The sequence below is a fragment of the Thamnophis sirtalis genome, unplaced genomic scaffold (genome assembly GCF_051295495.1).
Source record: "Thamnophis sirtalis isolate CommonGarterSnake01/CBP01778 unplaced genomic scaffold, rThaSir2_p1.2 scaffold_1, whole genome shotgun sequence".
Taxonomy (NCBI): domain Eukaryota; kingdom Metazoa; phylum Chordata; class Lepidosauria; order Squamata; family Natricidae; genus Thamnophis; species Thamnophis sirtalis.
Window position 1 is genome coordinate 82,361,369 of NW_028261381.1, and position 252,972 is coordinate 82,614,340.

The window sequence follows — 252,972 nt, forward strand, 5'->3', positions numbered from 1 at the left end:
ACTAGTGTGGAAATCAAACGAAAAAAATATTTCCATGTAGATTAAGCTGCTAATGCTCTGCAAATATGCAGAAATGTCATACAATGATGCTTGGTTTATCCATCATCTAGTTTTATCCTGAATATCAACTATAAGCCCCTCGTTTCACAATGCTGCTAAGACAAGTTCTGTATCAGGGGTTCTTTTTTTTTCAAAACTTGTTCTGACTTCCTTTCCTCTAGATTATAGCCAAACACTCAGGCTGAAGTGTAATTTGACAAGATGCGATAGAAACCATCAGTGTAAAAGCAAGATAGCAAACAATGAGCTACAGGTGAGATGAGCAAGATTGCTTGTTTCCTTTAAAAAATACATTAGCAATCTTTGCCAAAATGACACCACCTGCTCTTTTTTAATTAGATAGAGAAAAAGATACATCGCTCGCCCCAATGTTTGTCACCGCATGGGGAAAAATTCCTGTCACTTCACATCCAATGGCAATTCATCAAACTGCCAGGAAGCAATAGAAATTGCAACCCAATACACCTTGAAGGTCCCATCTGGGGATGACTGAAGCAGCCAATCAATTATGGAGAATTCTGGCTACCAGGCAAGATGATCAACTTATATTTTTCTGGATGGGGCGACACTGAAGTGCTAGGAATGTAGAAATCAACCTTGAACCAATTCAAATTTTGGCACCTTTGAAAAAAATGCACCTCTTCTACTTAGATTTCCAAACCAATTGGGAAAATCAATTAATAGACTTCCTCTTCTATTAGGAAATAAAATGCACAAAAACTTCTCAAATTTCCAAATTATTTATTCTTTTCAGACTGATTCACAAGCATCCAATATCGATGTGCAATGCTTCAAATTTGACCCACAAGTATTGGGTGTGTCTCGGTGTCTGTAAACTTGCTTAGGAAGCAATCACATTTATTCCCAGGATTGCATGATTGCAGCTGCATGGGCCTATAAAATGAGACCATTTTAATGAGTCACAGGATGGTGTTATACTATTATGTGTGATCCAACAAATCTGTTCTTATTTAAACCCAGATCACTGGACAGTCTTAACATCCAATTAAATTTGATATTTCACATCCCTTCAGAGATTGGAAATTTGAATCAAACCACTATATCAACCAAATGGCCTATGAAATATCTTTTGCATGCTGTAATTTCTTCATTTTAAGATATGAAATGTTTTCTCTCTTAGCAAAATGAGCCAAGAAATCTATCTAAACTGTACTACTTAAATAATGATTAAATGTATTGATCGTTTGCTGCCCTTATATGTTACTAAAAATGAACCACATCAATTTATGTAGGACATGTTTTGCTCTTATTACATAAATACTGAGGGGAAAAAAAGAGAACATCCCCTTTCCTTGGATTGCTTTTTGCACTTTTTACGGGGCTAGGCAACACAGTGAATCTACGCTGCAGTCTTGAAGACAAAAGCTGAAGAAAAAGGCATAGAAAAACTATGTAAAATTATCTTGTTTTCAAAATCTTTGGAAGCCATAGCAAGGGAGACAATTAATACTGTTGCAAGATTTCAACTGGGCACACAACACAGAAGTTAAGCTTGGTCCTAAAAGCAAAGATCACAGTCTGTGCAGGTGACACGTTTGTACACAATCCTCAGTGTCCTAGCAACTCGGTGCCTTTTGTGTTTCGCTTTCTTAGGATACCAATTTCATCAGGATCTTCATCATTTTGCTCTGCGGATACCATATTTCCATAATCGCAGTCCAACAGCAGCTCCTCTTTAACTACTTCTTCTGTTTCACTGCAGCTATCGGAGAAGAATCCTGCATTTTCTGCTAGAACAGCAGGATCATCATCATCATAGTGGCAACAGTAGCACTCCTCAAAGTTATGGCCAGTCCCACTCTGAGCACTGAATGTGGTCTGCTGGTTCTTCTCAGATCCTGCTGCAGAGCTATTGTTCACTATGGCAAGAGCAGACAAAAGAGTTTCACTATATAAACAGTCCTCATTCTCCAGAAACTCCATTCGCTCAGCTATCTCTTCAGCAGAAGGCTGGCTTGGATCTGGGCAATCTATCAGAATCGTGTCCTGTCTGTGCCTGAAGCAATCAGAGTTATCATAAACAGGAAAGGTCTCTTCTGGATAACCTTAAGACATAAAATAAACTGGTCTTAGATTATACAGTGAATCCCAACACCTTGTTCCCAATATTATCAGAATTTCTGATAAAAGCCAGACTTTGGGAATCTGGGGAAGCCGTGTGGTAAATGCATATTTACCTGACATAAATTGCGGTCACACTTTCTTTCAAGCCAGTGTTGCTGGAATTCTAGATTAGCACAGTTTACTTGGACTCAGGAGGGGCAGCTTGGTGTAGTGGTTAAGGCACCAGGCTCGAAACTGGGAGACCCTGAATTCCAATCCCACTTTGAACATATGGGTGACCTGATGCCAGTCACTCTCTTTCAGCCCTAAGAAGCAGGCAATGGCAGACCACTTCTGAAAACCCTTGCCAAGGAAAACCGCAGAGACAAGCCCAGGTAGTTGCTATGAGTCAAAAACTGACTCAAAGGCGTACAAAACCCTTGGAGATATGCAATGTGGTACCGCTTTGTCCCTGCGAGGTGCCCTTTTCACTATGAGAGGAGTAAAAGGTAAGATATAAAGCTGAGCAGGCTTCACTCTAACCTTCCCAGTCTTGCATATAAGGAGCCTCTTCTGCTTCTTTCTCCGGGGAGATGCTGTCAATGAGTTTGCCTTCTTTCATGACTTTAGTAATTTCCCGGAGTTGTTGAAGAAGCCTTTTCTCCTGATCAGTTGTGACATTTGGGGACCTGCTGTGGAAGAGTAATTAAAACACACCCAGTAGCAGTATCTGGCAATATTTACACACATTTTTAATGGGATGGTCCTAGTGAGGCTTCTAGGAGATTAAAAAACAAACCAAACTCAATAAGGCTTTTGGGGCAATTCCAATACCAAAGGGGAAAAAAAAGAGAGCGTTCATTACAAATTCCTTCTTGGGAGAAGGAGTGATTTATAGAAAAAAAATTAAATGGTGACATAGTTTGTTTTCAATGCTCTCATAGGCACTGCAAATACTGATATCTTGTTGTAACATCTGCCATGTCATGTGACAGCTTGAATCAAAGTAGAAGGTAAGTCACAGTTTCCCAGATTCACATGCCAGAGAAAACAGATTAGTTTAGTTTTTGTCTTGTAGTAGGTGAAACTGAGGTGGAGAGAGGATGGCCTAACCTTCACCATAGCTTATTTTGAAACAGGAAATCTTGGTTGGTTAGTTTATACTGACCTCCATAAATATATTTTAGCCACAGTGTGGTCTCATTTTAAGGAGAAAAATAAATGTTACTCAAACTTTGATATGATACAGATAACATTTCAGTTGTTCTATGTTCAGTCCACATATAATTATTGCAATGACCAACATGTAAAGTAACTATATTGATGATCATTTAAGTATTTCCTATCCTCTGAAATCATACAACTCCTAAATATTCTAAATCAGAATTAGGATGAAATATGAGCACCCCTCAATAGGAAGAAGTGGTGGGACCCGCAGTAAAGGAATATCTGGAAGGTCACACTTTGATTCTCACATGTATTCCTAGTGCAAGGAAAGGTCTCTGCTACCTTTGTATCAGCACAATTCCAGTGAAAGAGGTGAAAGTTGAGGGAAGCAGTGGAACTGAAAAGGAACAGGCTTCTAAGAAGCATTGACTTAAAATAATCTCCCAAATATTTTACTGTCTATTTTTCCTTTACTGTATTTAGTGACTCACATTATTGCTAAAGAAAATAATGGCACTTCAATAATTATATAATAGATGTAAAGGCATTAGCCATTGGGAAATAAACGTGACCCGTCAAATGCGCGCCCGACAACAGAGCGCCGACAAAACCACAGCAAGAAAACCGCAAGGTTGAAAGCGCTCTCACAAAAGAGCGCCGACAAAACCGCGCCCACAAAAGGGCGATTAGGGTTAAGGTAAGGGTTAGGGTTCGGGTTCGGGTTATTATGTTATTACGTTGTTATTACATTGTTTTCGCGTTGTTTCTTGATGGCGCGCTTTCGTCGGCGCACATTTGTTGGCGCACATTTGTCGGCGCACTTCTGTGGGTGCGATTTCGACCTCACGGTTTTGTCGGCGCGGTTTTGTTGGGCGCGCATTTGTCAGGCGCGCATTTGTCAGTGATCCATAAATAAATGGAATGAGGGACCTTTTGGTTCATCTCGTGAGTGATCTATGTTTTTTTAATCATCATTTTCTCCTATGCTAATTAAATTTCACAAAAAGAAGAAAGTATTCAGAATGCTTATCCGATTTTCTTTCTTTCAAGGGGGGAAAAAAGTATCACCATGCCACATAGGAAAATGCTGCTTGGGTGAAGAACTCAAACTCAAATTGTGGTAGTCAGGAGTGACCATCAGAGGCAAAGAGCCTTGCGGCCCGCTGGGGTAACTGCTATCCTCCCAACTGATTATCCCCCATCCCAAATGATAGGGCTGTTCTTAAAAATGGCTCCGTGGGACTAATTTCTGAAAGAAATGGCATAATAAGGTGTAAGGTTTGCTTCTGTTGTGGCCTGCCAGCGGCCAGCGGAGCTGGTGGCAAACTCAGACAGTGAGGAGTTTGGGGAGGAACATGGGCCAGTCCTGGAGTCTGGGGAAGGCTCTGATGAGTGCTCTGCATCAGAGGTAGAGATGGGACCATGGCCGTCCGACAGTTATCAGCTGCCTTTGGAGTCAGACATCAGTGAGGCAGATGAACAGCTGGAGCCTGTTCCCAGTGTAGGCATGCACAGAGTTGCCAGACGAAAGGAACAGCTAAGGAACGACTTGGGAGTAAGGCCACAGGTGAACAGTGAATGGCCCCTCCCTTAGGGAATAAAAGAGGAGATAAAGGGGAGGGGTGTTTGCAGGACACAATTAGTTCATTCCTGCATTCTTGCCAAGTATTGCGGTGTCTGAAAGATATCGGCCTGGCCAGTCTCCAAGCGTAATTGTGAACTATCTTGAAAGATTGTGGGCCGGGATTTTGCTGTAAATTAAATAAAAGGAGTTAGTTCATTGGGATGAGGACTCGGCTTCGTGCTGCTGGAGAAGCCGAGGTCAGAACAGCTTCATTTTGAATATTAGTTTCACTATTTCATCTAGAAAGGGAATGGCATAAATAAATCTGTTTTAAGACACTGTAACCTGGGGTGTGGCATTTGACCAGGCTGATGGAAAAGATTTAGAAAACAGTAATTTTTACTGTTCAAGATAACCTCCCCTTCAATTCTACTCTGACCAAACCAAAGAATTGAGTAATTCTCTCTCTCTCTCTCTCTCTTTTTTTTTTTGCTATTTTTGCATTCCCTCTTAGCAATTCTATAAATCTGGTCCACCTGTCTTGTTCTAGTCTTCCTTGCTAGACTCTCCCTTTTTTTCAATATGTCTGTAAACTTCATCAACTATTTGTCCAGTCTTATTGTTTTTTTTAATTATCTCTCTTTAAAAAGAAACATTTTGGGATTGTTTGCCCTTGCATTTTTACTTTAAAAGAATTCCCTCTACTGTAATCTTGCTTCTTTTTCATTAGCTTCTCATGCCATAGAATCCTACTCTGTTTATTAAAATTGAAAACTAATTGCATTATAGCACATAAAGCATTAGCCTGTCTTAATACCACATTTCCATCAATTATCTATCTGCTTTCTTCCAAAAATCTCCACTGTATCTTTCACATCAGTTCAGATTACCATATTTTTCGGAGTATAAGATGCACCGGAGTGTAAGACGCACCAAGGTTTTGAAGAGGCAAATTAAAAAAAAAGTAGGTAGGTAGATAGAGGGATAGAGAGGGGGGGGGGGGAGAGAGAAATACAGTAGGTAGGTAGGGAGAGAGAGTGAGAGTAGGTAGGTAGGGAGATAGAGGGAGAGAGAGAGAGAAAAATACAGTAGGTAGGTAGGGAGAGAGAGTAGGTAGGTACTGTAGGTAGGTAGATGTTTCCAGGTGTATTTATCCATGTGCTGGAGAAGGAAATCACTGACAACCTGCAGCACCTAAGACTTGTTTCTGCTGGCACAGCACTTGATCAATGTAATTCTCATCAACCACTCTAACTAAAGAGCTTTCCAAAGGGGGAAAAAAGTTTTTGCACTCTGCAAACCTCCCAAAACCGGCCCGTTTTTCACGAAAATGGGCCTGTTTTTTTTTTTCAAATAAAAGGCATGAATATCGTGAGAGTGGAGCTTGCAGAGTGCTTCTGGGAGGTGGCCCCCCAAAAAACGAGCAAAAAAAGCCCATTTTTCACAAAAATGGGCCCATTCTTTGTCAAAAAAATTGTATTATGGAGGCTTATAAAGTGCTGCTGGGGGCTGGCAGGGGGGCAAAAAACATCCCATTTTTTGCTCATTTCTGCCCTCCCCAGCCCCCAGGAACTCTCTAAAAGCCTCCATAAGGGTATGCATGGCCATTTTTGTGAAGGGGGCGGGGCTTCGGGAGACAAAAAAATGCTATATTCGATGTATAAGACCCACTCATATTTTCAGCCTCTTTTTTGAGGAAAAAAGGTACGTCTTATACTCTGAAAAATACGGTAAGTCAAAGACAGCTGATCCTCCATCCTCTGGAAGGAGAGAGCAAGACCTCAAATTTAACATTTGAAAATGTGAATTGGCCTGTTCTGGATGTAAGTATTAAAACTGAGCCTTCAACAAAGAACAATACCTTTCACAGTTGGGTCCCACTCTGTTGATTATTTTTTCCATGGCTTGTTCAGTCTCTCTCAGTTTATCTTGAAGCTGAGCAAGCTCATAGTCAGCTGTAATATAAACACAGTTCCAGCAGGTGTCAGTAGCTGCAGCTGAAACAGTTCAGTCCATTACACAAGCATGGATTGTCATAAATGTACATCAAGAAAAAACGGAATTTGTTCTAAACCCGTGATGTCGAATCTATGGCACGTGTACTCAAAATGGCACATGGATCCATGTTGCCCGGCACACACAGCATCTCACGTTCCTCTTCTGGGTTTCTGGCCTAGACGTGTGCACAACGATCAGCTGGCATTAGTGCATGCGGCAGTGCCAGAAACAGGAAGAGCTGGTCTTCCATTTTCTGGCATGAGTATGCGCGCTGGCCAGCTGATTGTTGCACACGCATGTGCACCAGTAACTAGAAGACTAGTTGGCTGATGTGAATGTGTGTGCCAAAAACCAGAAGTTCATTTTCTGGTGCGCGCATGCCTCCTGGGCAGCTCCTCTTCTGGGTCACACCCCAGACGAGAGTGCGAAGTGCATGCGCTCATTCCCTTTTCAGCTCTCAGTGCCGAAAAGGTTCACCATCACTGTTCTAAACTGTGAATGCTAGTAAGCAGACCTATCTTTTATTCTTTCCAAACAGAAAAAGAGAGAGGGGGGATTATCCCTAAAGCTAGAAGCAGCGTATCCGATATTCAATTTCTCTCCCCTGCCTGATGTTTATTGCCCAAAGAAAGGCAAAGCTGTATCATGGTTAAAAACATAATCTAATGACACACAGATAGTATTCAAGCAAAAGAAGAACATTAATGATTATTTTGGATGAGAAGAAGGAGAAATAAGGTTTCAGCCTGTTTCAAGAACAAATCTCTCTGGCTGGGGTAAAAATTTATTTTAAAAGACATTTGTCTAGGCTTGTGTGAAAAATAAATTCAGTGCAATCAGTTAAAAGGATGGGGATTCATTCTTTGTAGCACATTTCAAGAATAGAAGTACACGAAAAATGGTTTGTACCATGCTTCATGAAGCAGTGTTTCTACTGGTATGTAGAAAATTCAGACATATTCAGCACAAATATATGTACCCCGTATTTAGCTACTGCTTTGGACAGTGACCATTTGCAATGACAATGGTGATAAAAAAATAACATTGTGGTTGACTTCCCATTTGAGACTGTTATGAAATGCAGAGATTGTCTTGCATTCACAGCTTGTAGGTAGAAGCGGTGAACAACAAGGTCTCTGCACAGATTCATGATGTGTACCAGTAATAGCTATTTGTTTGGGACTGGGAGGCCCTTCTGACACTTATTCATGTTTTAGTCACCTCCTGAGTGGATTATTGAAATAATCTGTATATGGGGTTGTTTTAAAGACCACTCAGAAGCTGTAGCTAGTTCATATGTAATGGTATGGGGAGTAATGGGCATGCCTTGGTCAGCCCATGTGACACCACTCCTCTGCAAGTGGTACTGATTGTCAGTCAGCCTCTGGATGCAATTGAAGGTACTGGTTAAGGTACCGAGGCCTCCTTGGCATGGGACTGTGTCATCTGAGGGGCCACTTCTCCCCAATTACAATAGCCCACCTCATTAGATCTGGAAGAATGCATCTTGTGCATAACATGTGCCAGGGACACACAAACACACACACACACACACACACACACACACACCAGGCAGCATGCCTTCTCTGCTGTCACACACAGTCTATGAAACTTTCCCTCCTCCATCTTAGGCTCCATCTTTCTGATATTCTGGAAGTTCCAGGCATGGGGATCCTGAAAACCAGAGACATATTTACATGGCTGCACCAGTGAGATGGATATAGTCATTCATTCATTCATTCATTCATTCATTCATTCATTCATTCATTCATTCATTCATTCTCTCTCTCTCTCCCTCCCTGTAAATATTGCAATTGTAATCTACTTTTTAAAATGTTATTTATATTTTAATACTTTGTTTTATATCTGCACTGTTCTTTATTTATTGTACACCAGCCAGAATCATTTCTTGTTAGATAGGTGACTGTATAAATTTCATTAATAAATAAATAACATTGGAGTGTGTATACTCTGGATCCCTTTGATCAATCAGTATCATCTAGCGGGACCCTGCCAGTATGCCTTCTCTGCCACAACACCTACCCTCTAGTACAGCATCGCCCAGACATTCTATAGCTCCAACCCTGATAATGTTGAAGAAGAAAACCTGTTTATTTCCCCAAGCCAAGGTGTTAAGTCTCTATAGAATTTTGTTGGAGGGTGTACTTTTTTTTACTTCCTTCCTGTTGCATTGACTTTTAGCATAGTAAGCCTCCCAGGGTCCTATGAAGTTAGGTGGTTCTTTAAGCTACGTAGATAAACAAATTCTATCTCAAACTTGAAATAGTACTTACTGATCTTCCGGTTTTTATTTCCAGGTGTCGAAGGAGGACATTTATGCTCAGCAGTTGAGACCATCCCCTTAGAAGAAAGCTATTAATTGGAAGAAAAGTTACTAATGTAGAAATAGTGCAAATAATATCTTTAAAAAGCCTCAAGAATGAGAAAAAGGCCAGCTCAACCATAATTGGAAACCATAATTTTAATTATAACAGTTAACTACTGCTATGGTAAGTCTTGTGTTTAGTAACTCCATTTCCATTCCCTTTCATACACCAAGAAATGTAATAAAAAAAAATTATTCCTGCTTAAAAATGACCAGACTGAAGAATCTCTGGCTTAAACTTACAAATTAACAAATAAATTAACCTTGAAAATCATGATCCTAGTTTAAAATCACCACAAAAGGATTGTCCTTTTTTAATTAGGCAACATTCATGCCATCCTTAAAATAAACAGTTTCAAACTCTGTAAAATAAAATGGACAAACATTGGCAAAATTTGACAGAAGCCACCGAACTTCTATTTACCAAGATGCTTTATTATGCAAAGAATATAGAGAGAAGAGGGGGAAAACACACCTGGATTTTTATGTGCTATTTGTCTCTAATCTTTGCAACATTTCTAAGGATAGCATCAGTTTCAACTTTAAATCCTTACTTATTTATTTTGCTTTACATGGCAGTTCAAAGTCTGATCTCTGAAGATCAGAATCTGTCATGTGCTAGCTCTTTAACTCCTCTTAAATAGCACCAATTACGTCCCGCAATGACTGAAGCAAAAGCAATTGATGGAATGTATCATTTGATTGCTCAGCCATTTCTTCTATAATTTTCTACTGGGTAGAAATCAATATTGCCTTTATCATACAGATCCCTATAAAGTAACCCACAATTTGCAACGTATTTTCTTGACACAAGAATAATTTTAAGGGTGAGGATAAATAACTTACCTTAAACAGAATGTATAGGATGTATAACAGGATCCCAAATCCATATATTGGGATGACCTGTCCTACAAGACCTCTCCCAGTACCACTGCCTCCACCTCCTCCGCCACCTCCACCCTTGGCTTTGGCAACAGCCTCAGCAAGGTGGGATCTTGGAAACTGGGAAGCAGGTGGCCTGACTTCTGGAGACATCTGTGCTGTTGGGGGAAAGTAGCTACTGCTTTTCCCTGAAAAAAAAAATCAAATCATAAAGAAAATAAACTTAGCAGTTTATTAGCTAAGCAGTGGTTAGAATGCAGTATTTCAGGCTGACTCTGCTCACTGTCAGGAGTTTGATCCTCACCAGGCTCGAGGTTGACTCAGCCTTCCATCTTTCCGAGGTCAGTAAAATGAGGACCCAAATTGTTGAGGGCAATATGATGACTCTGTAAAACGCTGAAGGCTATAAGCACCATGAAGCGGTATATAAGACTAAATGCTTTGGTTAAGTGCTATTAATTAAAGCAAATAGTCCTGTTAAGCCATCTATAATAGGGCAGTTTTTTAAAATTTAGAACCTAATCAATAGATGAGATGCAAATGTTAATATGTCTGGTTATATTCTGTAAGCTAAATGGAGCCATTGAATGAAGCTCTCAAAATAGTCTTTCCAAATGATAATGTCTCCATGAATCGGCAGCATATATTTTGAACTGACAGTGGATAGTTTAATATATCTGGGAATGTTTAAAAATGCAGTAATCAGCTATGATACCGACAACTTGTTTAAAACAAAATGCTTGCAATTTACATAAAATACTAATGTTTTGATTAGCTAGCAAAAGTTAAAAGTTGAAAAGTTGGAAGAAAAAATTGTATTGAGCTACCTTTTATAACCAAAGAAAAGCTACATGAGCACCCACAGGTGTAGAAGTATTTTTGCTTCTTCCCCTTATTCGTGAAGATGAAAGCTCTCAAATCAACAATTACCAAACCAATCAAATCAGTTAGTTTTGCAATTTACAGATAGCCCTTGATTGTAATTGAGCTCAGAATCAGGGGTGGATTGCAGGCGGTATGCCCTGGTACAAGCGCACGGGTGCCTGCCCAGAGCACCAGGTACCATTCCGGTATGGTGCTCCGGTGGGCCAACTCGTCCGCCAGAGCTCCTTACCTGCATTTGAACTCTTCGGTGCTTCTGTGTATGTGCATGAAGCACATGGTGCCTGCACAATGCTCCACTGAGCAGCTGGAGCATCACGGAGGCGTCGCAAGGATGCATGCACACATGTGCTGTGCACATTCATGTGGTGGACGCTGGGCCCTGTTGCAACCGTACCGGTTGCAATGGGATCTGGAACCCACCACTGCTCAGAATGTATGGTCCTAAGTCATGGTGGTTGTTAAGCAAGTCACTCCATGACCATGATAAATTTTATGACCTTTTTTGTGGTGTCCATAAAGTGAACGTAGTGTTCATTAAACAAACATGTTTTCTTCAATAGTTGTTTTTGTCAGAAACCAGAAGTAAACATCAGAAACAAGCCAAAAAATAAAAAAGAAAAGCTAACAGTCATGTTATCATGGCATGCTGCTAATCACCATAAATGCATGCTGGTTTCCAAACACTCAAATGCGATCATGTGGCCTGTGGCAATTAGATCTCTGGAACTGGTTGTAAATATCTTTGGGGAGGTCCATTGTAAATTCAATCTGTCACTAAGCGACCAGTTGCTAAGTCAGGAATATACAGTTTGCTATTACCTGCTTCCTAGGGCTGAGCGAGTATGGCCAGCTGAATTTGTGGCGAAGGGAAAAACAGAACTCATGGTCTTGTTTCTAGCCTAGTCTGAACTACTACACCAAATTCTTTCCAGTTGAAATTAGTATGCATTCCAGAACATGCTCTGAAACGTTTGATATTGACTACTACAGACACACAGGAGTCCTTAGTTTAATTTGGCATTTACCCTTCAAATTTATAGCTATTTAGAACAAATCAGGCATTAAATGATAAAAGTCGGGTCATCACATAGTTGAAGTGATTTTTGTCCATAAAGTCCCCCTCCCCTCAATCAATCATATTTTCAGTATGATTTCCATTAGAGAAATAAAAGCTATTGAGACAAGACAGGTTTGTCAGTTTTCCATATTATCAAAGTTGGAAGAGACCTTAGAGGTCTTCTAACCCAACTCCCTGCTCAAGCAGGAGGCCTTATACCATTCCAGACAAATGTCTGTCAAATCTCTTCTTAAGAACTTCTAGCAATGGAGCATCTACAGTACAACCTCTGGAGGCAAGCCGTTCCACTGATTGATTGTTCTATCAGGAAATTTCTCCTTAGTTCTAGGTTGTATCACCCCTTGGCAAGTTTCCATGTTTTTTCTTGTTTTGCTGTCTGGTGCTTTGGAGAATAGATTGACACCCCTCCCCTTCTCTGTGACAGCCCTATAAATATTGGAATACTCACATCACTGCTAGCTCTTATTTGCAGGAATGGTTCCTGCAACCATTCATCATGTTTTAGCCTCTCGACTCCTAATCGTCTTTGTTGCCTCTTCTCTGCACCCTTTCTAGAGCCTGAACTTTTTGTTTGTTCACGGTGACCAAAACTGGATGCAGTATTCCAAGTGTGGTCTTACTAAGGCATTATAGAGTGGTATTAACACTTCACATAATCTTGATACTATCCCTCTGTTGATGCAGTCTAGGAATTGATTGGTTTTTTTGATAGCTGCGGCACATCGCCGAGTCATATTTAAGTGACTGTTCACTAGGTCTATCTCAGTTACTACTGTTGGTATGCTGTTTAAAGATATTTCCAAATGTGTAAAAGAATGTCCTTTTAAAAACCATCTTATAAATACTGCATAAAATCAATGGAATATTGGTAAGCACTGTTAGTTAAAAATTCTGGAGAAAGTTAGTAATTAATCTCAAATGATCTTGTTGCACATTATCATTAATGCAGTGCATTTGATGGGAAATTCCAGCCAAACAAATGAGTATCCTCATTTACGAAACTATAATTCTACTGAACACTGACATATTCGAAGTATATATATCTTCAGCAAATTGTTGATTGAATTGAGTTTTGTTCAAATGTTCTGATTGTGGCTCTCTTTTTTAACCTTTATATTTTATAACCATGCTTTATTATCAGTAGTTAAAATGATTGATACTGTAATAACTAAAATCAATTCAAGAATGAATACACATTTTATAACCATCTGCCTATTCAAATATTCAGACCTTGAAGTTCTTTAGTTTTAGAAAAGCATTACAAGTAATCTCACATCAAAACAGGCGCCATTCAAACATAGAACAAGGAACATATTTTATAATATTCATTATTAAGGCTTCCAAATTAAATTTAAAAAATAAAACATAAGGGTGAACTTGTTTAAATAATGGCTTATGCAAATGCAATTGAAGCAGAAATATCATTGAATTTCTGTTGTGATGAAAAATATTTACTGCTTCCATTTTGGTAGTAAAAGTGTGACTCTAAAAGATGACATGAGGAAGTAATGGTTATGGTGGTGACATCTAACATTCAAAGGGTGAGATAAGCTGTATTAAAATACAAATGATTTTCCCTGCACACGTACTTTTTAAATGATTTGGGCAGCAACAGTAAACACACTTTAAAATAATGGCAGTGATGCATGTTGAGTAGAAAGACTGATAGTTCAATAGAGGATTGTGGAAAACAATAAGTAGGAAAACACATTGTGGGTCATTTGAACAATATTTATATTTATTTATATTTAATATAAAACATCCAAAATATGTATAATCAGCAAATAATAATGGACATGAGAACATAAAATGTATGAAAATAACTGATCATTACAAAAAGCTAGGAAACAAATACAATGAAAGATAAAACAAGTGCTTATGAATGAATGAAATAATTCAAAGAAACAAAATAAAACAAAATTCAATTTTTCTTTGAAATATATATTGAATGCATTGCTATTTTAATGCCATTTTAGGATCACAAACACAGAGATAAAATACTGTAAATGCAATTAGTATATTGCATGTATGGAATTAGTATATTAGCATTAACTGCTTTGTTCACACTAATGTTGTTTATATAAGATTTTGAATGTAGAATACAAAGGATGCAAGAAAAAGTTCTAGGGTAATAACATTTTACTTCTATGGCCCAAAGATCTGCAGCAATTCACAGATCAAACTGGTAATTTTATTTAGATTTGACTAAAACTCAATTGTACCAATTAGAGTGACACCGCTTCAAACAATGATGAGACTGCCAGTGAAATAGCTGTCAATGATGCCAGTGATGCAAATGATGCGACAGCCACTCCTCCTTTATTGTCTTTATACTTGTCTAGAAACTCATAGGCACTTTGGGTAAAAATAACTGGCAGACTTTAATAGCTTTGAGAAAATGAGTAAAACTAAACTATTACCTGTGAGAATCATGGTTTGTTCATTCTTTAGTCTGTTTTGACAAGAATCCACAAATTAACAGCAGAAACTTTCAAATGTACTACCCACTATAGCATTTCAGCTTGCTGTCCCCAAAGACAACACGTCTTCCAAAAAACCGCTGCAAAGTTAGGAAAGGCAACAGCAGCTTCTACCCTCAACCCAAACAGGATATGTTGAGGCTGCAACTTCCAGGTTTCCAGGCAATCTGATTTGCAGTTCCAAGAATTAAAAGCTAATCTGAAGATTTGGAAAAGGGCTGTGATAAGAGTAGCTAAAGTATATATAAACAAGAATATTTGTAGCTAAGGGTTGACATGAGGGGTCCTTGGTGCTCTCTAAGCTCACTTGTTTTCTTGCAGACGTTTCATTTATCCAAACTAGGTAATGCCATTGAGTGCTTATGATGCTTTAGACCTAGTAATGAAATATCTGCAAGAAAACAAGCAAGCTCAAATATCACCAAGGAGATGGCTTTGCAAAAAGGCTTATTGTAATATGTACAGTTGTGCCTAGAGATACAACCACACCTGCTATTCTTTCTTATCTCACCCTTTCTCAGGATTTATCAAAGATACGGTTCGATATTAAAATATTTTCATTAGTTATTACTGTTAATTATCAATAATAATAATATTTAATCTCACAGTCAGCCAGATGTTCAGACTGGGTTTGGCATTTTTGTCTACCTATTGAGTCCTTAGCAAGGACCTGGAATAGATAAATCTGCATTATTATTATATACTCTATTCATTAAACATGAAACTCAATCAACTGAACATTCAAAAGTGCATCACAAATATCATTGACTGGTGCTAATGGCTGATACGGGTTGCTGCCAGCGTCCTAGGTATCAACCAAGTACCTTAATATGTTATTGGTGATTATTATTATTATTATTATTATTATTATTATTATTATTATTATTATTAAATATTGAGCGGGATCCACTGTCGTCTTTATCCTTCCTGGACGCCTAACCCCCCGCAGCATAAGGCGGAATGGAGCGCGACCGTCTTCTGTGCAGCTTCCGCAACTCCTTAGGAAAACATGGAGAGGAGCCACTCGGGGGTCCCTGGAAGCTGCCTCTTACCCTCGAGCGTGGCAGTAGACGGGGCGACCGTGGAGGGATCCGGCTGCCTCCAACCCCGTGAACGGAGAAGCTTCGGCAGGAGCAGCGATACGCATAACACTAAGCAAGAAGCCAGAGCCACTTTCCGGAAGGTGGAATACGCCATGGCAACAATCTCGCACCCGCCACAACCGGAAACAGGATCGACACAGCCTATTTTACCCCTTAGCGTCACATCCGCCCTCCTCCTCCCTACGAAGCACGGTGTTACCATAGAGTTTCAGGGTCGTGAGAGAAGAGCGGCCAAGCGTGTCTTTACTGCGCTTGCGTAGGAGCCCTGGCCATGCGCGCGGGCAGCTCGGGAAGACACGGCGAGGCTTTCAGTAGTCCACACGGGGCCTGCCAATAGAAAAACTGCGACTGATTCGAAGAGGCGGGGATATTAAGCAATTGCTCGGCTGTGATTGGGCCGTCATTGTAGCGGCAGCACTTGAAGGCGACTCCGGGTCTCTAGAGTCTACAGTCAAAGCGGTTGTGGCTCTGCAAAGATTGCTCTGTTCGATTGATGGGTCTTGTGGCCAATTGGTGGCAGCATCTACCACTTCCCCTGCCTGGAGCTGAACCCATGCACATATTAAATCGCTCTGACGTCTAAACCCGAATTTATCCTACTTTTAGTGATGGTGGTTTATTGGTGCCAACTTGGTTTCTTGTTTTCGTTCTGTGCTATGTCTGATCGGGGTTAAAGCGGAGCCCAGCGTGAGAAGTCTACGGATCAAGCAATTTGTTAAAAGCGAGCTGCCTCTTTCCTCTTGCGGCTTTGTGTATGAGTGTTTGCAGGGGTGTATTAGCTGCCTGGGATAATTGACTAATGTATCCTTTATTTACTTTTTGTGACTCATTCTCATTCTTGTGGGAGACACAAACTGCTTGCATAGGTTGGTTTGCACTTACACGAGACCTGCTGTTGGCTGGCTGACTGGCTTATGACTTAGTGTGTCTTGTGACACAGCCTCTTTATCTATGGCTGGCCTATCCGTTTCCATGCTGCTATTCAAAGACCAAATAGCCAGAAAAGGGTTCAAAAGGGAAGGAAAATAGGTGGTATAGATATTGGCCGATATCATCCAATGATACCCAAATAAAAAACCTGGTTATTGAATGAACCAATCTTCTGCTTTTGCTTAGTTGATCCACAAACTAGCCAAATAACCTGGGTTTACATAATCTGGGTTTACATATGAAGCCACACATAGACAAGCCAAGTTTACACAAGTTTATAAACATTGTGTAAACACAATATCTTCCTGGGGACTGCAGGAGAAAGATATGGAAGTCTTGTGATGCTGTGCCATCTAGAATAGAATAACAGAGTTGGAAGGGACAATGGAGGTCTTCTAGTCCAACCCCCTGCTTAGGCAGGAAACACTATACCATTTCAGACAAATGGTTATCCAATCTCTTCTTTAAAATTTCCAGTGTTAGAGAATTCAGAACTTCTGGAGGAAAATTGTTCCACTGATGAACAGAAAGCTTCTGTCCCTCCCAGTGACTTAACAATATTTTTGGCCTCTGTCTTCATCTTCTCACCTCTGTTTTCTGGCTGTTTCTGATGTCTGAATATAATTCAGTAAAATGGGATGCACAAGCCAATGTCCTTTCTTGCACTCTGAATGAATTTTCTAGTTCTCATTTGCTGAACTACACTTGTAGTAGTTGTTTTTATCCTGATTTAAAAGCAAGGGTGAATGATAATTCCATATAAGACTATAGTCTTGAGACCAAACTAGACTTGGGGTAATTCTACAAGGGAAAGCTGTAAGTGCTTCGGAATGAAAAAATTGCTTCTATTTGATCCTCTTAATACATTTTTCACGAGAAGAAATAAAGATGAAAGAAGTTGATTCTTCTGAAAATTTCATGATTGTAAGGTTTTTACTTAATACGACTTTGCATTTAAGTTGTTGCTGTCTTGTTAAGAATAAAAAAAAATCTAATGCTTTCTGATGTAACTTTTCTTGTTCTCTTATTCTCACCTCTTAGTATGTTAGGAAGATGGTTTACCTTTATGTTGATAGAACTTTCCATCATAATGTCAGTAGCAGTAGGATTGAACGATTGATTTAAAAGGAAAGGTTTGCTTTTCTTTAGTGTCATCCTATACAGAAATACGACAGCATGTGGGAAGTGACAGAACATGAGCACGAGTATAAAACACTGAAATAAGAAGGTGGGGAAAATGTGGCTCTTCCTATCCTTGGTTTTTACATCTTGATGATCAGATCAGATATCAGTGCTGTGTTTCTTCTATAGTAAAATTGGATCTGCTCTTTAGAGTTCTTTTTTTTAACTTGAATAGTTGCTTAATTACTTTTTACATTTTGATTTGGTGTAGGTAAGTTTGTTGGGCACAAATAATAAATTTTGAGCATAGTTTGGCAAAGGACTTTTAGCTCTGATTCTGAGCATCAAAGTAGGAAGAGACTCCGCTAAGTGTAGTTGCTAAGAAAACTACATGATTGTGTCTACACAATCATCAGGGGTACCCAAGGGAAAAGGGATAAGTTACGTATAAATCAGGATATTCTTGTTAAGCAGATGCAACCTTTATATGCTTTCTTTTTTATATGCAGATTCAAAATGATTGGCTCCAGTTCTGGAAAGAGATGCAGCATCATGTAACAAGATTGTAAATGTCATGTTCCATTGATCTGCATTTCTATGGCAAATCCCTACAAATTTTGTATACATATATTTCCCTGATAACTCTTGCCCCAGAAATCAATCTGCTGCGCTGTTTAAATCCAATATTACTTTTTCTTGCGCTACATCTTGTCCCTAAAACTTTAGTATTAGTCTCCATTTATTGTATTGTTGTCTCTGCTGTTTATACACTGGATATGAGGAACATTTGAAACAGCTATATCTTCATGTAAATGCCGAGTGTCTGTGATGGAGTCAGCAGTACTATTTCTGCATGTGATTTGACTTTAGCAATAGCAATAGCAGTTAGACTTATATACCGCTTCATAGGGCTTTCAGCCCTCTCTAAGCGGTTTACAGAGTCAGCATATCGCCCCCAACAACAATCTGGGTCCTCATTTCACCCACCTCGGAAGGATGGAAGGCTGAGTCAACCTTGAGCCGGTGAGATTTGAACAGCCGAACTGCTGAACTGCAGTCAGCTGAAGTAGCCTGCAGTGCTGCATTTAGCCACTGCACCACCTCGGCTCTAAGAAGTCATTAAGTCATTTAAGAAGTCATCTTCCTATTCCTCCTAAAAATGTCTCTGCTGCTTTTTCCTTTTCTCAGATCCAAGCTGCATTGCCCTTTGAATAAAGATAACTGTTCTATTATGGGAAACCCTGGGTGGCCCTCAGAATGTTGATGGAACAAATTCCACTAGGCTTGGACAGTATGACAAATGTTGGAATATGCTGGGAGTTGTAATTTCAGGTTCCAAACACATTTCTAACAGAAGTCAAATATTCCAGTGCTGTGGTGGCGAACCTAGGGCACACGTGCCACAGGTGGCACTTGGAGCCATATTTGCTGGCATGCCAGTCGTCAGCTCTGGCACACGTGTGTGCCGGCCAGCTGATTTTCGGCCTTCTGGAGGCCCGTTAGGGCCGTTTTCTGCCCTCTCCAGGCTTCAGGAAAGCCTCCAATTGGAGGCTTAGAACAACTAGTTGAACTTCAGGTTGGCTTGTTGGGGCCGTTTTTCGCCCTCCCCAGGCTCCGGAGGCTTTCCTGATGCCTGGGGAGGCTGAAAACGGCCTCACCTGGCCCTCTGGGGCTGTTTTTTGCCCTCCCCAGGCTTCAGAAAAGCCTCTGGAGTCGGGGTGGGTGGGTCCTGCACTCGTGTGCAGTGGGGGTTGCACACACATGCGCACGTGGGCGGATAGGATTGAATTGGTGTGGGCACACATGCGCATGCAATAGCGTGCACACACACACACACAATTGTGGCATGCCATAAGAAAAAGGTTCACCATCACTGTTCTAGTAGTCAATATATGTATGTATTCCCTTCATTGTATATACAGCAAGATTGTATATTCAATCACCTTAGGCTTGAGCCATCATACTCAAGGTGAATTGTATATCCTTGATGAAGATGCATGAATGTCAAGGCTCCTTTCAGCATATTGCATAAGATTAATATTTTTTTCAGTTAGGGGGACTTCTAAATTATGTCCTTTGGAGACAGTATCAGTGCCAGTGGTACTAGTACTGGCTAATGCTTAACAGGCAGTAACCATTTGGAATGGCCACGACACCCCCTCAGTTCCTAGCAAGAGCAGATTCCTGTTCTTTGTCATCCCTAAAGATCAGGTTGCTTTGAAGTAATGCCCAAGTTCCATGCTGCATCTTGTGTCCTCTATTGCAAAATTTGTTTACATGGTCACTGAATAAAAAAGGTACCTGTGCTTGGATTCTTGGGTCATTTTGGATGCAAAAATTAAAAATAGGCAGCACCAATTAATTAAACCAATATAAAATGCCAAGGCTTACATTTTACTTTGCATATCCATAATCTCTGTGCTACATTTTATGTATACTTTACCCTTGGGTAAAAAGTGTAAGCATATAAATGCTTTCTCACATAATCTTACTAAAGCACATTCCTGCCTATAAATATTCATACTACTGCCAAAACATTTACAAGCTTTCCCCAAAGGTGAAATATGTGTAATGTACTTTGCCTTCTGGGTATAAATATTATCCAATACATTTTGGTTAATATGAATACACTAATTATTCTTGCAACCCTTTTGAAAAGGGTCATCCTCATGATGTGATTTTTAAAAAAAATGTAATTACAGTAATTGGATACTTAATCTAATTAAAACTGGCTTTATCTTTAATGGGTAATTTTCTAAAGACACAGAATGACAATTGACTTTTTGATAATCACTGTTTTTCTTTCTGCTGTAGGATGCATTTAAAATATACTAGAAATCACAGAATGCCGCCTTCATACCATCTGCCAATATAGCCATGCAAAATTACATTTTTTATCCACTTTAGGCAAAACATTTATGTTAATTATGAAATAGGAATATTCTTATATTTAGTGATACTGTTGATTATCAGTGAGACACTGTTACAGTTGATTAAAGGGACCTAATAATGCTAACTTTAATGACTGGTGCTCTCTACATACAGGACCGTTTGGGGAAGTATGAGGATACATCTAAATCTAAGTTCTCAACAATTTGAGAAAAGTAATTTGATTTTAACAGTAAGGCAAGATGATTTTTCCAGCAAAAAAAACCTAGATTAAAATTTAATCTACATCATGGAAGTCAAACTCGCAGCCCGCAGGCCGAATGCATCACACACTGGATACGCTCACCCCTGGTTTAGCGAAAGGGGAAAAAGTCACAATATGTCACGTGACTACAATGTGACGCCGCGGGCTTGACAGCCCTGATGTACATAGTACACAAAATTTTCCACAAAACATAATGCATTTTAGTTGGGAAAGTAATGAAGTACTAAGTGTTGTTGAACTTCAACTCTCATTGGCCAGTTGTAAGTGATTATGGGATTTAAAAAGAGAAGACACTAAGAACATGTGACCATGAAAAAAAATAGAGAATTCTTTGGAAACGATAGCTATAACATTTATTTGAAGCTACTTCTTACAAGGATTCCTTGTAAGGCATCTGATGCTATATATCCACTGATATATATCAAGGCATCTGATGCTATATATCCACTGAGGAGAAAGAAGATGGGCTGAATAGACTACAGTTTAGTTTAATAAAATACTTCCTAAATGAATTCTGGTTCCAAACAATGATGTATTCTGTTATATTTGCTGACCGCTCAATGGAAGAATCTCTTAATGAAATGCCAAATCCTGAACATGGGATTGTGCACAGAAGCAGCACAAGATGGCAGCATCCATCTGGAAAAGCATCCAGGAACACCTCCCATAATGATTTCTGTTCTGTAACCATTTGCTACTGAAGCACTGGTATATTAGAGGAAGATAGAGCAATTTTATATATGTATGTATGCATGTATGCATGCATATATATATGTATATATGATGTATATATGTATATATGCATATATGTATATATATCAGATAGAGGAATTTCAGTGAGATGATCAGATGTTCTCTCTGCAGCTCTGAAGTGTGCCTATTTCTCACAAATTCATTGAATATGATAATTCTTCCAAATGGAAATGGTGAGAATGCTTATTCTACAAGCCATTTCTATCAACAAATGGCTATCCAACATCTTAAAGACTTCCAGTGTTGGGGCATTGACAACTTCTGGAGGCAAGCTGTTCCACTGATTAATTGTTCTAATTCCTCCTCAGTTCTAGAACGGAGGAGGAATTTCCTGACAGTTAGAACAATTAATCAGTGGAACAGCTTGCCTCCAGAAGTTGTGAATGCCCCAACACTGGAAGTCTTTAAGAAGATGTTGGATAGCCATTTGTCTGAAACGCTGTAGTGTTTCCTGCCTAGGCAGGGGGTTGGACTAGAAGACCTCCAAGGTCCTTTCCAACTCTGCTATTGTATTGTATTGTATTGTATTATATAACAATTATACGTCTTCCAGGAGCCTATTTCTGTCATACCTAATGCTCAACAATGCAGTCTATTTACAATACTCTTGCAGTTTCGTGGGGGATCATCACTATTCATTTCCATTGGGAAGAATTGACTCAAGCCCTTCCAATATTGTATGCAAAACTTTTTGAAAGTCAGCTAAATGTGCCAGAAATTAATGAAGAATGTGGAACTTCATCAGAAGCATCAAATATGCTAAACATGCTGCTAAGTAAATTGCAACAAGTTGATGAGGGTGTTTCTATTATTCCATTTGCTTTCAACAACTATGATTTCCATGATTTTCCATACATATTCATGATAATGAGAACAGTGACTGATCTTTGTGAAATACAGTATTATTTTTTAAAAAGGAGAGAGATCCTTTTCTTAGAGTTTACTATTGTCTTTTCTGTGATGACATCCCCCCCCCCAGCCTAGTGCATCTGTTCTTCAGATAAAAGGGAAATGGAAGCATGATTTTGCAACTCTGACTTCCTCTGTGTTCACATGTATGCCATTTCATTCCATTTTATTTATTTACTTCTTTGTATGCTACTCAGCTCTGAAGTCTCTGGGGATTAAAGTCTTATGAAGAATTATAACTTAATCAAAGATCCCCCCCCCCGGACAATGTTATTCAGTTGGATTTTAGTGAATCACAAATTGCTTTCTTCTAAATGGAATATTATGGGGAGCTAGGGGAAAAATAAAAATCAGAAATTATGCTGCTGTCACTCTGCATGTTTGCTTCTTCAAAGTTCAGTTGGATGAAGCCATGAACTAGTTCATGTTGTGTTGATTACTTGCACCTCAAAATGTTTTATGGTACCTTAAAGCTTAACAGATTTACACAACTGAAAGACCACAGCCTACTTCATCAGCCTACTTCATCAAATGCAAACCACAATAGATGGGCCCGTGCATTTTGCTAGACGAGAACTGAACCACATTGCAGTCTTACACAGCAATTATTTTGTAAAATGTATACTGTATTCTCTTTCAGGATATATAACATTATACAAAATACAGGGGGGAGGGATATTTATTTTAGTCAGTGATCAGATAAAAAAAGAAGTAAGAAATTGTAAACCAAAGAAATGTGTAAGTTAAAAAAGAAAAGGAAGTATAACTAAACTGTAGCATTTTACACTCAAACTAAACTGTAGCATTTTACACCATGAGTTGTAAGCCGCCCTGAGTCCCCTCAGGGAAAAGGGCGGCCTATAAGTGACAATAAAATACAAATACAAATACAAATACAAACTGTTTGCGGTCTCTCTTCATACCAAACCATTTTTGCTTGGACTATGCCTGCATACTGCTTTTGATTTTTCTAGGAATTAATCAACTTGATACAGCCCTAGGTGTCTTCCCCTTCATCTCCATTCTTTATATAAGTCTTTTGCAGTTTAATCCTCATTTATTCTCTATATATAATCAAGCCATCTCAAGGTACTTCTTTCATACAGGATGTGTGTATTCAATCCACATTCATCCAAATACTTGTTCTTTGTGTCCTTAGTAGACACTACATGTATTCCTAATATAACCCATTTCCATATAATGGAAATAGTGGATATCTACCCTTAAGACAAAGTCACTTTCATTTCTTTGAATAAACATTCCTTGCAAGAGATCATGATTTACTTCTGCCTTTGTTTTCATATCTTAAAAATTCTCAATCTTCCAACTTCACTAAATATCCTACCAAGATACTCAAATTATTTTTCTCTGCTCTAGTTATTTCCCGTGTATGTATAAATTACAGCCATTTACACTATTTCCCCATCATGGTGGCATGATGGCTCAGTAGTTAAGACACTGGGCTTGTCAGCTTGAAAACAGGCAGCCCAGGTTCGAGACCTGAGTGCCACGTGACAGGGTAAGCTCCCCTCCTCATTCAAACTCTTGCCACTATAGCAGATCATAAGCATGCAAATTATGAGTAGATAAATAGGTACAATTTTGGTGGAAAGGTTAACAGTGCCTGATGACATCATGTTGACCACAAGTGTGTGAAAATGTTTTTGGACAGTGCTGGCTCAATGGCCTTGAAATGGAGATGAGCATCGTCCCTATAGTCAACAACAACTAGAGAATTAAAATCTGCAGGGATTCCTTTACCTTTTTTTTCACTCCATCACATGCAATTTCCTTGCTCTACTAGCTCAGTTTTCAGATCCATATTCCTTTTTGCATAATGCACTCTGACATTCCCTGCAAATCAATCAGGTCCTCAGCCATCAATGCATAATAATCTGCATATAAGAGTATGCGTACATTCATGTCCCCAACCAACACACCTCTAATATCACCACAAGCATTTTATATACATTAATCCATCAATAAAATGAACAGCTAAGAGGACATCATTTATTCTTATCTTGCTCTCTGCTCAATGTTGACCTATTTACTAAGCATTCTATTTATTTTGAAGCATGATTTACTTTGACTGTATACCACCATTATTGCATTGCAAGTTTGAAAAACACAAAAGATTACATAGAACACCATGCACCTATTTCTAAAGCAACATATAAAGAAAAAAGTTCACATTTATGTTTTCTTAATTGCTAGCCTGAAAAGCAAAAATCTGATTTAAAAAACCCTCTGCCTGGCATAAAGTTGGTCTACACTTTCCAAATTGCAGTCACTTGTCACTTTTTTGGTATGGCAGTCAATAATCATTGGGACTAACACAATTTCTATGTCATAATCTTTCAGTTTCAATTTTCAGATCTTGATTCTTTGTGATCTTCTCCAATTCTTTGTCCTCTATTATTCTACTATCCGCTGGAATTGCCACATCAATTATCCACACTTTCTTCTTTTCAACCATAGTCACATCTAGTGTGTGATGAGCCATGATTTCCCACAGTATTTTTTTAACTTGTTTATTTCCAATTACTTTTCAACTCTATGTTCCCACTTTTTCATTACTGGCATGTGATAATTTTTACAGATGTTTCAGTGAATCATTTTGGCGACTGTGTTATGTCATTGTTTATAATCATTGTATTATATCAATAAAATCATTGTTTGTGCAATCTTCCTGTACAAGGTAAATGTATGATCTATTTCTTTAGCTTCTTTGCACAATCTTCACTTTGAGATATTTTGATGATTTTTCATTTCTGGCCTTCACTGCATAAAATAAATAGCTTATTCTTGAACAGCTAAAATCAAACCTTAATTTTCTTTTTTTAACTGTTGTAGTTGTAAGCCATTGCCAGCTTTTATCTCTCTTTATATTTGTAGATTTATATGTATCCCTTTTCCATATGAATGTATGAACTAATGTGTTAGCTATGTATTCAGGAAAAAACAGTAATTAAACACATACAGATAGTCCCTGTTAGGAATATAATCTAACGGTTGGATTGGCAATATATAAATCATGTAATAATGCTATACCTGTTTCTTTAAATCATACTGTAAAATGTGATTGGTTGCTGTTTTCCTCAATCGGCCATAAGAGGGAGCCAGAATGACTGTTAGCTCTCTGTTTGTTAGATGCTGGGCTGATCTGATCTGAGTGTTTTGGAAGCTGGCTGTTAGAAAATGCCGTGAGCTATTGTAAGTTTTGCAACTGCTAGCAAACTTTGAGTACTGAACTGATTATATGACACTGGACTATGTTATTTGGATTATCCCTTAACTGAAAGACGTTGATGACTAACTGTCTTAACTGTGTATGACTTGGACTGTTTGATGGACTCTGATACCTCTATTTCCACGAAAGTAAAAGCCTACTTAAACTGCAGTGTCTCTGTATGCTGGTTTGTGTGTTTTCCAACAACACTCTCACAACTCTTCGCTGAATGTACTCACTCTCCCAACGGGGAGCTTACCTAACACTGGTTATGAGCCCAGAGTGTACCAGAAATAGCTAAAGGAGAGTTGGTGTTGATATGCAATACCGCATATAGACAGCTGTTTTCATTAGAGATTGTTACTATCCTGGAGAAGATGGCAGGTGACCCATCAACAAACCTATCGATGATAACCCGGATGGAACAAACTATGTTTCCTGATCTATGAAATGCAGTCTACTCCTGCGTAGGGAAGGTTTATGGGATGCTGTACAGAATCCATCAGCTGTAACCCCAACTTACAACTATTTGTTTAGTGATTGTTCAAAGTCACCGATTGGAAAAAGTGATTTATGGCCAGTTTTCACACCTCCCTTGGTCAGGTGATCAAAATTAGGACACTTGGCAACTGGCATATATTTATGAGAGTTGCGCTGTCCCAGGGTCATTTCCCCCTTCTGTAAACATCCAAAACCAGTTTCAGTTGATACAATTAGTTTCATTTTTGTCACCAAGGGCATAGTTGGGACTGTTGTGCTAGGATCAGGGGCAATAGAGGCAAGATAGGATTGACAATGGGGACAATTCATTTAGTGTTAAGTTTGTGTTGTGCTGTCTGAAGGACGGGTGGAGAACATTTAAACTCAGCAGTGGAGAAAGGTCCTATGAATGTTACAATGCCACGAATCTATAGGAAGCTTTTAGTTTTTTGAAGAACAACTAACAGACGGAGATAATTGAGAGCACTTTTTGCCATTGGACTTGCAGATTTTAGTTTGTGCGCTAATAGGGTCCTGGAAAAAACAGAAGTAGTCAGTTAATTAATCAGTTCATCAATCTTCTGCACTTAAAGATTGGATGGTGCTGTGCTAGCAATTAAAGAAAAAACAAGCAAGCAAACAAAAGCAATTAAAACTCAAGGTCAAAAGGCAGCCCAAGACTCTAATCACACACGTATGCCAGAAAAGAGACAATCATCATGCTTTATTCCTCTTTCTGGATTAGTAGCCGCAGCTTGTTTTCTGTTCAGAGTTTAGGCTTGCTCCTTGTATTACATAATGGCTGTGTTCACACCCAACATCAAAGCAATGCTCTTTTACAAGGTCATGGTTTGCTTGAACAAGCCACAAGGATCTGGGCTCACATATCACACCAAATTATCAAGGCCTGCCTAAGAAAGGATCACAACATCGAATCTTTCCCTCCATCCAGAAAGGTCTCTAGTGCAGGGATGTCAAGCTTGATTTCATTGAAGGCCTCATCAGGGTTGTGTTTGACCTTGGGAAGGCCAGGGGGCGTGGCCAGCTTGACATCACTCATGCCGACACGTGTGGTGGCCCAAGCGCTCTGCCAGCGAAAATGGGTTCCTGATCTCTGTTTTTGGCTGTGATGGCCTCCTGCAACCCTCTGCCAGTGAAAATAGAGCTCAGGAGGGCTGCACGTGGCCTTTGCAAGCAATGTTTTCAGCTGTGACAGCTGTGAGCCGAGGTGGCGCAGTGGTTAGAGTGCAGTACTGCAACCACTTCAGCTGACTGCTATCTGCAGTTCGGCGGTTCAAATCTCACCGGCTCAAGGTTGACTCAGCCTTCCATCCTTCCGAGGTGGGTGAAATGAGGACCCAGACTGTGGGGGCAATATGCTGACTCTGTAAACCGCTTAGAGCGGGCTGAAAGCCCTATGAAGCGGTATGTAAGTCTAACTGCTATTGCTATTGCTATTCCTGCAGCCCTCTGCCAGCAAAAATGGAGCTTGGGAGCTCCCGAGCTCCGTTTTTGCTGGCAGAGGCACTTCGGGCCAGTCCTTTGCTGTTTCCAAGGCAGCCCCGTGGGCCAGATTTAAGCACCCTGAGGGCCAGATGTGGCCTTCGGGCCTTGAATTTGACACCTCTGCTCTACTGAGCCAAAAGGAATATTAGGACATGCCACCCATACTTATCAAATTAAAAATAAATCATCTATGCAACAGAGCCACAAGTGATACCCTACTTTCCCCCACCTCCCCAGTACCTCTATAACCCAAGAAGAGCTCCAGCTATTAAATATACAGGTAATCCTTGACTTATGAACACAATTGAACCCAACATTTCTGTTGCTGATTCGTTAAGTAAATTATGCCCCATTTTATGACCTTTCTTGCCACAGTTGTTAAGTGAATCACTGTAGTTGTTTACTTAGTAACACGGTTGTTAAGTGAATCTGACTTTGCTTGTCAGAAGGTCACAAAAGGTAATCACATGATCCCAGGACATTGCAACCGTCATAAATATGAGTCAGTTGCCAACGGTCTGAATTTTGATCACATGACTAGGAGAATGCTGCAATGGTCATAAGTCTGATTATATGGTCATAAGTCACTTTTTTCTGTTCTGTTGTAATTTTGAATGGTCATTAAATGAACTGTGGTAAATTGAGGACTACTTATATTTGATTTTCATAGGTATACAAGAAGCTCATCCTTGCTGCATCTCCATCCCCATTGATAAACCTTGGCCCTGACCATAATAGCATCCTGATTCAGGGCCCACCCCTCTCCAAGAACTAATTTTGTGTGTGTGTGTGTGTTTTACTGTTTGAAAGCCACCTAGAGCTGGTGTGAGCAAGTAAGTGGTCATATAAATGTTCTACACTGGGAGCATATGCACCAAAAACAAATTCCTTGTTTATCCAATCACACTTGCCAATAAAGAATTCTATCCTACCCCGTTTCCCTGAAAATAAGACCTCCCCAGATAATAAGCCCAATCAGGCTTTTGAGCCCCTGTGCTAAAATAAACCCTCCCCAAAAATAAGGCCTCCCCAAAAACATTGCAACACAGCAGCAGCCATGAGGTGACCAGCCATCTCCTGCACCTCAAAAATAATAAGACCTCCCCGAAATTAAGGGCTAGTGTTTATTTTGGGAGTCAAAAGAAAATTATTTTTGAGGAAACACGGTATTCTATTCCATTCCATTCCATTCTATTCCATTCCATTCTATTCTACTGTTTTATTTTAAAATAAATGATTAAATAAAAGCACAATTGAACAACTAATGGAGAACATTCCAAATATTGCTTGAACCTCTATAAGTTCCCCTATTATTTATGCCACATACTTCCCAATGGCCAATAAGATCCCACAGGGTGGGCCTCCTTAGGACGCCATCAGCCGGACAGTAGCAATAGCAATAGCAATAGCAGTAGACTTATATACCGCTTCATAGGGCTTTCAGCCCTCTCTAAGCGGTTTACAGAGAGTCAGCATATTGCCCCCAACAATCTGGGTCCTCATTTTACCCACCTCGGAAGGATGGAAGGCTGAGTCAACCCTGAGCCGGTGAGATTTGAACTGCTGACCTGCTGATCTAGCAGTAGCCTGCAGTGCTGCATTTAACCACTGCGCCACCTTGGCTCTTGGACAGTGTTGGCTGGTGGGGCCTCGGAGGAGGGCCTTCTCTGTGGCTGCTCCGACCCTGTGGAATCAGCTACCCCCAGAGGTCCAGACCTCACCCACCCTCATGGCCTTCAGAAAAGCTGTTAAAACCTGGCTGTTTCGGCAGGCCTGGGGCTGTTGACCTTATTATGTAGGGTCCAGCCCCAATCTGAAGGTATGTGTGTTGGAGAATTTTTAAATTTTTTTATTTTTATTTTTATTTTGTTTGGTTTTCTTTTCTTGTTCTGTGTAAGCCGCCCGGAGTCCTCCGGGATTGGGTAGCCTATAAATCTAATAAATGAAATGAAATGAATGAAATATTTGTGGTTTGAGCACCCCAATAGCGGAAGGTCACAGCTGGTCCAAGCACTTACATGCACTTTATTGAAAGAACATTTCAAGGAGCAACTTCTAGATTCCAGGCAACTGCAGCTTTTATAGGCATTGATTACAAGCATCTTACTGAAAGCACAACCATTTGACTCTTTGAAGTTACAACGCCATTGAAACAAGTGACTTATGAGCATTTATAAGTCACTTATACTTGCCAGATGGCATGTAGTTATGATGGTTGAAGTATTCTGGGGTCATGCGATCACCTTTTGTGACCTTCTGCCAAGCAAAGTCAGTGGGGAAGCCAGATTCACTTAACAACCATGTTACTAACTTAGCAACTTCAGTGATTCACTGGCAAGAAAGGTCATAAAATGGGACAGAACTCACTTTAACAACTGTCTTGCTTAGCAATGGAAATTTTGGACTCAGGTGTAGTTGTAAGTTGAGGACTTTGTAGAAGCTTTCTGTCTATGGAGATTCTCAGTCATCCAGGTCATGGTTGTCCCAAAGGTGCTTTTTCAAGAGGCACTTCCTGTTTTTTCTTTGAAGATGTTTCACTTCTCATCCAAGAAGCTTCTTCAGCTCTGACTGGATGGAGCTGAAGCTTCTTGGATGAGATGCGAAACATCTTGAAAGAAAAAACAGAAAGTCCAGTTGCCTCCTGAAAAAAGCACCTTTAGAAGCTTTTTGGTTCTTATGCAATAGTTCCATCACCTCAAAATTCTTCTTTGGGCAGGAGGAGGCATTTTCTCCCTTTTTCTGCCCGCCCAAAGGCTAAAACTTTCTTCAACTTTCTTCGACTTTAAAGTTTGTTACAGTTTTAATTACATTGCGTTTGCCTTGCTCTCATGAAGGCATTGTTGTAAAAGTCTCTGCTACTGTTCCATATTCCTCATTTTTTGTTTTCACGACATGATTTATTCTTCAGTAACATATTTTGTGCCATACAAAAAGGGAGAGGGTGGGGAGGAAAGCACCCAAACTGCAGCCACTGTACACAAAAAAATGTACTTGTCTTATCACAAATGATTTTAAACACGCAAGCACCCCAATTTGCAGCTAGGAGGCCCACTTGAGGGATCAGTTAAAATTTACTCCTTTATGCACATGCCAACTCTGACTTCAAAAAGACTTTATTCCCAAGGATAAACAACCCAATATTTGTGTAATATAATTAAGTGAAGGCATCTTTTAAATGTCATACCAGTTTGTGCCATGCTTTAAATTGTTATGCATCAACAGAATTTAACGAGATGGCCAAGGATCCAGCATCCTGCGTGAATGTGATAAGCCCCAAATACTGTATAGCTCTTTAATAGATTGCCAAAATAAAGCATTTTGTATGCAAATTATTCATGGAATAGCAGAGCTAACACAGTGCCAAAATTACGCCCACTGGTCTCCTGCAATTAGCTGTTAAGTTGAAGCTTCTTCAAACTGCAGAATTTCTTTCAGGGCCTCCCAATACTTCAAAAACCTTTTTTTGTTGTTGTTGATGGAAAAGGCAAAATGGACTTTTCATTTTCTTTGCCTGCTTGAGTTTTATAGCAGAAAAGTAACAATTGGCATCTCATCTGAACTGTTACACAGAAGCTCTAGCTGAATTCAACACCAGAGTTTAGAATTAGAAGTATGGGTTGGGCTAAGCGGAATGAAAAAGGCCCGTTTGCAAACGGAAGAAGGAGAATTTTGCTCAGAATACATATAATCTCTACATTTTCCTGGCAAAAAAATAATCACATAAATTGAAATTACCGAATGTTAAAGGTTGTTTTTTTCTTAGTCTCTATTGGTTCTTTTGTTGTCTCTTTCCTATTTTTTTTTCTTGTCCAGGAAACATCCATCCATTGAACTAGTGTACAAACCAATAAGGAAGCAGTCCAGTGGTGGGTTCTGGATTCTGGCGTCACCCACATGCATGCACGCACGCGGTCCGCACATGCATTGTAGCTTCAAATGACGCTTCCACAAGCCTCCTCGATGCTCCAGCTGCTCAGCGGAGCGTCGCGCAGACAATGAACGTGCCATGCACATGCGCAGAAGTACCCACAGCTTTAAACCATGGTAAGGAGCATGGGTGGGCAGGTGGGCCCTCCAGAGCACCGTATCAGAACGGTACCCAGTTCTCCGGGCAGGCTCTGGCATGCTCTTACAGGGGCGTACCTCCTGCAACCCACCATTGAAGTGGTCCAACCAAATCACCAAACAATGACAGAACTGACCATCTCCTCACCAGTTGAATTTTGTGTCTCACAACAACCAGACCAGAATCAGTCTTGTGATTCAACCAGTCATGAGACCAATTGACCAGCCAAGACCTATATAAATAAACAAGACACTTCACTCAAAACCCCCACTGAAGATGTTACCTACTTTGGTAACGAAATGGCCAGGAGCCAAGTAGCAAGCTTGGAGGACAAATCTCTGCTAAACATCTGCTGATAATTTGTACAGATGCCTATTGTTTGCCAGGACATATAGTGGAAAGAACCATGTAGGAAATGCTGTTGAATCAGAAGTACAATTCTTCTGAGCCGAGGTAGCGCAGTGGTTAAATGCAGCACTGCAGGCTACTTCAGCTGACTGCAGTTCTGCAGTTCGGCTGTTCAAATCTCACCGGCTCAGGGTTGACTCAGCCTTCCATCCTTCCGAGGTGGGTAAAATGAGGACCCGGATTGTTGTTGGGGGCAATATGCTGACTCTGTAAACCGCTTAGAGAGGGCTGAAAGCCCTATGAAGCGGTATATAAGTCTAACTGCTATTGCTATTGCTATCTTATCCGTCCTATCACAAATGATATTTAAGTCTGGGGTCTGCAACCCTCAGTCTATGGACCCACATCGGGCCATAGCATGCCAGAAACTGATCCCCGCAAAAAAAATGAAGCCCCACCTACAGGATGCAGGCAGTATGTGAAACCACGCCTCTTCCAGTCCATGGAAAAACCTCTCTCCATGAAACTGGTCCCTGGTGCCCAAAATGTTGGGGCTGCTGATCTAAGTATATAGTTCCTAAGTTGCTCTCAAAGTTCTTTTAAAAGATGAATATCCGCTTCAGAATGTGGAGATTCCAGCTGCATGCTAGCTTTAATATCCGGGGCCTGCTACCCACAAACTTGTTGAATTTGGCTTTACCGACCCTGTGACTTCCTGATCTTTTGGATTACAACATCTATTCCTCCTGATTGGCAGTTGTAACGGGGCTAATAGAAGTTTTAGTCCAGGAGCGGAAAGACTTGTTTAATCCTCCTCATAGCCTGTTAAAGTAGATTACCTCTTATGGTGATGAATTCCATATATTAATACTATTCCCTTCATTTAATCTGTATGTGATACAGTAGATGTTGGGAACTGCTCAGTCAGCCTTTGGATCCAATGGCAGCACAACCCCTTCTGTCTTTCAAAGTTTAGCCTGGAATCCCAAATCTACTTTGGTATACGGCATACATTTTCATAATTTTGTTTTAAAATATCCATGCATATATCCTTGACTTTCACAGAGAAAAGAAACATTTGCAGCTCCTTGATGTTTTGTCTATTAAATGTCTAAAATTGTTAATAAAGCAAAGGTCCTCACTGATGGTTCAATAGTTTGAAAATCATTAAAACAGAGTACCTAGAATCATCATTATGAACTTAAAACATTTCTCTGTACAGTACGGTATATGTAATATATGATACCAAACTGAAATTAGGCTTCAAAAAGGACGGTCAAGGGCTGGATGGCAAGTACTGCAGATTGTGTTCATTTTGGGTTGTGTTAATGCTGACTATATTTTTCATTTACAATCTAATCATCAAAAGAGTATATTACATGTCAGAGGGCTGTGACAATGATTTAAGGAGACAATGTCAAATGGCTTGGACTTAAATGGCCTTCCTAAACTAACCTGCAGATTTTACTACCAACTAAATAAAAACATTAATTCTGATCACAACTATTTTATAAAATTTTGCGAAACATCGTAAACCATTGTGTACACTCCAATGAATTTTAAAAAAATGTAATAACAATCTTCAGATTAATGTTTTTTTTTACTTCTCACTTTAAGGTTTTTTTCAGGCAAGAAAACAAGTTAAGAACATTATTATTTTCTGATGTATTAAAGTCATTTCACACATGACATTTCCCTTTATATCTATCTATCTATCTATCTGTCTGTCTGTCTGTCTACCTGTCTGATCTCTCTCTCTTCCATCCATGTATAGGAAGAAATCATATCTATTAATTTATTATGAAAATGACACTTATCAAAAGTAGATTCCCAATATAATACAGCTTTAAAGTGTAGTATATTGAGGAGGCAATCTAGATTATTCTAGCTCATCGAAGCAGAATTCTTTGCTGTTTATAGTAATCAAAATAGCCATAATTTCATGTAATTTAGCCTAGCTAGCATTAAAAACTTCATAGAACTAGTGGATTGAAGGTTGTGATTGCAATATTATGTGTTCAATAACCTATATATTTATACTAAATACTAACTAATACTAATACTTGAAAATTAGACATGTCTTACCCAAGGTAATATGTCAAGTATTACAAAGTATCCTTCATACAATAAATCTCCAATCAAATAAAATATGAATTGCCTGAGAAATTAATTAAACAATGATGTAAAAGGTAATTGCTAGTAGTAGTCATAGATATGGTATATACATTTAGGGATATTGTTTGAGTTCTTTATATCTGACATGTATAAAGTGGCAGCTGAATTATTGGCTGTCTGACAAATGATTTCATCTGAACATTATGAGAAAGTCTTTTGTGTGATGTCCTGTCAATGATGGTCCAACTCATTTATAAAAAAAATTGGCATCTGAAATTCATATCTTAAACTTGTGGTCATTGAATAAATCCCTTCCTTCCCTCCTTCCTTCCTTCCTTCCTTCCTTCCTTCCTTCCTTCCTTCCTTCCTTCCTTCCTTCCATCCATCCATCCATCCATCCATCCATCCATCCATCCATCCACAGAAAAGTATGACCCTTGCTGGTGCTCTCATAAATGGGCTACAAAAATCTAGATCAGTGGTAGTCAACCTGGTCCCTACTGCCCATTAGTGGGCTTTCATGGTGGGTGGTACGGGTTTGGTCCGATATTGAAGCACTTTCCTTTTTAAAATTTAATTGACTTCCCTACTTTATAAATCACCATTACTGTGGAATTGGTGGGCGGTTAAATTTTTTTACTACTAACAGAGATACAAAAGTGGGTGGTAGGTATAAAAACGTTGACTATCCCTCATCTAGATGATAGCGACAGGACAGCATCAAGTTTCCAAAAACTGTGACTCTTGGTTGCTAGGTAATAGTTATCTGGGTTTCTTCAACCTGATATGATAGTCCCAGCACATGTATAGAGTCAGAACATCACCAACATATTGTTACTTTTTTAATTGTCCAGCATCATACATGTTTTACGAATTTTAATTTTAATATTTTGCCAACTGTTTAAAATTACATTTGTAGGTCTCTTTATAGAGCTATAACCATATCCAACTATATTTTGTACTAATTCTGCATGATTTTGATAAGCATAGAATGGAAGGAATCTATGATGCAAATGACTATGAACTTGAATGAAACTCAACATGCAAGCATAGGTATTTGCAGGATTCACTATTCTCATCCAGATGACAAAGGGAGCATCATGCTGCAGGACATGGACTCTACACCTTTCTATGCGATATCACTGAACCCATACAAAAGGGGCAAAGCTTGTGCTACATCAGTGCAATGTGGCTTTTATCATTTGTCCCCTGCTTAGGCAGTACTGGTTGCAAAACACACTTCTTGTTCCTGTTCCCAGATGTTCGTGAATAACGTTTCCATGTTGTGAGTGCTTCCAGAAAAAGGCTTCCTTAGTCCACACAGCTTTCTTTTATGGGGAACCAAGATAATGTCATTTTCATTTGGAATAAATCCATGTGATCCCAAAACTCGTACAAGTGGAGCAGCGCATGGACATGTGCTTCCCTGCCACTTGCATGGCCTGGTACCAAACGGGCCGTAGCCTGGTAGTGGGGCATGGCCTGGAGGTTGGAGATGCCTGTCTTAGATATTAACTCTGGAATTGTCATTCACTTTTGTGTGGTCAGGCGCATCTAAATCAAATCATTATTGAATTATTCTCTATTTTTCTTATGCACGCTTCATTTAGAACTCATAAAACCCTCTTTTTGAAAGGCCAACTCTTCAGACTACTATCTGCACGAAAAAAGAACAACTTGATCTTTCTTTTCTGTCTTTTTGTAAATCTTTTTGAGAAGAAATGTGATTCCAATGTTTTGAGTGCTGAAAACTATTGACCTGACTCTACTTTGGCTCCCTAGCATTGTGTATGTGTGTATTTTGTGTGTGTGTGTGTGTGTGTGTTTGGTGATGAATTTTAAAATATTTGTCATTTTAGCAGCCTGTTTATTTCGTTGTTCTTTTTTATTTAAACTAAAGCTGTTCCCCCTCCCACTGTTCCAATTAAATGAAAAAGTGTTTTAGAAGAAATAAATAACATATATATTTTAAAAAATCTCTCAACTGATCAAATGGTATGATTAGGTATAGTGTTTCGATTTGGCTGTCTGTGCATCCATGCAATTATCATAAACATGGCATGGGTACAACATAGAGATGCAGACATTTGAGAGGGGGTAAGTACTACAATAATTTAAGTGCAGAAACTCAATAGTAATTCTCTGTGTTGCTTACAATTAAATAACAATGCTTTGACATTGCTAAAAGTTGCAAGTTGGATAGCAATGTAAATACTGGGAACAACGGAGCAAAATAGTTGAAGCTGAAAGAGGTTAGAATACCCTCTGGTTGCAGTTTAGTGAAATATTCAGAAATGATGCTTCTTGTGTGCATCTATTCCCAAAAGATATTACTTTGTGTAGTTCCAGGAGAACTCTGAATGTGCTCTGTAAACATGAGCTCGGAAGCAAAACATCCTCCCCCATTACACATGTACACACCCACACCCACACACCCACACACACAGACAGACAGACACAAACACACATGCACACCCATCAAAAGCTATAGAAGTCCAAAAGAAAAACAAGATCATCTTTCCTGTAATTTTCCATTAAAGTCAGTAGCAAAATGGATGCCATTGTTTTCCAAATGGGTCTTTAAACAAAGTTAGATTGTGCTGCAGGCAGAAGAGTAGCCTCCCAATTCTGACCTACCGAAAGTCTCTTAGCTACACCTGAGCTGCCTATGGGCCTTAGATTGATTTGCTCCACCAACATCAGGCCCTGACAGCTTGTCCCTGACTTTGTGGAGGAGAAAAAAAAATGGTGGCCAATCTAAATCAATCTTTTGGCTGCTTTGCTGCTTTAAATACCAGTAGAGTAAACAAACACCCCTAAACAATATAGCAGGAGCCATATATCAATTACGCTAAATGCTCAAGCATTTTTACTTCCCAGCCTGCAACATCCACATGTAGTATCCTCTGCACTGTGCTGAGATGATAATGGTCCTGTATTGTTCTAAGACATCTGGCAGCTAGATAAGGCCTGCCTGCTCTCAGATGATAATGCAACTGGGCAGACTTAACATTGCGATTTGAAAATTTCTTGGGTCTCACAAAAATGTTCTATTAAGCCCACTGACCCCAATTGAATATTAATTAGCTAATTAACGGATTTATTGTTCCACGCAATTTCTAGAGAGGCATTTTTTTGGGTGTGCATTATTTTTCTCTAAATTATTTTTTACATTGTGTATAATTGAATCTTTGCAGCTGCCAACATCTTCTGCATCATTTGGCAAAAGAAAGAAAGAAGAGAAGAGGGGGAAAAAACCTCCCCCAAACAACAAAACCCTGGGAAAACCCCCACAAAACAAGAAACAGAAAAATAAAACAAGCAAACACAAAGCAGAAAGAAGGAGAATGTGCACAAATGGGGATACATCACAAAGGTTTCCAAATCTTTTTAGTTTGGGAGAAAGAGAGAAAATGCAAAGACAGTATAATTGTTTTTAATTTGGGAAAGGTAAACTTTGCACTAACTGCAATCTCAACTTTCCCCCATACCCCCATTCTGATTCACTGTATGACAAAAAGGGTTATTTTGCTCTAAGAAAACTATGAAAAACATATTAATACTAGGAAAAATAGAATTATCACTGATTTTTTTTTGTTTAAAATTTTCCCTTTGTCTTTTAACTTTACTTTTAAAAAAATATTTGCCAAATTCAGACCTGGGATATGTTTGTTTCTGATGATTGTAGTATTGATAATATTTGTATGATCTGCAAAGGTGCTATTTTGTGATGGTAATAGCTTTTTAACTAAAAGCAGTATAATAGGAGGAAATAATAAAAGTGCATTTTGCAGAATGGAGAAAGACATAACAGCCAATCCCCAATATGCCCAACTATTCCTGAAATTTGTATCAAAGGAGATAAAACCAGAAAGACTAAATGTTGATCATTTGAGGTGTATCCAGGCTACAGGACATACAAGTAGTTAAGATATAAAAAGCAATAACATGACGCCACCCTCTTCAACAGAAGAGTCCTTCAAGTCTTAGGGTGCTATAATCTCCCAGGATTTGAAATTTGATACCCAATGTTGGAACCATTATTAAAAAGGCACAACAAAGAATGTTCTTTCTGCATTATATCTAATAGTTATAGTCATATATAACTAGTCAATATATATATATATTGGATTGATAATATGAGAATTTGTGTAAATCTACAGGGGAATTATTGAGTCTGTCGTGTGTACTTCTATAACTGTCTGGTTTGGTACAGCAACCAAACAGGACAGGTACAAACCTCAAAAGATAGTTAGGACTGCAGAAAGAACAATTACAACCAGCCTGCTTTCCATTGAGGACCTGTATATTGCAAAATGAGGGATGACCCTCACATCACATCCTGGACATGAACTATTCAACTTCTCCCCTATGCATGTCAAAATAACTAAACACAGAGACAGTCCCGTCCCCGCTTATATAAGATAGTGATACCAATAAGAGATGGTAGAAGAAAAGATGACAAGGAGTAATAGTAATTCAGCCATACTACATGGGTAAATATAAGACATAAGACAGTGCTGTGGGAATTAGATGTTCAGCCACAGCACTGTCTTATGTCTTATATTTACCCATGTAGTATGGCTGAATTACGATTACTCCTTCTCATCTTTTCTTCTACCATCTCTTATTGGTATCATTTTTATGATTATTATTGCTCTGCTGTTTTGCATGTACACTGAGATCTTAGTCCCCAGAGAGTTGCCAGGTTTTCAAGACATTATAGGAAGCTCATTTTTCTTTGAACTTTGAATAAGCTCAGATGGCTGGTTTCAAACACTGGGCTAAGCCATCACGCAGTTTTGTTTAGATTTTGGCTTTGTCATTGTGTGAACACAGCCAGTGTAGGTTTGAATCAAAATCCATAGCTTCAACCAGAGTGCAGAAGGTGAAGTGGCTGTATTAAAGTTGATCAAAGGCTTTCTGCCAAAGAGGAACTAGAGGCAATTAACAAGATGTTAAAAATTGGCACTGGAAAGATTTAAAAATGCATAATTGTTTACAATTATATTGATTGATTGATTGATTTTTCCAGAGAGCTGTGTCATTGCATACTGTAGCCAAATTAAGATAAACTAAGGCTGGTCATTTGTGTCTCAAGTGAAAACTCGGGGTTGATTTTTTTTCAATGATCCATCAGTTTGTTTTCTTGGCTGTCCATGGTATTCTCAGGAGCTTTCTCTAGCACCAAAGGAATCAATACTCACCTCACCTGACTTCTTCAAAATCCAACGGTTGCTTCCATAGGTAATTCCATGGCTTGCACAATTCTAATCTTTGCATATATATCATGTCATTTGAATATCTTTTCCAAGATCTTCATGGCTACCAACCAGATGTTAGTTTGCAGTATATTTATTGGCTGCTTATACCTTTACTCTTGTTCTTAAAAGGCAGAAGCCAGCACCAGGTCAGAAATCAGAAGACTGTGAATTCTAGTTCCACCTTAGGTATGAAGCCAGGTGGCTATTCTTGGGCCACTACCACTTTTTCAACCCTAATAAGCAGGCAATGGCAAACCACTTGGCAACAAACTTTGCCAAGACTGGTCCAGGCAGTCAGCTGGAGTCAAAAACTGAAAGAAATAAAAAATAAACTAAATTACAATTATTGCTTGTCATTATTTGAATATTTAATGGTTCATTCCCTTCAAAACATACTGATCCCAATCCCCACAAATTGCAGTTACTTTCTAAATTTAAAACAAATTAAAAACCACTTCTGAAAAACCTTGCCAAGAGAACTTCAAGGAGTTATTCAGATTGTCTCCAAGATTCAGATACAATTGAATAGAAGGGGGGGGAAAGGATATAGCTGGCACAATTTAATCAACATTCACCACCATATTCTGAATTCACAGTATGAGATTAGGGGACCACCAATGAACATTGGAATGGTAAATTGGCACTTCAGCCAATAAAAATATTTGAGGAAGAACAAAAAGAGACCAACTTTCACACACGTTTTACTGTGGTGTTTTGAGCCAGCCTATTAAGAATGACTACCAGATACTTTCCATGAGAACTTTTATAGTTGCTTATGAAAGTTTATCAGAGCCACTTTGGTCTAGTGGTTAAGGCACCATGTTAGAAAGCAGAAGGCCACGAGTTCACGCCCTGCCTTAGCCATGAAAGCCGACTCTGGGCCAGTCATTTTTTGTCAGCCCAACCTACCTCATAGAGTTGTTGTTGTGGGGAAAATAGCAGGAAGAAGGTGTGTTGGAGATGGTCGTCGCTTTGAATAATGTGTAAATATAATAAGGGCAGGAAGTAAATAAACAACGTCCAAATTGAAACGTTTAATGTCATTTGTGAATAACAGGCCCTGGTTCAGTGGGGAAATTCAATTTTTACTACCAGTTCTGTGGGTATGGCTTGGTGGGTGTGGTGTGGCTTGGTGGACATGGCAGGGGAAAGATACTGCAAAACCTCCATTCCCACCCCACTCTGGTGCCAGTCAGAGCTGGCATGTGCCGGTTCTCCGAACTACTCAAAACAGCCTGCCCTGGTTGCACATTGCATTTGGTGCAGAAAGTATTTTGAAGCAGGGACCAAGTTTTGCTTGTTTTCCTAGGAGCATCTTTATCCAATCAGTGAAGGACAGAAGTGACCTTTTACTATAATATAATAGCTGGGATCATTTTATAAAGAAACAATTTGAATAGCTTTCTTTGGGAGGGGGGAAAGAAAAGCTTTCTCTTGCTGGAAACTGGAAAACAAAATGTTTGATTGAGGTCATCTTGACATCCATTAGTGTGATAAATGAAGTTGAATTCAAGGTTGTTCTATTATCAAGGTTCATTTTCGTGTGTTCAATTCTGGATTCCCCCCTCCCTCCATTTTTTAAACAACATTCCCTCCGACTCAAGGCTGATTATGGTAATTACACTTTCTACTCATAATAATACAAATGATTCAAAGACTTATTCACAATGTTTCAATGTCAGCACTTAGATAAATGCCCATTCTTTCCTGAGGATTTTCATTTTTTTTCTTTTTTTAATGCAGGTTAGTTAGTAGCTACAATAACAGTCTAGCTGTCAAAAAACCCAGGATTTACATGGCCAGTAACTCTCTTTGCAATTGTTTGGCCAATCCGCTTGGCAACTAGAACAACTGGGTTACTAGATAATTTATAACTACTCCCTAATATAAGAAGAACAATTATATTGTGTGTTGTATAAAAAGGCCATTATTTAGCTCAATTTTTAAAAAATGTATTCTGAACAAAATGCCCATCCTTTTCAGGCCTATTTTCTTTTTGGTTTCTAATTAGATGTCCTAGGAATATGGGAGGTATAAATTTTCAAGAGAAAATATACTTATGGAATTTTAATTTGCTTCCTGCATACCTTGCTCATAAAACTTCTTAATCTCTTTCCAAAGGTGTTTAATCAAAAAGAGAATACAGCATAGGAACACAATCGCTTGATACCGTTGGGGATGTATCCTGCAATGGTCTGACTGTAATCTCTAACCCTGACTTTCATAGTGGGAAGAGGATGAAAAGATTCCAGACAAGGATATTTTAGTGGTGTAAATTGAACTTTGCTCTCTGAATTTATTTCAGTTCTACCTCAGAACCGCATGTATAAAGAAAGAATTATAGCAACTAACTTCTTATGCTTTGCTCAAGAATTTTAAAGCAGTTTTAATAAAACCACACAAATGATCTCCCCTCCCCTCTTGTTTTCGTAATTCAGAAAATTGCCTTGTGTAAGGAAGGATTTTGAATGATATAGCTCAAAGTTTGATATGAAGTAGCATGGGCTACATTCATCCCAAAAGAGAAAGGGAAATAGGAATGGGCAGACTTGGTTAGCGTTGTATGAAGCGTCTAGGACAACTCACCATAGCCAATGTGCCACAGCTAACTCAAAGTGGCCAACTCACTGTGGCCAACCTGTCATGGCCTACCATGGCACAATTCACTGCAGACAAGAGTTACATTAATATCAAAGAAATGGTGGAATAGAGTCATTAAAGAAAGGATGAAAATTTCTCTATTCCACTATTGAAAAAGGAGGCACAAAATGAAATACGAATGCTAAAAGTTAAAATAATTTTTAAAAATATTTAAAATAGTTCATTGAATTGTTGAATAATCCCACAGCAAGTTGACCATGGTGAGTTATCCTGCAACAAGTTGGCTCAGCAACTTGGCCGAGGAGAGTTCTCCCATTCCATTGTGTGAATGCTAGACTAGATGTAGGGATCTCCTATGTTCCTCTATCTTCCCCAAATCATCTTCAGAGGCTGATTAGAACTCACTGGGGCTAAGATCCTGGCCCATGCCTTAGATGAGGAGAGTTCTCCTTCTGATTCTGAAACATTGTCGCCAAATCGCTGGGAGAGTATAGGTTAATCAGGGGCCAGGAAAGAAAGCATCTATTTGATATAAAAAGATGGGACTCTAGTACATTGCTGATGTCTAAAATCCTACTATTCAATTGGAAAACTGTATGTCCAGTATGTCTGGTGGAGCACTGAATGAGGATTCAAACTCTTCAGTCTTCGATTCTAGATTCCTAGGTGCTACAAATAGGAATTTGCAAACTGTGCTAAGGTAAGGTTTGATTCTCACTTTGTGTAAACCCAGCTATTGCAGTTTAATGAATAAACCACGATCAAATTATGGCTTGTATGTTGTGTAAATTAAGCTTCTTGGTCAGGTTGTTCAGCCACTACACTCAGCACTGTCTACTTGCATCAGGAAAAGGCCTCTCAAAGCTCATGTACGAAACAGATGTGTTTCATTTTTTCACCCAGTCTTTGCCTTGAGATTGATGCCAGGACTTGCAATACATAAAACATGTCCTCATCCACTGAGTTATGGCACCCGTGCCATGCCAGGAGACTTACACTGGCATCACTGAAATGATTGCATCTGCCTAACACAGATTGCCTTGTGGTCTTGTAGCCAACCTATTTTCAGTCTGTGGCAGCGTGGCATCAATTAACTGGGTCCAAGAAAGTGAGTAAAATGGGGAGAGGGAGAATCAAATTGAGCAAGAGCCTATCATTTTTATGTTCTCCTCTCTGAAAGTGCCAGTTCGTAGGTAGAACCGCCATAATTCACACACCCTTTCCTTTGTATGCTTTTACATAAGTTTATAGATGGATGGTATCTGGGTGGCTGAGGTATTGTAGCTCCTGACAAACAATGCAAACTTTGGCAGTTGCTATAAATATCCCACCAAAATATGTGTAACTGCAAAATCCAAAGCATCCAAAGTAGCCAACAGCTTATAAGAAGTTGACAGGTTACTGCATTTTGAGGCTGCATGGCTGAGAAATGCATAGCACAGCACGGGGACAGTCCTTCCCTTCCCTTCATCACTGTCTACCTCCACCTTTGCCCTCTCTTACCTTGAAGGAGTATTAATGAAAAAGACATTGTCAGAAACAAATACAACCCTCAAATTCTTGTTCTTGTACCTCACATCTATCTCTGATACAGAACCAGTCTGCCTCTCTGATTTTTTTAAAAACAAAATAATGAAATTAACAAGCTTGATTCATCGGAACTCCGCAGATGAATTATATTAAACTGCTTCAAAATTAACTGCAGCTTAGCAAAGGTTTGTTCAAAGGCTTGATAAAAGATAGGAAAGGTGACATTTCACAGCATTAGTGATGAAGCCATAAATCAGTCCTCCCCCCCGCTTTTTTTGTTTTTGGCAAAGTCAACTATTTTGCATAATCTATTTATCGCCAATCTATTCTACCTCATTAAGAATTTGTGTTGTCCTCATCACCATGGTAGCCAGACATCCACAATACTGAAATCTTGCCCAAGCGTTGCTCTTCAAAGAAGAAGTTTAATCCATAAAAGGAATGGCTACTGTTAATTCGGACGATTAATAATGGTGATAAATGGAATACTTTTAGCTGGAAACAACCGATTGGCAAAGTTTCTTCAAAGCAACAGTTTTGGAATTTTTAGTGACCCTCCCTTTTCTTTGTGTTTCTTTTATATCTTGGAAATGCCTTTTATAACCAAAACATCTGAGAAGTCTGTTCCCTTTTCTTTCTTTTTTTCTTTCATTTTCTTGGGTTGATATTTATCAAGGACCGTAATCCACACAAGTAACCATAATGGTGTCATTGCACTTTATGTCACTGAAATTTGAAGCTGAGGATGCCCCTCCCCACAGCCAGATCTTGAGCATTTCCCCTCAGCGCAGGTTCCTGGGACCTGGCTACCTGAGAGACCGCCTCCTGCCAGTTACTTCCCAGAGACCTATAAGATCGCACAGACTAGGCCTCCTCTGGATTCCATCTGCCGGTCAATGTCAGCTGGCGACTCCCCGGGGGAGGGCCTTCTCTGTAGCTGCTCCGGCCCTATGGAACGATCTCCCCATTGAGATCCGAACCCTTACTACCCTTCGACCAAGACCTGGCTGTTCCGGTAGGCATGGGGCTGTTGATTTATCCAGCCCCATCCTGAGTTATGAATGTTGTGGAATTTTTAATGTTGTTTTTATTTTTTGTATGTCCCCCCCTTCCTTTTTTACCTGTAAACCTGAGTCTCTTTGAGAGTAGGCAGCATACAAGCTAAATAAATAAATAAATAAATAAATAAATAAATAAATAAATAAATAAATAAATAAATAAATAAATAAATAAATAAATAAATAAATAAATAAATAAATAAATAAACAAACAAACAAACAAACCACATTTTATGTTAGAAAAAATGTGGTGTATTAAAGTAATGCTAAGAACATAAAATAACATTTTTTTAATTTAGTTTTATTGTTTGTCTCCTGAGGAAGTTAATAAGATTCTTGGATCCGTCCCTGCTATATTTCCAAGTTAGGTCATTCCAAATAAACAAAGAAGCTATCATTGGGCCCAACAGCTTTTTGCAAGTGTTGGCCAATGTCCAGAATCTCATTCTCAGCAAAACTTGTGGAAGCTTTTTATGAGCTTCATTTGTTAAGCCAGGTGCATCATTGCCTGGAGGAGAAAAATCTGCATTTCATTCATTTGCCAGAGTGTTGGGATGTGTTCTTTGAAGATAGCCTGGAAATTATAGATGGCCAAAGGATCCAGTGGGACAGATGGAACATGAGGCCTCCTTGAGGTTGCTCATTATCTCATCTTGAAACAACTTCCTTGGTGGTTGGTTGCTTTCTACACTCAACCGAATGTACTCACAATTGTGTGCAAAGGTTTATATGATATAGGACAAATCTACTTACTGCTTTCTCACATACAGTCTCCCCTGCAGCGTTAGCTCATTTAACGGACTCTTCAGAGATGATTGACACAGACTAGTCCAGCTTTTTTTTGTGAATGGGCCCATAATTTGGAATAAATTATCACTGATATCAAAGTAATTCTTCTCTTACTATAATTTAATCTTTATTTTCTCTGATCTGTTTTACTCTATTTAGGTTTTGTACTGGATACCTGTTTTATGATTTTTTAAAATCAACTTTGCTATACAATACTTATAAGCTACTAAGAGCTACGAAGCACGTGAGTAGGATATATACACTTTATAAATAAATAAAATATACAAGTAGGGAGGAGCCTATATAGTCAGCCACAAGGAAAACAAGGAAGTAATACATTGTTTTTCAATCCAAAGGCTCTTATATATAGTTTGCAGTTCCCTGGTCATGTGCAGCCATGGATGCTTACGATGAATACTTATCTTGGAAGAGGCAGAATATTTTCAGTTGTAATACTGGCCCCCTCAGATGTTCTGGCCCGAAACTGGTATGGGCTTTGTAGGAGAAAAGTAAAACTTTAACCCTGGTTTAGCAGCCAAGCAAAACCCAAAATGAAAGAAAATATGGATTGTTTACTGTCCACTTAGCATGTCATATGGATCGAACTCAGCAGGTTCTGAGTAGTTCTGAAGAACCGGTAGCTGAAATTTTGAGTAGTTCGGAGAACCGGTAAATGTCACCTCTGACTGGCCCCGCCCCATCTATTCTCTGCCTCACAAGTTGCAGCTGATTGGGAGGAAATGGGGATTTTGCAGTAACCTTCCCCTGGAGTTGGATGGGAATAGAGATTTTACAGTATCCTTCCCCTGCCACACCTACCAAGCCGCCCCACAGAACTCGTAGTAAAATTTTTTGAATCCCACCACTGATCCAACTGTTGTGTTTTGTAAAATATAGTTTAAGGCTTACCATGGGGGAATTCAGCCAACTGTAGTTTATTCAGTAAATCAGGATTAAATAAGCCATGGTTTAAACCATATATAAACCAAGCAAGAAAATGAGAGAAGAAGAATAGCTACATTAATTAATCTTCTGGGAATTATGAACTCATCATGTTAGGTAAGATCATCAGGAGAGGCGCCTTTGAAGATGTTTCCATTGGCATCAGCTTGTTTTTCTGGCTCACAGAAGAAGCCTAAATTAGTTTATATAATATTATATAGTTTATATAATAATATAAGAGTGGAGTTTCCATCAAAACATCACCCTGTGCATGTCATAATTTTGACATTATTTCAGTTTGCTGTGGACGGACTATAAGCAAAGAAAGAGACAATTCCATGAGAATCAACTTTTTTTTTCAAATAAAGAGCTTACTAAAACATTTTTTTTTAAAATCTGAGGAAAGGAATAATTTTTTAAACCAGCGTTTCTTTTCTTCTTTGGAAAGTGAATGATAAAAAAAAAACCTCTTTGCCAAATAGCACATCTCTGCCTAATATTTATATATAGAATTTTATTCATGTTTCCTGTAATTTCAATATTAACATCATGCTCCTTTCTCTTTTTCAGCAACATAGGAGTATCATTATTCAAACGAGGTCTCTCCTTTTTTACAATCTCTCTCCTCTTTTCACCGTTTCAAGCAATAGATTCATTATACTCTGCCTGTAATGTTAGAGTAATTTCCATGGCATCAGATTTTAATGATACAAACACTGAGTGGATGGGTAAAAGGGGAAATGAGGAACAAAGCCCCTGTTCAAATAGGAATTGTTTGCTAATTAGCATTAACCGAAAGAAGAAATGCAGCACATTATAGTTAGGCGGTAATCAGAAAGCTCGCTTCTTTCTTTCTTTCTTTCTTTCTTTCTTTCTTTCTTTCTTTCTTTCTTTCTTTCTTTCTTTCTTTCTTTCTTTCTTTCTTTCTCTTTTCCTTCCTTCCTTTCTTCCTTTCTTTTTCTTTTTTCTTTCTCTTTCTTCCTTTCCTCCCTCCCTCCTTTTTATTTCTTCCTTCCTTCCCTTTCTCTCTCTCTCTCCCTTTCCAGACCTCCCTCCCTCCCTCCCTCCCTCCACTTCCTTCCTCCTATCTATCTATCTATCTATCTATCTATCTATCTATCTATCTATCTATCTATCTATCTATCTATCTATCTATCTATCTATCCATCCATCCATCCATCCATCCATCTACCATCTACCATCTACCATCTACCATCTACCATCTACCATCTATCATCTATCTATCTATCTATCTATCTATCTATCTATCTATCTATCTATCTATCTATCTATCTATCTATCTATCTATCGTTCGTTCTTTCTTTCTTTCTTTCTTTCTTTCTTTCTTTCTTCCTTCCTTCTCTTCTTTCTTTCTTTCTCTCCTTCCTTCTTTCTTTCTTTCCTCCCTCCCTCCCTTCTTCTCTCCCTCCCTCTGTCCTTCCTTCCTTCCCTTCACCCTTCCCTCCCTCCCTCCCTTTTTCTTTTCTTTTCTCACAAGGAAAAGAAATATTTCAGAAAAAGAGAAAGAAATTACAAACAAAATAAGTAGATTGACAGATAGGTCCACAACAGTCTGTTGGCTAAACAAGAACCTATCATTAAGAAGCTTGAGCACAGGGATTACAGTTATGGTGCACATCATGTTGATCCATTTTCTCTCACAAATTGAAGCAGGTCTAATTAGGACAGGTATGTTGAATTGTAAGATAAAAGATGCTAGGTGATATATTTTGAAATAAAAACATGGCTTATTGTTGTGTTGAATTGTAATGGTTACTCAGAAAGAATCAATTACATGCAATTTCTGTGCCAGTTACTGGGCAATAAAGAGCATTAAATTAGCCTTAAAACAAAAAAATGGGTCTTATGAATGATGCTCCTGGAATGGACAATATTGCTACTTTTGCTCAGAGATAGCAACAACAGAAGGTCAGGATAAAGCTGCAGTTACATGATATAATCAGTAATTAGCATTCCACCTTTCCTAATTCTCTTGAACAACTGAAGGTGAATTGTCCACCAATTGAAAATCCCACTCCACGTGCAACAAAAGTAATCCGTGCACTGACATGAAAGAGAGGTACTTCTCAATGTGCATTTCCAACTGACATCACTGCATTGACATCACATTGAAATGTTTATCTTCTGAAGTTGGCTGGAATTCAACTTTCCATGCATATGGAGATTCCAAATGGATGCAACTTCAGCTGGATCAAGGCCATATGCAATTGATGGACACATCTCAAAGAAAGGAGAAACGTTCAACTTATGTTCCTTGCCACACAAGAGATATAGTCCATATAATACATAGCTATGGTTTCCCATCAGAGAAATAATAACATACACAAATGTGATTTTGTCTTGGGCTTATGGTTGGGGCCCCCACATTTTCAAGGCCAGTAAGAATATTTCAAGAAGACCATAGGGTGTTGTTTGTGCACAATATTTGCCACTGGGGAATTTTCCTGTTTGCAGAACAATGACAACAGGGAATATGCCAATTTACCATAATGGTCCTGTTTTCCTGATTACCTTACCTTGCTGCATAAATTCCAAACTATCCTTACTTTCTGGATGGAAGGTTCCACTTCCCAAAAGAATATATATTCTGCTGCAATCTCTGGTCATTTAGAGCCCAGATGAAAGATTGTGTTTGAGGTTAGTGTCTTGCTTTGCAGCATGTCAGCTTCACATGTGTTTAATGAAAAAGGTTTGATAAAAATATGTTAAAACCCAGCGAGTATTGTGGGTCACCAGGGAGGTTTCCATGGATGCAATGGTGCCTAAGGGAGCCATTTTATAGGCTCCATGGACATTAACCAGCCACTGTGGTTTAGTATTATGTGTGAACTAGGCATTAAGGTTAAGTAAACTATAATTAAAATACTCTGGTTTAACATTGGGTTCAAATAACTTTGTTGAATGGTAGGAGTTCAGCACAAACCATTCCTGGGTATTTATCCTTTGCCTTTTTGAAGAAAAATGCCTCTCCTCAGCCTACTCATCTTAACAAGACAAATTAGTTTATGGAAATGCCTTAGTAGAATGGTAGTGCTATATACACTCAGGAATCATGCTGTATGTTCTTAGATTGGTGTTATAGCAATAGCAATAGCAATAGCAGTTAGACTTACATACCACTTCATAGGGCTTTCAGCCCTCTCTAAGCGGTTTACAGAGTCAGCATATCGCCCGCACAGTCTGGGTCCTCATTTCACCCACCTCGGAAGGATGGAAGGCTGAGTCAACCTTGAGCCAGTGAGATTAGAACTGCTGAACTGCAGATAACAGTCAGCTGAAGTGGCCTGCAGTACTACACCCTAACCACTGAGCCACCTCGGCACTTAACTGAACTGGTCTTGCTGGTCTGTAATAATCCAGAATGGTCAGTTTCCTTATTAGAAACAGGGAAGCAGTTGCCTCCATTGGGAGATGCTGGAACTTAACAGCAAGGAGTTGAAGCAAACTTACATGGCCTATTCTTTCTCTCACACTCTCTAAACCAGAGGTGGTATTCAGACTGGTTCTGCGAACCAGTAGTGGATATTTTGAGTTGTTCAGAGAACTGGCAAATACCACCTCTGGCTAGTCCTGTCCCATCTATTCGCTGCCTCCCGAGTCCCAGCTGATCGGAGTCCCAACTGATTGGCTGGGTCTTCTTCTGTTGCCCTGCACAGGAGAATGAGTTGGAAAGCAGATTAGTAGGGTGGGAAGTGAATGGGGATTTTACAGTATCCTTACCCTGTAGTGGGGTAGAAATGGAGATTTTACACAATCCTTGCCCTGGAGTGGGGTGGAAATGGGATTTTGCAGTATTCTTGCCCTGCCATGCCCACCAAGTCACACCCACCAAGCCATGCCCATATAACCAGTAGTAAAAAAATTTGAATCCCACCACTACTCTAAACCAGTGTTTCTCAACCTTGGTGGCTGTAAGATGTGTGGACTTCAAGTCCCAGAATTCTCCTGCTAGTAGGTTGCCCCATCACAATTATAATGGAGGTTCAACTGGTGGTCCCAAAAAACTTTCCCACATGGAATGGGAGGGACATCATCTTGTTTTTCAAGATAGGACAATCTTCAGCTGGCTGTACATAATATTATCATTATTTTAAAACCAATGTTGTATTAGAAGCAAGTTTCCTTTGCCCAGCAGCCTAGAATTATTGTGGTTAAAGTAAAGCTTTGAAATCTTCGTAGATTTCCTCTTGCTCCTCTACCTCAATGTGAATGCCCAGGTAGAGTCCGTTCTGTCATAGACAGACATGATGCAATAGGCCTCTTGCTTAGCAACTGTATAGAAAAGCTAAAGTTGAGGTATAAAAAACTAAAGAGTTCAAGGGTTATCCCAGAAAGCAGTTTAGTGTCTTCTACAGAGGAACTGGAATACATGAGTCTGGTGTCTTTTGAAAACAAGACTGCAGGAGAGAAGGAAAAGGAGTCATAATAATATTTATATAGTCATAGTTTATCTCTGAAATCCTTCCTGAACCTTCAGGCTTTCCTGTGTGATTCTGCCAATAGATGTTTTGTATAAGCAAGGAAGTGTTTTTGCAGGAGTATGAAATTAGGAATACCTTGTCCCTTCCTCCCTCAAACCAAAGAAATATATCTCCTGTAATTGACTCCTGTTCAAGAACCTGATAATTGTACATTTGTTCATTTTATGTAGGGGCAAGATTTACAGGATAAAGATGGTGGAGAAATGAGCAGGCAGATTAAAGCAACTGGCTACTGCCAGATTTATATTCCATTTGGGATGATAATGAGCTGGTTAATATAGAGGTACAAGGCAGTAATAAACCATCGACTTTTGCAGATCTCTCTGTGAATCTGAATCATTATCTGGTGACCAGGCAATCAATGATATGCAAGAACCTGTCCAGTTTTTTTTCCTCTGCTCACCAGCTCCTAAGTAAAACAAGCTCAGCAATCTTGCCTTTTTTTGACTGTCACAAGAGATTGTATAGGCAATAAAAGCAATAAATCTACTTCTGACTCCCAGGGAATGCATATATTGAATTGAGCTTTATTAATGGTTCATGGATCAGGTAATCTCACTCTTCAGAAATATTCTTTTCAAATAGATAACAGTTTCTCTGGCATATAGATTGTGCTAATTTTTTTATAGAAAAACAGAAACCCTTTCAATCAACTTCAAAAATATACCTCTCCCTACGTATGTGCGGCTCATAGCATTCAGCATTTTTAAGGACTAAAGGATCATATAAAATTAGTTAACCCAGATTGCAGAGTTTGAAAGATACAATTAAAGTATGAACCCAGTGATTCCAATAATCTTAAAATTGCTCTGTCAGAAAGATTATTACAGAAATGCCCCACTAAACAAATCAGTTACATTTGGCAGGTGTGCATACGGGTGTGGCTTTCAGCCCTGAAAGAAAACAATGCTGCAGTCAAGTACTACAAATAGCACCATCAAAATAAGCTGCTCAGACTTGAATAAGCTGCTTAATTTCCTCAATTTAGTCAATTTTAAACTCTGGAATCTATTTCTTACAGATAGGAAAGAAAAGGAGAAACACTTTTGGTGGGCCCAGAATGTTTATTGTAACAATAATGAAGGGAATGTGAAACAGAGGGAAGATGTTTACAGAGAAGACACACACACACACACACACACACACACACACACACACGGAGGGAGGGAGGGAGGGAGGGAGGGAGGGAGGGAGGGAGAGAGAGAGAGAGAGAGAGAGGGAGGGAGGGAGGGAGAGAGAGAGAGACTAAGGAAAGCAATTGTTCTAGACCACTGTTTCTCATGGTTAGCAAGCTTTATGAACCAGCACAGAATTTTGGAAGTTTAAATCCAGACAGTTAAAATTATGGAGGCTGTGAAACATAGTTCTGGACCAATTAATATATTTAGAATCAAAGAATATGTTGTAGGCCCTCTTTCAAAATGACTTACCTGAATACACTACCTGACTTCATTAGATACATCCTCAAACCCCCATAACTTTAACCTTAGACTGCCTACTGTCAACCTCACCCCTTTCCTAAGAGGTCTGTAGGTCTGTAAGGGGGATGTATATAAGTGCACCAGCATGCTTACCATCCCTGTCCTACTGTCCCCATTTATTTGTACCCATTTCCTGTGTTCATGTCCATGTTTATACTTATACCTGTTATCTTATACATGTTTGACAAACTAACTAACTAACTAACTAACTAACTAACTAACCAACCAACCAACCAACCAACCAACCAACCAACCAACCAACCAACCAACCAAACAAACAAACAAACAAACAAACAAACAAACAAACAAACAAATCTTTACAAGACAATGTCTGGAAAAAAATCCTGTTGTTAAAAGGTGCTTTGCAGAATGTCAGTTTCTTGTATGTTTTTTTAATTAAAAGAAACTGTAAAATTATGTCAGGTGAATCAGGAAGCCTGGCAGGAATCAAAGAGTTTTTTTCTGGGCACATGAATTCCTCTTGTGTGTCAAAGAAGGAGATCTTAACTGCCCCCGCTTAACTCAGGGCTAGTTAGATCAGAATTATTTTTTGTTCCAAAGGGAAAAAGTAGAATGGTAAGATCAAGTGGTAGAGAAGCTGATTTTGTCCAAATATTGAAATATATTCTAATGTATTTATTCTTTTGATTTTATTTTATTATTTTATTTCATTTTTATCTGTTGGATTTACAACCCAACAAATCACATTTCTTCCGGGATCTAAAGAATCTGGACTATTATCATGGATGCATTAGTGTCGTTAATGCCTTGCCATTCCTATCCACACCAATAAGTTGGACACAAAATCTCCAAGATCCCTTCTGGAATGATAATTGTTTTAAAGCAGGAGTGTCAAACTTAATTTCATTGAGGGCTGTGTTTGACCTTGGGGATTGGGTGGACATGGACAGGGTAGGCATGGCCAGCTTGACATCACTCGTGTTGGAGGTGCCTGTAGGGGCTCAAGCACTCTGTCAGCAACAACTAAGCTCGGGAGGGTGCGACAGCGTCCTACAATCCACTGCCAGTGAAAATGGAGCTTGGGAGGGTGATCCTCTCAAGCTCTGTTTTCACTGGCAGAGGGTTACTGGAAGCAGTTGCAGCCTCCCAAGCTCTGTTTTCGCTGTCAGAGGCACCATGGGCCAGTCCTTTGCTATTTCAAGGGCAGCCCCACGGGCCAGATCTAAGCATCCTGTGGGCCAGATCCAGGCCACAGTCCTTGAATTTGACAACCCTGTTCTAAAGGTTACCCCAAATATTTTGAAGCTTTGCTGTATCACAGCTGATAACCTGGGGAAATACTGAAATTAATGCTGTTGAACATCAGTTTGCCTACTACTGCTGTGAATTCAAGCAAACCATTTCCATAACCCATTAATTTTGTATTTTATTTTCCAACTGACATTCCAAGTTGTGTATCTTCTTAGTAAACTCAGTTCTTAAAAGGTTTGTGTTTTTCTTTGGTTTAGTTCTTGATCCTTAGAAATAGTCATACAGTGGACATATAATAGTCCTCTTCAAGTCCATGAAAGGATATCAGACAGAAGAATCATCACAGTAGAGACCATGGAAATATAACTTTAACAGAGGTGGGTTGCTCCCGGTTTGGTCCGCACCCATGCCCAGCTTAGTGCAGGGGGGAAAAGTCCCGATACATCATGTGACACCACCATGATGATGCAAGTTTGACACCACAATGTAGGGTTTCTACTGTATATCTTCAAGGAGATTGAGCATCTTTCTCCCTGGAATATTTAAATCTGAAGTGGGCATATTTCTGGCAGAATATTTAAAGATCCTATTCCTGGATCTTGTAATTTCTCGTGGAAATGAAACTAACATAACAATGGAAAAGTGTTAAAATTTAATCCATGTATATTCATCCAATTATTCCTGGAATTTAAAGCAACTAGTGGGGAATAACTCTTAAATATTTGATGATGATGAAATGTTGATAAACCTGCCTGGAGATCTCTAGTTGTTATATGGTTACAAGTATCTTCAAATTATAGCATCCCTATTGACTTACTAAAGTTTGAGTTGCCTACTTTGGGACATCCCATGGTGGTAATTCTTTTTTTAAAAATTATTTAAGGGTTTCCAAAATATCAGCTGATTATTCCTGTAGTCAGCTTTCCAATACGTACAGGTTGTCCTTGATTTACAACAGTTCATTTAATGACTGTTTACAGTTACAATGGCACTGAAAACAATGACGTATGACTGTTTTTCACACTTATGACCATTGCAGCATTCCCCCGAATCACATGATCAAAATTCAGACATTTGACAATGACAGTTGCAGGGTCTCATGTGATCACCTTTTGTGACCTTCTGACAAGCAAAGTCAATGGGAGAATCAGATTCTCTTAACAACAGTGCGACTAACTCAGCAACTGCAGTGATTCACTTAACAACTGTGACCAGTTTACAAGGTCATAAATGAGGCAAGACTCAACAAATATCTCACTTAGCACCATAAATGTTGGGCTCAGTTGTGATTGTAAGTTGAAGAGTACCTCTAATCATTTCCCATTCTCACACCAGTATATTGCGGCTTAGACACCTAGTCTCTTTCTGACAGTAGAATGTCTTTATTCCTAGGAACTGAGCTATATGAGGATTTATATGATGATGGGGAAAAGATAAAATATTAGAAGAAACATTTCTAAATGCTGAACAGAAATGAATGTCTGAAGGAATCTATCAATACTTTATGCCGAGGCAAGAGATACAAAGAAGACTTGTTTTTATTGAGAGCTCTCTTTCTTTCCAAGAAAACTGTTTGTGCCAAATCTCCTGAGAAGCTTCATTTTTTATTCATATATCCATATATATGAGCGCTGGTAATTTGAACTCCTCCAAACAATCACCTGTAAATTATCATCTTCTCAGCGGCAATATAGACCCACAAATCATCCCGGGGCAGTGAAATTATATGTGAAATGGTGTATTTATATCACCCGAGACGTGGGAAGAAATTTGCACAGTTTTATAAGGAAGAAAAGGTCTTATTAACATGTAGAGCTAATTGGATAATAAAAAGAGAAAAGTCCTTTAAAAGACCTGAGATGACTGGAGAGTTAATCTATTGAACTTTTGAGCAGAGGAATTTACAGGACCAGTGACACTCCCTTCTCAGTTGTTCACAATGTGGATTTATGAACTGTACAATGTTGCAAAACCCCCAGCCCCCCCAAATCTCTCTTATTACCATTTATCTCACTTTCTCACCTTTTCTCTCTGAAATACGCATAACTTGAAACATTGCTGCATGCCTTATACCAGCTTACCTGCACTAAAAACCATTTGTTTGGGAGATTTATTCTGAACCCTTTAGAAGTAACAGGATGTCTTTTGCTTCACGTTGTTTTCATTCTTTGCCAAGTTGCCTTGAACTGAATCCCCAACCCACCCACCCCCACAAGAATTTTTGAACACCAGGGAAATAGTTTCTTTGTCAATGTCAGTTATACCATCAGATGACTGTACTTTGAGGAGCGTGACGTTTCCAACCCTTTTCAAAGGTAGACACAAGTACATGGCAGCCATCAAGGAGATGATATCAATCTTTTTCTGGGCCATCTTTTTCAAATAAAACAACCATCAGAGTTTCTGATTCGCTACTCAAAGTGATGGAAGACCCTTTGTGAAACCGATGCTGTTTGGAAACAGAGCAGGATTTACAATGGCTTCAAAGTTGCAAATCCAATCTTTCCCCAAACTTTAGAGGAGATGGTAACCTTGTTCATCGTCCAGAGGATGAAGAGCACTTTCATGTTTTCTGGCATTTATTAGTCTTTCTGTCTAGTTTATAAATGGTGTCCAAATAATATGCCGTAATGTTCACAGTTACATCTGTTTTACATTAAGAAATTAAAGAAAGTTGACCTTTCTTTCTAAATGACCTTTCAGGGAGATGATTGCTTTCAATAGATAACTCACAGTTTGGAAATCAAAAGAGAATCATGTACCGGCCCATAATTATAACAATTCAAAGTATTATAGAATTATTTTCCCCTTATCAATGGAATTTTATTATGTAATTTATTTCTACTATTTTAATAGCAGTGACTTAAATTTAGAACAACTAGTTTAGAGGGAAAAAAGAAGGTAAAATAATTTTCTTAGAGAGGCGGTAGTTAATATTTTTAATATACTAACTGTTCATGAGGCTGTATCCTCCAGTTATTACAAATAATTTAAGTGTAAGTGAGGTTGCACTGTGTAAAATGACTCCATTGCTACTTAGAACCTCTTGACTTTTCATTCAGGGACATTTTTTCAACACAAGCCTGGGAAAATTGGTATTTGTTCATTCAAATGTTTCCTTTTGGATTTTCTAACCAGCTGGAGACCTGCTATCAAATAGTTCTTTTCACGTACTGGGTATCTTTATGGATATTTCCCTTCAATATAATTTATAAAGACTATTTCAATCAATTGTAAAGATACACAAATAATAGCAATAATAGCTTTTGTTCCAGCCATCCTAAAATAATCTTGACTTGATTGTCTTTTCAAAGTTCCAAATGGAAAATTCCCACCAAGATTTTGTCTAATGCATTGTGACAGCACAAGACTTTGTCATCTACTTTGTAATGTTATAGTATGATTGTTTCACTAAAATACTTTCTCTGACCATCATTTTTCTGGTGGCTGTTCTAAATACTGCTACTAAGTAGCGAAAGCTCTTCAAATCTTGAGTAACCATAACTGAATCACTTCTTCTATTATTCATTCTTGACTCCTCATAATAAGAGAGATTGCTCTGAGTGCTGAGGAGTGGTCATTTCAGTAATAGGTCCTTTATCACAAAATGTTTTCCCCAGAAGAAGGAACACCTGCCACCAATTTCTCCCCCCAACCTTCAAAATCAGTCAAAGTCTAGTTTGATCTCCCAGTTTGGTTAACTGTATGTTTCTCTCAGATTGTTTAAAAATGTGCTGGGCTACCTCTATTATTTTTTAGTAGGTTGTTGTATTATATGTTTCTTTAGGGTCGATGTTTACAGACTTGGGAGTTTACTTGTGGTTTTAATTACATGTCTTGAGAATTAATAATTGCAAAACAACTAGTATAAAAAATAGGCAACTTTATCTTGGGTAGGATATTCATTCAAAACTGCCTGGAAACACAAAACATGATTAACTTGGGATCCTTTCATAAGACCTGGAATCCTTGATCCTTGTGGATCTTGCATTTTGACAAGAGGATTCCTTGTCTTGCAATAGCCTCAGGGGAAGGTCCTAGAAAGGAAGCACTTGACTCTTTCAAAAGGTTGATGGGTTAAAAGTTGATAGGTACCATTAAGAACCTGCTTATGGTTCTTCTTGAAAATGGATTTGTAGCCCTTGAAGTCACATCCAGAAGGATCACTGTCCATTGTAAAGTGGGAACTAGACCTCCTTTATACTCCCTCTGTGTGCTTTTGAATAACATTGCATTGCATCTGTATATGACATTCTCTCATTCCTCTCTCTGTCTCTCTCTGTCTCTGTCTTTCTGTCTCTGTCTGTCTGTCTGTCTGTCTGTCTGTCTGTCTGTCTCTTGCTTCAGAGTAAGGAGATGCACAGATGAACAGTCAGTGCAGGAAGTGACATTTCTTTAGTAAAAGTTATTTTATCTTCCTGTCTTTCCCTGAATGGTTGGAAAACTTTATTAACTTTGGTTCTCTGTAATCTTTTCTATTAAAGTAAGAGATGCCTTAACCAAGGTTTGAAAGTTGTTATAAGTCTATCGTGCCCTTTAGGGTTTCATTTTGTGTGTGTGTGTGTGTGTGTGTGTGTGTGTGTGTGTGTATGAAAATTCTTATTGGTGCTGTATTATTAGACAAAACATCAGCTGCTTCAGTTTAATTTCCCTTGACTGTCTGCCCCTTTCCACAAATAAATAAATAAAATCCAAGGATCAGCAGGTCAAGTTTACTGCTGATAACTTTCATTTTTATAAAACCTAGTCAACAAGAACCATAAGGGATCAACGGTTATGTGGCAAATCAAGTCAATGAAATTGGGTGCTTTCTCAAAATGAGAACTGAAGGAATGGCTGTCAGTTAACTGCTTGTAGTGAGAGACAAAATGAGAATCCCTATGGACTTGCTTCCATATATATATATTTTGCAGCAATCATTTTGTAATTTATTAACCTTCAAGCTCAAGAAAGGCCAAACACTTTTGTACAAAATTTCCTCACCTGTTTTTATTTATATGCTTTGCTGCCTGAAAAACACGAACCCCGGCATTATCCTTGATGTGCCCAAAAGCAAAAAGCAAAAAGAAAGGACGTGCAATTAAGTCTTTCCAAGTCAGGGGAATCCTGTTGAGTTAAAAGAATGTCGAATGTGAAATAGTAGACTGAATATCTATTATTTAATCTAGCTTCAGCTATTCATTCAGGCACGCTGAAATTTAATTAAGAGAAAGGCTGTGTGTCCTAGTTCCACAGTTGTCATCCTCAGGGGACTGAAAGGTAATAAAACCCCATTATGTTTCCATTTCAGCCTTTCCTTCAAAATGCTGGGTTTAGATATACTTGAGCAAAAGAAGATGGGAGACAGCAGCCTTTGTAGAGTTATTTCCCCCACACACCAAAGCTTATATGGAAAAGGCTTTAAAAAAAAATCAAAAACGGGCAAAACACATTCAACAGCACGTTGAAAGTTGCAAACATGATGGATGTCACTTTGATGAAGCTTATCTTATGTGGGTATCCCTATATATATGTCAAAAAGTCAAGATGGCAGCTGTGAGTTCATGATCGAAACCTAATACACATTTTTATATACAGTATTTTGCATTTACAGTGTGCTGTATGTAGGGAACGGACAAGTTTGGAGAAGAGGTAGCACAATTTCTGCATCTTTCAGTCTAACAAATCACTTTTCTGGTGAGTACCATCTGTTTTGGGCTTGGTGAGATGGGAGAAAGATGACAGCATCATATATAAAACAAGGAATATCAGGAAGTAAAAGAGAGGCCTCACTCCTCCTCTTTCTTTGCTTCATGACCTTCTGCTGATGGTGAATAACTTTATGTAATTCATCCCTAAGAAAAGATGAATTTCAGAGGTTAAAAAATCATTTAACAGTTATATAAGCATACATTAGAGATAGTGTGCCTTTTATCGAAAGCTGATTCTTCCCATTCTTGCTTTCTTCTTGTGCATGTGTCTTTTCCTTCCAGAAATTTCTGCTACTGTCACAGTCTGCTTTCCGCCATTCTTTTCCCAAACTAAAGCAGATATGCTGGATGTGCATTGTCTCTGAATGTGCTGGTTTTTAGGAAGTCCTTCATTCCAAATAAATGTTCCCTCAAATATTGTCATAGATCTTATCAAACCATTCCTTAATCTAATCACCAAACTCCAGAATTCCCATGTGATTCCAGATGTGGCAAAAACAAACAGGTGCCATAATTTACAGTATTAAAGAGGGGGCAAGGAAACACTCACAAATTTGCATTGTATTCGAGAAGGAAAATGTCCCATAGACACAGGAACAAATCTGCAGTGATTGATAGGGAATATTTATTATCCAGAAGATTCTCTGAGTGTATATGAATCAGTGAAAGGGGAAGTCAAAACTATATTCACAACTTCTACTATCTCCTTTACATGCTCAAAATCCCATTTTGTTCTGCCTTTGAACTGGCATAGATAGCTGTTCTTTGTGGTTTTGCCACATGCAGATTCCATTTAATAAACCCACAAAGATTTAGATGTACGTCCTCAAATCCTAACAACACCTACATCTTGAACAACCTATAAAGGATTGTATTTATAACCCCAACCTGCAACTTGATTTGATCATTTTTGTGACATTCAGTATAGACTTATCCATTTCAATCTGTAAACAGGCATTGAATAGCGTAGGAAAACTTACTCTTTTATCAGAAGGAAGAATGCAAAGGCTAGAAGCAAGATGTTGTTCAGCAAATGGAAGCCATTAAAGCTGATTTCTTCCTGCACTGTTTGAAAGCACCAAGCAGTAAAAAGCCCTTGGGAAGACCCCCGCCTTTGCATCATTGTTTAGAGGAATCTGGAACAATCTGAAACAACCTTATATAGAAGTCATTATGGCTTCTGAACTTAAGAAAGAGCCATTCTGTTGGTGCCCCTCTCATGAAAACATGGCTCCATCAACTTTAACTCTCTTTCTGTTTGCTTATATTCTGTGGGCACACAACCCAAGTCATGGAAACACGTTTTTTCATGCAAATTTCTGCTCCTTCAAAATGTGTAATTATGCTTCTGCATGAATATCTTTTGTCCCTTGTTCTTTGATGTCACACTCAGAACAGTCATAATGTAATATATAGAAAGTGCTTTGCATCCACTGACCTTTGTTAAATAATTCCTGTTAATATGCTAAATTAAAAATATCTGCATCTTTTGGAAGAGCAGCCTATACAGTCTCTGTTTGGAAATGTGTTTTATAATGCGGTCTGAATAACTAGCTGCTAAAACCAGCTTTCCCCCTCCTATTTTGTACAGCCAAGGGCTAACAGGCAGCCAACTTTATTGTCCTTGAAATGTCATGATTTTGAGCATGCACAGAATTCTTACTGCCCAAATTACTGCAAAGCAATTCCTTTTATTATACAGCAACAATGTGATGCCTGGCTCAAAGATTTACCAGTTAAGAAGATTAAGTATTTTTGTTTTCCTGTTTTATTAAAGTGCCAAGTCTTGTATTTTTGGCTGGTGAAGGTTGGTGGGGTATTTTTGGCATCTTCTAAAGAATAAAATGTCTTGTGAAATATTCTCTCAAAGCAACGAAGTTATCTTAGAGCAGCTCAGAGATGTGGGATTTTTTTTCAATCATCTCTCTCCTTTTGTCTAGAAGCTGAGACCCCGTTTTCTTTAATAGGTTTCCAAGTATTATTTCTTTTTACTGACAGCAGACCCATATGCACACAATCTTTCATAGGTAGAGGTTGCTCTGTTTTTGTGCCATTAATTAATTAATTAATCACACACACACACACACACATACACACACACATCCCTTGTCTTTTGTTAGCAATTACTGATGAGTCCAAGTTGGACCTTATACCGGCAGGTGGCAAAAAGCCTTCTCCACAGAATTCTGCCAAGAAAGTTAAATTCTGATGTTGGGCCTCCATTCTAATCATCAGGGGAGGCTGCTTCAGAAGCAAGCAAAATCCCAGTGCCCATTCATGGTGTATTGTTGTAAAGCAAAGGAGCAGAGAGGCTACTAAGTTGTCTAAATGCTCACAAAACGTCCCCAAACAACTACCATTTTGAATAAATGACAACCCAGGAAAAAGAAAAAGGGTGTTTTTAGGAGTTTGGGACAATTCTTTTCTCCCTTTTACAGAGCTTAGCAGGGACGAGGTGGCTTAGTGGCTAGGATGCTGAGCTTGTCGATCAGAAAGGTCGGCAGTTCGGCAGTTTGAATCCCTAGGGCCACATAATGGAGTGAGCTCCCATTAATTGTCCCAGCTTCTGCCAACCTAGCAGTTCGAAAGCATGTAAAAATGCAAGTAGAAAAAATAGGGACCATCTTGGTGGGAAGGTAACAATGTTCTGTGTGCCTTCGGCATTTTGTCATGCTGGCCACATGACCACGGAATTGTCTCTGGACAGCGCTGGCTCTTTGGCTTTGAAATGGAGTTGAGCACACACACACCCCTAGAGTCGAGAATGTGTATGTGCGAGGGGAACATTTAACTTTACACAGCTTAGTAATTTTTCAGGAAAGCACCATACAAATACATTCTCTGTGGGTACTCTAAATAAATATGCTCATTTTATTTCATGAAGATGTGGTTAATTGAAGGAGAAACCCAGATAAGATAGACTACATCCTTCCATGTTCTATTCTGAGGTAATGTCATTTTAGTCTATTCTGATTCTTTGAGTTTCCATCTTCTGTGAGTGAATGATGGAATTTGCAAGGTTAATGTGAGAAACTTTGCAGCCTGAGGGAGCGATCGTACAATCTAGGCCCAGTCTGTATTGCTTAGTTGCATTTATCAATCTATTCTATTGTTCCGTATTGGTGTCAAATTGTGACTTTAACAAAACTTAAGATTTTCACTGTTTCTGTACATTTCTTTTTCATAAAACCTGCTGATATGTAATTGAACTTCAAATACAAACATGCACATAGATGCATTGTTTTACCAGCAAACTACACTTCAGTTTTTGTGAGAGGGATGCAAAAACCAGGCTAATTCTATTTTCATCCACACGGTGAAGAACAAGTTGATTTGCTTAAAAATGCAGAACTCACAAGCCTGAAGTGAAAGGAGGAACTGGGAGCCCTCCCCCCAATCAAATATTTTAGAACAATTCTAGTTATTTCAATCCTTGAGTGGAAATTTACCCTGGTACAAAAATGATAAATTCAATATATTGTATCAGTTGTTGACCTTTTATGATGCTCTAAACCAGTCACTCTCCATAATCCTTTAAAACATTTGTGTTCCCACCCCCCAAATAAATAGGTTAGACCCTGGAATTCCCAGAATGATCTTGTTTATACTGGTGGATCATGTAGATTGTAGCTTAGGTAAGGTTGAGTAACCTATATGTAAATTAAGGATCTTGATGAAAAGATGCTAGGTTGCAGCCTGGAGACCTTCTCTATACTTTAATTCACTATAGGTGCAAAAAATGATGACGTAATCCAAATTCCTCATTTCTCCCACTTCTTTGTGCTCCATCTCCAGAGAGAAGTTAGATTAGAAGTAGGAAGTATCAGGCTACAATCCCCCCCTTAGCTACAGATGATTTTTCAGTAAGTCTCAGAGCCCATTCTTCTGTCTAAGCCCAATGTACCGTGACCCGTCAAAACCGCAGTCCACTAAAGCGCGCCCGATTAAAGCACGTACGTGACGTCATCAGCAGCGCGACAAATACGACCGCGGAGAAAAAAGGGCGCTTTAAAAAGTGCTTTTAAAGCAAGCCGATTCACATAAAGGTAAGGGTTAGGTTTAGCGTTAGGGTTAGGGTTAGGTTAAGGGTTAGGGTTAGGTTTAGGGTTACGTTAAGCGTTAGGGTTAGGTTTAGGGTTAGGTTAAGGGTTAGCGTTAGGTTTAGCGTTAGGTTAAGGGTTAGGTATAGGGTTAGGTTTAGGGTTAGGTTAAGGGTTAGGCTTAGGGTAGGTTTAGGGTTAGGTTTGGGGGGGTTAGGTTTAGATTTACGTGTTAATTTTAAGTTTACCGCTCACAGTGTGCTGTTTTCGTCGCGCTGTGATGCCGTCACGTACGCGCTTTCGTCGAGCGCGCTTTAGTCTACCGCGGTTTTGTGGTGGAACCCAATGTACTTACTAGATTGTTCTTGGGGAAGCTATGCATCTTAACATGTGAATGGGATAGCGGAAAATATGATAGGGCACCTAGGAATATGAACTAAAAGACAGTTCATATTCTTTTCAGTCATATAGGAAAACTCAGATTTAATTCCTGGAATCTCAAGATACTTTTAGTAACACATAATATGACATGAAAGTATATGTCCAAGTACAAATGGAAATATTTGCTTGATGAAAGCCAGGTTCCTGTATTCTGAAACTGAAGCAGAAGTAATGGCATGTTTAAGGCATTGAATAGAAGCAAGACTTACAGTGGAGTGGTAATTTGTAGTGTCATTCAGAAGGGGAAAATTACTAAATATACTGATTACATATAAGTAAAATGCAATTGGATATAGTGGTTTATGCTGAGTCTTATGCTGGCCAGGAATAAGTGGCTGAATTCAACATAAAAACTATACTTTGAGGACTGTGGTCTTTGCTTGGCCTGAAAAAAAAGTGTGCTCCATGGTTAGACCTGGCACTAACATCCTAGTACAGTAGGCAATCTGTTACTTTATGGAACTTTTGAACAAAATAATATTTAATTTACTATTTAAATGGTAATACAATTCACTAAACCTGTGATTCTACAGTAGCTGGTAAATGGTTCAAGTTCAATCCCCAAATAAAGTTGGGTCGCTGTCTCTTAACCATAAAATGTTGTTTTTTAATCTTTCTTAATTTTTTAATTGTTTCATATTGTTCTTAAACTTTTTTATTATGCGCTAAGTCTCTCCCCCTCCCCAGAGTTGCTGTAACAGAGAGATGGGTGGTGTATAATACATGCATACATCCATGCATGCATCGATGCATGCATACATTCCAAGTGTGTGGTCTTATCAAGTGGTTGTCAGTCAATCTTGTTCTGACCGAGTTCTGTTCCAATGTGGTGCAGTGATTTAGATGTTAAACTGTGACTTGGGAGATTCATCCTCTAGTTCTTCTTTAGCCCAAAAGAGCCTTGGATAAATCTCTTGGCCAGTTATTCTTTTTAGAGCCAATTTATCTTACAGGATTGTTCTTGATTTCATATTGAATTTACATAAAAGTGTATACCAAATAAAAAATACTGCTATAAATACTGCTATTAATGGTCCAGTGAAATGACTCAGTATAAAGCATTTTTTATGTTCCTATCATTACACAGACATCAGTTGTGCCTAATCTATCACTTATCTAATATAGAGATGCATTATTATTGTATAAGCATCCATCTGTCTCTATATTCTTAAGTGATATCTTAAGTGATGCAAAGTTAAAAATATTCAGAAATATTGATATCTTCCAAGACCTTGCAAATTAAGACAGCAGTATTAAATTGCAATATATAATATTTCCAATGTCTATGTTGAGTATTTATATCCTGTCAAACATGACTGCACACTCCTGCATTGGCCAGTTGTCGTTGCAGAAAAAAAATCAATCTTCCCTTCCTTCAAATTAAGTTAGATATGAAAAAGAATTCAAACATAATAATCTTAAAAAATATGTTCTTAAGGATCTTCACACAATACTCCAGAATTTAAATCTGAAATCTAGCATGCTGATTTTTAGGGAGCGGGAGGAGGAGAAGTCTGGTCTAAATATTCTTTTTAAAACCTATTCAATTGAAATATAGAAACATAAGCATTAAATGGAACATTACCTAGGAAAATCTCATTGTGAAAGTCAAAATGAGAGTATAGAAAGAAGTCACTTGCAGCATCATGCAATTACTGATTCCATCTACAATTTCATTGTGGGTCTCTGTTAAAATATATTATGAGGCAAATTACCAAAGACACTGTAGTGTGTCACAATTACTTTAGAATGTGTTACAGAGGGAAGCCATTTCAGTACCAGTAGTAGGGTAAAACCAAACCAATTTGATGACAAATGAAGTTGTAAGATTGTCACAAATGAGAGAAACAAAAGAAATTAAATACAAAACACCTTCCTCCAACATCAATTAAATTTCAGTGTCTTAAGGATTTACGTCAGACCCTGAATGCTAATTTGGAAGGATGTATGTTGTTAAATAATATACTTGTTGAAAAGGAAGTAAGAAATCTGGTTATAATAAGACATCTATTGTTCTGTCAATACTATATTTATTTATGCATTATAAAGCTAATCAAGCTTTAACTTACATCATAGGTTACTGGATATGATGTCCCAATTATATTGTCATTAATAGAATCAACCGTTTTGTCTTCTTATTACTACTGCTAGAAACTTTATTTACTACACATTTACACTTTTGACAACCTTAGAGAGTTGCTTGCTTGTCACAATTTTGGCTCAATACTTCTCAAAGCATGACATGGACTTCCTTGGAGAGCCAAAGGAATTTGCCAGTTAAATATGACACTACTGATGACTGGTTGATCCAAGAGATGAAATATCAACTCTCTGTCCTAGCAATTGTGCTGTCCTCTCCCCCCTCCACCACTGAGATTCTGTGGATAATCATTTATATTTCCATCACCTATTTGTTTTGATATCTTATATTTTATAAATTCCAACTTCCCCTTCTGAAAATGTTCTTCAGCTGAAGCCAAGAAAAAAAACCCACAACCAAATGGAAGTAATCTAATTTAGGATGTTATATGGTCCTATTCTTCTTCTCCTTTTAATTCATTTAAATATTTTCCTGAACTAGATGTGCAGGAAATAAACTAATCTTCCCATATTGCCTTTTTAAAGAAAATTCACATGCTGGGAGTGAATCTCTGGAATCATTCATGTAATCATTGTGGGAGTTAGTTGTATATAATGATGACTCTTTTGGAGTCTGAATGAGTTTCCGGAACAATTTTGTGAAGATACTGAACAGTATGGAAGATGAGAAGGAATCTTGTACCATGTAAGGCTCTTGCTTACAAAGAAATAAATGCTTACTTTTCAAAAGTAAATGGTGTTATATAGGAACTATTTAGCAAACATGCTAAAAATGTTTGACATTTAACTGTTAGATTATTATATTGTTCTGATACAATCAGTCCCTTTCAGAACTCTGATTATGATGCAATTTGAAAGCACCATACCTGCATACCTATTTATTCAAAGTCTACATACAGCCATGCTAAGAGGAGTTTCTTTTCTAGGGATGATAGAGCTACCTTTGTGTATAGGATTTGATTGGCATAAACATAGCCACAATCTCCTTTTACAAATAAAGAATCAAAATTTGAAAATGTGTTTTATTGTACATGCTTTCTCCCCCACCCCCATAACTGAGTGGGGCATGAAGAAATGATTTCTAGATCAGAAGAATTATGTTTGCAGTTATGAATCTCATTAGATCTAAAAGTAGCAAATTTCTATGAGTTTAAAGTATTTTCTGTTCTTTGCAAGTGAAATGGTACCTCTCAGGAGAAATTTAATAGAAAGGTGGTAATATTGACTTTAAGACAAATTGGCATAGAAGTACCAGATGCTTTTCCATCCTACAATGCTATAATCTATTGTACAACATCAGTGCTGTGATTTTACATTACAGCTATTTTTGCCTGGATTTTTCTTTTGCAATGTAATTTTTTTTAAAAAAATGTTGGAAAAATCCAATTCACTATAAAACACTTGGCATTCTGCATGTAGGATCTGTCATGTTCTTATTGCGTTGGCCAGGTAAGCTGCCAACAGACAGTTTGGAAGTGTTCTTTTTTATTATTTTGCTTGTGGGTGGGGAGAAGATTAATTGTTTCAGAAAATGTGATTGCCCTTAACTTGCATTATGAAGACAAGATACAATTGCCCTGGCTGGTTTAGTCCAGTTTGGTGCAGAAGGCACAGATGTATCATTCAGGATCCTGTCCAGATTATACTTCATAAACTGCTATCCTCAGGATTAAACGGGATGTTTTTTGTTTGCTGTGGAGCCATTAAATCCAGTCAATGTCATAAAGTGTATATGAGAAAATGGTGAGTGGTCAACTGTCCAGGTGTGGAGCAGCTGAGTTGAGTCTGGAAATTGATGGGTTTGCTGCCCACCTGCCTATCCCTTTGATAAAACTGCTGCATCACTGACTCACAGTATGATTGACTCATCCTCTATATCTTTGGAGAGCTGAAAAAAAGGCTCAGGTTGCATATATTTTTTTTGTCTGGCTCAAAGAAGACACTTTGACTTTTCTGAAATACTGAATTGCTTGTCATCAGGATAGACATGGTCTTTCTACAGATTCTTCCCATTCTGGACATAAACTGTTTTAACTTGTCCCTTCAAGCTACCGTTATAGGGCATTGCATGCAAAAGCATCTAGATTCAAAGATAGTGTCAGGTGCTCCATTTAATAATCAAGAAAGAAACCACTCAACTCCATGCTTAGAATTAAGTGTACTTTTACTAATTACAAACGATGAGTAGCAAAGCAAAGCTGAGTCTGAGTAAATTGGTGTGAAAGCAATAGATATCATGTATAATTCAATCCCCTCCCCTTGGTACCCCATTTCATAGTCCAATAATAATTCATCCAACCGTCAGGTGGGAGATGTCTTCAAAAAACATCATCAGAGTGGAATGCTGGACAGTTGGCCTTGGCAGTAAACTCCATTCTTCCACATGCACAGATAGATAGTCAGGACAGCTCCTGAATAACAACCCTCCAGTACGTAATTATTCCCCTCCCAAATACTATGCCCCCCCCTCCCCATTTCAATGGCAGCCAAAAGCAGCAGCGAAGCAGAGGCTGGCAGATAGCTTCCTCCACCCCCCATGCCATCGCTCTGCTAAATACTTAACTCCTATAGCGCTGTCTCCTATCCATGTAGTGTGCTGTATTGCTTTTATCTTTGTTACCTTCTCACCTTCTTATCTTTCTTATCTCTCATCTTTCCTATTGCCTTCTCCAATGGTACATTATGATTTCTCAATTGTTGTATCTTATTATTTGTGATAGTATATTGTGATTTATGATCTATGACTTATTACTTTGTTGTTTGTAGGCACACTGAAAGCTTATGCACTGGACACAAATTGCTTGTGTATCCAATCACACTTGGCCAATAAAGAATTCAATTTAATTCTCTTCTCTTCCACTCCACTCCATTCTGACCATATTATATAATTCTTTCCTTACTTTGTTTTTGGCTTGTTGGTTTGCTTGTTTTACAGGAGGAAGAAGCTTCCTTTAAAATAAATCTGTCTGCAGAGGTAGTAAGCATAGCTAGGCAAATCTCCAGAAGTTAAATGGGAATTGAAAAAAAATATGTCTCTTGTGTACATGGGTGTAAATGTTTGTAAAAAATTAACTTTATATTTAATTTGGTATAAGTAGGAGAGTCCTTTTACATTACTGATTATATATTACAGGACAATGAAGTTTTTGTCATGCTTCTTAAAATTCAAAATAAATTAGCAAACAGCTCACTAACAAAATTCCCTACCTGCTTTTTATATTTGCTGCAAGAAACTCACTCTGCTACCATTTCGATGCTACTAAAAACATTACCCCACTTTGAGTTATATAGTATTAACGATGAGGAAAGGACAGCCCCCTTTGCACTGGTGTTGGGATATGAACAGGTTGTGTTACTGTGGCAGTTTAATTTCAGGTCCCACATTTGTACTGTGCATGTAGAAAGATAATTTTTTATTACATATTTTATTTTTATTTTGTTACAGGAAATTATCTAAATAGAAACCCCTTTGATAAAATCCAAAGGACAATTACTTAGATGTTGCCCTCTTCATACAAATAACATCATGTGAGATCTGTCAAAGGAGTAGCCAGCATACAGTTAGCAGATTAGACCTGTTCCAGAGTGATTCTGTGACCAGTAAGGTATAGCGAAACAGCAGAGCAATGGTGGTTTGAACAGCAGGCTAGAAATATTTACTGAAGAGGCAAGGTCTGTCAAAATAATCAGGGACATCTATCCTCAGAGACAGGAGACCTCCAACTGCTAAATGAAGTAACAACAAAATGCCCTTCTTGAGGCATCACTCAAGAACAAGAAAGTTTGATTTATAAACTAATTAAACAAGGAAAAAATTATTCCAGTATAATCAGACAAAGTAACTGTCTCCAATTGTTTTGGTTTTCCAAGCATATTCATATCTGCTACTCAAAAAACCACTCTTGGTATCTGATCAAGCAGACCCAAGTCAATGCTTACGTGCAGGGTGGGATCCTACCCATTTAATAGCCAGTTCACTGCTTGTGTGTGTGCAGTTTACAGTGAAATCACCTTCCGCGTTACTGCTTGGGAGAAAAACAGCTGAGGCGCAGCAATCTACTCTGCCACATTGTCAGCTGGGCTTCAGAAAAGGGAATGCAGGTGAGTATAGCGCAGGGGTGGGAGGACAGCTCCAGCTGAAAGTCGGAGTGAACCAGTTCACTCCCAGCTGATAGTCAGAGCAAACCGGTTCATCCAAACTGGTCCAAACTGGTAGAATCCCACCCCTGCTTATATGAATATAAACTGAGAACAAATCCCACTCCATACTAGCACTAATGATGTCACCTAGTTTAGGTTATGAAACATCTTGCAAGAAAAACTATCAGGAGAGCAAGAAAAACAACTAGAAAGCACCAAGGATTCCTCATTTCGATCCTGAGGTACAAATGTTCTACTTTTTTGGTAAAACGCTTATGCCATAATAATAAAATTGTCAACCATTGCAGAAGAAAGAATGAGAGGAAAAAGGAGAAGATGCACTATTAAGACAATGCTTACATTAAGGAGAAGTGAGTTCAGGGCAGCAATATTGGACCACCAATAATGTTGCCGAGGTGGCGCAGTGGTTAGGGTGCAGTACTGCAGGCCACCTCAGCTGACTGTTATCTGCAGTTCAGCGGTTCTAATCTCACCGGCTCAAGGTTGACTCAGCCTTCCATCCTTCCGAGGTGGGTGAAATGAGGACCCAGACTGTGGGGGCGATATGCTGACTCTGTAAACCGCTTAGAGAGGGCTGAAAGCCCTATGAAGCGATATATAAGTCTAACTTCTATTGCTATTGCTATTGCTATTGCTATTGCTATTGCTATTGCTATTGCTAATATAAGTGAATCTCTCAGACAAGACCTTCCCTAATTCTCACAAATTCAAAGGGAAGGCGGGAAGGGACAGTGACAACACACATTCAGATTTGCAAGATGCTCTTACTAAAGCTTACAGTAAAAGTAGTACTGACCTACATGAACCTGGATTCTTGGTCTGATCTACCTTGAAAGATTGACCAATCTTTGAATGCTGAACTTTAGCGATGTTATATTGTACCCCTATTCATCAGACAGTTTTATCTGCTTTTTGTTCTAATTACTGTATTTTAGAACACTATGATTTGTAATTTTCCAACTGAATCTGGAATTTGTCTGAAAAAAGGGTTGTTTTAAAATATTTTAGAAAGTTAGAGAGATAAGGAAAAAGAGAGATGAACAATTGCTATTAATCCAAGCAAAGCCCTGCTTAGGTGTTAAACAAATATAACTCTAACGTTAATTGAGTTTTGAAGATCTGTCCTGCACATTTCAAACTGATTTGAACCAATTAGAGGCCTCTAAAAGTGGGAATTATTTAATATTTAAAAAGCTCTTTTGTTTCTCTTTTGGAAAGTTTGCTGCTGATGCATTGGGCTCTATTTGACTGTACTGTACCTCTCCAATTTTTTCATGTTCTTGAAACAGATGGTGGCTATCTATTTTCTGAGACTCACAAAGCATCCACAGAAAACAACAAAGATTGCCCAAGGATGATAATACTCCCACAGTCAGCTGCAGCTCTCAGTTCATGTGAATGGTTTGTTGGAAAGCATCTGGAATGGCAGAAGCAGCCATTCTTAATGTCCTTACTGTGAATGTGCAGATGGTTCATTCACTGTGTACAGGATTTCCACCGCCAAATTTCATGCTGTTTTGTTTGCCTTGGACCAGCCACACTCAGTCACTTTAGAATTACTTCTCTTCTGATATTCTTTTCTCTTTTTCTAGGGCAATCTTTAACAGCAGTATTATTTTAAAATAATCATAGCGTCCAGAAGCAAAATTTAAAGCAAAGATAGAAAGAAACTATCTAGGCTAAACCTCATGTGAGTTCACGAAGAATCGCAACATTTAAAGGGAATCATTTTTTATTGAGATTCTTCTTCCTTTTTTTCTTTTTCATTTTACCAACTGAAATTGGGGGAAGGGAAAGCACTTAGAGGAGATTGGATGAAAGGATTAAAGGAGGGAGACAAAGTGCTCAGCTGAGAATAGTGGGATCAGTGGTCAAAGTTTTAAGATGCTGTTGTGATGCCAACTGTTTTTGAAACAATGCTATTTATAAACAGTGAGGTTAATTCTTGTAGAACAGAGCAACTGTTCAAAACTCATTACTGTGCATTGCTAAATATTCTTTCTTTTGCTGAATAACTTGCTGCAAGGTTGAGTGGCACATTTCTGTCCTTACTCTCAAAGGGTACAAGTAGATCCATTATATCAGGTCTGACTCTTAATCTCTATCCTATCACTACTCCACCCCTGTTACCAGCTGTTGTATCCTTTATGTTCACAGGATGTGCTCTATCACTAAATGATGGCTCTTATTCAATAAGCAAGTTCTTTATACACACCTCAATGCCTCAATAATCTTGATCACAACTCAGATGTTTATTTAACATTCCTCACTGTGGTACTTCCAGAATTTTGTTGTACAAGTCTTATCATCCTCAGTTTCATAGTAATACAAACTGTAGTTTAATGTTCTATAACCATAAGGTTGGGGAAGGCAAATGCAGTACACAAAGCTTCTTTAACAGAAGGTATGTGGTTGAGGAATTTGTATCTCTTTAGCTGGTGTAGAGCTTCAATCTGCATACATACAACCTCACTAGCCTAAGAAGCCAATGGTGAGTGCCGATGTTAAGAATCTGACAACAGTTAGAGAACATTCTCTATTCCTGTTATAAAAAATACGCTGGTTATTCTATTAACAAGTGAATATACATTACAGTATACATTACTATATATGTTTCATTTTATATTTTGTTTTATTTATTATTTTTATCCCACCTGAATCCAAATGACTCTGAGCAGATCAAAATATACTAAAACATTATGAAAACTACATAATAGTAAACAGCAGACAACAAAACCAAACTAGAACAAAGAAAAAGAAGAAGACTTCAAATCTCGTAAACCATCCCACCAACAACACGGATCAGCAAATGGGGTCCCAACCACCCTCACTCAAGACCTGGGAGAACAGTCAGGTCTGTATGGCCCTCGGAGTACTAGCAGGGTGGGAGCCATTTGGATCTCATGGAGAACCTCCTTCCGAAGGGCAAGTTACTGTTATAGGTAATAGGATAGCTAGCATCAACAGCTCAGGGATGCTTTCACCACAAACCTCAGGCAGGTATGGCTGCATAGGATTTCAGATACTGTTTCTAAAGTAGTTTTTAATTGTTGAAGGAGAAAAAGCTAAGTGCATGATTGGAGGCTAATTATATCAATGATATTTACTTTTAATTCAATGTGATGAAGAGATATCATGTTCAGATTTTGTTCTCTTCCCACCGCCCAATGTTTGTTGTCTGGCTCCCTCCTGATCAATCCTAGACCAAATGTGGTTCTAGACTAGAATGGGTCCCTGAGGTAGATGATAAAAGGGAAATTTTTGCACCATTTATATCAAGGACAAGGCTACAGGCAGGAATATATGTAAAGAAGAAAAGAAGAGGTGAACTTATCAGGTATACATAGTTTCAAAGTCAAACATTCCCAAGTATGCAAAAATTTCTAAAAAACACACCCTACTTTTAGCAAGATTTTATAATTTGCTCCTCATGTAATCAAGATGTAGTGATAGATCAGTTTGTGCTGAATACTGAACTTTCTAAAGGGAAAAAAATACACACCTTCCGTTTGATTATAAATGTGATATGCGTCAATTTTATCACCTTTTAAATTCATTGCCACTATAACACCTGAAGCCCATCTGACTTCCTAGCACTTAGAATAAGCATTTTAGATGGGCTTTAGATAGCAAACTGCAAAGGAATTGTATTTACAGCCTTTGCCAAGATAGAAGTTGAAAAGTGGTATTCCTATTTACTAGTACAAAAGGGCCTAAGGCCTGATGCCATTTAATTGTGGGTGCATAAGATTTCTTCTCTAGGATGAATACAACAGTAATAGGTTTTAATAGTGATTGACAACTGAGCCTAGAACTTCTACATTAGAAATTTAGGAAAGTACCAGATCCCAAGCCCTTCTTTTTTCCTTCTCTATAGTCAGGCTTTCAACTGATTTCACTATTTACCTCTCATATGAATAGAACTGGTGCACAATTTGGAGGGGTTCTTCTGGACTCTCAGCTATGACCAAGAGGGCTTTGCACAGATCCAATTCATGTGCCAGTTGTGGCTATTCCTGAACCAGGAGACCTTGTTCACAATCATTCATGCCCTGGGTCAATTTGGATTACTGCAATGCTTTCTTCCATTACAACTGATGTGGAATGTAGTAACATGCATTGTTCTAGGTGCTCCATATTTTGCGAATATGAAAGAAGCTTTTTGTTTCTTTCCAGGTGTAATTCAAGGTGCTGATTAAAATCCTAAATGATATGAGACCAGGCTACTTGCAGGACAACTTCTCCTTCGGGTATCTGTCCATTCCATCAGGTCAGATAGGAAGGATCCACTCCTCCTTTAAATGTTGTCATCTAGCAGAACCTAGGCAGCATGCCTTCTCTGGAGCTACCCTAGCCAGTGGAATACCTTTCCCCCAGAAATCTGGTAGGCCCTCACCTATCTTGGTTCTAAAAGGCTTAAAGAGCTGTATGGAACACTACTGCCTTGGGCTGCTATGAGTTTTTATAGAGCTTTATATATTTTTATTTTATTTTTTGAGGGTTTCTGTTATGCCTACTTTGTATTGCCCCGGATTGCTCTTACAATAAAGGTGGCTACATATGAAAGAAGGAAGGAAGGAAAGAAGGAAGGAAGGAAGGAAGGAAGGAGGGAAAGAAGGAAGGAATTTCAAAATGATATTGATAGGAAAAAAAAACTGAATGAAAAATTACTAAAGTTAATAAAGAGAAAAGTGCTTCCATTAGGAAAAAGAAACCAACAGCACAAATATGGAATGGACGATGCTTGCTCAGTAGTAGCACACGTGTAAAAGATTTTGGAATTGTAGCTGATCAGCTGTGACATTGCTGTTACAAAGTCAAGTGCAATTTCAAGCTGCATCAATAGGAAATAATAGATCTAATATACTGAGCACATCCAGTTCTAAGCACCACAATTTAAGAGAGATTTAGAGAAACTGGAGGAAGTAGAACAAAACAAAGCAATGGGGATGATCAAGGAAATGGAAGGCAAACCACAGGAGGAGATTATGTCAGTGGTGTCCATAACAAGGCAGGAGAATATTGAAAAGACATGCGCCTCATGATATCATTATGCAAATGAGGCAATGTAGTGCTTGTTGATGCAGACTTTAATTCTATGACTTTTGCTTCATGGTACTTGTGTCATCATCTGCTCTTTGGTCTCCCCCAGACCTCCATCAACTTGCAGTGTTGACCTTTGTGATGAGATGACTGAGCTTAGCCGAAATGTGATGGCATATTTCAAGTACCTGAAGATGTGTCAACAAGAAACAGTCAAGATTTGTCCTCTGTTGTCCCAGTGTGGTCTTACATGGCTAGAAGATGGATTACAATTTAATATTATGAAATGCTTCCTAATGATAAGGTTGACAATGGAACCATTTAGTAAAGGACAGGAGAAACTCCTTCTGGCTGTATGTGTAAAAGCAGAAGTTACACATCCATTTGTCAATCTTTAATTTGGATTCTTGCACTGAGCTGAGATGAGACTACATTACCACGTTGAACCATGGTGGTACAGTGGTTAGAGTGCAGTACTGCAGGCTACTTCTGCTGCCTGCTGGCTGCCTGCAATTTGGCAGTTCAAATCTCACGAGGCTCAAGTTTACTCTGCCTTCCATCCTTCCGAGGTTGGTAAAATGAGCACCCAGATTGTTGGGGCCAATATGCTGACTCTGTAAACCGCTTAGAGAGGGCTGTAAAGCACTGTAAAGCATTATATAAGGCTAAGTGCTATTGCTATTTAAGATTTATGTCTCGTGTTTAGATCTGCTAGTAACATTGAGTATGGATATGTGACTGACTACTCTAAAGTCACGAGTCAATTTCCATAACCATATGTAGGCTTGAATATGGTTCTCCCCAGTGTTAGGTCCAGTACCTACCTGTCAAGCCACACTGGCTGGCTATAAAGCTAATATACAATTCCTTTATATTCCCCTCGATTTTCCTTGTGAGCTGTTCTCTCTCTTAAGTTCTGAATCCATAAGCAACTGGAATCTATGTAATGTAAATATCTTTGTAATCAGATTTGCTTTCCTCAATTATACATTAGTCCCTAAAATACCTCTAACTATGTATAACTCCATAGATTTGCTCTTCACCAGCCTGTCATATTGAAACATGCTCAATAATTGAGTGGAGGTGATAGTGGCACATCTCTGTCATTGTTACTCTCTAGCTGTAGAAAAAAGAAACTGTTTGTGCCAGAAGTGTTTGAAGGTTAATGGCATCATGCTAGGGATAGCTCTTTTAGAAATAAGCCAATACAAGTGGAATAGAGTTTCTTTCACTCTCCCAAATGACTATTGAATGCAGAATGTTTTCCCAGATGAAGGTTCTGTTAGGTTTCTGCCATCCTTTGCAATTTGCTTAGCTTTGCTGCTACTGCCTGATAAAGTGGGTCACCTACTCATTAACTTTCATCTTTAAATGAAGGTAAAAGAAATTAATTAATAACTTAAAATGTGTTGATTTTTAGAATATTTAGTCAATGTGACTTCAATTTACTTTTATGAATGGAGTCCCCCAATTTCCTTTAAATCGTGGAATGAGTTTGTTATTGAATAATCACAATTGATTTGAAACAGTGGTGGGATTCAAAATTTTTTACTACTGGTTCTGTGGGTGTGACAGTCGACGTGGCACAGCTTGGTGGGCATGGCTTGGTGGGTGTGGCAGGGGAAAGATACTGTAAAATCTCTATTCCCACCCCACTCCAGTGGATGGTTACTGCAAAAGCCTGCCCCCATCTATTCTCTGCCTCCCAAATCCTGATCAGCTGGGACTCGGGAGGCAGAGAATAGATGGGGGACAGGACCAGTCAGAGGTGGTATTTACTGGTTGTCCAAACTACTCAAAATTTCTGCTACTGGTTCTCCAGAACTGGTCAGAACCTGCTGAATATCACCTCTGGTTTAAAAGGTGATAGTTATTTCTTGAAAAAAAATGAAATATTAAACCCATCAAACATCACTGCCATGAATGATGATTTCATTTTCACCACAATGGTAGATTAATATATAGTTTGTACTGTGGAAACTGACTTGTATGATTCATGTTGTTCCATGAATGAAATTTGGCTGGATTTGAAATGTACATTAGCATCTAGTTTTCTGATATGCTGTTCCATGAATTCTAAAGTGATGTAGCCTGGGCATCTTTACCACATCATTGAGATCTATGTTTATAATGTGCATAGAAGCACAACTCTCAGCAGTGTTAGAAAGACTGATAAAGGTTCTGGCAACCTATGGAAGTAGGCTTTGAAATCAGTGTCTAGCTAGGAGTCAGTAGCTAGCTAACATTGAATCGGAAAAGCTAATGTAATTGGGTCTGATTAGTACTCAGATGGAGGAACCACCTGGAATAGCAGGCCTGGCAAGTCCAAGAAGACCATGACCAACCATTTCCATATTTTTGGAAAGGAAACTAGAAGTAGAAGTTAACTTTTGTTTTTGGATCTATAATTTTTAATGGAGTAATAAATTTTATTCTGGGTATGCAAATGAAGTAGATTCATAAACAACATGAATGAATGAATGAATGAATGAATGAATGAAGCAACAAGTTGTGGGCTTTTGTGGGACGGGGGGCAGGAGGGATAAGTGTGGGGTTCACTATGCAGGTGCTATGATTTACATTTTCACAGCAGATAGCAAGATGCAAGACTGTAAGGAGATGGGGTATGTATGATATGATAATACTATGGTAGCCATGTCATTCTTTTAGCATCTTGTGGCTTGCTTGGTGAAGCCCACTGAAACAAGAAAAGTATATCATGGGTTTCAAGCAATATCAGTCTTTAGCAGCTTCTGTAGATTATGCTAGCCTCTGAGCTGAAGTTGGGACTAATTGCTCCTACTCCAATTATCTCATTGGGAAGTCCAGTCCAAATTGTACAGGCTGCCTAATACATCTTGAAATCTGGAAAAGCAAAGTTTATTCAAAAGTATCACAAATCGATGAGAAATCATCGATTTCTCTGTCCTTTTGAGTAATTTTTTTTTTTGCCTTTATTTGTATGCCGCCCTTTTCCCTAAGGGGACTCAGGGTGGCTCACAATTCAAAAGGGAGGGGGAAACAACAAACAATAAACAATACAACATATTAAAAGAGAAAAAATGCAACAATCATACCATTCGAGTGGGGCTATAATCTTAGCCCCAGGCCAGCCGTGACAGCCAGATCTTTACAGCAGCGCGGAAGGATTGGAGGGTGGTGAGGGTCCGAATCTCCACGGGGAGTTCGTTCCAAAGGGACGGAGCAGCCACCGAGAAGGCCCTCCTCCGGGTAGTTGCCAGTTTGCACTGGCTAGACGATGGGATTCGGAGGAGGCCTAATCGATGCGATCGAATCGGTCTGGTAGAGGTAATTGGCAGTAGGCAGTCTCTCAAGTACCCAGGCCCACTACCATGAAGGGCTTTATAGGTGATAAGTAGCACCTTGAAGCGCACCCGGAGATCAACAGGTAGCCAGCGCAGCTCGTGGAGGAGGTGCACCCACTATCGCTCGCGCGGCCGCGTTCTGGACTAGCTGGAGTCGCCGAATGCTCTTCAAGGGCAGCCCCATGTAGAGCACATTGCAATATTCCAGCCTAGAGGTCACAAGGGCACGAGTGACTGTTGTGAGGGCCTCCCGGTTCAGGTAGGGACGCAACTGGTGTACCAGGTGAACCTGGGCAAATGCCCCCCTGGTCACAGCTGACAAATGATGTTCGAAGGTCAGCTGTGGGTCCAGGAGGACTCCCAAGTTGCGAACCCTGTCTGAGGGGCGTATAGTTTGACCCCACAGCCTGAGAGATGGAGTACTTGGCCAATTTTTGGGAGGGAAACACAACAGCCACTCGGTCTTTTCTGGATTGAGCACAAGCTTGTTGACCCCCATCCAGTCTTTAACAGCATCCAGCCCCTGGCTCATCACATCCATCGCTTCGTTGAGTTGGCACGGGGTGGACAGATACAATTGAGTATCGTCTGCATATTGATGGTACTTTATCCCGTGCCGTCGAATGATCTCACCCAGCGGTTTCATGTAGATGTTGAAAAGAAGGGGGGACAGGACCGAACCCTGAGGCACCCCACACGTTAGGGGCCTAGGGGTCGATCTCTGCTCCCCAACTAACACCAACTGCGACCTGTCCGAGAGGTAAGAGGAGAACTACTGTAAAACAGCGCCTCCCACCCCCACCTCCCGCAGTCGTCGCAGAAGGATACCATGGTCGATGGTATCGAAAGCCGCCGAGAGGTCAAGGAGCACTAGGATGGAGGCGTGGCCTCCATCCCTGGCTCTCCAGAGATCATCGGTCAACGCGACCAAAGCGGTTTCTGTGCTGCAGCCAGGTCTGAAGCCAGACTGGAACGGATCGAGATAGTAACATCAACAACAAGGTTGCTTTGGTTCAATGAAAGACTGTTGTTAAGAGGACTAGAGAGTATTTTTCATCTTTCACCAAATTGACTTCCAGGAAAGTGAATTTCCATTCCTTTCATCACAGAACTCTTGTGAATCCATGGGTTTTGGCTTTGCTTCTAAACTGCCCTGTTGTTTTACCAATATCTGTGGTCTTTTGTGGCTATATTCATGATGCAGTGTTCTCACACCTATATTTAATAGAAAAAGAAAAGTGACACTGATATATAGGTTTTGATGAGCAGAATTTTATTACATACAACTAACTCTGGTCAGCAGGAATAAGTCAAGCTGTATGGCTATCCAGTGTCTAGCCATTTAAATTTAGTTCAGGTATGGCTCATTGGCATCAGATGTCAGCAATCTTTCTACCATATAAATGCAAAGATCTGAAAATGGACTGAAATTTCATTTAAGTGGAATTCTCTCTTTCTCTCTCTCTCTCTCTCCCTCCCTTCCTCCCTCTCTGTCTCTCTGTCTCTGTCTCTCTCTGTCTCTCTCTGTCTCCCTCCCTCCCCCCCTCTCTCTCTCACACACTATCTATGCTTAGAAACTTCATTGAACCAGGATGGTGAGAATTTGGTATGCAAATATCAGCAAAGCACTCTTGTATTTCAATTTCAGATATACATTTGGAAAGTGTAAAGCTCATAACAAACAATTATCTCTGTGTATGAGTATACCTCTTGGAGGTAAGGTCTGTACAGCAATGCCCCCAAACTTGTTTAGCACTGCATGATAGCAAACAAAATATTTGCATATGTTTTTGAGTCAAAGAGATGTTGAGATTCTGAATACCGTAAACAGACAGCCTCATACACCAACTGTGCTGATCAATAAAATGGTCCACTCCATAGTCCATCAAAGCAATTTATCTTGAGATTCCTCTGAGGCTGATGATGATGAAAGTGAAAAAAATATTGAGAGCTATAGTATGAAATACAGAAAAAGAACAAATGGGAACTAGCTGCTTATAAAAAATAACTTTGGAGCAGAACAATTTTACTGCATTAAAACATTAGATATTATATTTAGATTATACGTTGGCTCCCAAGTTTGAGTAAGGTTTCATTATATAATTTTCAAAGTGCTTTATTGGTGCATTGGCCCTATGAATGGGGTATTTTAGTATTCCAGTGTTTTGTGATTATAAATATGACTGGTGATAATGGAAACTGAATGTATTTTTTATGTTTAGATCATAAACATAAGAAATATTGTCTGGCCTGCATTGAGTGAAGAATTGTCTTGGGCAATGTATAAAATGTATAAGTGTGTGTGTGTGTGTGTATGTTTGTGTGTATCAAATTTCTATTTTTGGATTGTGGGGCCCCATTATTATTTAGTTTAGAACTTCGTATGGCCTGTGGGCCACATTTTAACACACCTGGTTTAGATATTACATGCAAAAATTCCAAACATTACATAGCAAAACCTAGACCAAACATGGAGTTCCCCTGGATTTTCACTGCTCAGGTATGGTGTGCTTAAATTGTATCGATGTATATGTCTCAAAAACTATGAAGACCAAGATGACTTGTGAAAGGACATGTGATGAATTCCTTGTTTTTTCAAAAACATTCAACTGAAAGGCTGAAGGGATTTCTGTTTAAAGTGCTAATATATACCATCTTGCTTAGAAACCTGCCAGCAGTGTCTTGAAATTTCACAATACACACAGATAGAATGTAATTTTAGTGTAGTGCCATCTGTGGATTAACTTCATAGTAAGCTCCTGATATCATCCTAAATGTATTTAAAACTAATTCCATGCACAAACCAGCCTCCCAGAATTTTAAAATCTTTCAAGAAAACTCTCCCGCTTAATATAAGCATTTTAACTCATCTCTGAGACTGATCTACACTCCGATTGACCTCTAAAATTGTTCTTAGGTTCTTTCTTAATAATATATGTGCTCTATTCTGCTAGTTTTTTTTTTTTATGTGCCCGGAGTTCCTTGTTCTATTCCTTGAATAATCTTCACTTTGTTTCCTTAAAGAGATGTGTTTCTTTTGTTACACAGGGGAAAAAATGTCTCTGTTAGTTCCAATTGAATCTATAATCCAGTTCCATTACGACGTCACCAACCCATAAACCTTTTCCTGTAATTTTAGAATTCTGCAGGAAGTCAGCTCTTATGGACCAATTCCTAATTTTTGTCCTTATAGTTATAGTGATCAAACAAGGAATGAAGCACATTTAAGAAATGGTTGTCTAAGTACCAACCCTGCCATTTCTTGGATTTGTTCATAAAGTCACATTTACTTCTCAATAATAACTTAGCAGTATGTTAAGCATATTTTGAAAGTCCCATTTAAAGAGGATTATGCTAAAACTGGCATTAGATACAAAAGTTCTATTTCTAAGTCTTTGAAAGCTAAATGGCAGATAAAGGTCCCTCACTGCTTTATGATGCATTCATTCACAGATAAGCATTCTATGTAGAGTGTATTCAATTCTCAGAAGTCATCTCCATCACATCATGGATGAATAAATATGGATGTACTTATGTGTTCTCAATATTTAAATTGCAATGCTAACAAAATAAATTAAGTTCTGATGATGTCTATTTGACAAGCACTGATTAAGTCATTATTTATGTAATATAAAAGGAGCAATAGCAGTAGCAATAGCAGTAGACTTATATACCGCTTCATAGGCCTTTCAGGCCTCTCTAAGCGGTTTACAGAGAGTCAGCATATTGCCCCCAACAATCTGGGTCCTCATTTTACCCACCTCGGAAGGATGGAAGGCTGAGTCAACCCTGAGCCGGTGAGATTTGAACCGCTGACCTGCTGATCTAGCAGTAGCCTGCAGTGCTGCATTTAACCACTGCGCCACCTTGGCTCTTTGGCAGTGTCTTATTAAGGTCTTTCTTGGTGTAGTTTCTTACTGATTCTGCTAGTGAACATTGGACATAATTTGTAGGGCTGTGTAAAAATTAAATGTAGTAAATCTGAATTGAAGACAATTTAATCAAATTAACTTTCTGAATTTGATTGATGAACATAGAGCAAATAATCCCACTGAATCGTATTTCTTGAATCATCAAACAGATTTGGAAATCAGCTTTTAAATTAAATAAATTTCCGGGAATTGATTCAAGTAGTTGAATCAGGCCAATATGGCAATTCAAATGGAATCACTGACTTGAAACTGACTGGAGTGATCTGTACATTCCTGATGGTTAGGATGGGCTTGCTTTTCAAATCTTGAAAGGAATAAAGATATTTAGTAGTAAATGAGAATACTACACAATATCTGAAATATTGATTTTCTTTTTGATTTAAAAAAGAAAGAAAACAAATTCCACTATGAATCTGATATGGTCAGCAACATAATGGCAAATGGAAGATTAATTGTTGCCTTATCTAAACCACAGTCAACATTTGAGATTCCTTGTTGAGCTTTTCCACTTGTATGAAACTTCTCCATCCTCTTACCTCCTATAGTTTTAAGAACAGAGACCAGGATGAACTGTGATAAGATTTATGGACATGTGTCTATGTATGTGTCTTTCTTTCTCTATGAGCTTTTCACATGTTGTCACTGGTATCCCTCTTTGTTTTCCTCTCCCAATCTTACAAGAGTTTGCTAGCAAAAAAGGCAGATACTTCTTTTGGCAGTAGATAAATCTCAGCAAACCCTAATGCACATGTTGATGAGGAGCATGGAAGTAGTATATAAATGCATCAGGAATCTGTTTGGGTATTAGACATGCTTGATGTTGTGCCCATATGTCTGCTTATTTCCATACTAAAGACATTTACTGTATACATTGGCCACCAGGGAAAAGGGCTGTCTACTCTTCAGCAGTATTACTGGAAGAGCAGTATTGTATTTGTATTCGGTGGAGTCTTCCGTTTCCAGTAGATGCACAGATCTTCATTCTGTAGCCCCGCATCCCTGAAAGAGTTCCTCAGACTATCTTTCACCACCCGGCCAATTAGTGAATCCTTCTCTGCAAATGCATAACTTGCTACAGTCGAAGCAAAGAGACTGCGGATCGCTCTCAGCAAAGTGAGTGATCATTAACAGCACCGAGGCTGGATAAAGCTTACAAATGAACAGCTCTAAGTGGAGCTGCAAATGCAGCGGCTTTTTGTAATTCAAATGAAGCTAATAGCATGGGAACAAATTGCGGTTCATATTAGATTAACTTCTTCGGAAAGATATAAATTGAGGAGAGTTAAGATTGCCTGGAGCTGGGCTGACCAATGAAGGAAATGCTTTGAAATACAAGATATTCTAGGAGGTGGGACTAAGGGGATAGAAAATCAGGCAGAACAATTTCTTCATTATTCAGGACAAGTCACCCAGCTTTGGTTTCCCGCAATTTCTCTAAATTAAGAAAAGGCCAAACACTATCAATTATAACTATATCATCATTTCCCAAACCATCGCAGAGAGAGAAACTGGCTTTGGTTTGGCAGGGCTCCGCATTTGTTTTTCACAAAGAGGTGAGCAGATTGATGTATTCCCCTCTTTCATAGGCAACCAGTAATAGGATCCCTGTGGATTCTACCTTCCCAAACAAGAATGCCTAATTAGGGTCTCTTAATAGTGACAAAAGAAACAGATCCAGAACAGGTTTCCAACTTACCAAAGGGCTACAGGGTAGACAAAGAATCTGCAAAAATCCCAGTAAGCGGATAAGGGAAACAGCACATACTTTACATCCAGTAGGATTTGATAAAAATCCAGGGATTGGGAAGATAGTCCCGAGCAAGAATTATGGGTGAAACCTGATTAGAGAGATCCATAACTGATCAGTGAACATATGATTGAATGGAATAATGCAACTTTTTATATTCCAACAAAAGATACTGGGAATGTGGCTTTTATTTACCCTCCCAATCAAAACCAATTTCTATTTATTAGGGCAGCTGCAATTGTCAAGTCTCCAATTAAATCAGCTTGGTTCTCTCATTACAGCCCTTCTACTGGTAGGGAGGGGAAGAGATATTTCTTCAGATAGTTACTCGGTATTTAAACTGGGATGTCTACCAAGATGTTTCTGCATTTTATTAGGAAAGGATTGGGGTCTTCATAAAAATAAAATTCCCACTTTTTTTTTCTGGGGTTGAATGTAGCATTTGAAGGTCTCCTTACCTAATTTACCCCAGTAACAAGTTTGTAAAGAAGGTTTGGATAAGAAAAACCAATTGGCTCAAAGTCATCCAATGGATTTCTGTGGTTAGCATAGATCCTGTCCCTAATTCCCCTCACTAATTACTATACCACATTGTCTGTGATTTCAACTATATATTAGTTGTGTCTCAATGGATTTAATAGAAGTAATGAAAATTGCATTATTTTTTTAATAACATTTTGTTGCCTTTTGGGCATTTTTGGTGAAAAGGCAGAGCATACACAGTACATTCAATATATTAAAACACAAGCAGACCTTCAGTTTTGCATTATGATAATTTTAAGAGTGGTGTTTTGTTTAAACCAGTTGCCAAAGATGGATCTCTTTCAAAGCTTCACAAAATTTAGAACTCCCCTCTCTCTTTCTCTGGAGTACTTCATCCCTCCAGTCCAGTGACCACTTGAATCAACCCTGAGAAAGTTAGCAAGATAGGGCTTTCCTTTGTTGGTTTTGCCTGCTGTTAGCAGCATCTATAAATTGACTCTAAAGGAAGATTCATTAAAGCTCAAGCAGGAACCCCCCTGGCAGGTTTCACTTGTTCTGAATGCAGCATCTGATTCAAAAGCTGAAATACTACATTACATGCTAGTGGTCACTAAACTGATTAAGAGCTGGTTTATCCATAGCACTAAAAAGGGCTATCTGCTAATACTAAATGCCATTTACCCAGCTCTGATTTCCCCGAATGAATATTTATGCCGAGTGATGAGTACAGCACTATCAAATAGGTTTTTTGCTCTCTGTTCTTCAGAGCTGCCACGATTATTCAACCACATTATTCTGGGATTCAATTCTTGTTTCTATTAAGCAAATCTGCAGTGTTCATACAAAAATTCACGATTGCATTTTTATTCTGGATTCCTTTTTTTGTGGGGGGGAAAGAAGATGTCTTTATTTTGTACTTAAGAACAAGCAGGCAGTTTTAGTTGGTACTTTCTCATATGTTTATGACCGTGTTTATATAAAGTCTGTTCTGATTTTTTAATGTAAAATTCCTGGTGTTTTGTTGCCGCGTCTATAAAAACAGATCACAATTCTTTATGATCTCTCTCTCTCTCTCTCTTTCCTATGAAGTTAAAAAAATCTTGAGCATTAAAATGATGTAAAAACCATTAGCACCGGTACAATAGAACTGAATTCAGTTCCAAATTGAAAGAGGCAAAGCACAATAGAATGGAAACGGCATTTGCATAGGAGTTTGCATGGTACAGATGTTAACAAATGATTGCCTGGACTGTAAGAGAGCTAGAACGTAGCTCCAACATCCAAATGTTTAACAGTTCATGTGTGTACTCCAAATCTCCTCTTTATTGCTGATGCTTGGGGTGGGATTTGGGAGAGGAATCTAATAAAACAAACAAACAGAGACAATATAATAATTGCTTGGTGGCTTAAATCTATGGTGCTTAGATGTTGGCTGTCCTACCCCTGGCATGACTTGGGATTAGCACCACTGGATCAGCTGTTTCTGAGCCAAGAAGAAGATATAGAAGCCCAGCAAAGTACTAGGATTCACCATCAGATTTTAACCGGCTGATGAATTTGTATGCTGAAGCAGAAGACTCACACCTTTTTTCTGGGTAGTTTCATACAGGGCACAAATGTTGATTTCATGAATAACTCGTTCACACAATTCTTTTTAAAAAAAGCAATTGGGGATCAGGCAGAAAGACATCATAGGACATTGGATTGGCAGTGTTATGATTACGGCTTTAAACATGGTCCTCTGTTGCTATATCCCTTCTTGACTCCCCCGGGGTTAAAGCAGTGCCAACCCTTTTAGAATTTAGAAACCTACTTTGCTCTATTGTTCTGGATGTTTGGGAGGAGTAAAGTGGATATTCTGCTCCTTCTGTAGGTTTTCTTTTTCTTTTGTTGAGAGAGTGTTTCCTTACTGCAGTGGGATAAATTATTACTAATGCTAGCATTATGTGCCGTTTCAAAGCTTATGATGAAGTATATGCTGCTTAAAGAGTGAAGTGGTTTATTTGCTTGAGTAACAAAGAGAAGAAAATATAACTGTCTAGAAATAAAGAATCCCGAACCAACAAAGATATTTTGTGTTCCACATCTGAATGAAGAAGACCATTCTTCTACTCTGAACTTTGTTTCTAATTGTTCCAAATTGTTTTTTTTACATCAGCAGTATAATTTAAAAGGCAGTGTGTGTAATCATTGTTGCTCTTGTTAATCAGTTGCAAGTCACCAATTTTTGCAAGTTTACTGAAAATTGCCTGAAGTCTTCCAGTTGTTCTGCCTCTGCTGTCTGCCAGCTCTTATGCTAGGTGGATAATTTAGGGTGAGCTGTGAGTGTTTGTTGCCTTTCCATATAAACAAAAAAGAGTTTTAGCATCGCCAGGAAACATTCATAATTTTTAATTCACACCTGTAATAAAATTGCATTACATTTTTCATAAAATAAATGTTCCAGTTTATATACAGAAAAACAGACTGTACAGAGCTTTCCCCCCAACTCCCCCCCTCCCAACTCACAAACATACAGGCAAATGCAGTGCTCAGCTAAGCAGGCACAACTGTACATCTAAAATTGTAACTGTTGTGTGTTATTTATGTGTGTGTGTGTGTGTGTGTGTGTGTGTGTGTGTGTGTGTGTGAAGAAATACTACAATGTAGATCGTCCTTTGGGGACCAAGGATTAAAAAAATATTGCAGGCAAGCTGAGAGACGCCCTTCACTGCTAGCTGTGGCTGAACGTCCATTCCACAGTGTTTCAGCCAAACTGGATTTGCTATTGAACTTGGGGCTCAAAGCTTCCATTCAGTTGCCCCTCCTCATAGTCCATCTGACACAAGATCATATTGTTCTTCAGGAAAAACTTGTCCCCCACGCAAAATCTAAAACACAATAAATAAACAAACCATTAGAAGCTACTTTGATAAATCCCAGAGCAAGGGAATGAAAACATCCTGTGTATTTGCACAATGTTTGCTTCTCCTTCCTATTTGTGAAAAGAGAGAGAGAGAGAGAGAGAGAGAGAGAGAGAGAGAGAGAGAGAGAGAGAGAGAGAGAGAGAGAGAGAGAGAACATTTACGTACATCATGTTTATTTCTTCTCCTATTTTTTTTTGCTTAATGACAGATTCAGATGATTCTATTTCACCTTCAGTGGTTCAATTATTATTTTTTAATCATTTAAGAAGTCTGTAAAACATAACCCACATTTGATCTACCATTAAGTCTGCCTCAGTGGGAAAAAGTGTCAGTTATTTAATTAATTGATAAATATTTATCTCCACAGAAGTGCATGCTTGTTTGCACTGCACCATTTAGCGTTTCTACCTTAGGCATCAAAGGGCCCTGCTACTCGAGAAATAATAATCAGAGGGAGAACATTTACCCTGGAATTTTCACATCTCAAAGTCAGCTTTGTTTAATTTATTTTCCTCTAAAATGTCAGTATTTTGGATACTTTTGACAAAATATCTTGAACTTCCAATTTAAGACTATCTCACAAAATCTTCTTAGTTCCAGGCTGAAGTCTAATTAAGAGAAGGCAGCATGAGTTCTGCCAAGGAACAGGACCATGGACAGTTCATTATGGATCTGGAAAGAGTCTTACTACAAAAGATTCAGGCCAGAATAAGAGGTCATCTAGACATTTAAGGGGAAGTGTGGTATCTGCCAAACTCAATTCCACTCAATCTCTTATTTTCCCAATGATAACTTCAATTCTGTCCTGCACTCACCTTAATTTGGGAGTTCATGAGAAAAAAAAACATCATGTAAAAATTGTATATAAAACAGTGTGTGTATTTGCGTGTGCATTATCAAAAGGAAGTATTCCTGTGATTTCTTTTTATCAGTTGTACCGATCTGTCATTAGTTAACTTCCCTTTAACACTCTGCATACTATTTACAGATAAATCTGTGCAACCCTAGAAGTTGGCGTATTCCAATAAGTGAAAAGACCAGAAAGGTGCAGATTAGGTACATTCAGATAAGGTACCAACTAGTCCTGCTGGCAGAATTGATTTACCTGGCTTTGTCTCATCTGAAAAACCTGCTGGTGCTTAAAAATGGATGGACACCTGATAGAAGGGTAATTTTGCAATGCTGGGAGCTCAAAAGTTAGGAAATCAAAACAGGGAGGGCGATTTTCTCAAATTATGCAAAGCAAAGGCTATGCTGACATTTCTTTTCTCACAAGAGTCATTTACAGGGTGGTATCTTCTGAAATGATTTATAAACCTTGATTCCTGCCCCTTGCATTGTCTGAGCGGTCGCACACTTGGGAAAGGACACATGGGGCACTGAGTTCAAATCTATGCTCATTGAAGGAAGGAATCCAAATTAACATTTTACATTTCTTCATAACACCCCTTTTTTCAAGGCTAAGAGGAGTCAGTGATTTTTTTAAAAAAAAATATCCTTCTAAATTTCATTTATCTGTCCTATGATCACCATCATTGCCTTGTGTTGTTTATGTTTCAGGTTTTAGAAATTTTTCCTAAAACAAAATACCCCAAAACTGGGCCCAGCTTTTGAGATATGGTATGACAAATGCAGAATAAAATGCAAAATTTTGCTTCCTACTATTTGGATGTTACACCTCTACTTGTGCATATGCTCTTTTTAGCAGCTCCAATTCAGAGTTGCTCATATTCAGCTCTTTATTCTTATAAGAGCCAAGGTGGCGCAGTGGTTAAAAGCAGCACTGCAGGCTACTGCTAGATCAGCAGGTCAGCGGTTCAAATCTCACCGGCTCAGGGTTGACTCAGCCTTCCATCCTTCCGAGGTGGGTAAAATGAGGACCCAGATTGTTGGGGGCAATATGCTGACTCTCTGTAAACCGCTTAGAGAGGCCTGAAAGGCCTATGAAGCGGTATATAAGTCTACTGCTATTGCTATTGCTATTGCTATTTTCTGCATATACTACTGCAGTATCCTGCCTGATATTTCCTCATTCTATTTCTGTATATTTGATTTCTTTCTTTTTAAATGAAGAACTTCTCATTGGGGTTGTCTCTATTAAAATTCCGTTCTATTGGTTTTACCCCCAATTCACTAACCTATCAAGCATATATTGAATTTAATTTTGCTTTTCTATATAGTATCATCTTGCTTATGCTGTGGTCTGCCATGTGCAAATCTAATAATATCCTGATTAATAGACAATGACATGCTCTCTCAGTAAATAAACAACCCGTAAATCTATCTTATGTCATCAAGTTCTGCTAGTGGTGGAACTATTGTTTAAAACTAAAAATTCTTCACAATACCCCCATCCAATTTGACCTAAAAAGCATGATATAGTATTACTGAGGCACTGTGAGAGATTTTGTTCAAAGCTTCTGCTGTCTTGGCTCACTCCTTCTTTAAATTTTAATCTATGTCTACATAAATTCTTATGAATAGAGGCTGTTTCACATTATATATTCATTGAACGCTGCACAAACATAAGCACCCTGTCTTGGTTGCCTTCTCTAATTACTTCCTCTGACATCCAGATGTCCATTTAAATGAATGATGGGTTAGAATTAGAGTCCTCTACACTGGCTTCCTCCATTCTGGCACTTCTAGATGCATTGAAATGGCAGCTTCTAAATCTGGAAGGCACCAGATGAGGGAAGAATGCTGGATATATTGTCTCTCAATACTTTAAACAAAGACATGGGGGCGGCTGTGTGTGTGTGGATGGATTGGAAGAGCCAGTTTTTTTTCCATCCCATCCCCAAATTGCATCTCAAGTTAATGATTATATATTTGAGGTGATACCTAGAAAGGGGATGGCGAGATGTGCATTACATGGGACCAGAACCATAATTGTTTACTCTTTTAATTTTTTTTCCAGCATAAGAAGGGTGATGATGAATGAGTGAATGGATGGATGGATGATACAAAACTAGTTATTTAAGGAGCTGCTAATGAGTCATGCAATGGCATTGAAGTATTCCTTAAATATTAGGGCAAATTTTAGAAGCCCAAACAGTGTGTGTGTGTGTGTGTGTGTGTGTGTGTGTGTTTACATACATACATACACACACACATACATACATCAAAGTGCATAGACAAATTTAGCAACATAGTACTACTTCTACTTTATATCTCATTATGGATGATTTGAATGTCTACATTTGTTAGCAGACATGTACCCTCTGCCATCAAGCCACACACTTCATTCAGACTAGGTTACTTGTCCTAAACTCAAAAGACAATGGGCCAGGACTCTCATGAAATCGCTGACTTTTCTTTCAAATTGTATTTCAAATGTTATTGGACCTAAATGGAATTCAGATAAAATTAGATGAACAATATGCTCTTCCGTTCAGTTTATATTGTGCCACACAATTATTGCCTACCCAATAGCCTGATCCTTCCACAACTCTGTGACTCACTGGGTTTGTGTCCTTTTGTCAGTGATGAAGTCAATTTTTGCTACTTTATTTGTAATTCTGAAAGATACATGGACCTTTCTTTGGAACTCTGTCAGCCTTCGACAAAAATGTAAAAAGGTTTGACACACAATGTAAAACTGAATGGAAGATCATACGATTCAACTAATTTTATTTGAATTTCATTCAGATCTAATAACATTTGAAATGTAATTTGGAGGGAAAAAAGTCACTGATGTCAAGGTAGTCCTGGCCCATTGCATTTTGAATTTAGGACAAATAATATTTTGTGGGGGGAAAAATGTATGTGTCTATAGAGAGGGAGTTGGGGATCCTAATTTCCTTCAAAATAACTCAAACTGTGCAGGAATACATAATGCATGTCAACGATATGGATTGAATGCATACATTTTTGCGCTTTGATAGAGAAGTAATGCATTTCTTCTCAGTAAGAGATCAGGAGCAACCATATAACCATAAGAAAATATGTTTGCTGGCAGCAGGAAACAGTAACCAAAGAATCTGAGACCTAACAAAATGCTTTGGAAAATGCATTACATTTCCCTATCCAATCTAGTTTGCACACCGAAAGGGATTATATGTTCTTTCCATCTAAAAAATATTGATAAGGATTAAATGTTCCTATACTACCAAGCATGTGAACTATTTCTAAAATAACTACAGGAAACATATTTTCTTTTCTCTCTTAATCCCAGTTTATATATTCTGCTGCTAACTGGGAGCTACAGTCCCCACAATTTTGAGCTGACTAAAGAACCATTATAAAGAAAGTAGGAGATATGGTTTCTTTTCACTTGAATGCCTAGAAAGGCTAATGCTGTTATACAGTTTTCCAAATGGAGAAAGGGAAAAATACAGAGAGTAACAGTTTTGTTTAAAAAAATGCATTATTTAGAATGAAGGAGAGTAAAGATTCAAGGAAAGAGATATGAAGGATAGAAATGTTAATTCCAAGGCCATCAAGAGAATGGGAGAATATCTATTGGCTTGGAAAGGCAAGAAGAAAAAGCACAGCATTTAAACTCTGGAATGATGACCTAGTATGGAAACTTTGCTTGTATATTGCAATAAGAAAAACTTCCTTGTTATATGGCTTCCTTCTTATGCACAATTATGTATTATTAATATTTTGTGTCCTTAGGACAGTTTTTCCCCCCATTCTGGTGTTGGCATGAACTAGTCCAGTGATGGCAAACCTTTTGTGGCTCGTGTGCCAAAAGTGGGGGCGAGTGCAGGGGGGTTGTGCATGGGCGTGCCACACCCATAATGCTATACGTATGACCCCAGCGCGCATGCACACATGACCCTTTTTTGTGCTCCCCCCATTTTTGGTGTGCTTTTTTCACCCTCCCCAGGCTTCAGAGGCTTTATAGGAGCCTGGGGAGAGGGAAAACAGCCCCCTGCCCCCCAGAGGCCCTTAGGCAGCTTTCCTGAAGCCTCTGGAGTGCGAAAAACCAGCCCTATGGGCAAACCAGAAGTTCAGGAACGGACTTCTGGTTTGCTCGTAGGGCCTGTTTTAGCCCTCCAGAGCCTTCAGGGGCCCTCTGGGGGCTTGCCTGAAGGCTCTGGAGGGCAAAAAATGACTTTACAAGCAACCCAGAAGTGACTTCCAGTTTCCTCGTAGGGTCATTTATTTGTCCTCCGGAGCCTTCAGGGAACCCTCTGGAAGCTAAAACTGGCCTTACAAGTAACCTGCAAGTGACTACTGGTTTGCTCATAGGGTCCTTTTTTGCCCTCTGGAACCTTCAGGAGATTTCAGGAGGGCAAAAAACGACTCTACGAGCAAACCAGAAGTACGTTATTGAACTTCCAGTTTGCCCTCAGGGCCGGTTTTTCGCACTCGGGAAGCTCCTGAAGACTCTAGAGGGCAAAAAATGGCCTCAAAAGAAGGCCAAAGTCAGCTTTCCAGGGCGCGCATGCATGCTGGCAAGCTGACAGGGCAATGCCTCGTGTGCCTGGACAAATGGTTCCACGTGCCACCTGTGACACGCGTGCCATAGGTTCGCCATCACAGGACTAGTCTCTGTTGTTTTCTTGGAAAAGATTTTTGGGAAATATTTTGCCCTTGCCTGCTTCCCAAGGCTGAGAGAGAATAACTGTCCCAAGGTTACACAGCTGGCTCTGTGCCTAAGGTAGAACTAGAACTCGTGGTCTTCCAGTTTCTAGCCCGGTGCCCTAAGCACTACACCAAACTCTCCCTCTCTTTATGCACAATAAAAATATTAATTTAGACAAGTTGTGTCTCTCACTTTCTTCAGGGTAAATCAATATTTAGTTACATATCAAAAGCACCAAAATGTGATGGAATGTGTCACTGGGAGAGTTTTGCCAACACAGAGCTTTCCCACAGAGGCCCAGATTAAGAGACATCACAGTCTCAAGTTGTTGTGTGTGTGGTGGGCAGAAGGTTAAGGCTGGTCACATCCTAAAATCTCTCAGGGTATGTTTAGCAGATTAAAAGGCTATATAGCTTTAGTTGGGCAAGATTCCATCCATTAGGTGTAAGCAAATAAAGGATTGGATCTGGCTTGACTTTGCTATGTTGTCTCTAGGCTTAGGCCTGATACAAAATGTACAACTGCACTTGATGTGAAAACTGACAAAAGAATCCCTAAAGCTGAGGCAATCAATCAAGCTGCTCCTTCTCCATTGCTAAGAGCAGTGGGGTAATAACAGTGTGTTCTTTGTCTGTCAACTAATAGCTCCTAAGCAATAAAAGTGGATGGGTTCTCCAAAACTCCACAGGTTCCAGCTGATCAACATTGCTCTCAGAAACAATTGGAAAGATTAAGAGCATTTTATGCTACTGTTCTGATACACCTACTGTCCTTTACACCAAATTGGCCGAATATGCCTATTATGTAACCTGTGAAGAATACACAAGGCAATAAAAAATATTGCAGAGAAAAGCACGGACATCACAGAATAAGCAAGGAAACCTTGTAACATGAAGCATTATCAAGATATCGTGATTCTGTCTCTACTCTCTAGCTATGCTCTTGATGACTGAATCAGAGTTTTTTCAGGGTTGAATTTACATCAGAGAGACCTCCACAATAATGACATAACTCCAGTTTGAATCTGCACCTTGAAATTTGACTCGCAAGGTTTCTCCAAGCATTCTGCTAATAGAGAAATGTTTCCCTTGCTGATTGAAAAATAGACATATGCTGGCTCACTACTTATTTTTGCTTTGAACGAAGAAGGAAAGACCCTCTGAAGGAGTAGTAATGCGAAATGAAGACCAAAGTTTTGCTACTGACACAAAGGCAGTGTGCATGGCACCTGCCTCTAGCCAAATCAGCTGGCTAGAGGCTTTAGAGTAGCAGATTTGTCAAGCGTTGTAATGCATTATGAAGACATCTTTTATGTATTAGGAATGACATTTTGGATAGTTGCAATCAAGGCCATTTCGCACATTATTGAAAGCAAATCTAGATTTCCCGCCAAATGTAAATAATCTGTTCAAGCCCTGATAAGTTTCCTGAACAATATAACAATTGTGTACTAGCTTTCTAAGAACAAAGAGCTGTGGTGGAGCAGTGGTTAGAAGGCAGTATTGCAGGCTAATTTTGCTGACTTCCCGCTGTTCGATTCTTATTGGCTTGAGGTTGACTCAGCCTTCCATCTTTCTGAGTTGATGAAATCGGCACCAAGATCAGGAGTCTCAAACTCGCGGAGTCATGTTGTTGTCATGTGATGTATCGTGACTTTTCCTCCATTGGCTAAAGTGGGGATGGGCGTGGGCAGCGCATGATGCATCTGGCCCGCAGGCTGCAAGTTTGACACCCCCGACCCCTAGATTGTTGGGGGTAATATTCTGACTCTGTAAACAATCTTCATGAGTACGTGAGGTGAACAGCAACACGGATTAAGCCATATCCAGAAGACCAGATCCATTTCTCTGGTGCATCTCCTCCATCCACTCATTCCTCTAATGATATTACACTATGGCTATCATCATCCTTAGCAAGCATGGCCATGCTCATAGCAGGGAATCTGGGTAATCACAGTTCATCACATTAGGCTGAAAGAAGTTGCTGAATAGAAGGAAAGTTAGTCAGCTCCACAGCATGAATATGAGAAGAAAGACTGAATGGGAGCACAGGAGAGGACTAAAAAGGAGAGTTTCATTTCATAGAATAGACCATTACTCAGTCTGAGCTTGGTTTGTGGAGATAACTCAACTACTGGCATTTCAGCAAGTCTGACCTACATCAGCTGTGGAGGGAGGAATATAGCTGAGAGGTAGAGCACATACAGCATTTTATAAACAAAAGGTCCAGCTAAAGAACTGAATATCAGGGGGAAAGAAAGGTCTCCACTTGAGTTCCAGAAGAGCTGCCAACTCATAGTGCTGGGCTAGATGAACAATTAATCTGACCCGATAGCCACTGTGAAGATAAAACATTCATAAACATAATTGCCATCATCATTACCGCCATTATTATCCTCCACCATCCCTGGAATGGCTGTCTCCTGTATCTCATAGCAAGAGGTTTTCTTTGCTATCATTTGAGTTGCTTTACATGGTACTTAACAAGCAAATAATCCCAAACCAAGTACCTTTAACAACTCCTAAAACAGGATTAAATGACAACATGCAGAGCGCCTTAACTAAACATACATTTTACATGTTGCCCACTAGCAGAGAAGGAAGAAGGAAGCTACCCACTGGGTTTAACTCTCTGGGACAATGCTCAGGGGGCAGAAGGGGGACAGAACTGGCAAAAATCATGTATTTTTCCCTTTAACAAACAATAGCATAACTCTGGCTGGAGTTATGCTCACGGGCACTTCGATCTAAGCCCATATGTTTCAATGAGTAACATTTCATGTGTATTTAAAAAAAAACAGCAGGTAAATTGCCTTTAAGATTCTTTTAAATGCTGCCTATAAATCTTGAAATGAGGTTGAGCATTTAAAAGAAAGAAAGGGGAGGAGGGGAGAGAGCAGAGCCCAAATCCAGTTCTCCTTTAACAAATTGCAAAAGAATTATTGCCAGGAAATATTTTAGAAGTAACAGTTAACGCTGACAGTAACACTAACAGCGAACTGCAGCAGATAATTAATGGAAACAGAGTGCTGAAGTAGTTTTGAATTTGTGCGTGCACATGTGTTTTTTTAAAAAGCAGTGTGCTAACAGATCAGACAAGTATCTGAAATGGGTTTAATTTCTGACTGCACATCTGTGTGACATATTAGAGGAAACAAACCATTCCAAAAAAACACCTTTTTTTGGACAGAGGTGAGTGAATGGTGAAATGTCTAAAGACTATTGTCTTAAAAGTTTGTAAATTAACTTTACCTCAGGGTAAATAGTTTGGGTTTTTTCACCTTTCATCCTACCAGATACAAGAAACATATTTATAATGTGGTCGTAAACACAATTTTAGCTAATGCTATATAACTCGTTGAGGGACATGGTGGCTCATTGGTTAAGACACTGAGCTTGTCGATCAGAAAGGTCAGCAGTTCAGCGGTTCGAATCCCTAGCTCTGTGTTACAGAGTGAGCTTCTGTTACTTGTCCTAGCTTCTGCCAAACTAGTAGTTCGAAAGCATGTAAAAATGCAAGTAGAAAAATAGGAACCACCTTTGGTGAGGTTGTGACAGAGTTTTGTGCACCTTTGGTGTTTAGTCATGCCAGCCACATGACCACGGAGACGTCTTCAGACAGCGCTGGCTCTTCGGCTTTGAAACGGAGATGAGCACCACCCCTTAGACTCGGGAATGGCTAGCACATATGTGTGAGGGAAACTTTACCTTTATATAACATGTATATACTGAAAATGTCAGTTCATTGTTTTTCCATTTCGGGAAATCAAATTCTACAGATAAATCTAGCTATTGTTCATTTAGTATATGGAACAACTGGGAGATTCCTTGTGTACTTGAATTCAGGAGATTACTGTTTAAACCTACACAATGTGTAAGTGAAATGAAATGCCATTATAATTTGAAAAATGGTAAAAAGAAATCTGGTGTTATTTTGTTCCGCTTGGTATCTACTCTATTCAACATATCCAGAGACAATTTTGTCTTTATTGCCAGTTCTTAGAAACTTGAGATTTCATAAGCAAAGTGCAAGGATAAGGAGAGAAGAAAAATATTTTCTCCTTTACACCCAACAACTATCATTGAATCATTTTTTCCACATGTCAAAGGCACCACAAATATATTTAAAATCAAATTTACTAATAAGACCTTAAAATATTTCTAGTATTTTCCAAGAAAGGCACTTATTGTACCAACTCTCTCCCCCCCAAAAAAACCAGAAATGTCAACACAACACCCTCTGTTTGAACCCACTAGATGTCACTATAGCCCTAACAGAATAGCCTATCAAATTGAACAACTTGATTGATTGTACCTGCCTCTTTCAAACAGAAAGGCAGCCTACTGTAAACAAATAATGCCAGCTTTGTGCTTGTTACAAACCCTTCAATAAAGCCACCACAAATGACAGTATATTCTCACTCATGCTGTAACTTCTGAGGTAAGTTTGGTCAGAAGAAATGACTCTGATAACATTAAAAAGCTAAATCACTCCACAAGAGGGGGCAGAAGAGATAGAAACAGAATATCCATGGTTTCTTAATGGCAGATATGTAATTCTTATGTGCCTTGTGACCATATACTACTGTCTGTGGATTTAGCAGTAAACATATTTCCGGGAATGCTTGCATAATAGAGCTAACTAAACAAGAAGGAAAGAGTTCTTGTTGGCTCCAGACTTGATGTGTCCCACAGATATTAGGACTATCCATGTTTACAGATCAACAACTTAGTTTCCATGTAATACAAAACATCTCAGTTGTGTGCAGGGAGGAGCATAAGCAATGATATGGATATAGAAGTTGTCTTAGCCAATATGTGACAGGGAGGCATAGGCCCAGCAATAAGGACCTATTTCTAGTGATTACAGAGAATGTTCAGTTGTCTAATGTGCAAAGTAGTCAAGACGTTGAATTATTTAGTCCGTTCACAACTTGTTTTAATTTATTAAATTCTACGTGTCCTGCTGTAAGCAAGCAATAGCGTTCCAAAACACTGTCCATGTGTGAGATACTATAAGCATAAACTTGATTATCTGGGCTTAAATAATAATTTAAACAGATAACTCCTGAGGATTATGGTATTTCAACAGAAGACTTCGGGAATCCCAAAAGGATGACATACTCCTGTTGGACTTCCCTGAAGTGGTAATTGAGAAGCTGACTGCATGTTGGAGGTACAGTCTGTCCTCCATTAATGATGGTAACTGGGACTGGGAACTCTGTTGCTAAGCAACCCATTTGCAAAAGTCACATGACCATGCCAACTTAATGATGGCAGCACTGGAAGTTCCAGTTGTGGTCATTAGGCAAATCCCGCAGGTTCATTAGGCATGACATGTGATTGCCATTTGCGATCGGCTTCCCAATGGACTTTGACACTGGCAGGGAAGGTTCCAAATGGTGATAATGTGACCACCGGCTTCGGCATGCAACCATCAACTGTGAGAAAGTTGCAAAGCACCTGAATTATGACCATGTGACTACAGGGCCATTACAGTGGCTGCAGCTTCAAGGACTGGCCACAAGTCTCTTTCTTCAGTCCATAACTTTGAATTTGTAATGATTAAATGATCATTAACTAAGGGCTTTTTGTAATCCCTTATTCATCTTGATTCTAGGCTGAAAAGCACCCAACATTGTAACCTTTACTCTTAGGTGAGCTGTTTCAGATTAATTATAACTTTTGCCTTTTTGTTTTGTTTTGTTAATCCTTCCCAAGGCTATTTTTATTGACTAAATTTATCTGCCACCATTTCAGTGACTAGCGACTTTGGGGCTTTTTAAGGTAGAGTGATCAGGACCATATTTAATATTCATGTATGGTTACACCACAGATTTGTGTAATGATATGTCATTATTAGAAGTTTCCTCTTCCTTGTCCCCTTTCTTGTTCTGCCTATCCCACATGTATAATTTGCCTTTTCTAATTTTATATTATAATTCTTTAGTGTTCAGTTGTTTCTCCAGGAGATTGAGATGGGGAAGGATAAAAAAAGTCAAGATAGTGGATGTGTCTGCATAATCGAAGCCCTGCCCTTTTGAAAGGGCTTGCAATGCTCACACCTGTACAAAAGGACAGAACTTCAATTATTATTTTTTTGCAATCTCCATCTTCACAGTCTTTACTCTCCCCTGCAGATGTCCCTATAGATGTTCCTTATTTGGAAGGCTCACATATGTCAAATGCTACAGGAACTCATTAATATCTAGAGTATTTGGCTTCTATACAAGCTAGAATTTGGCTAGTCCTGGGTCTGACCTCCTACGGAAGGCATCCTTTGTATGAACAGTTTGTCGTGGCTGGCTCTGGCATTTAATGTACAGGAGGATCTAACAGCATTATCTTCTTAAATGTTATTGATGAGAGGGGGTGGGACAATCCAGAGGGCTCTGTTCTGACCTAGGCTTCCCAACAGCCTGAAGCAAACTTCTTGTCCCAACAAAAATGACTTTTATTAATTTACTGTGAATTCTGCTCATTCACATTCAACAAAGTCTTTCGAGGGAGGATTTACAGTCACAGACCTTATCTGACTTAAAGAGCTGACAGGCTGATATCTGCAAAACGTGGCAAGGAATCTGAGAGAGTCATGAACCAATTAAGCAAACTAATTGCCTCCTGCAAACTCCCTTCCCCTTTCACTCCTCTTTTATTTCATCTGGGAGGGGCCATTCATTGTCCACATGTGGCCTTACTCCCAAGTCGACCCTTGTTCTTCAGCTGTTCCCTTTGTCTGACAACTCTGTGCATGCGCACACTGGGAAAAAGGCTTCAGCCGTTCGTCTGCCTCCCTGATGTCTGACTCTGAAGGCAGCTGATAACTGGAATACGGCTCTGCCCCTCTCTCTGCCACTGACACAGAGCCCTCATCAGAGCCTTCCCCAGACTCCAGGATTGGCCCATGTTCCTCCCCAACCTCCTCACTATCCGAATCTGCTGCCAGCTCCACTGGCCACTGGCAGGTCACAAAAGGCTCACAAGTTGAGGGTTCCAGATGAAAAATGCATAAAGCGGGTTGTTGTCATCCTTTAGGATTAACTCTGAGGTCATCTCCCTTCTGCTTTGTTCCAGAAAGATGGCCTATCTCTACATTTTATCAATTTGCTGTAATCTGGATGGGAATTTAGCCAGTCTATGATTTTATTTTCCATTCCAATACTTCTTCAAACATTTTGGCTGAATGGCCAACAGTATGCCAAGTGCCCCAATTTCTCTTTGAAAGCAAATATTCACAAAAATGCCAGAATATTAATCAAGTCGTTCTTGCTGGCTTTTCCACAGAGCTCAGTTTAAAAACTGCTCTCCTATTCTCTTTTTTTTTTTTGCTCTTAAATTATCCTCGAGTTGCAGAAAAATTGGAAATGCATCAATGAAAAAGGGAAAATATGGCGTAAAGCAATGCAGAGTTCCAGGAAATCTGCATGTGCAATGTATATTCAAATTTAATTAACACAATTAATAGCTCCTCCCCATAGATGGAAAGTACATGCCCAGGTGACCACTTGATCTCCTATAATCTGTTGTCCAAGTGTTAAGTGTTGAGAGACAATTCCAAGGTTCCTGAGAGTTGGACTGTGTAGTCCTTTCAATAAAATACACATTCCAAGAGAGGATTGTCCTGTGTTCAGTCTGAAATGTACAACTCCTTCCTTTGAAATAGGCCTGCTTCACCCAACAACTTTCCTTACTGCATAAATAGTTCCCAACTTTCCATTTCTGTGTCCATATATTCAGATCCATCAATCACAACTGCCTCTACCCAGGAAAGAAATGTCTGATTTTTTTTTTAAAAAATCCTCCAAATTGGCTTGAAAATTATAATTAGGGATATATTATCTGAAGTGTCAAAATCCTAAACATCTCTGAATGAGGACAAAAATCTCCCTTTGCTGCCATCTAGTTGTTATCTGGAGTTTTGAACTCTACTATAAGGAAGGCCCTTAGGGAGTGGTTTTACAATAAGCATGAAGCAAGAAACTCAAGAGTTGGTACTTTTTGTATTTCTTTTTTCAATTGCTTGGAAACTCAACTATATTTTTCTTAATGAAATGTTTGGAAATTAAGAAAACCATGCCCCGAATTAGTATTGTTTTCAACTCTATTTGCCAATCAAAGACGCAAAAGTCATTTTTGATTTTATGTATACGTGAAGATGAAGAAACATAGAGAGGACTTCTTTTTCTTCCCACATTGTGTTAAACCTTCCAGAAGAGGGCTGCTATTCTGATGGTATAATTCTGCATTTCTCTATAGAGATACTGAATGGAATATCCTCCTAGATCCGTGATGGCGAACTTATGGCACATGTACCAGAGGCAGCATGTAGCGCCCTCACTGTGGGCACGCAAGCCGTCGCCCCAGTTCAGCTCTGCCGCGCATTCATGCGTGAGCACCTCCTGACAGCCAGCTGGCCTATGGGTCTCTGCCATGCATTTGTGAGGCATGTGTGGGGAGCTGTGTGCGCATGTGCATGGTCCATGGCACGTGGTGCATATGCATTGGGAGTGGTGCACATGCGCAGGGGCCACACTGCATTGCATTTTGGGGGTTTGGGCACACAAGTGTGTTTTGGGCATTCGGTCTGGAAAAGGTTAGCCATCACTGTCGTAGATGATTGAATATAAGATTGCAGTCTTAATCTGGCCCTCAATCCTCTATGCATTTATACAAATTAGGTTTGGTTTGGTCCTGTTTCCAAACATTCTTTTGGACTGTGGCCCCTGGCATGACCTTTAAAGGCCAACAGTCATGCTTGAAAACTCACATCTACAGAAATAATATTTTCCTCCTCTTTAGATTCTGAGTACCAGGAAATTCTAACCAAACTGGGAAAAAAAAGGTGAAACATAATTTCAATCTCAATGTGTAGTCAGGTTTAAGATCCTTTATTAGGGATTGCCTTGCATTGATAAACCTGCTGAAATATACTTATTTTTCTCTTCTTATTGCCTTCACAGATAGTTGGCTGGGGAACCACATTTTGGGTGACTTGATCTCTTCTGGGCAAGGGAGGCCAGCCTCTGCAGAATTGTTGTTGTAAGTAATATTTAAGGAATTTGTGGAACAAATTTGCTTGGGTTGTGGCTGGGGCGTGATCTTGTTAAATTTTCTGGGGAAATTTTGATTCTATCAGTTCTAAGGAAGTCCCTAGGGCTTTGATTATTGTTATTTATATTTCAAATGTCCCTCTTGGTTAGTTAGGAAGTTAGGAACTCCTGGGAAGTACCGGTAGCTGGATCCAGATGATGGTGAATACTTCTTTTGAGAGGAGATGACTTTGCTCATCTTTAACTCTACATTGAGATTCTATATGGATTTGAGGTTGGGTTTCAGCCAGGTGCAATTCAAGGTGCTTGTTGTCATCTTTAAAGGACTGCATAACACAGGGATCACCTCTCTTCAACAGTGTCTGCCCATTCCATCAAATCTGACACAGTGGGCATGTTGTGGGTCTCTCCATAACAATGCCACTTAGCAGGATCCAGAGATATGCCTCTTCTCTCATAGCACCTATCTACGGAACAGCCTCCTTGGTGATGACTGTTTGGCTCTGCTGACCTTCCAGAAGTCCTTAAGACCCTGGCTGAAGAGCAGGGTATTAGTGGAGCCTGGTGTGTGATTTCTGCTCTGTGAGATGGTTTTGTGAAAAACCTTGGTTATTGATTTATTTATAGATTTATATTGCCTTATGATTTTCATCCACATGCTTGGCCAGCCCAGAGTTACTTGTTTAAGTATGGGCATGTACATTTTCTATATGAATATTAACAGCAATACTTCTGAATTTTTGAGTCTGAAGGCTGAGCAAAGGATTTTGATATGGGTTGGGTTCTGGCAACTGGATGTGAACATACTGTTGTTTGACACGTAAGGTTCTATGATTCCTACCCTTTATATTTAGATGCAGTGTTTTTATAGATATAAGAGGTACAAAAGTCAAAATATCACTATTTTTCAATCTAAACATTAGATTTCTACTGCTAGTATCTGTGCAAAACAGAGAAACCAAACAGATACATGAAAATCTGTGAGACACCAGCACCAATATTATGGCGATAGAACCTTATCATTCTATCTACTTCATTTTGGCGATATTATCTGCCTTTTAAACCCATATTATATGTTCTGCTGAAAGTTATGCAGTGAGCAGACATTACTGGAGGCAGCCAGCAGGTTGATGATGAAAGTTCCTTTTTGAGGCTTTGTCAGACCTTATTTAGAAAAGGGCATTTCCTTTGCTTCATCTTGATCTCACGTCTGTGCCTGCCCAGTTGTGTGACTTAAGGAACTTTGATTTTAAAAGTATTTGTGCCAATGATCTTTCTATCCATGGATGTTCAGTGGATCAACAAGAAGCTTGGCTTTGAAGCTGCTCATTCAGTTGCCTTGGCTCTACTTAACACCACCTGCTGGCCTATTTCACGGCAGCCCCAATTTTGGGGATAGTGGTGGGAGGGGAGTCCCTTCAACAATCCGGCCTACCAGCAATTCCACACATGAGTCAGAGAAGCTGCAGGGAAAAGGCTCCAGCATTCAATTAGCAGGTAAAATCATTTTGCCCAGCAGTAGCAATCTGAGAGTCCGGGAGAAGGTGATGGAGATCAAACGGTGAAACAGACTTTACTGTTTCACAGAAGTGAAAATAACTTGCATTTTTTTTAAAAAAAAAAAACACCAATCCATGTAAGCCCCCCCATGTTCTCACCTCTGGTTGCAAAGCTGGCAGGCAAAGCAGTCCAAATGGTAAACGTTATCTCGGGCCCTCATCACCATCTCAAAGGCAGGGATCAGCTTACTGCAGGCAGCACAATTCCCAGTGGTCCCAAAGAGCCTGCCAAGGAAGCACAATCGTTAGAAGCCAGTTTAATTAAATGGTGGAAGGACTAATTAAGTATAATTAGTAGTATCAAATACTGTATTGCACCAATCAAGAGAAGTTGCCATCCCCATTTCTCTGACCAGCCAGCATGTGGGAATGGGGGGCTGATCCTGCACGGGGAGAGAACTTCTGAGTCCTTTGAAGTTTTGGAGCTGCCAGCTAATTGACTGTCTAATGAAGAAATCCATTCCACATGCAGACAAAGTGCTATTTTGAGGCTCACAATGCTTCCATCAAAAACAATACCATCTTTTCAACTCAAATTAACAGTGTCTTAGCAGTACATTTTTAAAGGATTCTAGCTGCCCCTCTGTTTTCTAATTTGCTACTCCTTCATTTTCTACTGATTAGTTAGCTCTCTGGAGAAAATATGCAAGGTTCATTTTGGGATATATGTATGACTCCTTCCAATCACTTTCCATACATGTTGATTAGATTAGATTAGCAGAGTTGGAAGGGACCTTGTAGGTCATCTAGTCCAACCCCGTGCCCAGGAGACCCTACACCATTTCCAACAAATGGCAGTCCAATTTCTTCCTGAAAGCCTCCAGTGATAAAGCTCCCACAACTTCCGAAGGCAAGCTGTTCCATTGGTTCATTGTTCTCATTGTCAGAAAATTTCTCCTTATTTCTACGTTGAATCTCTCCTTGATCAGTTTCCATCCATTATTCCTTGTCTGGCCTTCAGGTGCCTTGGAAAATAGTTTGACCCATTCCTCTCTGTAGCAGCCCATGAAATATTGGAACACTGCTATCATGTCTCCCCTGGTCCTTCTCTTCACTAGACTAGCCCAGTTCCTGTAATGTTCGTATATTTTAGTCTCCAATCCCCTAATCATCCTGGTTGCTCTTCTCTGCACTTTTTCTAGTGTCTCAACATCATTTTTATAAATATGCTGTGTACCTCAACAAATCAAAATGGATAGGTGTACTTCAATGAATTAAAATAGAAATTATATCTGATATTTACAAAGAGTTATTAAATAATTTCCAATGAAGTAGTAGATTTTAGGACAATCCTATGTGGAAGAACTGTTATGAACAATTATATTCAAATTGATTCCTGTTTCAGTAACACAATATTAACCTGGAAATGCATCCTTTTCTTTAAAAAATGCTAATAAACCACACATTCTCTCATCTAATTAAAGACTTACCAGAGCATGGCTGTATTACAATCAGGAAATATTTTGAAAAAGAAAACCCCAAAAGCTACTCAATGACTCAACATATGTTGGAGAAATCTGTTTGTGCTGACTCCATGTAACTATGTTCACAATAACAAGGCTCAATTATTTAATTGATAATTAATAATCCAGTCTGCAAATATTAAAATATTATGACTTCCAATTTGGAACTGCCATTTAGTAAAAATTAATGCAAAGGAAAAATCTACTTTCTATTCTTTGTTATCCTCCAGAGATTCACCTTTGCATCATTGTATTCCACATGACTTTGGTGATAACTGGTAAAGACAATGCCTCCCTCAAACTATTTTGATTATACTATCTCGTATTGCATGACATTCAAACTATGGTTTGTTCTTTCAGGACCTCCCAGAAATCCTTGAAGTTCACTGTAACATTTCTAATTCAACAGAAAGCGCCACAGGTATCACAAGCAATCTGGATAAAGAGGTAAGTATCTACTGATAAGCGGCACAATTGTTTAAACTGTGTTCCACAGACACTAGGGTTCCATAAGATCGTGGTGGGTTCCACAAGGAATGAAGAAAACTTCATTCAGATGCAGATGATTTTCACTCATGATAGCTTTTCCTCTTGATCATTCTAACAATGATCTTATACCAATGGTTTTTTGTTTAAATTTTCATTGCAGAGCCTTACAAAGTTTGAAAACCTCTGCTCTACTACATCCTAATGGGGTGCATGCAGACATTCCTTATCTCCAGTTAAAAGAAGCATAAATAATTAGATCCATTAAAATTTCTGCAGCCGTCAATCAAGAGAGCCAATATTGGCCACGTAGTAGGATTAATTTTAAGTTTTACATCAACAATATGGTACATTCATATGACACATTGCTTTACTGAAAAGATAATGGACAGATTGGGGCCAAGGTAATTATTTAAATTTAGTTTCTAGTGCAGTGAATCAGATTTTATGTTTTCCTTTCGTGGTATATCAATAGGATCTAAGTATAACTAACTTAGATCTAATCCAGTATAAAGCAATGTATTATTTTCACAAGTGTGTAAAAGCAATAGTTTGCTACTGTGGGTCCCACACATGTAATCTCTTACTTCTCCATCCATTACAACTTCAACCTTTTTGAGATCTTGCTGTTACTTTAAAAGCAAGGTATGGAGTCAGAGTTATTCTAAACACAATTTGATGATGCAGTAAAGACTGGAATAATTACCCTGTGACAGGATTATACTAAGCCGTTCATTCAAAGTACCCAGCAAACAAAGTTAGCTGGCAGCAAGTAGAATTTTCATGCCATGCACCTTTTATTTTTAAAAAAGAATCTACCACACTTTATCAGAAATGCTGCCCAGTTTAAATCATGTTTAGAAACAAAAAGCGCTCTAGAAAAGAGAAGTGAGATCTTGAAGCTGCCTTTGAATGGACATAGTCTTCTGCATTAGAGAGAGAGATATATTGGACTATCTAAATCCGTGATGGAGAATCTATGGCACAGATGCCACAGGAGGCATGCAGAGCCCTCTCTGCGGGCATGCCAGCCGTCACCCCAGCCCAGCTCCACCACATATGTGCATGCACCTCCCACTGGTCAGCTGGTCTTCAAGAGGGCACATGCGGGGAACATGCGTGCACATGGGCGGGGAGGCAGGGTGCATATGCAGGGGGGCTCACATTGCATTTTGGGGTTTTGTGCACAGGCACACACACATACACTGTTTTGGGCTTGGAAGACCTCCTGCACCAACCTGGAAGCCAAAAAGAGGTGCGGGGGCACCATGCAAGACCCCCACCCCATTTTGGACCTGGAAGCCAAAATGGGGCAAAGGGGGTTGCCCCACTTTGGCTTTGGCCAACCTAGAAGCCAAAATGGGGCAAAGGGGGTTGTGCATGTACCCTGTGTCCCATTTTGGACCTGGAAAGCTTCCTGTACCAACTTGGGAGCCAAAACGGGGCATGAGGGTGTGGGGCACATGCACATGGGGGGGGGGGAAGGAGAAACATGCATGTGTGGGTGCATGTGCAGGGGGTGCTCGCATTACATTTTGGAATGTTGTGTGCACGCTTTGGCACCAAAAAGCTTAGCCATCACTGATCTAAATTATAGTAATTTAAATAAGATCACAAATATGATATAATCTCAGACCTCAAGCCATGATATAGGATTTTTCCTTTCGTTTCTCAGGTCTGCCATTTCTGACCTCTGGAACAAATTTTAAGACTGGATAGGAAGTCACCAAGTAGAGGGAGAATCTATTCTTTGGTGAGAAGAATTAACCCACAAAAATGTGAAGAAGGTATACAGATCTCCCACCCAACCTTTTTATCATTGTGTTCTATTTCCTCTTTTGTAGTGCCTTTGCTTTTGACTTGATGCTTATCTGACCCCTTTTGTAAACCCGGATATTTTTAAGAACTTCTAAAAATGTCAAATTGTTTGCCAGGCACACTTAAGTTGCTACCTTCTGATTGGCAAGGTGTCTCTGAAATACTTGACATTTCTTTCTGCCCTTGTGAAAATGAATGCAACCGATTGTGAAAACAAACAGAGGGATCTTAAGGCTGTGATCTTAAACCCACTAAACTGGAAAAGAAGTCTCTTCACCTGCATCAATTAAATATCACTGACTCTAGACTGAATATCAAAGTATTCAGTAATAGAAGTAGTCTTGGACTGAAAGAGAATTAGATCTAAAGACCTAAAGGGTCCTTTGAATTAAATCCTGGTGACATCAAGGATATCCATCTTATTTTCTTTCCCATCAAATATAAATGGTTTCTATGTCCTTCTTCCAGGGCCTCCAAGTCTAGCCTAGAGCCCTGAGATTCTAATTGTTTTCATCCAAGTACTAACCAGGCCTGATCCTACTTATCTTCCAAGTCCAGACCAGATTGTCCTGCTGAAATCATCAATTGAGACCTAATTCTGACAGAAACCTTGGTTGGTGTATGTTAGTTGAAATTGTTTTACATGCCCTTAGAAGCATGGTGGGTGAGGTGTGTCCCAAACTATATTTTCCTGACACGGGAAACTATGTGCAAAGCATGCAAGTGCCATTTCATACCGTATTTTCTCATCTGTATGGCGTGGCCAACTTCACCATGGCCAACTCGGCGCAGTCAACTTGCCATGGCTTGCTCATTGTGGGATAACTTATCATGGCCAATTCATTGCAGGACAAGAGTTACACTAATATTGAAGTAATGGTGGAAGAAAATCATTAAAGAAAGAATGCAAAAGGAGGGACAAGATAAAATGTGAATCACAAAATTTAATTTTTTAAATTAATTTTAAATATTTTAAGTGAATTGTTGAATTGTCCGGCACTGAGTTGTCCTGCAGTGAGTTGGTCTTGGGGAATTGGCCATGCTGACTTGACTGGGATGAGTTTGGCCACACCAAGTTGTCCCATTCTGTCTCCGCAACCTGCACAAGCACTTCCCTAAAACATTAGTCTCCCCAACTTTGAAGTTAGTTTGTCTTGAAGTTCTTAGTTTTATCAACTCCCAGATTGATTTTTCTCTCCAATCATAATTAAATAAAGGCTTGAGCATTTTTGTCAAGTGTCAAAATGGAGCATATAAATATTATTTTAGGAATGTGGGTATAAAATTAAGTCTAGAGCTACTAGTATTCAGTTTAATCTTGCAAAACAAACCTGCTTTTTTTTAAACTGCCTTTGCTCTTCCAACTACTTTCAACTACAGAGAGTCCTCAATTTATGATCACAATTGAGCCCAAAATTTATGTTGCTAAGTGAGACAGTTGTCAAATGAGTTTTGCTCCATTTTACCATCTTTCCTGCCGGTTGTTAAGCGAATCGCTGCACTTGATAAATTACCGTAGTAACATGGTTCCTGGCTTCCCCATTGACTCTGCTTCTCAGAAGGCCTCAAAAAGTGATCATATGACCCCAAGATACATCTGTCATAAGTATGAACCAGTTCCCAAACATTCACATTTCGATCACATGACCATGGGGATGCTGCAGTGATTGTTAGTGTGAAAATTAGTCATGTTTTTCAGTGTGGTTGTAATTTTCAACCATCATTAGATGAACTGTTGTAAGTTGAGGACTACCTGTACTAGGTGAGATGCCTTAGTAGTCCTACTCCCCATTTATGATTGGGGAACTGATGAAAGCTCTGAAAGCATGATATTTGAATAGAAAAATCTGTGAGATGGATCCTTGGAAGCTTAGATTGTATTTCAGAGGACCTTAAAAGCAATGTACCATTAACTCCTCTATACAAGACTGAAAATCTACATCAGATTCTTTCCACTGATCCATTTTCATTAGGCTTTCTTGATAAAGTAATTATAAGATTTACCATGAAATTTGGAGAAAAACATTTTTGTTGACTGATATTTTTTAAACTTTCTATCTAGCTTAGGGGTGTCAAACTGGTAGCCCGTGAGCCAGATGCATCATGCACAGGCCACGCCCACCCCGGTTCTGCAAAGGCAAAAAATGTCATGATACGTTGTGATATGTTACATGACACGGTCGAGTTTTGACACCAGTGATCTAGCTTATAGCCCTGGGATTTGTTTGGTGACCTTCCCTCCAAATAATGAGATGCAATCCTGGTTTCAAGGTCAGCCAAGTGCTACCACCTGTCAGATTGTATGAGAAAAGTCAAACTTGGTTTTACTTATCTCCCTCTACCCAGGGACTATTTATATTTGGAGGAAAATATCACATCTCCAAATATCACTCTAAATCACGAAAAACAAAACCTAGAACATTTTGAGTGAGCTGATCTCACTTGTACAAACAGTTTGACCCAAAATTGTTTACCTTCCAATTATGAGTCAGTGAATATCTCCCTTGTATTTTTATTAACACAGATGGTGCAACATTATTATTAAGATGACCTTAATGTTTGGGTCTTGATTAAGCGCACGCTTATAAAAATCTCCTCTTTTCTTCTATCATTTAAGTGTAGTTCACGCCTTTATCTTAAAATGGAACATTTTTGTATGGTATAAATTACATTATTGATAGACTACTATGGGAACAAAAGAAAAAAGCACACATGGCATTTATCTTGTCAGCTGCAAGATTTGTACTTTTTTCATGTATGTAGCTTTCCTGCTCTATAAGAGATTGTTGAGGGACAAATCTTAAAAGGTTTTTAAAAAGTTTGCCAACGCGTCATCCCTCTATTTCCTGGCAAACTTGATGAAAAGTTTCATGTTCAAAATCAAAATGTTACCCTTTTGATCTTTAGCGCATCCATGTCAGTTAGATTACCATTAAAAACTGCTGCCCTATATCCAAATGGGAAAATTAGAAGCAAGCTAATCCCAGATTTGTTCAGACTGCAGTGCCACTCCGTGTGTGAACATTAAAAAAAAAATCCATTATTCATTAGCATCACAGTTGTGTGGAGCTCAATCTAGATTAAACAAAATAAAGAGACCCCAGACAGCACCATCTGCATTGTTAAGCAGGCATTTTTCGTCACCCTGTGAATTAGCGGCTTTTCTAAATGGAAATGAGAAATTTGGACAGATGTTCACTTAACTATTTAAACAGTTCATCTTATGAAACATGAAAATGTATTTGATCCTGGATTCACCTGCCTCCTTCCAGGGGCTTTGGAGGAGGGGAGAGAGAGACAGCATTAAACAGCTTTGAGTGTTTGTGTAAGATTTAAGCCCTGTCCAGCTGCAATCATGTTACTTTTTCCCCCTTGTTTGTAACAAACGGAGCTCCAAGCTAGTCAGAGTCAGCTAATCTTGGTTTGAACACAGCCTTCCAGCTTTTCACATATGAACATTTGACTGTTGTTCTTGCACTACCAAATTCAATGCCTCTTTTCAGAGAAAGCCATAAATGGTAGAGTTCCTGGTATTTAAGGAAGCAGCAACAAGATGCAAAGAGAACTGGAGCTGTCAGCTAGTGGACTTTTTACTTCTTTGTGCCCCTCTGCCCCAGGAACAATTCTGATCAGCTAAATGTTTATTAACTAAGCTAGATAGAATAATTCCTCTGGAACAAGTGGATTGCATTCTTTGTTAATTATTCTTGATCCCTCCATCTTTATGGATAATAAATTAAGGACCGTAAGTGCCTTTTCCTCGCAGAGTCTGAGTTCACATGGTGCATTCAACCACATTATATTTTAACCACAATGGGTGGCTAAGCCATGCATCATGGTTTTTAATCCAAACTGGCTGAGCTCAGACAAAGCAACCACATTATAGCTTAGCGTGACTTGGATCTTCAGTCGTGCTATCTAATGGGAGTTCATGGAAGAAATTTTTGCCTCCTTTTTTCATTCTCCTGTAAGCAGTGGTGGGATTCAGCCGGTTCGCACCTATTCGGGAGAACCGGTTGTTAACTTTTTAAGCATTTCAGAGAACCGTTTTTTTGGAAGAAATCTCATTTTGTTTTTTTCCACTTTACAGGGCTAATCCTGTAAGAAAGGCAGGAAGGAAACATTCTGGTGTTGTTTTTAGCTTAATCTTTATTGCCCTGCTTACAGAAACTGCCTATCTGGCTAACCCTTATTACATTGTAACAGCTAAGGTGAAGCGCCCATTGACGTGAGTGACATTGAGTTGGCCACACCCACCCAGTCACATGACCACCAAGCCCCACCTACCCAGCTGGTCATTAGGGCAGATAATGATCGGTTGTTAAATTATATAAAGGGCTGATAATGACCGATTATTAAATTATTTGAATCCCACCACTGCCTGTAAGCCATTGCAACTGAAGAAAAGCCATCCTGGAAATATGGGAGAATTTCTAGGATATAGTAGGGCTACTAAAAGGAGGAAAACTCGGGAAGGCACCTTTCAATAGAATTTGATGGTTAGCTTTCTCCTGGGATTATCCAAACCATGATTATTTATCTTAGAAGATGAGATAAAATTAAATTTTGTGCTCCAAATGTCCATGATGAAGCTCTTGGATTAAAATAAATAAATAAATCATACATCTGCACATTCTGGCCAAGATATTTTAGTAACATGAATACTAGAAATGAAGTGGGAGGAAAAAATGGGTTAAAATAGGCATTTAAAAGCATGCATAATGATTTTTCATGTTTTAAAAAACCCATTAATGAGTAAAGAGAGCAGAAAAGATTAATGAATTTGGTATGCACAATGGACTTAGACTGAAAACAAACTTAGCTCTACCAATGGCTATGATTATTTGACTGGAACTCCATTTAATAGAAGTGTTCTTTCCACAGAATTCTAATAGACTGTCAGAATCAGGCTGCCTGCAGGCAGAGAGTCAGAAAAGAAGGTGGCGGCCATGGCAGTGCAACCAAGGCTCTGCTTGTCTGTGGAGATTCTCAATCACCCAGGTTATGGTTCAGTGGTGGGATCCAGCCAGTTCGCACCTATTCGGGAGAACTGGTTGTTAACTTTCTAAGCAGTTCGGAGAACCAGTTGTTGGAACATATCTCATTTTGTTTTTTTCTACTTTACTGGGCTAATCCTGTAAGGAAGGCTGGGAGGAAACATTCTGGTATTGTTTCTAACCTAATCTTTGTCGCCATGCTTACAGAAACTGCCTCTTCGGTTAACCCTTATTACATTGTAACAGTTAGGCGAAGCACCCATTGACGTGAGTGACATTGAGTTGGCCACGCCCACCCAGTCACATGACCACCGAGCCCCACCTACCCAGCTGGTCATTAGGGCAGAGAACTGGTTGTTAAATTATTTGAATCCCACCACTGTTATGGTTGTCCCAAAGATGGTTTTCAAACGGGACTTTCTTGGGTTTTTTTCCTTGTAAACATTTTGCTTCTCATCCAAGAACCGAAGAAACATCTTGGATGATAAGTGAAATATTTTGAAGAAAAAAGAAGTCCAGTTGCCTTTGAAAATGCACCTCTGGGCCCAACCTCTGCTTGGTTTTTATGTGAACTGCATGTATACGGAGCTCCAATTGCACTTTTGTAGCTAGCATCCTGACTTTTTTGCCCATATCTTACGGACACCACTATTTCAGAGTAGATGCAAAAATGGAGTAACCATCAGTCATGTACTCTATGACTCTCTTTGGGGAATTAGTGGACCACAGCTGGAGACAGAGCTTTGTAGCAGTTTCATCTCAAGTGAAAAGAGGCAGATAGAGACCTGCTAACCTTGGATCCGTCCTCTCCTTCTGCTTTTTAGATTTCCCTGCTGTGCTTTAACACTTAGATCATGGGACTATCTAGAACAGAGACCTAACAGAGACCTCTTTATACTCTTAAAATTGATTGAGGAGCCCAAATAACTTTTGTTTATATGAGTTATATATCGACTGTATTTACCAAATTAAATTAAAACTAAAAAAAAACCTAAATGAAACTAAATGAAAACTAAAAAAAAAAATCAGTTTGTGAATGCCCCTGAAAAGGTCTTGGGGGAAACTATGGGTACCCAGATTACACTTTTTGGGAGAACCATTGAGCTAAAAGATGGGCATCTCCTTGTAACTTTACGGTGTTATGGTAAAGGTAAAGGTGCTAGTTATTCCTGACTCTAGGGGACTGTGCTCATCTCCGTTTCAAAGCCGAAGACGTCTCCATGGTCATGTGGACAGCTTGACTAAATGCCGAAGGCACACAGAACACTGTTATCTTCCCACCAAAGGTGGTTCCTATTTTTTCTTACTTGTATTTTTTAAAGTGCTTTCGAACTGCTAGGTTGGCAGAAGCTGGGACAAGTAACAGGAGCACACTCCGTTACGCAGTGCTAGGGATTCGAACTGCTGACCTTTCTGATCGACAGGCTCAGCATCTTAGCCACGGAGCCACCGTGTCACCCTTTTTTGGTGTTAAAAAAATCCATAAAGGTAACTCCTAAACCCAAATTAGAAGAACTCATTCTGTGGCCAGGTACAGCTTCTACCACCAAGTATTTCTACCTCTGATTCACCATCAGCCAGAGCCCTTCCTATAAAGATTTCTAACAGAACATTGGTGAAGAAAGGCTTGGATCAATATATATATTAAAATGCTATTAAATTTATGATCTTCCCAAATCAACCTAAAAGGAGGGAATAGAGAGAATAAATCCTTAATTTCCATGGGTCATATTTCATAGGATATTCATCTTGTCGTTTCTAGGGCCAAAGCATTTTCCTTCAATCAATCATCAAATCCTCAATTCTTAGTGTGGTCCCATTAGGAAGGAAATGAGTTGGAGATACGACTGGCTTTTATCAGCTTTTAAAAAAGTTTTTGTTTTGTAAAATAAAAGTTGGCAAGCAGCAATTTTTAAAGTACAGATTTATTTTCTCTTATGTAACACGAAGGCCTAGCCAGCTTGTAAATAAGCTTAGGCTATGCAGATTTAAAATTTAACACAATTAAACTTTTACCCTGTGGTAGTAATTACGCTTAATGGCTCTTACCCTGAACTTAACCATGTCTATTGTCAACAGCCAATCTGAAAGCAGGAGTTTAGCCAAGGACAATTTTCTGTAGTTTATAGGCACACTAAAATCCTGCAAGACCAGAATCTCATTGGCTGCTGATGTCATTGTGTATAGTAGAAATTAAAGCTAATTGGCATAAGGACTGGCAGTGAATACGAATGAATTGATGGGAGAAAATGGAATAAAAGCAAGCACACTTAGTGGCGTGTGACTGTCGAAGGCAGCTTCTCATTTAAAGACTTCTTTGTTGGTAATTATAGCCGCCATCTTCTGTTCAGCACTTCGTCTTTTTCAGGGCAGGGGTACTTTCCAATAGCGGGCGTGCATCTTTGTTCAACGTCTTATACTTTGTCTAAAATGATAGGCCTGTGAGACCATTTAAAGGAGCTGGTCCTTTATTCCAAAGAAGATGGGCTTCTTAGTGAGGACACGCAACTTTTCAAACTACAATCAACAGTAAAACTGCTTTGCCTTTCTTCTCAGTCTTACTTCTATGCAAATTCCCCTTGAGGTTATAATTAAGGGGTAAGGGGGAGAAGCAGGCGCAGGGCCAAACAATCAAGATGGCACCTCAGTCACAAAACTGAATCTTCAACCCTTCTGTCTGTATGTTGCATGCAGAATCTATGTGAAGAATAGGTGGGGTTTCCTATACTGTACATGCTTGCAGCTTGATTTTTTTAAATTCCCCTCTGAGGACTCCCTTTGTTTCCTATTTTTCTTTAATTGAACACTTTTTAAATTGAATACATGCATACTTCCCACCTTGCTCTATAAAAAAATTCTCTCTCTCTCTCTCTCTTTCTTTTCCCCACCTTCTGTCTCTCTCACACATCTACAAGAAAAAACATGAAATAACAAAAGAATACAATATTTTAAAAAAACTAGGATTTTGAATTCTCATGGATAGTACAGTTTCCTAGCACACTGTTATGTAGTTGTAAATAGTTAACTATACTGAACATATTATATCACATGAAAGATTAAGAACTACTATTAAACCTGAACTAAACATGAATCTCAAGAATCTTATTTAAGATAGCATAAATCATTGAATAAATGCAGTACATCCAATTCATATTATTAAGAATCTGTTGGAGTCGGTCAGCATCCAAACTGAATGAATAAATAAATGATTTTTAAGTAACTCACTAAATCAAAGTATACACAGGGATGAGATTCAGTTGATGACAGGGATGAGATTCTACCGGTTCAGGCCAACCGGTAGCGCCGACGATCAGCTGAGAGTGAACCGGCTCACTCCAATGATCAGGTTAGCCTCCTTCCCTTGCAATGTACTTATCTATATCCTCTCAGTTGATTAGCACAGCAGAGCGGATTGCCGCGCCTCACCTGTGTTACACCCCAAGAAACTGCACACGCAATACGTGATCACCATACAGGTTGTTAAAGTGGCAGAATCTCGCCACTGAGTATACATTCTATGCATTGAGAACACTAAATTTGGGGTTATCCATGTATTAGATTATGGTTAAAGAATGGTCTCCAGTTTGAGCTGCAATCTGTGTCAGATTTACTTTTTTAATTATGTAGTTATTCTAAATATTAAAGTTGGTTAGCAGCTTTCCATTAAAGGAACAAATGAGCTTTCAGGTCAAAACCCCTGACCTGGAAATTATTTTTCAATGGAAAATAATTTCTACTGTGGCTGTCATGTGTAGGCATATTATTGCAACTGGAATAGCTTTCATTACCTCATAAGTCTCTGAATATCTTCCAATAATGGCTGGGAGTTTGTATACATGGATCATGGGAACTGAAGTTGGAATCTATGTGAAGATGATCCTTGACAAACGAAGCATGGATAATGGCCACACAAACACGGGTACCCCCAAAAGGAATTTGAGGGGCAAAGGAGGACATGTACCTCAATGTGTAGACAATGCAACTTATAGATCTAACTCAAGCACTACTTTGCATAATGATTTCACCACACATGCTATTTGGACTTCCACAGGGCATTTGTAGGAAGCAAATTTTGGAATATCACCTATTCCAGTTTTCCCCTTTCCTTTTAATTTCTATCAAAAATCCAAAGCTGCATTTTAAGAAAAGACTTGCTTTATTCCTTAGCATCCTTCCACTTGGAAGTTCTCTGCCGAGCTAAGAACCATAGTAGAGAAATCCTGACCCTGGAAAATTGCTGCCAGTTGTACCACTGGATACCTGATTCAATTCAAATATTCATTATCATGGTCACTGAGCAGCCTTACAAAAATTAATAATTATAAACAAAGACATATTAACACAACAGGCAAGGTAACAGGAGATAAGCGACAAGTCGGTTTGCCTTCTCAAACTTCTAATAACCCGTTACAGCCAAATATAGAACTGCCAGCTAAACAGTATGTGGGAGAGAGTGAGAAAAGAAATGAAAGGGTGTGTGTGTGTGGGGGGGGGAATCATTTGGCAAATTCTGCTTGCTGTCATGGAGAATTTGGTTACACTGACAATCTTAGAGACTCCATTGGAGAAAAGATGCTGTACATAAAATTCATCCAAGCAATTTTTTTAAAATAAGAAGGATTATTAAACTGTCACATAAGCTTTTATATAAAGCATCATATAATAAAACTTTTGACAATCCCCAGAAGGATATAATAGTAGTATATATATTCTTAAACCTACTTTTGAGATTTGCCGAGAGTAAAATAGTAAAAGAGAAGGGCAATGCAAGTTCTGTGATGTATAGGTTACCAATCAGTTGGTTCCCTAACTCAGCATAAGAGAATGTCTATGGAGATTCTTAGTCATCCAGGTCATGGTTGTCCCAAAGGTGCTTTTTTCAAGAGGCAGGTGGATTTTCTGGTTTTTCTATGAAGGTGTTTCGCTTCTCATCCCTACTCCTCTGCAAGGAGTATAAACCCTTCCATTCTCCACTAGCCAGAGCTGAAGAAGCTTCTTGGATGAGAAATGAAATGTTTTCCAAACAAAAACAAACAAAAACTAGAAAGTCCAGTTGCCTCTTGAAAAAAACCACCTTTGCGTCAGCATAGGGGAGAAGTTTGCAATATTCAGAATGAGATTTCTAATCTTCCAATTTTAATCTGAGCTGTTTGAGAACTATTTTATCCATCTTATACTTGAAAATGAGCGGCATAACCATTTTTCGTCAACTCTCCATATGGGAGAAGTCTGACGGTTTTCCATCATAGTTAGCAAGATTAATCCTTATGGGTGAAAAATTAACTAAAATAGGCTGTATCTTTGTCTCACCCTTGATTTGCACATATGAATAGAAGAGAATCTCATTTGGTAAACAATAAGCCTCCCTCCAAAATTCTTCAGATATGTTTGCTAAATAGTCTCTTACATAGTAACATTCATGCAGAGGCTTAATTGTATTCCATTTAAAAGCTGGATTAGTACCTTGACCTCAAATAGTTTCATGATGGAAAAAATAATTTTTTGTTTACTCTTCTGAAATTAATCATCTTCTTTTAATGACTCCATAATCCTTTGCAGGGTGGAGTCTGGGCAATTGAATGAAGCTAGCAGAGTGTTTACTGACTGGATTCCCTTCCTGTTGCCAACACGGAGTTTTTTCAGCATATATATTCTCATTGTGCCCAGAGAGAGAAATATCTGTCTCTACCTAGGATCAAACTCACAGCCTCCTGATTGTGAGGCAAGAGCTCCACCTCTAGGCCCCCGCACTCTTCTGAAATTAATACCCTTACTTCAGAGGTGGGTTGCTGTTGTGACTCAGCAGAAGCTTGCTGTGAGTTGTTTCGGGATGCAGGACTCATTAGAGTCTTCTCCTACGGATAAAAGGACTGATGGTGCCACGCCCTGGTTGCAGAAGTCAACGTTCGTTCATTCATCGCTTGTTTGTTCATGAGTTCAGTTCCGTTCCTATTCGAGTTAGTGATTCAAAGAGGCATTTGGATAAGTGATTTGCTTTCTGTAAACCTGTTTTGCTGTAAGAGTTTTGTTTTTGCATTTGCTGTGTAACTTTTTGCCAGAGACTTTATCTATGTTTATTTTGGGCTCGCAACCAGCTTGAGCTGGGACTGATAAAGATATTTCCTTTGAAGTTCTGTCTGGCTGTCGTTTGTGAACGAGTGAAGAGGGGGGGTCAGAACAGGTTGCTATTTTTTTACTACCAGATTGGGTGTGCACGCAGCGCTTCTGCGCATGTGGTGGGTGGAGTGGGCAGGTGGGCGGAGCCTCCTGCCATGGCTATTACTAGTTCGCCCTATCTGGGCTGAACCAGCAGCCCCCCTCACTCTGCTTTACTTATTTGAGAATTCTGAAAAGTATAAGATATATGGCTGCTGCATTTCCCTGTGGGACAAAAGCAGTCCCAATCACTCAAAACATGTTACATGCTCAGTAGTATAATCATCAATTCTCTATTCTTGATCTTCTCTGAGAGGTCATGATCTACGACTTGTCACACTTAATCTGCACTGAGTACTCTTTGCAGAGGAAGACCAATGCTCTTAAGCACTCTTATCTCTGTTAGTAATGTGGATCCTTCCCCTCTTGGTAGACTCCTTTGTTGGAGAGCTATTTAAACAGAGTCTGGATGGCTATCTTATGAGAATGGTCTATTAGTGGATTTCTGCACTGGGCAAATATTGAACTTGATTATTTCCAAGTTGGCTTTCAATCTTCACATTCAATTACTGTAAGAATTAGAGAGAGGAACCCTATCCACCTTCAATAGGATGATTTCCCCCCCATAAAAAGCAGTGAAAAATGAGCCTCCCACATGCCTGGAAGATGGCATTCAGCTAGAAGAGGGCTCAGGATTTAACTGTACTATAACTAGTTTCCAAGAAATTGTAGTTGTTGCCTGCCATTATTAAGTTCTGTCAAGTAGGTTGAACTATTCCCTTATTACAATTTTTTTTTGTAGAATTTAAAAATCTCTTTTTATAGGTATACTTCCTTTTGTTCAAAGATCATTGAGTAAAGAAAATGCATTGGGTCAGCATGTGGCAGCCAATGCCCTTGTTATTTTAGCACACTGGTGATCAATCCATCATTTTGGTCCATGGAAACAGAATGACTTTGCTTATTTGTTCATGTTAACAATTGCTACATAATCTAGATCAGTCCTTCATATCGGAATACAGAATAACAGAGTTGGATAGGGCTTTGTAGGTCTTCTAGTCCAACCCTGCAGAATGATACGTGAATGGCAAAAATTAAAATAATGTTTTTTTATTTTTGATAATTAAATAGAATTGTTAAATTGTCATGCGGCAAGTTGTCCCATGGTGAGTTGGCTGTGGTGAGTTTTCCTGCAGAGTGTTGGCCATGGTGAATTGGCCATGACAAGTTGTCCATGGAAAAAGTTAGCCAACGAGTTGATTGTGGCAAATTGTCCCATTCCGTTTGTGGAAGGCCAAGAGATTTGGGGCTTTTCTCAAATCTGAGGGGAAAATAATCCACAAAGCAGGGAGGGCTGCTCTGTGGAACATCTATATGCTGTATGATTTTTGCAAAATGTTTATAACCATCCAAAGTATAATAAAGACATTACTGTCATCTTTCTGTTACAGATTTAATGCAGTCATGTCTGAAAATAAAAGACATGGTGCTCATTCTGCAATAACACAACCAGAAATTCTAAACAACTCAATATTTTCATATCCTTCTCCCTTTTCCTTATGTGCCTTGATATAGGACTAGCCCCACATGGAGATTCTTCCAGACTTTGGTCTGTGTGGAAGAACTGATAGGCAGCTCTTGCAATTGGCAGTTTCAGCCCTCCCAGAGGGCAGGAAAGGGAGAGTATGGTAGAGAACCACAGAAATGACCTTGGAAAAGGAATGTTAGCACAACATGATTTAAGCCCAGCACAAAAGGGAACATTAGAAAGAAGCTTTACTTGGCTTTGTCTTAACTCCCTTTGATATAAGAGGGAAGGGAGAAAAATCCTGGCAGGCTTTCAAGATTGTGTTGCAATTGCCAATGTTAAAAAATAGAGTTCCAGTCATTCTTGCAGAATCTGTTTCCTGGATGGCCTACCTTAAATGGCTGACAACTATCCCTATTTGTTTCCCAAATTGTCTCTTTCCAGACATGGTCGACTGGGTGGAATTATGCAGGTGTTGAGTAAGGTGACCAGATTTTCAGATTGGAAAAGAGGGACACCCTTGACCGGGGGGGGGGGGGGGGGGCTTGATTAAAAAAATTTTTTTTTGTCAAAAGGTCACCCCAGGACACTGAAACCAGCATAAATACGAATCTGTTGCCAAACAAAATTTGGATCACGTGACCATGAGGATGCTGCAACGGTCGCTAAGTGTGAAAAATGATTGCAACGGTCGCTAAGTGTGAAAAATGGTCTCAACGGTCGCTAAGTGTGAAAAATGGTCATCAGTCACTTTTTTCAATGCCATTGTAACTTTGGTCACTAAATGTTTTCCCCCTCCTCGAGACTCCTCACTTCTTCCTTCATTCCTCTTGCTTATCTACCTTCACCTTATCTGTCTTCTGCTCTTTCCCTCTCTTCCTTCCTTCCTCCCTCCTTCCATCCTCTTCTTTCCTCACTCACTCCCTTCCTCCTTTTTTCTCTTCCTTCCTCCTTCCATTCTTTATACGATATAAAATTCAATGAGGGTGAAACACACCAAATCTGGCAAAGCTGCCTTGCACCAACCTGGCCTGCCCATAGAATAGCAGCCACTTTGAGACACATAAACCTGGTCTGAACATATTGCATCACAAAGATTTGCAAAGATCACATTTGCAAAAAGGAACATTTCTTGTAGTAAATACATTTTATAAACAATTTAAAAGTAAAAATCCCCCCCCAAATAATAAAAAAGGTATTCTATAAATAAAAGAAATCCTTAAAAACCATTGTTAAGTATTACACCAGCAATAATTTATACTGTCACCATTTCAAACTATCATCAGAAATACGAATCTGTTGCCAAACATCAACATTTTGATCACGTAACCATGAGGATGCCACAACGGTCGCTAAGTGTGAAAATGGTCGCTAAGTGTCAAAAATGGTCATCAGTCACTTTTTTCAATGCCATTGTATCTTCCTGATTATTAAAAGTGCAAATTCACTCAGTGTCAATCATGACTCCTGAGTCCATTTCAAAGTATTGTGCATAGAAATTTTAAAAATGGCTTGTTTCAATTTATTTTGGATAGAATCTTTTTTTAAATAGTCTAAGACAATTTAAAAAAAGAATCAACACAGAATACCACTATTTTAAAAAATCATATGCACAATAAATAAAATATTATTTTAAAATACATTGAGCCTATACTCCTTACAGTAAATGACTCATCTGGAAACAAGCCAATAGCATTTTTTGTGCTTTCAAATTTACAGATGTTCCAAAATCAGCTTAAAGTCCAAATATTTAAAGACCACCCCCCTCAAAGCTATCTTACCAGAGCTTTAAATATCTTCTGGGGAGGCCCTGTAATCCCATTCATGACAAAGGTAGGGCTTTCTCAGGAGGAAGGTTTCAGTGCCCATCCTTTGGAAACCTCCTCCAGAGCAGGGAGCCCTAACCTGCTGTCCATTCAGGAAGGCTGTACAAATTATTCTGTCTTCTAGAGCCATTGGGATTTAATATGGTTTTATCACTGGATTTTCTTTTTATTGTTTTTGTGGAATTGTTACAATGATTTTATAATAATATAATTTTATTTGGCATTTTTGTTGCTGTAAACTGCTGAAAGCCCCTGATAGAATACAAATTATTTAATAATAAATTTAAAAAGCTGGGTGCAAGATATGAAAACACTGCAAACTATTGTTCAAGATAATTTGATACCTGTTGCTCTGGTCTTTAATGCAATTCTTGCTTAAGGCAAAGCCCTCCCCCGAAAAAATGCTTCTGCCGGGCTGCGAGAGCCACGTGGAAGTTGTCTGCACAGCTGAAAAAAGGACTGTTTGCTGGGCTGGGAGGAGGAGACAGCCTCCTGCCTTCTCCCCCTTTGGCTTTGCGGAGTTCACAGCCAGCACGGGCGGCAAGTCTGGATGGAAGTTCTCTGCACGACCGGCAGCCGCTTTTTACTCCCGAGTAAAATTTTTACTCGGGAGTAAATTTTACTCCCGAGTAAAATTTTTACTCAGGAGTAAGTAAAATTTACTCCCGAGTAAAATTTTTTACAAAACATGATTTATTTTACTCACCACCAGTAAGCGCAGCTGCAACCCCAACAAGAAAGACAAAATAAAATGGAGACTCCATGCGTGCTCAGCTAAGGAGTCCAGCCAATCAGTGAGCTGGTTGGCCAGCTCACTGATTGGCTGGAGTCCAGCCAATCAACTCAGTGAGCGGCAGGCTGGGCTGGCTTAAATTTGTAGGTAGCATAGAACAGAACGATGAGCCAGCCCAGCAGCTGATGGGCGGGAGCTGCCAGCGCCAAAAAAAGCGTGCCTTTTAAAAAAGCGGGCGGGATGCGGGAAAATGCATCAAAAAGAGGGGGTGTCCCGCCAAAAGCGTTATGTCTGGTCACCTTAGTGTTGAGTCTCTTTATGAGCTAAATCTAAATCCGTGGGCTAATTAATGGGTCAACTTTTTAATGTTCCGAACCATATAACAGCTCTCAACCAATTCCTGGCTAATCCCAAAAAAAGCTAACAGAGTTGGGATTCATAGATACTTAGAAAGAGCCCATCAGAAAATGCCAGAACTAAAGGCTGGATTGGGAAGTTTAAAAAAATAGCACCTCAGAACCATATAGTTACAAATACATACACATACACATACGTATACATATACATACACATATACACATCCATCTATATCTATCTATCTATCTATCTATCTATCTATCTATCTATCTATCTATCTATCTATCTATCTATCCATCCATCCATCCATCCATCCATCCATCCACATACACACACATATAGAAGTGTGTGTGTGTGTGTGTGTGTGTATTTATATATATTTCCATATACTAACCAGAGCCAAACCTAATTCAAGGGAGATTTTATTCTTTTTAAAAATAAATATAACATTATAATACCTGGTCTCCCACCTATGCCCCTCCCCAACTCCACTGAACCAGTTCACATTTGGTGGGAGTATTGCCTAAACACCTAATCAATTGAAACCTGGCACAACTATTATGAAATTAAAAAAGCACAGATATAAACATGCACTGTCTATATAATGTAAACTTATTTGCTTCAAAATGCAAATAGAAGCAGGATATTTTTTGAAATAGTTTTAAAAGTGTATGTAGAAATCGGCCCCACAAAACAAAATAAAATCAAAATTCTTGAAATGTGGGATTCATCTAGTTTAACTGCAGGGACATTTTAATATATTTAATATAGGAATAATGTTAAAATGTCTCCCTTCTTTGGCATGTTCCAGGCATGATATTTGGGACACAGTAAATGATCCTGAATACATCCATATCCTTTTTTAAAGGGTAGAATCAGAGGTGGGTTGCTCCTGGTTCAGCCCAGTTTGGCCAAACCGGTGGTGGAATTCAGACTGGGTCGCAGAACAAGCAGCAACCCGGGCCTGCCATGCCCCCGAACTGGTTCCCTTGCTACCACTGGGCTGCCACCATTTTGGTTTTTAGTGACGGCACGTGCGCAGTTCACTGTAAATTGTTCTGCGCCTGCATGAAGAACAAGTTACATTGAACAGCGCATACATGCGGGTTGCAAACCAATAGTAAAACCAGCAGCAACCCACCCTTGGGTAGAATGGGAGGTGACCAAAGTGCAAGATGAAAGAAATGTATTCATAATTTTAGATGAATGCCTTAATATTTGAGGACAATAGAGTTTTGGATAAATGGCGATCATATTTAGCATCTAATTACGGAGTATGGAAGAAAACTTTACTCTGGACATGATCTTCCCTCTGTCTGCACTACCGAGTTGCATATCTGTTTCTTTTGAATAACTGAAGAAACTACACATTTTCAAGAGGGATTAAATAAATTTGTATAAAATATGAATGTTTCATTTCAATCCCAAAATTTGCTTTTCTTGCCACAGTAGTTTTGGTGCCAGATTCCAGACATCTGCGGATGCGACTGCTCCAACTAACATTAAAACACGACTTGAATTTTGCAGATGCTATGCAAAAGCACATGAGCAGAGCAGAGGTCTCTTTGGAGGGTTTCAAAATTATCAGTAGCAAAACAGCCAATATGAAAATGCCATAGGCAGGTTGAAACATCAAACAGCTGAAAGATATAATCCACACAAGCTTTTCACTTAAATAGAAGGCTTTAGGAAATAATAAAAAAGTCAACTAACAAGCCAAGTGCAATCTATTTTTGCCTTCAGATCGTAGAAATTCTCTGAATAGTTAGCCTCAGTTAAGGTATCATATTTTAGGATATGAATGTTGTAGATAATGTGCTACAACTTTTATATCTGAAGTATTATGCAAAAACCAGGGAATTCTAATGGGATGACTATTATACATGGGCAAAACAGATTCACTCTTGATTTCTGTTCAGTCTGTTCAAAAAGAGTGAAGATGAAATAGGAAGGAAGGCATTTGTGTGGACATCAGACCATGCTAGCAGCATCCTGCTCAAGCTCCTATATAATTGCTGTTATGGCATTGCAATCCTGATATGGCAAAGCTACCCTTGATCTAAGACTTGTTTATATTACATGATTCTAGTACTATTGGTTATGTCAGAAACCCATAAAGTTGGTGGCTCGGTAGGAGAAAATATTTATTCTGTCCAGATTTTAGTAGTCTTAGTTGCATCTTTGTGGTTGTACAAAGTAAAAACTGAGATTAAATTATATGGTATCCTAGAAAGTATTCAACAAAACACATAGGACCTCAAGATCTTATCAAGTCCTTGAAAAGTAACAGAGGAAAGGCAATATTGATGTAGGAGATGACCAGGCTGAGTGTGAGAGAGGGGTCAAATGTGTCATCAATCTCGAATCCCACAAGAGATGTAAGTCCAGCCCATCTTGAATTCCATTGACTGTTAGTAGTTCAGATTCTTGTAGAGAGCACAAGCTTATAATAAACCTTTATATTTATTTGGACTGCCTGGATTTTCCAATTTTCCCTGCACTTGACAATCCAGTTTTATGGAAATATATCTGATCTTGAGGACTGTGATTCTAGAAATGGAGACACTGCTTCATTTTCATCTTCCAAAACGCTGGCATTTGGGCTTCCTTTCTAAATCTAAGGGCTTTAACTAGTCATACCTCCAGTTTATGAATAAAAGATTAAAAGGGTGTGATATAGGGAGAAGGAACTGGTTTCATGCTTCATTACTGATTTAGATCTTTTCTCTATTCAGTAACCAACCCAGAATAGTATTTTTACTGTGTGCAGTTAATTACTGATAGTTAAGTGTTTAATCCTTGATTCTTGCCACATTCATTCTGATCAACTTCTGTCCTTACTTTCTTCCAATTCCAAATGTGATCAAGCTGTGTCCTAAGTTTGCATTTTTCTTAAAAACATTCTCTTAATCTTCATTGCAAAAGCAGTGTCATGCATATAATAAAATTTTATTTCATTTTCTGGGTTATCATCAGTATAAAATTTAAAAAATGAGAATTTTGAACTAATGTCATATGGCACCTATCACTTTGTAGTTTTTTGTTTGATTCTATTGACTATAATTCTTTATTAAATTTTAATGTTTTAATATTAATATGTATGTGTGTGTAATGTATTAATATTTCATATATATATACATATACAGGACACACACACGTACACATACATATACATATATGCCATAAAGTGCAATAAAAAGCAAAAAAACCCAAAACAAAACCCCAAGATGGAGAGACCGGTTCGAGGGCGTGGCAGCTCTGGGTCGCTGCTGGTTCCAGTGACCCAGGCCGCCAAACTACTACTAGTTCAGCTGAACTGGTCCGAACTGGTAGGAACCCACCACTGATAGCTAGCTATCTAGCTAGATAGCTAGCTATATAGCTAGATAGATAGATAGCTAGCTAGATAGCTAGATAGCTATCTATCTAGCTAGATAGCTAGCTAGATAGCTAGCTAGATAGCTAGATAGCTAGCTAGATAGCTAGATAGCTAGCTAGATAGCTAGCTAGATAGCTAGATAGCTAGATAGCTAGCTAGATAGCTAGATAGCTAGCTAGATAGCTAGATAGCTAGCTAGATAGCTAGATAGATAGCTAGATAGCTAGATAGCTAGATAGCTAGATAGCCAAATAGATAGATAGATAGATAGATAGATAGATAGATAGATAGATAGATAGATAGATAGATAGATAGATAGATAGATAGATAGATATAGCCAGCCTTCTCCTGTTTGGTGCTTCTTTCCAGGTGTGTTATTTTGCAATCCTCATCTTTCTCTGCCATCATGGCCCTCATTATGGATTAAGGCAGCACTTTTCAAATCATAACGTGTATAGCCTGAGGACAGCTGTGAGCAAGGCAAAAGGAAAGAGATATTTTGCAATCATTTTTGGATGACTGGACCAATAAATATTAATTGAAATACAGAAGACTGAAAGTTCTACAAGAGTCTGGATGATGGAGAAGATTTGCCAAGGGGAGAACAATGAAAGGTACTATATAGCTAAAAAGATTCTTAGCCAAGAGACACACGGGCGTTGTAGATTTCAAATGTGAACATCAGTCCAAACTTGAAAAATGTTATGTACCTATTTACACATTTTCAGTCTCATTATTTGCAAACATGGTTTGAGGCAGGAACACAGCCATGATCCTAATTTTGACATGTTTCTGGACTAATCCTGCTCTCTGTCTACTTAATAGACAGTATGTAAGGTGTGCAAATGTTTTTTCAAATGCTCACAATATAAGCGTTTTGAGGTAAAGAAACAGGAATGCCCTTTATTGTTGTAGAGTAGAATAATCAAATATTGAAAGCATGTGTCATGCCCCTGTTGGAGCCTGAATCTGTAGAGGAACAGCCGGAGCTAAGCTGATGGAGATTGAGAGGGCAGCTTTGTTGGCTTCAAAGGGATGTGAAGAGGAGCAGGCCAAGGAAGGCCTCCTTCAGGGTCCCTTAGGATTGGGATGGCTTGTTAGCAGGAAGGAACAGGGACAGAATGACTGAGAGAGGACAAGCAGTGGATATGAAGAGTGACAGAGCTCAGGCAATGAGCAAGGACCACCCCTTCCTGATCCCTGAGCACGGAGAATGGGGAGAAGGCAGGAACAGTGCATGCTGACCTGACAACTCGGGAAAAGAACGCCCCACCCCTCTTCACAAGGCACACTTGGGGACTGAGATTTAAGGAGACCCTGTGGGGAGGGGCATTTGTAGGAACAAATGGTGAATTGGTAGTTTGGTGTGGCAACACAGGCATTTGGAGTTTGCGGCACCGCTTGCTTCTTCCTGACTTGTGGACTCATTGTTTGTTCTCTGTTTGTTCCCTGTTACTTTTTTTTGCTGGGCTGGGCGCAGCCTGAGGCTGCCGTGTGTGCGCGTGCACTTAGCTCTGGGACTTGCCAAGAATGTGGGAGTGTTTGAAGAGACATTTGGATTATTAAAGGGGAGTTTGAATTGTCAGCTGGCTGTGCGACCTTCATGCCTTGTCCCGGGTCATCACAGCCTGGCAGAGTTTCTCCCTGCTCCATCTTATACTCTACAAATCAAGACAGGATTTTTTTTAGCTACTTCCTTGTGCTCACCTCTTTCTCAGGACCATATAACCTTTTCCAAAAGTCCTGCCTTAATGGAATGGATTACTTATTCCTTCCCCATTCCCAGCCTATGAAATCCTGAACACATATCTCAGATGCTACGACCATTACCCAGGAGTATATGGTAGGCAATTCCTGGGTGTGTTGCATCACTTTGGCACTTGTGAGCCCCATGCTACTGACTGCTGCTGAAAGGAGCTATTATAAGGTTAGTACATTTGTCCAGAAATCTTTCCTCATCCTGTGAACGTAATTTAAAATAGCATAAGTCTAACTTCAAACACTGTGAAAAGTGGTTATATTGGCAGTTTGTTTGGGAAATGTTAATTTCACTGCCATTTCCATGAACATGAATGTGGGTTTTTTTACACCATGAAGCTGATATTTTTTCTCTTTCTCAAATTCCATGAACTTGCCTAGGCTTTTTTCTGCAGCAATTACATAAACATTAATTATTTGTTGAACTCCTCCCCTCTCTATCATCTGCCCTAAGGAAATCTCTCAGCTGGACCTGAACCCAGACACTACAGTCACTTGATGAATCATTCTGACAGATTAGCTCAAGTTTTACAAATGTAGGCACCTACTTTTGATGATGTAGAGTCGACATATAGAACTGTGGTTGATGACCGTTTAATTTCATTCACCAAGCTTCCTTAGAAATGGTAGTTGAAAGAAGAGCTATTACTGAATATACTTCCTTTGCAGATTGAAATGATACACTTCAAGAATCAAGGTCTTACTTTGAACAGAAAGTAATCAAAGTGGACATAGGGGCTACTGTAAATACTTTTCACCCACAGGAAATGTGAAACTCTCTACAAATTGAAATAGGATGTTGACAGAACTATTAAAGTCAGATGAAGAAAGAAGAAACCATGCAACCATTGAGGGTAGGATGGATAGAATAGGTGTTATTTAACTGAACCATGATACAACAATGGTAGTTGGGCAATGACATGTGTTCCTCAGGGTATCTGGTCAACAACTACAGTTCCCCTTCACATGAAACACAGAATCTATGGAAATGAATGATTATATGTAGCAACTGACTTATCTAGCATTGTACAAAAGTGACCTATCATAAGTTATTGGGTTGCCAATACAACACAACCACTGAAAGTATCATGGTTGTTTAGAAGATGTAAATTATGCTATTTGGCACCAAAGAGCACCAAAGAGGATTTAGAAAAAGCTACTGGGGAACTATCTCTGTGGTCACTAGAAGTCAATATAACTTGATCAGTCAATCAACTGGGGAGCTATACCTTGACAATATACCTTGACATGAGGTATGTTGGCCCTGTCAGGTGGAAAGGAAATGAAACCACCTGAAATCATATCTGAATTTAATATCTTCATTGAACACCTATGTGATGTCAGGATCCAGATATTGGTTTAAGATCAGGGACAGCAATGTTGTAGCACATCTACAGCTCTGGAAGTTCCCTAGGTGATTTGGGGCCAGTCACTCTCGTTCAACCCAATTCACAAGACTATGGACAAAACCCATGTCTATTGACTTGAGTGTCTCAATGAAAGAGGGGATATGGATTTAACAATAATAATCTAAATCCAATGAATAAACAAACTCATCAGTTTAGGAGAAAAGCAACTTCCCAGGGATGCCAGAAAAGAGCAGTCCCAAAGGTGCTTTTTCCAAAAGGCAACTGAATTTCCTTGGAAAGAGAGGCTGGAAGAATCCTACCTGAAAACCTCAAGTCATCTGTGATAAACTGGATATTTATAAAGGAATACTGCAGGTAACTATAGATAGAAAATTCCTGAAGGATTCCTAACTGCCACAAAAAATTAATAACAGGTGGCACAACAGTAAGGAGGGGCACTTCCTCTATTTTGTCTTGGCTACATTGATTATCCTGCACCTTTATTAAATCTTGATCCAACCTCATCATAAATATAGTATACAAGTATTCTCATCAGCACCAAGAACTTCATAGCAAATATTTTCTTCATGCACTAAAGGTTAGCATCCCTGAGTACCAATGACCATCGTCACCACCATCTGATTCACAACATTCTGTCTCTAGCTGCTTGATATTTTGTAAGTGTTACACCACATTTGCAGTCTTCATGTCAATAACAGTTTTATGCTAACACCTTGTCGCTTAAAACTAGTATATATGCCTGCTTGTGTGAATCTTTTACAGTTTGAGAAAACAGACTTGGATTTCATAGGGGACTCTTCCATTCTCATACTGAATGAGGCAAATAAAATGATGCTCCAGTAATGTGACAGTAAAACATTAAAGCAAGAGTGCATGTGACCGTTGAGTGGTACAGGAAAGAGCCCCTTCCAATATAGCTGAGGGCAGGGGCATCATGGAAGGGCAAAAAAGTCAAGATAGTGGCTACAACTGTTTGCTCAAACCACGTGTGATGCACATCAAAAACAAGTGGGTCATCAGTTGAGCAGTTGCTGTGATCTTGCCTTTTTTGATCTTTTTGAGAATGCCCCTGTGTGGGATAAGAAGAAAAATTAAGTTTAATTTACTTTAAATTATTTTAAAACAATGAATAGTTATCATATATTTAATAATATCATCTTTTGCATTATTAGATAAAATAAATATCTTTTGCCGGCAACTGTCAAAGTTTATGATGGCTACTTCCTATTGTAGGGGAGGATCCATGGAACTCTGAAACAATGAATGTAGAACTCATCCGCCCCCCTTCAAAATGCAGAGCTTTCCCCCTGGTTTTCTGGACTGCCCTGTCATTGCTATCAGCTCCCCTCACCTCAAGGAAAAACATGAAACATAAAATCAAGTTGAAGTGGCCAAAATCTATGCGGGTGGGTGGGAGAGAGGATGAATGGGGAATTGGGGAAGTATATTTTTCTTGCTGAAAAAGCATCTATGTACTCAAATAAAAAATGGTGACATTCATGATACCTGTTTACATGCTTGAGCTCAAGAATCATTTCAAAAGTATTTATTTGAAAAAAAAAATGCCTGTGCCAATTTGTGCTAATGTAGCAGATTTGAAAGGCTGATTTTTGATGGCCCCTGTAAGAAATAGCAAAAAAAATATTTATAACATTCATAAAGGCACTAGACAGAGTCCAGAAAATGTTTCTTGTGACTAGTGGAATGGGACTAGGTTGTGATTAACGTTTGATGTCAGAGAGTCTCAACTGTGACAAACATCGCTGGATTATGCAACCATAGCTAATAATCAACTAACCATAATTCCATTTAATAGCTAAAACGCTTTGCAAATGATGCACCAATGAAGGGAAAGGAATTGTGAATATTCTGGGTAACATAGGAGTCAGAGCTTACGTATCTCTCACCCAAGGGTGTCTTGGGACATCTTCCTCATAAAGAAAGTATCAAGGAAGGTTTGCTCTTCCTTTCTACTCCTTTGCAATAGTCAAATCTGAGAACCAGCATAATTTAAGATGGCTTTGTGACACTTTGAAGAAATACTTTGCTTTGCACAGAGATCTAATGAAACAGTGTAATCCGTGACATTTCTGTGGAAGAAGTTAGACCTGGGAGGCATAAAACGGACATCTAAAATATCAAGCAGTAGACCAGGAAGTGTGGATGTATGTCTCTTGAGAAAAAGTGGATTTTTTCTTCCAGTCCAAGAAGAAGAATCAGAAGTGGTGGCAATGTGTTTCTCTACCATACTGTGATGCAGAAGATAAGGCTCGGGGGATTTTTTTGATATTATGTTTAAAATGAAATGAAAAGTCAGAGCTGAAGAAGCTTCTTGAGGGGGTTCTTGGAGTCCTAGTGGACAATCATTTAAATATGTGCTGCAGCTGCCAAAAAAGCCAACACAGTTCTAGGCTGCATAAACAGAGAGAGATAGAATCAAGATCACATGAAGTGTTACTACCACTTTATAATGCCTTGGTAAGGCCACACTAGTAACACCGCATCCAGTTTTGCTCATCACGATGTAAAAAAGATGCTGAGATTAGAAAGAGTGCAGAGAAGAGCAACAAAGACGATTAGGGGACTGGAGGGTAAAACATATGAAGAAAGGTTGCTGGAATTGGGTATGTCTAGTTTGATGAAAAGAAGGACTAGGAGTGACATGATAGCAATGTTCCAATATCTCAGGGGCTGCCACAAAGAAGAGTCAAGCTATTCTCCAAAGCACTTGAGGGCAGAACAAGAAGCAATGGGTGGAAACTAATCAAGGGAGAAGTAACCTAGAACTAAGGAGAAATTTCCTGACAGAACAATTAATCAGTGCAATAACTTGACTCCTGAAGTTGTAAATGGTCCAACACTGGAAGAAGAGATTGGATAACCATTTGTCTGAAATTGTATAGGGTTTCCTGCCTAAGCAGGGGGTTAGACTAGAGGACTGCTTAGATCCCTTCCAACTCTGTTATTCTGGTTCTGGTTCTGGTTCTGGATCCGGTTCTGGATCCGGTTCTGGATCCGGTTCTGGATCCGGTTCCTGTTCCTGTCCCTAGAGGAGAATCCCAAAGGTGATTTTTCAAGAAGCAACTGGACTTTCTGGTTTTTCTTTGAAGATGTTTCAATTCTCATTCAACAAGCTTCTTCAGCTTTGACTGGATGATGGAGAATGGAAAGATGTATACTATTTGCAGGCTGCTAGTCATTTGCATTCTTTTAGCAGGTTGTTGAGGTCATGTGGCAGTTTATCTGAGTCATCAAGGTCACCTGAGTAGTGCAAATGGTGTGTGAAGCCTTACTGGATCTGTTGAATCCTTCCATTCCCCACTATACAGTCAGAGCTGAAGAAGCTTCCTGGAGGAGAAGTGAAGCATCTTCAAATAAAAACCAGAAAGTCCAGTAGCCTCTTGAAAAAAGCACCTTTGGGACAATCATGATCTGAATAACTGAGAATCTCCCTAGAAATGAAAAACAATTTTAATATGTGAAAGCTATGCTGCCTTGCCAAATGATAATGATTTTACCCAGGAAACAAACAAGATATTAACAGCCTCATCCTATATTGACAGCTAAATTGGTAAAACCAATATTCCAAGGAAAGAATATCTAGGCAATGAAACAATGGAACTCTTGTTTCAGTAATCCAGAACCCTTGCCTCCTTCCACACCCCCACATTGAAAAACAGCTAATAAGAGAGTGGCATGTTTGTGCACAATCCAAATAGACAGGTGATTTGACTTGTAGTGAGGACATGGTAAGTTAGAAATCTCTGAAGGAGTGGGGACAGCATTGTGACTAAAATTGGCAACCAAAACACAAATACTGGCCAGTGAAATATATCTGGAGCAAGAAGAAATCATGGGATTGCCTACATATACTCTGGACGACTGCTACTCATGAGTAGACTACAGAAATCAAGAGTTTTTGAAGTTGGCTGGTTAGTGGAGCAACTGAAAATCAAGGGATACCAACTACACCTACAATCATAATGTAGGCTTTATGGACATAAAGCGCAGCCAAGCATAATTTCTTAATCACCCCTCGAATTATCTTTTTGCTATTTTTTCGAATATTAAGAACCTTCAGAATGGCAAGTTTGAGGCTTTCATTGGGAAAGTTTTCTTCAATCCTCAACAAAATAAGTTTTCAAGTACAAGTTTAAGGATTTAGCAGTTCTAGGGAATAAACAGTAAAAGGGTGATTAGAATGTTGTTTTTGGAAACATAAATGGATTAAAGGTTTAGATGGGCTTGAAATAGGATTTTGAAATTAATTGAAAGAATCTTTCCTGTGGGAAATAGCTGATGTTTTGAAGGAGGGAAAAAGGAAGTGGGATGATAAAATGGGATTTTGAACATTGGACACTAGAGGGAGCCAGAAAAAAGTAAAGATTATAATTAAGGGAAAGAACACCTATTTGACCTGCTAACACAAAATGGAGCAAAGTATTTTTTGATATACTGAAGATATTTAAGAACAATGGATTCAGAAGTTAATTTTAAGAATGTATTTCATCATAAATAGACAGTGTATGGTTACGTTATGGAAGAGAAGCAAGTTAACCGCATAAGATGAAAATAGATTTTAAAAATGACTGAATGCAAGAAGGATTCAAAAATAAGATGAATTACTGGGTATACAAAGAAACACAGCTGATGTTTTAATAATTAAAAGGGACATACAATAACAAAATAGGACAGCGACTTGAATATTTTTCCTGTATGGACTTTACAAAGGAAATCTGTTAAACTGTTGAAAGATTTGGTGAGAAGAGACAAAGGGGGGGGGGGGGGGAAAGAAATAAAGGCTTAGGACATTATTTGAAAGGATTGAAGACTAGATTTGTTAAAAGTAAAGGGAAATAATATAAAGTTGGTATAACTGATCAAGTTTAAAATATACAGTATGTTCTTATTTCTAGTAGCTTTTAATGGACTTTTGCTGATCAGGACTGAATAACAATGTCCTAGAATGAGTCTATGAAATATAGGATGTAATATGGATGTAGTTTTCTTATTTGCACTTATTAACTTTTATTTTTATAGCCTTTACTAGTTTTTATCTTTGCAATTGCAATCCTTAATGTAATTATTTTTTTAAAAAAAAAAACAGACAGGGAGATTTCAAATCCCTACATTTGATATAAAACTATACTGGCATTGTGCAACTCTATGGGAAATCTAGACAAATGTGTGACTCTATGTTAATGAATTACAAAAGGGAAGACGACCTGAACTGAATTTCCAGTGTGTTTCTTTAGTTGCAGTACTTCTCAGCTGATCTGTTATGGAAATAGCCCTTTGCAGCCAGCAGGTAGTTTGAAACCCTTTAAAACAGGGGTGTCAAACTCAAGCCCCGGGGGCCAAATCTGATCTGCCAAGCCGTCCTGGAAGCCACAAATGACTGGCTTGCGATGCCTCTGCCAGTGAAAATGGAGGGTCGGCCGCCTGCTGAAATATAAAAAGACACAGGACCACTAACTATAATCTATGAACACCCCTAGACAATGGGTGAAATCCAGAAGACTGGTGGAGTAGGGCAATACCCTAAACTTCAAAACAACGAAACGAGGAGGATCTACAAAATAACAGAACTGTTCCTTTGATGCCTATGTGTTTGGCAGTAGCCTTCTGGAAATCAGTGAAAATAAAGCTTCTTCTAGAAGGTATTTGATGGGATGGCACCATCAGTTTTTTTTTTAACTTTTCTATGTTTTTCCTGTTATTGTTCTTTTCTCTTTTTATATATTAGCTTTAGTTTTGTACCCTGGTCATTTAAACTTTCTTGCTCTTATGTTTGTTATATGGGTGAGCAAAGTTCCAAGATACAAATTTAATAAATAGCTAAACATTAAACAGGCAATTCTTCAAGCAGCATATTTCTGAGCACCTAAATAGGAATGCAATAATTAACAAGAGCCAACATGCCTTTGTCACTCTCATGTCATGCCAGGGTAATCATTCTCTCTCTCTCTCTCTCTCTCTCTCTCTCTCTCTCTCTCTCTCTCTCTCTCTCTCTCTCTCTCTCTCTCTCTCTCTCTCTCTCTCTCTCTCTCTCTCTCTCTCTCTCTCTCTCTCTCTCCTTCCTCCTCTCCCTCCTCCCTACAGATTTGTTGTTTAAATCAGGATTTGGTTAGATGTTGGTTTAAGTAATTACTGTGTTATCTGTGAGTTGTGTAAGTGCAGGATTTTATTTTGGGATACAGCATTTTTAAGTGGCTAAGTGGAGAAGAATGTGTGGGTGAAAGTTAGAAGCCCGAGAAAAGTGAACGTGAGCATTTCATGTAACTGGAGAGAGAATGGCTTGAGAATGCTGAGTGGGGGAGTGACGTTAGAGAACCTTTGGACTGGCAGAACTAGAGAACATCAAATTGAAAGGAACCACAGATCAGCTGGAAAACTGAGGCACAAGAATTTATATCCTTAGGGAGTGATAAACTTGGCAGTAGGCACCATGGATGACAGTAAAATGATGAAGAGAAGTATCATAGCTGCAATTAAGACTTGACATAGAAGGCAGTAGTTGAGATAGTGTATTGAAGTACCAGACACTACTTCTGGACTACTTGTCCTTGATTTAAATGTTAAGAGGAATAATCCACATTCTGTAAATCACTAGAGTCGCTGTTAATTTACTGCCTGCCTAGCTGATCTTGAACCCCTGGGTCATTTCAGTGCTGATACTTGAGTTTCCATAGCTTCTGGTTTTATGTTACTTTCATCTCTATGTTCTGGAGGAGAGTAATAAATTCATGACTTCCATGGGTTTGTACAAATCAGATATTCCCAACACAGATGAGCAGGTACATACCTGATCTGGTTTTACTGCTGTATTGACATCCCTCCTTTGGCATGGACAGATTACTTTCTGATCAAACTGAGGATCACAGATCACTCCACAAGGGCAAGAGTCTAATTAAGCTGGTATCCTGCTTGAGGAGTCAAAGGGCATTAAGTGGAAGACTAAAAGTGGACATGACTGAGCATTAGTAACAGAACATTAAATGTCTATGGAGATTTTCAGTCATCCAGGCCATGGATGTCCCAAAGGTGCTTTTTAAAGAGGCAACTGGACTTTTTGGTTTTTCTCTGAAGGTGTTTCGCTTCTTATCCAAGAAGCTCTAGGTGCCTCTTGAAAAAGCACCTTTGGGATAACAGCAACATTAGTTCAAACATATATGGGCAGCGTAGTTTCAACTCCTCGCCACATTTATTGTGTCTCATTGTTTGTCCCTGTTCAGAAACATTCAGACTTGGGATAAAAGGTTTACTTTTAAACATTAAAAGAGGCAGTGGTGCACCCTCTTTCTGGCTGCAGTTGATGGCCCGTCTCCCCCACTTCTCATCTTAGAAAATAGTCATTCCGGTAGACAAATTTCACCAGGGCAAAGATGCAGCAAGCGTGCTCCTCTTGATCCTAATAAACCTCTTAACAGCATTTGATATATCATCATTAAGAGATACCGTTTTGGATTTGTCATTGGTGCAGGTCATGCAGATGGTACAAAATGTGACAGACAAACTACTTCTAAACTACTGATACATCAGATCTACTATTGGATAATAACAATCAAACTGCAATCACTGCATTAGTTATCAGTAAGCTTCAGGGCTCAATACAAAGTGCTAATTATCACCTGAATGTAGGAATGACAGTGGAAGGCAGTGGGAAGAGCCACAGCAAGGGCTACAGTCAGGTAACAGGCAGCCTAAGCTTGCAATAGTAATTTGACAAATGTCCCAGAAAGGATCTTCCCTCATTTATTGCATTGTAAAGTGATAGGGAACAAATGTACTTTTAGACTTGAAAAGTTTTTGTTAATGTACAATAAAGTCTATTTTCGTTCCTTTCTGTATGGACTACCTTGTAAGGCTGACACGTAGTAAAGGGATCAGAGGACAAGGGTGTAATTGACCAGAATGTCATCCTCTAGTTTCCATATGTGGTCAATCACTTGAGACAGTTCAACTAGCCATCAATTGGAGCAGGTGAGAGAAGCGTGAGCTCATCAGGGATCTGTCCATCGTGGAAGAAGATGGAGTCCAAGGACATTCTGAGATACATGGAGAGCCAAGCAGCCACCAACAATTCCCCACTTATTGGGAATAACTGCATCATCCTTAGATTCATATTCCTGTCCCTTTGATCTATGCTTATATCCTTAACCTTGGCTCTTCAACCCTAACTGGCTAACTAACGTCTTGGTGACTGGACTATTGTATGCTTCCATCTCTGAACCCAGGTTCTATTGTGGACTGATGCTTCTATTTATTTCACTTTCAGACAAGTGCTTGTTTCTGCCATGCATGCACATTCCCTCAAGCTAGCTCTCTTCGTGCCTTGTGTGTTACTGCTTGTTACTCAGTAGATGAACATGTGTACATTATGACATAGCTGTTAAAAAGGTAAATACTACTTTGAAATGTATTAGTAGGACACAGAGTTCAGGTTACAGAACAAAATATCCTATTCTGGTTTTACTTGTCAGGGTCTATCGCAGGGGTTGCCAACCTTAAACACTCAAAGAACCACAAAGGTCCTAAACAAAATCCCCCTCCTGTTCAACTCTGGAGTTGACCGGAAGTCCAGTTCTCCCACCATAGAGTCTCTTCCTAGTACAGTGTCCCTTTTTCCTCTAACTGTCCTAACCAAAAGTCCTATCAATTGTGGAGCCGACCGGTGACAGGGAGCCGCAGCAGAGGAATGAAAGAACCACATGCAGCTCCAGAGTTGTGGGTTGCTGACCCTTGGTCTATTGGAACACTGGCTACAGCATAATGGTACTATCTGCAAAGGATATTGATAAACTAAAATAAGTTCAGAGGACCGCCACCAAGATGATGAAGAAACTAGAAATCATGTCCTGTGAGGAATAATTAAAGAAATGGAATAGGGTTGGTTGGCAGAAAAGAAGACCAAGAAGAGATATGATGAAATCGTCAAATATCCGAAGGCTGTCAAAAAATAAGAGGGAGTAAACATAAATGTTGATGCCCCAGAAAGTGGACCAGAACCAATGGATTGGAAATATAGCAAAGTAAATTTGGGTTGAATATCAGGAAGAATTTCCTGAGGGCGAGAGCTGTCAAGGGGATGGTTGCCTCATAAAATGGTGTGTTCCCCTTCACTGGATGTCTTCAGAGTCTGAGTAGCCAGCTGTTGAAAATGCTTTGGCAGATTCTACACTGAGAAAAGATTGTTTTATGAACTCTGAGGTCACTTCCAACTATGTAGTGGTGAAATGGATTTTATGGTGCTATTTTAAAAGGTCATTTTATTATCTGGCAAATCTACTCTGTTCCCCCTAATGCTTTCACAATTTAATTTTACGTAATTCTAATCAACAGGGCTGAAAAGAATTCCATTATAAATTCCACCGGTAGCCAGAAGATCCATCTGTCCATCTGCATTACTGTCAGCAGATCCATGGCAGGAAAATCTGATAGGAAAAAGAGCTTCTACTTTTCAAAGTACAGGTAGCCATCAGACGTGCAGAGATCTTTTTGAAAAAAAATAAAGGAAAATACTTTTATCAACTTTCTAATTTTTGGAAAATATTACAAATCTCATCAGATCCTGGGTCAGTCTGATATATTCTTCAATGGATTAAAATAATAAACACATATAAAATTGTCACCCTAAGCAGATTGTTAAATGTGCCCTGATCATCTTACTGAGTTCAATGTGACTTATTCCTAAGTAAATATGTTTAGGAATACAATCTTTGTATATACCATCAAAATGTATGGATATTTTATGCATGTTTTTCCTTACTTATTATTTGCAATTATTGTTTGCCTTTGTATCCTGTTTGTCCTAACCTAAAAAGAAATTTAATATTATTTCATGACTGAATTATGAAATTTCCACTGAGGTGCACCTTGATGTACTTTTTTATTATAACATTTATATATTTGTTTACTGAATCAGTTGAATTATTTTTAGTGAAATGGAATAGAAATTCTACTAATGAATCAAAGGAGGGGCAATTGCTATGTTCTACTGGCATCCCCCATGTTCACATATAAATAATCCCAGTAAATGGAGAAATTTTCCGAAGCTCTATTAACAAAGCTATTTTCACCGATTCCACAATATTAATTTAAATAAGAGCTTCGGGAAGCCATTGAAGATAGCATTTCTAGGAAAATGCAAGCTACAGTTTAATTAAGAAAGGGATATATTGATTGCTATATAAAAGAGACATTTCTGCACAGAAATGTGCATAATTCAATCTTGTTTCAAGATGTTGAGTTTTGTATTATACTGAAAATAATTTTGTTAACAGACCAATTATTGCAGGAAGACTGCTTCAAGAGTTGGTGCAATTGCTCTTTTGCAGAAAAATCTTTTTGATTACCTCCTATAAAGAAATAACAAAACTTGACTCTTGCCCACATAGGGACAGATTAATTACATATTGGCAAGTCTGAACAACACGTACATTAGCTTAAAATGGGGCTAGGTAGATTGTGGTTCAGGGTATTGTACAAATCCAGCTATTATTGTATCATATTATTGAACCAGGCCAGGGGTGGGTTTCAGGCGGTTCACGGCGGTCCCCGTGAACCGGTTGGTCGGCGAACCCCAGAAGTAAGTTCCGGGAACGCCAAAGGATCCACCCGTCCGCCCGCGTTTCTTACCCGGTTTTGACGAGTTCTGCGCTTCCACGCATGTGCAGAATGCATACAGCGCCTGCACGATCCTCCAGGAGCAGCTGGAGCATCGCACAGGCGCTAGTACGCATGCGTGCACTGCGCGCATGCACAAGGACGCCGCCGGCCCCGTTCCAACCGACCTGGTTGGAACGGGGTGAGAAACCCACCCCTGAACCAGGCCATCATAATATGGTGAATTTTAAGAGGATGGTGGTAAAAGGACAGAGGTACAGCATATTAGGTCAACAAAGTAATTGCCTTTTATTAAGCCAGCTTTAGGGTTTAGGAGTTGTGCAAGGACCTTTTTTGTCCATTCATGAGATGAATATCCAAATAATTTCTCCCCATGGCCTTATCTGTCCTTTCTATCTCAGCAGGTGCTCTGGGGCTCCCCAACAGCTAACAAGCTACATACCTTCAATTGTTTATGTACCTTCCAGCTTGGCTTTGAGAAGATTAAGAACCCACGCTGGACCCAAGCATCCTTTTGCTAACCTCCAACTGGAAGTCTTGTTCATACAGCTAAATCTACTTTATACAGCCAGAGCAAGGAAGCTAAGCTGAGTAAGATAATCATAGCCCAAACATATGCACAACCATATCCATTTACCTCAGGTAATCTCTGCGGCAGAGAATGAGATTTGCTTTTGTGTAAAGTGTTGATCCAACCTCTCCCAGGCGACAGTCGCAGCAGGCACACTTTAAGCAATCCTCATGCCAGTACTTATCCAAGGCCTTCAGAAGGTAGCGGTCCTTGATCTTACGATTGCAGCCGGCACAGCCCTTCTGCTTTCCTTTTGGTTGCACCGATAACATTGGCACACCTAGGAGTCAGAAAAAGAGGGGGCCTATGAAATGAGGACATTGCTGGGAAATTCTCCAAGCTAAAATCAGTGTCCCAAATGGACTTTCTAGGCAGTTTGTGTAACTTTTGCTTTGTTAGCAAAGTGAGCAGAGAACCTGATCCTGGCAGCATGATTAATATTAGTTACAAGGGCATTCATATTTTCCCATCATAAAACTGGCTTATTACCTCCAGATATTAAGGAATTTGTCTGCGCTACTAAATAAACAAATTCTTATAGTACTTCCTGTCAAACTTTGCTGTCTTATTTTGTAACTTATTCCAACTCTTCCTACTTATCAAAAATGTCATTATGGATAACTTTTATCTATGTGCACACATACACATACACCAGTGGTGGGGAGCCTGCCTGGAGCACCAGATACCATTCCAGTACAGTACCGGTTGGAATGGGATCCAGAGCCCACCACTGACATACACACAAATATACACAAATAGAGAGGCTTTGTATATACTAGATCCTGGTGTATGCTAATAGGACTGATCAGTTTACAGAGTCTGCAAATTGTGCCTGCAATGATTCTTCCTGATTGAAAACAGTGGAAATGCAAGTTCATAGTAGTCAAGAAAAAGCTAAAGTATTGGAGCAGCAAATGGCGACATTTCAGCTGAGGAGAATTTATTAGTTGAAAGAAAGAAAGTTCAGCAACAGAAACTGACAGTGAAAGCAACTTTCCATAAGAAAGACAATAAAACAGTGGAGCCAGGCCAGTGGGTAAGAGTGACAAGTTGGAAGACCAGACATAGAAGATATTCAGGAATGCTAAAATTTAGAAACAATTTTCATGTCTTTGTGAAAAGAAGGTGGAAGATAGAACATGGAGGACAGGACAATGCTTCCCCAAATGGCAGAGAGGAAAAACTGGAAAACAAGGAAAATAGGACAATGGCTTTCTAAAAAGCAGAGAGAATGAAAATTTGCCCTGTAAGAAGACAATGAAAGTAGTTAATGGTTCATTGTTGTGGAGAATTGAAGCAAATGTACACCAACCATACTCATGAGTGTCTGAAGTGTCCTTCGAAGAGTTATCAAGTCCATGGAAAAATTGTCCTTTTCTGCTAATACATAGGAGGTCAATAATACTGCAAAATAACAGTTACAACTATTTCATCAGTTGGAAAATTTTAGGAAGAAGCTCAAGCTCCAGGTAATAATTCCCATTCATCTTTCCAAACTGTGGAAGAGAACTGGAAAGAGAAAGAATAATGCAAGTCAGCAACTCCCTACAAAGATGATACTGATGGGATATATTTGGTTTCTGAAACCATGGGTTATCTAGAAGATGGATCGCACCTCACAAGAACTGGTAGGGATGTGCTTGGTCAAAACATAGCAAGCTTGAGTAGGAAGTCCAGCAGAAGATAGAAACCAAAACTTAAACTCTGAAATGAGGACTTAAGACAAAAATTACTGCACTCTAGAAATTGGGAGAAATTGATGAAATTAGGTCTCTTTAAACCGCTCAGTGAAACAGGAGAAAGAATCTTGGTTCGTAAAGCTCAGAGCCTTCATTTTTTATACGCTAATACTCAAGAGTATGGGAAATGAGATTAGATTGACCTCTTAATACAGGAAAGGACACATGATTTAATAGTATAATGGAGACCTGATAGGATGACTCCCGTGGCTGGAAATGAAGGATACAATTCATTTAAAAATGTATAAAAGGAATAGAAAAGAAGAAGGAATGGTGTTGTGCGCAAAAGGTTCTACTCGGAAATCCAAATGAATGGACTGAGTTATAGGGAGGGTTAAATATGTGAAAGAACAAATAAAACACCATTATTGGTGTCATCCAACCAAAAGGATGTGGACGATGCCTTTCGAAAGCAAACTGCAGATCTGTGAAGAAGGCATGGGATCATAATGGTGAGAGACTTTAATTACCCTTGCATCTGTTGGGAGACAAATTCTGACAAGCACGGGCTTTTCAAAAAATATTCCAGACAACTTTCTTCTCTAAAAGATGGAGTAGGGCACAAGAGGGTGAACTGCCCTTGATTTGATAGTAATTTATAGGGAGACTCCAAGCACACCCTTAAACAGTTCCTCTCCTCTGTTCATCATACCGACCTGACTGTATGACTCTATGGCTATTTTCTCTGTTAGAAAAATTATATCAGGACCAAGATGTTCTGGACATAATTTAGAAGATACTTGGTCTGGATAGAAGGCTATCCTTCCACTGGACAATTCACCTATTTCAGTGTCTTTTCAACTTTCCATTCCAAGAAATTATTGCCAATCTCTTTCCTTCCTGTGGGTAGAACCTACTGGGCATGTGTATATTTGTGAGTGTGTGTATGCAGGTGGATGTGGATATAAAGATGCAGAAATATATTATATGCACCTACACAAAAAGTTAAATTGAATTTACATATGCAAAATCAAAACACATACAAGCAAGTACAGCAACCAACTTTAATCTAAATCTTCACTCCTGTCTTGCTGTTCTCTAATGTCTCCTTCATCAGCAACATACACTACTGCAGTAATTGTAAGCTTCCAAGAGCTATGCTTCATAAGATGGGTGGCAATATAAATCAAATAAATTAATACATAAATAAAATTTGCTTTGAGACCCAACAGTTCTAATTAATATTATTTTTCCATGACTGACTTACTTTTTATAATTGTTATTTTTTTTCCACACAAGATGGAGGTGAAACTATTCTACCTCAAATGACTGGGAAAAATGATGAAAGAGTCTACCACTGGATTTACTTAGAGATAATTAACAAAGGGGAGTGAACAATGGACCAAGAATGAACTTATGTACACATTAAGGCATCCCTCTTGCCCAGAGACACACATACAAATGCACTTTATTAATCAAATGTATATGCCACATGACTCCCAGTGACTCTGCTTGCTATTGCAATTATTTTAAGCTTTTAATCAGATTTATTAGGCTGCTTTTTCTGTTGTGTGTTCACAGCCATATCAGCAATGACTTTGGTTTACCTTAGAGTGTAAATTGAAGTTTGCACTGCAAAAATACCTGGGTAAAGGCAGGCAAAATGGGAAAGTTATTTCCCAATGAGCCAGCACAGAAACACAGATAAATTTTCCTTTCTCTATCCCCAGTCACTCAACAGCTTCTTCTTAGACAATCTATTTCCTAGGTTTTTTTTTCCTATGGGTTTTTGGGCAAAGAGATAGAGATATCAATAAAAGCCTAAGAAGTCTAAAAGTTTAATAGGTATGAGACCTTGAACTAGCTGAATGCCCAGAAGGGTAGCTGAGGAAATGGAAGTGGGACACTGGATCCTTCCAAAATCTGAATTTTCATTCTGTCTTGAGCACATTTGTGAGTGAGGAGAAATGGTAGATCAAAAGTCCACAGAACCTTTCACTGGAGTGTCATCAATGATCTGAATGGAATTTCTACAGCTGCATTAAAAAGGTTTCAAAACATTTGTCTCAAATTCCATTGCAGGTGCTCACTCACCATTAAGTCCAAGGGTTTGGGGTAAGCAGCTTCATTTTCTTCAAGATTTATTTGAAGACCTCTTCAGCATCACAGCAGCCAGCTCTAAAAAGATTTTAAAGATTTATCTAAAAGATAAATCTACTAGCTGCTGGGAAGCAAGGAAGAAATTGCTTGGATTTCTCCTCAAATGTCACTGGTTTTCCTTTTGCACTTTTGAAAAAGGGAAAGATTGAATGGGCACTTTCTTTGAGAGGCACATCAGTCTATATATATATGGCCCAAATCTGCCATGTGACTCACATACAATAAATTAATGAGAAAACATATGACCCAAACTTTCACTAAATGATCACACTACATGTCTGATTCTTGGAAACTGCCTGGACAAGGCAACTCTTGACAAAGTTGTTTCATTTTCGCTTTTCTAGGTTTGAGAGAAAACAAGGGATTTGAAGTTTGAAGTTTGAAGTTTTATTTTATTTATATGCTGCCCTATTCCCTATAGGGACTCAGGGTGGCGAACAACTCAAACGGGAAAGGGAACATACAAATACAAAACAAACATTTAAAATAACCAACACCTGTCGAAAGGGGAAGGGAGCTCATGAACACCAGGCCTGCCGCCACAGCCAGGTTTTAACGGCTTTTCGGAAGGCCAGGAGAGAGGTGAGGGTCCGAATCTCCGCAGGGAATTCGTTCCAAAGGGCCGGAGCTGCAACAGAGAAGGCCCTCCCCCGGGTCATAGCCAGATGGCATTGGCTAGTAGATGGAACCCAGAGGAGGCCGACCCTGTGCGATCTAATGGGTCTTTGGGAGGTAATTGGCAGCAGGCGGTCTCTCAAGTACTCAGGTCCAATACCATGAAGGGCTTTATAAGTAATAACTAGCACCTTGAAGCGTATCCGGAGACCGATTGGGGCTGCCCAGCTGGCTTCATGTTCAAGACAGAATTAGAACACTAGGGGAAGTGAATGCCCACCCTTGGGTGGGAGGAGTGAAATCTTATCCAGAGTATTAGCTATAAATGGTTCACAACTGTTTTTTTTTTAAGTATGTTTGACTGGTGCTTTAAAGAAATTTTAGACAGTAATGCTAAATGTTGACATTTTAGCCTCAGTCCTACACTTCTTAACTTGGAGGTATATAAGGAAATATCAGGATGTTAACAGATTATCCTTTGCAATAAAACTAGTTAGTCTATGGTTATGAAGCTTATGAACCACAATAGTACTAAACTGACTTGATAGAATCTAGAACCCTGATGGCTAACCTATGGCACGTGTGCTCCAAGTGGCACATGGAACCATGTCATCTGGCACATGCGATCCTAGCCATTCCTCTTCTGGGTTTCTGGTGCACATGTGTGTGTGACAATCAGCTGGTCTTCGTGTATACAACAGTGCTGTAAACTGGAAAAACTGGTCTTCCATTTTGAGCATGTGTGCCAGTGAGCAGATTATCATGCATGCATGATTGCTAGAAACCCGGAAGACTAGCTGGCTGGCATGCTTATGCACGCTGGAAACCAAAAGTTTATTTTTGGGCACACACATGTGCCCTTGGCAGCTCCTCATCCAGGTTGTGGCCCAGACGAGCGTGTGCATGCTCCCTTTTTGGCACTCTGTTCACCACCACTGATCTAGAACTTCAAACTTTCTATAGAGGAAGCAATACATGCTATCTAGTTTTGCCTATATGTTGCAAACAGATGGCACGGCATAAATGCCAATCATTCCAGATGTATTTTTGTCTGAGAATACCTGTCTCTTGATCTTTCATATCTTCCAGGAGATTGATGTTCCCATGGCTTGAACTTTTAAAAAATTGTTACTTTGAAAGGTTGCATATTCATATGTGATTACTGCACTTTGGAAAGGTCTTAACAAAACTGTTCAGGGAATTTTGCTTTATGAGAGAGGATGGGGATTGAAATGGCAAATATCAATCTCCAAGGAAGTCAGTAGACTTATAAAAACACACACACAATGAAGCAGGAAGGAGCATCTTGGGTGCCCCAATCCTGCACAGCCATGTGTTTTGGTGATTGTGGAAAGGATAGGTGGAAAGTAGATGGTGGGAAAGCACATTAAAGTTGCTGTTAGGAAAGCTCTAAAGCTGTGTGGAATCCAACATGTTTTGAAGTCTTGGACTTCAAAAAAAAAAACAAAAAACAAGGAGGGGGATTTTAATGAATGAATGTTGAGTGTAATCTTTTGGCAGGAGAAGTTACTGGAAGAAAGGATGAGACTTTCTAAGAAGGAAATATTAAAACAAACCTGCAAACAATTCCTTTCAGGGGAAAAATGTAAATAAACTATTGTGACTATGCAAAAAATAGTAAATATCTGAAAACAAAAAATAAGGTAAATGGGAAATAGAAAATAGAAATAGAAAAGGCCCTGTACAACTGGTGTTAGGCAAGCAAAGATTCAGAATGAACAATTCTTTGAAAATATTTTTTAAAGTACATTTAGAACAAATGGAAAAAGGAAAAATAATATGCTATCTGCCCAGTGAAGAAGGCAAAATGCTCACAGCTAAGCAGATCTATTAAACTCCTAGCCTGGTTCAGTCTCCTCCAACAAAAAGTCTGGGATCCACCCAGTGGTGGGATTCAAATAATTTAACAATCGGTTCTCTGCCCTAATGATTTCTTCCAACAACCAGTTCACCAAACTACTCAGAAAATTAACAAGCGGTTCTCCCAAAGTGGTGCGAACTGGCTGAATCCCACCACTGGATCCACCCAAAAACTGCAAAGAGTCAGGATGGAAGATTGAGACTGAGAGAAAATGGGCTGTGGATATTTCTTTGCCTTGAATGAGTTTAAACCTTCAGAGCTAAATAAGTTAAATTCTAGGACATTGCAAAAACTGATAATTCATAAGGATCTGGTCTGACCAGATCCTTAGGAATTATTCTTGAGAAATGATGGAGACTGCAGGTGGATCTGCCCCATTTTCAGAAAAAGAAGGGAAGAAAATCCAGCTAGCTACAAAGTAGTCAATCTACTTTGCAGATAATAAAGAGATCCACCTGCAAGCCCTTGGAAAATAATGCAGTAATTACTAGAGGTCAGCAAGGATTTATCGAGAATAAATCTTGCTTCACTAACCTTATCTCATTTTTGGATTGGGAAAACTTCCTTAACAGATTTCAAAATTGACTTCTTTCAAGAAAGGTTGCCTTGGCATTGTAGTTCTTAGTTACAATTTCTCTCAGCTGAAACAAATGTACTTCTACATAGTTTCATCATTAAAATCAGAGATGGTATTCAGCCGGTTCTGACCAGTTGTTGCGAACCGGTAGTGGAAACTTTGAGTAGTTCAGAGAACTGGCAAATTCTATGTCTGACTAGCCGTGCCCTGATCTATTAGCTGCCTCCTGGTTCCAGCTGATCGGCTGGGTCTTCTTTTGTTGCCCTGCACAGGAGAATGGAGCTGGAAAGCAGGTTAGTGGGGTGAGGATGGAATGGGGATTTTGTAGGAACACTTCCCCTGGAGTGGGGTGGGAATGGAGATTTTGCAGCATCCTTCCCCTGCCACCCCACAGAACCAGTAGAAAAAGTTTGAATCCCACCACTGATTAAGATTCAATCAATGTCCAAACATTCTTATATATTTGGACAAAAATGAGACAGGAAAGCATCCCTAAAATGGCATTTTGTAGAATTTAGTGAACATGGAAAACCACAAAGTCCCTGATGTTTAAAATTTAAAGGTTTTAGTAGAAATATCTGACTTACTTTAGAGTGTAACTAGATTATTTCTATGATTTTTTTCCCTACTGTTCAAACCTTACCTTTTAAAATGTAGCCATGAAAATACAAATAGTTCTATGGTCTGCATGCGTAGGAATAAATATATTTTCACCTGTCCTTTCTTCAAGAACCCTCCATGTATATGGTAATATATCATTATTTTCATATACCGCATACCGCATACCGTATACCGTAAACCAAATCACTTGACTTGGTTTTATACTTGGCACTAATTAATAAGGAAGATTTAATTAATTAAGGAAGAATAAGAGACAGAAATGTTTTATTTATTTATCTAAATGATAAAGCACCAACAACATTTAAATGATGTATAGAACCATTGGGGAAAAGTAATCATAAAATGCTGGAGTTTAGGAGTTAAGGCAAATTGGAAGAAACTGTCAAATAGATATTTTAGATGTCATAAAACTCAGATCAATGGGTACCCTATAGGGTACCCTGATAGGAATGGGGAAGGGATGAGGAAGAGCATTTGAAGAATGAGATGGGGAAAGCACCACTGCAAATATTTCTGATGAGTAGAGGAGGAAAAAAGAATATCAAAATAAGTCAATGTGACTACATAAAAAGCTTAGGAAGACTATGGAGATGCTTGTATAGTAGCATATCTTGCATTTAGTAGAGCATTGACTAAGCACTCAATTACATGTTGATTAGCAATCTACTTAATTTGTTCTATGGCATGACAATTACATGGGGTGTATAGCTTTGTTTGAAAATCATATTCTTTGTATTCATTAAAAGTACCTCTTCAGATTGGGGACAGGTATCACATTGGGTGTCATAAGGATCGTTGCTGGATCCTTTTACCCCATATTACTTTTAATAATGATTTTCATGAAGAGATGAAGAGAATGCATATCAGATTCCCAAATAATTCAAAATTGGATGGGATAGCTAATCTCCTGCCATATGTAAATAAAGTTCAAAACTGTCTTGCTAGATTAGAGAAATTGGCTGACAATAACAAATGAGTTTTAACAGTGACAAATGAGTCATCTTCAGTCAGAAAGCAAAAATTCAATGGAAAACTCTTTTGCAAGTGAAAACACATTACTTTCAGACTAAAGTAGATACACACATGCACCCCCCCCCTCAAAATTATTAACAGATCTTTAACCACAGTGACTTTACTTAATGTTGCTATAGCAAGTGACATTTTCAGCTTTCCTTAAAAGCAACAGTGACCTGAGGGTAGCAAATGTTCAACACATAAAACCCACCACTCTTACAGTAATAATTGCTTTGTCAGAACTGCAAGGGAACAACAACAGCACTTAAGACACTTCAAGACAAAGAGGGAGGTATTGATCTATCCCTTATCAAAATAGTCTTTGTACTATAGAGACAGGTTAAACAACATTATAAAAACCTGGAGGCTTAAACAACACTCCTCACAGAATCTGCCAGAGACACAAGAACTACTTTTAGTGTTAATGACAGCTACTTTGGGAATCTCTTGAAGGAAGAAAAAAGTGAACTAAACCCAAACTCACACTAGCAACTAAAGATGAAATCCTGTCCTCAAAAAAAAGGACATAATCAAGAGTGCCACTCCATATATGTTCAGATACTGGGGTAACATAATATAACATGACACGACACAACATAAAACATGTTTCCCTCTTGAAAATTGGTTGTGTTGATTACAATTAACTCTCCATCTAATGGATGATCAGTATAAATTGTAAAAACTACAGCAGCATCAATAATAAAACAATTCTCAGTCGACTTAAAACAAATTTGGTTCTTATCTCTGAGATTATCAAAGAGAAATTTAAAGATATTTTTTTCTTAAAAAAATATCCTGAAGTAGCATAGTACTCACAGTCTGATTGGAAGAAGATCAAAAGTTGGAGGAAAACTAGATTTCATAAGGAACAAGTTGCATTACTGAGGTACTGCTCTAGAAAAAGGACCTACCTTGTGGACTCATACGATTATAAGCATGATCACAATTTCTCTTAGTCATCGCTTCATCTAATAACAGAGTTGCTGAATCCAACTGTGGTCACTAAAAGGGGAAAAATTCTTTAACTAACTTCATATTCTCTATGGCCACTGCATTTCACTGCTGCACTTCCCTTTTTATTCTTGCTCTCATGAAAAGTTGCTTTGAGATGGAACCCATCCAGTAGGATATCTAAGTGAATAACATGCTGCTTATATTGCTTATAAATTCCAGCAGGTTCAAGTACACATAAATATTATAATATATATATTATTACTTTATACACTTGGATTCCCAAGCAAGTAAAGTAGGAATTTTATAAACACCAGAACCTTGATTTTGGCTCTAAAACAAATGGTAAGCTGGTGGACATAGTTTAGGATAGATATTATAAGACCTAGTTAATATTTTGGGAATTAGCTGTGATTTCTGAATGCTTTTAGAAGACAAATCCACGTATAGTACATAATAAAAATAATGCAAATGAGATAAGAAAGCATAGATCACAGAAGCCAAATATTCCAGAGTGATTCATTTCACTTCTACTGAATATTTCTTCCCATCTAAGATTATCTCTAGTCTAGTGTTTGATTCTGTGAAACTGATCAGACTGAATTACATTTGATTTGCTCCAAGACCATCAACTACACAATATGGGGAGCTAAAACCAACTTTCCCACAACTGAATTCATTATTCTAGTCTTTCATCCTGTTGCCTTGGTCTGCTTATAGATGACTTTGTCCTTGTATATTTAGGTCTTATCCCAAATAAATTAGTTTAAAAATCCCACTGAAATCAATAGAGGTTATCTTCAATTAAAATTACTTGGAAAGGACTCCTGAGTCCATTTGCATTGCAGCATTTACTGTGATATTGAATTATTTTAGTTGGCCTAATAGAACAAGAGCCTATTTTCTATAGAGGATGGTCTTCAATTACACATCCTGTTGGGTGTCTTCCAACTCTAAAACGTTCACTTGATAACAACTGTGAAGTAGAAAGTGCTGATAGAATTAGATTAAAAAAACATCCATTGTTGGTTAAAAGAGGGGAGTGAGAGAGTTCAAAGTTTGTCTGTTGGCACCAGCAATGCCCATATAAAGGGATAACTACCATCTTCCTGTTCAGAGATAGATCCAAAGTCAAGGAAAAGACTTTGATCAGAGCCATTCAAATTCAGTCCAGCAATTATGCACAGCTGGGCTAGACCTGGATATTCACTAGCTTTATTTCTGTATCAGGGTGAGATTATCCAAAATGAAAGGGCAAGCTTTTCATTGCTGCTCCACAGTTATATTCAGTTGTTATCATCTAGAACTGCTACAGTAAGAAATCATTGTTTCCTCCAATGACATCCAAAGCTCTAAAGGAAGAGCAAGAAAATATTTAGCATGTCTCTGCTGCGCGAGTTTCCTTTTTGAGCTACACTTCTATCCCATCCTTCTTCCAGGCAACGCCATGCAATGTGTAGTAGGATGGTGCATGCTTTGATAATTCAGAAGAAATGCTTCAGGATTTGTACTAGGGTAGGAACAGAGCCTCCCTGTTATTCCTTAAAGGGCTCTGAGCTTTTTTAGGCTTCCATGCAAATTTACTTCTTTCAAATATTTCAAAATATTTCAAATTTTTCAAGTCTTTGCAACTGCACAGAAATGTAAAAACACCCGAGCTGCAAATAAGTAGGGGAGAGATCCTCTACTCACATATTTAAAGGACATCTGAAATATTTTGGAAGTCCACACAGCCCCCACCCACCCACAGTACATGGGTCTTTTTATATATCAACTTTCATCATCTTTCATTAAGGTAGTTAGATGAAAAGAAAATTGGCTGGAGATTGGAACCCTCTTCAATTTAGTCCAGTCTAACCATTTCAACATTGGCAAATGTGGCACCAGGCTAAGAAAGCCATATCACTTCTTGAGCTTTTAGCTAAGATCAGAGATTCATATATTTTGCAGTTTAGATCAGATTTTCTGAGTTTATTTGCCATTCATTGCTTTTCTCAAAATAGAGCCTCTTCAGAGGAATGCATATTTTGATCCATTTTCTATCTGGGGAAGGAAATATAAAGTTGGAACCTGCATGATGAAGTGTTTAATTTTTCTACTATTGAATTACTCTCATGTAGAAATGATTCCACCATTCTATCTGAGAATACCTGTATAGGATTTTTTTCCCATTCCTGTGAAATCAGCATTTTTGTACTTCGTTCCAGTCTCAAATGAAATCTAATTTTAAAATGGCCACAAATTTAAGGTAAAAGGACTCTCCCTCCTACAAAAGTAGTCCCTGTGGTAGATAGGCTTCCTATAATTAGCAAGGTCTGGAAAGGAAAAGAGAAAATAGTCACTATAATGGCAGTTCAGCATCCACTTACATATATCCTAATAGAAGTTACAAATTCTGTCTTGAGAGGCTGATGGAGTTCTTAAGGCAGAATGATCCCAAATGATCCTTGAAAAGAGAGGGGGGGGGAGTTCTCTCCTCCAAAAATAAAATGGCTTTTTTCCTGGCATGGTTACACTAAAGAAAAAGATAGATAGGAAGAAGTAGTAACTGATAGGAAGAGGAATCAGAAGGGCCTCACCAGGACTCAGAAGTAGGAAAGGTATCATCCAATTCCATTTTCACCCTTTCTGAGACATAGTTGTCTTGGGCACCATAGGTTCATATTTTTATATGCTTTCGTATTAAAACCTACTTAATTGAGACTAGGAGAACCCAAACAATCAAAATCAACACAGCATCATAATTAAATCTGAAGAGGATCATCTGCAAAAATTAGAAGTTACCATGGAAAATTCTTGGCAAATTACTTGAAGAAGGGAATTCCAATTTTGTGCCAGCTTTCTCTTTAGGAAGCCTGGCTATCAATGTCAGCAATCTGCCTCCTGCAAATAATGGAATGCAGAAGTGTCATCACCTCCAGATCATAGGGACAATGGCAGGTTATATCAGAAACTGACATGAGAACCAAAGCAATTTCCCCCAAGCTGTGGATTGAAGTATCAGACTCCTTGCCAAAAACAATGCTACCTGGGGAATTCTGGAACCTGAAGCCCAGATATCTGGAAACCACACAGGCGGAGGAGTCTAATACAAATACTGATGCTGAAAAATTTGTAACATGCGTTGCAATTTCATGATACAAACATTGGGCTTCTCTATATGAGATTTGGCATTAGATGCAAGTATGTAAGTCACCTTATTTACTTCTGTGCTTGCCATGCAATGCAGGTTAAGTAGATGGATCCAAAGGGCTTTGATCCCTTTCCCCTCTCCTCCTCCTCCTCCTTCTCCTTCAACATACAACTGCTTTCACATTAGATCAGGAATGGGGAACAATGGCCTTTTATGACTTGTGAACTTCAACTCTCAAAATTCCTGAGTCAGATAGGCTTCATCTAAAAGTCATTGGCTCAGGAATTCTGGGTGTTCAAGTCCACAAGTCATAAAAGTGCCTTCATTCCCCATCCCTGATGTAATGTGAAGGCAAGTGTGTGTTGGAGGGGAGAATGGGGAGGAGGAGAAGGAGGTTCTCCACCCTTGTATTAGATGGGCCATTCACAACTAGAGCCACATTGGTGAAAGATGATGGAGGCTTTGGGGGCGAAGGCTATAAAGGCCTGTAGTAGACAATGGACAATTTTCAATACCATAAATTTGAGTAAAAATAGTAAGAGATTTCCTATCCTAGTTTAATTGTGACTTTTAGATGAAGTGCAACTGCTACAAAGTTAAGGCATTGCTTTTCGTGTTCTTCTTTTCTCACTCAAAAGTAATAAAGGCATTAATCTGTAAAGAAGACCGTTTTCTTGGATACAAAGCAATTATGAATTTGAACAATCTAAAGAATAGCTTTAAGATTTTAAGAATGGGCCGTAGCCAAGTTTCCTGTCTCAGCTATACTGGGCAGACAAAAACAATTTGGATTCTTTATCATTTATTTTAGAGGTACAATAGACTTCAGAGAGGCTTATGAGACAGGTAAAAGAGGAACGTTTTTCTGTTTCTTCTAGTTATTCGTAGAAAAGGATCTTTTCGCAGTTATCTTTGCAAGATTAAAAACACACACACGCACTCACTTTTGGTCAGTTTTCAGCAGGGGGTTTTCTAATGAAAAAACGCTCCTGCTTCAGACATCATACGATGTTCAAAGCCGCTATTCCCACTCAGATAATAACGAGCAGGGTCAACCTGTGGCAGTCAGGTTCAGTTTTTTGAAATTACATTTTGGTCTGGAAGGCTTTCCTCCCTGGCACCCTAACCAATCTGGATATGGAACAAATAGAAGCACAGAAAAGTTGAGGCTGTAATTAGCCGACGAGTTGATATGGGAAGGGAGGTGTGGAGCAAATTTCAGCCCTGCCAGAATTAAATCGATCACCATGGATTTGTGCTGGAAATAATGAACGAAGACAGCTGCAATGGCATTGTAACTCCATAGTCCTAGCATTTTGGTGAGATGACTAAAAAAAAACAAAACCCAACTCAAAAAATACAGAGTTGGTAAAATCAGTACTTAACTCTTTTCCAGGGTTGTTTTTAGTGCCATAAAATTTTAACAGGGAAAGCACTTTGGTGTTGGAAATGCGAGTGCAAACTGCCAGCCATACGCAACAAAAGGCAGTCATTACTACATCTAAGTATACGTGGGATGTACCAGACTCATTCCTACATGAAATGGCTTTTACGTTAAGATGCTTTTAACATTTAAAGTGTCCTGAGCAAGAAGCAGGAGGAAAGTATTCTGCATGGAAATACAAAGGTCCTAATCTTGTTTAGTTTTCAGCAATACTGGGGCTTCATTGTTATCTATGTAAACTAGAGACATAGGGATGGTCAGTTTAGTGGGATCGGCCTTACTTTCTCCCAAAACCTGCCACTCAACCAACTGGAGACACTGACAATTGAGGAATATCCACTGAGAAAAAAGGGCCATGCTAACTGGGCAATAATGGCTGTTCCATGCTTCTGCCCTTCATCTCTGGCCATTGCTGGCAATCTAGTGAATTTTTCAAAGAAAAAAAAGTAGAGGAGATTTCTCTATTTTTGGTTCCCATTGAGTTTCTAAACAAGTTGCTATTGTACTGAATAAGACTAGCATCCAAAGACGACCAACTGGAAGCCTTTAAATTCTGGTCCTTCCACAACAGGTTTCTTTCAGTTATTGGTGAAGAATCACTAGGGCTAATCAAATACAATTGAATATCTTGAAGCCTTGCAAACGTATTGATGGTTATCAACTATGGATAATTTTTACAAACCCTTTTCCGTTAAAGAGGCCAAAAGGCTTTCAAAAATGGGAGAGATTTTTGTAGTTCATCAACCAGCCATTAAACTGTGTTTGGTTACAGACTCTATTTGAAAACTTAGAAATTTGATGCCTAATTTCTTTAATGAAAAGTCCAAAGGTTAATTGGTCCAAAGAGTAACACAGGAATGCTAAGTAATAAAATGCACAGCCAAGTTTCTCTGCTTTTTCCTCTGCTTTTGTAGAAGCAACAACAGAGATGAGCACACAGTTAAAATAGCTGCACTCCCTTTGTTTCCCAGGACATCGGCCATTTGTATAGTTTAAAACAAGGAGGGGGAGAGAAGAGTTCTTCCCATTAAAGCAACAGTTTATTCCATCTGCTTTTTATATCATAAAAAGCATTCCTCGTTGTTGTGCTTAGGATGCAAAGCAAACCTAATGAAGAAAGGACGGCCAGGAGGGAAAGAGGAAGATCCTCCCACATCTCATAAGGAATCTGTCCAAAATCTTCAGTTTGCCAGTTATGACAGCTAATTAGTCAGTCTATTCAAAATCCTTGCTTTAAATAAAAGAACTAATTATACACAAAGGTCAGTCCTCCCTCCTCTTATGAAGCACACATAATTGGCTTATTTCCCCAACACACTGTGTGTGTTTTACACAATGCTTTGGGACAGATGGTTTTTGGCTGAGATGTCCTTTGAAACACTTCCACACAAAATAGTCATTGGAGTCTGAACAGCATTTTTAAAAAATATTATTCAGATCATTTTCAGAATATTTCTTCCTCCTCCCTAAAAGCAGGGAACAAATGATTATCCACTGAGAGAGAAGGGATCATGATTTCATAGACTTTCTAGAGCAGTGCTGTTGTGTGTTTCCCCAAAGCTTGCGTCTTCTAAGTAACTACAAAATATCCTCTAGAACTATCCTCTTTAATAGCAAAAATACGCTAAAGGTCTCATAGCACCCAGCCAGCAGTACTGTGGAAACTGGAAAAGTTGGGTTGTCGAAATTCACAATAATTAGGTACTTGAAATTCTAGTGCAGTGGAATTCTTCCTGGTCAAGTACACATCCAATTTTGGTGTTTGAGTTTTTGGATTTTGAATCTCCTATGAAATCTGGGCTCTCAACTTTAAGCACTATGAAGGACAATCAACTCATGCATGTATTTTAAGTCCAAATTTTACAACAAAACTTGGGAATCATGGAAAAGGGGAAATTCTTAAAAGGGAGAATAGAAGAGAAGAATGAAATGGAATGTAGGGTAGGGTAAGGTAAGGTAGGGTAGGGTAGGTTAGGTTAGGATTCATATTTTTCAATGCTCTCCACCAGGGTTTAAAGCTGCATAATATCTGAGAGAACAGAAATAAACAACTGGCTTTCAGAGACGGCATTCCCACCCCTAGTTCCATTCAAAACTAATCTCCAATATACTAAACACTTAAGGCAATTCAAAAGAACACTTGCTTTTTTATGCTTATTACAGACAGCCACAGAAATAGTTTTCAACATGTTAGCTTTGAGCCTACATACACTTATTTTGCTAAATTGTGACCTGGTTTTTTTTTTTGCCATTAGTTGAATAAGCCACAATTGGCTAGATTTACAAACAAAGCTAGATAAAGCTAAAATTGTGGTTATTATTGATTCACAAAGCAGTCTGGTTGTGTACAATAATAATTTAAGAAAAAAACAAACAAAATGCATTACAGTTTAAAGTGTATTTAACCCTAACGTCTTAAGTCACCTCCTTCCCAGGTTATATCTATCTGCAAAATGCATTGTTTGAATCCCAGAATTACCTCAGACCCAACAACAATTGCAAAAACTTACAGTAAGTGATTGTGGGTTTGAGGCTGGAGACAGGATAGAGACAGCATGGCACGGAAAAGCCCACACTTTAGTAGAAAGTTTTAATTCTAGCCTTTATAGCTGTACTACCTCATTCCAGTAAAAGACTGGCATCCAGGAGACTGGCAAAATTAAATGAGCGGCCAAGTAATCTCATTAACTTTGGTCAACACGGTAAACAAATCACATTTCAAAGTTGTCTCCAATGCTGCAAAATGTCAGGCCACCCTCGCTGCCCGAACAGAAGGCAGGCAATTACAGAAAATGCTATTTTTGTCCATCCTTAAGCAACATTCTTGCAATCTTCCTGTGTATGGGGAATTTTTTAATGAACACTTTTTACAGAAACTTACCGAACAGTAAATAATCAAAGTTTGTGATTTTTAGGCTATCCGTCAATCAGGCTTTAGAACAGATCTTGTGAATCACATTGGACTTGAGCAGGCATGTGGCTTGACACTAATGTCAAGGAAGATGCATAATTGTGTACGGCATCAATGTTATTGTGAACATCCACTCAGGAGATCAGTTTTATCTTCAAGGTTTAGCTCACTATAAGCACACTAAAGGCTTAACTCAAGGTCAGTCCCTATTGCTGCCTATTATCTCCGGTCACTAAGCAATGAAAAACTCCAGTTTGGGAGTGACGTAACGTGTGATGTAAAGGAACAGATTGGACTGGCTCACATTCAGCATGAGACCCCCTCATATGAAAGAATTATTACTAACTTCAGTGTCATTTTCCCCTTCACCAAACAAGGTCATGCAATCTGTTATTTGAATTACTTAGACAACTATGTAGGTCAAATAAATAACATCCAATTACCTAAAATCTAAATAAAATCTAATCAACCTAAATAAAATAATCTATACTTGTAATGCATAAAGACAGGTAAGGCCATATTATAGCTAGGCGTGTTTGCAATATGGTTTATTTGGTTTAGGCCAGCCTAAACCCAACTGGTTTACTCAATAAACCATGATAAAATCGACTGGGCTAGCATGAAGTGGGAACCCAATTATTTTGCTAAATCTGATATTGGGTACATTTATATTATGTGATTTTATCCTTAGACCATCTCACTATTTGAATAATAAATCTATTACATAATGTACAGAACTAAATTTTTGTCAGTTATGGCACCCTTCTCAACTAGGTCCTTTCTTCAGCCATAAATGCATACCGTAGTTCTTATTATAAGCTTTCATTACATCAACCTGGGTCTTTCCAGTAATAGTGCAGTCTTATGTCTCTTGCCATTTGTGGCATTAGTATTCTGGTTATTTCCTTAGTATGTTTTGTATGGTCTTCTCTTTGTAACTTATTACTTATTGCATATCTTGTATAAGCTCAAAACCCTCCATCTGCTTCTTTGATCAACTTATCTTTGGTTATCATTAGTGCTTCTGACAAAATTTCTCTCTTTAGTTCCATCAATTCTTCTCTCTTTTCTTCTTCTATACTTTGAAATCTGGGGTAGAGCTCCAGCCCATCTATCTCCCCTTTCCATATTCCACTCTTTCCATTTCCAACCACGCTCAGTTCACTGTCAGTATCAACACTTTTCTTGTCTCTTTGTTTATTTTTTCCTTCAGTGTTTAGACCTCCACTTTCTTCATTTGATAAACATTCTCAATTTTTCCATCAAATTTTACTGTTCTACAATCTATGTTTTCCAATCTCTTCTCAGTTTTCTCTGTTACTTCTAATAATTTTTGAATTTCAAACATAATCTTTTGCAATGTTAAGGTTTCTTTTTCATGTTGCACCATTCTTTCAACTTGTAAACACTGCCACTCTGGCATTCAAAACTTTTTATTAAATTTAAAGCAAGTTCATTTATCATCTTTCAAGATAAGGCTTTGTTTTCACTCTACTCCAGCTGCCAATAAAGCTTCCGAAGAGCACCTATATAAACAACCCATGCTCTTCTTACTATCACTCTCTGTAAACAAGCTGTGGAACCTTGAAATGCAAAGTCAAATGATCAAAGAGAAAAAGAAAAGACTATTTCCAAGCCTTCCAAGCCTCCAGCCTCCAAGTGGCAGTGTTACTTCCTTTCCCTCTGTTATTACAGCCTTCTTTGTATTCCTTTTATATCTTCTTTATATTCCAGGCTTAAAGAAAACAAAATTCTTAAATAGAGCAAAAAAAACCCATCCAATCCAGCATTATAAAAATAAGGAAAAAGATTTTAATCCATAGGTATAAAAAAAGAATATAAAAAGTCGAAGAAGAAAAACTAATCCATTCAATTTAATGAATAGGAAACACTTGCAAAAGTTCCACCTGTAAAAGAAATTTTTTTTAAAAGGATAACACACTGTCTAATGTAGCTTAATTTTGCCGCTTGTTCTCTTCTGTTTTCAAATTTAATTTAGCTTTAATTTTTTGGGGGGTAGTCTCTTTTATAATAATAAGATGTCATCACCAGATGGACACACTTTCTTTTTCTATTTTCCTCCCATTCTGGAGTTGTCCCAACTTCAGCAGCTTCAACGGCTGCGCTTCTGTCACCAGCAAAAGAGATTCTCCTAGATCAATTAGGGACTTTGTGGTGTCCCTGAGATCAGCAGGATGTACTCTTCCCTGTCACCATCTCTTCGGGATGGTTTAGGTCCAAAAGGACCATCTAGCAGCAAAAGTATTGACTGCGATCTTGGAGCTCCAAGATCGTACGTCGTGTCGTTGCGACATCAGCTCCTCCTTCAAAGTCAAATTTAGTTAAATTTAGAGCATTATGTATAAAATGAAGTGATAATGGATACTGTTAAATAATTGATTGATAATGATAATAATGCATATATATGTATTGGTTTGATAAGAGGAAATTTTATATAAATTGCAAATGGTGACTACGAAAGGAGGTTTAGAAACTCTGTTATTAAATATAACCAATTTTTATTTAGAACATGTTAGATGTAATGTTACTGGATGATATTGCCATTATGTGGTTTTGCTTTAAATCTGGAATATTTTATATAAAAGGACGTAAAAACAATTATAGTCAAATACAGGTTGACCTATAATGATAGTAATATATATATAAATATATTTGATTTAAAATATGTGATTTGATATGAATTGTAGGTGATGACTGTGGAAGGGATGCACGAAAGTTTTTGTAACCAATCGACGCACTTTCTACAATTTGTAATGGAAGATGGTTTTGTGGTTTTTTTGTGTGTTTTGTCTGTTTGTGTTTATTCAAAAATTTTAAAAAAACTTTATTAAAAACAACATACCGTAGTTCTTTAGATGAAATTGTTTCAGTAAGCTAGCTGGAAAAATAAGCATTGCTTAAAAAGACAAGAAGCTTTTCACACCTGATAATTACTTTGGCTTTAGACAACTAATGTCAATATTCTTTATAGGAGTGTGAGCATCAGTTGAGGCTCTTTGTTGAGAGTTATAAACTTCCAAACTCATTGCTATTATTTTATAAGAGACTAGAAATATTTTTCATTGTCTTTTTCCTTTATAATGTTTGTACTTTTGATGCTAGATCTTTCAAATTGTTTTGGATAATCTTCAGCTGACCCACAAGGGGCTTCCCTCCACTTTTTTTTGCTCACTTTCCAGGTAACAGTTTTCTTTTCATCTTTAATACATGTAACAGTGTTCTGAAGTGAAAAGAGATCTGTCATTGCAAGATGGTCTTTCTTTCTCTCTCTCTCTTTCCATCCTATGCCATACACAGACACAAACAGAAAGTATCCATTCGCCCCTTAAAGGAATTTCAATATCCATTGCCAAATGGCCATTTGATGTTCTCTTTTGTGTACTTAGATTGAGACAGGCGCTCGCAGGAGTTCTATTGCAGAATATGACAACTTTCCACTGTAAAGCTTTTACAGGCCTAGAGCCATTTTGTAAGACTTTTGGAGCCCGGAATAATTAAGGTACACAAGTGAGGCAAGCATTCTTCCCTTAGTTCTATGCAAGACATCGGAATCTACATTCCTTCAACTTCTCCTTATGTCAATACCAAAAATGGGCACCTCTGGGGAACTGACTTCACTCAGTGGGATCAACCCAGTTCACTCGTTATGGCAGAAGAAGCCTACAGAGTATCCCATCAGCCAAGGGATTTCTGCCTTAGCCTCTCTGCCCTTGGAACATCGTGAAATTTTGCCCCCTCTCTTCTGACCTTCAAGAAAAGTCTTAAAACCTGACTCTAGGCTGTAGGTGGTCGGGGGCAATAACCCTGAAGGCATGAATCTCCTCTGCTCCAAACCCATAATTCTTAATCCTCTGTAATTTTAATTTTTTATATACTAATTATTGATTTTTTATTTATATGTTTTATTGCATTGTAAGCCGTCCAGAGTTGCCTCCAGCTGCAAGATGGGCAGCATACAAATTTAATAAATAAATATTTTCTTAAAACCAATATTTAAAAAATCAGTACATGGCTTCCAGTGTTGTCAGTGACAAGATAGGTGTGGATACAAAAAGCTCATGATATTTTGAACAGATTTGCACTGTTACATGATTTTGCACATTATCATCATTTCAATGCTTTGAATTTGCAGGATAGAAGAGAGACTTACAAGGATCAGGAAATCTGTTAGCCAGCTCTTCAACCTTTGTCCACGAGCATGTTAAAATGTGTCCCTGGGAATTTCATTTATATTTTCTCTGCATCAGAGAAGGCAAATGACATTTTTAAGACTGTGCTAATAATTCTATTCCCGAAACTAACAATTGCTATTGACTTTCTAGAGGTCACGAAATGTAGACTTCCAGCGATTCAAAATATATGGTTACCCTCCAAACCTATAGCCTCTTTGTCTCTTTCCAAATAATAATAAAACTAAAGGACAGTCTATTAAGAGTGGGAAGATTTTTTTTTACAGAAATCTTTTCCTCAACAATAATAATGCCCCCCTCCAAGTTCTTTGCAGGAATAACTGCAGCCCATTTACATGCTGAGCTGTCAGACCATGCACTTTCCATTCAAGAGATAACATCCCTTTTCATAAGTCCATTTGCGATCCATTTTAGTGTTATCTAAAAATCAAATCTACACAGTAATCCTTTTAATGTACTCTTGACTTTTAAAAAACAGCTTTATGTTCCTCCAGGAAATGTTTTAAGCCATTACTTGGTAATTACTATTCACCCATGAAAACACTGATCTTTTACAATATATAATCAGTTTGCAGACTAAAATAAAATAATAAAATAGAATAGAATAGAATTTTGACAAATAAAGCAGGAGAGGAGAAAAAAAAATATCCCAAAGGTTATGGGAGTGAAATCGTTTTCTATCTAGTAGTTTTAAATTTTATTATTATTTTTTAAATAACAAAAGTGGTATGTTTCAGCACTATGTAAGTAAACAGTGTCTTCTTGCCTAGAAGCAAGGAGAACTTGATGGAGCAAATACAATGGCGATCATTTAGTTTCTAGAATCAAAATATACTACGAAAAAGAGAGATAAATTCTTCACTTTAGAGACATGAAGTGAATTATTCCCAAACGCAGTTCTGAAATACACTACAGCCATATTAGAGTGACTGACAAAGTGGAAAAAACCAACAACTGTTGGACAAATCTCTCTTCTTCAGTACTAGTACCTCTATAATTTCTTATTAGAGTTCAGGTAGATATAATTAACAATGTGTAAGTTTTCACAGAACTGGTCATCAGGCAAGATAAGAAAAAACAGGGGATGAGAAAGTCAAAAAATAGCAATAGCAATAGCAGTAGACTTATATACCGCTTCATAGGGCTTTCAGCCCTCTCTAAGCGGTTTACAGAGAGTCAGCATATTGCCCCCAACAATCTGGGTCCTCATTTTACCCACCTCGGAAGGATGGAAGGCTGAGTCAACCCTGAGCCGGTGAGATTTGAACCGCTGACCTGCTGATCTAGCAGTAGCCTGCAGTGCTGCATTTAACCACTGCGCCACCTTGGCCAAATGCTTTGGGCGAGAGACCCACACTACAAAACTCATTTTTATGCTAGTTTGGCTAATCCTCACAAATATATTAAAGACCCTGTGGTATGGTGGTTAAGGCATCAGGCTATGAACTGGGATACCCAGGCCCACCTTAGGCCCAAAGTCAGGTGGCAACCTTGGGCCATTCACTTTCTCTCAGCCCTAGGAAAGAGGCAAACCACTTCTGCAAAACCTTGCCAGGAAAACTGCATGGACCTCTCCAGATAGTCTCCAAGAATCAGATATGATTGAAGGGAAGAAAACAAAAAGAGAGTAGTCATTTGAATTCTTTCCCCCCAATAGACCAATATAGATACATTTGCTTTCTAAATAAGTTATACGGCCACTGATTTACTTCACAAGAAACTATTCATAAACTCTGTATTGTTCTTCCTTCAGTACATGAAGATTTACTGTACTGTATTGTTGCTACTGACTATATACTGTGTTTCCCCGATAATAAGACAGGGTCTTATTTTCTTTTGAACCCTGAAATAAACACTTGGCCATATTTTCGGGGAGGCCTTATTATTTTTGAGGTGCAGGAGGCAGTGAGTGTGGTCACCTTATGGCTGCTGCTGTGTTGCAATATTTTTGGGGTGGGCTTATTTTCAGGAGATACCTTATTTTAGTGCATGTGGTCAAAAGACCAATTGGGCTTATTATCCAGGGAAGTCTTGTTTTCAGGGAAACAGGATAGATGCTATTCCAAAGTTTGAAAAGCAATGGTGAATGCCCATTTGTCTCTTAATTTAATTATCTGATGCTAGATTGAGAGCACAAATTTAACTAAGACTTAAGAATCAGAAGAAGAGTTTATATAAACTAGATGCTTAATGCAGATCAAGCTAAAGTGCACTGGGACTTTAGAATTCAAATAGACAAGCAACCTACTACATGCAGACCCCAGGAATAACAATTGCTGACCTAAAAGACAAAAAACTTTGGGTAGTGGATGTTACATTACCTGGAGATTATAATAGAAGAGAAAGAACAGAAGGAAATCACAAAATACAAAGACCTATGTATAGAAATTGAACAACTGTGGTGAATAAAGCAAAGACAGTATCACTAGTAATAGGTGCCATGGGTTCAATCCATGAACAACTGGGGCACCATTTGAGTACTATTGGAATTGACAAAATCACCATCAATCAGTTGAAAAAGGCAGCTTTACTTGGAATAGATTACATCCTATAGTGGTATCTTTAACACCAACAACATCTGGCTATCCCCGGTCCTTGGGAAGGAGTCAGTAGATACAATACCGAATCCAGTCTAAATATGTGGCTGACTGTGTAACGAACCATAATAATGATGTTGTTTGTGGATAGGAGGAATGCACTCCATCAAAAACAGTACCATAGGACTAAATCCGAATTGCAAAAATCCAGACAATGGCTAGATGGCAGCAAAGAGAGGCGGAAAATCCTCTTTGTTGCCACTTGATGGCTGTCTACAGTCCAGTTCTGGTAGCTGTACCCAAGGATGCTCACTTTATTGGAATTTAATCTCTTGACCCAATCCCCCAACCATAACTATCACATAGTTTGCTGAATGCTAGTCATAACCAATGGATCTGGTGTTTAAAGCACCAAGCTATAAATCAGGAAAATATAAGTTCTAGTCCCACCTTAGACATGAGGTGTCTAAGCTACTTCAGCTGACTGCAGTTCTGCAGTTCGGCTGTTCAAATCTCACCGGCTCAGGGTTGACTCAGCCTTCCATCCTTCCGAGGTGGGTAAAATGAGGACCCGGCTTGTTGGGGGCAATATGCTGACTCTGTAAACCGCTTAGAGAGGGCTGAAAGCCCTACGAAGCGGTATATAAGTCTAACTGCTATTGCTATGAAAACTGGCTGGGTGATCTCGGGCCAGACACTGTCTCTCAGCCACACCTACCTCACAGTGTTTTGTGGAAATAGGAGAAGGAAGGAGTATTAGGCACGTTTGCTGCCTTGAGTTATTTATAAAGGTAATAACAGTGGGATCAATACATAAACAAAATATTAACCATGATTTGGTCTAAAAAGAAATGGGCTTTCTATCTGATATAACACCGAAAACCAAAAGATGTAAGACAATGGTGAAATTCATTTTTTTACTACCAGTTCGGTGGGCGTGGCTTGGTGAGCATGGCAGGGGAAGGATATTGCAAAATCCCCATTCGCAACCTACTCTGGGGCCAGCCAGAGGTGGTATTTGCAGGCTCTGTGAACTACTCAAAATTTCTGCTACCGGTTCTCCAGAACCTGTCAGAACCTGCTGAATTTCACCCAGATGTAATGTTGCCAACTATCCTCTCTTAGCTCTCCTCAAGCCAGTATCTCCCAGACATCTTGGAGTACAATTCCCAGAAACACCCCCCCTCAAGAAAAACCACATCTATGTGGTACCAGGTAGGGGGAGATGGAATTAGAAACTAAGAATTAGCCAATGAATTATTGATCTACGATTGCATGCTTGCTTCATCCAAATCTCTGAAGCAGTTCCATAGTAAATGCTTCAAAGGCAGCTTGTCCCCAAATCTTCCATCAGAAAGCAAGTCGGCTGTTCCCCTCCACTGCCAAGAAAAGGAAAAGAAATGGCTATCAAAGGGTATGCTTAAGTGCTAGCCCTGAGGGCTCTCCCCCCATTAAACACAGTCCTCAGACAAAATGCTTTAAGCAACTTATTCAGCCTATCCTGAAGTCAAAGACGAAAACAGAGCAACATATCATCATTAAAGCAGGTTTTGGCACATTTGGTTCTGAAAAGCCCATTAACTTAGAGACCTTTGAAACTTCTAGTTACTTAATGTGTGCCTCAAAGGAATGAGAAAAGACTGTGTTTGCAAGAGCAGCCTTAAGCACAGGAAGGAACCCCATAGCTTGGAGGATGGTTCATTATAACTTAATAATGAGAGCCTTCCTTGAGTTAGCTGTCCAAGTATCACTACAACATTTCACCTCCAAAGAAGAATTTCCTTAATGCTTCGTGTCTCTGCAGACTGTGGTCAGTCTGGGTGGGGATTCTGGATGCAATTCTTCCACCCATTTCCTCCTTTCTTCCAACGATATTCGTTGGCATTCTGCTACAAAGCATTTCTCCTTTATGCCAGTTGGTGAGTTTTCTGCTCATCTTGTGGCCTGGATGATCGAAACCTCTCTCTCTCTTTTCTTTGCAGACAAATTAACAGACTTAAATATCTGCATTTAACATTTTGTATTTTTAAAAATGTAAACTTCAGCCGTTGGAGTTGCTGGTCTTTCTCCTCTTCGTTTTCCTTCAATCTTTTTCAGCATTATAAATGTGTTAAAACCGGTCTTTGCATAATGATAATAATAAATTTCCCCCTCTTTGCTCTGCACATCGTCATGGATAACTTGAGACCTCTATGCTTTTTGGGGGGGGGGGAGATATTCTTTTTTGATGACAGATTCTCAAAAAATCAATATGCTTATTACCGATAAAACATCCAATATCAAAGTACAGTTATAAAAAACTGTTTGGTATAACCGATAAGATACATTGCTAGATATGAATAAAGCTTCAGCCGTTGGAGTCAGTGCAGGCCTGGAATGGGATTTTACATGTTTCTTTTTATTTAAGATGATCAAAGGCCTGGAGACTAAAACCTATGAAGAACAGTTGCAGAATTTGGGTTTGGCTAGTCCAGAGAAAAGGAGGATTAGGGGGGACATGAGAGCAGTATTTGAGGGGCTGTGACAAAGAAGAGGGGGTCAAATTATTCTCCAAAGTACCAGAGGGCAGGACAAGAAACGATGGTTGGAAACTAATCAAAGAGAGAAGCAATGTGGAATTAAGGAGAAACTTTCTAACAATGAGGACAATTAACCAGTGGAACAGCTTGCCTTCAGAAATCATGGGTACTCCATCACTACACATCCACTTGTCTGAAATAGTATAAGTTCTCCTGCTTTGGCAGGGTATTGGACTAGAAGATCTCCACAGTCCTGTCCTCTCCTAGATTTTAATTCTTCCTTGTAGGTAGGTTTAAAAAAGGACTTGTGCTTGGCCCAGTGGTGGGATTCAGCTGGTTCGCACCTATTTGGGAGAACCAGTTGTTAACTTTCTAAGCAGTTGGGAGAACCGGTTGTTGGAAGAAATCTCCTTTTGGTTTTTTCCCCACTTAACGGGGCTAATCCTGTAAGGAAGGTAGGAAGGAAACATTCTGGTGTTTCTAGCCTCATCTTTATTGCCCTGCTTACAGAAACTGCCTTTCCAGTTAACCCTCATTACATTGTAATAGCTAAGGCCCATCGATGTGAGTGACGTTGAGTTGAGCGCCCACCCAGTCACATAACCACTGAGCCATGCCTACCCAGATGGTCATTAGGGCAGAGAACCAGTTGTTAAATTATTTGAACCCCACCACTGGCCTGACCTAAGTTTGTGGATTCCTACAGAGCTAGATGATGTTTTTCAATTTCAACATGAAAGGTTGGTGGAGAAGATCCAGAAATAGGTTACAATGGATGGACTTGTTTCTTGAGAGAGACTGCTAAGTTGCTTGAAGGTGAACAAATGGTAATGAAAACTGGACAAAATGGAATTGCTATTGGCTTAGGAGCCTTAATGGTTCAGAGATAATGAACCTCCCTATTCTGGATGGAATTGCACTTTTCTTAAATGATCTAATTTACCGGTATACCTCTGATGGTTTTTTTTTTATTAAATGCTTATGTATCTAATAACCTTTTTTAAAAAAATCACTCATGTTAAAGTTATATCCCGGAATGTTTTATTCTGCTTTGACATGTATCAGCTGATTCTATTTTTGTATATACTCAAACTTCACTATGATTCTACATTCATTAATTACTATCTGTTCTGGAAATGGCAGCCACGGTAAGCCATTCACAAATCTTTCCCACTTCACCTGAAGGCAAAATAGCCAGTTATGTGATTACCCTCTAAGATGAGGTAAGAGGTCTGGCAGCAGGGATCAAAGGAGACGTCCATGGTTGTTGTCCACCTATGTTTCTATTTTAAATGAGGAAAGAATAAAACTAAATATATAACGTCTGATAATTTTTCTTTCACAGATAGATGGCCAAATAGCATTGCAAAAAAAGTGCAAACAGTAGGCTAAGGAGAAAGACCAAACGTGGGATTGTATTGCAGAAACTAAAGCTTGGTTTTTTTGAATTGCCAGGGTGAAAATGGAAAGTTTATCCATTAGCTGTGCTATGGATCTGTGTTATGCAAGAGTTTAATAGTTCATGAATGAATGAATGAATGAATGAATGAATGAATGAATGAATGAATGAATGAATGAATAAATAAATAAATGGAAAGCTTCTGACTCCACCTATATATACAATCCAGCTGTTTAAAATGAACCTCTTTGTATCACGTGTTATGGCTACCAAACCTGGCCTGCAAAATGTCAGATGATGAACCCACCTGGATATTTGCAGCTCAAATATGATAATCCTATATTTTGCATGCCTTTAGATTGTCCCTGTCGATTTACAGATCACTACTTACACCACCTTGGTGTCACCTGCGGTCCATAAGAATTGATGTGTGAAGAATTAAGCATACCATTCAGCATGTAATGTTGAAGTAGATGAGTGAATAGCATGTGGTTATCCGTGTGTGTTTGTCTGTTTGTTTTGCAAGTGCCTTCAAGTCTTTCTCGTCTTCTGCCAACTACCTGGACAAGCCCCTGCCGTTTTCTTGGCAAGGTTTCTTCAGAAGTGGTTTGCCATGACCTTCTCCCTAGGGCTGAAAGGGAGGGATTGGCCCAAGGTCACCCAGCTGCCTTCAGGCTTATGGCAGCATTAGAAACCCTGAAGCACTATTCCAAACTAGCTCTCACTGTGTATGACTATTCAGTAATAAATCCCACTGAGTTCAATGAAGCTTACTTGATTGCCAATGAATATGTGAAGGAAGGGTAAATCTGTCAGTGGCTATTAGTTAAATCAGACCTCATTAATCCTCCTTGATTAGGGGAAAATCTATTGCTAAATAGATGGTTAATCCAAAAAGAATGACACACCCTGACAGCAAACTTTCCATGGTATGTGCCTGTATATAGTTGGAGGTAAAATATGCTATTGGAAGGAGCCTAGTCTTGCCAGGCAAATATCTCTATATATCCATTTCTCCTTTAGTCTTGCCTCCTGCCTTTTAAGTAATTACTGATTGTTCAAAAGGCCTATCCCCTTATTCCATGGCTGGTAACTTCCTTGAGCATTTCTTGGATTCTTGACTGCTAAAGGAACCTGGATTTACTGAACTAATAAAATAAGGCATTCGTAGCACCTTGCAATCTTTTTAAAACAGTCCGATTCTCTTGGCAAGCCTCAATTTTATTGCCTCGGGTAACTATGTGCCAAGGCACTGAACCAGAAAGCTGGAGTTGAGCAGGACTTAGAGACACTTTGCTAACATCAGGGTTATTTTAAATTAGGATACTTCAAAATAAATTTCAGATTCAAACTTTTAAATGCAGTCACTCTCCAGAACACTGAAAACGAACTTGAAGTAAGTGGATATTTCAAGACTAATTTGCTGCAGGTTTTTTTTTTTTTTTTTTTTGGTGAGGCTCAAAAGTTTTCAAAAGAAAAGAGGCATCTTGGATTTCCTGGTGCTCAAAGGCCTTGTCCAAGCAGGAGAAATTAAAGTACAACCTCTGCAGTAAATTTCTGGCTTCCTCATGCAATGTTAGAATTACAGTTCCGGTACTTTGGGAAAAAAAACATTGTTTGAATTTTCATTCTAGGGTACCTTTGTAGCCACCATGTTATTTCACCCTTTATTCAGTCATCAGTCACAATCCTGCTACTGGGAAGAGATTAAGGATTCTGATGGCTCAATTTGGAGGATGATCCCAAGCAGTGGCGGATTAAGGCTCACTGGTGTCCTAAGCACTGACAAATCTTGGTGCCCCCCACCTTTGCACATACTGTACAAACGAAGCCATTGGTTTTTTCTTTCTTTTTCAACTTTGTGGTGCCCCCTTTGGCCCTGGTGCCCTAAGCACATGCTTAGTCTGCTTAATGGTTAATACACCACTGATCCCAAGGCTTAAAGTAACTACATGGAAGCAATAAGAAATACAAGCGTAGAGATAGGTTTTAGATCAGGCAGTAGTTGCACGCATCAGCACAAGATAGGATACAATCCACCATCACTTCTGCTGGGCTGAAACTAAAGAACAAAAAATGTGAAACCCTGACTAGTTTCACAGCAGGAGCCGTGGGTCAGGTTCACAGTACTTTGCCCTCTCTGTATTCTTAACCTAGATGCAGTACCCGGCAACTGCTATTTAATGAACAAATCCCCAACATAGGAGCAGCCTGTCATCAGTTTCAGGTCAGGATTAACTATGCCTTGAGAAAGAGAGAGAGCATGTTTATACACCTGAGCTTACTGCCAAGGTGATATCAGTTGGGAGATTCAGAAGATACCGTGAGGTAGATGTAGGGTGGGTGCAAACGATTCATAGCTCCTGTTGACCTGCTGAAATTGATGCCTAGACTAACCATTCGATCTCAAGTCTGCCTGGACTTTAAACTATTTTATTCAATGAATTCCTCACAGTCCTCTGTAGTTCCATGGAAAGCTTCAAGGGGCAGAAGCTGGGGTCAGATATGGAAATCATTCCTGATGTACATGCATTGAACCAGGTGATTTAAATATCCAAAAGAAATAGCTAAAAGATGTAATGTCGGGTGCAAAGAATCAAGATCTTGATTCTTTGTAGGCTCCATTTCAGAAGATTTATTGCTCAAGCCTACACAGAAGAATCTGATCAACTAATGGTCAGCATATAATTGGCACTGGATAAGAATTAATGGTATTCAAGAGGAATTGAATTTTGAGTATTTGTGGCCATGTAATGATTCTAGGCTATGTTGTCTCCTGACTCCACCCCTAGGGTCTGTCTGCATTTCTATGTGTATTCATTTTAAGTTGAATGGAACTACAGCTTCCCCCACTCAGCTTGGAGGATGAATTCAAGTAAGACGAAAGGCAGCTTTTATTTGGAATCTCAGCTGAATGTGTGGAAATCATGGAAAGACCAGGAAGCACACTATATCCCTTATCCTTTTGAAGTAAGTCTTGGAATGTAGAGGTATATATTGCTGATCCTTGTGTATGTACACTATATGTACATATGAAGAACAATGAAATTTTCTCCCTAGACTACTCAACACTACTCAAGATGTGAACAAGTTGAAGTCTTGTACAAGGATATCAAATTATCAGAAGAAGCAATGTTTCCTCACTTCTCATATTTTCTCCCATTCCACAAAATCCAAATCTATTGCCAGCTGTGAAGCCTTCTATGGAGCGGTGTGTGCCTTTCTGAATCATGTCCAATCAATTTAATTTATCACAAATGGACTCCAGTCAAGGTGTAGAAACATGTCAGCAACAATCAAAAGAAATGGGAGGGACCAGAGCTAAATTTCAAGTGTTGTTGCAAAGGGTCTAAATACCCAAAATTCCAGGAATTATGGAAGATAAGAATAAGTAAAGATATAACATATCCTAGAAATGCAGAAAGGAGTAGAAGAAATCTTGGCCATCCAAATTGCTAGCTGATATAGTCTACCTAACTGGTTTATTAATTTCCTGAACTTTTCTCCCCTCTTTGGTTTTTGTCTGACTTATTGTAATGGGTTTCACATTTGGTTTTTTTAAAAACTGTAAATACATTTTAACTAAATAATTAAAGCTGTTCAATTAATACCTAGCACAAATGGAGAGGGAATCCTTAGAGTGCTTGTGAGATGATTACATAGTGCAATGCATTTCAGATACCGTATCTGAAGGGCACAGAAACGTTTCCATATTTCCTGTTTATGTACAATTTGTTTATCTGTAGTTCTAACTTATGAATTGTGTATACAGACAGAAATAAGGGAGTTTTATGTACTTTTGATAAAGGGCATTGGTTCCAAAATGCAAAATCAACTGCATCACAGGAAATTTGAAGATTATCTCTCTATCTGAGTCTGTAGGATCCAATTGGGGTCAGTCACTGGGACCAGAGGTTTTGTCCTCTGAGCTTTGACTCATGCTGGAGCCCATCTTCAGATAACTTCTCTGTGTAATTAGGGTATTGATGGCTGGCTCTTAAGTTGTTTGTTTGTGTTGCCCAGCCTTTGTGCCCTAAGTACTTGATAAGCTTGGAGTAAATCAGCACTCCTGTTGATTGACAAGGGGCCCATTTCCCAGGGTTCAATTACTTTCCTGGCTGTTTTTGTGCCTACTCGTCCAACAATCTTAGTAGCTACAAAATTGAATGTATGTCCTTGTCCATTGCAATGTGAGGCTACCAATGAGTTTGGGTCTCCTCCTCTGACTGCTCACTTGGGTTCTTGCAATCTGGTGGTTAGCCTCCTCCCTGTCCTACATTGATTGCCTACAGGGTCAATCAATGCAGGGGATCCAGTAAATTACACTGGCACATTGGAAATATCTCCCACTTCCAACCAATCTTCACAGTGCATAATTTGTCCTAGTATGGTAGCTTTTGGTTGGTGTATGACACTGGTATCAGTGTCTATCTGCTAGCTCTACATTAGACCTTAACCATTGTGGACCTCTGTTACATAGCTCCTGTTGCTAATCTTTGACCCACACAAACTATCTAAACAAAGTAGTTTTGATTCATATAACAAAACTTGCAAAATTAGAATATGTTAAAAAAAATTAGGCCTGGGTTAAACACCCCCTCCCCCCCCAAAAAAAGCTTAATGGAACTTTTTGTACAGAGTTAGGGTTAGTGTTAGTGTACACAATAAAACCCAAATTTTATTTATATAACTATAAAACTGAAACAAAACCTTCCTTCTAACAAGACCTCCCTTTAAAGAAAATTGTAAAATACTTTACATGAATGTATATGAATAGACAGTTGTACATTGTACATATTGCTATATATGATTATGCACAGAGATATTTTTTTTAAGAGGAAAGGAAATTTGCAAGACATTTGCACTGGGTCAAAGTTCAGTCCAAAAGCAATTAAGATGGCTAATGCTCAGCAACTTGACACAGGTTTGCTTTGTATTCCGAACTAGCAAGAAGCATCTCAAGAGATTGTAATTAAAACCTGTCAAGCTCAAATTAAGTTGTTTAGAAAGACTCAAGAAAGCTTTTAAAGCACTAAGCGCCTCCGTTAATATGGAAAAAGTCAGGAGATAGGCGGAGATTAGATGGTTTAAAGTTCTGTGGGCACATTTTAAGAAGGCAAAATGTGGCAATTAGAAGGAGGACATCAATCAACAGACTTTAGCTTATAAAGAAATAAAAGTGAATGGATCTGAAGATTGCAACAACAATCTAGAGGTGGTTATTTCCTGTCTGAATTTCATTTTTCAAAAACAAACCTATTTAGTATTTATGAATTGATCCAGTATCAGTTATAACCACAAATAAGATGCACTCCTTGTTTCTGAACAAGCAAAAACAAATGAGAACACTAAAAGATTCTGGGCAAATCTAATGTCACAACTATGGCTATCTAGTTCTCAATTTTTCCAACAGCAATGCATAAATATATGGCAGCACCTTCAACTTGCTGTTCTTCAATTACATCTTCCACCAGTCATATTGGTTTAGGATTCTGGGAACCAGAGGTGGGTTCCTACCAGTTCGCACCTATTCGGTAGAACCGGTTCGTCAAATCTACCGAACTGGTTAGAAGAGGTTCCACCAGTGAATCCGGAAAGCAGGCCACACCTACAGAAGAGGTTCCAAATTTTTTTGAAACCCACCACTGCTGGGAACTGTAGTCCCAACACACCAGATGGTCACCAGGTTAGGAATCTGCGCCCTAGAACAGGGGTACCAAACTGGCAGCCCGTGGGCTGGATGCGTCATGCACAGGCCACGCCCACCCCAGCTCTGTGAAGGGAAAAACATTGCAAAAAGTCATGTGACGGCAATGTGACATTGCGAGTTCGACACCTGTGCCCTAGAATATTCCACCCCCTGAAACCTTCTAAAACATTCAGTTTCAGTAGCAGATGCTCTGAGAATTTTCAGTAAAAAGAATAACCCAACCTTGGTTTAAAAATTAGACAACATTAACTGAATTTTACTTACATAAATGTGAAAAATAGTGCTATAAAGGAGCGGTTTGAATCGGTTTGTACATCCTGCACAAAGAAAGAGAATTCCTGTTCAGTGTCACAACACCCTAGAACACATCGTCTCTTGGTTTAGACCAGGAGACAGCAAAGAGAATTCCTGGGACAGCCTGATTCCATGTTTTCCTTTTTTAACACAAACATTTGCAAAGATCTAATGAACCTGGAAGAAATGACCTTGCTCTTTACCGAACAAAAAAGGGAATTATCCACAAAATGTCAAATGGCATCATGAACTAATCAGGCAATATATTAACCCACACAAAAAAAGATCAGCTACAGTTATTTTGAGAGATTTTGAGAAAAGTTCATGGATTATAAGTATCTGGAAGCCAGATCTGAAAGAACAAAATGGTCTCAAGGGAAGAGAAGGTTGCATAGTCCATGTTATTACTTTTGAATTAGGTTGAATTATTATTTTTTTTACTCCACCCTCCCCTCCCTGCACTTTATTAAAGTGAACTTAGTGCTGAGAGAATAGGTTTTAATGGATTCCGAAGAAGGAAAGCAGAAATAGACTTAACCAAATCCAACCTTGGTATTATTATTTTTTGATAGGAGAGGGGGTGGGAGAAGGTCAGTTCAAGTTCAAATGGAGAAGAACACACACAAACTGTTGTACAAATGTTATACCAAGCCAAGCCATAGAAAACCTGGTTACACATGCACTGCCCAAAGAAAATATACCACATTGTGGGTTAGGGTTACATGTCAGCATCTATAGTAAGTAAGGGGACAGCAATTACCTCAGACTGAAATGTTAAGCAGCATTAGGTTTAGTACTTGGATCCGAGACTTGCAGGAAATATCGGGATATGGACTAGATGTATAAACATCCTTGAGGAAGGCAACCACAACTATGACACCATGAAAATAGTGTGGTTCCACTATTTGGACACACATCATGAGGCACCTCCCTTTTGGAAGCACACATCACAATGCACGCAGAAAATGGGTACAGCTTGTGCTGTGACAAAAATGTTGGATCCTGAATATATTTCTGGGCAATTGGTTTCCAAGATAAATCCTCCAAATGGGGGAAAGATTTGGGGAACTGGTTTCCTAGGAAAATCCAAACAAAACCACATATCTTACATTTTATCAGTTTACCAATTCATCCAAAGGAAGAAGAAGGCGGGCACTAAAAACAAATGAACCAACAAAACATGGGAAAATATCTTAAGTGCCAGAATGGAATGTTTTAATGCATAGAAGCTCAATGTATTTCAGAAAAAAACTCTTGTTTTCAAGGTCCCTGGGTTTACTAGTCAAAAGAATGTATTCCTTCTGGGTGCATATTTCCTCTTTTTAAACCAGTTAATCCAAGTATTTTTAATTAGAAAGGCACCCACTTTTGTTAAGAACAATTTTATGATTAAGCTAAGGTGCCCAGCCTTGTGTTCAGAAATTATTCTAAGACAACTAATCACCATTCTCTACTCTGTGATGACTGCAGTAGAACAAGAAAAGGACATGAGGGACTAGTAGACCAATATGACAGGCTTCTCTAGAAATACCGCCACTGCCTACTCATCCAAAAGTTATTCTGGATGTCTATAATAATCCTCTCCACAGAAACTCCCCAGCAGGCAACAATGCTGGGAGGACCACAATGACACCATGAAATCCAGAGCATGTGAATGTGGTATGAAAAATTTCAAATGAACTGTTTGGGACCGTGATGGCAAACCTATGGCACAGGTGTCAGAGATGGCACACAGAGCCCTTTCTGCTGGCATGGGTGTCATTGCCCCAGGTCAGATCTCTGTGGCGTTTCTTTCGTGAGCTTCTGTTCCCCTGCAAATGACGAAACAAAAGCTCATGAAAGAAAAAGACCTTCCCTCTTGCCGCGCTGCCAGTGTTGGGATGTCCTGCCTCCCGCCAGCCAGCTGGTCTCTGGGTCTCTGCTGCACATGCGTGCATGTCTGTGCATTTGCACATTTGCACATGTGTGTGCACATGCATGCACATGTGCGTCCATGCATGTTCATGCATATGTATGTTCACACATGCACGTTTTGCACATGCACTTGTTCACACATGCACATGTTCACACATGCACATGTTTGCACATGTCCACACACGTGTGTGTTTTCTCGCGTGCACACCTTTCAATTTTGGCATACACATGAGCACAGTTTGGGCACTTGGTGTCTAAAAGGTTCGCCATCATTGGTTTAGAGCATGTGTGTGTGTATATGAAAGGAACAAAAAGAAAGATGAAAATCCAGTCCTGCAGAACTGATACAATATTTCCAATTTGGCAGTAAAGGATATTTGTAATAACTGATAGAAGCTTCTTCTTTTTCTTTCTTCAAAATGCTATTTGCTACTCCTAGTGAAGCTTTTGAACCTTTTGCCCCTTGGTGTTTCTCTCTTCCCTCTCCTCTAAGTATCTGTTTTTTGCTCTCTTTATATTAGAAATAAAGTAACCACAGTAATTGGTTCATGCGATGTTTACACTTGTGTAAAAAAAAAGATTAATTCAAATATTGGCAAGTTATTCATAGTGGTAACCCATTGTTAAAATTCACCTTTAATTTTATCTTTCTGATACTATGTCTTCTGACTATCTTTTTTCTTCCCCTAGGCATAGTGGCCTTAATTGGTAGATGCCTTGATAAATTCCCAGCATTGAATTTCTCTAAATAAAATATATGCGTTTTTGACATTGATTCATTTTAGATCTAAAAATAACAATTAGTAAGGCATGCCCAAATGAATTCATATTTCACTTTCCAAACTGCATCTGCAATAGCAGAGCGAGCATAATCAAGCGTTACTGGACACTGTCAGAGTTGAAGGCAAACATACATGTCCCAGGATAATGTTGCAGGATCTAATTTGAGTTGGCCTTTGGCCCCAGTGACTGACTCAGATTGGATACTGCATGTCCAGTATGCAGATGTCCAAGCCATATTTTCTATTGCATTAACAAGAAGGTGGGTCTTCTCTGCCATGTTACTTGGCTATGGAACATTCTCCCCACTGGAGATGAGGTTAGCCCCATCTAGGTTAATGTCCCTGGAGTCCCTCAAGATTTGGCTATATCACCTGGGGATTGGTGAAACCTTGACGCGGTTTCACGGTTAACAATCACTTTTCTCTTATATTTTATGAATACTTTAACTCATAACCATTTTTAATATGTTTATCATTTTCATTTTAACAGAGTCACTGATACACCATCCCAAAATACATTTTTCACAGGTTAAGGGATTTTAAAAAAAACAGGTTCCTTAACTGTCCTGCGGAAGATAATGTAGCATTTGCCCAAGGCACCACTGGGGAATACCTACAGTTTTCACCATATATTGTTCATACTCATGTCTCTGCAAGATCACAGTAAGACAAAGTGATAGTAAATTAAAAATAACAAAAAGCTGCTTCTAAAAAATGAGGCAAACAAACATGCTTTCCAGTTGTTTGCCCAAAGCAGAAAGTTATGAAACATAATTTGCATGCTTGCTTCCAGGAAATGGGACTATCAAGGTAAGGTTGCACTTTAGCCACATATGTACAACAAAACATATTCAGTCTTCCAAGAAAACCCCCAAGAACTGCTTCCAGCAAAGCTAAAACAAAGCCAGTAATTTATGCTTATAGTCCAATGGGTTATAGAGTAATCAAAAGAGTTCAAAACTTTTGGCACCCCAACATAAATAGGAACTGAGTATACATTTTAACAGGAAAAGCACCAGCACCAAGCAGTTTTACAATTAGTGTAAGTGATTAGGGGACCAGTGTCAGCAACCTTCTCCTGCACCCAGGATAAATCTGCAGATTTGGCGATTGTTGCAAGTAGGAGCAGAAAAAAATAATATTTTTTTTTAAAAAAAATGGAATGGTTCAAATCTCATGAGCTCTTTAGAGATCTGGCCATCTCAAAAGATACAGAGAGAAGGAGTGAAGGGGAGAAAGAGAGAGAGGGTGGGGTGAAGTTTATGGGTGTCATCTATGAGAATCATTATTATTCTGACCCAACGATCCATGCTGTGGACCGTTGGGTCAGGAAGATTATCCATAGAGCACTTATGCCAAGTGAAAACTGGCAATTGAAATTTTCTGTGATACAAATAATTCCATGAAATGTTGAAAACATCCCAAAGAATGTATCTATTATTCTAAACCACTGAAGTAAATACTTTAAATTGTACCCAGTAGGGAAGCAAGAAACAAGCTCTAATAATTGGCTGGAAGAAAAGTAGTCCTACTCTTTAAGGCTACAGAGCATTGGAAAGATCAAGATCATGGATGTGATCATCGTGGATTTGAGAAGAACATTTATACCTTGCCATCTTTCATTGTAAAAGAACCTTTTGTAATGTTCTCTGATATGCAAAGTAGATTTCAAGAAAGGACAGATTCCTGGGGTCATGTTAAGCTTGGTGCTATTTAGAAATTCTGAGGGTAACACTGTTGCCACATGCCTCCAAAACTCAGCACAAAATAACAGGCAAAACTCATAGGATGAAAAGTTATTATTTTCCTAACACATTTTGTTGAAGGCAAGCTTGGCTACCTACTAATATATACAGTACTCCTGGCATCGATTCCCATTCTGTAAGGTGTGCTCCTGGCATCTATATGTTAAACCCTACCTTGGAAAGTCTTGTTAAAAACAGTCATTTCAAATCAAAAAGATGAGACAGTAGGATGAGAAGGCAGTCTTCCTACCCAATAAAAGTAACATTGCAGCCACACGGAAAATTAGTCTCTTGAGGCTCAGTCCATGAGTAATTTTTCTTTTCTTCCTGTCCATCATCATGCACAAGCAATATAGCTCTGAACTGAAGGAGCCCAATGCAAGTCTGAAGGCCACTGGGGTAAAAATGTCACTTGGAAAGGTCTAAAGATTAATCCAATATATGAACAAAAAAAAATACTGAAGAATTTTATATCCCAAGATAACAATGGGACGAGAGATGAACACATTTATAATATATACTATCATCTATCTTTCTATCTATCTATCTATCTATCTATCTATCTATCTATCTATCTATCTATCTATCATCTATCTATCTATCTATCTATCTATCTATCTATCTATCTATCTATCTATCTATCTATCTATCATCTATCTATCTATAGTATAGTATAGATTTAATACTTAACTCTAGCTTAAAAAATAATTGAAAGAAACCAAGCTGTTGGAGATAATAGTACAAAGCCTATAAATGCAGAAAGGGAAGGGCCAGTCCCATATAATTCCTGAGTCACAAAATGAAGGATGAAAACTAACACAGAAAGATTGCCTTTTTCATTATGAATCTCTTCACTTGCTGAGGTCCTTTGGCAGGTCCTAGACTTAACAATGACTGAGATGTTGGCTCTTAAGCGGGTCGTTTCAGTGATTGTACTTAAGCTGCAGCTCTCTTCAAAAGAAGACCCATCTTACTTTCCCTTTAATAACATTTCAGAAGTTGTCAAAAACTTTTCTTTTTCAGGTAGGGGCGTAACTTAATCCCATCCTCCTGCTTGAATCAGCCCCGTTTTTAAAAATTGATTTTTTTTTGGCATTACATTATATAGTCAATAGGACGGATGTTTTCAATTGCTAAATTATTGACCATCTTGCAAGCTGCCTAGAACTCCTTGGAGATAGGGCAGGGTACACATGTTTTTCAAATAAATAAACAAACATGAAATAAAATGGTTGCAACAACTAATCAATAAGCAAAAACCTCAAGAGGACAATAAAACATGGTTAAGTAAAGATCCTCTTGATTAAATTTACCTGCGCCACTCAATCAAAATGCTCAATGGTGGGGAAAATGATATCATGATATCAAAAAATGAGGCTGAAAAACCTATGCAAAATCTACAAAGATGAAAAAATAATTATTCAATAACTGATCGAGACATTATTTTGGCCAAAATGTAAAGCAACCCAAATAAGCCAGTTCTGAAATAAACAGGACCTGACAGGTTTCTCTTTTTTTTAACCACTTATTCATCCAACACTTTGCTATCAAGCTCTCTAGACCTAGAGACTCACGCACTGTCCTTATCCTGGTTCTGAATTAGCCTGCTTATGGTTTGTGGATCCTCACAATGGAATCTCCATCACAGGGCTCACCTGACATGAATCTGGCAAGAAACTGGTGTTTTCCACTGGAAAAATGGAAAAGCTCTCCTCTAGGCAAAATTGTACAGTGGGTGTGTGTGTGTGTGTGGCCTGCAGAGTTCCAATTGGCCCATTGCCTCCATCTCTCTTTGGCCTCAGTGACTGTTTCTCCTACAATTACTGAAGAGACCAGAGTTTCTTCAGCAATTGGTTTTCTTCTAAGATCAGAGGAGTACTGACTTCAGGGAAAACCTTCCATGACCTGACTATTCTTAGTGGTGTTATTCCCCATGTCATCCACCACAGCCTCTTGTAACAATCTTTCCATTGGTAACTGTTTCCATACATGCTGGAGAGCACTGTTGATGTTTCAAAGAGTGGAGTGGAGCAGTGACAGACAACAAAGAAGGAAAGGAGGTGGCGCAGTGGTTAAATGCAGCACTACAGGCTACTTCAGCTGACTGCAGTTCTGCAGTTCGGCTGTTCAAATCTCACCGGCTCAGGGTTGACTCATCCTTCCGAGGTGGGTAAAAAGAGGACCCGGATTGTTGTTGGGGGCAATATGCTGACTCTGCAAACTGCTTAGAGAGGGCTAAAAGCCCTATGAAGCGGTATATAAGTCTAACTGCTATTGCTATTCTTCTTTGTACCATAAACAGAAGCCACTGCAAACTGTTATTCTTTTGCTGGCCTTGGTTTGGAGGTGTCTTAAGAGAAAGGGCAATTTGAGGGCAATAGTTTCTCATGTCACATAGTTTTCTCTCCTATCAAGTGCAAGAGGAAAGCACTTTGCCAGGATGGTGAATAAGATCCTGAAGTTTCCTCTATTTATGACAACAACTATGGTGATTTTACAACACTATAAATCTGCGTCTGTGCATGTCCTTATTCCTGTCTCTGTGTGTATTATATTGGTTGAGGTAAATTTCTGTTGCTCTGACACAAGGCAACAGACAAGGAAAATATAGTCTCAGATTTGTAGGTGATAAATTATAAGGTAAAAGAACCCATCCTTTCACTGAAAGTCCTCTTTGTGTAGTCAACTGAAACAAGCAACAAGTTGTGGAGAAGACATCTACAACCATTATAAGACAGTGACAATAACTCAAGGCATTATTGAGCACCAGTGACAAGGAATGCATTCTGAGAACATCACAATGGATGGGGGTAGAGACTCGAGATGTCCTTTCTGGATCTTTCTGCCTGAGACAAATGCATGGCAGAGAGAAAAACCATAAACACAGATTTTTCCATCAGAGTACCTCTGTGGACCGTAGGGCATTTATAGACAACAAGACAAAACTCACTTCCCATTGATTGAGAATCTCCCTCCCACCCACCCCCTGCCCAACTTTTGATGGCTGTTTCACTGTCTGGGTTTCAATCCTGCAAGGGGAAAAATATAACCCATCAATGTTCAGCCCAAAGTGTCCATTTGGTCAGTAGTGGGATCCTCCCAGTTTAAGAACCGGTTTGGTGATCATGTGATTTGCGCACGCACATGTGCTTCACATGCACAGTTTGAAAAAATCTTCACTTCCAGGTTTCTTTGGAGGAGTAATCCAGCTGATTGGCGTGGCAATTTGCTATGCTGCACAGATCAGCTGAGTAGATAAAGGTAAGAAAATAGTGCGGGCGGGAGAGTGGGCCCATCTGATCGTCAGGGTGAATTGGTTCATTCCCAGCTGATTGTTGGAGCTACCGGTTTGCCTGAACTGATCTGAACCAGTAGAATCCCATCCTTGCATTTGGTTGAGAAGATGAGTCGAGGAAGTTCAAAAGCCTCCCATGCTTTTGTTCAGCTGTCTGGTATGTGTCATATTTGGACTGAAAAATACCAAGATGGACAGTTACTTACCTATAGAGGCTTTGCAGCTGTGGGTCTGTACTATACAAGAGTACTTTTTATTATTTGTCCTTTCTCTCATGTCCCAAGTCCCAGCTATATGAATAAAGTGATCAATTTGTGGAAAGCTCTCCCAAGTAAGCCCTCCACTTTTGTGGTGGGATGCAACTCAGTCTTTGTTAAACACTCAGAGAGAAATAAGACAACTCCCAAAATATCCAGCCTCCCTTCTCCTCACCTTGCTTGCACATAAAATGGTGTTTAATAACTTTAGTTATTTACCAAATAATTCCCCACCCCTTCCACCTCAACATTCCTATGCAATATTTTAAAAAGGAAAAAAAATATACTGCTACTTCATAACATCTGTTTTGACTGTGTTAATCAAAGGATAACATTTTTTTTCCTAGTTTACTGAAATAAACCCCAAACATGATTTTTTTTATATACAACAAAAAATATGAGTTTTTATCATTCTTCCTAAGGTATTCTACTGTGATTTTTCCATTCCACTGTGCTAATATCAGTGAGACTAAACAGAGAGCGTATTTGATAATGTGTAATGCATAATGCCGTATTAGACTGTCACTGGGAAAGAACTGAGTCTAAATATTAAACACAGATTCATTTTTTAAAATCTTAAAGAGCTGCTATAATGCATTTGTGTTATATGTAGATCCATCCTAATCTGTTTAAAAAGATTGTATCTTCCTTCTTGGCCAAAGCTGAGATTCCTTTTTTTATTGCATTACTGATGCAGTGCAAATTAGTTTGACTTGATAGGTGCATTTGTCTAAAATGCTTTCACAGCAGAGGTGGTATTCAGCCAGTTCTGACAGGTTCTGGAGAAGCGGTAGTGGAAATTTTGAGTAGTTCAGAGAACCGGCAAATAGGCTGGCCACAATGGAGCTGGAAAGCAGGTTAGTGGGGTGTGGAGGGAATGAGGATTTTGCAGTATCCTTCCCCTGCCACGGCCACAAAGCCATGCCCACAAAGCCAAGCCAAGCCCACAAAACCACCCCCACAGAACTGGTAGTAAAAAAAATTGAATCCCACCACTGTTTCACAGGATGATGTAGAACAGTCCTGGCCAAATTATCAATGAAAGTAGCAAGAGGCAACATCTAGTAAGAGGCACCATCAGTTTTAAAAGCATTGGCTGCCGAGTCAGTTTGGTGTAATGGTTAAGGGCATTATGTTAGAATCTGGGAGGTTATGATGCCTTTGGCTGGTTGATTTTGGGCCACTTAACTCACTGTCAGCCCTGGGAAAGAAGCAATGGCAAACTACTTCTGAAAAAAAAAACCTTGCCAAGTAAACTGTAGGAATTCATCCAGGTAATCACCAGGAGTCAAAAAATGACACAAATGCACATACACACAGTCTGAAAAGAAGGGCAGCACTTTGTATCTCATCCCACTAGGAAAGTAAGAGCCAAATTGGACTAGAATGCAGGCTGTCGGCGAAGGAACACCTTCTTTATTTTAAAATTTAACATGGAACAGAAGCAAGCTGAGAGACCTTCAAAAAGAGAACCAACCACTGGAAAACATGAACATTGTCATGTAGAGGAGAAAAGGCTTTAGAACTATGGAAAGTTCTGGTTCATTTACACAAAGTTCTGATTCATCTACCATTCACACATCTCCTTCTTCCACCTTCTCAAACACAGTGAAAGTTCTCCATACTAAAGACGCCACTTTTGTGTGAAGCTGAACATGCATTCATCCTTGTCAAGCATTCTGAAAAGCTACTTGGGAAGCAGTGTTTTACTCTAAGATCTTTCTCTACCTGGGACCTGAAATGACACTCAGAATTCCTCCTAACCAACTGGCGCGCCAAGTCTTCATTTCTGTTTTAAAAAACAGAATAAGAAAGGAAGAAATGGCAAGCCTTGGGCAATTAAGTTATGCATGGATGTTCCAGTGGGGGAACTGTGTAAGTGTCCATTTTAAAACTGAGGGTTTTTTTTGTTGTTGTTCCAGTGAGGTTGAAGGGGAAAAATGAGAGGAAGGCAAAAGCCCTTAGAAATTACTACTTCAAAGTGCTGTCAGTGTTCAGACACGGTGACTCTTTGTAAGATGATGGAAGAGACAAAGTGTGAGTTATGGGGCACAGCCTTGTAGGAGGCTCTGTGAGCCAGATGAGAAAGTCTGATGAAACTGGCTTGGGCACGATCAAGGGATTCTGTATCCCTGCTCTGCTTTATATTGTAAATCTCTCATGTCATTAGATTTTGGAACACCTCAAGCTTTTATGCTCTCCACTTGATCAAACTCATCGGAAGTACAATTTGCATTTCCACAAATTACCATGAATTGACCATTGACTTGTATGTGTAGATCTCTAATTTCATGATAGCGATTGCTGAGAGTAGTGCTATTTACCATCATGGCAATCACCGTAGCCATGAATTAGTCACATAAAACAACAGTTCAATCAAACAGCATCATTTGTCCTTGGCTAAGAAGACAGCCAAGTGGGCAGTCTTATCATCTCTAAACAGGTAGAACATCTGTTGTCAAATGTTTCTTGTTACTTCTCACCTGCAAGGGTTTTTTTTGATGTAAAGTTATTGTAAAAGAAATAGATTCGTATAGGATTTATTCTCAGATGCTATGTATTTAAAATTTCATATTATTGTAAATGTTTAAATTTTCATTTCATTCGCTGCCCAGAGTCATTTTTGGAAAAGAAGAACCATTCAAATTGAATTAATAATATAAAGGGAATGGTTTGAATTTCCATTTGTTATACTTATATCACCAATCACTTTCTTTTTTGGTGTTCATTACTTGGGGAAAAAACTATAAGCTGGGGTTTCAGAGTTTTGAGCTACCCTTCATTTACAATTGTTCAATGATGCCACTCTTAACAATCAGATTTTGACAGGGTGCTTTGTAAGATATGCTTGTTATGGATAGGCATTGCTTATAGAACTAAAATTATTTAAGTTGCAACAGGACAGCAAAGTCCACTCTCTGCAGGTGACCCCTTCTCCTTTTGCAATGACCTTCCTAGGATGGCCAATTTCCTTTCCCCCCTCTATAGCCATCCACCTCTTCCTTTTGCAGCACGCTGAATACCAAACAAACTATGAGTACTGGGACCACATTTTCACATCAAAATGTGTCGAGTATCAAATTCGCCAAGTTCTGAGGCAGTCGAATACTGAGGTACCACTGTACTATACTAAGATCTCCACTGTACTGTTATTGTTTCTGCATGTTAAATAAAAAAAAATAGACAAAATAAAATAAACAACAAAAAGGTTTTTTTAAAGACTATTGGTTTATAACTTCTCCTTTTTTATGCCTCTACTAATTTGTGATGTTTATAAATATTTAGCCCCCATAGATGCCCAACTGCCTTTATATTTTCTATCCAGCATAACATATTATATGTATGGCAACCATTCCTGTTTAAATTTGGTTAAACTTCTTTTGGGAATATATATTGTTAATTCTGCCATATCCTCCAAGTTTAAGTTCTGAATGAGAAGTCAAAAGTCTATTCTTCCAGTATTAAGAAAAATTTATTACCACTGCTGTGAGCATGTATTTTAGTAAATTATGTCAGTTCTTGTTGGTATTTTCTAGGATTGTACCTAGTAAGAAAAAATATGATTTAATTTCAAATTTAATTTCCAAATATTTCTGCATTGTATTGTGTATAAAGATTATACTTATACTTATGTGTATCTTTTCAGTAACTTTGAGGGTTTTTACATGTTTACCACAAATGGTAAAATATACTTTCTGTTTCATGGCATTTCCAACATGATTTATCTATCTTGAAGAATATTAATGGAATTGTGGTCTCTTTTACAAAAATGTTCACACAATTATATATATTTGAATCTTTGGTTCCATAGCAACTAATTATATTCTAGACATGTTCTTCAGAGGAACAGTCTTCAAAAGATGAAACTACTCTTTCTTGATTATTTTTAAATGGTGTTATCAAAATGCAGCTTAAAGTATCTCAACCACGGTAGAACTTTGATAAAATTTAGTGATGATCACAGTCTACGTATCAGGAAGCAGTAATACATCTTTATAATATTCTCCTATGGATTATTAGGAACACCTAATGTAGTGGAACACAGTGCAATACTATCGCTATTTTGGAAAAAAAGAAGCTTGCACATAACAGTTCTTTGAACATTCCCATCAAATCTAACAGGAGACAATTCTAACTGGACCACTTACCACCATGGTACTATATCTTCACCACCCACCCCACTAAAAAGGCTAATTAAAGAGGCTAAAAAGGGTTACAAGCATCACAGGTTTGCAAGCAGCCCACTAATGGAAAAGGGGCATCTCCCTTAGGCATTACCAGAAAGAAATGTAGAAAATGAGAAGATGCTTTGAAAATAGAGTGTGAAAAACGTAGACTGCGCTAAAAGGAATAATCTCAAAGATATGAGGGTTTTCAACTTTATTAATTTTTTAATGGTGAAGGAGAAACAAATACAGTGCCAAGTAAGGGAATCAATGACGAGCTAAGCAAATTAAAAACTGTGAAGGACAAATCCATTGTATATGAAAAGTGTTGTCTTTTTGGACTAAAGACAAGTTTAAAAATGGAAATAGAAGCTACTCCTTGTTTGTTAATTAGGGTTACAATATGAACAGTGTTTTACAAAGCTTTGGTGGTTTGGCTAGATTCTTGGAAGCTAATGACCTCTTCTCTTCGTTTAATAAAAAGCAAGAGAGATGTGCATCTAACTTTGATTCAGAATACAGGTAGTCCTTGACTTATGACCAAAATGGAGTCGAAAATTTGTTAAGATATTTGTTCAATGAGTTTTGCCTCATTTTACGACCTTTATTACCACAGTTGTTAAGTAAATCACTGCAGTTGATTAGTAACAGGATTGTTAAATGAATCCAACTTTCCCATTAACTTTGTCAGATGGCCGTAAAAAAGGTCACATGACCCTGGGATACAGAAATTGTCATAAATATGAATCAGTTGCCACGTGTCTGAATTTTGATCACATGATTATGGAGATGCTGCCAAGATCATAACTGTGAAAAATTATGACAAGCCACATTTTTCAGGGCTGCTGTAACTTTGAATGGTCACTAAACAAACTGTTTTAAGCAGAGGACTGCCTGCAAACATTGTTGTAGCTGTTACAAAATTGGGAAATCCTATAGGAGCAGTGGTGGTGCAGAGGTTTAGAATGCAGTACTGCAGGCTAGTTCTGCTGACTCCCGGCTGCTGGCGGTTCGGCAGTTCGATTCTGACCGATTCAAGGTTGACTCAGTCTTCCATCCTTCTGAGGTAGGTAAGATGAGAAGCCAGATTTTGGGGGGGAATATGCTGATTCTATAAACCACTTAGAGAGGGCTGTAAAGTGGTATATAAGTCTAAGTACTATTACTATTGCTATCTTCAAACTAAAACATGACTGACCCTTATCTACAGTGAATCTGTGGACAGAAGGTATAAGTTGCTTTGGTGAGGTAGCTATCCATAGTGGCAAGTTACTCTTCCTTGACACAGCAAAGCACTTGATGGAGGGGGACTCACTTGCCCTCCTCCCCCTTCCCATAAAGGTTTGGTCACTCTGGAGCCTTATTCTGAAGGGGAACTGCTCAGGTTCCTGATGCAATAAATGTTCTCTCTTACCCACACATTACTATATCCATCCACATTCAAACACTTTTAGTTGCTGCAATATTACGAGGGAACCGATTTGGTCAATATTTACCTTCAAAGTTACATCATTTTCTGATCTGGGGGGAAAATGTTCTGTTCCAACACTCCCTCCCCGCCAAAATACAACTTCTTTACTTTTAAGTGATGGAAACTCAATTTGCATCATAATTACAACCAAGACTGCAATGTTACATTTAGTTAAAGCAGTAAACTACTATAATAAAAATGCACCTGGGGAATATTTAGAGAAAGCACTAATGATTTCTTCCCTTGTGGTTAATAAATTCACTTCCAGATCAATTTGTTCATGATAGAAACTTGAGAACATAAACAGTTACACAGACACATTAGAGTGTGTCTTTTTCAGTATAAATGATTTATTACAATGATTAGCAGCACATAAACAATTTTAAAAAACAACTCTAATTAATTTTTTGGAAGAAAAGGAGAGGAATAAAAACCTTCCTAACTCTCTCTTTGCATTATGTTTTACTTTTCTAAGTGTGTACTTTTTAATTAAATCCAAATGTCACAATAAATTTAAAGTGTTTTATTACCACTCTGCCTAACTAAGCTATCCATGCAAAAACCCTTTCTATTAAGCCAGATGTAGGGCTGAAAGTGGCTGGGGAGGGGAAAAGGGGAAAGGAAAAGAAATGATCCATTTCGGTATTTGACAAGAGACTTGAAACAGGGCTTAAATACCACAAGATTTTTGGCAAGCATTTTCAGTTTTACCAGGGAAGCTGGTCAGCTAATTGATGCTTAATATCACTTCCAAGTTTGAAAGCATCAGACTCCATTAAATTGTCCCTTTTGGGGTTGAAGATGTCAAAGAAAAAAAAAAGGAAAGACACTGGAAGAATTACATTTTTTCCTCTAGCCTGGAGTTTTATCTTAAATGTTTTAGAATTCTTGATTGCAAAAGGCTAGTTTATAGCACACATTAAATTTGATGTTTTGGATAAAAGGTCTCATGTTTCAGTAGAGGTTGGATGTTGATGTTTATAGAAGCATCAAAAAGATTAACTTACATGCTCTTCTTTTACATGTTCACTATTACATTCAAATAAACAATTCATATGTTTCACTCAGCCAGAGGTCTGAAGAGCTGGAAATCCCATCGCTACAGAAACATCAAGTCATTGTTTCAGATACAACCAGGAGTGAGATTCAGCCAGTTGAGGAGAACAAGATGTTAATTTTACATCTGGTTCGCCGAATTGGTAGTTGCAAGCACTGGCTGGCCCTCCCCTCCCAGGAGTCTCCACATGGCCTATTTATCATGCCAGGTAAGTTCAGGACCTGCACAGAGGCTCTAGGAGGCAAAACAACAGACCTACCAGAAGTACCAGAAGTCTGGAAACAGGCTTGTTTGCAGCCTCTGGGATCTGGGCGAGGCCATTTTCACCCTTTCAGAGGCTTGAGGAAAGCCTCCGGAGCCTGTGGAGGGTGAAAACACCCCCCTCCCCGTGGTGCAGGAAGCTGAGTAGGTCACGCCCACCATGGCTACGCCCAACCAACAACCGGGCAGAGAACCAGTTGCTAAGATTTTTCAATCCCACCCCTGGATACAACTATGAACATGTCAGGAATATTTCCCAATGATTGAATGAAAGCAGAAAGTTCTAGGGCAGATGGAGAAGTTTTTAGGCCCCATTTGACCTGAAGACTAGAAGCTTATGCTAGAAAATAATCCCCAACTCATTCAGTCCCAGCTGATTGAAAAAGTGAAAGAGTGATTGCCCTAAACAAGCAAGTCAACTTTTAATAGATGATATCATCCTACTTGTAGGAAGACGGGAAAAAACTGGTTCGAAAGTTAATAATCATTTTTCATTTACCTTCAGGACAGCATAAGAGGTGTCCTCCACGGTTCCACCACAAAAGCGCGTAGGACAAAATCGCGCTCGACAAAAGCGCGCTGTGACGTCATCACAGCGCGACGAAAAAGATCGAAAAAATGTAAAAATAAAGCTAAAACCTTCCCCTAACCCCCCCAAACCTAACCCTAAACCTAACCCTAACCCTAACTCTTAACCTAACCCTAACCCTAACCCTAAACCTAACCGTTAAAGTAACGAAAAACGTAACGCTAACCCTTATCCTAACCCTAACGCTAACGCTAACGCTCTAAAGCTAACCCTAACCCTTACCCTTACCCTAACCCTAACCCTAACCCTAACCCTTACCTTTATGTGAATCGGCTTGCTTTAATTTAATTTGTATAAATTTTTATTTGAATTTTTCGATCTGTTTCGTCGCGCTGTGATGACGTCAAAGGCGCGATTTTGTCGATCGCGCTTTTGGCGTCCGCGCTTTTGACGGGTCACGGTCCTCCACTACTTTCTAACATGGTTCGTCTATGTTAGAAACCATTTTCGGAACTGTGCACCAAAGTTAGACAGTTGGTTCCTCAAAAATTTAGTCCTTTCTTTATTTCACCTTAATTTTAGTTTTCTTAAAATAGTTCTTCATGATGTTAAGGATGGGATACATTATTTTCAAGCAATGCTTATAAGGCGTAACATTATCAAACATCACTTTGAGTTCATGATCCGAGCTTCAAATATCACAAGAAATTGTGATTAAATAAACCACACTGTTTTCCGTTAAGGTGCATTTGAGAGAGGGAGAACAGCAGTAGGATTTTGATTATTACATCATTTAATTATGCTAAAGAAATTACTTTCTCCTTTTTTTGTGAAAGAAAAAGATGTTGACACCCCTATACAAGGTGCTTGGCTTTCCAAATTACATATTGTTTTTTTATGACACAATAATCTTTTCAGCAGTTTTAGGTTCCTGGTTTGTCACACTTCTTTTAATTTCAAGGGTAAGATATTTATTAAAGAGTCCTTTCCTCTGGTAGGGGTGGAGGGGAGGTATTGTTCTAGGTGCTTTCCAATATATATGTATTGGAGCTGGCTCTTTATCAATCAGAAGTAAAACCTGACTAATATTACTCTGCGTGGTCAGGGGTTAATGGAGCATTTTAAAATGAGCTGTTTGCTATATGATTAATATGTTTCCCCCTTTATTATTTATTGCACTAGTATATAAAATAAAGGAGAGAGAATATTACACTGACTATACAGTATATAGCCAACATTAACAGTCTAATTTTAAAAAGAAAAAAAAACCACATGCATTTCTAAATTATTATTTTTTTAATTTGATCATTGAAGCATAGTAGAGGAAACTGTCATACTGGCCCATAATTGTCTCTACGTATTACTAAAACTGAAACCCCAAAATCACAAAGTGGAGGAAAATCAAATGATAATTCAAGCTAGAACTAAATTTCAGATAAAATGGTATAAAGTGGGATTTTTGCTCTGCTATGTCTGCTTCTTTCACATATATGTACAAAAATGGTTTGAATATTGGTAATAGCTGTATTTTTTTCCCTAAAAGCAGAGTTTTGGACCAAAAGTGCCTTGAGATGCTATGCATTCTTGGTCTTTTGGATCTGCCAGGACAGCTATGGAGTATGAATATATGAACCAGAATTAGGCTCCTGATGTGGAAAAGAGGAGCTGATCCACTAAATATCTAGAGAGTATTTCTAGTCACCCTACTTCTTCTTTTCTCCTTAAGCAAATCTTTTCAGTCTTCCATTTCTGAAGGCAGGAGGGTTTCTTTTTTTTTTCAGAGCACAACATTAAAATAAAAGAGGAAAAAGGCCAACTTCGGAACATATATGTACCGAGCAGAGGTCATTTGCCAAAAATACCACCTGCTAGCATCTATACCGTTTGACTAAAAAAGCCTATTGAAAATTGCAAAGGACATACTCTAAAGCTTTTCTAACAGAGATTATTTAATGATGGAGGGAGGCAGAAATGCTCTGTATGCAAGCAACTTTTTTTCAGATGGAATTCTCTTCTGTGGGATTTTTTTGGGGGGTGTCTTCTTCCCCCATCTTCCAAAAATTGAGCAATTAAAACTTTGTTCCTTCTTTGTTTGTTTTTCAATGACCTTTATGGACTTTCACAGAATACCTCTGATAAAGTACAGTGAACAGAATGAGCCCCTCTTCTGCAAGATGAGTAAAAGATGGATGGTTCCTCTGTTTGCCATTTGGAAATATCCGCTCTTCCACTTACTGAGAGAAATTCAATGTTGAAATGCTCATTTCATTTCAATGAACTCCAAACTAGGTCAGAAGCTACTTCGGAGCTCTTTAATTTCCAAAACTTGAATGGTATTTTCTGCCCCACACTCACCTATAGACTATTCCCCTCCAGTCCTTTGTTGACCTGAGGGGATGAAATGGATACATTCCTTCCTTGGAATCATAAAGAAGAGAATTTGAAAGCAGGACTAATATAATAATGCCTTGATACAAAGTTATGGTAAGACATCATCCTTATCAACATAGCTTTAAAAGGATATTCTAATTCTAGAAAAGGGGCAAAAAAACTCAATCCAAACAGGTACATAAAGGTGCATAAAATCACGCATGGCATATATGAGGTGTCAAACTTGCGATGACACTTTGTCGTCACGTAATGTATCACAACTTTTCCCCCCTTCGCTAAACCAGAGTTGGGCATGGCCAGCATGTGACACATCCAGCCTGTGGGTCGCGGGTTTGACACCCCTGGAATAGGAGACATGGACAAAAAACTACATGTGGATTAGAACTAAAAACAGGGAAACTGTAGCCTACCAGAGAAATATTTTCTCACACTGAGGATAATTAAGCTTAAAATTTGTTGCTAGCAAACATGATAATGGCAGCCAATTTGAATAATTTTATGAGGGGTGGATGGGTTTAGCAATAGCAATAGCAATAGCAGTTAGACTTATATACCCCTTCATAGGGCTTTCAGCCCTCTCTAAGTGGTTTACAGAGTCAGCATATCGCCCCCACAGTCTGGGTCCTCATTTCACCCACCTCGGAAGGATGGAAGGCTGAGTCAACCCTGAGCCAGTGAGATTTGAACCGCTGAACTGCAGATAATAGTCAGCTGAAATGGCCTGCAGTACTGCACCCTAACCACTGCGCCACCTCGGCTCTTAACACATTCAGTTGTGCCTTTGTGACTAGAATCTTGAATTCAGAGGCCCTATGGCTAAGTGCAGGAGGAATAGTTTGCTCTTGTGGCCATTTTGATGCCTCTTTCCTCCCACATTTATTGTGCTCTTCATTCATGCAGAATATTAGAGCCCATGCGTATTCCCAGGAATCTTTCTGTCTTTTGACATGGTTGGGAGCAGTAATTCTTATACTTTTATTATACGTTTTAGCCTGGGAATTGTATGAGAAAGGGGAGGAAATATTTTTGTCCTTTCTTTTCCTTAGAAGTCCATCATATATGTCTTTCTTCAAAAAGTATTCTATAGTTATCCAGCACCACACATTGATCAATCATCCAATCTGAACTTTTCACCATTTCCATCTTTCATAGATATTTATCTCATAGCAGCACTGCCCACTACACACACACACACACACACACACACACACACACACACACACACACCTATCCTTGTTGAAATACTTAGGGCAAGGATATTGATGCAATACTGGAAAGAGATATATAAGATAAACATGGGAAATGATGGAATGATAGAAAGTATCATAGAATCTATCGTTCTATGAAGAACTTTGGTTTTCATAGAGAGATTAATTTTGTATAAATGGAAACTTACTTTCTTCATGACTAAGGAAGGAATTAAATATAAATGTTATATTCTGTAAATGAAAATAAATAATATATGATCAATATGGGCTAAATGTCGGGATAGATTAAAGGGTTTAATTAATCTTATAATGATATGAATTTTATACTTCATGGATCACAATTTTTGTTAATAGATTTTATGTTAGCTTATTTTAATCAATGGATATAGCTTTCCTTACATTGTAGAATTACTAGAATATTTAATAAAAATGAAAAAGGGGGAAATGTACAGTTCATCTGTATGAACAACTGGAGAACACTGCTAAAATAAGTACGCATAATATGCAAGAAATTTGAAATTAAACATTGGAGTAGATATATTAACAAATCAATGGCTAGTGTTTTAAAAATGTCAAACCTTTCTTACAATCATAAAATGAGATTCATTCATCAAAAATATTTTTCATCTTTACTGAACTTGAATGTTCAGAAAAGATGGGTTATTCAATTGTTTTGTTGGGAATATAACAAATTTAAAGCAATGTTAACACCTATAATTGGGGCTTTTCTTTACTCGTGCCTTCTTTCTCTTCTTCCTATTTCTTGTTTTGGGGCGGCACACTGGGTATGATTGCTTAACTTGCAATCACATTTGTGGTAAGTGTGTGTGTGGGTGTGAGGGCATTCAATGGCCCTCCCATAAATATCTCCCATTAATAGCTATAAGAAAACAACTAGCACCATGCTTGAATAGCAATAAGAGTAAAAAATAAATCAATCTTTTTTTAATCCCATTCTCAATACCAAATCAATAGCACTTTGCCAGACTATGCAAGAGAGGATGACATTTCAATTCTATTACAAGTCAGAAAAATCAAAATTTTAAGAAGACGAATGAAGAAGAATGAATCACAAGTTTTCCATGCAACAACACAAGTGAAGAAAAGATAATGAAAAACCAGGCAGGAGGGAAAGAAACACAAGATGCGGAAAACTTGAAAGCTAAAAACAGATAAACAAAGAAATGGTATGGAACGGATGTCAGAAGGAAGGTTAGAAAGTAAAGGCACATGTCAAAGAAGAAGCAAGATGTAGAAATAGTTATGTTTTCTTGTCACTTATAAACCATTCACATTGTTGAGTTGAAAGAAAGGCCAGTAGGTGTCACATTGCTGGGTGGTGGGGTGGGGAGGAAGAGTGTATAAGAGGAACAAAGAATATTATCTTAATCAAGCCTAACTTAGTACATAGATATTGACGTTTTGTCTGCCTACTTCCCTTCCAAACCCAACTGGGATCTCCAACTACTCGTTGTGGCCTGCTGGCGGCCAGTGGAGCTGGCAATAGAGTTGGCAGCCAGAGTTCAGAAAGCAAGGAAAGAAAGTAGATTAGGATATGAGAAACGTAGCAGTTGGTGGAAACAACTGAGATGATTCTCATTCACTTTAGAAAGTTGGTAATTAAGAGCAAATAAATTCTCTTTTTGGGCCAGGTTTTGAATGTAGTAGAGCTTGGTCCAATTCTTATCCAACCCAGATGTAATAAACTGACTTGACTTAGAGAAACTGATGTTTAGCTTCTCACCCTACTCCTTTTATTGGAAGGGGAAGTGCCCCCAAACCAAACAGTTTCCTGTATAACTTCATTTCAAATCCGAATAAGTATAATCAAGCCTCTGAACAAGACGTACTTGTCATTTTCAGAAGCCAATTGGTTAAGTACTGATTCCATAATTTAAGAAAACAGCATAAGTACTGTGGTACTTCAACTAGCTAACAACAGTCAAAAGGACCGTATTAAGCTTGAAAGCAAAACATCAGTAGCTATACTTCAATGATCAATGACTCTCTAAACAAGAGCTAGGGAAGCTTTATAATTTCCCATCATTACCTATATTGATTAAACTGCTTGGAGTTGTGCTTTTATAATAGTTAGATGGTTACACTTTAAACTGATGTCATCTTGGTAATGGTCAGTTTGAGCACGAGAGAGCTTAGGTTGACTTTCTATGAATGACATGAAAAACAGCAGTCCAGCAATATTGTGTATATGAGGATCATTCAAATGAGAACCATTCATAGATAGATAGGATTTCTTTCTGCCTTAACGATTTGAGGCTCTGTTCTAGATTCTGTATGCCAGCCATGCAACTTATATTATTTGCTGTGAAAGGTGACCCACCACAAGCTTCCAGAACTCTATATTTCATTAGGTTCCAAAATAATATTTCTTTGGGCATTCAAGCTATGCCGTTCCTTCAGTTTTTGTAAATTATGTCTTCAGAAATCAAGCAAAGCAAAAAATATAGAGTGAAATGATTTTATGATTAAAATATCTTCAGGCTGTAAAGCAATGTATTGGGTTTTTCACACTAAGTGGATTTTTGAGTTTTAAAATAGGAGGGGACTAAATAATATAGCTAGAATAATAGCTTTCAGATTGAACCTTAGGGCTATGAGACATAGACTTCTTAACCACACACACACTGGCATTTAAACTGTGACCATCTGACATCAGATAGAGGATTCTCAGCTTAAATGATCTGTAAAATATGTTTAATGTTTGCTATTCTTGGATTTTCACATTAAACATCTGGACAGTAGCTACATTTAAAAATACAAAACAAAAACTATGTTGCCTTCCTACTGAAGTCATGTATCAAATGAAAAACTAGATTTCTCAGATTCTGGCAGAGCAATCCCACATATAACCACATTGAGTTTAAGTGTTATTTTCTTTCTGAAATAATTTTGGGGCTGTTCTCTCCGTAAAGATGCAAAAAAATTAACAATATGATATACATTCATATAAATATATATGTAAATGAAGATATTTCCATCTTGGCCAATATTCTCATGTTTAACCAGTCCTTTTTTTTAAAAAACAGTCTTTCAGACAAAATAAAATGTAATAAGTCATTATGCAACACAGATAATTTAATATCTTAATTATTAAAACCTGTCCTTGCATACAGGTTTTTTAAAGCAACTCTTAACAAGAGTTAAGACATCATTAGTTAGTATTAAACTGTTAGAGGTCTATGTTCTCTGTTAATTTAATCATATGTTACTCAACAACCACTGACAACAGCCATAAAGCTCCCCTTAAATTATTAAGCATAAAACACTAGATTGTATTATTTTGCTAAACCAAAGTACAGACACAGACAAAGATGTCATTTCAATATTTGAAACCAGCAAGTTTAATTTTAAAAAAGAGCAAACCAATAAGCTCAGAAAATAGCACTCTGTGAGAGGAAAATTACACTGCTAGAGAAAAAAAAAGCAGAAGGACTTAAGAAATTTATAAAAGTAATCTCCAAGTGGAAATTAGAAATCAACCCCTAGAAACAGAGTAACACAAAAGAAATATTACTGTCCACTTTCTAAATCAATATAACACTGCTACACGACAGAATTACCATGGTAACTCAAGTAAAAAGAATAAAGCAATTCTTATTATTTCAAAATAAAATCACAGCCTGAAGCCCAGCTTTTATTATAGCTGCTGATAGATCGCTGGCTTGTATTTATCTGAAATATTGCTTTTCAATCAGCTATTTTATGAATGTACATATTTCGCTGAGCAGCCCACTTAAAGAGTGCACTTCGAAAAAATGTCAAGCGCTGGGTTTTACCCAGCCTGAAGATGGCGAGTGAGACCTCGCCAAAACGTTGCCAAGACAATCTCAATCTTACATGGGAAAAGACCTCAATACAACAAGACCAGCATACCTACACTTGTGAAAATCTATGAAAACAAACAAAGATATAAATGTGAAGGGGGAAAATATGTGAAGTTTAGAAATTTACTTTAAAAAGGAGAAAGCCAGGGCCATCTTTCTTATGTGGAAAGTCACATAGCTGCACTCTTAGTCCAGGATGGCAATCAGCTATACTTGGAGTCATTTGCATCTTTACATCCTGTCTCAAATCCCCTCCCAAAATATTGTTAAACTGATAGTTTAATATCACAGAAACATACAGCAAGGGAAATTCTGCTAAAATTGTAGCCTCTGTATTTTCATTTCTGTATAAAATTTGTCTAGTTTTCATTACTTACCACAATGAAGAAATGTAACACATTTAGATGAGATCAAATTTAACATATATCTAATTATTTGTTTGGAGCAATGTCCTCAGCATGCCTCACAAAAACTAACTATAGTATTTAGCCTGAAAAAAGGAAGCCATCTTGTTATAAATCATACTGATTAAAGATTAATCTCGAGATTCACATTTGATCAATTAAAAGTTTTTATTTGTTGGAACAATTAAGCATGCACTGGAAGTTTTTAAATATATAATTGGTGAGCTTGAGTTCTCCCAGGCATTTCAAAAGCCGTCAAATGATTACCATATGTCCTTACTCTTCCTTCTGAACATTTGAGCACTAACTCTGCACATAAAAGATGGTAGCCTAGCAAAGAACTTCCTTCATACAGGTTCATAATATTCAAGCTTTATTCTCACATTTAACAATTCTGAGGACACTGAAATATCTCATGATATGGCTGTTTTGTGGCAATCATTTGGCCTTGGACTTGGAGGAATGAACACATGAAGTGATTTGTCATATCACAGTAGAAAACGTAAAAGGTCCGTTCAGTGCCTTTCATGTTTTGGTCATGATGGATCAGCCACCAGTGTTAGCATTTCTCATTCTCATCATAAGTGGAAAAGAAACAATTTCCTCAATCTTTAGATCCAAAGCACTTTATGGTATAAAACTTTTATTATGCAGTGTAGATTCAACTTGGTCCTCAACAATAGAATACTTTTGTTTTTCTATCATTCTTAAGTTTTATTATGCTTAATACTGTAAATTGGCTATTGCAAGATTATTCAAATTTGTCCTACTTTTGAGATGAACCATCATATAGGAAAGGTGTACTTAAAATCCATTGTTCTATTTGGTGGTTGGTTTATATTTTATTTATTTATTCGTATCCTGACTATTATTTTTATAAATAACTCATCTTCCTCCTCCTATGAGGTGTGTTGGACTGAGAGTGTGTGACTGGCCCAAAATCACCCAAGTGGAATTTATGGTCTCCTGATTTTTAGCCTGTTGCCTTCACCACTATGCCCATCTGCTGTTATACTCTATCAATGCCCATATATGCCACAAGGTGGTATTGAAATTTCCTTAACAAGAGGTTAGAATAAGAATTCACTAAATATAGATAGACAAATATTAGTCAGAATAGTATTAAATTGTATTTTTTAAGGATTATTTTAAGAGTTCTTCTAGAAGAGATTACTTCTAGATTAACGTAGGCTATTAAAGAAGAACCAATGTTGTATTGATCTTCAAATTAATGGTGTTGAATCACATTTTTTAAGTTTGGGTGCTTCTTTGAACCAAGAATTTATACAATATGTATATTTGCAAAATGTTACAAATGAGACCAACATTTTGTTTTATCCATGCTTTTCTTTTGCATACCCTAGAGTCTGTCATATTGAAAACAAAATCTATCTTGAGGCATTGTAATAGTGGGTTTGGTAAATTAAACAATTATTTCACAGAACAAATCTGTCATTTTGGAAATGCACTGTATGTTGTGTGGACCTTAGTCCAAATGCTATGGATAGAGGGGGGGTGGAGGGAGGGAGGGAGAGAGGGGGAGAGAGAGAGAGAGAGAGAGAGAGAGAATTTCTCTTTCTGACGTGACTCCAGTAATCCTACTATACAATGTGAGAAATCTGTACACATTTAGTGCAAGAACATTATATGCACATCACCTAGAGCGCTCAGCAGATAGAGAGAATATAAATTAAATAAATAGATCTTCCCAAAATTATCTCCCTCTCATCCCATATAATATACACAGACAGCTGCATTCAGACATCTTCTTTGGGCAACTATTAACATTCACCACCTTGAGTTATTTATAAAAATAATAAAAGTGGGATGCAAATAAATACATCTCTGAAATCTACACCAACTGGCTGCACAAATCCATGCAACCATCATTCTGCCAAACTCTGCCTGTATTTTAGCCTATTTTATCAAACTAATTATAAAATAAAAAGAATACAACAGTACAATGCAACTTCAAAATAAATGATGTAATAAAAGAAAGGAAAAAGAAGACAAGATGAATGTTATCAGGATTGATTGTGTGAGTTGTACCTGCAGTATCTACAACAAATGGCTTTTCTTTTCTTTTTCAAGCCAACAGATATGGTTCTCATAAAGGTTGGCTTCATGCAAGACAAAACACTGGTAGAAGAAACCTTACAAATCCCAAAGCCAGTAAGGTCAAATTGTCACATGGGTGGCAATTTGCAAGCTTGCTATGGGGTTTTTAGAAAGATGGTTAACAAGATAAAATAAAAAAAAGTTTTCATTTAAGTGTAGCCAATACTTCAGCCATTTTGCTCAGCATGGCATTAATTCTCTCCAACACTGAAAAATCTTTCATCTGGGCTTAACAGGAAATCTACATGAATATTTTACAATACATATGTTACAGTTGTTCAAGTTTCAACCCTTCCATTCTGCCTTCCACCACCCTCCCATCGTATTTCTTTCAATAGCCAAACAGTAATCTGTAGTCCATACATGTGTACGGACTATTTCACTGGATGATTTTCAAGGCACACTTGATCCATTTAAGGTTTTTTTTTTTTAATTAAAGGCTCTGAATGACTCTTTCCAAGAACCTTGATCCACCTTGCATACTCTAGCCAAGTGAAGTGAGGAGGAGACAAAACAGAGGTAGGACTTCTCAGTGGCTGGGCACCATTTACAGTGTGCCCTCCAGAAGCCTGTCAGCAGAAGGCCCACTGTGGAGTCTCTCTCTGGAACTGCCAGCTTATTTTTCTTTTCTCGAGCATTTTACAGACTGATATTTTAAACATGTAATATGAAGAGCATGGTTTTCATATCTATGTTTTAGCCTTTTGTTATTTCTCTCTCTCTGTCTCTCTCTCTGTCTCTGTCTCTCTCTCTATATATATATACATACATACATACATATATACACACACACACACATACATACACACATATATACATTATACATACATACATACATACATACACACACACAGACATTTCTTGATTTTATATATATATATATATATATATATATATATATATATATATATATATGTATGTATGTATGTATGTATGTATGTATGTATGTATGTATGTATGTATGCATGCATGCATGCATGCATGCATGCATACATATATATGCAAATGGACACTGAGATAAAAAAGAAAGGCACAATCATTCATGTACTCTTCCTCCCAGAACAAAATAGTATAGTTAAAACAGGTTCGCCACTAGAGTAAGGACTGTAATCTTAGTTTCTATTTAAATTGCCTTCTCTATACCTGGCACTCAGGCAAGCAAGTTAATTCTAGGGGAAGAGTAAAAAAAATAGAAGGCTAGAAGAAAGAACCCACTCCATCTCTAACTCACTGAGATGAAGTCTGGGCAAAAAAATGATAGACTCCAACTTTAAATGTAAAAAGGAACAGAGCAAGCGAAGTATTACACACAGGGGTGGTTAAAGTATTTATTCAAGCCTTTTTCCCCAGGAGACCCTGCAAATCTTGAAATATGGAGATTTGCATTTACATGTATTAGAAGCATTAATGTGACATTTCTTTTTAGGGAAGAGGGGGAAAGAAAGAGAAAAGCCTAACTCCCTCTCCCCACATCCCCTTTGTTGCTGTACATGACAAAATAGCAAGTGAATGTTTGCTTTGATCCCAGCGCATAAAGGGTGAAGCTTTTAGGCAAGGAGCGGCAGGTGATCTCAGCTCTTCTACAAGTCCTAATGCTCCTAAAAGCCACTCTTCCAGTTTCTGTAATTGGGCATCAGTAGTTAATGTAGTATTGACTGCATTACATGCTCCTGTGCATCCTCTCTCTCACTAATGCCAATTGCATCACCTTGTACATTTACCATATTGCTTAGCCAATAGCTGTTAAAAGCAACTCAAATCATGAATCATATAGGAAACTTTCAGCAAGACACGACATCCAAAGGAGACAATTTACAGTTGAGTTAATCTGGGTACATTAGCGAGACATGGATTCAGGAAGACAGACCAATTTATGTTACTTTAGTTTTACCCTTTATTGCTTTGTATAGTCAAATGAATGGAAGGGCACAGCGTAAAAAAGAGGGGGGAGAAGGAGAGAAAAGTCAGAAAGGATTCTTTTTCAAAAAGGGTCTCTAGTCTAGTGCAAATAAGCCAAAAGGTGTGAAGTTGATGCCATGGTCTCCTACAGGATTCATGTGTATTTATAAATAGCTTTTTTTTTTTTTTGCCATAAAGGTTGATTTAAAACAAAAAAGGTTTTAAAAAAATTGGATCCCTCTTAAGAATGGTCAACTACAAATATAGTAATTAAATCAGAGGCTAGTGATCAAGCAAGATATTTTCGTCTCTAGGTTAAGTGAGTTTTGGCAGCCATATCTCTGCTTGTTCAGAGTCCTTCAACCCATATATACATTAAAATACATAATTCAGATCATCAGTTCCCCTACAAAATTTAGGAAGCAAAGGAAAATACCTGTTGTGTGTCCTTAAAAATAGGCAACCTGGTTGAACGTTCTGCTTACTTTGAAGACCAGAAAACTACAGGCTAGAACCATGATGGCAAACCTATGGCACGCATGTCCTCTCTATGGGCACATGCACCATAGATGCTCTTCTGGTTTCTGGTGCACACATGTGCACTGGCAAGCTGGTCCGCAGGTGCCAGAGTGCTGGAAAATGGTCTGAAAACAGCCCAAAAATGTCCTGAAAATGCCCCCCAAATGGCCCTAAAAACACCCTGAAAAACGCCCTGAAAAATGCCCTGAAAACAGCCTGAAAATGGCCCAAAAAATGACATGAAAACAGCCTGAAAAATGCCCCCAAAACGGTCAAAAAACAGGTACGCGCAGGCTCTCTAGCTGGTCTTCAGTTTTCCAGTCCTTCAGCGTGCACACACACACACGCACATTCATGCATAGTTTGGATACTTGGTACGGAAAAGGTTCACCATCACTGGCCCAGAACAATGACAGAAAAGCATTGAAAAGGACCCAATTTTTACTTCAGCAATAATTCATGATAACTAATAACAACCACAGCAACCATTAGAACCCAAATGTTCCAGAAGACCTACCGGCAAATGTAATTTCAGTTCCTCATCTGTCCACTAGCTCCTGGAGATGGTGGGTGGATCTGAAAAATTACTTTTTGTTTTAAGTGTTTCCAAAGCTGGTTAGGACTCTGGGATTTTTTCCTATCATCAGTCAATCTGCCGGATCAGAAAGGCAATGGTTTTAGAAAAGACCACCCAATACATCTTGGCTAAGATATCTTTGTCTCTAAGGCCCAACTCTGAGATTAGTCTGGCCTGTTCTCGTTGACTTTTCGGAAAGCCTTTGTGTTCAAACCTGGGGTCCTAGGGATAGGTTAGACTTCATTTCCTGGTTGAATAGGTAATAGATTAGATCAGTGATGGTGAACCTTTTCGGCACCGAGTGCCCAAACCAGAATGTGTGAGCATGTGCGCGTGCCAAAGCACCAGAAACCCAAACACCAGGTGTACATGTCTGTTTTTGGTCAGTTCTTTTGGACTTTTTGGGCATTTTTCAGGCCTTTTTTAAGGCATTTTCAGGCAATTTTGGAGTTAAGGTTAGGGTTAGGCTGTTTTTGGCTGTTTTTCAGGCCATTTTCCGGCATTCCAGCGCCCGCAAAAACCAGCTTGCAGGTGCATCGGAAACCAGAAGAGCAGCTGGTGACAGTGCACATCCCCACAGAGAGGGTTTTGCGTGCCACCTCTGGCACGCGTGTTATAGGTTTGCCGTCACTGGATTAGATCATGCAGTATGCTTTTATTTTTGTTTTCAATAATGTATTTTGCACTTTTAAATCACTTGGAATCACGTAAAAGTAGGACGGACAGCTTCATACATCAAGCAAATAAATAAACTCTGCCCATTGGCATTTAACAATAATAATCTGAATTTAATAGAGCCACTTTGATATAGTGGTTAAGACAACAGGCTACAAACCAGAAGATTGTGAGTCCTTGTCCCACTGTAGGCACCAAACCAGACCTTGGGCATGTGACACTGCCCTAAGAAGGAAGCAATGAAAACTACTTGTAAAAAAATATTGCCAAGAAAATTACAAGAACCTATCCAGAGAGTTGCCAGATGTCAACACTGACTGGAAGGCACCAAAAAATTCTGAATTTGGTCTCTCAAAGATATGGTCAGATTTCCAATACGGTAATATAAATAAATTGAAACAATACAGAAATGTAGAATTAACTGATTGCTAAGTTTTATAGGTCATTCCAAGGAATGGTGCATCTGTACAACAGAAACAAGAATTTTGTCCAGCATTTTTTCCAATAAGATGACAGCTTGTCACTGCCCGGAGTTCATGACATAGTGGCTGCATATTTCTTGGTGTATTCAATTCTGTTATTTAGATGGAACACAATTAGTTAAAAATGAACAAGTGAAACACTTGGGCTGCAGCCTGGAATCCACTCACAGACAATCCCAATAGCTTTAATTGTTAGGCGATTCAAAGATTATGGTTTTATTGGACATGCAAGGCTTGGAGGAGTTACCCAGAATGTGCTTCTTTCACAATCATGACAATAAAAAGCAAATGGGCCCTTAAAAATAATCCACAATCCAGGCGCTTTAGGTCTACGAAAGGCCCATTTAATAAGATCCCAATTTGTCTTTAAAAAATATCTTGGAGCTCCCTTGAAATGACTGAATGCCGGACTATGGCCTAAACAAAATTGATCAATTTAAACAGCTGTGGTAGAGCTACAGCCATTGGCACCGTCATTAACAATTTAAAGCATGGCTGCCTTTATCTTCCTTCCCAGTTACACACTCATTATACTTGCTTTTATTTATTAGAAATCAAGTCTGCTACAATATGTTTCCTTTTTTTTTTAAATCCAAATTGAACCCAGCTTTTTAAGATCACCGTCCTTGATTGCTTCGTGAAAAAGGGCACAGCAGTTGTGCTTGCATATTTGTGATTCAATTCTCTTTTCTAAGCATATAGTAATATTTTTATTCAATATAAACATGAGTCTGTCAAGTGACTTCCTTTTTAGGATTTGATCTTTCAATGCTGTGCAGAGATTTTGAGCTTTTAAAAAATATATCTTAAAATAATGGACTAGATCTTTATTTGACACTACATTAAGCCACTTGCAGAAGAAATATTCACACAAGCCATAATGTGAGGGGAATAGCAGGTAAGGAAGAATAATAATATTAACTACTAAAAATCTTGAGATATTTGCAAATTGGAACATCAAATGGTAAGTAAGGCTATGCATACATTCACATTTCAGCAAGATGTTCTAAGGATAACTGGCCAAAATACATTTATATGCTTTACATATTGAGTTATTTTTTATTAGCAATTGCAATAATTAATCCCCAATTTTAAATGTAAATGCTACTTGGAACTAAGAGCAATTTCTTTCATTCACACCCTTTGTACAGTTTATATGCCATCTGATCAAGTATTCCACTTGAAGCAGTCTTCAAAATCTATTATCATTTGAATGCATTAGCTTTGATATACACAAATCTCGCTTGTCTACAAAATATTTTAAACTGTTAAGAGCATAATGTAATATTAAGTTTAGATCTGTGCTGGAGATCCCAATGAAAAGTTTATGAATAGAATTGAGAAAGTTATGTCTCTTAAGCAAAGTTGCTTTACAGGGTTGTTGGGAGGTCAAAAAACTTCCTGACTTCTTCAAGAGAAAACCGGACAATAAAATTATGAAGAAATGAGTATCCCAAGCCTAATCTTATTTATGTGGCAAAGCATCAACTGGATGTTATAAAAAAAAGTCCAGTAGTGATCACATTTACAAAGCATAGCTACCTCTGAACCTGAGATGTGAAAAACTAAAATGCTTCCCAAATGAAATCAATTAATCCTCCAACCGTGATAAATTCCTTAACCATTTGAGAGACAGATATTTCAGACTCTCTGACCCTTTATCACCAGACCTAATGGACTACTTTATTAATAATGTACTGCTCTTAAAAGGAACATTTTTTGAAGATTGTGTCGTTCCAGTGTTTTGCAAGAGCTGCTACAGTGCAGAGATTGATATTTTATCATCTCTCATGAGTACAGCATGAAAATTGAATGCCAGTCTGTAGAAAGATAAAATCTGTATTCCTATGTATTGGGGATTCTTCCCTATAAGTAATGCAATCTTTATATAATATACATACATACATACACACACACATACACACAGTATACATACTTCCCAGTTACTTCCATCAGGATTCACTAACCCTTTCCCCAACAAATCCATGTCCAAACTGGGTAGTTTTTATACAGCCACACTCAAAACAGCAAATTCTGCCATTCTGCCATTCTGAAACAGCAATTATTCTCAAATTCCTGCTAATTTCAATTAAATCTAACCACAGTCAATTACAGCCTTAAAGTTACCATCTTAAATTAAAGAGACGCTATCTTCCAAGTATCTTCCTAACATCAGTTTTTTGTATGTGTCAAGCACGTTACAAGTTTTGTGTATCTTAAACTATCATAGAAATAGTCCCATATTTAAAGGAGGTGGGAAATGAAAAATACTAACTTACTTAAGTATACAGATAGTAAATATGGATTTGGGGATCCAAATTCTGGAGAATAAATAATGAACTAATTCATGGAAAGAGGAGAATCTCTGCAGTCACAAAATGTCCCATCATAGTTGTACGAATGCCTTATTTCCTTTAAAAAAAAGATGGATAAAATGGATTGGCAAAAGTAGCAATTAGATTTGATATCAATCATATCCTTTAGGTATGAATTTGTTTATTACATGTTTTCTTATTTACAAACTTTCACCAAGACAGAAACAATTCCCAGATATTTAGTCTACTGGAATAGCTTTTTATGGGAACCATTAAGACAGATATGTTATCAATTATAAAGGACCAATACATATTCAGATATTGAATCTCCATCATCGTTATTCTTTCAGCTTACAAAGTTTTTAACCAAGAATGTGACAGCTAATATCATCAATTTGATATGCTCTGTTTTCCATATGTCACAATGCTTGTCTAAGCGCTACCTAGGGCAATCAGTATGAAGATTTTCATTGATTTTTCATCATTTTTTCTAGATCTTCCAACTATCTATTCCTACTTACCTTTACTATATTTCAATTGCTATCATCAATAATCAATCCAGTTAATAAACTTTCAAATAAAGTACCTTTATTGTTCCTCCTGGATTGTATAGTTTTCTGGAACAGCTGCATTATACAGTCCCTTGGCAGCAATAGCTTCCTCATTCAATTTATATTTTGCCACATGTAATTAAAGATTAGTTTTCATCTGTTATCTCATGGAAGCATGTCCATTTCAAAGCAAGGGGGCTTATCATGGGAAGACTGAAAGCACTCTGCAATATATATATATAATTACTTGTTCAATCGTTATATTGTATGTGTGCTATGGTACACGTGCATTTTTAAGATGGAGAGTACTTAAAATGACATTTTAGAACAATTCCCTTGTTCATCTTCATGCATTCACCATTAAGATGATAGGTATCTACCTCTTTGTCCTACCTCGCCTCTTGTCTATTAAGTGCTTTCTTAAATAAGTTAATGATGTCTCCCATCAAGTGGATTATACCTTCTTGGTCAATTTACCAACAAAATTTTGACTTGTGATATTATTACAGAAATCTATGCAACACTAAGTGCCTAAAGCTCTTTAAAAGATTTCGATTGTCCCCACCACTGTAATGGAATTATCTTTCTTCTCTTCAGAATCTGTAGCATAAATAAACTTTGATAATTAATCTATTACATGTATTCAAAATCTTTTCCCAAAAGCTTTAATTTCTGTAACCACCTTTCTTTTTTACATAATCTCCTCTGCTTCTCTATTTTTCAGTGTTCCCATTGTATAGCACTTCTTCTCTCAAAATAATGTTGAAATAAATGTGAGAAAGAATCCAATTTCCTCCTAAACCACTTCCATTTTCTAGCAGAATTGTATGTACCATTTATGCATGATAGTTGTACTCATTTTTATGTGAATACATCCGACTGGGTTGAATAAATAAATGTTGAATAGACATTACAACAACTCATTTTTATTAAAGAAGTAAAATACTTTTACTAGGATGCCTAAATAACATCATGATTTTTTTTCTAAATTCTCAAAATGAAATAAATCGGAAGCATCAACATGATAACAATACACAGGTTGAGAATTCAGTTGAATGAATTTTAAAATGAAATATAAGATTTATGTGCTCAGCATATTTTGCATCGGCTTTTATTTTAATTACGGTAGTTATATTTCAGCTGCAGATATTCTCCACAACTTTCAAAATTGAGTCCCTATTTTTTAAACCAGTTCAATTTTGATATACCATATACTTAATTGCTAAATATTACTATCAGGATGATCATTTCTACTTCATTTTCATTTTGATCTACTACATTTGTGATATACTACTACCTACATTTGTGATCTACTAGCTAATTTCCTCCTTTCTATATGCTTCCATTTAAACTTGAATCAGCCAAATTTAAGATTTCATTCCAAGAATTTTAGTGTCTATTCCCCCCCCCCCCCCCAATTATACAGCACTAAATAGAATAGAGATTATCTACTTACTGTACATCTTGCAACTGCAGGTAATTTACTAGAAATGGTTTTTCCAAGTTATGCAAAATGCCCATGTTTGTTATTCTAACCTCTCTCTCTCACCAGATCTGCTTAAAAGATGAAAGTTTGTCAATTGTTATATGCTGGGGATGGGAAAAAAGATTCATTTATTCAGACTTTTCCTGTTTGATGAAAATGTTTAGTATAAATTCCTTTTCTTAAATTTCTCCATGCAGTCCATTTTATTTCGCTTTATGTAATAAATCTAGCAGACAATTCCTATTGATTTCAGCGAGTTCTACATGAACATAACAACCCTCTCTTTGATCTTTCCATGAAGCATCTTCTTACTTTAGCACCAAGCTCTGCCTCAAATGTGCAACACTTTCAACTAAGTGTGAACTAAAAGGGACAAGTAACCACTAGCATCAAATGTTTATTTTCCTTTGTGTCCTGAAGAGGGTCAAAAAAGGGAAACCAGAAGTTAGTGTGTGCCAACAAAATAAGTAAGGGCAGCCTGCCATACATTTATCCATACTGTATGTACATTAATTTCTGACCGTAAACAAGCTTCCTTGTAAAGTTGTCAAGGAAACTTTCTTCCCAGTTTAGGATAGCAAAAAACCAAAGCCGCGCAGCATTAATAACCATCAGTTCAAGACTCATCTAAGGCCCAACTTTATGCAGTGATTTTTAAACTTGGTTTGCCACACTTTCTAAATCGCTTTTTTGCCACAAACTATTTGATTCAGCAACCTTAAAATTCCTCTGAGAATTATGACTGCTATTATGTTATTATCCATTAGAGTCATTCATCTAGTATAACCTCCAGGCAAAAGGATGTGGAGGGTTTCAGTAGCACTTTGAAAACCTGCAACACCTTTTTGACAAAATGGGATTTTGAAAAAATGTACACCATTTTTATTCTTCAGCATGCTTAGTGTGAGACACTTTAAAAACAGCTTTTTTACTTCCAACCTGAACTGTGCCAAAGTCTTTTTTTGTCCCAAAACAATTCTTTGCCACTTTTATATATAGTCTAATAATCTACTGATGACTCAGAAGAGGCTACTAGAATAGTTAATTCTGGACATCTTACTTTTTAATCTCTGGTACTTGATTGGAATTAAAAAAAAACAAACCCAAAAATTTGGATATGGTGTAGAACCGGAGTTAATTCCGAATTCTAAATTGTAACTTTTACTCATCCATCGGATTATCTGTCCAAATTAAGATCTTTTGATATAGTAACATTACTGAAGACCTCAAACATTTAAAAAAATAGTCAGAATGGTAAACTAAATTAGATTCAATGCAAACTGTTCTATAAGGTCACAAAACCTAATGCAACATTTTGTTTCAGTTTGTTGAGGGCAAACTGGGCTATTGTTATGATGTTCAGTAAATTAAATTACGGAAGTTTATATTTTTAATTTATCCCAAAACAGATTTTTATGGATTACATATTGACACCTGCATATAAAATGTAACCATTTTTGTAAATATATGCAAAACATCTGCCACCTTTAAACAAACATGGAAAAAAACATTTTTGCGCAGAATATCTAGGTATTATTCTAGCTAAGTGGCACGCTGTGTTAACTAAGCATTTTGGAAAAGGATATTAAGTAAAACAATTGATCGGTGTTGTGAGAAATATATTATTTTGGTTACACACTGCTTAAACAATATAGAGTCTGATGACACCTTTCCTGACTAACAATTATTATTAAAAGACGTTTTCATGAACTGCAGCCTACCACAACAGATGTATTATGCCTTTTAACAAAATTTATTGGTCAGAAAAGATGGTATCTGACTCCTCCTGATTTTGGCTACCATAACCAAACTATGTCCTGCTCCTACAATATCTCAAATACCTGTAATACCGTCACCAGATAAAAAGTTCCAGTGATCACTTTCTTGAACAGCAGCATTTTAAAAACAACAACAGTATCTTAAATAAGATGGAAGGGGAGGAAGTAATCTTGATTTCCCCCCTGAAAACCTGAAAACCCATATTTCCCATATTTCCCCCTTGTCTACCTCACCCACAAAAGCCTTGCCTAACTAGGCATTTTGGCTTATGCATTCCAGCTATGATTTTAAAAAAAACAGGAAAGGCAACATGTTTAAATGGCATCCCTATGTATAGACTGCAGTGCACAGTGTGTCCCTGATGGATTTTGAGAAATGAAGAGAAAGGAATGAGGTGGAGGGAAAGGATTTTTGAACTCCCATGTTATAGTATAAAAGTTTCACAGGTGACCTCTCTGTACACATTTTTGTATTTTAGCCTGAAACTTCACAGAGGTTCCGCTTTCTCTAAATCCTTCACTTTCCTCTAGCTGAAGAAGAAACAGTATGCAAAACTTGCCTAGCCAATCACTGTCTTTTTTCCTAGAAAACACCCCCCCCCCTGTACCTTAAGTTGCTTGGGGGAGGGAGCTGTCAATCTAATACAGCAACAAAACTAGTCTTACAACCTTTCCTCTGTTAAGTCTAATATGCTCATTCTTCTTCCCAGTCTGAATTTATTCTCCACAAATAAATCTGAAAATATTTTTAGATTTTTTCCCCCCCAAATAGCAAAAACTTCCCAAAGTTATATCATTGACTAAGGGAGGGGGGACGGGACACCACCACCATGCGTCTTTCCTCCTCCCTCCAGCGATCAGATCAACACTTCTTTTCAAGAAGCATTGAACAAGTAGCGCCTTTCATTGGCGTGGTGTTTATAACTACGAATAAAGAGAGAAAAAGACGAGTGTGGCAGAATATCTGGACACTCTATTCTCTGCTCGGGCATTGGGAAAGGAAAGGACGATTTGTTTTAACCCTGCCTTGGCGGCGGCAGCAATAACAAGGGAGGGGGGGGGATCCTGTTACTAAGGAAATTCCCCCCCATCCGCGCCCGCTTTTAGAATTAAGCCTTTCCTAACTTACGGGCTGCCCACCGCTAGAATCTAAAGTAAAACGGCTGGGCTGGTTTGCTTTGCCTCAACCCCTAAAGCAGACGAGGAAACCCTGGCGTTACATCCAACAGAGAAACAAAATGAATGGAAGGGGAGAAAACGCTGCACCCTTCAGGTCCTTTCCACCAACGGCGCCGGGCAGCGCTCCCGGAATCTCAGCTCACCTACCGTCCTCCTTGTCCAGCACCATCATCTCAGGGTTCCCAGGGAGCCTGGGTGCAGATGCGCCGTCTCCAATAGCCTCCGCTCAGAGGAGAAGAGACTGGCACTAGTCTGTGCGAGCGCCTAGAGCAGACACTGGTGCTCAGCTGATTGTCCTCTAGCAGCGAGAGAGCTCTAATTATCCAGTTGTCCAGCTTTTAACCTAGATTGCACTCGCTTAGAATTACCTTCAGAAACGAAGCACTTTGCAGATACAAAAGCAGTCTCACCTACTTTTGTACCTCGGAATTGCAAGGAACTAAAACTGCAATTTAGTAGAGAGGGGGGGGGGACAGGGAGGGAAGATCAGAGCGGTTTCTTTGGTTCTCACCTTCTAAATGGCTCAATTTGCACAGTATAATCTGTTTTAATGTAATTGCACTTGATAGCCCATAACCTTGGCTGTTGCCGCTATACCAGCTTTCAGCCTGACAAAGTGTTTCCCCCCTGAATTTAAGCTGAATCTCAATCTAAAATTACACTCAAAGCGAGGGAGGAGGAGGGGGGGAGGAAATATCGGAGCGCGACTGCTAGGGCTGCCTCTGCCTCTCCATTTGTGTGAGCGTTGCACCTTTGCCGCTGAATAAATGCCCTCCTCTCTCCCAGGGACCCCCCGCTTATTCTTCCGCCAGGTTTTAATGGAGAATTGAGAGCATTCCCAGCTCAGCAGCGCCATCTGCAGCTTCGGTTTCGCTAGGACTAGAAGGACCCCCATCAAATAGAGAATTTCTGAGTAACTTTTGTCTTTTTAGGTCTGCTCTCCTTTTCATTACATTGGACTTACCTGCAATTTTAATGACTGCATCGTGAACATCGCAGTTCCCTGTAAGGACAAGAGAAACACACAGGCACACAGAGAGAGACGCAACTGAATATTTGCACGTTTCAATCTGCATTATGCATATTATTTTATAAACATTTTCTCTCCATCTCAGACTTTTAAACAACTGCCAACGTTCACCAAAATCACTGCTGGCATCAACTTTTCTACATCAGACAAAGATCCATGTGTGATTTTTGAGTCTCGCCCTTTCCCCCCAAAAAAGTTGACCAAACTTGAACAAGGCTCAGATTGGTTTAGGATAGAAAATAATTTTCTGAACTTTTATATAGATATAAAACAGGTCTAGGTTACAGAAATTAATTTCAGTCAAACAAAACCCCAGGAACAACAGCAAAGAGAAAATCAAAAGGAAAATCACTGTGAAAAGATTTTATTGCCTTAGCTATAGAGGTGAATCTTTTATTGTGTGTTTACTGTACAGTCATAACCTGACTCATTTCTATTTCTTTCACCTTTCTAAAATATACTCCAGTTCTGATATTTTGACACTGCAGTATATATGAAAAGTATTTTCACACATGCTTACTTTAATCAAATGCTTGACCTTTTGGATGAAGAGATAATAAGGCAGACTGAGATTTAGGGTACTCAGAACTTTTGTTGCAATATCCCTTGATATTAAGAGGCTGGAAGTATCTCTTCTGTAATTGAATTACTCCACCAGTCCAAGCTATGTCAGCTAGTCCTGCAGAGGACATCAATGTCTAAAGTAAAATACTTGCTTGCCCACAAAAATGTATATAGATAGAGAGATAGAGTACGGGCGAGAGAGGGCGAGAGATTTGGATTTCTATTTCCAAAATTAAGGATTACACTTTCAGAATGAGATAATTAAATACTCAGAACAAGTTTCTGCTGCTTGCTTAATCCAGGAAAACACCTCATCCCAGTTTTCAGGATACTTTTTTTTTCTGTACTTTACAACGGATACAAGGCTAGTCTTTCAAAAGCATGATAGCAAGCTCAAGTCGGATACGCTTAATACCTATTTTAATTAGATTCCTTATCCTTAACTCAAATGGCTTTGCCTTCCTCTTTCATTTTTGAACGCTTAATCCTAACAGTCCTTGAACATATTTGATGTCAAATGTATCACTTTGCATAGAGAAAGGTTTCATTCAATACTTAAAAACAGGCATTCTCATTTGATCATTACTATTTGCAAAAGGAGAATTGTGATACGCAGGGAGCAGGATTTTAATACTGTGATCCCTAAAGGATCTTATTTTAGGAAGATTTCATCAAAGCTGCTATCATTAATTGTGAATTGGGGTCTTGGATAACCACATTTTAGGGTGTCACATCCTCTAAGCAAACATTTACGGCAATTGTTTTAACTGGTTTCAGCCTCCTAGGTTCAGTTCAAGAAATCATGAACGCAAACACAATACATCTCTAAATTACAATGTTCAATTGCTATCAAATTATAAGAATTTGCTGAAAATAAGATCCCACATGGGATACTTTACAAGATATTTTAGATTTTAATATTTCATTGAAGCAAAGCTTGATGTTTCCTAAGTTTCTTCCGCTAATTCAAAGACTATTTGAAGAGCAGTGCAACTATATTATCTAGATATTATTTGTAGTTACATTTGGGGATATATGAAACTATCTTTCCTATTAATGCACAATTGCATCAGCAGATGTTTATTTCTGACATAACTAAGAACTGCACAAATCTGCACTTTCCAAGATTTCCCCTGATTTTAAAGGAGAAACTAATGTGCTATTTTGAAAGGGTGGCTACTCAAATTATGAACCAAAGAACTTGAGTTAAACCAAACTTTAACATGGATTACTACTTTGCGATTCAGAAGTGAAGGGTGGAAGAAGGAGTCAGTCTTTTTTTTTTTTACAAATACAGTCAGTTCTCCAACACGAGATGTCAGGATCCCAGCTTTGGATTTGGCTTGAAGTTGGTTTGTTCTTTATGATAATCAAGCAGAATACAATTCAAAGTCTATCTCAGTCTCTCTACACTTTCAACTCTTTGCTTACCTTTTATCTATATGTATCATTGGAACTCTAAGGTCACCTCTGATTTTGTCTGTCTTCATACACTGGGTGAATTTGGGTGGAGAAACAGCAATGCTCCCTCACTGATGTAGCTCAACACTGTTGTTGAACAGTGTTGAATTTCTCTCTGCTTCGCTTTTCATATAGTTCTCCTGGCCTATCCTTTAATCTGGTATTTCTTTAATCTGGATGCTAACATATAAGCTTTTATTTGAACTAGAAGAAGCATTCGCCAAGACTAAATGGTAAAGTATACCACGCGTATCAAGTTTGTCATGGTAACCAGACTTTTATTTATTAATTAAAATTATATTCTGCTTTTCTCAAGTGTATGTAAGGTGGGTGCTGTCTTCTCCTATTTTTCCTGTCTGTGAGTTTAGGCTAAAATAATCAGAGCTTCTGTGGCTGAGGGTGGACTAGAACCTGGGTGTTCCCAATATAAGTCCAACACTTTAACCACTATGCCACACTGATTCTACCTTTCTACAAAGACAGAAATAAAACTGGGATATGATAACAAAATAAACTTTTTATCTACAAGAATTATTTGTTTGCCTGTCTTTCTGTCTGTCTGCTTGCTTGTTTTTTTTATTAATCAATCACATTTGTAAGGCTACCCAGCTCCATTGGTGATTCCATTATCTCACTGTAGGAAAATATTCAAGATTTCCTAGGACAGATTGTCCAAGAGCACTAAATGACCATTTGTGAGAATTACATTCATATCAATATCAGCAGAACCAACCTTTACTGCAGAATCATTTGAACTGCTTTCGAGTACTCAAATGCACAGGGCATAGCTACACATAGGTAGTCCTCATTTGTTTGGTGAGTTTTGGTGGTGCTGAATGAATGGTGGTTATGACCGATCTTCAGAAGTCCACTCATCTCAGCACTCCTGTGGTCAGAGTTACAACCTGGACATTTGGCAACCCATTCATACTTATGACTGGTTGCAGGGCTCGGAATCACATGATTGCCATTTATAACTTTCTCTGCCAACTTCCCTAAGTAACAATGGGGTGAAACATTTCCCCCATCCAATAGACCTACCTACAAGCTCTCCCTGCCCATGCTGCAATGGTCATTCCTTTTCTCCTGCAGACCCTTCCCTGTCCCTCGCACCATTGTGTATCCTCCCTAACAGCACCTCCTGCACCTTCTCATGCACCTAACCTCTGCTGAGCCTCTTGTGCATTCCTTCTTGGAGCCCTCAGTCCCTCTCTCACCCAGCAGCAGCCACTTACCCACCTGCCAGCTTTGGATTTTTCAACTTCCTGATGGCTTCCCCACTGACTTTGGTTGTGGGAAGCCAGCAGGAAGTTGCCTCTCCTAACAACCATGAGATTCAGTCAATGACAGCAAGTCAATGGAACTGCAGAGATTGCCATTGATGTCATACTTTACAACCGCATCATTTAGCACTGGAAATTCTGGTCCCAACTATCAACATAAATTGAGGACTACCTGCAATCAATGTATCAGGAGAACTTTGAGAGGCCACATATGCTCAATGGCCACAGAACATTGACTGCCAAAAGGAAACTTACGAGAAGGGAAGAGAATATTAAAGGAAAGCACAAGTGAACTTAAATTGGAAAGACTCAGGAACAAGTCCCCGCTTTGCTATGAAGCTCAGAAGATGATTTTGAGCTGGCTGCCAGCCTATCAGATGGAAATCCTGTTAAAGAGATAAAATGTGACAGGACACAGGCTCTCAATGCAGCCTTGAACTACTAAAGAAAAGGTAGGTATCCTTGCAAAAATTAGCTGGTGAAACTTTATATTTTGCAACACCATAATTTTTTTTAATTACCCAAATCTCTCCACTATTCTTTAGACCTGTATTTCAACGATCAATAAAATGTTTATATTTCTTATTTTAGCCACACCTTTATTTCCAATGTCTCTAATTTAGTAACGTCCAGGGTTGGATCAGGCAGAAAGAGTTGAGAGTGAAGAGGCAGCGCAAAGATAAAAATGGAAAAGCAGTATTTTCCCTGTCTCTGCCCCTCATTTAAAACAGGCACAAATTCTGTCTTGCTGTAATAACTTTCTTAAAAACAATTCTAAAAAGTTTGACCTCCACATCCTTCTCATCAGGGGTTTATTCCTTAACATTATTTTTTCTTTCTAAAGTGCATCCCATTCTAATTTCCTCTTTTCCTTCATCACTATCACCATTATTTCCTTTTATACAGCCATTCATGAGAACTCCTGGAATGAGGGCTGTTGAGAACTGTCTGGATAATCAATGTTTCTAGTTTCACTTCCTTACACCACCATCTTTCTAGCCCCTGAGCTCCTTATGTTTAATGAGTATGTCTGCAGTACTTGAAAGAATCCAAATACCCCTATTAGGAAACTCTTTAGATCTCAGCCTTTCCTAGTTGCTCACCTGCTTCCCTTACTACCTCTATGGAGGCAATATCCTGCTGTTTGACCCGTCAATCAGATTTAAGCAGATATAAGCTGGTAGGAACCTTTGGCAAAAAAGAAAGAAAAGTAAAACTTAAGACTTGAGGACAGAACATTACCTAGTTTATTATTTAACAGAGTAAAGAGGGAGAAACTTTCTTTTTTTTCCCCCCCGAGTCAAATAATTTTTTTAACATCTTTAACACTACCACAATAATTCGTTCAGTTCCCACATCAAAATCAAAGCAGATGGAAAGGCAAGTCAAATCCCAGAGGAGCAAAGCAGTAATGAATTAACCTTACTTAATTATACTGACATTACTTAACCTCTTACATCTTTGTCTTTGGGGGAACATACAAAGGGGAGACTTTTTAAAAATTCATACTGGAGTTACTCTGGGGATCCTAGGCTCTGTCTTCAATAAGATTATATAGACATCATTCGTGATGGCAGAGGCCAAAGTTTTGATGACACAAAGCTGGGGAACATATTTCCATTACTAGGATTTTCAAATCCAACATTTAAAGTTTTTGAAACTGAAAGAGGGGAGAGAACATAGCAACAAATGTACCAGGTTTGTGTCAGCTGAGCTTTTCTCTGTAAATGAAAATTCTTTTGGAGCAGAAATATACATATATAAAACCATGGAAGCTAGCTGATGAAAAGCTACTTAAATTTCTTGGCTGTAGTAACACATGTTATGAGCAGTTATTAAACCAGTTTTGTTTTAAGCTCTGCTTTATCCCAGTTATGAATAGCCAAACAAAAACCCAAACCCTAAACAAGTATCCCGTTTCCTAAATATAAAGATCAAATCTATAGATCACTTTTCACTGTCTTCTGCGTTGCTCAAAGCTTCATATTTTAAATATAAAACACCACTATGTCTGAGCATGAAAAAGGAGACTGTGCTTTTTTACTTAATGAGTCCTGAAGAGTTCTCACTGCAAATGTAATAATGCGCAAATTAACAATGGATGAGTGAAAAAGTCCACTAGCTACCTGCATTGATATTTTGAAGGGGAAAAAAATCACTGTGTTGCAGGAGATGAAAACATGAAAACAGATAATTCTGCTCCTGCATTCCTTCCATGTACCAAAACAAAACAGAACATTTATGGAGTCCAAAAGCCCTTTTACATACGATATAACAACATTTCCAAGTTTGCTACGAAACAACTGAGAGCCAATCCAGTTCCCTGAGAAACAAATATATATATATTATATCTGTGTTTTCAAACACCTGTTGTGCTTGGCAGTTTAGTCATGTGTGTGTATGTGAGAGTGTGTGTGTGTGTGTGGGGGGGATGATATCTCAGCTGTTCCCTGTCACAGAACAAAACAAAGAGACACCCAACACAGATTGTCATCAGATGCCTTGAGACAGCATTTTGAAAACTTGGGAGCCCCGCAGGCACTTCCTTTTCTATTCACAAACCTGAGAAAACGCATAGATTTATCTGACAATTACAAAGACACAGTCAAAATACACTTTCTATCAGGGTTCATTCAACTAGTTAACTCACTCAGCTAGTTGTGAGCACTTATTTAAAGTTCTCCCAGGGCAACCCTCTAAACAAAAACTGTTTTGGATCTCATTAAACTAACATGTTCCGAAAACTGCTGGGTATCCTTGGGAGGAAAGCAGGCAGTCAGGAATCGGGGAGAACCCACATCCCGTCCCACAGTCCACCCTACTGATTTAAGCTGCCCAAAAGGGGTTTAAAATCTCTACTTTCTTAGTCCGCAACAAAGGCTGCCTCTTGCCTCAAAAGTCATTACCCTAGATTGCTAGAGCCAGGAAGACTGACAGCTGAAACGATCGTTTAAGTGGATCCCGCCGTTCTTAAGTTATCCTTCTCTCTCTCTCACCGCTCCCCTCCCTCCCCAGCTCTTCCAGAAGCCCGGTCTTATTCCTCCGCGCCTTCTGGAGGCTCATCTCGGAGGAGCTTCCTCCCAATCGGATTTCCTTCCCTCCCCAGTAATTGCCCTTTTAATTAGCTTAGTCTTTTAACCCTCGCCTAAAGTCCTGCCTCTACGCCACCTTCCCTAACCTCCCCCCCACCCCAGTGAGACCCCGGTTTCAGTTCGAGCAAGTCTTGACAATTTACGATTCTTTGAAACTTACAGGAAGCTCTCTTCCCCCCCCCCCACGTCCCTTTACCCCACTCAAACACCCGGGGAGAGCACCTTCTCCCTCATTTCTTCAGAAGAACTCCGAGGGTTTTTTTTGGTGGTGGGGATCCTTTTCCCTTCAGACGAGTTTAATCAATCCGGCACCTCTTTCCCTTCCTCAATAATAGCATTGTCTCCCTCTTTGCTTTGAAGGAATTGGGGCGGTGGGGGGGGGACACAGAGGAGAAAATACACGCACACACTCCCGGAAGAGAGGAGGCTGGCGGGGACCGAACAGGCAACCCCGGAGCAGAGCGATCTCAAAAGAAAGTCGTCAAAGCGGGTCCGCGCACGCATCTACACGGACATTTTGGGTCGGGCGCAGCAAGAGGGCGGCGGGAGGCGCGGGTAAATAAGCCGGTCCTTGGGAAAGCTTTGTTGACTTCCGGAGCCGTCCCTTGCCGAGCGAGCGGACGGAGCGGCGCATGTGCCCCGTCTCCGCAGAGCAGGCGGGCACCGCGCTCGGTCTCGCCGCACAACCCGGCTCTCCCACAGCCGAGAGACTTGAGGCGGGCTCTTTCCTTTGCGGATGCCCGGCGGACAGGACGCGCCGGCCGGCAGAGCATCGCGGCAGCCCACCCTTTTTTTTCCTCTAACCCCCCCCCCCCTCCAACATCTCCCCGCCGCCGCATCGCGACCCGCCACCTACCGTCTTCCTTGTCCAGCACCATTGTGGCGGGGATCGGCTGCCTCCGCCGCTCCGTCGCTGGCTCGCCCTCCAAGCCGCCGGTTGCGGATTCCTTCGCTCCGTTTGGAAAGGAAGGCTCGGAGCGCGGTGTGAGGGGTGCGGGGGTGGGGGGACGGGGGACACGGGAGGGTTGGCGAAGTGGGCCTCGGTTACCGCTGCCTGGCTTATCCTCCTCTTAGCTTCCCCCCACCCGCCCCCTCTCGCACAGGCAGCCCCCCCACCTCCAGCCGAGCCGGTTACACTTGCCCGACTTTTAGCCTAGATCGCGCTCAGTTAGAATTACCCCAGGAGGCAAATCCGGCCGGGGAGCTGGCTTGGCCGGCGTCTTGCTCCCCCCGACACCCCTTTCCCCTAAAGCGGCAGAGACAGCAGCGACCACCTCCTCGGAGACTCCTATCCTTCTGGTGGGTTGCAACTGAATGCCAGTTTGGAGATGGCACGCACGGAGCGGGGGGTGGTGGTAGCGCGGAGTGGGGGGGGGGAGAAAGGCAGGAAGGTAAGGTACGAAGTGGGGGCTCAGCTTCTCCCGTCCTTGCCTTTCCCTTAACCTCCGAACAATAGCAACAACGGTGCCCCTTGATCTTAAAGCGAGCCCACAGGATCCTTCCCTAAACCCCCTTTTTTGCTGTTGCTACTGCGGAGGTAGATAAGCTTCTAAAGTGCTCTTCTCTGGATTTGAGTCTAAATCTGAAATTATAAATATAATTTTCCCCCTTAAAAAATGAAGGAAAGAACAGGATGGGAAGATGCGAAGCTATCACTGAAGCAAATGTGCTTGCCTGCTGCCCTCTCTCTCAATTTATGTGCTTGCACTCTCTCCTGCTGCTGAATAAATGCGCACATTTCCCAGGGACCCTCAGATTCCCCTGTTAATTAAATCAATTCATTATGCTCAGATCTGATTAGCAGCCCCCTTCCCCCTCTCTTTGAATCAATTATTCAATACACAAACATAATTGCCTGTGCCAGAGGTGTCTAAGTATTAGCTTATTTAACTCCAAGGACACTAATTACCCCTAGGGCAAGGGAACTTTTCTCATTAATTCTGACAAAACACAAAAGCACAGTTAAAGTGGGTGTGTGAGAGAGAGGGGGGAAAGGGGGGGAGGGAGAGGGGGAAGAGAAAACCGGGAGGGGGAGCATTTATTGCTGAAACACGTGCTACTGTGTAAACTATTGTCATTCTGTCTGTGGCATTCACTGACTCCCTAACTCCCTCCCCTCTACCTTAACTTTCCAGAACTACAGAGAGAAAAAGTCGAGGTGGCGTGAATTTAGAGGGCACGGCGGGCTTAAGGAGGGTTCACAAAGAATTCTTCTGGTTCTTTGGAGGGAGATTTCAGAATTGCTGGTAGGGAGCAAATTCAAACCACCTCTATGTTATGCTTCCTAAAATGTGAAGGGTGAGACCCTGAGAAAATGGCAAACTCGCCATACCCAGGAGTAACAGGAATTGAACATTAAGACTCTGAAATACCGGAGACACTGGTTTCCTATGATTTACCATATAATGGGTTGGATTTTCCATTAGTAGAAACCAGATGCTAGTTCTGTTCATTTGGAAGGAAGACTAGGTACAGCTGACATCAACAATCATAGTCAGCATGTGCATACTGTTCTCTCTCCTCCCCCCACCCCCCACCCTCTGTCTCTTTGTCAGACTATTTAAAAGTGTTGACTTGCTGCTTTCCGGGTCCTTTCATGGGTTTTCTTGTGTGGATTTTTTAAATAGAGCTTGTAATTTATTCCTGCGCTCCCCACCCCTTTTTGTGCCAAATTAGGAGTTTTTACTTGCTATTGTCAGAGTCCTCAATGTGTGCTGAAGTATAGAAGATACTTTTTTTGTTGTTGTTTCCTTAGGCAATGCATGAGTTGATTCATTAATCCATCTGGCTTTCTGTATCAAGAAGCTAATATTAACTGTGTTCATCCTGGGTTTTAGTGTATCCACTAGCACTTCCCACATCTGGCTAGGTTTTCATCCCGCTGGTTCAGGATGGTTCCTCTTGATGGAGCACACTCAAATTATCAACAACTTTGAAAGAGGGGGAGATCACTAACTAAAGCCCTTGTATTTTAGTTGGAAGATTGGTTTTGTTTTTGGCCTGGTGTCCACAATCCCACATCATTATATTATTCACCCATGGCAGGACTTCCGTAATTAAATGGGTTCATTTGGCCATGCTTTCCATTATCTTTAAAGCACACCTTGTCCATATCACTTAAAGCCAAGGAGAGGGGGGAGGGAATCCCAGCAAGATAGTTGCCAAGTGAGCTTAACAGAAGTACACTCATTGCTTTTTGCAAGTATAAATATGACTTGGAATACAGCACTGTGTTCCATTAGCTCAGGATGTGTTTCTATGAGCATGTGGATAAAATGTCTTCAGCTTGGTAACACAACAAACCCTGTTAATTTTCTGGTCTTTAATTTTCACTGGATGGCATATACTGTATCCACAGGGACCTGACCTGCTTAACTCAACGAATCACATTTTGAAAGAATACAACTGAGCTGGAGAAATACCAAGGCGTGGAGAAATCATTTTGCACTGAGCTCTTTCCCAAGGGGATAACACTTGTAGAGTTGATCCTACATAGCGGACTTTTCTTTCAACTGCTACAATGATTGATCAATATCTAAACTGGGAGATAACCTGATTGGATTAAATGTAAATATATGCTATGTGAAACTGCCCTATACAAAACCAAATCAATAAACTCTCTTCCTCAAATTTCCCTATTCTGAATAACAACAGTTTCCCCTCCAAGTTTCTGGAAAAAGCCATTCTGAGCTTTGCTATCAATGAAGATAGTAAGGACTGTATCTGAAGCTTTAGTGAAAAAAAAAGATTGTAAATAACCATGGAGTTATGCCCTATTTTCAAACAAGAGCTCAAATTCAGTGGCTCATGGATGAGAATATTTATGAGAATTATATAGTCTCAATTGAATAGGATGCAATTAGATGGGTGACAAGTATGATTTTTTCAACTTAATAAGTAGATAATCACAGCTAAATTTAGAAGTTACCAAAGAGAGGATGGACTATGAATAACAAAAGGATGGGAGAAGGTGATTTGTTCTAACAGGTGCAATTACACATTTTGAAAAGAAGCAGATTACAGTGTGATATTCATAAGATTTAACCAGGAAAATCAAACTTTTTTAGACCATAGAAAGCATCTGGGTGAACCACCAGACTGGGATCAGCAGTACAGAAATTATAATACACCAGGTTTAAATTAGCAATAGCAATAACATTTAGATTTATGTAACATTTCCCAGTGCTTTACACGTGGGTTACAATCTAGGTCCTCATGTTACCAACCTCAGAAGGATGGAATGCTGAGTCAACCTTGAGCCAGTCAGGATTGAACTGCTGGCAGTGAGCAGAATCAGCCCACAATACTGTATTCTAATCACTATGCTACCATGGTTCTAATTAATCCAATTAAACATAGTATGGCTTATTCCATATTAAAGTGTCAATGTCCTATGGTATATGGGTTCTATTTGGGGAGTGGACTTGATGAATGATATATCAATGCTTCTTTTTGGCAACTGGTTCATATTTATGACAGCTGCAGTACCCTGGGGCCATGTGATCTCTTTTTTTGACTTTCTGACAAGCAAAGTCAATGGGGAAGCCACATTCACTTAATAACCATGTACTAATTTAACTACTGCAGTGATTCACTTAACAACTATGGTAGGAATGATCATAAATTGGGACAGAACCTACTTAGCAACTGTCTTGCTTCACAACAGAAATTCTGGGCTCAATTGCAGCCATTTGTTTAGTGACCATTCAAAGATACAATGGCACTGAAAAAAGTGACTTATTTTGATTGGTTAATTCCCACCCTACATGATTAAAGAGAAAAGAATGCTGTTTGGATCCAACTATAAAAGCAAATTACTTTCTTCTTTATTATTACTAGTGTGACTCCCAGTCTCATGAATAGGTCAGGTAGAATTTTTTCAAATCTAGTATGTTTTCTACGTATGTGTTGAAGATTCAGAGATATGTATGGAGTTTAAATATAGAATTTTGTTGATTAAAAAAAATAATTCATTTTGAATAACCTCTCACCTCCCATGAATTAAATGGCACATGCCTCCAGCCTCATCAGTTATATTTTTATATACATTGCTATTTCTATAACCTGGTGGTTAATTGTGATTTCTTATCAATGAACTTGAGTAAGTTCTGCATTAATTGTGAATAAAGCATCAAAATAGTCATTTCATTTGGGTTGCAGGAGATGTTAAAGCCTTTATTCTAAAGTTTTGTTTTATTCAAATAAACTACTGAAAAAAGAAAACACAATTCCATTCTTTCAATACGTTAAAGCAGAGAGAAAGATTTCACAAAATTGCACACCAACTCACTTCAGCCATGACTTGGAAGTTTTAGATTATTTTTCCATGTTATGAATTACTTCAATGTTTTATTTGTTTGATAAACTTGTTCATCATTTTCTTACTTAGAATATTTGTTTGTATTCAGCATATCAACTTTTATTTATTTATTGGAGTTTTTAGCCTGTTGCAATAAAGCACATCTCGAGGGTTTACGAGAAATAAAAAGATCCATAGTACAAGTAACGTAGTAATAAAACAGACAACAAAAACAAGACTGATAATTAATATAAAGCAATATCCAAACAATTCCTTCAGTGTTACCCTAACTAAGTTGTTAAGAAGCCCTGGAAGAGGCATCTTCCTTTTAACTTGCTTTTGGGAAGCCACCAAATTCAGGACAAGTCTGACCTCCAGTGGACATCTATGACATGGAGGCCATAATTGAGAAGCATTTCCTCCAAGCATTGAGATCTCCATCCCTCTGATTTCATGATAGTGAGAAACTGTCAATTTTTCCAGGTTGTCATATTGGATGAATGACCAGTTGTGGATAAAGTAAAAGTATCTCAGCAACCAAGCCATATAGAGTTGTATGGGTCAAAACCAGGATCTTAATCTGCATTCAGAAGCCTATTGGTAGCTATCACAGCACTTGTTGACCGGTGTCATATGTTAATAGTATCTCGAATATAAAGATAGAAACATTGCACTTTCAACCAAGTATAGTTTCCAAGTATTTTTAAAGGCAGCCCTATGTTGACCACATTACAATAGTCCAACTGAGTGGTGATGAGAACATGAATCACTTTGCAAGGTCCTTCTACCAAGGTAGGGCTAGAACTGTCACACCAGCTGGACATATGATCTCCTCTCTAGGGCTTCTACCTCCGCATCACAAGTAGCATAAATCCAGAATGACTACTAAGGCATGGAGCTGCTCACTCAAGGACAGTACAATCTCTTCAAGAGACAGCACTGGAGTTGGCAGATAACCTTGATAAGCAAAGCAGCAACTTCATTTCACATTCAATTCAACTACAATTGGTTTATTCCCATACAGACCTTGAGACCTCTAAATAGCGGGACATGTCTTTGAGTACCTGTCAGTGTAGTCCAGGGTGGTGGTATGTAATTGGGTGTCAAATTGATGCTACCATCCTCTGAGCAGACAGGTGATCTTTCTTGGCAGTTTCATGTAGGTGCTAAAAGTAAGGAGGCCGGGATCAAAATCTACATCACTCTACATATAAGAGGCTACTGAGCTAACCTCAGATTAAAATTAACATTAAATATCATAGATCTTTTAGATGCTGATTTGGACCCAAGAGAAGGTTTGAAAGAATATTCCAAAATCCAGAACAAGTCAGATGAAGACCTGTTGTGTTCTCCTATGTGGACAGATGGGCTTCCGAGAAAGGACAAATTGGGATTTTAGGCCTTTAATGGTTCATAGTGTTACCTTGCGTCAAGTTAGCAAATGACAAAGTGCAGATTTTTCAGGAAAGGCATCAAAAGTTCCTATATCTTGCACAATTAACAGCCTAGTTGCTACCTTTGGGGTATTTATACTTTATATTCCATTCTAAACAGTTCAATGAAGGTGTTGACGCAGAATGCATCCACCGTAAAAAAAAAAAGCCAATAGCATTTTAAGGATGATAGTAAAACTGCTTCTGATGATAAATTTCCTTGGGCAGTTGGTTGGTCACTGAGAGAACAGGCTGCTGAGCTAGATAGACAGGGTTCCAATTCAGCAGGCACTGCTAATGTTCTTATGGTCTTTCTGTACTTACATTGGTTTATAACAATTAAAGAAGGTACAAAGAATTAAACGGAACAGTAAAATCACTGCAGCAAAAATCAGCATTAAAATCAAGAGCATTTAAATGAATTAAAATTTAAAAGGTAGATGAACACATATGTTTTTGCTGTTTTCCCAGTGCAATGTTTGCATCATTTACTATTTCTGAATACTTTTCTCAAGAGCAGCCCCACAGAGGGTACATCACAGTAATGCAACCAAGGTGTGATGCAATGAAAGGGTAGAAAAGTTTGACCAAATTCAACCACTTTGGGAAGTTTCACATCTGCTCTAGACAAAAATTCTCTATTGGGCATTATTAAAGAAACTGTTTGGAGGAGGGACATGATGCATCCAACATCTAATGCAGTGGTGGGTTACAACCGGTACGCCCCAGTACGGGTGTATCGGTACCTGCCGGGAGTACCGGGTACTGTTCTGGTATGGTGCTCCGGAGGGCCCACCCACCTGCCTGTGCTCCTTACTGGTATTTGAGCTCTTCGGCACTTCCGCACACGGAGCGTACGGTGCATGCACGATGCTCCGCCAAGCAGCTAAAGCATTGTGGAGGCATCACAGAGCATCACAGGAGGTAATGATGCATGTGCGCACTGCGTGCATGTACGTACATGCTGCGTGCATTCATGTGGTAGACGTGAGGCCCCGTTGCACCGTACCAGTTGCACCGGGATCCAGAACCCACCACTGATCTAATGCATACCTTAGTCCAATATTTCTCAACCTTAGCAAGTTAAGATATGTGGGCTTCAACTACCAGAATTCCCCACTCAATATTCTGGCTGGGGAATTCTGGGAATTGAAGTTCACAGGCTTTACAGTTTTCACAGTTGAGAAACCAACTTAATCTCTTAGCCACCCTACTACACTAGCTCTCTTGTGGTTATATAGTAGCATCAATTAGGCCAAACGGTTGCATTTTTTTTCTTTACCTGTAAAGAAAACAAAAACTATACCACAAAATTCAGCCTCAGTGGAGAAAGAACCAAAATATGTTTATAAGTCTAATCCTCAGGGGATTTATGTGAACACTGAAATATCGTGTTGGATAGCAGTTCTTATGATCTGGGGCTGAACATACCCTAAAATTGACCACTTTTAATTGCATTGACAGCCTTGTTTTGAAAATTGATTCTGTGGCGTAAATGTTAAAGTTTAGAATAATTTTGGTCAAATTGCCCATGTTTTAGCTACAGCTTCCCTTTTGATATTCTGGAAAATACAAGATGAAAGACAACTCATAACATTAACTCTGCAGAGAATATGTTTGCGATGTCTTTCTAACGAAAGGCTGGTACTTCTGTTTTTAAGCTGTGAACCCTTGTGAGTTTACTGGGAATTCACTGGTATTAAAGGAATTAAAGAAAGTAGCTTTGGTATACCTCCCAGAACTGGGTTGTGTGTTAGTACATTGGATATTGGATTGAATTAGTCTCTTTAGGGATATTGTAAAAAGATACAAGGCAAATGAGCATCCGTGACTTACCCAGGGGATACCTCCAGGGCCTCACACACTGTGAGAGGGAGGATTGGCCTCTAGAGTAACCTCTGATAATGTTGCTGAAGGTATTGCTAAAAATGGTACCATAGTTCATTGCTGTTTAGAGGTGGGCAGCACCCCCCACTTATTTTAAATGCAGCTCATCCTTCAAAAATGAAGAGTTGCCCCTATTCAACGAAAGGCTGCCTACCCTAAGGAAAGTATTATATAATCATTACTTATGCTTAACAGGTTTCCTTTTCAAAACCAATTTAGACCAAGACACTTAAAATAGTATCCCCTACGCAGTCTAATAATGCAGTTCTAGGAACAAACACACAGCTACCAGGATAACAAAACTAGTGTTAGATCAGTGGCATTTGGTGGGCAATATTTATGGCCTTACACATTCATAATGGCTGGGGAATCGTAAAATTGTAAAATATGCAGTTGGAAGGAATTTTGGAAATCATCTAATCTAAACACACACCCAGTACTGGAATTCAGGACTAATGTATCACTGGCAGATGTCCATTGAACTTCCATCGAGAAAAATGTCTATAGAGATTCTCAATCATCCAGGTCATGGTTGTCCTAAAGGTGCTTTTTCAAGAGGCAACTGGGCTTTCTGGTTTTCTTTGAAGGCATTTTGCTTCTCATCCAAGAAGCTTCTTCAGCTCATCTTAGATGAGAAGCTAAACTAGGAAAGGAGAGTCCATCAGCTTCTGAGGGAGTTTGTTCCACTGTAACAGTTCTTAGATGTTAAGATTTTTTCCCATGGTGTTTATCAATATTATATCATCATTTATAGGTAGTCCCTGGTTAACAACTACTGGTTCAGTGACCATTTGAAGTTATGATAGCACTGATCAAATGGTATTTACAATCAATCATCAAAGTTCTGGCTGATTGAGAACTCCCATGGCTATGTGATCACAATCCTGCTGATTGACAATTGTCTCATACTTGATGTTTGCAGTGTCACATGTCATGTGATAAATCATTTGCAAATTTTCTTGCCAACTTCCCAAAAGCAACATTAATGGGAAATCTGGCAGGATAGGTTATGGTAACCTATCTTACCTCTGGTAAGCTGCTTGCCTCTAGCGACTTCTTACCATGGGGAGCCAAGCTATAGTACCCACAGCACCCCACTGCCTGCAGTGGCCACCTGCTCACCCTCTCCCACCTGGCAACAGCCACTTTCTTGCCTGCTGAGAGGTTTGCAAGCCACCTGGAACATGTAATTTCCTGTTGGCTTCCTCATTGACTTTGCTTGTTGGAAGCCAGCAGGAAATTGTGAGGAGGTCTCTACTAATGACAGCAATGGAGAGCACCAGGATTGCTGTCGCTAAGCGATGCAGTCATATGGCGTTGTGGTTTTTGACTATATCACTTAGTAATGGAAATTCCAGTCTCAATTGCCGTGATAACCTTAGGAATAGCTGTAAGTAATTGTTTCTTGTTTTGTCTCTTGAAACAAATTCACCACATTTTCTACATGATAGACCTTAAGTTTTTTGAAGGCAGCACTCATGACTTCCCACCATCTCCTTCAGGCTAAGATTTTCACTTTACTTCATATGTTTTTCTTTCTATTATCTGAATTGTCCTCCTCTGAACAGTCTCTAATTTGTCAGTACTTCCCTATATTGTGGTGCCTAAAACTGATTATCCTGATCTTGACACTTAGGATTGTAGGTTTTGTTTTTTTTACATGGATGCATTACAGGCAGCCATTCGGTTAGTGATCATGCAAAGTTACAACAGCACTGAAAAAAGTGAATTATGACTGTTTAACCCACTTATGACTTTTGCAGCAACCCCATGGTCTTGAGATCAAAATTCAGACAACTGGCATGCATTTATGACAGTTGCAGTGTCTCATGGCCATGAGATCAATTTAACAACTGCAGTGATTCACTTAACAGCAATGGCAAGAAAAGTCATGAAATAGGGCAAAACTCAATTAACAATTGTGTTGCTTAGCAATGAAAATTTTGGGCTCAATTCTGACCGTACCTTGAGGACTACCTGCGTACTGTAGGTTCATATTCAGTTTATCCAACACACTCAGATGCTTTTTTTTTGGTATATAATTTTAATAAAGCTTTTAAATAAGAAGATAACACTAAAACAAACTAATCTAAAGCATATAGGAAAAAAGAAAAATAAATAAATAAATAAAGTGCAAAAAAGTTTTTAAAAAAAATAGAAAAGAGAGAAAAAAGATAAAAGATAGGAGCCAAGGTGGCGCAGTGGTTAAATGCAGCACTGCAGGCTACTGCTAGATCAGCAGTTCAGCGGTTCAAATCTCACCGGCTCAGGGTTGACTCAGCCTTCCATCCTTCCGAGGTGGGTAAAATGAGGACCCAGATTGTTGGGGGCAATATGCTGACTCTCTGTAAACCGCTTAGAGAGGGCTGAAAGCCCTATGAAGCGGTATATAAGTCTACTGCTATTGCTATAAAGAAGTGGCTTCTGATATTCTTCACAGAAATTATAAATACAAATAGACACACCCCCTCTCTCTAAAGCAGGGAGGTCCAACTTTGGCAACTTTAAGACTTGTAGACTTCAACTTCCAGAATTCTCCAGTCAACATAACTGGCTGGAGAATTCTGGGGACTTGAAATTCACAGGTCTAAAAGTTGCCAAGGTTGGCCACCCCTACCTTAAAGTGACAATATGTTATTCTTCTTTCTATAATCTATCTTATCTAATCAGAAATCAGACAGTCTTCTTTTCATTTTTACATTAAAAAGTCCATAGGGGGCTTCCAGTCACCAATAAATGTAAATAATATTGTTTTTCTAGTCAAAGTTAGTTATCTATTTCAGCAATATCTACCAATGTGTTATCACACTCAGATGCTTTCTACATATCTTGCTTCTAAGTTTGGTTTTCTCCTCTACCCTACATGCCTATCTTAATGTTTTTTACCAAGATAAATTTTTTTTGACCTATTTTTCTGTTGGGATTCATCTTTGGATTTCTGCCATTCCAATTTGACAAGACCCTCCCAAATCTTGATACTATGCTCTAAGGCAGAGGTGTCCAACCTTGGTAAACATGGCAACTTTAAAACCCGAGGACATCAACTCCCAGAATTGCCCAGCCAGCCATGTTTGCTATTCTCCCTAGTTTTGTTTCATCTGCAAATTTATTAATCGTATTTTCTAACCCCCTTATTCAAATCATTTCTATTGATCAGTGCAGAGTGTACAATGGGCTCCCATGTTATGCTACCTGATCTTTTCAAGTTGAAATGGGGGCATGTACCCTTATTTGGTACAATTTTTCAACTTATTCTACACCTAATAGTAGCATACCAGGACTGTCTTAATGCAAAGGCCTGATGGGCACTTGCCCATGGGCACTATGAGTATAAGGGGGGGCATCTTGTATTGTATAAATAATGCCATGCCTGCAAGTCATCTTTTCTTTTTGGACACACTTTCTAATGTTGGAAAATGGGAGGGGGGATTATATGAAGTTGGATGATATGTAGCCATAATAGCATTCTTCTTAGAAAGTCAAGGTCATTTTTTGTCTCTGCGTCTGGCCGGAACTGGATGGGTCGAATCTATCTTTGTGGCAGTGGAAGATAGGACTATATGATGAACTTGTGGATGTTGGGGCAAGATCTTGAACTTTCAACTGGATGGGAATACCTGTAAGCTTTCAGATTCAGGTTTCCCTAGATGTATCAACATGACATCTCTTTGATTTTGCAATTAATAACTGCAGCAAGATTGTTGGTGGCACAACACTGGAAGAAGGAAGACTTGCCTACAATTCAAGAATGGACATTGAAATGTCCATGGCTAAAATATCTGCATATCTGCATATCTTAAGGACCAATCAAACAAGAGATATAAATGAGACTGGAAAAAATGGATTGATTATATACAAAATAAATACGGGACTAGGAAATTCCAGATAGCTTATGATTAAGATCAGGAATGATATAAATTGTTTAAAGTTAGCTTAGCAAGGAGGAGCTAAGTTCAATGTAAAGATGTTATTAATTTTTTTAATTCTTTTTTTGAATATATTTTAGACTGTCTTTGTTAAAGATCTATACCGTGTATGGGTTCTGGGAAGTCGGGGGAGGGAAGGCTGGTGAGGGAGTTGGGGGGGAGGGTGGAAGGGAGGGATATATCAGGTTTGATGAGACATGTTAGATTTTAATGTAATTTGACTCCACATGTATACTGTCTTCTCTTATATTTTCAATACTATTATTATTATTATTATTATTATTATTATTATTTCTTTAAAACTAGGATATGTTAAGTATATTGATATGAAGCGGAAATACACCAATGACAGGAGGAGTGGGAAACAGAAGGGAGAAGAAAGATGGGAAGAGAGGGATAGGAGAGAGGGTAAGGGGGTAAGATGAGGAGGATGAGGATAAGGAGGAGTGGAATGTAGAGAGAGGAGAAGGAGAAAGGAAGGGGAAGTAGAGTAGGAAAGGATGATGGAGGGAAGATAGGAAGTTGGAGAGAGGTGATACTGATAGACTATATTTGCCCCGAAAATCAGGTGGCAGAGGATTATTACAAGTGAAGCAAACAGTTGAAGAAGAAAAACATGCACTGGCTGATTATTTAAAAGAAAGTCAAGAACATCTATTAATCGAAGTAAAGAACAAAAATCTACTGAAGGCCCAACAGACGAAACAAGAATACAGAAAAGATGTGATAAAATCAAGAATGGAGAGTTGGCAGAACAAAGCACTGTATGGCCAATTTCTGGAAAAAATAAAAGATAAAGTGGACAGTGAACAAACTTGGTTATGGTTAACAACAGGTACATTAAAGAAAGAAACAGAGTCACTAATCCTGGCTGCGCAAGAACAAGCTATCCGCACAAATGCCATTAAGGCCAAAATCGAAAAATCCTCTGATGATGCCAAATGCAGTGCAGGTGTATGGAGAGCAGAAGAGCTATAATGGGTTTTTATTTTTCTGGGCATTGTTGACAAGAGGAAATGATGTAATTATTATTTAATACTATATGATACTGGCTATGTATAGTATACATGTTATTGTATGTTATGAAAATGGAAATAAAAAAATATTTAAAAAAAATTACATCTCTCTGCACTTTGTTGCTTGAAGGGTCTCTCAGATAATCACCACCAGTTGCTACTAAAGTTAACTTGTATTTGTTTGTCTTGTTTCTGAAAAAAATTCTCTTCTTTTTCTATCATCATTTTTCTCTTCTGTGTCCTGGAATCTGGGGTAGAGCTCCAATTCATCGAATTCCCTTTTTCATATTTCCTTCTTTCCATTTTCACCCACATTTGCTCCATTAATAAATTTGTCTATTGTCTTATCTTTATCTTCTATATCTTCATTCTCCCCTTTAATTTTGGGGGCTCCAACCCCATTATCTTTTGCTGTGAGGAAGACTAGTCTTTCCAACTTCTTCTCAATTCTCCCATATCCTTCCAATAGATTTTGAATTCCGGCCAAGATATTTTGGAATTTTAAGGTTTCCTCATCTAAGTATTGACCCATGTTTCCAAAACAGAAGAGAGAAAGAGAAAGAAAAAAAAACTAATAATGACTGAGACTGTAGTCTTCCAGGCCTCTCTTACTTTTATTTTAAATTGACTTGAAAACAAGTTCTTTTATACTCTTCAAAGGGGAAGGATTCTGTTCCCTCTTTCTTTTTTCTTTCTTTCTTTTTTCTTTCTTTCTTTCTTTCTTTCTTTCTTTCTTTCTTTTTTTCTTTCTTTCTCTGCCAAAATAATTCTCAGAGGCACCTGTGAAAACAGTTCGTGCCCTTGGTTCTTTATCAGTTTCTGTAAACAAGTTGCAAACCCTTCAGCTGCAAAGTTAGTGAAGTCAAGTAAGAAGAGAGATACATTGTTTCAAAAAACCCTCTGAGTCACAGTTAATTTTCACCTTCTATAGGAAACAAAGTTCTTTAGATTTCTTTTAGTGTGGTTTAATAACAAGTAGTAGGAAGAATTGTTAAAATAAAAAGGAAGGTTTTAATCCAGAAGTCAAAAAATAAAGCAACAAGAAACAGAAGAAAAAAAAAATCAATCCGTTCACTTTAAGAGGAAAGATGAAGAACGTTACCAGCCTTTCAATCCACAAAAAATAGTTAGAAAGACAAAGGGAAAAAAACTTTTCACAGCGATCCCATTAGGATTACTTTCGCCGCTCAGTTCTTTTGTTTAAGGATCTAATTTGGCTTTAAAGAGACATTTCTTTGGGCAGTCTTTAGCAAAATAGAAAAAAATATCTCACCAGATGGACTCACTTTCTCTTTTCACTTCCTTCCTTCCGGAGCGTCCCAATTTCATCAGCCTATGGGCTGCCTGTTTACCGCGGGCTTGAAGCACTTCCCTTGGGTCTATCAGGGATTTTGCGATATCTCTGAGACCAGCAAGGCTTTGTCTTCCTGATCACCATCTCTATGAGACGGTTTAGGTCTCAATGACCCCCCCCCCAGCGGCAAAAGTATCAATGGCGGTCTCAGAGTATTGAGGCCGCACGTTGTAACATTGTGACGTGGCTCCTCCTTTTTTTGAAGCAACATATTTATTGCATTTTACTGCCTTTTTAAAATTAATACTAACATGCAAATTTATGTTTAATTTTATTGATCATTTACATTTTTATTCCTGTGATTAGTTGTCTAGGGGCCCCAGTACACTGCTTTGCCCAGGGCCCATAATGCTGTTAAGATGGCCCTGAGCATAACCCAATCCACATTTTGCCATCTTCTGTTTTAGAATCTCATAGGGGATTTTGTCAAATGCTTTGATGAAATTAAGGTACCACCGTAGTTTCCATGGATGGCTAAGCTGATCACTCAATCAAAATAGAACATAGTGCTTTGACATGATTTATTCTTGATAAACTTATGCTGGCTCCTGCCAAGTAATATGTTCTCTCCTAAGTGCTCACAAATTGAAGGCTTATTAAGAACAAAGAGTTATATTAATTGCAGAGGGATACAAATGTAACAAATGATTAGTCTACCCTAGGGTTTACCTGATATTAATTTCAAGCTGATTGGCCTGTAGTTACCTGAGTCTTTTCCTCCACTCACCTCTTTGAGGATCAGAACAATGCACAGGTACTCCTCATCTTACAATCACAATTGAGCCCAACATTTCTGTCATAGATATGATTATTAAGTAAATTTTCCCCCTTTTATGACCTTTTATGCTACAGTTGTTGAATGAAACACTACATTTGTTAAGTTAGTAACATGGTTGTTAAGTGACTCTGGCTTCCCCCATTGATTTTGCTCGTTAGATGGTCCCGAAAGGTGATCTCATCACCTCAGGACAATGAAACTGTCATAAACACATGCCAGTTGCCAAGCATCCAAATTTTGATCACATGACCAATCAGGATGCTGCAACTGTCATGTGAAAAACATTCGTGTCATTTTTTTTCAGCCCCACCGTAACCTTGAACAGTCACTAAATTAATGATTTGTAAGTCAAGAACTACTTGTATTTCCTTTTCTTGGACCCTCTGACATCTTCATGATTTCTCAAAGATCACAGAAATGGGCTCTGAGATACCATCTGCTAGTGTCTTGAAGAACTGCCCAGAGTCCCAATTTAGTTTGGCAGCATGAAAATGTAATAGATTGTTGTATATAATTGGTTTGGCTCTACAGCCTTAAGCTCATTTATTAATTTAAATGATTTATATAGCCACCTATCTCATAACAGTGACTCTAATTACCATTTTATTCACCTTGGATTGCCACTCCCTTCTTTTGTTGTTAATTTCATTTAGGTCCATTTGAACAGAGTTCTCACTTTCGGAAAACACGAGCAGAATAGTAGTTGCAGAGTCCTGCACTCTGTATTACTCTTGCAATGGGTCCACTTTGTGCTTTCTCTCCTTTTTATTGCTGAAATAGTCCCAAAATGCTATTTTTGTTGCTTTTAGCTACTGTTGAGTATGTTCTTATGCTTTAACCTTTCCAATTTAATTTCTGCAGGTATTAACTACTTGATGGCACACCTGTTTGGTGATTCCACCCACCTCCTATTTTCTATGCATGAATTCCGTACATGTATTTTTTATACATGCAATTCATAGCTTTTCAAAAGCTCCCTATACATCCACAACAGCTTCCTAAACTGCCCATGTTTTTTTCTCTCCCTTCACTGGAATAATGTGCACTTGTAATTTGAGTATCTTCCATCTGAAAAGATCCCAGCTTTCCTAGGTTTTAAACTGAGGATTTCTGTCCATGGGAACCCAGCTAATTCTTTTATAAGCCTGTGGAAATTGAGTCTCCTGCAAAGTCTTAAGAACTCGTTTTGTACTTTCTTGAATCCGAAGATACATGGTCATTTTTCTAAAAGTCTCATTGGCTCAAATATTACTTCTTTCATATACTTGGGATGGGCATAGAGCCTATGCTAACATATTAAATAAGCCAATTGTTCAGCCCAGACTCATGTGATAAAGTGGATGCCTTTACATCACTTTTGAGTCCTGATGGAATTAGAATGAAGCCAGGACCAAGAAATCCATTCTATCTTCTAAGGTTCCAGCACAAAAATATGTGGAAGAAGTAAGTATCATGAGGAAACAAATCTATATGTAAGGATATATATATATATATATATATATATATATATATATATATATATATATATATATATATATATATATATATATATATATATATATATATATATATATATATATATATATATATATATATATATGTAGGTCTCTAGTTGTTCAGGTTTTCTCCCGCGTAGAATTGGAGATGTCTTGGCGACGTTTCGACGAAGTCACATTCGTCATCTTCAGGCTGCTGCTGACTACTTCAGGTTTGGTGTTTCCAGGATCTACTCCTACGCGGGAGAAAACCCAAACAACTAGAGACCTACATACTAACACCCGCGAAAACCTCAGAAAACACACACACACACACACACACACACACACACACACACACACACACATATATATATATATATATATATATATATATATATATATATATACACACACACACACACACACACATACATACATACATACATACATACATACATACACACACACATATATATATATAGGAAGGAAAGAAGTATACATCTGGCTTGTTATTCTTCACAAATGCATTTTTGCATGAGTTTCTTGCTCACTGTAACCATGGTGTAAGTCAGTGATGGCGAACCTATGACACGCGTAGCCATTTGGGGTGACACGCACAGGATTTCATGTGATTCATCCTCGGCTCCTGCATGGCCGCCGAGGATGAAAGAATCTGTGCTGGAGGAACGGGGGGGGACGTGTGATCTCCCCCGCCCACACTCACTGTATCGCCGCCGCCCCTTTCTGAGCGCAGGGGCTGCTGGTAAGGCGTGTGTGCCGTGCGCACACACGTCATCAGCGTGGCGAGGGAGGACCCGCAGGAGAGGAGCGCGGGAACAGTGCGCGCCTCTCTCCAGTCAGGCCGGCACAGAGAGTCTTATGTTTTTGTCGAAGTGACACACAACGCGAGTTATGCTCGATTTTTTGCCGATTTTTGACACACCACGCCAAAAAGGTTGCCCATCACTGGTGTAAGTAATGGTGCTATTAGAGCTGAAGGTCAGGAGATCAAGATTCATGTCAAGGCAAAGGGATCTGGAAGCATGAGAAGTATCTGGCTGAGGGACATTTTTTCAGGTTGGGTGGGCATGTAAAAATTCATTTTGGATACAAATACATGCATTAATTCAGAAGATTTTAAAGGCTGAAGTACTACTGAGACCAGATGCATTTCTTTTGGGACTAATGGACAAACAACTAGGAAAAAAGTCACAGAACTTGTTTTTATAATTACTGGGACACTATTATATACTCAGAAATAGAAAGGCTTGACACTACCTACAACAGAGGAATAGTTGTTGAAGATGATGGAAATCGTGGAGAAGGCTGAACTAACCTCTTTGAGTACAGTAAAACAGTAACTACATGTATGGTCAACTGGAAAACTCCTACAGACTTTTTGCATGGAGCAAAAAAAATGTAGTTATGATCTGTGGTTCTGAAGATTAGAAAATATGGATAATAGAAAAAAAGTAAAGGCTTTTTTGTAATTATAGAATAAGGAATAATTTTATAAATGTACTTATATTTGCTGCAAAGGAAATCAGAAGCTTCTTTCCATTTTTCCTTTTCAATTCTTTTCTGCATTTTTGCTTTTCTTCTTTCTTCCTTTCTTGCTTCTGTGCTTTATTCATTTGTGTTAGTTTTTATGTGCTTTGTAAAACTTTAATAATGTAACTGTATATTAAAAAGAACCATGCTGAAATGGGTTCATTTTATCTTGCATACTGTGGAACACAGTGGTCAACCAAAGGTATTCAGATACGGTAAATTTAACCAGCATGGAGAGGAAGATGATAGATTTCTTTCCATTGTTGCTCCTTAGCAACTAGTTATTTGAGACTTGTGATCTAGAAGGTTGTGGTTTAGGAGATATCACTGATAGCCCACTTTTCTTTGAATTGGTCCAGTCCCCCTTTTAAAATAAATCAAATAGTTGGCATCCTTTCCTTGAGAGCAAATTCTGTAGTTTAACAATGGAATGCCTAAGAGCTCAGTGGAAAGAGGAATCCCTCTATTTTCCTAGTCAATACACCCCATCCATGTGCTTAATTATGATTATTATGAAATAGTCCCAATGCACCTTTTGAAATGTTGGAACCCAGATATGGTTAGTAAGTCACCTGACACAGTTTCAGGTTAAAAAAAAGTTGGCTTTTGATGTTCACTTCAGTATTACAGTGCTGCTATTCCCACTTAGCTTAAATTTTAAGACTGTGGATCCTTTTGATCCAGAAACACCACGAGGGGGGAAAAAGAACACCTCTTATAGTTGCAAGTTGCTGAGAGGAAAAGTCGTTACTTTAGCTGGGCAAATACAGATTTCCTCCCACACCTAAAATTCAAAAACTAAGTCTCGAATGTAGAGTTTGAAAAGATAACCAGCATTTGACAGGTGGAAGCTCAGCAGTTTGTCAACATTCCATTGGAAGGCTTAGAGAAAGCTGTATAGTGTGCATATTGTCAATGATTCATAACAGACAATAGTTGTGCTGAGATGGGGGATAATATTGATTGAAGACTGTGGGAGAAGCTTTTTAGGATTTCTTAAAACAACAGCAACAACAAAAGCAATAGCCACAAGCAGAAATAGTGGGGTGTGTTTGCCTTGATTGTTCTTAAAAATTGTTTCTCTCCTCTCTTTTCAGCTGAGAGCCTGCCCTGGAACGTTTGCTGTACTTCTCATATCTGTTATATAGGTATAATAAATATATTTGTATTGGAAACTAGAATGGCAACATTGGCAGAGTGTTTGTCGAATCCTTGCAGACCATCATCTAAACCTTTACTCATCAAGGAAACTCAATGGTTAATTGTTGGGTTAAGACACCATTTCCTGGTGCTGTTGCTCTATGAAGACTTTAGTGGGTGACATAATATTCTCCACAAGTTTGTAACATTATCAAAATATGGAAACAGAGTAGTGCATTCACAAATCAACTGAACATAATTTATCACTGCATAAACCTGTGTGCTCATCCTGCACCAAAATTTGGCTTTGAGTTGCAAAAACATCTGCCTGGATGCTTATTATTGCTTCAGAAAGAGAGACACCTGAGGAATAGGCATCTCTTCCTTTCACTTGGATACAAGCTGTTTCAACAATGTGACCCAAACATCTTGGAAGTGAAAAACAAAAGGCAAAACTTGTTTTAAGCCAACTTCAATATTAAGAAAAAGTACGCTAGCTTTCAAGTTTCCATCAGGGTTAAACTGCTTTAATATGTATACACATCCTAAATTTGCTACTAATAGGCTATACGCTGTTACATTAGATATTACTGATAATATAATATATATGCTTTGCTGTTAAGTTTTTTTAAAAATAATTCCTTACCTTAGCTTGTTCTATCTATAATAATCCACAAACAGCTTTAATGTGTATACACATATACACACTCAATCACAAAGACACATACACAAACAAAAAGGTGGAAAGGAAATCTGAGAGGAAAGAAAATAAAACATTTTCTTTTCCTCTGCCCTTTATAATTTTTAAGTTAATATGGTCTAGTTTAGGTGAGTAGTTAGTTCTTGAAAGCTGCTGATCTGAGGTAAGTTTAGATCTCAGCAACTTCATCCCAGAAGGACAGCTTTCATTGGAACATTAGAAGAAATATCATGACAGCAGGAATAATCCTTGTTCAGTGACTGAATGTCCCTTTCTGGAGATCCTCAAGCATAACCTAAAGGAACAGTTACGGATATTTTTTTGTTTTAGCAAGGAATGAGACAAGAAACTCTATATGTTTACAGTTCTGTGCTTGTATTTCAAATATTTATATGCCACTTATTAACCTTTTAAAACAGTTCTCAGGTAGAGTCAATTAACAACCATGAAAAGTCAATTTTGAAAAAAATGTTTGCCAAGGCAGAGGTTAAACTAAGGCGGTAAGCTCAAGGACTGAAACTATTGGCCCAAGGAAAGTATCTGGAATTCCTCAGCCTTGCTTAACCATGCAGCAAATTGCATTTCAGAAGCAAGTGTTTCAGGGAACAGGAAAGTGATGCAAGCGATCTAAAGTCACTGTGGTTTCCCCCTCTTAATGCTTTTACAGCTCTTCTTTTTCATCTTGCCACTTGTCTTTTGCCGGACAGCTCTTCAGTTGTCTGGGTGCTAGGAAGGGTTTTTTGCTCCCTCTGATTCATTCTTCTTCCTCTGAAAACATTTTCTTCTAATAACTTAACTTTAAAACATTTAAAACTAAATGTTCTCTTTCCTTCCCCTATAACTGAATACTTCCTTAGGATCATGTGACTTCAGTTTTATGCCAATATTGTTTGTCCTCAACAAAACTTGGCAAGTGTCACTTTCCCCTTTTTCTTCTCCCCATTCCTTCCCAGATTCTGCAATCTACCATTGAATGATCTATGGTTGAATGATATGCAAATAGCTATAGCAACAGCCATTAGACTTACAGACTTACTTCACAGTGCTTTATAGCCCACTCTAAGTGGATAACAGAGTCAGCATATTGCACCCAACAATCTAGATCCTTATTTTACTGACCTTGGAAGAATGGAAGGCTGAGTCAACCTTGAGCCAATAAAAATCAAAGTGCTGGCAGTCAGCAGAATTAGCCTGCAATAGTGCATTCCAACCATTGTGCCACCACGACTCTAAACATATTGACTTTCCATTTGTGGTAATTTTTAAAAACATACATGGGCATTTTGGCAATGGGGATGAGAAAGTCAGAAGGAAAAAATAGATGTACTGAAGGAGAACTGAAAGCTAAGGCAAGCAACATGTACTGCAATATCAACACCAGTGCTGGGAAGGCATTTGATCAAAGCAGAATTCAAATATCAAGAGAAGATTCAGAACACAGAATAATAGAGTTGGAAGGGACCTAGTTCAATCCACTACATAAGCAGAAGACCCTATGCCATTTTAGACATATGATGGTCCAGTCTCTTCTCGCCAGAGTTGGAGCACCCACTGATTGATTGTACTTATTGTTAGGAATTTTCTCCTTAGTTCTAGGTTGCTTTTCTCTTTGTTCAGTTTCCATCCATTGCTTCTTGTCTTGCCTTCTGGTGCTTTGGAAAATAGGTTGAGCCCCTCTTCTTTGTGGCACCCCCTCAAATATTGGAAGACTGCTATCTTGTCACTCCTAGTTCTTCTTTTCACTGGAGTAGACATATACCCAGTTCCTGCAACTGCTCTTCATACATTTTAGCCTTCAGCTCCCCAATCATCTTTGCTGCTCTTCTCTGCATTTTTTCCAGTCTCAATATCTTTTTTTTTATATTTTAGAACGTAAATACTTTATATTGCATTTATATTATATTGTGACCAAAATTGGATGCAGTATTCCAAATGTGGTCTTACCAAGGCACCGAAGATGCCCTCAGGAGATGGAGAATCTCCAATCCACCAGTATATCAGTTTACAAGTTGTAAACATTGTTGAATGATAAGAATTGATAGGATGTAGAATTAAACATCCTAAAAGAAACAGGATCACTGCCCCTGAAATAAAGAAATGGGATGTTAAAAGATCTCATTTCTGATTTTGTTAGTCCCATAGACTAATCACACATTCTAGTAAGCGGGCCTTGATAGGAAGCACATCTGAAATTATTAGTCAAGGTTAGGAGGAATTCCAAAGGTGGTTCCAACAGCATTATGTCAGTGTATATAGTAGTTCATGAACTAGGGTAGACATGGCAACAAGTCAGCCATTGGGGACTGGCTGGAATAGGACATGGTAACAAGGTCACCCAATGTATAGGCATAGCAGCTAAGTATGCCAATGAGGGCTGTTTGGGAGCTGAAACAGTTCAGAGCCTGGCGTTGCTTAGGTTAACTGATATGTATAAATATAAGTTGTGTGCTCCTATTATTGTCCTTCTATGAATATGTCCTTCTGTTAGCTGTGATTATGCTTCTGAGAACTGCTTGGGTATTGTATATATTGTTGCATATAAAGAAGTTTCTTATTTAAATCAATCCTGTTGAATCAGTTACCTATGTGTGCTTTCTGGATTTGATTTCTGCAACAAACTCTGACACATTCTAAATAGAATATTTCTTTTCAAGTGAGCAGCCTGATAGTTACTGAAATAAAATTCATAAGACGTTATGATAAAACAAAGCATCACTTAATTCTAAGCATTATAAAAATAAGGGACAACTAGGGTGAACTACATTGCGTGGTGCACTTATTGTGGATTTGTGCTATAAATACCTTTGCAAACTATCTATAGCTATCTATCAAACTAACTTTGAAGGTATCTCTAATTTGCATAAATATAATTCAATATTTATAGATCAGTAGATACAAAAATGCATTTAAAAATAATTACCAAAATGCCTTAAAACAGAAACTTTTTTCATATCTTCTAATTAATTCAAATTGTTGAGCACTGGCTTTTACAATTTAAATATTACGGTAGATAAAAAGTTGCTTACTGTCAATTGCAAATACTAATATAACTTGTAGAAAGAGAAGATGGAGTTGAAATGCTGCTTTAAACTCAAAGTATATGGAATTAGATTAGAATGGATATTATTCATCTACACACACACATACACACACACACACTTACTTTGATGTAATTTTGGGGCTGCTCATGTTTTTTAAAATCAAAATTTGAAAGGCAACAATGTTACAATCACAAGACATTTGCAGTGTGATTTTGAGAAGATAAACTACTTTCACCATCTTATTTCATAAGATAATCAGCTGGTATGATGTGCAGAAGCTTTTGGCATACTCTTCTGTATAATTCCTCCCCATTTTAACAAACGTGGAATATTTTTGTATATCTGTTTTCTCATAATAGTTTCATTTCCCAAATGCAATATGGTAGGAATCTCAATCTGTCTACTTATTGTGATTTCGTTCAATGAATTAAAATTAAAAGTATTTTTGTAAAGCATCCCGCATTGTTCAAACATAATTTTGGATTGATGCATAGAAAACTTGCTTTGGCTATTGGGATGACTCCCATGGTTCAAATCAATGGGTTTCCCTTTAAAGATGGTTAATTTATCAGATGCATGTTTATCCTTTTCTCCCCTCACTCTCTCTCTTTAAAGATATATCATACTGTATATATTTATTCACTTGGTTAGAAGAATATTTAGGGAAGTTGGACAAGAAAATCAGCTGTGTGGATATTATTTCAGATAAATAATCAACCAACCATTCATACATTCACGTTCTACCTCAAAATTGAATGTATGCCTTTTAAGAGCTTATTGGAACATCAGCTGTTTACACAGTAATAACACCATCTTTGCCATTCATGGTTTATGCAGCCTGAAGCCACAATCCAAAATGCACTTTGGAAATTTATAGCATCTTCTAGAGTCACCCAACCATTGCTATGCCCAAATAACATAATCCAGACAGGCTTTATATCATTCTTCAATGGCTGGGTGATGCAATAAAGCATTAAAAGCCACTAGTGTGGAAATGACCTAAGGCTACAATCTCATACCTGCTTACTTCGGAGTAAACAATCATTGAGATATATTTCTGAGTAAACATATGTAAAATTGTACTGTTAACATTTGGGGTTGAATCCGGTGTTTGGGGAGGAATGGAAGCATACCTTCCATTAGGAGAAGGAATTTGAGTCTATTGGAAACTCCTTCACGGATGAAAATGACAGGGACATTCAGTTTTGTCAGTTCCTTTTTCTCCTCACAAATCTTACTATCCTGCTGTGGCAGGAGTTTTCTGAGAGGAATGAGTGAAGAACACCACAATGCACCTCACAAGTATATACTCCCAGCAGGATTCTTGATTACAGCTCTTCTGCCTGGAATCCACACTGTTTATTGGATATTAATACAATTGAGCGGGTCCAGAAGTATTTCACGAGAAGAGTACTCCACTCCTCTGCTCACTATAGAATCCCTTGTGCCATCAGGCAGGCTCGAATGTTTGGTCTTGGACAACCTGGAACTATGCTGCCTATAGTCTGACCTAAGCATAGTACATAAAATTGTCTGCTACAATGTCCCACCTATTAACGACTACTTCAGCCTCAACCTCAATAATACATGGGCAAATAATAGATACAAACTCAAGGTAAATCACTCCAAACTTGATTGCTGAAAATACAACTTCAGCAACAAAGTGGTCAACACCTGGAATGCTCTACCTGACTCTGTTGTTATATCCTCAAACCCTCACAGCTTCAATCTTAAACTGTCTACTGTGGCCATCACCCCATTCCTAAGAGGTCCATAAAGGGGGTGTGCATAAGTGCATCAGTGTGCCTACTGTCCCTGTCCTACTGTCCCCATTTATTTGTACTCATTTCCTTTGTTTATGTCCATGTTTATACCTGTTATCTTGTACATGTTTGACTAAATAAATAAATAAAACTAAATAAATAAAATAAATAAAATACGCTAATCCAAAATCATGAAGCAAGCAAGTACATACTGTATAGTGGTCAACAGGAATATAAATAAATGCTGACAGTGGTAAAGGCATTGTTTTATACAATGCTGCATAGAAGAAGGCCTTATCCAGAAAAAAAGAGGAATAAATATCAAGTGTTTGACAATATAGTGTTGGGTGGCCCCTCAGGTTAGGTAGCACTCAACATGCTACTGAAGAACAGCAGAAGATCTTTCAGAGTATTAATGATATTTATGATGTAGCTACATTAATGCCTTCCAGGTGTCTAGTTATTTATGTTGCCATGAAAGAAAAGAAAATCCAGAGCTGCAAAGATAGAATTACAGCGAGAATCTGGCACATAAGAAGCTGAAACACGAGAAAACACAGAGAAAGATTAAATTAATTGCCGATGCATTGATATCTTTAGTATACATAATTTGAAACAGACTGGAAGTGGATACATTCAGTCATACTATCATACAATTTACTACTTAGGACATGAACAACAAAAAATGAATGGCATTGCTTTCATAGTCAGGAAGGATTTAGCAAGGACAGTACTTGCGTACCATATAGTCAGTGACCCAATAATATCAATTAAACTTTGTGGACAAGCTTTTAATATGACAGATATCCAAGATTATGCTGCAACCACTGATGCAGAAGAAGAGGATGTTGATGTGTTTTATGGTCAAGCTCAATCTGAAATCAACAGATCATGAAAGCAAGATGTGCTGCTTGTGGTTGGAAATCTGGAATGCTAAAATTGGAAATTAGAAAGAGGACAGTGTAGATGGGCTGTAGGGCCTAGGAAATGGAGACAAAGCGGAAGAATGAGTCATCAGTTTCTGCCAAACCAAGGGCATCTTCACTGCTAAGAGCTTTCAAACAATCCAAAAGATACCTAAATACATGGATATCACTGGATGGAGGGCACAGGAGTTGAATTGACTATATTATTGGTACAAGGAAGAGGAAGATACTCAATTCTAAAAGAAAAGCTATGGCCAGAGGCTGACTGTGGAATAAATCACAAACTGCCCATGTGAGAATATGAAACCAAGCTAAAGGATATGCTAATAAAACAAAGATAAACCCATCCAAGTTGGATTTGCACATATTATGTGAAGACCTAGCTCATTTGAAAATTCTGTAATGCTGGGAAAAGTGGAAAGAAGTGAACAACCAACCAGGTAGATAGGCTTGATTACAGCAATGATAGCATACCACTGAAAGGACTGAAGGGCCAGGTTGGAAATAGATCATCCTGGGATAGGTGTTTTCTCTGTGATCACTGTCAAGACCAATGTGATAGCACATGATTAATTATAACCAATTTCCCACTACAGTTCTCACCTCCACCTCTCTCATTTTCAGGATTCTCTAACCCTCCAAAGAAATTTCAATGGTCATAATGAATTGTAGAGGAAGGATGGAGTCAACTAAAATGCATTCTCCCTTTGAGTTATGAGATCATCCTTAGTATTTTGGATTCTACTCCACTAACTGGGATTTAAAACAAGACTGTATTCTTTATTTTTTTATCTTCTTTCATTTTTCTACTAACTGGAAATAGGCAATTCTACAAAACACCCAAATCAGTTAGAATACACTTTTCTTCTAAAACAAACAACAAATCAGTAATAAATTACTCTAAAATAGAATCAGGAGAACACCATCTCAAGACTGGTAAGCTAAGACTTTTTAAATATCTGGTTTACCCGAGTGGCAGTCTCCAGATGTGTAGAGATTGCAAATTCCAGAATTCCCAGCTGCCATGGTTATCCTAAGACTTGCAATGCCAATATATCTGAAAGACAGTAAGCTGAAAAAGGCTCAAATATCTTTCCATATCTTGCTATCTCATGCAAGAACTAGCACTTTATTTCTTTGGCTAATATATATGATTAGAAATAACACACTCCTAGGCCAAATCCTCCCTTGCATTTAAATATGGCACCATCATTCCTTGGTCATGCAATTTTCTCTTCTTGTTTCCATGGTGTTACCTTCATCTCATATCCAGATCATGAGTGAGAAAGGCTTAAATCAGTCTTAACTGAGTAAATGCTAAAGAGCATTCTCTTATACCTTTTCTGATACCATCCTACAGCAGCTTCAAGGTGGTAAAATCTGTTAAGTTTTGTCACCCATTCCTCTTGGAGGGAAGTCAAGAGACTACAGTGACTGGGGACAGAGATAATAAAGGAAAGAGAGCATCACATTTCTTTCTGGTATAGTTTTCTGCGGTCCTAAGGATGGATGTTCAGTATGTTATATAACTCAGTAGTAGAGAATGGCCCATTCTCTCTCACACATCTATTTTGTTCCTTGTTTCTATAGAACTTATAGAGAATTTGTGAGAAAAGCAATGTATTCCTTTCCTTTGGGTGGGTACTACTTTAAAGCTTTTATATACCCAAATTGGAGAATAAATCTACCCTTGCTTGAAAAGCAGTGATTAGAGTTTTTAAGCAGCACAAAGATTTTATACAGAGTGGTATCATATTTGAGACCAATTAAATGTCATCTTAAGTACTTAACTGAAGCATTTTTATGTGTTTGGAATCAGCTAAGTGGAAGGTGCCAAATTAAACTTGCATTTAAATTTTGTCACAGAGTTAATCTCTGGAGATTATACACCATATTTCAGGAATGATTTCAGAAAGCTTTCAGTAAGTCTTTGTTAAGTTTGCTCAAGTAGACACAGAAGCTTTGATAAAGAAAGAAAACAGACGGACAATTCTCTGGGTCTTTCCTTTTCCCAAGGGTGAATGAAGGGGTGATAACTAACTAGACAAGTGCTATAATTACATTCAAAGCAGTGCTGGTGACATCACAGATTGGATGTTTTAGCCAAGTGACACATTAGCAAGGGCATTTGCATTAATAACACTTGCAAAAATATTAAGACAGAAGTTGAAAGAGAAATTTATATGGGGTTACTTCATCTGCATTTAGTTTGCAAGTTACAGTATTATCCTGACAATGAGCCCTTCCCTTCTTCCCTTCCCTTCCTTTCCCCTTATTTCAATTTCCCATGGAAAAATCATATTTGTATATATTCAAATACAGAGGTTGAATCTGTATCCTATGTTTTATTAAATAATGGCTTATAAATCTTAAAATGTATTATCTCCATTATTACAAGGTTCAGTTTTCCTGATGATGGGGAGATCACTGCTTTTCTTTTAACTCACCAATTTCTAAATGTATCAAGGGCAGTGGCAAAATATTTATAGCTTTGGCTTATAGGGATCAGCTGATCCCTTTTTCAGAGCTTTGATTGTTTTTGGCTTTTATGGAATTTATATACAGGATATTAAATGTTTCATTACTTTATATGCTTTGATGTTTGCCAGTTTGGTTTTGGACTGTAAATTAATATATAATAATGAGTAAAAAAAACCCTAATATATTGGTATATTGGTATCCTGTAAAATTCTCTCCAGTTTTGAGAGAAAAAAGAATAAAGAAAAGATGGAGATAATTGAAATGAACTATTGCAGAGATTTATCCTTCATTACAGACAAATCCTGGTAACAGGACCAAATTGATACATAAGCATTGTCAGATGCATTTATCCCTAGTTTGCATAGTAAACATAGTTTGCATGGTCCATTCACACCAGAGGTGGTGTGAATAATTGAAATGAACTATTGCAGAGATTTATCCTTGATTACAGACAAATCCTGGTAACAGGACCAAATTGATACATAAGCATTGTCAGATGCATTTATCCCTAGTTTGCATAGTAAACATAGTTTGCATGGTCCATTCACACCAGAGGTGGTATTCAGCAGGTTCTGACCAGTTCTGGAAAACCGGTAGTGGAAATTTTGAATAGTTTGGAGAATTGGTAAATACCCCCTCTGACTGGCCCCGCCCCATCTATTCTCTTCCTCCTGAGGCCTAGTTGATTGGGAGGGAATGGAGATTTTGCAGTATACTTTTCCTGGAGTGGGATGGGAACAGAAATTTTACAGTAACCTTCCCCTGCCACACCCACCAAGCCATGCCCAAAGACCCGGTAGTAAAAAAATTTGAATTCCACCACTGATTTACATATTAATTTTCTTTTGCTATACATTATACAATGTGATGGGAAACTGCAATATGAAATTATAACATCATAGAATTGGAATGGGTCATTAAGTTACTCTTTACTCAGCGTAGGAATCCATGTAAAACCTCCCCACAAGATGATTGAATAAGCATCACAGTGAAAGGGACCCATACTGTATCTCATAGAACCATTCTCAAATATCTTCTTGCTACCAGGAAGGTATTTCTGACATTCAATTGAAATCTGCCTCGCTGTAACTTAAACCTGTTGTTCCATGTCCTGCCTTCTGGAATGATACAGAAAAGTTGTTGAACCGCTTCTGTGTAACATCCATTCAGGTATTGTAAGTTGCTATCGTATCGATCCTTGGTCTTCATGGTTAAGCATGTTTAGCTCCTTCAGTCTCTCTTCAAGTGGCATGAGGGATACAACTGTTAGTTCCACAATTGTGGACAGTATTTCTCCGATAAGGAAAAGTTCAGGGAGAATTAAGAATTTCCTAGTGAACAGTATACCAGTATGGTATTCACTACTATAGCCTGTAGAAACAATAGTTTGTAATGTGATAGCCCTGGACAAGCAGAGAAGAGGCAACAAGACTATGTGATTTAGAAATAGCTGGCACCATAACCAACCAACACCCACACCCACACACCTTAAATATATATTTAAGGCAGAGATGGGTTTCTATCAGTTCGCACCTATTCAGTAGAACCGGTTCATCAAATCTACTGAACCGGTTAGAAGAGGTTCTACCAGTGGACTCGGAAAGCAGGCCACACCTACAGAAAAGGTTCCAAAATTTTTTGAAACCCACCACTGGTCCTTGGATATGATTATTCTACTATCTACTCATATTTATCAAGCTCATATTTATAAAACTCAGTGCCTCTGTGAAAGGTAAGGATGACTACTGCATTTGTGGTGCAATCAGAACATTGTGTGTGTTGAAGTTGTTTTAATGCAAACTAAAGATGCCTTTAAAAAAACAAGTTTACATCATATTCTTATGCACGCCAGTGCTGTGTGTGAGGTAATTTAAGGTGGTTCTGACAAGTGTCGTTGGCATCTTCATATCTGGTCACATGCGCAGCAAGCCACTCCCATCAGGTCACATGGGCGGCAAGCCATTCCCACAAAGGAGGCCATAACCACAGAGTAGGTTCGAACAATTTTTGAAACCCACCACTGATTTAAGGTATACATTAGCCAAACAGCAATTGACAGTACTTTTTCCTGGAAAATTAAATGTGCACCAAATCTGTATATGCATCTTTGAGGGTAGCTTCTGTGATGATAGTTACATGAACTAAGATCATGTGATTTTCATCTACATTTGAACATCCTAGTGACCACTAAATGACAAATGTGTTATTGTATAATGCAGAAATATCTTGAATGAGGGCATATAATAAAGTCTAGCCAATAGGCTACTGAGGATGGGGGGTAGTATTGGCAAAAAACCTCAGATATTGATCTATTAATTGAAATGTCCATTGATTTTAAAAAAAACAACAACCAAGGCCTATTCCTGGAAGACTTGAAGGTGGTCAAAACCATTTCAATTCTTAAAATTGATCCAGAAGTTTCCAGAAAAAAACTCTCCCATCAACCTAATTTCTATCTCAAATAATGATGAAAAGTGAACAAACAATGCTGATAAGAAACAACAAACATAACTTCTTCAAAGAACATGTTACTACCATTACTACCAGTATTATGTATATTTTTAATTCTTCTGGAGCAACCAATATCATGATTAGCCACACTTATGATTTTAGAATTTCAGAGCCCTTAAGACAGAGATGTCAAAGTCAGTTTCATTGAGGGCTGCATCAGGGTTGTGTTTGACCTCAGGGAGCTTGGGGGGGGGCATTGCCAGGATAGGTGTGGCCAGCTCAACATCACTCATGTTGGGGTCATCTGTGGTGGCCTGGGTGGGGATCAGTGGTGAGTTACGACTGGTACACCCCAGTGGGCTTACCGGGAGCACGGTGCCTGCAGGGAGCACCAGGTACCGTTCTGGTACGGTACTCTGGAGGGCCCACCCACCCGTCCGTGCTCTTTACTGGTATTTGAGGTTTTCAGGGCTTCCACACATGTGCAGGGAGCGTACGGTGCCTGTGCAATGCTCCGCCGAGCAGCTGGAGCATCGCAAGCAGTAAGTATGCATGAGTGTGCTGGATGCACGTCCCCGTTGCACCATACCAGTTACACTGGGATCTGGAACTCACCACTGGTTGGGATACTCCTGCAGCCCTTTGCCAGCATAAATGGAGCTCAGAATGGCTGGGTGCAGCCCTCTCAAGCTCCATTTTCACTGGCAGAGGGTTGCAGGAGGCTGTGGCAGCCAAAAATGGAGCCCAGGGAAGCAGCACGTGCCCCACCTGAGCTCTATTTTTTGCTTGAAGGGTCACCATGGAACAGTCCTTTGCTGTTTCCAGGGTGGCCCTGGGGGCCAGCTCTAAGTACCCCATGGGCCAAACCTGGCCTTCAGGCCTTGAGTTTGACACCCCTGCCTTAGGGCAATGCTTCGTTTTACTGGTACTCCCTAATGCACAAATGATCTAAGGCTATGCTCTGGATGTCATGGTTAAATTTTAATAAAAGCAGATCCTCTTCAATCGTATGGGAGACTCATATTTTTCTGGAAGGCTGTCTTATCCTTTTCATCCATGCAGGAAAGGAAAGCCTGGCTCTTATATGGACTGAGCTACCAATGCCTACCTTTTTTTCACTTATCTCCATGCCTTTCCTTTGTTTTCCCAGATGTTTGCAAACCTCATGGGTGCCTCCACCTCCACCTCCCCATCCCAAATAATCTCTTTTGAACTAACACAGACCTTTTTGAAAAATATTTTTCTCTTATGGTACCATCATACTCAAAACAAGAGGCAGCTGATTGTTCTTTCATTCCTTGTTCGTTATGGATCCGTAGAAACCCTGCAGCAAAAAAAGAACTGGTGGATTCAACTTCATAGAAACCAAGTAGCAATGCTTCTCTGTGCAACTTAAAAAACCAAAGGAAAGAAAAAGTGAGTTTTGAAACTCTAAGGGCGGGGTGGAGGGAAGCAAAGTGGACAGAAATTTAAAAGGTGCCAATTGTAAATGCAAGGATTGAATGGAAAATAAGCTTCTAGGATTGAGGATAGTTCATTGACTGAACAGATAATCCTTGGGTCATTCACAAGTTTATAAAAAACAAGAACCAACAGAGAACATAGATTCCCAGCAGCTGAGAACAAAAAAAAGGCTGCTAGGACAGTAATCAGCTGCTGGAGATGTGGAAGACATGCTAGGTACCACAGATAGTTATTGAACAGTATACTAGCAATTCTGCAAGTTGCTATCCAACACCACTATACTGCAGTACTATGCAGAGAAAAGCTATTGAGTGTACAAGCAAGCAAGCAAGCAAACAAACATTGCAAATTTTCTTCACTTCTCCAAACTGCTGCACTATGTGGAAGCTGCACAATGTAGTCATCTTGAATGAAAATAACTATTAAACAAGTGAATTTATCAAAGTGAATTAACACTTAGTTTGTATCTTCTTGGGCTAGCCTTCAGCCAAACACTATTCCACTGTATGAACTCACTTTTGATTAACTGAGGCCAACACATTCACCAGATGTCGAAAGTCTTACTGTTGATTGAAATGTTGAATGCCTTGTTCCCTCTTCCTGTCTATGGGTCCTTGTCTTGAAACTTGACTTCAAATGGACTGTTCCAAATGGCAGAATGTCCTCTGTTACTTAACCTATGTAGTCATCCTAAGCTGATCTCAGGTCTAACTGAACAGGAGAATAAAATGTCGGGCAGTGGTAAAGCAAATTGAGATAGAGAATGGGAAGAATCCATAGTTCATGTACCCCAACTGTTAAAATATTTGTGCATTACATATTTGTAATGTGAGAATTAATCCTTAGTTATGTACTTAATGACATATCTGAATGTATAGCTTTAGTTGTATTTCCCATTGAGAATTATGAGAATGTGTCAAGGAGTAAATTACCATACTTAGCTCCATAAACCACCATTCTTCTCCTCTGCTAACCTGCAATGAGAGGAGAAAGAGGTTCCCAAGCCAATAGTTACTACTGACTTGTCTGGGACTTCTTAATGTCAATTCCATTAAGTAATTCTAAAGGAAATGTTTAACAAGGAGAGGCAGAAAGAGGTCACTTCAGGATCTTATTTGACCTTGGAAATGTGGCCTTTCAGAAAATACACTTTTTAAAACTTTTTGAAATCAAAAGCATGCAGTAAAACCATCCCTACTCAACAATATGTTGTATCCATCCTCATGTTAGGGATCCTCCTGGAAACCTTCTCATGTATTGTCATTCCAAGGATTGCCTATGTGGTTACATCTGTATCCTCAAAATCTACTACCAGAAATGTTATCTAAATTAGGCAATAACAGATTCTGATAAGAATTCATTACATTAGTCTTCAAAATGAGAAATATCAAAGTAATTCATCTTCAGGAAGTACTAGTATGCCTTCCAAAAAAGCTGTATCGTTTCAGTGAAGACAAAAAAAAACATGGCGAGTCCCAGCTATACCAATAAGAATGAAATTCTCAAACTTTGTGGTGCCACGAACAACCAACAGTTCTAATAGAGTTAACA

The 252,972-nt window shown here is 38.7% G+C and overlaps 2 protein-coding genes and 2 long non-coding RNA genes across 13 annotated transcripts; 2 read left to right on the top strand and 2 right to left on the bottom strand.

The window, feature by feature from the left end:
• Positions 1-781: 781 nt before the first annotated feature.
• Positions 782-15,795, bottom strand: RIC3 (RIC3 acetylcholine receptor chaperone). Of its 3 annotated transcripts, none has more exons than XM_087717578.1 (6): positions 15,617-15,795; positions 10,086-10,309; positions 9,148-9,226; positions 6,717-6,810; positions 2,668-2,813; positions 782-2,126 (listed from the first exon to the last, which is right to left on the bottom strand). In XM_087717578.1, exons 1-6 carry the CDS (start codon positions 15,759-15,761, stop codon positions 1,630-1,632), a joined length of 1,185 nt encoding a protein of 394 aa, XP_087573704.1. In that variant the 5' UTR covers positions 15,762-15,795; the 3' UTR covers positions 782-1,629. The 3 variants fall into 3 exon arrangements, with proteins under 3 accessions (XP_087573704.1, XP_087573712.1, XP_087573698.1); XM_087717586.1 differs by having other exon boundaries at positions 782-1,940; positions 2,668-2,816; XM_087717572.1 differs by having other exon boundaries at positions 2,668-2,816.
• A 71,420-nt stretch (positions 15,796-87,215) lies between these two features.
• On the bottom strand, positions 87,216-219,931 carry LMO1 (LIM domain only 1). 7 transcript variants are annotated; one of them, XM_087717603.1, is made up of 6 exons: positions 206,896-207,030; positions 206,274-206,406; positions 202,778-202,912; positions 140,809-141,022; positions 103,774-103,899; positions 87,216-87,491 (listed from the first exon to the last, which is right to left on the bottom strand). In XM_087717603.1, exons 4-6 carry the CDS (start codon positions 141,012-141,014, stop codon positions 87,386-87,388), a joined length of 438 nt encoding a protein of 145 aa, XP_087573729.1. In that variant the 5' UTR covers positions 141,015-141,022; positions 202,778-202,912; positions 206,274-206,406; positions 206,896-207,030; the 3' UTR covers positions 87,216-87,385. The 7 variants fall into 7 exon arrangements, with proteins under 7 accessions (XP_087573729.1, XP_087573743.1, XP_087573737.1 ...); XM_087717617.1 differs by lacking the exon at positions 202,778-202,912; XM_087717611.1 differs by lacking the exon at positions 206,896-207,030 and having other exon boundaries at positions 206,274-206,543.
• On the top strand, positions 128,059-140,802 carry LOC148049601 (uncharacterized). 2 transcript variants are annotated; one of them, XR_015696928.1, is made up of 3 exons: positions 128,059-128,344; positions 138,888-139,016; positions 140,573-140,802. It is a non-coding gene; the product is annotated as an uncharacterized LOC148049601 (long non-coding RNA). The 2 variants fall into 2 exon arrangements; XR_015696927.1 differs by lacking the exon at positions 128,059-128,344 and adding an exon at positions 134,654-135,205.
• A 54-nt stretch (positions 219,932-219,985) lies between the features above and the next one.
• On the top strand, positions 219,986-223,934 carry LOC148049602 (uncharacterized). The gene is made up of 3 exons (XR_015696926.1): positions 219,986-220,032; positions 220,869-220,979; positions 222,092-223,934. It is a non-coding gene; the product is annotated as an uncharacterized LOC148049602 (long non-coding RNA).
• Positions 223,935-252,972: the final 29,038 nt, after the last annotated feature.

Bases quoted from the DNA above. Each gene is read 5' to 3' on its own strand.
- RIC3 (XM_087717572.1), bottom strand. From the start codon at position 15,761: ATGGCGTATTCCACCTTCCGGAAAGTGGCTCTGGCTTCTTGCTTAGTG. The intron at 6,811-9,147 runs GTAAGTACTATT...TTTATATTACAG, and splicing joins AAATAAAAACCGGAAGATCA to CTGACTATGAGCTTGCTCAG. The intron at 2,127-2,667 runs GTTAGAGTGAAG...TTATGTCTTAAG, and splicing joins TTATATGCAAGACTGGGAAG to GTTATCCAGAAGAGACCTTT.
- LMO1 (XM_087717595.1), bottom strand. From the start codon at position 211,475: ATGATGGTGCTGGACAAGGAGGACG. The intron at 141,023-211,450 runs GTAGGTGAGCTG...TCTGACTCCTAG, and splicing joins GGTGCTGGACAAGGAGGACG to GTGTGCCAATGTTATCGGTG. The intron at 87,492-103,773 runs GTGAGAACATGG...ATTGTGTTTTAG, and splicing joins TGCCAGCTTTGCAACCAGAG to ATTTTGCGTGGGGGACAAGT.